Source organism: Rhinatrema bivittatum, chromosome 2 (genome assembly GCF_901001135.1).
Source record: "Rhinatrema bivittatum chromosome 2, aRhiBiv1.1, whole genome shotgun sequence".
Lineage (NCBI taxonomy): Eukaryota > Metazoa > Chordata > Amphibia > Gymnophiona > Rhinatrematidae > Rhinatrema > Rhinatrema bivittatum.
Genome location: NC_042616.1, coordinates 159,320,429 through 159,591,866, shown reverse-complemented (window position 1 = coordinate 159,591,866; position 271,438 = coordinate 159,320,429). Strand labels below are relative to the sequence as shown.

At 43.3% G+C, this 271,438-nt stretch overlaps 1 protein-coding gene across 2 annotated transcripts; it reads right to left on the bottom strand.

The window, feature by feature from the left end:
- Positions 1 to 69,188: 69,188 nt before the first annotated feature.
- On the bottom strand, positions 69,189 to 270,293 carry LOC115084224 (multidrug resistance protein 1-like). 2 transcript variants are annotated; one of them, XM_029588806.1, is made up of 28 exons: positions 270,049 to 270,293; positions 269,692 to 269,780; positions 233,673 to 233,727; positions 224,311 to 224,455; positions 221,466 to 221,523; positions 183,641 to 183,832; positions 172,134 to 172,305; positions 164,155 to 164,279; positions 161,292 to 161,463; positions 156,455 to 156,568; positions 154,698 to 154,808; positions 145,604 to 145,729; positions 144,943 to 145,146; positions 140,516 to 140,686; positions 139,633 to 139,794; positions 131,572 to 131,754; positions 126,483 to 126,629; positions 118,065 to 118,163; positions 116,510 to 116,587; positions 107,837 to 107,920; positions 102,125 to 102,328; positions 100,515 to 100,615; positions 84,176 to 84,316; positions 79,513 to 79,669; positions 78,089 to 78,286; positions 76,951 to 77,157; positions 73,277 to 73,423; positions 69,189 to 69,612 (listed from the first exon to the last, which is right to left on the bottom strand). In XM_029588806.1, the coding sequence occupies exons 1-28, from the start codon at positions 270,229 to 270,231 to the stop codon at positions 69,412 to 69,414; spliced, it is 4,026 nt and encodes a 1,341-aa protein (XP_029444666.1). In that variant the 5' UTR covers positions 270,232 to 270,293; the 3' UTR covers positions 69,189 to 69,411. The 2 variants fall into 2 exon arrangements, with proteins under 2 accessions (XP_029444666.1, XP_029444667.1); XM_029588807.1 differs by lacking the exons at positions 221,466 to 221,523; positions 224,311 to 224,455; positions 233,673 to 233,727.
- Positions 270,294 to 271,438: the final 1,145 nt, after the last annotated feature.

The window sequence follows — 271,438 nt, the reverse complement described above, 5'->3', positions numbered from 1 at the left end:
AACGTGGGTTAAGATATAGCAGCTGGGATTCAATGCCAAGAAGTGCAGAGTCATGCATCTGGGGTGTGGTAATCCAAAAGAGCTGTATGTGATGGGGGCTGAAGGGCTGTTGTGCATGGAACAAGAGAGAGACTTTAGGGTGATGGTGGTCTAGCGATTTGAAGACAGAGAAGCGATGCGACAAGGCAGAACGCTGGAAGAACGCTGGGCTGCATTGAGAGAATAACTAGTAAGAAAAGGGAAGTGATAATCCCCTTGTACAGGTTCTTGATGAGGCCTCACCTGGAGTACTGTTTTCAGTTCTGGAGACCGTATCTCAAAAGGGGACAGAGACAGGATGGAGGCGGTCCAGAGAAGAGTGACCAAAATGGTGGGGGGTCTCCATCAAATGACTTATGAGGAGAGGTTTTAGGAACTAAATATGTATATACCCTGGAGGAGAGGAGGTGCAGGGGTGATATGATACAGATCTTCAGATACCTGAAAGGTTTTAATGATGCACAATCAATGACAAACCTTTCCGTTGGAAAGAAATCAGTAGAACTAGGGGTCACAAAATGAAACTCAGAGAGGATGACTCAGAACCAATGTCAGGAAACATTTCTTCACAGAAAGCGCGCTGGATGCCTGGAATGTCCTTCCAGAGGAGGTGGTGAAGTCAAAAACAGTAAAAGATTTCAAAGGGGCATGGAATAAACATAAAGGCTAGAGGATGAGAATGAAGTAAAGAGTGTAAGGGGGTAACTTGCTGGTGTGGCAGTTACTACCCTTACCCAAGAAGCCTTTATGCTGTTGATGCAACTCTATCATTGCTCTCTGCTTCAATGGCAGGGGAAGAGAGGAATTAGATTCAGACAGCAACCAACAAGGACATTGAATTGCACAGTCTGGGAAAAACAAATAAGCATGGGAGGAACTTGCTGATATGGCGGTTACTACCCTTAACCAACAAGCCTTTATATGTTGATGCTACATTGCTCTCTGCTTCAATGGTAAGAGGTAATGGGGAGTTGGACTCATCAGCAACCAACAAGGGCCCTGACTTTGATAGTCTGGGAAACTGATAATTATAAAGGAGGCTTGTACGGCCAGTAGTACTACCATAAGCTTGCTGGGCAGGCTAGATGGACCATTTGATCCTTTTCTGCCATCATTTCTGTTTCCATAACACTTTTCAATTGGATGCTGAAAGCACCAAAACAGCCATTTAAGACTGGACAAAAAACAAATGCCACTTGAACCCCAACAAAATCGGAGATACTATGGATACAAAACAGACAAAACTCCCTGATCCCAAAATCCCATTTGGAATTTATCAGCTTCTACTTAAAACACAGATAAAGCGCCTCATAGTCCGTTTAGATACAGAACTCAGCATGCTGCCACAAATCCAGACAACAGTAAAGAGCTGCCCCTTTCATTCAGAAATCAGATTTACTCACAGTTGTTCATGCCACAGTAAGTAATCACTCAGTAAGACTACTGGAATGGACAGTTATAAGGGTCAAGCAGACAAGGCACTACACAAACTGCAGATAATATAGGATTCAGCAGCACGACTGATAGAAGAATGAAAACCACATGACCACATCACTCTGTACTACTCAAACTTCAGTGGCAGCTAAAATCTCACAGAACGAAATTTAAAACTCTAATGCTGACATCCAAGGCTCTAAGAGGAGATGAACCTATCTACTTGAGCGAAATACACAAACAATCCTTCAGACCTGAGATCCTCACTTGGAGCTTTCATTACCACTCTGTTGACAAAAGAACAGGCACTCACAAGAAATCTTTCACAGGAGAAGCATCTGCCCTATGGAACTGCCTCCCAGAGGAGCTCGGACAAATACAGAAGTCACTTCAGGAAGCAAATAAAAGCTTGGTTATTTTATTGAGCTTTCAAACACTAAACATGGAATGGAATATGAAACTGTCTGGCATTTTCACTTGAATGCCTTAAGCATGTTGCCACAATCTGAGACTTTTGGATGATGCTATTTATTCCGAGTCAGTCACTGGTAATTATGTGTCGCTTAGAGCTTGGTTATGGCGGCAGATTTACATTTATAGGCGCATTTTACTTTATTTGTATTCACTTTATTATTAAAGTTGTAATACTCCCTCAAAATGTAAAACTAAAAATGATCTGTTTATAAGCAGATTTTTCCAATATTCTGTAATGCACTTTAAGTGAATTATGTATTCAAAAAGGAGGGATTATAGAGCCAAGTAATAAAACAAACAAACAAAACCTGTGGTTCACTGTCCTGGTGCTCGGACTTCTTATCTTATCCCAAAAAACGGTACATCTGCTTACCAGTCCTGAAATAGTTGGTGATGGAGTCTCTCGTAATGCCTGGAACCTTGCAGGTACAGAAAAGCATCCGGTACTGATCCATATCCAGAGGTGCATTTTTAGCCTTCTCTACAACCAGCCGTTCCCTGAAACAGAAACACATTTTCCACTCAACAGAAAGACCTGCTTGATATTTTCAGAATCCAAAAAAATGTAAAGTGTATGACATCACAACACCAAAAGTGCCTAGCATACACGCCAGTTATGTACGTCGTCTAGTAAACAGATTGTGAGGAAGAAGTGTATTTGTAATTGCTCTTACGTTCTTAATAGATCCCAGAAACTGTACCGTATTCCACACACTTAGCGCTCCTCTTTCCAGCTGCGTGCCTTCATTAGGTGGCCAGAAGTGTTCACAGTAAGGAGCTGGACCTCCAAAGTTCACATTTAGCTGCGATGGACTGCGAACGTCAAGATAAGCAGAATTCAACCACCATTCCTCCAGCTGAGAGCAAGAAAAAAAAATACATTTTTTTTTTTTTTTTTTTTTAGGACTACCAATCTAATTTTAGCACTAACCCAGTAATGGTGACCATTCCTCTAGCATTGCAAAAAGAAAAAAAAAAAAGGTTTCCTATTGCTGTTTCATACATGGATATTACAAAATAATGGAGTCATAATCAAATAAGGTCTTATCATTGTGGAGTCCAATGTCATTCATTGTCATCTAGCAAAACGCAGCCATCACACAGGCCAATACAGAACGTAGCCCCATTTTACCGTGCGTTTTACACGCACTATTATTACCCCTTATACTGTAGTGCATGGAAAACGCGCGGCCAACCCCCCCCCCCCCCCCACCACCCCCCGAAACTAATAGGCTCATCACATGCAAATGCATGTGATGAGCCTATTAGTTATCCCCGCGGGATACTGAAAGTAAAATGTGCGGCCAAGCACAAAGGCAGGTGTTACTCAGGAACACCACCAGGAAAGGTGCACAGAAATGCTGAAAAAACTACTTTTCTGCACACCCTCAGACTTAATATCATGGCCCAAAAAAAAAAAAAAAGAGCTGTCCAGGTTGGAAAACGGACCCAGGAGGTACCCAGGCCGTCGGGAGGGAGGACGCTCGCCTCAGAGCGCCGGCTCTCCTGCAGAGTTTATTGAATTGGCCCGACAGTGCCAGAATATGCAGCACTAACCACCAGCAGCTTAAGGTCACTGCCAGGAAAATGCAGCGCCAATTTAGCCATCAAAGCAGCAGGAAATAGCATCTTGTAACCCAAGCTTCTGATTTTTAAATGTTAAGACTGCACCACCACAAAGGGAGCACAAACCAACCATTATCCAAGAGCCTAAACGGTGACAGAGGAACTAGCACCCCCAAGCTTGCAAAATAAATATTTGTTGTAAATACACACCAAGAGCCTCAGGGTAAACCAACTCCTGCCCAAGTTTGCCATCTGCGTGAACCTTTTTTATGTTTTCTCTGGGCATTCACAAGTCTGGTCAGGGGAAATGGGGACAGGCCAGTGAAGTTAACAGTCTCAGTTTATCTGTGCTTTCATCTGCCTCCTACTGGGACACATCAGATCTTCTCTGAGTACTTCACACCATATCACATATTAAACATGAATTAAAAGGACTGTAGAAATAGGGCACACACACACACACACACACACCTACCCAATTCTTCTTCATTTTAAGCCCTTTCTAGTAGTTTAAGCTGCAATTCTTTTCCAATCCCATGTTCAAATTTTTGCACAATTTCACATGTTCTCAAATATTCTTCTCTATTTAAGAAAGGCTTTACTGTAAAGAAGGAAAAGTGGAAATGTTTCAATTAAAAATGCATCAAAAGAGAGAAAAAAAAAATCTGTTGTGACGAACTAAATAGAAAAAAAAAAAAGTCAGTGACCACAAAACAGGACTATGAATTGAGCAAACAGAAGCTGGATCAGCCAAGGGAAAAAGCAGCAGATCATAAAAGACAGGTAGCAAAAACATAAAAGCCTTTTAACTTCCTTATGTCAAATAATAAAACAAAAATTGCCATAACTGAACTTCGTTTTGGAATGGAAAGCTGTTTTCTTAGAACAGGAAATTCTAGTTTTAGACATGCATGTAAGCAAGAACTGCTTTTTATGGCTGGAAAGGTCAAATATATTTAAACCCTGGATCTTGGTTGTCTATTTGACAATAATTCTATTGTATTTTTAGGTGTGCATTATCTATTAAATAAAGTGTTTTACAAAATATTACCCTGCACTAAAATAGATCTGGTGAGAAGATGTAAACCAGCGTGGAAAGGAAGCCAATGGGCTGGGATTTCCTCTCTCTCTTTGGAAGTTTTCATCGTAGACTTATCTTGCCCTGAGTTTCTTGCACGTAGCAGATCTGTCTCTTTTGGGCGGCTTAAATGCCAGTGCTTTGTGCACATTTTCAACCAGTGTTGCTTTGCTTTGAAGATAAGCTGAGGACAAAGAAGATATGTTTAAAAGGAGTCACGACCAGGTCAGAGGCCGGGACTTCCTTAAAGCATGGGAAGAAGGGGCTGGCAGGGGTAGGGGGGGAAACACGCGTGCAGCAGGAGAACAGAGGGTTAAACTAACAGGTGCTATGCCATCAGCTACACATCTTTAGGAGGGCAATCTTCCAAGCACTCACAGACGTGCACAGCTGGCGGGTGCTTTTTACTCATGGACTTTGCACCAATATTCATTCAAAGGGAAAATTGTCTGGGGGGGGGGGGGGGGGGGGGGAGTAAAGTGAGTCGCACAGCTCTGCCACCTTCTTTTTTGTGCACATGCCTTCTCTGGGTAAAGATACACGCGTTCTTTTGAAAATGTAAAAAAGTGTGCGTCATTTCTTGCAAGCCCTTCCCCAACCCTGCCCCCCCCCCCCCCCGGGAAGGTCTGTGTGGGATTTTCATGGACGTACATCAAATTCAGAAACATGAAGGCCATAGGCATCCACACCAACTGGCCAGCAGCACTACGCACAACATTTTACCTGCATACAGGTGGGCAATTTATAAAAAGACACTTTTTCTCCGGCTAAGCACTCTTTTACCCATGGAAATATGGCTCTATGGAGCCGATGCAATTAAATCGTAAGTAATTATCACGCACTAAATTTTAGCTGAAAAGAGAGCTCATTCCCCACACACAGGCCGATACAGAACGGTGCGCTCAGCTGAGCCCCCGTTTGGCCATGTGTTTTTGACGAGCTATTACTACCCCTTATACTGGAAGGGGTAGTAATAGCGCGTGGAAAACGTGCAGCCAACTCCCCCCAAAACTAATAGCACCCATCACATGCAAATGCATGTTGATGAGCCTATTAGTTAGTACTCGCAATACAGAAAGTAAAATGTACAGCCAAGCCGCACATTTTACTCTCAGAAATTAACGCCTGCGAAAGGCAGGCGTTAATTTCAGACAACAATGGGCAAGTGTACAGAAAAGCCGAAGAAACTGCTTTTCTGTACACCCCAAAAATTAAAAAAAATAAAAATTTAAAAAAATCTGCCCGCAGGTTGGAAAACGGTCTTTGCTGGTGTCCGTTTTCCAAACCCGTGCTGTCAGCGGGTTCGACAACTGACGCTGGTAAAATTAAGCGTCGGCTGTCAGACCCGCTGAAAGCCACTGCTTCTGCCAATAAGGAGGCGCTAGGGATGCACTAATGTCCTTAGTGCCTCCTTATTAGCGCCGACCCTAATTTAAATATAGAATCGCGCGTCCAGGAGAGGTGCCTGGGCGCACGTCAGGATAGCAGGGGCTCGCCTTGGGAGCGCCGGCTCTCCTGCGGACTTTACTGAATGGGCCTGACAGATAAGCTAATGGTATGTAAATGCAATAGGCATTAAAAACGTGTGCTCACAGGAAAACGCGGCAATGTAAACCAACTGAATTAAATACAATGTACCTGCATCAATGATATTTTTTTAAAGATTCTTCAAGTGCAGGAACCGGGCAGCGGAGGAAGCGAGTTCTGGTACTGAAATGTTCGCTCTTCCGTGGATTCAAACGTTTTATGCTCCATGCTCAAGCTTGGGGAATAGCTAAACAAGCGCACAATTCCTGCAGTAAAATGATTCACAATCCATAAGATCCCAGAAATGTACATCAAACTCCACTTTAGCCTGGCTCACACGTGTAGTAAAGTTCATTAGGCAAACACCATAAAGAGTCTGAATATTCAACAAATGCATCACATCAGACAAAACTCCTACCATACCTAATCAGACATTTGAATTGTGGTAATTATTACTCTTAGGCTTTTATTATTGTTTGCTTTTACAAAATAGCTGAAAACGAAGCACAGCTATAGATATGTTAAACTGAAATCATCCTACATCAAATCTGAATTGCACTTTGCTTGATCAGCAGCTGTGCAGAGACTCCCAGCTATCATGGATATAAGGGAGCCCTCCTGACCTGTAGGGGCTGCCTCAGCAATGGAACAATCTTACCAAGCGTCAGCATCCCAGATCCCAATTCCTCACCCAACCAGACGCAGACGATCCCAAGCCAAAGGCGGCCAAGGGATTTGTATGCTATTTCACCAGTGCCAATCCATTCAGAACAAACGAGATTTACAGCAGGGATATCCGGGTATGATCAAGTTGAAAAAAGAGCCAAAATGGTAACAACTCATGCAGGGAAGCTAAACGTCCTATCATTTGCTTTGTACAAAGATGGCACAGCTAGGTCTTCCTTATTTATGCTTTTTATATACCGTCATTTCAGAGGAAGAGCACAACGGTTTACATATACAGCATTGAGTTACATTGAATTTTCCTATAACCTTAATTACAAATCAGCATTAGAATAAATGAGAGAGTAACAAACAATGATAGGAAAAATAGTAATTACATCAACAATGGATTAGAAAGTTTGAGATAATTCATACAGGAGTTGTAATAAATTTAGAATAAGGTAAGGGTATGATCTGTTTTCTTGAATATACATATCTGAAGAGATTTTATTAAAGATTAATTTCAAGTTAATTCATAGACTTTTTTTTTTTTTTTTTTTTTTTTTTTAGAGAGCCAAGTTTTAAGATCTTGTTTGCATTTCTTTTTCTCAGTTGAAAGTCTTAGAATACTAGGTAAAGAGTTTCAAAGTTTAGGTCCAGCAATAGTAAGCGTACGTTTTCTAATCTGTGATAGGTGTGTGTAATATTATTGGGAGGGATAGAGAGAATGCGTTTATTTTGAGATGTTAGATCTCTTAGTGGATTGTAGAGTTGAACTGAAATTCCTGGAGGGGATGGGTCAATATTGTTGACAAATGTTGAAAATAAGTGATAATACTTTGTATTGGATTTTGAAGGATACTGGAAGTCAGTGAAGGTCTATCAGTGTGGGAGTTATATGATCACATTTTCTTGTTCTGGTAAGCAGGGTGTATATGATGTATATTATAGGATTAAGTTGGCTGGTATGAAGGTAGTACATCTAGTTCTTTCATTTTTATGAATGAAATATTGTTCCTCGTACTGAAACTGAACTAGTGCGGGTTATAAATCTTTTTAAATTAAATGGGTGTACCTGAACTTCCTAGCAGAGTGGATTACCTAACTCTAAAGAAAATATAATACACCACAACGATCAGTAATGGGGGAAGATGTACCAGAGAGCTTCCCATTCTGAACTGTGCTCTGCCTCCTTAGTATTTTATACAGTTATTAAACTCCTGAAGGAAAGGATCACGCAGAATCCTCAAATAAAAAATACGGCATACATTACCAAAGAATCACTACTACCCTGATTCTTTGAAGGACATAGCTAGCAGTAATTATTTGATCTTTTGGAACTCCATAACCTGTCTTTACTTTCACTATTCGCCCAAGGAGGATTTTTATCAATAACGCAGACCTAGGAAATTGGATTAAAAAAAACCAAAACAAACACAACATTGTCCCCATTATATTCAGGGACTTTGAACATTTTTATTCCAATTTTCTGGGCTCAGCATTCTTGAGATCAGCATCAAGCAGGAGAAGTTAAACTGGCAAATGTCTGAAGAGCAGAGCTTACCCTGGAGATACTGCATGGTACTAGAGTGAAGCAGGCCTGCAGGACCAAAACAACTGCTATGGAAAAACCCCAAGGGGATTAACTTAAAAGAAAAATTTGTACTAATGAAGGGGGCTGAAGGCTTCAACCTGACAGAGGACAACCTGAAACTCCTGCCAAACAGGACTTCATGTACCAGAATTCCCTGCTTCATGACGGGTTTACTTACAGTCTGCAATACAGCTGTAGTTAGGACATTGAGAAACTCTCTGTCAGCACATTGCACATTTCATTTTTTTTGGCTTCGCTGTTCTTATTCTCTGATAAGCTTTCACATGCTGTAACCTAGATTAGAACAATGGATGTATTATGTGAAGGGCTGTATTGCTGCAGACTCGCAAATTCCTTTCCAGAACTGCAAGTCCCGACAGCCTCTCCTGCAGAAGCTTCACAGTTGTCTAAGGAGGGGGTCAGTAGCCCCTCAGCTGGGATATGCTTGCTCAGCATATGCAATAAAAGTCTTTCTTTTCGGAACAGTTTTCTGGGGCCTATTTTCTGACGGTAACACTACCATGCAATCAGCTGAGGCCGGTTAAGGCTCCTCTTTTATTGATCTATTACTTTGCATGCAAATTGATAAAACAGGTTACAGTCACTGACCAAAGCCTTTTATTTATTTATTTAAAGGCTTTTATATACAGATGTTCATGTACTAGTACATTCCGCGTCGGTTTACTTGGAACCAAAGTTGGAAATTACATCAAACAAGAGGGTACAAATAACAGGGCTAACTTCGTAAGAACTTAGAACTTATAAATAAAGCAGAGAACAAGAATTAAATTATTATAAATCATTCTAAATAAATACCCATAATTGCAAATAATTACAAATAACAGTCAACAAAAAGTTAGGTTTACATCAGACTTAATAAGCATGAGTGGAGCATAACTTTTATTGATCTTATCAATTTGCATGCAAAGTAATAAACAGGTTACAGTCACTGACCAGAGCTATGAGTGTCGCAGATGAAATTAACACTAAATATGAACCAGAAACTTTGATAAGCTTTCAAGCAATCAGCAACCAAATATTTCAATATTTACTAGAGTCCAAGAATTTATACTTAATTCTTGTTACTAATACCTATGCATTAGCTTAAGTTTTATCTGTGTGTTTTATCGGATAATTTAACCAGTAAATAACTTACTTACTTCTACATAAGGTAAAACTTTAGCCTGTAAAGAAATATATATTTAATTAAACCCTAGCATGCAATAGCCATATGTCATCAATAGTTCTCTGGCCTTCAGCAGTTTCCAGCAACTATCTTAACCTAATTCTACAACACAGTCTCATATCTTTAAGACAGATGTTAGCATAACTAACAAGGGAACCCAAGCCTGGATTCCAAACATCTATGATACTGCTTGTGGTTCACAGGTCATGATTTCTCTACTCCTTTACTAGCTAAGATTACATTCCCACATGTTCATGATGAATCTTTCAGGAAATATCATCACTGATAGTGCCTTCCTACTGTCTGTAGTGCAGAATACTAATACATGGGTATTACTGGTTCTGGAGAGTCATAAATCAGGCCCCTGTCACTAGAACATTTGTCCTTAAAGACATTTTAAAGGATGTCACTCAACCTCTACTTTTGGAGTTAGGGTGATGTACTTTATACCATAGGTTTATTAAAGAGATTTTGTATATCGCTTTAAGGGAATTTATGAAGACGAACCACTGGGGGAGCAAGGGGGTTTCTCTAGTCCAATATAAGGGGGTGATTTTTTAGATTAGAGTTCAATTCTTTGGAGTTAAGGCTAGAAGCTGGGGTGAAAACATAGAAACTTAGAAATGACGGCAGAAGACGACCAAACGGTCCATCCAGTCTGCCCAGCAAGCTTTCACACTTTTTTTTTTCATACTTTTCTGTTACTTTTGTCCCTTTAAATAATTTTGTTCTATTTCTCTCCCCCCACCCCCGCCATCATAGAAAGCAGTGCTGGAGCTGCATCTAAGTGAAGTATCCAGCTAATTGGTTTGGGGTAGTAACCGCCGTAATAAGCAAGCTACTCCTGCGCTTGTTTACCCAGCCTGTGCAATTCAGTCCTTGTTGGTTGAATATAAATCCTCTTTTCTTCATTCCCCCTGCCGTTGAAGCAGTGAGCTGCGCTGGATATGCATTGAAAATTAAGTATCAGGCTTGATTTGGGGTAGTAACCGCCATAACAAGCAAGCTACACCCATGCTTATCTGATTTACCCAGACTATGTAATTCAGTCCTTGTTGGTAGATGTCAATATAAAACATCTTTTCTTCATTCCCCCTGCCGTTGAAGTATAGAGCTATGCTGAATATGCATGGAAAGTGAAGTTTCAGGCATTTTTAGTTTGACGTAGTAACCGCCATAACAAGCAAGCTACTCCCCTGCTTTTATGTGGATGAAAATCCTTTTTCCACATTTCCTCTTGCCGTTGAAGCATAGAGCAATGTTGGAGTCGCATTAACCGTGTGTATGTTTATTGAATAAGGATATTCATCTCCAGGTAGTAGCCGTCATTCCTGCAAGCCACCCCAATGCCTCTTCTCTTCATTCACTTCCTCTAGAATTTATGGATCCACAGTATTTATCCCACGCCCCTTTGAAATCCTTCACAGTTTTGGTCTTCACCACTTCCTCCAGAAGGGCATTCCAGGCATCCACCACCCTCTCCGTGAAGAAATACTTCCTGACATTGGTTCTGAGTCTTCCTCCCTGGAGTTTTAAATCGTGACCCCTGGTTCTGCTGATTTTTTTGCAACAGAAAAGGTTTTTCGTTGTCTTTGAATCATTAAAACCTTTCAAGTATCTGAAAGTCTGTATCATATCACCCCTGCTCCTCCTTTCCTCCAGGGTGTACAATTTCTCCTCATAAGTCATTTGATGAAGACCCTCCACCTTTTTGGTCGCCCTTCTCTGGACCGCCTCCATCCTGTCTCTGTCCCTTCGGAGATATGGTCTCCAGAACTGAACACAGTACTCCAGGTGAGGCCTCACCAAGGACCTGTACAAGGGGATAATCACTTCCCTTTTCTTACTCTATATTCCTCTCTCTATGCAGCCCAGCATTCTTCTGGCTTTAGCTATCGCATTGTCACATTGTTTTGCCGACTTCAGATCATTAGACACTATCACCCCAAGGTTTCTTTCCTGTCCCGTGCACATCAGCCCTTCTCCCCCCATTGAATACAGTTCTTTCGGATTTCCACACCCCATATGCATGACTTTGCACTTCTTGGCATTGAATCTCAGCTGCCATATCTTCAACCACTCTTCCAGTTTCCTTAAATCCAGTCTCATCCTCTACACTCCTTCCGGTGTGTCCACTCTGTTGCAGATCTTGGTGTCATCCGCAAAAAGACAAATCTTACCTTCTATCCTGTCTGCAATGTCGCTCAAAGATATTGATCAGGACTGGTCCCAACACAGACCCTTGCAGCACTCCACTCAACACCGCTCTCTCTTCAGAGTAAGTTCCATTTACCATCACACATTGTCTTTTGTCCATCAACCAGTTTGCAATCCAGGCCACCACCTTGGCACTCACTCCTAAGCTTATTTTATTCACCAGTGTCAGGGAGCCTCTCTTTCCTTCCTTGCAGCCATCTAGCCAGCATCCAGCAATACCATGGCACCAAGACTTCAATACTAGACTCCTGGGCAGTGCCACCATGCCACCTAGGAGGAATCATGGCATACCAAGCACCTGAGATCAACCTTATCAGGAAAGAAGTTATATGAGGACTGAATACCGAAGATCCTCTCTTTAAAAAAATAAAGTTTGGTTATCGTAACATTTCTGTAGATAGAAGGATGAATTAGCCATTACATATGTATGTAGTCATCCAGAGGCACCAAATGGACACATCTCTCCTAGCAAGTAGAGCTCTGAGCTCTACCGAGCATGTACAGGGCCTAGGACAACCTCCTCAGTCTATATGAGAGCTAAATTCTAGCTATGAGGTCAACTCTTCAGGGAGGTGAGCGAGTAATTCCATGATTAATTCATCCTGTTATCTATAGAAAACATACCGTTTTGGTAAGCAAACTTGCTTCTTCCATTGACAAGCAGGCTGAATTGGCTATTAAATATGTGAGGAGTCCTAAACTGGAGGTTGCAGAAAAGCGATCATTGGACAAGCAACCTGGACCCCACCATGGAGAGTAGACCACTGCTAGAACAGGATATGCAAAACTGGTTATCTGAATTTACTGTCAGCCCTTGAGATTGAAGGTAGACAGTAATGGGATATAAAAATGTGAACTGATGATCAAGTTACAGTTTTGTAAATGCCCTCAAGGGACATTCTGCTAAGATGAGCCACAATAAAAGCTATAGGTCTGACCTGTTGAGCTGAGAATGAGTCAATGTGCCACAATCCTGGTAAGAAATAGTGGCACTGAATGCATTCCAGTATCCAGGCATATCATATACGCTTGGGGACTGCAATGCTAAGGGGTAGATTTTCATTGGTGCGTGTGTTTCCTGGTACTCATTCATGGATGTGCCAATTTTATAACATGCGTGTGCCAGCACATGCATCTTATTAAATTGGCCATGCGCACCAGATTTTGTAATCTGTGTGTACAGGGGGGGGGGGTACAATTATGCAAAATTTGTGTGGCGACATCCCAGCATTACCCCCAGTTCCTTCCCAGTCCACTCCAATTAAGAAGCGGACTGGGAGGAAACTTCCCTACACCCTACCCTAACCTCCCTTCCCCTCTCCTCCCCTATTCCTATCCTAGCTAACCCTGTTTTTGTTTACCTTTTGCTCCTCAACAGGAGCAGTAGCAAGTTGCATGCACTGGCACCCTGCCGACGTATGCTTCCCCGGCACAGCAACAAATGGCCAATGTAACAGCGCCTCCAGCCCCGCCCCTCCCCCTGGACTGCCCTTTATCTGGGCCTGGGCCTGGCCCTTTGGCACGAAATGGGGGCTACACGCGTGGCTGGGCCCTTTTGAAGATGCGCGCAAGGCCCGGCCATGCGCATAACCCCCGTTTTTTATGCAGGCGGAGGATTTAAAATTTGACCGTTAAGTCTGTTAGGGTCATAGGCAACAATTAATTGCAAAGCATGATAATGGGGAGGAGTTCCTTTCTTATTCGAGGTGAAGGCTCTTTTATAATCTAAAATATGAAGGGCTCTTCCTTCTTTAAGAACATGCGGCTAATATCAATCCATATGATGGATTGATTGATATACATAAGTACATAAGATTTGCCATACTACATCAGACCAAAGGTCCATCAAGCCTAATATCCTACTTCCAACAGTGGCCAATCCAGGTCACAAGTACCTGGCAGGATCCCAAGGGGTAGATTGATTCCATGGTGCTTATCCCAAGATTAAGAAATGGATTTCTGCAATCCCACCTTAATAATCATTTATGAACTTTTCTAAACCTTTTTTAAAACACAGTTACACTATCAGCTTAAATCATATCCTCTGGCAAAGAATTCCATAAGAACATGACATAATGGGTCAGACCAAGGGTCCATCAAGCCCAGCATCCTGTTTCCAACAGTGGCCAATGTAGACTATAAGAACCTGGCAAGTACTCAAAAACAAAGTCTATCCCATGCTATTGATGCTAGTAATAGCAGTGGCTTAATTTTTTTCTATTAGTTTTAAATGCACCTAGTATCTTTGTTGTATGTCCCCTAGTCTTTGTACTCTTTGAAAGAGTAAATAACCAAACAACAACATTTACTCTTTCCACTCCACTCATTTTATAGAGCTCTATCATATCTCCCTTCAGCCGTCTCTTCTCTAAGCTACGAAAAGTCCTAACTTCTTTGGCCTTTCTTCATAGGGAATTCATTCCATCCCTTTATCATTTTGGTTGCTCTTCTCTGTATCATTTCTAATTCTGCTATATCTTTTTTGAGATGTGGTGACCAGTAGTGCATATGATACACAAGATGACATTGTATTATTTTCAATTCCTTTCCTAATAATTCCTAGCATTATATTTATTTACTTTGCTGCCGCACACTAAGCAGACAATTTCAATGTATTAACAACGATGATGCCTAGATCTTTTTCCTGAATGGCGACTCCTAATGTGAAACCTTGCATTTTGTAGCTATAATTTGGGTCACTCTTCCCTAAGTGCATTACTTTGCAACTTGTCCATATTAAATTTCATTTGCCATTTTCATACCCAGTCTCCCAGTTTTGCAATGTCCTCTTGTAATTTATCACAATCCTCTTGTGATTTAACAATTTTGAATAAATTTTGTGTCATTGGCAAATATGATCACGTCACTGTTCTATAAGTCGTAAAACTCGAGATCTACAGCCTTGATCCTCATTAGGAGCAGCAGTAAAGTAAAACAGATATTTAGCATACGCACGCTGCACTTTTTGGTTTTAAAATACAGAGGTACACATGCAAGTCTTGGCTCTGCCCCAGATCGCCCATGCCTTACCCCTTTTCCCTCACATATGCAGAAATCTGCAGCTTTTTAAAATCCATGTTGCTCGCATGCAGCTCACATGAGAGCATTTTTGGGTGAGCAATGCTTTTCAAAATCGACCTGCTGGATTTTAGTTATTACTATGGAAGAAGAGCAAATCATAAAAGTGTTTTTTGCTTATTTCTATTGTTGGCATTCTATGCTATGGAGAAAGCTGCAGGATGCAGGTTCCGTATGAATGGAATCCACTCACAAGCCGATGCAATAAGGTGGTCCAGCTGAGAGCACGGTTTTACTCGCAATTGAACGTGTTTTATATATGTGTAATAGCCACCTATGCCTTAAGGACATTACTGTGCCTAAAACGCATATTCCAACAAGCATGTACTAAATAGTGCCCATGCATGTAAATGAAGGCATTAGCTATTTCAGGCCAATACAAGGACATGCATCCAAAGGCTGGGCACCCAATGCACATTTTTATTTACACAGGGAAATTAACTCCAGCTCTGGAGGTGAAGTAATGTTAGCTCACAGTCAAGGGCTCATAAAACAACATTAAAAAATTGGTCCTCCTCTGTCCTGACTTAATATACCTCTTCTCTGGTTTCCTGATCAAGTAAATATATATGTGTGTATATGTATTTCTCCACCTTGTTTTCTTGTAACTAATTTAGTAAGCGCTGGTTTTAAAATGTGTTTTAAAATGGTTTAAAAAATGTGTCTGAAGGAAATGTATATATAGCATGAAGAAAAATGTCAGGATTTTAACTGATACCCTCAAAAGGAAAAAATATTAGGTTTTTTTTGTTTGCCTTGATACCAGTTATATCTGGGATTTTTTTTTTTTTTTTGCAAGATCAATGAGGAAAGAAAGGAAAATTGGTTCTTACCTGCTAATTTTCATTCCTGTAATACCAAGATCAGTCCAGACAAGTGAGTTTACGCATCCCTACCAGCAGATGAAGGCAGAAAACAAAACTTTGGGGGCACTGCTACAAAACCGAATGTGCCACCTGCAGTCCCCTCAGTATTGACCTGTACCCAAGCCAAGATTAACTAACAACAAAATTCCTTATAAGGCAAATCACAAACCCCCTTAGGCTTGGATACCCCAAATCTGGAGGCCAACCTGCTCCCATAAGCAACCGCTTAATTGAACAACAAAGAACTGATTAATTGGAATCAAAACTCTACCAAAAAGATCTAGAGAGGTAACAGAAACCTTCAGTCTTTAGACAGCAATACCCGAGCGGGCCTCTGGACTGATCTGTGGTATTACAGGAACGAATATTAGCAGGTAAGAACCAATTTTCCTTTCTTGAACATACCCAGATCAGTCCAGACAAGTGGGATGCACCAAAGCCACTCTACACCGGGCAGGAACCCGAAAACCTGCTCTCAAGGCACTTTCACCAAACGTAGTATCTTCCTGCATGCACACACCCACGCAATAATGCCTGGTGAAAGGATGCAGAGAGGACCACACCACAGGTTTCCTGGGGAGATACTGCTAGCCCAAGAAGCCACTTGTGCTCTAGTTGAATGAGCTGTCGGAATGAACAGCCCTTACAAATATAGGCCGAGCAAACAGCCTCCTTCAAACAATGGGCCAAAGTAGCATTAGCAGCTCTCTCTCCCTTCCTGGATCCATCATAAAAAACAAAAAGAGGTGGTCCAAGCGGCAAAAAGAGTTAGTGACTTTCAGATAGCGTAACAGAGCATGCCAGACATCCAAACAATGGAGATCTCTCTCCTCCAGCAAGTCCCTAGTCCAGTCTGGAAACCCTGGCAATTGCACTGTTTGATTTACATGAAAAGCCAAAACCACCTTAGGCAAAAAGGAGGGCACGTGCACAGGGACACTCTGTTGCTGTAAATACCCAAGATACTGTAAATACTATTTAGCCAAGCGTTCCCTGAGAGCTAAGAGCTGATGAGTCGAGCCTTACAGTCGCTGGTCCACCAACCCCATTGTAAATATGTTTTGATTTGTACTTTATTTTAACTAATCATGTTTTGAATTGCATTCCACTTATTCTCTGTAAGTTTAATTTCACCTTGTTTCAATGTATTCTGCCCCTGAGGCGTCAGTTCAGTTCTCTGTAAACCGGTGCGATATGTATTCTATACAGGAACATCGGTATATAAAAATTAAAAATAAAGAAATAAATAAGAAAGGATTGTGACAAGATAAAGCCTGAAGCTCTGAAATCCTTCTGGCTGAGCAAATAGCCACTAGGAAAACCAATGTCAAATCTTTCAAAGGGCGCCTCACAGGGAACCCACAAGACTAAATTTAGGTTCCAATCCGGGCAAGTCTTCCACACCAGAGGGCGAACATGATTTGCCCCCTTTAGGAATCGGATGACATCAGGGTGGGTAGCCTGAAACGTACCCTGCCCCCTGCCTGAGGCAGCCCAAAGCCAAAACTTGCACACAGAGCGAACTGTAGGCCAATGCCTCGGACAGGCCCAATTGAAGAAAAGACAAAATATGGGGAACTGTTGCCATCGGAGGATCGGGTTCTTGCTCTAAAACACCAGGATTCAAAAAAACTTTCCAACCCTGATGTAGGCCATAGAAGTAGCAGGCCTTCTAGCCTGAAGAAGGGTGGTAATGACTGGCTCTGAGTATCCCTTCATCTGCAAATGCCGCCTCTCAAAAACCAGGCCACAAGACAAAAGTGATCCTCCTGATTTGAAAAGATGGGCCCCTGTTGCAGCAGCCCCAGGAGGTGAGCCACATGAAGAGAACCATCTACCACCAGATGCACTAGGTTCATGAACCAAGGCCATTCTGGTGCCACCAGCATCACCGTTCCTGGTTGAGCTTCTATCCATTGTAAAAAAACAGCCTATGATAGGCCACGGGGGAAAAACGTACAGAAGGATCCCCCTCGGCCAGGGACACACCAAAGCATCCAGTCCTACAAAGCTGGCTTCCTTCCTGCGGCTAAAGAACCTCCCCATTTTTGCATTCGCCTGCATCACCATGAGTTCCAGCTGGGGGACCCCCATCTGGCACAACTGGGATTCCAGGCATCCGGGGACAGTTCCCACTCCCTGGGATCAAGTTGCTGTTGACTTAAGAAATTTGCCTGCATGTTGTCCGCTCCTGAGGCATGAGAGGCCACCAGGGTCTCGAGGTGGCACTCTGCCCACCAATACAAGTCGAGCTTCCTGAGCCATCGCTTGATTCTTGGTTCCTCCTTGGCATTGATGTACGCCATATCGTCGCATCATCGGCGAACACCCGGACCATGCATCCGCAAATCAGAGACAGAAACTGTACCAAGGCTCTGCGTACTGCCCTCGTCTCCAGATAATTGATGGACCAGGAAGCCTTTCCTACAGACCAACATCCTTGGGAAGAATGTCCCAGGCATACTGCTCCTGAGGCTGGTATCCATGGTTACGACCACCCAATCCAAAGTTTCCAGATCGTTCCTTGGCAGCCACTATGACAGACTATCTGGACTCAGAGAGAAGAGGCAGAGGGAGCTAAAACTGCGACAACACTGGATTCCATCTGGATAACAGTGCTTTCTGAAGCGGACTCATGTGAGCAAAGGCCCACAGAACCACATCCAATGTTGAGGCCATGGAACTCAGGACCTGTAAGTAATCCCATACTCTGGGAACTGGAAAGCGTAAGAGAGTCACTTGCGACTGAAGTTTCGATACTCTGTCGGACATCAGGTACACTCAGCCCACCTGAGCATCAAAGTGGGCTCCTAGATACTCCAGCGACTGAGATGGAACTAGATGACTCTTCATCACATTGATGACCCACCCCAGAGAACCGAGAGTGGCCATCACTCGCTGGCTGGAGTGACCGTACTCCTCCGTCTTTTCCCAGATACGGGTACACCAGAATTCCTTCCCGTTGCAAGGCTGCAGCCACCACCACCACTTTCATGAAAGTCCGAGGCGCTGTGGCCAACCTGAAGGGAAGAGCCTGAAACTGGAAATGGTGGCCCATAACTTTGAAGTGCAAGAATTTCTGATGATCCTTTCGAGTGGGGATATGCAGATAGGCTTTGGTCAAGTCCAAAGAAGCCAGGAATTTGCCCTTGTGGACCGCCACAATTACTGTCCGTAATGTCTCCATCTGGAAATGTAGCACTCACAAACAAATTCACCTTCTGCAAATCCAAGATGGGGCGGAAGGTCCCCTCCTTCTATGGAACCACAAAGTAGATGGAGTACTTTCCTTGCCCCTGCTCGCTTGGCGGTACTGGAACTATAGCCTCTAGGCTTATTAGCCTTTGAAGGGTCCCCTCCACCGCTTTGAGAAATGCAGTGGGACTCCAGAAAGGCCTCCTTGAACAGGCACGAAACTTCTAAGGCATAACCTTCCCAGACAACATCTACAATCCATTGATCTGATGTAATCTTGGTCCACTCTTCATAAAACTGGGACAACCTGTCCCCTACGGCTGTCAGGGAGGTGTGGACAGTGTTGGATTCATTGGACGGACTTGCTGTTTCAGGTCCCCTGACCGGAACTGCCTCTGGAGGACCTGCCGGAACCCCGAAAGGACTGCTGTCTTCCAGACAACTGCTTGGATGAGGAAGAGGTAGATCCTCTGTCAGAATGAAATTTCCTTGCATCCCAAAAATGGGACAGAGGCAGAAAGACCTTCTTAGTGGTCTTGTCCTCTGGCAGCCATATGAAGTCCCTTGGACTCCCCTAGGGGATTCATCAGCTGGTCTAGGTCCTCCCCAAAAAGCAGATTCCCCTTAAAAGGAAGATTGCAGAGCTGAGTCTTGGACCACGTCTGCCGACCAATTGCATAGCCACAAAAGATGGTGCGCAGCTACCGCCGAGACCGTGGACCTGCCCAAAATACGCACCAGGTCATACAAGGCATCTGCCACATAGGCCACTCCGGCCTCCAACTGGAAAGGAATAGCACCCCTGACAAAGTCTGCTTCTGAGGTTTCTAGATCCAGCATAAGCAGGCATGCTGCATTATGCTAGCACACACTATTGCTTGCAAACTCAGAGCTGACACTTCGAACATGCACTTCAGCTGCATCTCCAGTTTGCGGTCCTGAATGTCCTTCAAGGTGGCGGACCCTATTACTCAAATAGCCATCTTTTTAATAACCGCAGAGACCACCACGTCCATCTTCGGAGTATTCAGGTAGTCCAAATGTTCCTCCAACTAGGGATAAAGCTTCGCCATTGCCCTGCCAACCTTTAGACCTGCTTCTGGAGAATCCCATTCTCGGCCAATGAGCTTCCGAATCTTTTTGGGCACAGGGAAGGCTCTGAGAGGGCCCCAAAGTCCATCCAGAACCAGACTGATGCATTTGTTATCCAATTTTTCTTGAGTCAGTTTCACCCCCAATTCTCCCAAGTCCTGTGGAATGAGGGGTTGAAGTTCTTCCTTCTTACATAGTAGTCTACCTGAGGTCATCCTTCTTGGTGCTGGTCTCGGGGAGGACCGGATCGTCCCTAGAGAGATCCTAATCTGGGGTCTGAACCCCATCTGGATCTGTGCTGTAGTGTGATGCAGTGTCATCCTCTGAGTCATCCCTCAGGTCACCCCCCAACACCCACAGGATGGGACCCCTGGGACACTCATCCATGACCAGAAATCTCCAGAACCAATCTGGGTCTTTTGGCGGGTCCTGGTCTTCTGCCCAAGGAGGCCCGCTCTCCTGCAGTCTATCGAGCCAAAAAAGCCTCGTGCATGAGGAGAATGAACTCAGGGGAAAAATACCTCAGACCCTCAAGCTCGGAATCAGAGGGCCCTAAGTCCAGAGTCCCATCATCCTAGACTGTGTTGATTTCTGCCCCGCAGGAGAAAGTAGTGGAGGAGGCCCATTGCAGTTTCATGCTTGCCATCCCTCTCAGAAGGGGGCTCTGCTGAAAGCCCCCCCTCCTTTTTTTTTTTGCCCTGCCATGGTCCCCATGGCCCTGGCAGCCTTCCTGGATCTTGAAGGCTTGAGAGAGGCTCCTTCCCCTCCCAATGCACACCTGGTGCAGAGGGAGCACGCATTCAACCGGGCCGACCAAAGCCCAAGACCCTACAGGCCTCCATGTGCGGTTTATCTGCCATGTGGTTCGTGCTAGAAAACGGGCCTAGCATGCAAGTAAACTCTGCCCTCCAGATTGCTGTCAGCCGGACGCACAATCATGACAAAAAGCTGGCGCACAGGAAATCAGATATGGAGGCCGAACCACCACGGCCTGCTACACAAGCTGCCCCCCGCTGAAGACAGAGAAAAACTGAGGGGACTGAGGGTGGCACTCTTGGTTTTGTACCTCAAAGTTTTGTTCTTTGCCTCCATCAGTTGTCAGGGATGCATAACCCTACTTATCTGGACTGGCCAGATCTGGGTATGTTCAGAAAACTATTGTTATCTAGACTTTATCGATAAGTTGAGCAAGCCAATACCCAGCTCTCTACCAAACAAGACCAATTAAAAGGCAACTTATTATTTAAAACTCCCACAAACAAGCTCAGCAGATTTCCATAACTTCATGTTAATGATGAGTTCATATAAAGTGGTGAACAGACAACTTATCCAGACCTCTTTAAAATTAGATGAATCTTCAACCTCATAACATCCACTGAAATATGGAATTTACATAAGGTTTTGCTTTGTCCCAAGCTGCAACATTTGAGTGCAGAGAACATTTTGAAATTTCTTTTATTAAATTCATATTTCACAAAACAGTTATTTTTATTCTGCTTGAATATTAAACCTTAGTGCTGTACACATTTACATTTCGCTGTCTTTTCGGGTACACATACAAAACTTCTCAAGAGCCACAGCACTTACAAAATAAGAAACAAAATGCATCCAACAAGAATATCTCCTTTTTTCTTTTTTAAATATTACTTTTCTTTTTTTTTTTTTGCGGCACAAGGTTCTTTTGCGACTGCAATATAGTTCAACTGTTCACGGTTTGCGGCAAGGCTTCTAACCACTGCATGTCTTTCAAGTTCCTTAATGTTCATTTAGGTCTTTTATTTTCACGCACAAAGCAAAATTCACCTGGCTGGCTCCCCAGTGTACTTTGCTCCCTTCTCCCTCCCTAACGGGCCGATAAAATAAAGTCCGCGGGAGAGCGGGCATTCGCCCGCTCTCCCGGTGTGCGCACAGGCCACTCTCCTGTGCGCGCGATTCTCTATTCAAATGAGGCCCGGGGGTAAAAACAGGCAAAAGGAAGCGCTAGGGACACTAGCGCGTCCCTAGCGCCTCCTTTTGGACCGGAGCAGCAGCTATCAGCGGGTTTGACAACCGACGCTCAATTTTGCAGGCATCGGTTCTCGAGCCCACTGACAGCCACGGGCTTGGAAACCGGACGCCGGCAAAATTGAGCATCCGTTTTCGACCCGACAGCCGCAGGCCGACTTCAAATGTGTTTGGTTTTTTTTTTACTTTTCGAAACTTTCGGGACCTCCAACTTAATATCGCCATGATATTAAGTCGGAGGGTGCACAGAAAAGCAGTACAGTTTTACTGTACTGTATCGGCCCGTTTCTTATTATCTGCCCCTGTCTTTTCTCCTTCCCTCCTCTCCGGGTCAGGCCAGCAGTCGCAGCAGCTCCTCCTCCTGCATTGGCCACTGTTAGCCACACTTAACACCAGTCCGCCCGGCCAGAAATATTACCCCTTCTGACAGCTTCACCTGCCTTCCAGATATATAAATCCTAAGAGCGCAGCCAAGGTTTAGGAAAGCTGCGTGAACGTCCACTGGCTATTTCAGCCATTTGTCTGTGTATCACCCCCTGCGTGTACAATGCAGGATAGTGCACTGCTTAAAAAAAAAAAGAGGTCCTGGAGATCACTCATTTGCAGCAAAGCGGTGGAAACATCCTTTACTAGGCACAGGCCATAACAAAACCACCTCTAGGACGTTTCAGAGTGGCCCCCAAACACTCTCAATTCCTGTAAGACTTTCATCAATAGAGGCTGTGCTGCCGATAAAAGTCACCGTCTCCTTACTGCAGCCCGGCGCCCGAATCAGAAAGCAGCAGAATTTGCTCAGCACAGCTCTCGAGAATTAACATCACTGACCTGCTCTTCCACCGCACCAGCGTCGCTGCTGCTGCTGCTGCTGCTGCTGCTGTGTCACCGCAAAATCCTTCCTGCCGGCAACTCGCAAGTTTATCTCATTGGGAAGCCCCGAGTTAAAGTGACAGTCTACCTTCCTATGGTCGTGCAACGAGCCCAGCTTGCCAAGCACGGACACAGTGAATATTCACTCCCTTTTTCATAACTATTGCACTATTCTGTGCCAACGGGGAAATAGTACGTAATCCCCCACAGAATTACAAATACTTTCAGACGGAGACTTTTTTCTTTTCTATATGGGACAGTGGGAGCTGCTCAGTTCAGCTGCACCTGAAGAAAACTACAGAGGAAGAGAGCGCCCAAGCTGTGATTTTTGTAGCCAGTGCTGACTTCCGGACTGCAGGACCAGGGGTGAATTAGCCAGGAAACAGAAGAGGAAGAGAGAGAGAGAGAGAGAGAGAGAGAGGGGGGAGGGGAGGGGAGGGGAGGGGTCAGGCTAGCTAGCACTGTGTTTGGCCGATGCAATACCCTGCACTTATGCTAGCGCACAGGTTAACCCACGGTTAGATGAGCATTTTAGACAGGGGTCATAAACCCTTATGCAATAAGGGGATTAGCGCATCCAAACCAGCCTATGGGGCTGATGCAATATTAAATGCAGAAAGTGGGCGCTGACTTTTCAGTGCCCGCTTTGTTAATGCTTGCATGGCACCTGTGCTGGAGCAGGCGTTAATAGCTGAGCGCATTGAAAAAAGTACAGAAAAGCAGAAAAAAACTGCTTTTCTATACTTTTTTAAAAGTTAAAAAAGAAAGAAAAAAAAATCCTCTGCTGGTCGCTTATCAGCATCGGTTTTCATAATTCAGCCAGCCAGTTATGAAAATTGACACCGAGCATATTGGCGTTGGTGTTCAAAGCGGCCGGCAGAGGGTTGTTTTTTCTTTTTTTTTTAACTTTTAAAAAAGTACAGAAAAGCAGTTTTTTCTACTTTTTTATGCTTTTTTTCAATGCGCTCAGCTATTAAATCCTGCTCCAGGCAGGGGTTAATAGCTGAGCGATAAATGTGCGTCTGAGACACACATTTATTTTTTTGCATTTGGAGTGAATGAGCAATAGCCTCATTCACATGCATTAACCGGCATTGGCCTCTATAAGGGAGAATAACGTGTGTTTCAACTCCTGTGCACCTTTAGCATTGTGTTCCATTGGTTTTTATATCAAGTGTGTATCATTTAACTCATTGTGTGGTAAATGTATCTGTTTTTGGTAGCAAGTTGGTTTTGAGACTTTGTAGCAAGCTTGTCATACTTTTGTATTACATAATCTCTCTCTCTCTCTATTTACATATTTCTCCTATATCTATATCAGTGGTTCTCAACCTTTTTTCGGCCTGGACACACCTGACAGATGGTTCTCACATGTGTGACACACTGAACATGTGACCATCACAGGGCTAAATGTAACCATGCACTCTGCATCCACAGGAATCCCCTCAAACCCCAGCAATGAGTACAGAGCAGATCTAGGGCATTACCCTGTACAACTCGCCATACAAAAAAGATATTCTGGTTCTGATGACATCTCAGTAAAAGCAAAACAAACTCCCTTTACTACCAGGCACAATAGCCCTCCTTTTGAAATATCTTATTGAGAAAACACAACAAATGAAATTGATACAAATGCCTACACGTTAGTAAAATACCTCACCTTGGTCACACACACACAGAACTGACCTTCACCGAGTACAGGAAGACCACACATTATAAATCTGGAGACAAACTTGAATGGAAAACAACAACAAAAAAAAAAAAAAAAAGCCATTCTGCATGCAGTGCAAACCTGGAGAAATGGAAAGAGAAATATAGCACCTAACACAGTCCCAGGATCTGCAATAATGCACAAAACTAATCTGCACAGAGTTACACCTGCATTATGGAACACACAACAACCCTATCTATGAAAAGGCAACACTATAAAAATTAAATCAGGACCTAAACATTAATACACCTCCTATTAGGAAAACAGAACAAGCCAAGCTGCTATAGATTCCCACACAGAAATAACTGTAAAACTATATTAGTAAAACTATATTAATAAATGTTTCAAAACAACTGATGAACAGAATAACATCAAACAATTAAAACTCATAAAAATTATTAAAAATTGACCGAATAACAATAAAATATTTCAAAACAGCAGACACATCACATAATAATAATTAAAATGACAGTAAATTAAAAAAATAACTTAAAATGCTACCTTTACTTACAGCAACTCTCCTACTCCTTTCCCTTGAAAGCACATACCAGGAGCAGCAGTGGCTGCTGAAGTTCTGTCCTCACGGTCCTCTTCTTTAGGGCCCACAACAAATCACTCACACACACATATCCCAATTAAACCCTACGACCAGTCTCTGTCTCACACACAGACACCAGTCACCTCCCTGCCTAGTCTTATCTCTCTCTGTCTCTCACACACATCCCAGTCACCTCCCTAACCAGCCTCTGGGGTCTCTCACACACCCCTGTCACCTCCTTGACCAGTCTGTCTCTCACACACCCCAGTCATCTCCTTGACCAGTCTGTCTCTCACACACACCCCAGTCACCTCCCTGCCCAGACTCTGTCTTTCACACACCCCTGTTACCTCCTTGACCAGTCTGCCTCTCACACACACCCCAGTCACCTCCCTGCCCAGACTCTGTCTCTCACACACACCCCAGTCACCTCCCTGCCCAGTCTCTGTCTCTCACACACACCCCAGTCACCACCCTGCCCAGTCTCTGTCTCTCACACTCACCCCAGTCACCTCCCTGCCAAGATTCTGTCTCTCACACACACCCCAGTCACCTCCCTGCCCAGACTCTGTCTCTCTCACACACTTTGCTTAGAGCCCCAATGCTGTGTTCCCCTTTAATTTTGCAGTGGCAGATTTCCTAGAGCTGCCACTGCCTTCTCAGCTGCACTGAAGCAGCAAATATTTATTTTAGAAAAATATGCCATGGCACTCAAGCCTTTCTTCTGGCTGTTGGGATATCTCTAGGCTCCCGCAGACCCTCCTCCCCCCCCCCCCCCCCCATCTGCCTGCTTTTATGGCCGCTGGGAGCTCCAATTGCCCCATCTATAATCAGCATGGCTGAATGCCACTTTTACTTTAATTGCGGCTCTGCCACGCTCACTGTTGCATGGAGTGGGGGGAAGGACCCCCGGAGCAACCAGCCTCTTTGTGCTTGCGACTCACTGCCACTTTGGGGAAACCCTACTCTATCGCGGTTCCCTGCCGCTTTGGAAGCAGGAAATCCTGGTGCGGCTGGCCTCTTTTCTTTGTGGCTCACCGCTGTGTTTAATTTCAACACTTCCAGCCTGTGGCGGCCACAGGGTCAGGCTTCTTCGCCATTCCTCCCAGTCCCCCCTTAAAGCCACCCCACCCCCAGGCTATGGATGCCCCCCTTCTTCCTGCCCCACCAGCCAGTCAGAGGCTTCCTCCCTTCTTCCTACTCCCAGCGGCAGGAAGAAGGGAGGAGGAGGCTTCCAATTGGCCCACGGGAGCAGGAAGAATGGAGAAGGCTTCCGATTGGCCTGTGGGGGCAGAAAGAAGGGAGAAGACTTCCGATTGGCCCGTGGGGGACAGGAAGAAGGGAGGAGGTTTCCCATTGGCCCGCGGGGGCAGGAAAAAGGTAAAGGGGCTGTGGGACACTGGGAGCCGCGACACACAGCTGGTGCTTGACGATTCATTGATGTATAGCGACACATCGGTTGAGAATCGCTGATCTATATCTTTATCTCTATATATAGTTCTGCTATATGGCTACAAGGGACGGACCCAAAAAACAGAGAGGAAGACGGTCTAAGAAAGCCGTGAGGAATCAAAACAAAGAATAGCCAAAAGTCCTTTGAAAATCCGTATTAGTTGCCTGACTCTAGGCCTGAGTTTCGCCCAACAAAAGGCTGCTTCAGGGGCTATAAAATAGATAAATAATACAAATTAATAATTTACGTTAAAAAATATTTTGAGAAATATGATTAAAAACAGACGCAAAAACAGCTCAACCTAAGCAAATTAAGCTTACAGAGAAATGGTAATCATAAAGAACAAATCAAAAAACAAATATATATACACATTATGAATTAAAAAATGTGTGTGTTAAAAAACACAGGAGGAGAACAGAAGGAGAAGAAACACAATTACAGCAAAATAAAAACACAAATAAAATTAATCATGTCATATGGAAAAACAAATTGTGTCTTACAAACTCTTCATACATAATGGGGTAGATTTTTAAAAAATGCGAATAGGCGTACGTTTGCTGGTGCATCAGGCGCCAGCAAAAGTACGCTGGATTTTAGTAGATACGCGCGGAGCCGCGCGTATCCACTAAAATCCTGGATCGGCGCGCGCAAGGCTATGAATTCTGTATAGCCGGCGCGTGCCGAGCCGCGCTGCCTACCCCCGTTCCCTCCAAGGCCGCTCCGAAATCGGAGCGGCCCTGGAGGGAATCCTCTAACGCCCTCCCCTCATCTTCCCCTCCCTTCCTCTATCTAACCCACCCGCCCGGCCCTGTCTACACCCCCCCCTTACCTTTCTCCGGGGATTTACGCCTCCCGGAGGGAGAAGTAAATCCCCGCGCGCCAGCGGGCCTTTTGCGCGCCGGGCCGCAACCTGGGGGCGGGTACGGAGGGCGCGGCCACGCCCCCGGACCGCCCCGGGCCGTAGCCACGCCCCCGTACCCGCCCCCAAAACGCTGCCGACACGCCCCCGAAACGCCGCGACGACCGGGCCCGCCCCCGACACGCCCCCCTTGGAGAACCTACCGGTGCGCGCAGAGCGCGCGCCGGTAGGCCTATGTAAAATAGGCTCACCGGCGCGCAGGGCCCTGCTCGCCTAAATCCGCCCGGTTTTGGGCAGATTTAGGTGAGCAGGGCTCTGAAAATCCGCCCCTAAAAGAATTAATATGAATTGTAAAGAATAACAGAATGTAAATACCAAATGGTCATACCTTATTTTAGACTAAAATGGCATATTCATAGATGTGCTCTGTTCATGAAGGTTCATAGGTGGACTTCAATATAAAAATTAAATGATATCAATATAAAACCTGGTATTAATACTAATAAAAAATCAAATATAATGGGAAGTAAAAAGATAATTACCTTACAAACAATTAGTAAGCCTTCATATTCACAATATCCAAGTGACTGTTCAAATGGTCTATATTTGTCCACCATTAGAATTTCTCAATTTCAAATAAAGAAGCTCCAGACTCCAACGAGAGAAGGTGTACATACAAGATGCAGCTGGTTTGCTAAATTACCCCATAAAAAATAATTAAAAAATCAAATTCTATATGGAATTGTTTTAGACCATAATCATCATTCTTAACTGTGCACTATCTATATTTTCATTTGAACGGACTTTGATTGTACGAATAATACTAAAAATTATGGGGCAGATTTTATAAATCTGCGCACACGCGTACTTTTGTTCGCGCACCAGGCGCGAACAAGAGTACGCGGGATTTCAATAGATACACGCGTAGCCGCGCGTATCCATTAAAATCCGGGGTCGGCGTGCGCAAGGCTGCCCAAAATCAGCAGCCTGTGCGCGCCAAGCCGCGCAGCCTGCCTCTGTTCCCTCCGAGGCCGCTCCGAAATCGAAATCGGAGCGGCCTCGGAGGGAACTTTCCTTCACCCTCCCCTCACCTTCCCCTCCCTTCCCCTTCCTAACCCACCGCCCCAGCCCTATCTAAACCTCCCTCTACCTCTATCCGGAAAGTTACGCCTGCTGGAAGCAGGCGTAACTTTACGCGCGCCGGGCCGGCTGCTGCACTCCATGTTCTGGTCCAGGGGCCGCTGTCACGCCCCCGGAATGCCCCCGGGCCGGAACCACGCCCCCGGACACGTCCCCGGAACACCGCGTCACTCCCGACATGCCCCCCAAAACGCTGCGTCACTCCCGGCACGCCCCCGACACGCCCCTGTATGCAAGCCCCGGGACTTATGCGCGTCCCGGGGCTTGCGCGTGCCGCCAAGCCCATGCAAAATAGGCTCGGCGCGCGCAGGGGGGGATTGGGATAGTTTTTCGGGGGGTACTCGCGTATCTTACGCGTATACCCCTTTGAAGATCTACCCCTATATGATAAGGGCTTAATGTTAAAAAACTAAAACCTGAACCTTTACAAAGGAGGTAGATGGAACACACTGTCAATCCAACGGACATGCTTAGAAGCCAATGTAAATAAACGATACGCTGCCAGCACTAATAATAAAATTACAAACAAAATTGTCTTAAGTTAGTGTGCTTACTGCAGTGTTGTGTGTAAATGCTATCTATGAGTTTAATTGTACACAGTGATTAGTCAACATAAAGTAAATATAAATAAAAATCTGACTCAATTCTAAAGTTGCCCGAGATTGTTTCTAACTTTGGCCCTCATTTACCAATATCGCATTGGTAATGCATTGGTACTGCCTGCGTTAAAAAACGGGGCATTCCCATGCAAATGTGGGTTTTGTCGCGCATCCGGAAAACTTTGCGTGCCCTGAAGTATTCGCGAAACTATTTTCGCAGTTCGCGATAAAAAGACCAAAAATTCATCGCGGTGCGCGAGGTTTTCGCGGTACGCGAACCAAAGTGAAACCAAGTACTGCGGCCCGCGATAATTTTTCATGTATAAAAGGTCACCTCCTGCCCCTCCTCCTTTGAGGGTTTGGAAGGAGTTTTGGAGAGGTAGGAGTTGGAGGTTGTAGTTGGAGGTTGGAGTGCTTTAGAATTTGATTACTGAGTGCGATGTATTGTTTAATTGTTGTCATCTGTTTCCCTTTACCTGTGTCTTTTGTAATCTGTGTTGGAGTGAAAGTTTGTCAGTTACCTGTTTATCCCTATCTGTGTGGCGGAGGAGGAGGAGGAGGAGTGTGGTGGTGGTACTGGTGGTGAGGAGGAGGAGGAGTGTGGTGGTGGTGGTGCTGGTGGTGAGGAGGAGGAGTGTGGTGGAGGATGGAGCGTGAGAGGAGTGGTAGGAGAGGAGAGAAGAAGGGAGTTGAGAGTAGGGGGAGGGGGAGAAGGATGGAGAGGGGGAGGGAGGAGGAGGAGGAGGGACCTAGTGGTAGGGATATAAGGAGTAGGAGCAGGGACAGGGGTAGTGGGAGAGATAGGCAGGAGGGAAGTGATAGGAGGGTGGGGGAGGGGGAGAGGGTGAGGCAGGAGAGAATGGTGGGAAGAGGTAGGGCTAGACAGGCAGGGCAGAGGGGAAGGGAGCAGGAAGAGCAGGGTCAGGTGGGGGGGGGGGGAGGAAGGGAGTGGGGAATCCGGTGGGTCGGAGAGAGAGCATAGGGAGGAGACCCCTCCGGAAGTGGCACCCCAACCAGGCAGGCAGGCCAGGGTCAGGCAGCGTGCCATGCGGTTCAGCGTGGAGGACAATGACCCGTTGATAGAGGGCGTCCTGCGTCATTATGCGCACTTGTTCGGGAATTTGGCAGTGAAGACCAGCAAGGCAGCCAAGGCACAGATCTGGGCCACTATAGATGGGGACATCCGAAGGCAAAGTGGCATCCCTCGGACCGGGGAGCAGGTGGACCACCGGTACAGAGATATAAAGGCGCAGCTGAAACTGAAGATTGCCGAGAGGAACCAGTACATGAGGGACACAGGAGGAAGGTCACCATGCCCCATCCGATTCACGGAGATGGAGAGGCGACTCATGCAGCGGCTGGGACCAGACGTCTTCGAGGGATTGGATCCCCGCATTGATACGTCCCACCTCGAAGATGGTAAGTTGCCCTGTACGCCCCTGTCCTGTTCAAGGTTTCTACACAATGTTTAGTCCTGTTTTCTGTTTCCAGTTCCCCATGTGCTCCCCAGAACAGTATTGCCCCCCCCCCCCCCCCCCAGTCAGCAAGTGGCAGTCTGAGGCTGTGCAAGCGCTGCTGACAACAGTTCACAGTGTCAGTTTGGCCATGTGCTGTGCACAGCCCAGCACTCAGGGCCCATCTCCCAGCCCCCCCCCCCCCCCCCCCCCCATGCCACTAGGTACATATAAACAACATAACTCTACTGTATAAGCAGAATGACATGTTGGTCAAATATTATGTGTCCCTGTTTGATGTTACTCTAATTCAACCAAACGCTGTGGTACTGATGCTGTATCTCCTTTTTTCCCCAATCTTCTACAGAGCGCTCTGGTCCCAGGCAGCAGACCTCTGATGCCAGCTGGGAGGGCCCAGGCACCAGCAGGGATCCACCAGGGCTAAGGCGCCCACCGATGATAACCAGGCCCTTTCACATGGACGCAATGACACAGTGTTCGGAATCGGAGGAGGAGGAAGAGGTGTGGCCCACAATAGTAGCCACAGGCAGCCCCCTTACCCTGAGCGAGGCCCTGGAGGATATCAAGTGGGGGACCTCCCCCACTGCTCTGCACCCAAGCACCCCGAGGAGCCTCCGTCTGCTGCCATGCCGCTGCTGTGTCGTCCTGGGCCACCTCCTGCTGCCATGCCGCTGCTGTGTCTTCCTGGGCTGTCACTGCTGTTGCCATGCCGCTGCTGTGTCTTCCTGGGCTGTCACTGCTGTTGCCATGCCGCTGCTGTGTCTTCCTGGGCTGTCACTGCTGTTGCCATGCCGCTGCTGTGTCTTCCTGGGCTGTCACTGCTGTTGCCATGCCGCTGCTGTGTCTTCCTGGGCTGTCACTGCTGTTGCCATGCCACTGCTGTGTCTTCCTGGCCTTTCACTGCTGTTGCCAGATCCGTCATGTGTTTGCCTGCTGCCTACATGCTGAACTGCTGGATACCTTGTCTGCTGGATGGACTTTCACTCTGCTGGCTGGCCTCTCAGGCAGTCCCCTTTCAGTGCACTCTTTCAACATGGACTGCCTGGGGCCTGAACTTTCACTCTGCCAGCTGGCCTCTCAGGCTGTCCCCTTTCAGTGCACTCTTTCAACATGGACTGCCTGGGGCCTGGACTTTCACTCTGCCAACTGGCCTCTCAGGCTGCCCCTTTCAGTGCACTCTTTCAACATGGACTGCCTGGGGCCTGGACTTTCACTCTGCTGGCTGGCCTCTCAGGCTGTCCCCTTTCAGTGCACTCTTTCAACATGGACCGCCTGGGGCCTGAACTTTCACTCTGCCGGCTGGCCTCTCAGGCAGTCCCCTTTCAGTGCACTCTTTCAACATGGACTGCCTGGGGCCTGGACTTTCACTCTGCTGGCTGGCCTCTCAGGCAGTCCCCTTTCAGTGCACTCTTTCAACATAGACCGCCTGGGGCCTGGACTTTCACTCTGCTGGCTGGCCTCTCAGGCTGTCCCCTTTCAGTGCACTCTTCAACATGGACCCGCCTGGGCCTGGACTTTCACTCTGCTGGCTGGCCTCTCAGGCAGTCCCCTTTCAGTGCACTCTTTCAACATGGACCGCCTGGGGCCTGGACTTTCACTCTGCTGGCTGGCCTCTCAGGCTGTCCCCTTTCAGTGCACTCTTTCAACATGGACCGCCTGGGGCCTGAACTTTCACTCTGCTGGCTGGCCTCTCAGGCTGCCCCTTTCAGTGCACTCTTTCAACATGGACTGCCTGGGGCCTGGACTTTCACTCTGCCAACTGGCCTCTCAGGCTGCCCCTTTCAGTGCACTCTTTCAACATGGACTGCCTGGGGCCTGGACTTTCACTCTGCCGGCTGGCCTCTCAGGCAGTCCCCTTTCAGTGCACTCTTTCAACATGGACCGCCTGGGGCCTGGACTTTCACTCTGCTGGCTGGCCTCTCAGGCTGTCCCCTTTCAGTGCACTCTTTCAACATGGACCGCCTGGGGCCTGAACTTTCACTCTGCTGGCTGGCCTCTCAGGCAGTCCCCTTTCAGTGCACTCTTTCAACATGGACCGCCTGGGGCCTGGACTTTCACTCTGCTGGCTGGCCTCTCAGGCAGTCCCCTTTCAGTGCACTCTTTCAACATGGACCGCCTGGGGCCTGGACTTTCACTCTGCTGGCTGGCCTCTCAGGCTGCCCCTTTCAGTGCACTCTTTCAACATGGACCGCCTGGGGCCTGAACTTTCACTCTGCTGGCTGGCCTCTCAGGCTGTCCCCTTTCAGTGCACTCTTTCAACATGGACTGCCTGGGACCTATGCCTGTCTACACATTGTATACTGACCAGCGGTAATCTGTGTATTGCAGTATCCAAGCTATTGGGGTGCCACTTCCTGTTTCTCTGTTCCTAGGTAATCATGCTTTGCCAGTACTGATAACACCCACTACCTGCATATGTGTATATACTGCTGATGGTGGAGTGATGTAGCATGAAATTGGACCACTTTGGATCTATTAGCTATCTAGTACTTGCAGATAATGACTACCTAGGAACATCAAACGTCTGCTTAAATTGCTGACCTAAATGTTTACTATACCCTGCAGAATGTTGTCAGGAATAAATATCCTGGTTAACCTGCCACCTTTTGTGTCCTCTTTATGTTCCTAATGTGTCCTTGGTGTACACCCGCCACACCTTGCATGCTGCAACCCACGTTGCACCAATGCAGTTTCCCAACTGCCCCCTGTCTGAGGTTCAGTATAGCAACATCTGCACCTGCCATTGATATACCGTACAGTTAGCTTCATGTACTAGGAGGATGCTAAGGGGGACCCTGCAGAGTAAACATTAGGGGAGTACATGACATGTCCCTGACAGGAGAAGAGGTACTGTTCCTCAGTACAGGGAAGGCACAGTAATGGAGCGTTGGGATGTATGCTTGCTGTCCTGATCTGTGTGGAAAGGGGAAGGGGTGGCCAGCAGTCTATTGCAATAGCAGTGCTCATGTCAGGCACTGTTGGCGGTGAGGAGTCCAGACACGTATTTCTTACCAGGGTTCAGTATGATAGCTATCTCTGCCTGACACACACGATGCTAAGGTACTAACCGAGTTTGCTTCCTAGATTGGTCTCTCACATGTGCAGGTAAACGGAAGATGCCTTCCACCAATGCTGGGTGACTGACCGAGAGGTTGCCAACCTCTGGTGCCATGCAGCACATCCATGATAATGATGGCTCATGCATACGGTTAATTTCCAGGCACCATTGCCATACAATAGTGTGTAGGCCTTCCCAGCTGCACATGCTAAGCATGTACCCTGTGCATACTGATATATCAGTGTACATCCCCACCATGGCAGCCTGTCCATGGATTTGTTGTGTGCCAGGGAAGGCTTCCTATAGCTACTGTCTTAGCGTTAACGTTGTGGGCCACTGAAAGGTGAGGCATGGGAAGCCAACGCTTTGGAATGTGTTGCCAAATTCATTAAGACAAATACCTAACGCAAAGGAGTTTAAGAAAGCTTTAAAAACCCATTTATTCCAAATAGCATTCAAAGACATGGCTACTCCTAGTTTGGGAAACCAATATTAGTTTAGTCTATATATTAGTTGTTAATTATTGGGATGTTTTGTTTTTCTAAGTCAATTATTTTTAAGTGATTTCTTTCTTTTGAGTTTTTATAAAATAATCGCCAATTTGTTTTTTCTATCATTATAATTTATATTATTGATATTACTCCCCTTTGTATTTTTATTCTTACTTTATCCTATTATTGTTATTGTTGCTTCATTTATTTATTTATTTGCTTTTTTGGGGGTTTTTTGTTTAATATTAACTATACTCCTATTTTACAAGACCATTGTGAACCGCTTTGAACAGTAGTATTACTGAAAAAACGGTATAGAAATGTATTAAATAAATAAATAAATAAATAAATAAATAAATAAATGTTGCTAGCCGAATGCCGTGTATTCAAGGAATTGCACAGAATGTCAGTAGCCAGATAACTAGGCTGTTGCTAGTCATACGGAGAGGTGAAGATATTAATGCTAATGTGTCATACCCGTTTAAATGGTGCAACCGGTGTAAGGCATGCTCAACAGGCATTAAATGTGTTGACGTGGTGTCCATGTGCACACAGATGTGGTGACTGCTGGTGTGCAGTCAGTGTTAGCCACCAGTATCATAATTTGGTGGTCAGAAAAGGGCAAGGGTTGCAAGAAGGGGTCACCATCCGTTGTGACACACATCCCTCCGGTGCCGTCTCCCAGCTGTGGGGTGTGCATGGAGCCTCTGTTAACTGTTCACATGGTAGATGTGGCCCACAATCTGACGGCCAACACTGTGTGGTCCACAGTCCTACAGTGTCTTCACATATTTCAGCTCGCCACACACACATATACAAGCCACTCTGCAAGGTTAAGTGTCCTTGTTGATAGCGCATGTTGTTTGGACAACCAGTACAGGGCAGTCGCAGGTATCTGTCACTGTTGACAGATATTCGTTATACTTTACTGACTCTTAACAGTACAACAATCATTAACATGCTGCAGAACCCCAGTGGACTTTCCTCCCTATAGGTGTGCAGTTGCGAAGGTTACAGGTAAACAATGTTGCTCACACATCATTATCAGCAGAGTTTTCCACAAAACTGTGTGACCTGTGTCACCATCAGGTTATATACCCACCTCACCCCTGTTGTGCTACATACTCTGTCGTGAAGCTCCAGTACCTGCAAGCCTTTCTTGAGGGACATCATGTGGATGGGACGTCTACCCTCCCAACGGAACGATATGGGTGCATCTATATCATGCGGAGGGACAGGTAGGCCCATGTGTGGCCCATATTCCCTCTATACTTGCACACAGCGCAGTTAGCAGTACTGGGAAAACCACTGTCCGCCAGCTCCTGTGGAATACATACTTGGGAAGCGAGGTAAAGGGGTGTTCTCCACATATAGGCTGTCAGTATGTGGAAACACTAATATTCTGCTGATAATGAGGTGTGACCAACATGGTTAGCTGTAACCATCTGAACGTATGAATAAGAACTGTTAAATTATGATGTAATCTTATATAAATCTACTTCTAAATACCATCATATTAGACCGAAGATGTTTGCCATAGCCTGTGTTATTTATGGACAGTGAGACCTCATATATTGTGGCGGGCTTGTAAAGCAATTGCCCCGAAACGCCGTTATCAGAGATATGCGGTGATAAATTCAATGATACACCGTCTGAATATTCTAATCATTGGTCTCTCTGTCAAGTTTTTGAAGTCTTGGTAATGACAACTTATGTCAGTTTACACAATGTTAAAGGCAGTAAAAATGCACTTATCGTAGCGAGGTATGCAGCAGGGATATAACACTGGCGTTGGCCCGATACGGCTCGTGTTTCTGTGAACCTTCTTCAGGGGCCGCGCTATGCCAATACTGTAAAATAATGAGAAAAGGTTAAAAATCCTTGAAGGAAACATTCTAAACACAGACGATATGCTGCTTGATACCTACGATTCCCAAAACTGCCTACTGGTTCTGCTACTTGGCTGCAGCTATACTCGGGCAGCAGGATCCGCCATTTTGGCATACTGGTTATGTACCTACCGCTGTGGGTGGAAACAATTAATTATGACGTCAGGATAATTAACTTGAAACGGATGCAATTACTAATTGAATTCGTCCAGTTTGCTGTTGTTTTTGTCTATAATCTCTTGAAGGTATTCAGCCGAGAATTCTTGGGTAATCTGCTCTTTTAATGATGTTATTTTATCCATGGTTTCATCAATAGATGCCTTTGTGCGTTCCACTATTAATACCATCAAGTCTATGGAGCATTTGTTTAAAATTGAAATCCAGCGGGCTACAAATACATCATCTTCTCTGAAGACTAAAGGTGATTTATTCACCCGCAGACCGCGGGGGATAATCTGTTGACGTAGATACTGTACTAAAGTCGCTGAGTGAAGTTGAGATCTTATCAGTTTTTTATTGAGCTCCATATATTCCGATTCAGTGTTGAGTTTAGACGCACCGGCATCTTCACATAATAATGAGTGACTTTGCACTAATGTAGTCACGTAATCAGCTGTGTAGCTGAACGTGTCTTTAAGTTTGGCGGGATCCATTGTATAGAACAGTAATATTTTACACGTATGAATAAGAACTGTTAAATTATGATGTATCTTATATAAATCTACTTCTAAATACCATCATATTAGACTGAAGATGTTTGCCATAGCCTGTGTTATTTATGGACAGTGAGACCTCATATATTGTGGCGGGCTTGTAAAGCAATTGCCCCGAAACGCCGTTATCAGAGATATGCGGTGATAAATTCAATGATACACCGTCTGAATATTCTAATCATTGGTCTCTCTGTCAAGTTTTTGAAGTCTTGGTAATGACAACTTATGTCAGTTTACACAATGTTAAAGGCAGTAAAAATACACTTATCGTAGCGAGGTATGCAGCAGGGATATAACACTGGCGTTGGCCCGACACGGCTCGTGTTTCTGTGAACCTTCTTCAGGGGCCGTGCTATGCCAATACTGTAAATAATGAGAAAAGGTTAAAAATCCTTGAAGGAAACATTCTATACTCAACACTGAATCGGAATATATGGAGCTCAATAAAAAACTGATAAGATCTCAACTTCACTCAGCGACTTGAGTACAGTATCTACATCAACAGATTATCCCCCGCGGTCTGCGGGTGAATAAATCACCTTTAGTCTTCAGAGAAGATGATGTATTTGTAGCCCGCTGGATTTCAATTTTAAACAAATGCTCCATAGACTTGATGGTATTAATAGTGGAACGCACAAAGGCATCTATTGATGAAACCACGGATAAAATAACATCATTAAAAGAGCAGATCACCCAAGAATTCTCGGCTGAACACCTTCAAGAGATTATAGACAAAAACAACAGCAAACTGGACGAATTCAATTAGTAATTGCATCTGTTTCAAGTTAATTATCCTGACATCATAATTAATTGTTTCCGCCCACAGCGGTAGGTACATAACCAGTATGCCAAAATGGCGGATCCTGCTGCCCGAGTATAGCTGCAGCCAAGTAGCAGAACCAGTAGGCAGTTTTGGGAATCGTAGGTATCAAGCAGCATATCGTCTGTGTTTAGAATGTTTCCTTCAAGGATTTTTAACCTTTTCTCATTATTTTACAGTATTGGCATAGCGCGGCCCCTGAAGAAGGTTCACAGAAACACGAGCCGTGTCGGGCCAACGCCAGTGTTATATCCCTGCTGCATACCTCGCTACGATAAGTGCATTTTTACTGCCTTTAACATTGTGTAAAGTGACATAAGTTGTCATTACCAAGACTTCAAAAACTTGACAGAGAGACCAATGATTAGAATATTCAGACGGTGTATCATTGAATTTATCACCGCATATCTCTGATAACGGCATTTCGGGGCAATTGCTTTACAAGCCCGCCACAATATATGAGGTCTCACTGTCCATAAATAACACAGGCTATGGCAAACATCTTCGGTCTAATATGATGGTATTTAGAAGTAACCATCTGAACAGCACACCTGTAGGGAGGAAAGTACCCTGGGGTTCTGCAGCATGTTAATGATTGTTGTTCTGTTATGAGTCAGTCAATTATAATGAATATTTGTATCACCGGGTGTCACACACTTCTGTACTCAATTATGACTCAGTTTGTGCACCCATAGAGGACACAATCCCTGACTGATGGTCTGCCACTGTAGGTGGATATCAGGAAGCTGTCAGCTGTCGACCTCTTGCCATACATGGTGTAAGCTGTTGCCTACATGTCCACGCCACTGTGTGGCCTGTGTATGTAGTGGTTCAGAGGCCAAGTGCAACACTGAACACTGCAATGCTATTTGTCAGCACCCTTAGGCACATCTTGCTTCCCTGGCACATTCCACCTCATGAAGGACAGGTTGCCATGTCTGAGGATACAGCATGAAGCGTTCAGCCAGTTTAACATCTGCGCATCCAGCTAGTGGAACTCCTGGACCACACAACTGTGGCGCAGCATGGAGCACAATTGTTAAGGATGCACATGTGCTTGGCCAAGTGTGAGGTATTACAACACTGTGGCCGGCCATGGCAGGGGCTCATGGCAACGTTGGCCCTCCTTATATACCCTTGTGGAGGACATCTCTGGGTGCAGCCAGGTGGCATGCTGGCAGAAGGGTGGACCCTTATAAGGTACAGTACATGGACGCTCTATGTGTAAATCTGCATGGTATCATGGTTGAGGGGCAAACCTGAGAGCGGTTGTGCAGAGGGAGGGTGTGTTACGCAGAGGCTAGGTACCACCTGTACCCTGAGATGCCATCCTGGTATGGGCTGGTGCAGTGGGCAGCAACATCGTTGTCATAATGGCTGCGACATACACCGACCCGTGGCATTTACACAAGCTGGGTGGGATGGGCTTGCATATATTGTGGCCGGACTGGGTGGAGATAGGGTTGTGGTCAGAGTGCAGACCGAACATCCTCCCAAATGTTCACCTTCCTGCCCAGTGTACCATTGTACTGTACAGTATGAGGGCAACAGTGCAGGGAATCCTACATACCTTATGAGCCACAAATGTTTCCAGTATTATGATAGAGCCAGACATTAGTTTATCACCCTGTCTGAACCCCTGTCATCCTCATCACTGCAAGTAGCAAGCATGGAAACCGCTGTTGCTGTGCAGTCATGGGTGTCAGCTAGTGCATTATCACTCACACCCATGCACGTGCTGGTGTACCAAACAGCTCTGGAATATGGTATGCATAGGTTGTGTGCTGAAAGGCTAGTTGCCTCTCCGGACACCTAGCATACAGTCATTGTTCCTGCTCATTGATCACCAATTCTTCCTATGCCACACCCAGCTTTGTTAGGAAAGAAGAGTGGCCCGTACATCAATATACCTCATCACCTGCCTAGCTGTACATCGGAACCCCTTCATGCATACATTGCACCCTGTGCAACCTCGTTCGGCATTCTGCTACCTCCATATGGGCGACACATGGGTAATGTGGGTTCAGCCAAAGGCTTGGGCTCTATGGACACTTTCACATGTGAATATTGACGCCCTTTATTTGCACCTCAGGACCTGTGCTGGAGGGCTGTGTGATCATCTGTCATTAGTGACATTAGTTAGTCATCATACTCAGCAGTATGGCTGCTATGATGAGGGCGTTGGTAGAGCCTATACAGTTCTGATGGGCTGTGTTTGCACGAGCGTCAATGACTGTTTGTCTGCTCACCAGGAGCGTGCTATAGGGGTACAAATGGGTGGTCCGAGGTGCTTCCACTGTCCACAACATGCCTTCTGTGCTATTGAACCAACTGCAGTGGCTTACGTGGTACCAGCCACACCCACATCAGCGCCTTGTGCCGCTGTGACCCTTTTGTGGGCGCTTGCGCAGCCCATCTGTTGAGGCCCTGGCCGAAGAGGCACTCTGTTACAGTCCTGAGAGCCGCATTGCCATTTTGCACAGATCTCCATGTTTGAATACATTGCAGCCAGCTACTTTCTGCACCTTATATACATTCGAAGGGCACCTGACACCACATTGAGGGGCATTGCATCCTTGTCACATCCACCTGTCAGTCCTCTTGTGAGGGCTCACTCCTCAGTAATGGCCATCTATCACTCAATAGAGCAGTATACACATGCATGCATCCTCCCTCTGCTTGCCTGGCCGATCAGCTGTGCTGCTGGTAACGGCCTGTCCGCGAGGTGGCTGCCAACAGTCAGGCCATCACCTTTGTAGTAAAATATGTGACATGTGGGTGGGTAGCCCCATGTCACAGCTCATGCAGACAGCACTGCAGACACTTTCTACAAGTGACATGTTATGACAGGAGAATGTACAGCATGCATTAAATGGTGGCTGTGTGTCCCAACAGGGGACATCTATATCATGAAGAGTCTGACGGCCTGTGTGTGTGCTGGTTCCATGAGCATGCATGCCCAGGTGGCTTTTTCCTTGCTTCTCTGGTGCACTGTGTTGATCACTAACTCCATCACATAATGTATGCCATATCTGGCATGATAAAGGTGTGTGGTACCCCTTGGATGGCAGGTGTGCTCTGGACACGAACCCTGAGCTCTGCTGCTATTCCATCAGTAGTTGTACTGTGACTAAACTGTTCATTATGTTGCTGGGGGCATGATGGGCAAGGCGTTACATACTGTACAACTATTCACAGACCATATACATGTACGGTACACAATGTGCACATGAGCACCCCATGATAGACATTCCGACACAAGATACACGGTAGCTGCACCCTTTGAAGCCACTACTGCCCTGTTGTGACAGCAATGCCCGGATGCCCATTGAGCCGCACATCACTGGTTTCACAGCCAGATACGTGTTGTGAACAGCCATTGATTTCAAGTGGTACTGCATGTAAATGTAGGCCAGAACAAATGTACATGAGTAGGCAGTTACAGGGAGCCCAGTGGAGGTTGTGTGTGAAACTGAACTACCCACTCATGGGAGCTGGCAGTGTCAAACCGTGAGTGATGGTTCATGTCTGTACAACATGTGTTTATGGAGGCTGATACACAGTATGCATGGGCCCATGACAGCACAGTGGCCTACATACTGGCATAGCTGTGTGTGGGGGCCAACTGTACATGCAGCTCCTTTCCTTCGCTGCGATACCTTGTAGCAGCATACAGCCGCCACATGCATGTGCATGCAACCAGATAGCTGGCTCTCTTTTCGGCCAGCTGCAATGACCCCAGAGGTGTGTTGATGTGGGATGCTACAGTGATAAGGGACCTTCAGATAGGTGTGGGCAGCGCCACATGTGCTTTCTTCTCACGCACCCATTCATGAGGCATCAGAAGGTTGTAGGGCTCACATGTGTTCCCTGCTGTGTATTGCAGCTCTGCTGCCTAGGCCCTCACTGATACCACTTGCCTACTGAAGGGTCATTAGTGTTGTTGCAAGATGCACATGACAATAATATTGAGGTTTGGGAAATAGGCTAAGAGTGACAGAGGTAGGGTTCATTAGTCCTAATGGGCGTCAATGACGCACCGATATGCATGTCACCGTAATAGCATTAGGGACTGACAGAGGTATGGGCCCTTACAGGTACAATTAATGTAGGGTGTTAGCAAATCAGGGGAGACATTTGAGTGTGTTGTGTTCCATGGGGACAAGTGTGTACAGTACTGTCATCCTTGCTGGGATGTCAGTATGTAGCAAGTGCTTAGCCCAATGGCACGGAATAGGTAACACACATACAGCACCTCAGCGGAGCCTTGAGGCAGCCCTTAGCCACCCTATTATAGGCTATACCCTCTGAGGTAGAGCACCACCCCCAACAGTTGTTGGGTGGACAGACTTAGCAGGTGAGGCACGTAGCAGACTGAAAAGGAGGTCTGCACATTAAACTATGTCCTAACCAATCAGTGGGCAAACAGCCCTTCTGGGGCATGGTTCTGTCCCATGCCAACCTTAAAAGTGTGTCTGTATAAGGTGTTGGCAAACCTGGCTGCCACTGAGTGTGTTTTCATGCCGTCGTGCACGCGCACATGGGGGATCAGGTCTGAGGTCTGGATCTATAGCCACAGGTATTCCATGCCGAAGAGCCACATTATGGAACACACAGCAAAGCAGGATTATCCTTGCAACCTTGGGGGGAGCATACAGTAACGCTCCCCCAGTCTTGTCCAAACATCGGAAGCGGCTCTTCAAAAGGCCGAAGGTACGTTCGATGACCGAGCGTGTAGCACGTAAGGCCTTATTATAGGCCACCTGTCACGCCGTGGCAGGCTGGAGGACTGGGGTCATAAGCCAGGGTCTGCATCCATAGGCTGCATCTCCTGTAGCAATTAAATAGGCACGACATTACAAATAATGATGTTTGTGTCACATGGGTGTATGTGCTCAATACATGCAGTAGAACCGGATGGCACGAGGCAGCCCATTCCGGTTTCCCAACACCCTATGTGTGTGGCTTCATGATTGCTTTGGCACACAGCTGGTGTGTGGCTATTAGGCGGTATAGCACGTGAAGGGCCCTTAGACAGTGAGATTTATGTCAGCAGTGTGTATGCGGTCGGTGCGTTACATCACTGTCCTTACAGATCACAATCCTGTGTTCGGATCATATGCATCATGCACTCCAGTCATTGTGTACAGACATATCTGCTCAACTGCACCTTTTATGTAGGTATGCATACCCAATAACATACATGGTGTAAACTGGCTGCCCCTCAATGTGCACAACTGACTAGAAGTGATCATGCGAAGTCTCATGAACGTCAGGACCTCACGAACACCTGTGGATGTGAGCTGCCCTTACATGACAAGTCTAAAATCACCTTGGACACTGCCAGTAGCCATGGCTACACCAAATATGTGTAGGCTGTCCACTAGTGCAGTGAGGTGAACAAGCCATGGCACATTCAGGCCATACAGGGGCTGCTGTGTACCTCATGCTTGGCAGCCAATAGCAAGTGGTTGGGTGCATGAGCCATTCCACCACTTAAGGTAACACAATGAGCCACTCAGGTCTGTTGTGATGGGGACATATGACTCCATCCCAACAGGCATCTACATCACATTTGTGTGCCATTACAGAGATGAACATTGCAAATATGTTAGATGTATGTTAACGTGTATCTTACCTACAAGCCAACCATCGCCATACAGGCCAGCTTCGAATTTGCGAAACAGAGCTGATTGCCTGAGTATGAAGGAATCATGCGCTGATCCCAGAAAGCTGGACATCACCGAGAGGATCCGCATTCCAGCATCACACACCACTTGCACGTTGAGGGAGTGGAACTGCTTTCTGTTGCGGTACGCTGCCTCCGTCTGACGTGTATCTTACCTACAAGCCAACCATCGCCATACAGGCCAGCTTCGAATTTGCGAAACAGAGCTGATTGCCTGAGTATGAAGGAATCATGCGCTGATCCCGGAAAGCTGGACATCACCGAGAGGATCCGCATTCCAGCATCACACACCACTTGCACGTTGAGGGAGTGGAACTGCTTTCTGTTGCGGTATGCTGCCTCCATCTGACGGGGTGGAACAATGGCCACATGAGTGCAGTCAATAGCTCCAATGACATTCGGAAAGTGGGCAATGTCATAAAAACCACGCTTGAGGTCCATCAGGTCCTGTCTGTCGCACGGGAATGCTATGTAGCGAGGCATGAGGTCCATAACAGCTTCAATGACCTGGTGCAGACACCGTGAAAAGGTGCTCTGTGACATCCCACCCACAACAACTACTGTGGATTGGAAGGAGCCACTTGCTGTGAAGTGCAGGGCAGCCATGAGTTTGGTCAGGCTGGGTCGGCACGGCTCTTTCGGGTTGGAGACTCAAGGGCACCTCGTATGTCTTCATATATTTCCAGGATGGCACGAGCGCTGAGGCGATACCTGCTGATCACAACATCCTCTGGCATACCCAGCAATGAGGGTCGTGGAAGATAGATCCGCTGCCTGTACCCGCGGCGACATCGACCAACGTCCTGGCGTCTGCGTCGGGCCTGCTCAGCCATGGAGTGCGCCTGCCCCATACACTGTGAATGTGTAGATGGTGTGGAGAAGATAGACCTACTAAGAACAGGCCTTTTTATTGGGTAGCAGTACCTTTGTAGGTCTGTGGGGATAGGTTTTCCACATTTTCGTTCAACGCGATAATATCACGGTGCGTGCTGTGCGCCGTGATACGGTGTATCGCATTTGAAAGAGATGTAGTTATTGGCCGCGTTAGGAGCCACACTAACAGCGCAGCTGTTTCGTGGCACGCGAAAAGTCCTCCCTAATTTACATTTGCCCCGCCCCAACTCTGCCCCCTGAATACTTAACTCAAAATTTACATTCACAAACCGCGATAACTGCTTTTAGCTTGGTTTGCAATTTTTCTCACGCAATACAGCCGTATTGCGCGCGGTATTTCCTTGGAAAATGAGGCCCTTTATGAATATAACCCATGATATCTAAAAATTGTGTTACTACAAAAAATGTATGTTTTAAACCAATAAGTTGACAGCACTATCGATCTTGTTGCCATGTCGGTAAGTGGGTATAATAAGTCAATGCGTTATCGGCGCTGTCATTGAAATTTTGAAAAATTAAAAAACATTTTTTTTGATAAATTATCAACAATACCAATCTGAGTACCGTACCAGAAAATAGCTATATTTAGCAAGTGCGTTGTCTTCATTAAAGTGCTGAAAAAAATAAAATAAAATAAAATAAAACTAATCTTCAACGCTATCAGTGCCATACCGAACACGCAATATAATGAGTCAATGCACTGTCAGTGCCGTTTTTGAAATGCTGCAAAAAATATGCTTACCAATGTTTGCCGGACTGTCTATGCCTTCATTAAAGTGTTGGAAAAATCAACTTATCTTCAACGCTATCAGTGCCGTACCGAACACGCAATATAATGAGTCAATACACTATCAGTGCCGTTTTTGAAATGCTGCAAAAAATATGCTTACCAACATTTGCCAAACTGTGATAATATTCAATGTTCTCCTTGCGATCAAAGTATACGGATGTGTACCAAACTAATGAGCTGAAAAAATGGTAAATCTGGGCAAACTCTTTTAAACCTTTGTTTGGCGCCAAAATGGGATGTCATTCAGCTTCAAGCAGGCGGAGCAAAAATACGATGGAGTCAAAAATGAATATAAATATAAATTAGAATGATATTCAAGAAATAGAATCGGATAACACTCATATGAATGCAAATGGTGAAAATTCAAAAATATCTTTTTATATAAAATTGACGATCAACCAATAATGGGCGGGGCCTAAATTCCATGTTTGTCAACCAGACACGTCAATCAATTCTCTGTGAGCGGAGCAGCATAATACATCCAATATTGAAAATATAAGTAAAATAAATAGTGAAAGATCATATCCATATGAAATCTTATTAAATATGAAACAATATTAATTATAGCCTCTCATTATATTTGACTTTTTATTTTCTTAAAATTTATTTAAAAAAATAAAAGTAAAATTGAATAAAATCACAAAAAATGTGTACAGTTATGACCTCAATGGTGAGAACAGCTATAAAACATAGGAAATAATGGATAATTGATATATTATAAAAAAAACAGATAAATCAATATCTAAATTTAATCCATATGGTGCCATAGTTTTAAAGTCATAAATAAATTTCTGTTCTTGTTGTAATAACAATTTATAAAAATCACCTCCTCTCCAATGCATTAGGGTTTGAGACAGAATACAAAATTTATAATCATTAAATTTGTGATTTTCTTTAATTGAATGGTCGACCAGGGGTTTGGATTCGATTCTTCTATTAATATTACTTTTGTGTTCTATGATTCTTTTCCTAAATTCCCTTATTGTCTTTCCAATATACATCTTTTTGCAAGGACATATAGCTGCGTAGATTACTCCTTTGCTCCTACAGTTCGTGAATTGTCTTAAAAAATATTTTCTGTTGATACTGGGAATATCAAGACTATTTGTTTTCATATTGACATTGCACACAGAACATTTATTGCAAGGTCTATGCCCTGGAGGTCTGATGTCAACTACTGGTTTCTGTGGTAAAGCAGAGGGTGACATGTAATCTTTAATATTTTTGGATCTTTTATTAGCTATTAATAATTCTTTATCTTTAAATCCATCCAATAATTGTATCATAGGCCAATGGCGTTTCAAAATTTTAATTATTTTGTGTGACATATATGTATATGTCAACGGACAAGTGATCTTTTCAATCTGTTTTTTAGCCTTTGGTTGAAGGAGGTCTTGTCTTTTTTGTTTAAACGCTCTGTTGAGTCCACTTATGTTTCTCTGGGTATTGTCTATCCAGAAACCTCTGCTTCATCTCTACAACTCTAAATTTAAATGTGTCATCATCCACACAGAGTCTTCTAAGTCTTAAAAATTGGGAATACGGTAAATTGTTTAATAATGACCTATTATGACAACTGTTATAGTGTAAAAACTTATTGGAGTCTGTGGGTTTTCTGTAAATGTCCGTATGAAATCTACCTCAATTAAAGAAATTTGTATACCTAAAAAAGAAATTGAACTTTTATGAGATTGCATTGTAAACTTAAGATTAGAATCACATGTATTCAGCCAATTATAAAAGTCTAACAAATCAACCTGGTTGCCATTCCATAATAAAAATATATCATCTATATACCTTTTCCATATAGTGATATAGTTAGGCCCCGCCCATTATTGGTTGATTGTCAATTTTATATAAAAAGATATTTTTGAATTTTCACCATTTGCATTCATATGAGTGTTATCCGATTCTATTTTTTGAATATCATTCTAATTTATATTCATTTTTGACTCCATCGTATTTTTGCTCTGCCTACTTGAAGCTGAATGACATCCCATTTTGGCGCCAAACAAAGGTTTAAAAGAGTTTGCCCAGATTTACCATTTTTTCAATTCATTAGTTTGGTACACATCCGTGTACTTTGATCGCAAGGAGAGCATTGAATATTATCACAGTTCTGCAAACATTGGTAAGCATATTTTTTGCAGCATTTCAAAAACGGCACTGACAGTGCATTGACTCATTATATTGCGTGTTCGGTACGGCACTGATAGCGTTGAAGATAAGTTGATTTTTCCAACACTTTAATGAAGGCATAGACAGTCCGGCAAACATTGGTAAGCATATTTTTTGCAGCATTTCAAAAACGGCACTGACAGTGCATTGACTCATTGTATTGCGTGTTCGGTATGGCACTGATAGCGTTGAAGATTAATTTTATTTTATTTTTTCAGCACTTTAATGAAAACAACGCACTTGCTAAATATAGCTATTTTCTGGTACGGTACTCAGATTGGTATTGTTGATAATTTATCAAAAACAATTTTTCAAAATTTTTCAAAATTTCAATGAAACTGCCAATAACGCATTGATTTATTATACCCACTTACCGACATAGCAACAAGATCGATAATGCTGTCAACTTATTGGTTTAAAACATACATTTTTTGTAGTAACACAATTTTTAGATATCATGGGTTATATTCATAAAGTTAGAAACAATCTCTGGCAACTTTAGAATTGAGTCGGATTTTTATTTATATTTATTTTATGTTGACTAATCACTGTGTACAATTAAACTCATAGATAGTATTTACACACAACACTGCAGTAAGCACACTAACTTAAGACAATTTTGTTTGTAATTTTATTATTAGTGCTGGCAGCGTATCGTTTATTTACATTGGCTTCTAAGCATGTCCGTTAGATTAACAGTGTGTTCCATCTACCTCCTTTGTAAAGGTTCAGTTTTTAGTTTTTTAACATTAAGCCCTTATCATATAATTTTTAGTATTATTCGTACAATCAAAGCCCGTTCAAATGAAAAGATAGATAGTGCACGGTTAAGAATGATGATATGGTCTAAAGCAATTCCATATAGAATTTGATTTTTTAATTATTTTTTATGGGGTCATTTAGCAAACCAGCTGCATCTTGTAAGTACACCTTCTCTCATTGGAGTCTGGAGCTTCTTTATTTGAAATTGAGAAATTCTAATGGTGGACAAATATAGACCATTTGAACAGTCACTTGGATATTGTGAATATGAAGGCTTACTAATTGTTTGTAAGGTAATTATCTTTTTGTTACTTCCCATTATATTTGATTTTTTATTAGTATTAATACCAGGTTTTATATTGATATCATTTAATTTTTATATTGAAGTCAGCCTATGAACCTCCATGGACAGAGCACATCTATGCATCAGTAGCATGGGTTCTTCTTAGTGTTTGGGTAATTGCCAGGTTCTTGTGGCCTGGTTTTTGGCCTCTGTTGGAAACAGGATGCTGGGCTTGATGGACCCTTGGTCTGTCCCAGCATGGCAATTTCTTATGTTCTTATGAGTATGCCATTTTAGTCTAAAATAAGGTATGATCATTTGGTATTTACATTCTGTTATTCTTTACAATTCATATTAATTCTTTTAATGTATAAAGAGTTTGTAAGACACAATGGGGTAGATTTTAAAATTTTGCGCAATCGCGTACTTTTGTTCACGCACCAGGCACGAACAAAAGTACGCTGGATTTTATAAGATATGCGCGTAGCCGCGCGTATCTTATAAAATCCGGAGCTGGCGCACACAAGGGGGTGCACATTTGTGCAACCTGCGCGCGTTGAGTCCAGCGCGCGCTGCCTGTTCCCTCCGAGGAGCGGCCTCGGAGGGAACTTTCCTTCGCCCTCCCCCCACCTTCCCCTCCCTTCCCCTACCTAACCCACCCCCCCCGGCCCTATCTAAACCCCCCCTACCTTTGTCGGCAAAGTTACGCCTGCTTTCAGCAGGCGTAACTTTGTGCGCGCCGGCCAGCAGCCCTGCTCCGTGTTCCGGTCCCGGGGGCTGGTCCGGAGGCCGCGGCCACGCCCCTGGAACACCCCAGGCCGAAACCACGCCCGCGTCGCCGCCCCCGAAATGCCGTGTCACGCGCATCGCCGCCCCCAAAATGCTGCGTCACTCCGGCCTCGCCCCCGACACGCACCTTTTAGAAAGCCCCGGGACTTACGCGTGTCCCGGGGCTTTACGCGCGCTGGCGGCCTATGCAAAATAGGTTCGCCAGTGCGTGAGTGCCCTGCGCGCGTAAATCCGGAAGGATTTACGCACGCAGGGCTTTTAAAATCCGCCCCAATTTGTTTTTCCATATGACATGATTCATTTTATTTGTGTTTTTATTTTGCTGTAATTGTGTTTGTTCTCCTTCTGTTCTCCTCCTTTGTTTTTTAACACACACATTTTTTAATTCATAATGTGTATATATATTTGTTTTTTGATTTGTTCTTTATGATTACCGTTTCTCTGTAAGCTTAAATTGCTTAGGTTGACCTGTTTTTGCGTCTGTTTTTAATCATATTTCTCAAAAACATTTTTAACGTGAATTATTAATTTGTATTATTTATCTATTTTATAGCCCCTGAAGCAGCTCTTTGTTGGGCGAAACTCAGGCCTAGAGTCGGGCAACTAATAAACGGATTTTCAAAGGACTTTTGGCTATTCTTTGTTTTGATTCCATATGGCTACAAGGCAAAGATATGGGGAGGCTAGGGGCAGAGGTCCCAAAGGCCACAAGACAGGAGAAGACGAGATGGAGTCAGAAGGCCACAAGGCAAATAAGGAAAAGGCCTGAGAAGGCCACAAAGCAAAAGTGACTAGAGCAAGGAGCTGAAAGGAACTCATTAAAATCATCCATTGTACCTGAAGACTGGAGGATAGCAAATGTAACCCCAATATTTAAAAAGGGCTCCAGGGGCGATCCGGGAAACTACAGACCGGTTAGCCTGACTTCAGTGCCAAGAAAAATAGTGGAAAGGGTTCTAAACATCAAAATCACAGAACATATAGAAAGACATGGTTTAATGGAACAAAGTCAGCATGGCTTTACCCAAGGCAAGTCTTGCCTCACAAATCTGCTTCACTTTTTTGAAGGAGTTAATAAACATGTGGATAAAGGTGAACCGGTAGATGTAGTATACTTGGATTTTCAGAAGGCGTTTGACAAAGTTCCTCATGAGAGGCTTCTAGGAAAAGTAAAAAGTCATGGGATAGGTGGCGATGTCCTTTCGTGGATTGCAAACTGGCTAAAAGACAGGAAACAGAGAGTAGGATTAAATGGGCAATTTTCTCAGTGGAAGGGAGTGGACAGTGGAGTGCCTCAGGGATCTGTATTGGGACCCTTACTGTTCAATATATTTATAAATGATCTCGAAAGAAATACGACGAGTGAGATAATCAAATTTGCAGATGACACAAAATTGTTCAGAGTAGTTAAATCACAAGCAGATTGTGATAAATTGCAGGAAGACCTTGTGAGACTGGAAAATTGGGCATCCAAATGGCAGATGAAATTTAATGTGGATAAGTGCAAGGTGATGCATATAGGGAAAAATAACCCATGCTATAATTACACAATGTTGGGTTCCATATTAGGTGCTACAACCCAAGAAAGAGATCTAGGTGTCATAGTGGATAACACATTGAAATCGTCGGTACAGTGTGCTGCGGCAGTCAAAAAAGCAAACAGAATGTTGGGAATTATTAGAAAAGGAATGGTGAATAAAATGGAAAATGTCATAATGCCTCTGTATCGCTCCATGGTGAGACCACACCTTGAATACTGTGTACAATTCTGGTCGCCGCATCTCAAAAAAGATATAATTGCGATGGAGAAGGTACAGAGAAGGGCTACCAAAATGATAAGGGGAATGGAACAACTCCCCTATGAGGAAAGACTAAAGAGGTTAGGACTTTTCAGCTTGGAGAAGAGATGACTGAGGGGGGATTTGATAGAGGTGTTTAAAATCATGAGAGGTCTAGAACGGGTAGATGTGAATCGGTTATTTACTCTTTCGGATAGTAGAAAGACTAGGGGGCACTCCATGAAGTTAGCATGGGGCACATTTAAAACTAATCGGAGAAAGTTCTTTTTTACTCAACGCACAATTAAACTCTGGAATTTTATGCCAGAGAATGTGGTTAGTGCAGTTAGTATAGCTGTGTTTAAAAAAGGATTGGATAAGTTCTTGGAGGAGAAGTCCATTACCTGCTAATAAGTTCACTTAGAGAATAGCCACTGCCATTAGCAATGGTAACATGAAATAGACTTAGTTTTTGGGTACTTGCCAGGTTCTTATGGCCTGGATTGGCCACTGTTGGAAACAGGATGCTGGGCTTGATGGACCCTTGGTCTGACCCAGTATGGCATTTTCTTATGTTCTTATGTTCTTAATGCTGAAGCATTGAAGCAAGGGACAGACAGGGTTAACTAGTGCTGGACTCTGGGTGTGGTGCAGGCATCGAGAGGAGCTTGGCCAGCCAGGGAAGTGTGCTCGTGGAAGTCCCCTAGTGGAACGTAGGCTGTAAGACTGGCTGAAGCATGAAACCAGGGATGTGCTGAAGACTACAGTTTGGAGCTGAGCTCATTGGAGTCCTCTGATGGAGGGGAGGCTGAACAGCAACTGTAACTGTAACAAGGATAATGTGTGTACCTTCCACCCCTGACTAATCCATAACAATCTCAGGGTGACCAGAATGAAAAGTTCCCAGGTATGGAGAGTGGAGGATTATTTGATGCTTATTAGTTTTAATTAATGGGTGTTATTTGATGTGTCTGCTATTTTAAAATGTTTTATTGGTGATTGGGAATTTTTTTTTAATTTTGTATGTGTTTTTAATTATTGAATGTTCTATTCAACTGTTTTGAAATATTTGTTTTATTACTATTATGATTCATATTTCTTTAATTTTTAATTGTTTTATGAGGAAATGTGATGTTTCTGTTTTTGCACTGTATACATAGTCTGGCTTGCAGCAGTTTCCAATTTAGGGGTGGATTTATCAAATTGCGGTAAGTACCGCATGCGATAGCAAAAGGGGCATGTTTTATGCTAATATAGCATTTATCTGTGTGAAGAGCTAAGTTAGTGGAAATTGTGATACCATTTCAGATTCTGTGATAAGTGTCAGACCTGTTGTATTTCCTGCATTCAACCACTGGGGGACCATTAAAAATGGTCCCCCAGTGGTTGAGAGAGAGACTGGCCATAATATCATGGCTCATAGGGGGTCATTTTTCAAAACGCATGCGTTAAGGGCTTATCGAATGCGAAAATGTGTTTACCAGCAAATTCCAAAAATGGGAGGAGTAGGCTCCCTGCGAAGAGTATCGCACAGCCATAACGCAGAATTTTAGCTACACCTTTTTCAAATGTGTTAGGTGGTGCAATAGCAGCTGTGACCTGTATGGCTTATTTCAGAGGATTTGAAGGTGAGAGAGAGAGAGAGAGAGAGAGAGAGAGAGAGAGAGAGAGAGAGAGAGAGAGAGAGAGAGAGCACCTGGCCATCATAGCATGTCCCATACATAGGTATTTGTATCCCTAGGATAGGCCAACCTAGTAACTCGAGGTGGGGATTAGGTAAGAGTGTAGGGGGTTAGGGGCCACTTTGACATTCTACGTGATACCTACGAACAGAACAGTGGTCTCTTGTGAAGATTTGCTGGCCTTTGGAGTGAGGAAACTCACTCCAAGATGAGATTTGGGCAATGTTCTCTCAACCTAACTTGATGTTACCCAGGTAGAGAGTCCATCAAGCTAGGTTGAGAGAACATTGCCCAAATCTCATCTTGGAGTGAGTTTCTTCACTCCAAAGGCCAGGTAATTTTCAAAGGAGCTATGCATTAAAATGTAACATACTATCGTAGCAATTTTCAAAAGTGATTTACTTGAGTAAAGTGCAATTACATGAGTAAATCCTATGACAATTCAATGGCATATATTGTAGCAATTTTTAAAAGTCCACTTTCTTGAGTAAAGTGCACATGAGTGTGTAAATCTCGATTTTAAGGGTGTAAACGCTTTTTAACATAAGGCTCTATATGTTTCAGAGGCTTCAAAAACTTTTATTGTGTGTTAGTGTTTTCCGGGATATCTCAAGAGTCACACAAAAAAAGAGAAAACAATTTCTTCTGTTAAAACCTAGGGTGAATGAGATTGGAGCTTCTTTTTTGATTAAGTTTCCTTATAAGTGTATCGTAAGATACCAAAGTACCGTAATACATATATCTTTTTTGCCCCTAATCAACTTTCTAATTTGTTGTCAAATAAGGAAATTCCTCTAAGTAATTTGTCTCCAAACTGTCATAACATCCATATATCTGGTATGAAATCCCGTAAGTAATAAAGAATGCTTCCCGTTGTGTAGGTATTTCCTTTTGGGTTTTTCCTTTTTAATTTCTTCTGCAGTTGTGGAATTAGGTCCTACAGATGATGGGCGTGGAATTTAACAATGTTTGTGAATGACTTGCCTTCCTTTTATAGAAAAGGAATAGATAGTTTATTTTATGGTAACTATGTATAAATATTTATTTATTTATTTATTTATTTATTTAAGAGTTTTTATATACCGTCATTAAGTTATTCACCATCATAACAGTTTACGATAGGGCACCTATATAAAAAAAATATGGGTCGTACATTACATAGGTGGTGCCATTGGTATTCAGTAACAAAAAAGGCATTTATTTGGGGGATTGAGTGTTTCATAGCAATGTGTCCTGAAGGTTGCCTACAGTTAAAAAAGGTTGAACTAAGTCAGTAAGGAGCATTAAATTAGGCATTCGGTGCTTTATGCCGCATATCCTTGATTAATTGCCTGCATCAATTTTCTTTCTTGAAGGCTTGTATAAAAAGCCAGGTTTTGAGATGTGTTTTGAAAAGTTTATGATTGCTCTGGAGTCTAGGGTCCAGGGGCATGGAGTTCCATAATATGGGACCGGCTAGAGACAATGCTTGGTCCCTCACTTGGGTAAGTCTTGCGGTTTTCACAGAAGGAATGGGGAGTGCTCTGTTTGCTGACCTTAAATTTCTGTGTGGGACATGTACTCTAAGTGCTGTGTTCAGCCATTCTGCTTTATCGTCGTGGATAAGTTTGTGTATTAAGCACAGTGCTTTGAACTGTATTCTTTGTTCTATGGGAAGCCAATGTAGGGTGGCGAGTGAATCTGTTATGTGATCTCTTTTGTTTTTTCCAGTAAGAATTCTAGCTGCAGCATTTTGTAAAATCTGTAGAGGTCTTACTGTAGTGTTGGGTAGGCCTAGTACCAAGGCATTACAATAGTCTGTGCTGGCGAAAATCAGAGATTGAAGTACAGTGCGAAAGTTTGGTAAGGATAGTAATGGTTTCAGATTTCTTAGTATCATGAGTTTAGCATATCCTTCCTTAACCTTTAATGATATGTGTTGTTTGAGGTTTAGTTCATTGTCAATTATTACTCCGAGATTGCGAACTTTCTTTGCTAAGTCAATTTGTTGGTTGTTATTGAGAAATATTGGAGTTTGTGTAATATTCATGCTTTTCCTTTCTAAGTGTATAAATTCGGTTTTATCAATGTTGATTATTAGCTCCATTTGGTTTAGAAGTTGTTTTATTATGTCCAGATATATCATGGCTAGGCCTATTGTTTTTTCAATAGTTTCATCGATTGGTAGATTTAACTGGATGTCGTCAGTGTAGATGTAGTGTATGATTCCAAGTCCAGCGAGGAGATGGCATAGGGGCAGAAGATATATGTTAAACAGTGTAGCGGATAGTGCTGACCCTTGCGGGACTCCTGTTTTCAAGGTAATCTTGTTGGTTAGCGTGTTTTTAATTTGAACTTGAAAAGTTCTGTTATTTAGATATGATCTGAACCATTTGATTGTTTTGTCTTGTAGACCTATTTCTTCAAGCCTTTTGATTAGTATTATGTGATTCACTGTGTCAAAAGCTGCTGATAAATCTAGTAATATCAGAATTGTAGAGATTACTTACCTGATAATCTCGTTTTCCTTAGTGTATGCAGATGGACTCAAAACAAGTGGGTATAGTGTGCTCATGCTAGCAGTTGGAGACGGATCTGACGTCAGCACGGGTACATATACCCCCACAGGAAGTGAAGCAATTCAGTAATCTTCCTTGCAAAGCTGTCATAGCTATATGAGTGCTGACCAATCGATTAATTAAACAGGATTACCCTGACCGGTTGATAGTAGCTGGAGACCGCCAGGATTCTCAACCGGAAGGCGTCGACACCCGGCAGGGTGGATGCCCTATGTAGTAAAACATGGCTTACCTTGAGCCTGTGAAGCCCCATGAATATTGGCAGCTGGGCGGGATGCTGAGTCCATCTGCATACACTAAGGAAAACGAGATTATCAGGTAAGTAATCTCTACATTTCCTAGTGTGTAGCAGATGGACTCAAAACAAGTGGGATGTACAAAAGCTACTCCTGGACTGGGCGGGAGGCTGCCCGAGGTCCGTGCAGGATTGCCCTCGCAAATGCGGTGTCCTCCCTGGCCTGGACATCCAGAGGGTAGAATCTGGAGAAGGTATGGAGGGAGGACCACGTCGCCGCCTTACAGATCTCAGCAGGCGACAGCATCCGCGTTTCTGCCCAAGAGGCCTCTTGCGCTCTGGTAGAGTGAGCCTTGACCTGTAGAGGCGGTGGTTTATCCACGTCTACGTAGGCTGCCTTGATAACTTCTTTGACCTAGCGGGTGATAGTTGCCCTTGAGGCCGCTTCCCCTTGCTTCTTCCCACTATGTAGAATGAACAGATGGTCTGTCTTTCGTATTGCTTCGGACACTTCCAGGTATCTGGACAGTAGCCTGCCTATGTCGAGATGGCGTAGAATCCGACCGTCTTCAGACTTCTTCAAACCTTCTGTGGTAGGTAAAGAGATGGTTTGGTTGAGGTGGAAGTGCGAGACAACTTTGGGTAAGAAGGAAGGAACTGTGCGAAGATGGATGGCATCTGGCGTGATTCGGAGAAACGGATCACGGCAAGACGGTGCTTGTAGCTCGGAGACACGGTGTGCGGAGCAAACAGCCAGCAGTAACACCATCTTCAAGGTTAACAAACGGAGGGACAGGCCTCGGAGTGGACGGAAGGCGTGTCCCGCTAGAAAGTCCAAAACTAGGTTGAGGTTCCACAGAGGTATGGGCCACTTCAGTGGCGGACGAATGTGTTTGACTCCTTTCAGGAAACGTGAAACTTCCGGGTGTGTGGCGATACTATTGCCGTCACTACGTGGACCGTAGCAAGAAAGTGCTGCCACTTGGACCTTGATGGAATTGAGGGACAGACCCTTCTGAAGACCATCTTGCAGGAAATCCAAAATGATAGGAATCTTAGCGGCATGTGGATTGGTGCTATGAGCTTCGCACCAAGCTTCAAATACTCTCCAGATCCTTATATTTAGCGATGTGGAGAACTTGCGTGCTCGGAGGAGTGTATCTATTACCAGCCCCGAGTATCCTTTTTCTTCAGTCTAGCCCTCTCAATGGCCAGACCGTAAAAGAGAATTGAGCCGGATCCTCGTGGAGTATGGGACCTTGTCGCAGCAGGTCCCTGTGCGGCGGCAGGGGTAATGGAGTCCCTGCCAGCAATCTTCTCATGTCTGCGTACCAGGGTCTTCTTGGCCAGTCCGGGGCCACTAGAAGAACCAGGCCTCTGTGTTGCTGAATCCTGTGTATAATGGCGCCCAGCAGGGGCCATGGCGGAAAAGCGTACAGCAGAATCCCCTGGGGCCATGGGTGAACCAGTGCATCGATCCCCTGTGACCGAGGATCCCGCCTGCGGCTGAAATATCTGGATACCTGAGCGTTTGACCTGTCCGCTAGTAGGTCCATGCCCGGGGTCCCCCACTGATTCACAATCATCTGGAACTCCGTGGGTGACAATTGCCAATCCCCGGGATGTAGACTTTCTCTGCTGAGGAAGTCCGCCGCGGTGTTGTCCTTCCCGGCGATGTGGACGGCGGAGATGTCCAGGAGATTTGCTTCTGCCCAAGTCATCAGAGGAGCTATTTCTAGTGATACCTATTGGCTTCTGGTTCCGCCCTGTCGGTTGATGTATGCTACCGTGGTGGCGTTGTCTGACATCACTCTGACTGCTCTGTGTCGCAGTCTGTGGGCAAGTCGCAGGCACGCTAGCCTGACTGACCGTGCCTCTAGTTGGTTGATGATGGCGAGCAGGCAGTCGAAATGGTGGCCTACTTAACTGGCCGCCCCAGAGGCACACTCTGCTTCTCCTCGGATCCTCGGAGACCAACAAGTAAATATATATGCCTTACCTCGTCTTTGGCGCTTCCCGGTTGCAACCCGGGCGGTCTCCGGCTGCGGGGGGAGAGGGCGAGTACCTTCACCGCCGCGCTCGAGGAGGTGCACTTGCTGCCTCTAGGCCGCGCCCGAACTCGTCTCGCTCGGGGGCCAAGTCCACGCCGAGACCGAGGCTGCCTCTAGGCTGCGCCCGAGCCCTTCCTCGGGGGCAGGTCCCTGCCACGAGTCGGCCACCGGACCGAGGCACCTACCTCCGAGGGACTACGGAAATCACCTCGGGAAACTCAACTGGGGGAGTGACCAACTGGTATCACCGCAGGAGTGCGGGGCTCGTCGCTAGGAATTTAGTCATTAGAATTTGGAAGAACGCTCAGCGAGCGTGAAGGAGCTCCAAACTGCTTTGGAGACGGAAATTACTGAATTGCTTCATTTCCTGTGGGGGTATATGTACCCGTGCTGACGTCAGATCCGTCTCCAACTGCTAGCACGAGCACACTATACCCACTTGTTTTGAGTCCATCTGCTACACGCTAGGAAAATATTGTTTTCCGTTGTCGAACCCTCTTAGTATATTATCTGTTAGAGCAAGTAGGAGTGTTTCAGTTCTATAGTGCTTACGGAAACCATGCTGGGATGGGTAAAGGATATTGTTATTATCTAAGTGCTCAGATAGCTGTGTTTGTACTGTTTTTTCGATTAATTTGGCCATTAGAGGTAAGTTTGACACTGGTCTGTAGTTTGCTAGTATTTGGGGGTCCATGTTTTTCTTTTTGATTATTGGTTTGATGATTGCTCCTTTCAGTGTGTCTGGCACGTATCCTTCTTCTAGGGAGTAGTTTATAATTTTTGTAAAAGTTGGAGCGGTGATTTCAGTAAGCTTTTTGATTTCTACTATGGGTAATGAATCTATTTGGTGTGGGGCGGGATTTAGTTTCTTGATCATGTTCTCAACCTGGTTGTCGGTTATTTCGACAAATTCGGACCATGGTGTCACGTCTCTTTTACACATTTTAATCTCTTGTTTGGGTGTCTTGTTTGGGTTTTTCTCAGGGTCTCAATTTTATCATTGAAGAATCTAGCTATTTCATTGCATCTGTTTTCGGGTATATTCTCCGGTGAGTTTGCGTTGTCTTTGGTAAGATTATCAACTATTTTGAATAGGGTTCTGGGGTTATTCATGTGTTTTTCTATCTTTGTGCTAAAGTAAGTTTTTTTGGCTTCGAGAATTGTTTTTTTGTAAAAGCTAGTTGTTTTCGATATTGTGTCAGGTGGTCGACCGATTTGTGGTTTTGCCAGATTTTCTCTATTTTCCTAAGTTTTTGTTTTAGTTTTAGTTCCTTAATATGTTTCATGTACCATGGGTTTTTTTGTTTTGATTCTTTTGCGATTATGGTTTTTTGGGGGTTTATGTTATCCACTAACTTTCTAGTCAGGTTGATCCAGGCTGTTGTTGCTGTAGTACAGTCAGGGTGATTAAAAGATTTAAGTTCATCTTGTAGTTTGTCTTTTAGCGTTTCAGTGTTAAATGGGGGGCGATAAGTGATTATCATTGGTTTCTTTTTTGGATTTTCTGTTACTTTTGTAACTGCTAATGTGGTTTTAATGAGGAGGTGATCTGACCATGGGATCTGTGTGTAACTAGGGCTTTTTTCTTCGAGGAGGTTAGTGTTTATGAATGTGAGGTCAAGTGAGTGTTCGGCCCTGTGTGTGGGCTTAAGCATATTAAGATGCTATATATTTGGAAAATTGTTTAAACACTCTCTTGTTTTCATATCAAGATGTATAAAAGCTTGAAAATATTTTTGAAAAATTAATAAAGATTAAATTGAAAAAACCCCCCACTTATTGTCAATTCATCCAAGCCCCTCACCTCTGATCTGAATCAACTCTGGCAGTATGCTGTTCCAAGGACCCAGGATAGAACTTCCTCCAGCTCTGGACTGCCTCTATAGGTCCCCTAGCCAGGACTTCCTGTGGTACTGGCTGATGATGTCACATCCTCCAGGAGTATATAAGAAAGTTTCTTGCAACCAGCCAGTGCCTCAGCAACAGATTTCCTGGTGCTCTTGACTTCCAGTGTGTGTTGCTATACTTGTCTTGTTCTTGCCTTATGCCTTGTTCTGTGTTCCTGTTTTGTTTCTTTGTGTTGTCCTTCCTTCTCCATGCTCTGTTCCTTGTCTGGTTCCTAGCCTGTCTGTCCTTGCTCTTGACCCTGCTTGTTTTCCTTCCTTGCTTGTCTTGCATTTCTGGCTGCTGTGCAGCTCCCCTCCACCAGGGGACCTCAGTGAACCCTGCTTGGAACTATACTCTCCAGCATGTCTTTGGCTCTGGCCTCTGCTTGCTGTACTAGCTCTGCCCCACCAGGGGATTGCCATGAGCACATTCCTCAGGCTGTCCAGGCCCCTCTCTTTTGCCTGCACTACACCCAGACTCTTACCCTACTTACAGGCCGATATAGTTAGCCGGCATTTGGACACGCGTTTTGGACTGTAAGGGGTAATAGCGCGTCCAAAACATTTGTCCAACCCCCCGAACCTAATAGCGCCCGCAACATGCAAATGCATGTTGATGGCCATATTAGGTATTCCGGCGCAATTCAGAAAGTAAAATGTGCAGCCAAACCGCACATTTTACTTTCAGAAATAAGCACCTACCCAAAGGTAGGTGCTAATTTCTCCGGGCACCGGGAAAGTGCACAGAAAAGCAGTAAAAACTGCTTTTCTGTGCACCCTCCGACTTAATATCATGGCGATATTAAGTCGGAGGTCCCAAAAGTTTAAAAAAGTAAAAAATTAAAAAAAAAAAATTAAAATGGGCCCACGGCTGGTGGATCGAAAACCCGACGCTCAGTTTTGGCGGCGTCCAGTTTCCGAACCTGAGGCTGTCAGCGGGCTCGAGAACAGACACCGGCAAAATTGAGCGTCGGCTGTCAAACCCGCTGACAGCCGCCGCTTCCATCTAAAAACCGGCACTAGGGATGCGCTAGTATCCCTAGCGCCTCTTTTTACTGCCGGGCCTAATTTAAATAAATTAAAATACTGTATCGTGTGCACAGGAGAGTGGGTGCTCACCCCCTTTCCCGCAATTTTACTGTATCGGCCCGTTAGTGCCTCCTGTCCTTTCCCTTAGTGCTTTGGCATTGAGTGCTTGCTCTAGCCACTTCTGTCTTACAGCCTTCTAAGGCCTTTCCTTGTTTTTCTGTGTGGCCTTTGGGCCTTCTGACCTTGGTCTTTCTCTGCTTTGTGGCCATCCAGCCTTTTGTCTTTAGTTTTGCCCTGTAGTCTGTGGGCCTTCTGAACCCTCCTTGCCTTGTGGCCTGCTCCAGGCCTTTCATTGCCTCTGGCCTTATCAGCCTTAACCTTGTCTTAAGACTCTCTAGGTTTCTTCCCTGTCTCTAGGACTCGTTCTGCCTTGTCTCAAGGCCTGACCTTGTTGTTGCCTTTTGGCTTTGTGTTTTATGTTCTGTGTTTGTCATGTCCAGTCTTGTCCTGTCTGAGTCCTGTGTTCCAGTCTGTCCCTGAGTTCACACTTACTCCCACGCACATCCAGTGTTCCAGTTCATTCTTATCTCCACTCACCTTCAGGCTGTTCCAGTTCACTCTTACCTCCACTCAGCTCCAGTCTTTTTCTGTGTTCCAGTTCACTCTAACCTTCACACAACTCCTGTGTTCCAGTTCACTCTTACCTCTGCTAAGCTCAGGTCTGTTCCTGTGTTCCAGTTCCTCTTACCTCCGTACAGCTCTAACCCAGCTGCGTGGAGTAAGAGTGATCTGAGCTTCACTTCAGCCTGCACTCCATTCCTGAGCTTCAGCCCTGCCTGCACATCATCCCTTGGTTCCAGCCTCACCGGATCATCCACACCTAGTTCCTGCCTTGCCAACCTGTGCCACTCCAGCAGTGGTGTCCACAGCACCCCCTTTTGCAACAGCCCTCACAACAGCTTGTCTTGTTGGCCTTGTCTGTCCTGTTTGTATTGGACTGACTACTTGGATCCTAACCTTCCACTGTCTGCTGCCCACCCTGACCTCTGACCTCTTACCTGTTCTACTGTCTGCTGCTGAAGGTAAAAACCAAAAAAATTATTATAGCTGGGAAAGGATTAGGGGTCGAAGAGGAGAGGAGAAGGGAATAGGTAGGAAGGCTAGGTAGAGGTATAGAGAAGTTCCTTCCCAGTCCACTCCTTAACTGGAGCATACTGGGAGGGAACTAGTCGCGTCACCACATGTATTTTTCTAAAATCCCCCCTACATGGGAAGCAGGCCACCCACCTGCACATGCGTGCATGGGCATGAAAATCCAGCGCATGTGTGTGCGGGATCCGTATTTTATAACATGCATGCACCAATGTGTGAATGTTATAAAATAGCCGCATCCATGCGCATGTACTGGGAACTGTGCGCACATGGAAATCTACCTTCATGGGAATAGCCCACTGCTTATTACCGCCATCAGTAGCATGGGATCTATTTAATGTTTGGGTACTTGACAGGTTCTTATATCATGGATTGGCCACTGTTGGAAACAGGATACTGGGTTTTATGGACCCTCGCTCTGAACCAGTACGACAATTTCTTATGTTCGTAACCCAATATATGGCTGGTACATAGTCATCTAGAGCGATTCTCAACCGGTGTGTCGCGGCTCACTAGTGTGTTGAGAAGCACCAGCAGGTGTGTCGCGCACCTGCTTCTCTTCCTCCCCTTTCACCTCAGTGAGATGAACACTGCTGCCGTACCTGCCTGGGCTATCAGCGCATTCAAGCACCGAGGGGAATGGCAGCAGTGTTTGTGGAAGCCACCAACAGGAACATGACCTTTTCTTCTTCCCACCCCTGTGGCCTGGAAGAGGAAGTGATGTTTACTGGGCACGCGGGAAGAAGAAAAGGCCATGCATACATGCTGCTGCTGCAGAAACTGCACCTCAAGGCTCTCCCCGGCCCCGCTACACTCAGCAGTTTGCCTGTGATGTGATCATTGTGGCACAGAGCAGTCAGCTGAGAATGTGGCCGCTGGGATTTCCTGCCGCGCAGCTGTTGGGGAAAGCTGCCCGGACCCGGAGCTGAAGATCAGTGCTGACTGGCCACTTTGTCAGGGACTGCAGGAGTACGGTGCAGCTCCCCCCCCCCCCCTTGTCCTGGCTCCGACCTCCCCTTCAAACAAAATAATCAAATTGCAAAAAAACCCAAAAAACAATAATAATTAAATAAATAAAAGGTTGGGGTGGGGATAAGAAGAAGCATAGAATTACATTCTCAGCTGATTGCTCTGTGCTGCGATCGCCATCAGGAATTGACTGAACACGGAGGTTCGTTTGAGCACTGGAGAATTCAAGGAATACCATCATGAAAAAGGACTAAACAAGAATGAATAGACCCTGAGGAAGACAGCAATTGTCAAAACTTGCGCGTCGGGATCATTTGAGACATTCTATAAGCTAAGTACAAGCATATTATTCTCGACGGCTATATGAATAATTGAAAAGTGCTTGTCACGAAAGGAAAGAATTTAAATTTTATTAAAGTATACACAATAAAAGATAAAAATAAAAAAAGGGTTTTTTCTGTAGCCCAGCTCAATAGATTTTTAACAATATAAGTTCGAGGGTGGAGGGTGGAGGCTGGAGGGTGGAGGCTGGAGGGTGGAGGCTGGAGGGTGTGTTAATGATTAGAACAACTACGGCACCTGGAAGGTAGCCCTCTAACATATGAAACCATCCCACGCGCTCCTACTAAATTTGAATTAAAAACAAGAAAAAAACCTTTTCAATGAAAATTAATAAATGTAAATATTGAGCGGGTGGACAGATAATAACCCATATAAAAATAAAAACACCAGGTGGGGTTACTTGTGTGGTATATTATACATTCATTTGATGAGGATCTTATTTGGAAACATTGCGATCGCAGTACAAGTAAACAGCTAAGTGCTGCCTTCTTACCACTGCGGGATGGGAGAGGTCACTCTTGCTGCAGTTTCCAGCTTGTCAGGACTCTGCTTTTAATAGCAGCATACTGGCTACCTTGTGCTATAGCTGCCAAGTGTGCTGTGGGTGGGGATGAGTGAATGACACAGAGAGAGTGAGCCAGCATGTGTAAGTGGAGGAGAGAACGTGTGTGTGTAAGTAAGAGAGAAAACATGTGAGAGCAAGAGACTACTCAGGACAGTCACTGGTGTGTGTGAGAGAAAGAGATTGGTCAGGGAGGTGACTGGTGTGTTTGTATGAGAGAAGGAGAGATTGGTCAGGGAGATGACTGGTGTGTGTGTGTGTGTGTGAGAGAGAAAGAGAGATTGGTCAGGGAGGTGACTGGTGTGTGTGTGTGAGAGAAGGAGAGATTGGTCAGGGAGATGACGGGTGTGAGAGAGAGAGAACGTGTGTATGTGTGTGTGTACCTTAAGGATGAAGAGCGTGAGGACAGAGCTTCAGCAGCCATTGCTGCTTCTGGTGAGTGCTATTGGCCTACAAGGGAAAGGAGTAGGAGAGTTACTGGAGAGGGTAAGTAAAGGTGGCTTTTTAAGTTTATCTTTCTTGTTTGATTGACATTTTAATTATTGGGTATTATGTGATGTGTCTGCTGTTAGAAATATTTTATTGGTGTTTAGAGAATTTTTAATAATTTGGAAAATTTTTAATGATTGGATGTTATTCCATGTATCAATTATTTTGAAATATTTATTATGTTCTAGTTTTAGAATTATTTTATATTTCTCGAGGAATGTGTAAATAGAAATGTGCAGCAAGAAGCCAAACTCTGTATGCAGTGCAACAAAGCAAAAACAAAAACATTAGCTTTATGGTCATTTTATTCTGTATTTGGTGAGGGTCTCTCTGTGTTCTGCATGTGTGACCCAGCTAAGGGTGTTCTGCAAGCTTGTAGTTTCTTGGGTAGGGATCTATAAAAGCTTGGCTTGTTCTGTTTTCCTAATAAGAGGTGTATTGGTGTTTAGAACCTGGTGCAATTTTTGCAGTGCTGCCTTTTCATAGGTAGGGTTGTTACTGTTTGAGTGCATTCCATAATGCAGGTGTAACTTTGTGCGCATTAGTTTGTGTACATTATTGCAGATCCTGGAAGTCCTATATTTCTGTTTTGCACAGAATGCAGAGTGGCTTTATCGGGTTTCCATTCCCGTTTCTGTCTCCATATTTGTAATTTGTGGTCTTTCTGTATTTGGTGAAGGTCAATTCTATGTGTGTGACAGGGGTGAGGTATTTTGCTAGCATGTAGGCATTTGAATCAATATAATTTGTTGTGTTTTCCCAATAGAACATGCATTGGTGGTAAATTACTGTCTTTTCATAAGGAGGGCTAATGCACCTGGTAGGAGAGAATGTTTATGTTGCTGTTACTGTGATGACACCAGAAAGAATCTTTTTTTGTATGGTAAATTAAACAGGGAATGTCCTAGTTCTGTTCTGTAGCCATTGTTGGGGGGGTCAGGGTAGATCCTGTAGATACAGAGTATATGTTTACCTTTAGCCCCATGACAATCATGTGTTCATTGTGTCATGCATGTGAGAACCATCTGTCAGGTGTGTCCCGACAGAAGAAAGATTGAGAACCACTGCTCTAGAGGAAGTCCAGACAGCCCTTCAACATAATGTCAGCATTTCTTTTATCTGGATTTCAGTTGCAGTCTTCATTGTAGCCACTAGATGGTGATTAAGCTTAATTTTTAGAAAATCTAGAAAAGTATACTTTTTTTTTTTAATGTTGCTGGCAAATTTGGTTTAGCAAAAATTATAAATGTTTTAGCTTTAATATGGCACGTGTGCTGGTCCAGCTGCAGTTCTCAAGTTGCACTCCTATTATTTGAATACTGATTTCGCTTGAACTTTATGATCATGGACTGTTTATTTTGTTACATTGCATTCTACAGCCAAAGACCTAGATGACTCTGTACTGTTTAAACCCAGTCTAAATATGCTGTTTCTTCACTTGCCTGATGAAAATAAACTCTAGAAAGCTTGTCCCAGATGTACTAAGTTATTCCAATGAAAAGGTATCACTTACAACTTGTTTGTTGACCTTTAATGCCACATATCCAAGTGGCCTTAAATTGCTACCACAATTCTACAAAGGCAATGACTTCTTCTGGGCAGTAAAATAATTCTGATTTAGTTCCATGTCCCAGAGAGTACTACATCATAATACATATGCTTCTGCCACAGAATATACTTAACTTCAGAAAAACCTCAGGACTAAAGTCAGAATAACAATGCAATTTTAGGAGAATGAAATTGCAGCTGCCCTGCTTCCCTGATTGCTGTGAAAATGTCATTTTAGGAACTCGGATATCTTAAAATCAGGGTGTCCAGCAGCCTTCCATTAAAAAGGGGCTGAGGTGAGCCAGATTTCACAAAAATGGAGGTAAATAGATTTTTAAGCAAGTTATTCTCAGATTTTCCTGGGGGGAGGGGGGGGGCGGCTTATCAAGCTAGGGGGTCACATTTCAAAATGACCACATTGGAACAAAGACCACAGTTACTTTTTACCCATGGACTTTGTCTAAACAAAATATGTGTGACTGTCATGTTGTAACTTGCTGCAGGTACAAAGTTCTCATGGACATTTGGATCTTCCTTTTTTTGTGCCTGGTTTTGGCATGGAATATACACATGTAGAGCTGAGAATGCAATCTGTGTGTGTTATTTTATGATCCCTCCCCTTCCAACCAAGAATACCTTCTCTAAATGCAACTCTAAGTACGTGTGTGGTTTCGCATCACACAAACATTTAGCCATATCAAAGGAGGACAATTTTCAATTTATGCATATCCCTTTAATGTTATTCCTGTGATATCAGTGTAACCCCTGGACTGATAGTTCTGGTTAAAGGCCTCAGGAATTACACCTCAAATACAGTCTCTTCAAGTTAAATATTCCCGAGCTATTATGTCAGTCTGAGTCTCCAGGATTCCCTGAGCGATGGAAGAATAATCCTTTAGGCCCTGTGCATTGCTTCATGTGAATTCCCAATTTAAAGTTCATTGTAAACAGCACTGATGAATATTAAGTTGTAAACTACAGCAATAAGCACGTTGGAAGCATGGAACGGTTTCCAATATAACTTTTATTGATAGATTATGTGGTTAATGGAAAAGTTCTTTGCAGCTTTAGTTGTTTCAGTATATGATTTTACAAATTCAATTCTCGAATACATTTGTGACCTTTCTTCTTTTAATCAATTTATATTGATGGTTGTCAAATAAGTTCCAATTAATACGTCTTAGTTCTCATCCTTTCCAATCAATTTGGGAAACCAAAATATGAGATGAGGAGGGAGGAAAAAACTCATATCAGAAAACACAAAAATATCCCAGACATGGATTGCAAGGTTTCAGACACAGTCCTTCAAAAGGATGAAAGCTCTCCGTTTCCTTTCTGAATCCAGGTCTCAATCCAAAAGACTCTAGAGGCCTTCCTCTTTAAAAGTAAACAAAACCTAGGGAACTGTCATGGACTTGCTGTCCCAGGAAGGGTCAACTAAAAATTCCACATAGGAAAATGGTGGTCTGGAGTTATATAGCATGAGAGCACACTACTTTCCATCTCCCACACAGGGGAGCTACAAACCCACATTAATTACTTTTCTATTCCCCCCATAAAAATGGAGTAATCCTTCTGGTAGAGATCATCAGTTTTCATATTTATCACATTTTTATTTTCAGTGTTATCTTTCTTAAAACGCATTAACTGTTTTCTCTATTTTCCATGCCACTAATCTGTGTTTCAGCCATCTTGAGTTCTCTTTCATTGACTGTAAAAGCTCCCATGATCACTGAAACTTCCTGAAACCCTTTCTGGTTTGCCTCCATGTTGTCCCCAAAGTATGGGAAGTTGGATGCACCCCACATTCAAGCTGATATCAGCAGTTTTCTCCTCTGTTGCTATCCTGTGATGGGCAAAGTCTATCAAAATGTTCTTCTGGCCTGCAGATGGCCCCTGTCATTTTCTGTTTTTCCTGCTTTGTTTATAAGGACCTTCATTTTCAGTTTTTATTTTATTTTTCCTGAGCATTTCAATGTTAGAACAAAAAATAATCAGTGCCATTATGAGACTCCGAGGAGAAGGGGAGGAGGAAAAAAGCAGAATTGTTTGACAAATATTTCTGTTCAGTGTTCACTGAGCAAAGGTCAGGAGCAGGACCATAGAAAATGGACACAAATATAATTGGAAGTGAGGTGAACCTTAAACAATTTTCAGAAAAGTATCTTCATGAGTAACTTGTCCATTTCTGCTAATTAAAAACAAATGTTCAGTATTTGAAGATAGTTTGGCTAAATTTGCAGATGACACAAAATTATGCAGAGTAGTTAAATCTGAAGTGGATTGTGATACATTACAGGAGGACCTTGCAAGACTGGAAGATTGGGCATCCAAATGGCAGATGAAATTTAATGTGGACAAGTGCAAGGTGTTGCATATAGGGAAAAATAACCCTTGCTGTAGTTACACGATGTTAGGTTCCATATTAGGAGCTACCACTGAGGAAAGAGATCTAGGCATCATAGTGGATAACACATTGAAATTATCAGCTCAGTGTGCTGCAGCAGTCAAAAAAGCAAACAATGTTAGGAATTATTAGGAAGGGAATGGTTAATAAAATGGCATAATGCCTCTATATCGCTCCATGGTGAGATTGCACTTTGAATACTGTGTGCAGTTCTGATCACCGCATTTCAAAAAAGATATAACTGCACTGGAAAAAGTGCAGAGAAGTGCAACCAAAATGATAAAGGGGCATGGAATGGCTGCCCTATGAGGAAAGGCTAAAGAAGTTAGGGCTGTTCAATTTGGAGAAGAGATGACTGAGGGGGGAAGGGGAAAAAAAAGTAAAAAAAAAAAAATTGAAGTCGGCCCGTGGTTGTTGGGTCGAAAACCAGACGCTCAATTTTGCCGGCGTCCGGTTTCTGAGCCCATGGCTGTCAGCGGGCTCGAGAACCAACGCCGGCAAAATTGAGTATCGGCTGTCAAACCCGCTGACAGCCGCCGCTCCGGTCCAAAAGGAGGCGCTAGGGACGCGCTAGTGTCCCTAGCGCCTAGCGTCTTCTAGCCATACTCAAGACTGGAGGTTTTGCAAGGGCTGATGCCAACATTCTGTGACCCCTGGCTGAGAACCGGAGATGGCTGAGAGCCCAAAGCAGCAGGGGCAAACTGCTAGCCCAAAAAATAAAATGTTGGTCATGGGGAGGAGTGGGGCTAAGCATAGGGCTAAGTCCAGGACACCTCCAGATTGGCTAGCAGTGAAGCCAGGTTCTAAGTCAGCAGCTCCTTGTCATCTATCAGTTCTGGTACCTTGTCTGCTTTCTCTTTCTCAGGCGAGAGGAAGCAGATCTGCATGAGTTGCCGAGTTGCAGGTCTTCCTTGACCAGAACCAACATAAGGGGAGGCTATAAATCAGTTCTGCTGAAAATTTGTGCCACAGGATCTATCAGCCTGCCAGAGAAAACTAGGGATCTTTACTGTAGTATATACAATTTGCCTTTTATTTGGCAGTTTCTAGTACTAGAGGCAGAGAGAAGCACCTGGGGGAATGCAACACTTGGCAGCGACAAGTACAGTCTGTTGTACTCCACACAGAGAGAATCTGTGCAATTTCTCTAAGGAAACAGTCTCACAAAATAAAGAAGAAAATGTATGCAGTTAGGCCAAGTAAGCTATCAATCTACCAAGTAACCTTATAATTGAGGCTCATGTGGAAAAATGTGCAATACAACATATTCTCTAGCAAGCTGGTTCCAGCACACACCCAAAATAACATGATTTCCAGGAATGTAGAAGACGTGACAATAAAAAAAATATATAATAATATATATTTATTTTTTAAGTGTTCACGCACTTATTAAATCAGCTCAAATATATTTTTGTGTGGTTGACTGAACTATTTTTCTTACATTCTCGGCATTATTGACCCCCTCAGAAAGGCACTTCAGATCCACTGGTACAATGAGCACATTAAAGAAGTTTTATTAAGAGAATTTGGGTCAGCAAGAATTGTTTCATTTACTGTTTATTTCTTTTCTTGCACAAAGGATAATGTACAACTTGTTGTATAAAAAAAATAACTAGAAGAACAAGTTTTCTGGGATCTTAAATATTGCCATAAATAACATAAGGGGATGATGAACATTTGATGGCTTGTCCAGTAAGAGTAATGTCAAATACTCATGTTTGTCCCAGTGGAATAGTGACTAGTGAGTGATAAACTCCTTTCTGTGCTAAGAGCTTCTGGTGCTTTCCTTGTTCTACGACCCTCCCATTCTGGATTACCGCAATCTTGTCAGCATTCTGGATGGTAGACAAGCGATGAGCTATTACAATACAAGTGCGGCCTTCTCTGGCTTTGTCCAGGGCTTCTTGGACAACCTGTGCAATAACGATAAGAAAGTAGAAGATCTTTTGAAACCGAGACAGCTGACCACTGCGTTTTTGATATTTGTCATCTATTGCTCATATTGGGGCCGATGCAATACAGTGCGCTGAGCCAAGCGCTCTATATAACCCGCAGTTGGACGCAGGATAAATAGGCGCTAATCCATCCCCTAATGCAATAAGGGGATTAGCGCCTATTTAACGTACGTCGAGGTGGAGTGAATGAGATAGCGGTAAACCTGGCGTCAGTTTTCATAACCTCCCTGTCTGCCAGTAATGAAAATGGCTGCCGATAAACTCAGTGCCGATAAACTCGGCGGCCGTTTTCATTACTGGCAGACAGGGAGGTTATGAAAACCGAGGCCGAGTTTACCGGCGTCGATCTTCATAACCAGCAGCCGTGGCGGGTCACGTTAGCAAGGGGGCGCTAAGGTCGCGCAAGCGACCCTAGCGCCTCCTTCCTAGCGTGACCCCCTAATTTACATATTGCATGGCGCCCCCCCTTGCAGGCGCCATGCGTACATTATGAAAGCAGGCGCCGAAAAGTCAGCGTCCGTTTTCCGTGAACATTATTGCATCGGCCCCATTGTAAACACAGCCGCAAGATACTGTGTGGTGAAGTATGAATTTATACCACACAACACCGTCAAATGTAGTTTTGTTTTTTCATCCTGCAATATTTGAGTTGATCATAACTGTCCATAATGTACTGAAATGCCCTCTTTATTTGAGTTAAATATTACACAAAATCACTTCTAACCAGACAATGATATGGGGTAGATAATATAACTACCTGCAAGCTGGCAAACTCTGTGGGTAGTTTTTACCTGCAGGGTTTGCCCCTTTCAGGAAGGCCGGCACTTGTGTGCATAGCGGCCTCTGGGCACGTGGCCGGGCCTTATTGAAAATTGGCTTGGCATGCTCAAGGGCAGAATTTACATGCACAGCCAAATAAAAATCTACCCGTAAATCTTTCTCTTACGGACTTATCTCCCCTAAGTGCCCCTTAATCCCTTGCTCATCTAACGGTCCAATAGACTCCCTCAAGGCTTCCTGCTTTCCATATATTTTTAAAGATATGATTATAAATTTTGCCACTATGGCCAGCTTTTCAAATTCTCTTTTAAGGATATCCATGATGAATATATCCAAGATGAATACTGGGCTAGAGTCATCATTCCGTGCGGAATAATGAGCTGCCGCGATAAAGGGGGCGGGGGAAATGAAAACAGGGGCGGGAGGGCGCTAGTGTGCAGCCGGCCACATCATGGTGGTGCGGTTTCGCCTGTGGTGGTGCGGCCTTGCAGCACACTATCGCCCCCATAGCTCCACGCTAAACGGTGGTGCTATTTTCCGCGCTACTGCCGACGATAATATCCAAAACATTATCGCTGGCAGCGGTGCCGCCACCCCATTTCCCTAAACCCCTCCCTAACTCCTCCCAAACTCCACCCCTTCCCCTAATTTTAATTTTACTGCCGCGATAAGCCCATTATCACTTGTGTTAGGGCGTTATCGCGTGCAATAATGGCCTAATGCATGTGATAATGGGCTATAGCAGCTTGAAAAAATACCCCCCATTGTGAGATATATCTTCATAGATTTGGTCTAGGAACCAGTATAGTTTGCATAGTTTAGATGAATTGCAAACAATAAATTACCCTGGTTGGGGCGGTCCAACCTGGGCTTATTACAAGGAACATTGAAAAGTAAATATAATATTTAACCTGGGCTTATTACAATGAACATTGATAAGTAACCATAATATTTAACATTTAACATTTGTCATAATTTGTGTTTTGCAACAGTACATAAGTTCAACTTTTTACAACGAGCTTTAGTAGCGACTTTTTACAACGAGCTTTAGTAGCGACAACCTAGCTACCGTACAGTATACAAGAGTACGAGAATACAAAAGTTGAGAATACAGTGTACAAGAATACAGTTATGTATTATATTATGTGATTTATGTTTGTTAAGATCAAATTGTGAAAGAGAAAGTATAGGATTAAGTGTCAATGATGTTAGTGGTACGCTGCAATGAATGGATCTGTAATGATTGGATCTGAAAGTCAGGAGGAGGTGCTTAATTACACTCTGGTAATTGGAAAGCTTGCCTGAAGAGCCAGGTTTTTAACTTTTTTTTGAACTCTGGTAGACTGGGTTCGAGGCGTAGGTCTGGTGGGAGAGCATTCCATTGGTGTGGTCCCGCAGATGAGAGTGCTCTTTTTCTTAGTGTTGATTTAACTGGAGCTGCGACTAAAGTGCCTTTGTAGGCACTTCTGATGGGTCTGGAGGATAAGTGTGGACGAAGTTGAGTTTGTAGTGATATAGGTGAGACATTATGAATTGCTTTATGAATAATGGTTAAGGTTTTATATAGGATTCTCTGTTTGATGGGTAGCCAGTGGAGACTGCTCAAGATGGGGGTGATATGGTCTCTTCTATTCGTGTTAGTTAGGATTCTGGCTGCGGCATTTTGTACCATCTGTAGGGGTCTGATGCTGTTGGAGGGGAGGCCAAGTAGGATTGAGTTGCAGTAATAAGCCCAGGTTAAATATTATATTTACTTTTCAATGTTCCTTGTAATAAGCCCAGGTTGGACCGCCCCAACCAGGGTAATTTATTGTTTATTGTAAACCGGATTGATTTGTACTGTATACAGGAATTCCGGTATATAAAAATTAAAAATAAATAAATAAATAAATAAATAAACCTGTTCGGGGTCTTCAAGGACTGGTTTTGGGAACTATGGACTTAACCAATAGATATATCCCACCACATAACTGTATATGCTGAGGAGAGCCAAACAGATTAAAGACAGAGTTCAAGATAAACATTTCATTTTACTGTGCTAATCCCTACTACCTTTTCTCTCTTTATTAATGTTATCACAGGATCTGGAACTTTAAGATTATAATGTTTCTGGCACCTCTTTGAGGAGAGAGATGAGATGAAAATATGCAGATATTTATGTTTCTTTTACTGTTGTAAAGCCCTGGTGCTTGTTTTACAGCAAATGTAACAGCCTGGACTCTTCAGACAGATATGAGTGTTTGATTCTTGCATTTTTATACACCATTTCAGCCTTTTCCTATTTGCATATTTATTTCAAGACAGGCAAAAAAAAAAAATAAAATTGAAGTTCAGAAAAAGTTCAAACCCGAGCAAGGTTGGGCCTTCCCCTGTCATGCTGGCATTACTATGACCTGTCACCTAGGAGTCTGTGTCAAGGAAGGACAAGTTTGGAGCATCACTGAGACTCGGGCCTTTGTGGATGGACGGAGGTTTGGATGCTGCAGGGGTGACCCTGCCAGCTTAAAAACAGCACCAAAGGTTCAGCCTTAATGGAAATTCCCTTCCAAATGTTTAGTCAGGCAGGGGATCTGAGCTGCTCAGAGCAGCATAGCTCCAGGGGCGATAAGAAGAAGAGCAGCTTCAAGAAGACGGAAATATACAATTAGAGACGTGTTAAGTTCCCACATTAAGCAACTACTCTCCACACAAGAGGTAAAAATTCATGAGGTGGAGAAAGGAGAGGGGGGAAAAAAAGATAGAAACGAAAAGTATAAATGAAAACAGCATTAAAACAGAGTCAAGGAAAATAAAAATGAAAGCTGCAACGCAGCCACCGTGACCCTGAAAGCAAAGTCTCTACCTTTTCACTTTCTGTGTCCAGCGCAGATGTGGCCTCGTCCAGGAGTAGGATTTTGGGCTGACGTATGAGGGCCCGGGCTATCGCGATACGTTGCTTCTGACCACCGGAGAGCTGAGTGCCTTTATCTCCCACACAGGTAGCATATTTCTAAATGAAAGAAAAGCAAAGTGAGAGAACTACCAAGAAGATCTGGTCCCTGCTTGTACTGGGCAAGGGGACCGCTGGTTAGTTTCACCGGATATGAACTGAGCACCATCGTGCATTGAAAATGATTTAGGGCAAAGTGCTCTGGGCTTTCATCAAAGGACACTGAACTTAGGAGGTAATTTTCAGAAGGAACCTCTGCACTATTTTATGTGCAGGAGCGACCTTTTATAAAACTGCCTCCCTGATATGCAGGTAAGTTTACATGCATATGTATAATGTCTGCACATACATTCACCTGGACTAAGCGGAGGCATTCGTAGGGTGCGAGTTTGGGAGGGGTTTGGATTTCCACGTATACTTTATAAAAGCTGGCAGAATGCACGTGAGTTTATAGGGAAAACATGTGCACACCAAGCAGCAGTTGTAACTTGCATGGGGTAGGTTTAGGGGGTGGGGGCCAGAGATAATTTTCCAAATGGACTTATGCACAATAGTTCACATTGAAAACTGATGCAGGCTATTTGAAAATTACCCTCTTGGTGAGGAACATATCTTTGTGAAAATGCTGCTCTGTAAAGGGGGATACCTTAATTAAGTAGTAAACCTGTAACCTTTATGGTGGTCATGATCACAATTCAGCGGGCAATTTTTTAAATATGCATCAGACTTCTAGTTGGACTGCAAGCTTATTTTTTGAAGGGAAACCCTGCCGAGGGCTTCCTTTTGAAAATGCCACTGTCAAGGATAGCGAGTACAATGGACCCATGTATATTTTTCACCTGTTTTTCCTGCAGAAACTAGTCAAAGTCCTTTCAAAATGAAAGCCCTGTGCATTCTTTCCTTCCCTGACCTAACCCCATCCTGGACCCACCCCTTTTCCCATACAGGTAAAAGCACCACTGTGCAATTTTCAGTGTGTGTGTGTGTGGGGGGGAGTTTACACAGGTAAACACAAGTTACAAGTCTTAAAAAAATTGAAGCCTCTTCTTTATTTCAACGATTTTTGGATGGTCCTACAAGCCATTATTCTATCAAAAGTCGACTATTGCAATTCGCTTCTCTTTGGCCTTCCATATTCATCCATCAAACCCCTCCAAATGCTACAGAACTCTGCAGCCAGAATCCTTACCAATACGAATAAAAGAGATCACATCACCCCCATTCTCAAGCTCCTCCACTGGCTGCCTATAAAGCAAAGGATCCTATATAAAGTACTCACCGTAATTCATAAATCCATTCACAATATCTCTCCTCTTCAATTATGTAACCAACTACGCCCTCACTCCTCCTCTAGACCCATCAGAGGAGCATATAAAGGCACTCTCTATGTACCTTCAACAAAATCCTCGCATCATAAACGTGCCATATCTACAGCAGGCCCCATTCAATGGAATGCGCTCCCACCAGACATTCGGCTTGAGTTCTGCCACTCTTCATTCAAAAAAAAACTTAAAACCTGGCTCTTTAGCCAAGCTTTTCCAGGACCATGATCATCATTTTTTCCCCTCCAACCAGCAAGAACATATCTTCTTCACAAACCCCCATTTTCCATACCACTACCTACTTCGGTATCTAATCTCTTGCTGCAGGACACTTGAGACTTTCTCACTTATACGTTATAATTTTTATGCTCAATAAGACCTGTCAACTTAATTGTTTAAGTCTTTTTTTTTTTTTTTTCTCCTTTATCTTTTGGTCATCAATGTTACAACGTTATTGTTAAATTTTGAACTTATGTACACTGTTCCAAGTTTCATAACCTTGTTCTATGTAATGCCTTTTGGCAATTTTCATGTTCTGTTTCAATGTAAACCGATGTGATCTTTATTTCATATAGGAACACCGGTATATAAAAATCTAAAAATAAATAAATAAATAAACAGCTGTTTACCCCTGTAAACTCCTTTGGAAAGTGCACTCTTAATGATTAATTCATTGGACATAGTCCAATGAATTCCAAATTCCCGTTTAAGAGTTAAAAACCAATAGAGGAACTTAAATTACATTTATTGAAATCTGGAGTCAAACACAGACCCCTGGATCCAGACTCAGAGCAGAAGCTTCATGTTCCAGCAATGTTTCATGCACCCATCAGAGGGGTGCTACTCTCTGGCTCATAGGAGCCATCTACTAATATAATAACAGCCAACCACAAACCCTGCAAATGAACACTGGAATCCCTTCCCACACTTCAAGATCCTGTGTCTGTATTCAGAATCGTTCCTGCTTTGTTCAGCCCCTCGGAGGCTATTAAAGTTGTCTTCCATACCACAAAGCCCCACCTATTCTCTCCTCTCCCTGACCCTAACCACTGAGCAGCTCACCGTTTTCAAAGGGGCTGTATTCATAGAGCGCCATCAGATGTTCTCTATGCTACCACATTACAAGCATTTTAAAGCAGGCTGGACTTTCTAATGTCATGCTGCTTGCAAAACCACAGCTTTCTATGACGATTTGTTCATTTGTGGTCACCTTCTTTCAAGAAAACTACAGTAGCCTTCCCGTAAAGGTAAGCACAGTAGATACAGTTCCTCTTTAATTACCACCGAAATTAAAATCTTTGCTACGTATGATTGCTAAATAGTCACATATTTCTGATGAAATATGTAGGCAGTGCTATAAGAACATAAGAAATTGCCATCAAGCCCTGTAGCCTGTGTCCAACAGTGGTTAATCCAGCATACGAGTACCTGGCAAGCACCCAAACATTGGATATGTAGACAGAGCAAAGTCTACCCCAGTGGTCCCCAAACCTGTCCTGGAGGGTCACCAGCCAGTCGGGTTTTTGGGATATCCACAATGACTATGCATGAGAGAAAATTTGCATGTTATGGAGGCAGTGCATGCAAATTTTCTCTCATGCATATTCATTGAGGATATCCCAAAAACCCGACTGGCTGGTGGCCCTCCAGGACAGGTTTGGGGACCACTGGTCTAACTCCTTATCCCTCCCCATCCCACTGCAAAGTATTTTGTGACATGCACATTGGCTGTTTTCCTCCCACTCTGCTGGCTGAGCTCCTGGTTAAAGATATGTCAAAATAAAGACATTTACCTCACTATTGGTCTGCTGATTATTCTGCCTGTTGCGAAGCATCATGTAAAGCAATAGAGTTTCTTTTGGGTGTCTGCAAACCGCTCACAGAGTCTACAACATTTCTGTGGTCTGCACTATGCGCTGAGGTTACATTTAAGTCTTAAAGGCATGTAAATAACTAAAGCTGCTCCACTTTTTTTTTTTTTAGCACTGACTCAACAGCTACAATCATGGTATACACAACTATATTGCGTTTTTCCTGTAACCCGACAGTGCTAGAGCAGAACTGCCAGGAGATGGAAGAGCCACCGCATTGCTGCTCTCGCTTACCTGGTGATAATTAATGCTCGTCATGAGAAGGCAGCTGCACTCTGGATCTGCCCGAGCTTCAGCACCCTGACGTTCTCTTAACATTCTGCTGAGTACAATTTTATATCAGGATCTGGTGTTTTTAACTATTTTGAAGAAAGGACTGGAAAAGCTGACTTACATTAGGAAGAGAGTCAATGAAGGAATGTATGTTGGCTGCTTTGGCTGCAGTTACAATCTCATCCTGTGACACCTCTCTGCTGTTGTCCCCATATGCGATATTCTCACTAATGCTGCAGTCAAAGAGCATAGGCTCTTGGGAGACGATACCCATCTGAGCTCTGAGCCACTGGATATTTAGATTCTTCAGACTGTGGTTATCCAGCATCTAAAATGAATAAATACTTCATTGAAAGTCAAAGGAAAGGGAGCACTATTTTACCTGCACGATACTAAGTTAATTTCTTTTTTCATTCACATGGTGAAGAGCATGAAGAGTTTAAAAAACAACAAAAGTATTAAAAGAGTGGGGTCTTCTCTTGTTGTTATGGCGACATGAACCACCAGAGGCAGTGGTTTCAAATACAGAATACCTCTGTAGGATCACTGCACTTAAAAGCAATGATGGTATTTATGGAGGTGATGACGCCAACAGCTTATAATCTCTGGACATGAAATCACAGCAGAAGGGAGAAGACTATAGGAGAATGAAATATCCCAGTGCGGAAGGAAAATATTATCTTGGCTGGGGAAAGGGACGCGGCTCTGAGGAGGAAGAGAATGTGCCCTGGCTGGAAGGATGCTGGGATTGAATTGGGTTTACTTTCGGAATATAACCAAATTCATTGCCGAAAGTAAAAGTATGTTTATAGTGGAAAACTAAAAGAAAATATAAACAATGTTGTAAGATCTTATCGAGGTTGATATTCAGCTGCTGTGCGGCTCGGCAAGTTAGCAGGATAAACCTATCCATTCAGTGACAATGCTGCACCACTGAATATATTGAGCTATCCTAAAATTAACTGGATACGTTTATACTTTAGGACAGGTGTATGGGGTGAGCAGAGTTAGCCAGACAAGTTGTCCAACTAACTCAACTCCTCCTTGCTACACCCATTCATCTCCCACCTCTTAGCTGGCTAACTGGTGGCCGCTAACTGCAGCCAAATATTTAAAATACACCACTTAACCACACAAGTCGGAGCTTATGTGGCTAAGTGGCACTGAATATCGGCCTCATCAAGGTTTGGGTGTGATGGACAAAAATATTATAACTCATTCTTGATTTCTGAGAAAACAAAACAAAACAAAAAACTTACTATCTCCCCCTCAAGGGCATCGTAGAACCTCTCCAGCAGCAGTACAGTTGTACTCTTCCCACAGCCGCTGCTTCCAACTAAAGCAAGAGTCTGCCCCTTCTTCACTTTCACGTTTAATCCCTGAAGAACTTTCACATCTGGTCGGGTTGGGTAGTTAAACAGAATCTCTTTAAATTCCACATTACCATCAAAACTTTCCTAAAAAGCAAAAATTGTAACGTGCTTCCATTAATCTGTAAGATGTTAACGAGAGTGACCTGTGAAAAAATAGGGAGCCAGTAACCCGAGTTATTTGCAAAGCAGATGGGCACATTTAGCTCGTGTTCATTGCGGTCAATTTTCAAATGGAAACAATGCACAATAAATATGTTAATTGCTTCTGACACTAATAGTTGATCTTTTGCTTTTTATTCCTTCCCACAAAATAACACAAATGATGGTCAGAACCTTTGTAGTGTTGCATGCAAACTCTTCAGAAACAATATTCTTTCTTCCTTATTTGATGATTGCTAAGATATTCTCTAGAAATAAGAACAGGCGTTCAGTCACTATGGTGCAAGCCTGCTGTAGACTCATGCCATCTTCTCCCGATGCATTAAAATGACGACCAGATGGCTCCATGCAAACAGGGTCAGACAAAGTCCTGGTTTTACTTCACTGCATAGATGGACTTTTTTTTTTTTGGGGGGGGGGGGGGGGGGAATCAGAACTGCAGATTCTTGCTTGCAATGTGGCAAAACCAGAACTAGCCCAGGCTGTCCCTGATGACCTATAGCTATCTGGAAACCCTTTCAGCATGAGAACAGACATTGTCATCACCCTAATGCTTCACTGGGAAGTAGTGCTAACAGATTCATTACAAGTTCTATCTAACCTACCATTGCCGTGTCCCTTTTGAAAATAAAAAAAATTAAATAAATAAAAATTAGCACTGTGGCCAAAAGGAGGATAAAATGTAGATGATTCCAAGCTGTGAAACCAAATTAGAAATGCACTTAAGAACAATAATCATTTTAGAGCAAGTTAATTTCATTGCAGTAGCTGATTTGTAGGGTCATTCTTTAAAATGCGATAGGGTGTCATTGCGTGCGTTAGGACCCTAACGCTTGAGATAACTATTGCATCGCGTCGGTAATATTTAAATTCGGGAAAGGGGAGTGGTTAGAGGGGATTTAGGCGGGCAAAAAAAATGTATTTCCAGTACCACTGCGGGCGATAATGTTTAACACATCATTTCCAGCAGTAGCGCCGGATATAATACCACCTTTTGGTGTGGCGCTATGGGGGCGATGGTGGGCAGTGCAGTTGCAACCGTGATGGGCAAAAACGCCCCACCCCTTTTTTTTTTTCGCGACTCTAGGTGTACGTTTGTTAAATAAACTGCTGAAAACAGACAGATCTACCCTACGCCCAGCTGTACTTACAGGTTTCTTGCCATCCTCGCTGTAACTGTCTATGGCCGGCACTCTCTCTAGCAACATGAATATGTGAGCTGCTGACATCTTGGCTTTGGCATAGTCTGGTGCGAATGAACTGGTCTGCCCCAGCGCCATTGCACCAAATACAATAGCTGAAAATACTCTGAGAGAATGAAACAAGACAGAACATGACAACTCATTAAGGAGGCATTTTGGGTTGTTGGGTTTTCCCTTATTTGTGCTTTAAATAATAGATTTGTCCTTGTCTTTTATTTATTTCTTTCTCTTCCTGAAACAGAACACAAGAGAGGGTCCTTCACTGCAGAGAATCTGCCCAGGCTGGTGCAGTTTCTGCCAGTTTCCACCAGCACTGCGAGACGGCGTACAAGAGGAAGCTTTAGACCATGATGGGCAGATTTATTGCAGTGACCGTCAGCGACACAAGCCCAGCAGGCTTTTCACATACTACTGAACAGATTTCTCAAATTTTAATTTTACCACTTCACAGTAAAGTTAGAGAAAAGAGGCTGACGGTCAAAAGATAAGGAGGAACCCAGTTCTTAAAAATAAATATTTTAAATTCCCAACAAGCTTTAGTGCATGTTTAAGGTCGCTCTAATTCAGAATTACAGCATACATTGCATATGCATGCACTGTTTAGTAGGAGCATCCTAAACATGAGAAATATTTGGCATCCAGTTGGGTACTATATCAACCTGACCATCTAGTTAATGCACTGGGATTATCACAACAGCTGCAAGCGAAAAGTGAGCCCTTTTAAGGGTCCGATTCAATGCAGTGTGCACTGTTTAACCCGTGGTTGGATGCGCATTTTGGACGCATGTCCACAACACCTTATGCCTTAAGGGGATTAGCGTATCCAAAATGCACGTTCAACCCCCTGCAAAACTAGTAGCGCTCATCACATGCAATTGCATGTTGATGAGGCTATTAGCTATTCTCCCCAGATCCAAAAAAAAAATGTGCGTCCAACCTGCACATTTTTACGCTCAGAAAATACTGCTTTTCTCTACATCCTTCGACTTAAATTCATGGTGACAAGTCAAAGACTCATGGTGATATTAAGTTGGAGGAACCAAAAGGTTTAAAAACATTTTTTAAAAAGTGTGCCAGCGGTCAGGTTAGGAAGAGGGACGTTCAATTAACGAGCGTCCATTTTCCTAACCTATGGCTGTGCACAAGTTAGGAAAATGGATGCTCGTAAAACTGAGCGTCCGCTTTCCTAACCCGCTGAAGCCACCTACCAGCCACATCTCCTGGGTGCCCACTGCCAAGGAGGCGCTAGGGGCGCACATTTGTCCCTGGTGCCTCCTTGGCAGCGCGACCCCCCTCATTTAAATATTAAATCTCGGGCCCAGGAGAAGTGCTGGGCGTGCTTTAGGAAAGTGGGGTGGGCGCTCAACATTGAGTGCCCATTTTTTGTGCTGATTTATTGTATAGGCCCCTAAGTGAGACAAGAACAGCCATGAAATGCTGGGAGGGCCTGAGAGGATACCATTATAGTTGGCCATTGGCACTTTCATCTCTCTTTACATACACTATTACAGAAACCTTTCTTAGCCAAATGGGCAGGCTGCAGAGGTTGGCCACAAACGCTAATATTGTTCTGTCACTGGTCAGCAAGCGTCTGCAGGTGATTGGTGCTCAGCTTTATCCTTCCCAAAAACACTAGGAGACCTGCTTCAGCTCCTCCTGCAACTTCCTTTTGAGTTGAGGAGCAGGGGGACTACAGCAGAAACGGAGCTCAGACTAACACGAGGCAGCACTCAGCACTAAGACGGTGCGCTGGAAATTCTTTTTATATTTTATTGATAACTACAATAAAAAGTAAGAGGTCGATTTTAAAACAAGCACGCATGCGCCCCTACATGCTCGTATCAGCGCTCAAGCGAGGATATGCTGGGATTTTTAACTGTGCATGCACTTGTGAGCCTATGTTTTAAAATGCACCAATCATGCATAAGGATGCTCCTAATTTTAAGAGGTTATTCAAGCACAGCTAGTGCGCATGTGTCTTCCAGAGGACCTTGTCGACTTTTACACTCGTATGCCAGTGAATTTTAAAACATGCTCGCGCGAGGCACGTTCCCAGTTTTGCAATTAGTCCACCAGTTTGTTCAATTTATAGTGAGGTCTTTCATATCTCTCTACCTCTTCATCCTATGCACCTCCTAGTTGACCTGGACCCCTCATCCTGTTCTATAAGCCCTAGAACCTGAGACCTACAGATTTGCTCTTTATCAGGAGCAGCAGTAAAGTCCTGCAGATATCTAGTGTATGCGTGCTGTGGGTTTCGGTTTTAAAATTTGGAGTTATGCACGTAAGTCTTGGCCCCGCCCCAGAACACCCATGCCCCGCCCCTTTCCCTTCCTTATGCAAGCATGGGTACATGCACGTGTACTTTGTGGCTTTTTTAAAATCCGCGTTGCTTGCGTGCGGCCCACATACACATGTATGTGGGCATTTTTTGTGCAAGCAACGCTGTTAAAATTGACCTGTGTTTTTAATCATATCATTAAAATTAGATTCTAGGAAATTCTAAAGCATTAATAATAAAAATAAAAATCTAGTGGCTTTAAACATACTAGACATGAGGATAAGGTGGATTGAAATGTTTTTATTTGTCAGACTCGGGCCTTTTTGGAAAGAACCAATATGTGGTCGCATATCAGCTATCTAAGAAATTTGCATCCAGTCAATGATATTTAAAGAGAAAATCGCATAATACCAAGATTTTTCTTTTATCCTTATACCAGAGCCATTGATACAGCTCATATCCTGGGATCTGGAATATTTTCTGCAGCATATCCTGCAAAGAAATCTAATTTAATTTCTTTCTCTCTCTCTCTCTGTTCCTCTTCCATCTTTCTTTTCTGAACTTTGAATGATACAGTAAGGTCTCTGCTGCTTAAGTACAATCTGTCTTCTGCTGACATGTTCATCTGAAACCTATCAACATTTGCTTAAAGACACTTTCATTTGTAATTATCTGCAAGGATGTTCTTTTTGAATGTGTTTGCAGTGAAACTGAAGCAGGTTTTCCCAGAGGACAGGAGTAAAAGTCATTTTCTTGCAGCTGGGAATTTCCTAATTTCAACAGAAATGGCCAATTAGTAGATTAAGTGTTGGAATTCTCTTTTTGATATACCGTATATACTCGTGTATAAGTCTATGTCATTTATAAGTCAATAGGCAACTTTGAGATCAAAATCCATTCAACTGTATTGACCTGTGTAAAAGTTGAGGTTAAAATGAGTGATCTATCAGGAAGATAAGAATTTAAAAAAAGCCATGTCCGAATTAAAAAATGTCATGCTGCGTGCTAACTTTAGGACAGCTTAGCGGCATGACCAGAGTTAGCCACATAAATTAAGTGGTTAACTACGCTCCGTTTAGGCGGTTAACAAGTATGTTTGCACATACCTTGGGGACTTTATAGTATATGCGGAAAACAGATAGTATGTATGCATAAGTCAAACTGGCTTTTTTGGGCCTATTTTCCAAACAAATATATTTTCCATGTAAATATATATGGTAGCTGCTTTCTAACATTTGTGTTGGATCTCTTCTTCTTTGCAAGGTGTCTGTAGTTTTCCATGAATAATGTAATGAGAAGCTTGTTCCTATTGCTTGCGCTTACTCTACACTTGCATTAATTTCTAGATGCTCCAGAGCTACAGTTGTTGTACTGTAAAAGAATTTATTTCTGGCTTGATTTTGCTTGAAAGAGACCTCATGATGCCATAACTAAAATAAATAAATAAAAAGAACAAATAACCTGAACAAATTTTAAATGGAGTTCAACCCAAAAACTATTAAATCTTAAAAAAAGATCATTGCTCCTAATGATAAGAGAACACAGTTTTTCACGTTCCCACATCAACTGTACTGAGAATTTTAGATTGTGCAGTATATACATTTTTAAATAAACAAACTAATGTATAATTATTCTAATTATAAAAGCAGCCCATATCATATGAAAAATATGCAGCCATGTTTTGCTGCCTGATGTATACCACTATCTAAATGTGCATCATTCAGTAGGAACATCATGAGCTAGTAGTTAGTTATCTGTGTGGAAGACAATACAGTGTCTGTGCTCCTAATGTGGCCAATGAAGCTATGGGTTTCTAGAAAATCACCACTGTACGGTGGAAGTGGTATGCTTGGGAGGCAGGGAAGGCTTCTATGGTGGTTCCCTACTGCGGGTTGCTTGAGTGGAGGAGGGGCTGGTGTAAGTCCCTGTGCCACCCACAATATGCTCCTTGGAGTTGGGGGTAGGTAGGGAGGGATGGAGGAGAGGTTGTGGGAGGCAAAAAAAAGCCACAGAGATGACTTCAACAAGACAAATGTTAGAAAGATATCACTGATAAAAATGCGCTTACTGCTACTCGCAGTAGTCTGAATTTGTGTGCTCTGGAAGAGTTTCTACAGCACCATCTGCGATGGAGTGACAGACTGTGCTTTAAATTGATGTCAAGAGCAGACAACCAAAAACTGCCCGCATGATGACTCACTTTAATTACTGGAAACAGTGATCTTTTTGTGCCCCACCTCCAGTACAAGTACTTACATTTATACTGACATGTAGGCAAACACACATGGACACAACAGGACCAATAAAATTAAAAAGCAGATAATCACTTACAAGAAAACATTATCAAACGTCATGTACCCATTTGATACCAGGTAAGCACCAAACCGAAAACAGCCAGCGTAAGCAAAAAACATAATTGCTTGGGAAAATCCAAATGTTAGCCCATAGATGTGTGCTTTCTTCACAGAATTCCTGAAGAAAAGAAAGCATTGTTGGACATTGTTATACTGTGTTAAGTAATTCTGTAGCACATAAAAGGGTAGATTTTAAAAGTTCGCGCATGGGCGTACATGTGCGCGTGCTAATGGCACGTGCACATGTACACCTGATTTTATAACTTGCGCGCGCAGACACACGCAAGTTATAAAATGAGGGGTCAGCGCACGCAAGGGGGTGCACAATTGTGCACCTTGTGCGCGCCAAGCACGCTGCCTTTACCCGTTCCCTCCCAGGCCGCTCTGAAATCGGAGCAGCCTGGAAGGGAACTTCCCTTCCCCCTAACTTTTCCCCCCCAGCCCTACTCTACCCCCCCCCCCCCCCAAAATTACTATCTTTCCTTTTGCGCCTGCCTCTGGGCAGGCACAAGTTGAGCACACCAGCAGCTTGCTGGCAAGCGATCCTCCGACACAGTGGCAATGGCTGCTCTGTCGGAGGCCTCTGGCCCCGCCCCTGCCCTGCCCCGCCCCCAGACTGCCCCTTTAGTAAAGCCCCAGGACTTATGTGCGTCGCCGGGCTTTTTTAAAATAGGCCCGGCGCACGTAAGGCCGGTTACACGCGTAAGCCTTTTAAAATCCGGCCCAAAGTCTTTTCTCAGTTTACAATCAGCACTTTTATTTTAACTGCAGACATCACAATTCTATTTATATAAATTGCTTTAGCAATGAAAAACATTTTAATCTGGGACACCTAGCAAGAAAGCTGTTCAGCTGATCGATTTCTCTGCCGCATGTGCTTTCTTGGTGTCAATATATTATTCCATGTGATCCCTTTCAAACGGACACAGCCTCATAGAAAAGCTATAGAGTTAAAAATAAAACAAAACATGAGAGGTTTAAGTCTGGATATTTGTAGGTCGTGGTATCTTTTAATGGGCCAATGTGAGACTAATCCAAAGACATTATAGTGCACGGTTTTGATGCCACATTGTCCCCTTCTTCTGATGTGAGCATAAAGCTTTCAAAGCTCAGCATTATAACATATTTTGATTGGTCCCATGTTGATCCTTTGAAAAGGTAACCGAGCCCACAAAGAATCCATTTTTTCCCCTAGGAGCAATATCATCACCAGAACATTGCACTACAGCAGGGCTGGGCAATTTCAATTCTTGAAGGCCACCAACCAATTGGGCTTTCAGGATAACTTTTATTAAGATGCATGAAATAAATGTACATACAATGGAGACAATGTGTAGCAAATTGCTTTCATGCATATTCATTAGGGATATCCTGAAAATCTGACTGGTTGGTGGCCCTTAAGTACCAGAGTTGCCTACTCCTGCACTACAAAATGGAAGATCATTTTAATCAGGAAGCACATTTTGGATTTGACGAACCCCCGGAAACAGCATGCATTTTTTAAACAAGGAAATTAGAATGTCAATAACAATTCCTAATTTCAGGATAAATGTATCTGATCTCAGGTTACAAGGGATGCACATAATTACTACTGTGGCTTTTACGGAATGGCATGTAGCTAATCTGGAGTGATTTTGTTGCTGGAAGATTTTTTACAGTGGTCACACTGGCTTTCTACTATAGTGGCTGATTGCTTTCCATCTTGGCATGACATGAACAGTGCTGCCAAGTAACAATATAAATTATTTGTTGAAAACTAATTAGTCTTCTAAAACGGCATCCTTTCCTAGACTTCCTCTTCCAGTGCCCCCAGTGTATAGTAATGGCAACCGAAGAGCGGTAAGTAACACTCTTCTACAGTTACAAAGCAAAGAAAAGCTGAAAGCATGGGAAACATTTTTCTTTTATTAAGCTTTTCTGATTTATGAACTTTGTTTTCTGGTAACTGTTAGGTTAATGTTTAAGTCCACATCCCAATTTTACTTTAGCACCAGGCACAATATACGAATAATATTACTACTAATTATAAAAAATGACGTTTACTTGTAGAACATGTCTCCTTCAAACTGGATCCCAAAGCAATTTGCAAACCCAGCCTGCAAGACAGTTCATGCCTCTGGAGCAGAGAAACGACTGTCTGAACACGAGCAAGAGCCCAACTCCTGCTTTGTGAGTGAAACCCACATCCGTGCCTTTAATTATTCCTTCGCCAAGCAGCCTTTGTCATGTTGCAGAGGTCAATGGGAGAATCAGTCTCAGAGCTACCCTGACACCGAACAACAAGGTATGCTTGGGGTTTTTAAGACTTGTCTAAAACACGTGAGTGAGCAAGGGTCGCCTGGAAAGCAGCTGTTTTGCAAGCAGCTTTCTGACTGCTAGAATCAAATTTTTGAGAGACAAAATGGCCGCCGACGAGTGAGCAGCGGAAAGCGGAGCTCCGTGGCGATTTCGCTTTTCTTTTCTCCAAAAAGATTTCCTATTACATTTTCCTTAAAAATTCGGTTGTGGTATCATGCCACATACGAAGCGTAAGGCGAAAATTAAAGAAGTTACCTCTACTCCGATCCAAACCTTACATCAGCCACGGATAGAGGAGCTTTTCGCTGGCCTGTTGCAACAAACGCCGGAAGGAGGGGCCGCTGGAGGAGACGACGGAGAGCAGCCGTTGAGCCTTCTGGCCACAGAAATATCTTTGAGCCCCGGCGCGCCAAAAACCCCCGAGGCACCGCTTAAGGAATTAGAGACCGACGCTAACATCTATGCACTGCTGGAGAATAGAACAACTCTCCAGGTAGGAGAAGCCCAGAGAGGAAGGGAAGGTTTTCCAAATTCCTCGGTGAGTTTAGAGGAGTCTAACTCCGGGGCCCTACGGGTTGTTAAACCCCAGCGAATCAGCGAAGGTATCTCTTTTTTCTTGAAGCCTGAAATGAGGAAAGAGAATGAAATGCGGGTTGTTTGCGACTCTTCACACTCCATAACCCCTAATGTGACTTTGGAACATATATTAAATGCTATTTCCACTATGGAAAAGTCTATTGCTTCCCTGACCGTTACAGTCAGGGAAAGTATTGATCTGAGTCATGGATTGGAAAAAAGACTGGAGAAAACTGAATCCATAACATCTGTATTGGAAAAGAAAACAACTGAAATAGAAAAGATTCAGATGAATCTGATTAAATCTGAGTCTATACAAATGACTAAAATGGAAAATCTGGAAAATCTCGTAAAAAGGAACAATATAAGAATCTTAAATTTTCCTAAGATGAGATTATTATCACACCGTGAACTGCTTAGATGTTATTTTACAAATGTTTTAAAATTTGCTGAGCAGGATATTCCTAAAATAAAGAGAATATATTATATACCCCAGCCAAATGAAGTAAAATCATGTTTAGATCACAGGGAGAATATGGAGGATTCTTATGATCTAACCAACATCCTAGAAAAATCCTTTGAATTGGAAGTGAAGGAGAGAGCTACTCTATTTGTTCAACTTGACTCATCTGTGGAAAGAGATGTGATCTTGAAGTTGTTTTTTCGAAATCAGAATCAAAAATTCTATGGTTTCACTGTGAAAGTTTTCCCTGACCTCACTAAAATAACTCAGTTAAGAAGAAAACGATTCCTGGAAATGCGGGGAGAAGTTGTATCTAGAGGGGGGAAATTTCTCTTACGATTCCCATGTCAATGTTTAATCATATATAAAGATTCTAGGTATAAGTTTAAAGAGCCGGAACAATTACGTATATATCTCGATTCTCATTCCAGTCAGCCTGAGGGGAATTAGGCACATAGAATTGTGCACAGGTTAACTCAGAAGCCTATGTTAATGTTTAAGACTATCCTCAAATTACTGCTTATTTCAAATTGTCTCTCCCCTATTTCTTATAATTTTTTGGGCTAAATGGAAGGGATGTATTCCTTATTACAATATATTTGTTTCTTAATAATAATTGCCTTTTCCCTTCTATTGTAAAATGCTGATACTTATCTGTAAAATTTGTGAAAATTCAATAAATAGATAATTAAAAAAAAAAAGAATCAAATTTTTTTCATAATGTAGCTGAAAGCGAGAGAAGCAGCTGCTTCTCAGCAGATTTTTGTAGTGAGAATTCTTGTGCTTTACAAATAGTGTTCTGTTATTCAGTAGCACAGTAAACATTTTTGATTTTTGTCTTCTGTAAAAATATCCAGATAAGACATGTTTCTGCTCTAAAGTTTATTCCCCTTTCTATAGAAGCAGTTTCATATGATCCAAAAGAATTTTTGGCTTACATTGAACTACATCTTTTAACAGTTAATGGAAATTTCTCTCCCTCGTGTTGAATTTTTTTGAGTTAAATTGTGTTTCTGTTAACTTGCGCTCTATTTGCTAGTCCAGTTTCTGGATGTTTAGATTGATTTAAAATGATCCTGATCTATTGTTGTAACAGAGAAGCAGGCAACTCCATTTCCCCAGTGCCACAGGATTTTCAGGATATACATAATGAATATGCACAATATAAATCTGGATGCACTGCCTCCACTGTATGCAAATCTATCTCATGCATATTCATCATGGATATCCTGAAAACCAGGCCTGTTTGTGGCTCTTGAGGACTGGAGTTGGCCACCCCTGCTTTAGGGTATTATTCAATTTATTCGTACAACTCAATGTGTATCTTACCATTACCTTCAGGAAACAATCAAATTGGTTTGTAAAAAAAAAAAAAAAAAGTGTTAAATAAACAGCTTTTTATCTAACTGCTCCTGTGACAATTATGATTTTTCATTTTTTACATGTGGCGAATCACCTATTTTGCAGGCTTGAAGTGATGCACAAAACACAGTAAAATGACCACTGTATCTGACTGCTGATGTAGGGGTGCTAGTATGACCAGATATGCCCATGGTTTGAGGGAATGGTTTGGCCTCTTCTGTGGGCTTGTTTTATTTTTAACTTCTTCACCATTATATAATGGAACTTTCAGCCTGCTCGCAGTGGGGTCCCTAGACAGAACTATTTGGAGGGGTGACTGGGGGACAAGCCAAAGTGACCTTTCCACACAACACACTCAACCTGACAGCAAATTGGCTTTAAAAGACAAGAAAAAGTCCTAAGGCCCTTTAGTGCAATTTTTAAAAATCCAGCCCGTTTTAACCTTTCAGTAAAACTACCATGAAAATTATTTGATTGCCTCGTTCAATCAGTTCTTCTAGAAGGATATGAGAGTGAATTCCGGAATCAATACAGGAAGAGGCAGAATCTCACTATAAACCCTGAACTTCCAAATTCTATAACACACACACAGAAATTTCTCACAGCAAGATACATAGGTCATTGACCCTTACCAGACAAAAAAGGTGTATTCAAATTCTGGTGTCACTTCAGTAACAACAACAAACACCTTCTCCTGCCAGACACTTTCAAGCCAATACAATACAATGCGCTCAGCTGAGTGCACTGTTTAACCCCTGGTTGGACATGCGTTTTGGACACAACACCTTATACTATATGGGGTTTAGCACGTCCAAACCACCCCCCCCCCCCGAAACTAATAGCGTCATCACATGTAAAAGCATTTTGATGAGGCTATTAGCTATTCCCCCCATATAAAAAAAAGAAAATGTGCACCCGATGTGCACATTGTTATGGTCAGAAATTAACGCCTGCCCCAGAGCAGGCGTTATTTTCTGAGCAGCCCAAAAAAGTGCACAGAAAAGCAGAAAACACTGCTTTTCTGTACATCCTCCAACTTAATGTTGTGGCGATAGTAGGTCGGAGGAACCAAAAGTTTAAAAAAAAAGGTAAAAAAAAAAAAAATGTGTGCCGGTGGTCAGATTAGGAAAAGGGACGTTCAGTGACATTTTCTAACCTGTGGCTGTGCACACGTTAGGAAAAAGGATGCTCGTAAAACTGAGCTTCCGTTTTCCTAACCTGCTGACAACAATTTCTCCTGGGCGTCCGCTGCCAAGGAGGCGGTAGGTGCTCGCAATTGTCCCTAGCACCTCCTTTTTAGTGCAACTCCTCATTAAAATATTGTACACTGGGCCATAAAATACCAATATACCCCGACTGGGGAAACAAAACAAACCAGATTGCCACAGATTCTTAATTTGTGCTTCCAGTGCAGGTTACGACAAAGGCTGCATTGGAGCTCTCCAGGAACAGGTAAGCACATATCCCGCTCCCAGCACAGATTTTTATGGTTCGGAGGGATGGAGGGAGGGCCCAGTGGGGCAGCACCAAACATACAGGCCGATACAGTACAGTGTGCTCCGGCCCTAATTTTAATAAATTAAAATACTGTATCGCGTGCACAGGAGAGTGGCCTGTGCGCATGCCGGGAGAGCGGGTGTTCGCCCGCTCTCCCGCAATTTTACTGTATCGGCCCGACATTTAGTCTGCAGGGGACAGGAGGGCACATCAGCAGCAGTGCCCTCCTGGGCACTGCTGCTGCTGTGCCCAGGAGGAGGAGAGAACTGGATAGGGGGCTTGGGAGGGTGGGGGCCAGCAAACCCTGGCACAGTTTTTATAAATTTAAAAGGGGATTAGGAGATAGTAGGTGCACAGCCCGACAGAGCCTATCAAAATTTGTGGGCAAGACTGAAAATTGGGCTGAAAACTTTTCACTTTTAGTTGTTTTTTTGTTGTTGTTGACAGTTCTACTTAACCAGATATCTTTTGAAGATATCTGGTTAAGCAGAAAATTATCCAGCCACACACACAGAGACTGCACAAATTTTATCCTCTTTTTCTCACATGCACACACATTTTCATTCTCTCACACTCTCCCTCTCTCTCTCACACATACTTCCTTTTTCTCACACACACATTCACAGACTCTCCCCCAAAAACACTCACATCCTCACACAGGTTCTCTTCTTACACACACATGCGCTCACCCACACACATACCCTTTTTTCTCTCACATACACAATTGCACACACTCACTCATTTTCCCTTTTTCTCTCCCTCAAACACTTGCTCACGCACACTCTTTCTACCTCACACACATGTTCTCATACAGGCTCTCTTTTCCTCACACACATCCTCACACACAGGTTTTCTCTCATACGCACCTCCAACACATGCACACAGGCTCTCACACACATATCCTCTCACACATTCACATGTACACAGGCTCTCACATATACCTCCCTCTCTCCCACACAAATTCATAGGCTCTCACACATGCCCTCATAGAGGCTGTTTCACTGACACACATTTGCGCTCACACAAGCTCTCTTTCTTTCACAAACATGCACTCTCACACAGGCTCCCTCTTTCTCATACACATACACCCAAACTCTCCCTCTCTCTGACATACACACGCGGGCTCTCATTCTTTCACACACACATATACAGGCTCTCTCACACAAATACACCCACACCTTTCTCTCTCTCACACACATAAGCTCATGCACACTCTTTCAAGGCCTCCCCGTCTCTTATGGGCTTCTTCTTCATCCACCAGTGGGATGGGATCTGCTTGTGACTGACAGGTCCTCTGCTCCTTTCTCTTCTTTGGTCACTGCAAGATGGACTCCACGGCAGACTGTCAGGCCTCTTCCTTGGCTGCTTCAGGATGGGATTGACAGCAGTCGCCAGGCCTCTTCTTATACCTGCCAGGCCTCTCTCTTTCTTCAGCTGCTGGCAGGATGGAGTCCACTGACAGCCACCTGGTCCCCTTTCTCTCTTGTTTAGCCACTGCAGGATGAGCTCTGTGGCAGCCTCTGGGCCTCCTTTTCAGCTGCCAGTGGGATGGGGTCCCTTGGTGGTAGCTGGATCACAGGCCCTCTTACGTTTTGGGGGTGGCAATGCCCCTTCAAACTCCACCCATGATCGTGGCTTGGTAGGCAGCAAGAGATGCATTTAAGCAGCAGCATCTCCTGTTGCTGTGGGGCTGCTCTCATGGCAAGAGCTGTGAGATTGGCCCTGCGGCAGCAGGAAATGACATTTGATTAAATGCAACTCCTGCCGGCTGGGTGGGAGTTTTGAAAGGTAGATTTAAGGAGGAGTATCATGCTATGGCTTTGATAGCACTGCATCTAAGCATAGGATCGAGCTGGGGTTAGGTTTGTTTCTACCCAAGCCGAAGTATAAAACTAGGGTGGCAAAGAGGTGGCAAGCCATTTTTTGGGGGTAGCACTTGCCACTCCGTAACGACGTCTATGCTGGCTAGGCCTTACGATTTCTGGACTTCAAATTCCATAATGTAATGCATAAGAAGTTACAAAAGAAAACTTCTGGCTTATCCTGCCCTTGGTGGCCTGGAATTATCTGCTAATTACTTTTACAGAAAAAAAAAAGGTTAAGTAAAAACTTTGGTAGGATTTCCTACAATCAAGTGTTTGCACATATGAGGGCATGAAAGGCTATTTATAATGTGGGCCTACAGTTTATGCGTTCTGACTTCCATTTGTGATAGATGTGATTGTGCATTCTGCTTCCTCTTGGGGTCACTCACATAACTCAGGAAATGATTCCCTGTCAACATGGGAAATACAAATAAACAGTAAAATGGTTCTCAGAAAACTGGCTGCGGCTGTGGATAGCAGATATTTAGAAAAAAAAAAAGAAAACAGAGCTATGATAACCAAATAATATATATTTGCTAATTTTTATTATTAAAAGGCATACATTTTAGCACAAATATATTAAAGTATATTTATGATAAGATTAAATGTGTTACAATAGCTGTTATGTGCGAAGCCTGGAAGAAAACTGAGAGGGGCAAAACTAACATGGCTGAAGTGCTGGCCAAGTCAGCAGTCTCTTCCCCTCTTCTCCCAGAGCAGCAGGATTTGCACCATGAGAAACCTGAAGCTGGGGAGAGGGATCCAAGTGAACGTTCCTCTCAAATCCTTCTAAGTCCTTCTGCAAATGAGAGCTGCGGGGGGCAGAGCCAGTTCCTTGTAAAACTGACATCATTAAAGAATTTTAGACCTCATAAGTGATGAAAAGGAGATGATTTGTACAATGCAGCTAGCAGAGACTGCGGTCTACAAATCAACTCCTCTTGTTAGAATTTTCATCATTTATAAGGTCTACATTTCTTTAATATCATCAATTTTACAAGGAATACCCCTGAATGTTTCTGTAACAGAACCCCCCTAACCCCAACCTACCTCCCAAAAACTCACCCCGAATCAAAGTGCCCCCCCCTAACAATGGTTCATATATTGAGTGTCAAACTAAACACTATAAAGAGTCAATCTCTCTCTCTCTTTCTCAACATGCATGCGTAAAGAGTATTTTAGAACCTACGAATGTACTAAAATACTGCGTATCTTTGGACACATGTGCAGCCTTTTGAAAATCTACCCATAAGCAGATTAGGAGCCTTTTTGTTAACTTTTACAAAATACTATATGCTCTGGTGCCTAACACCACACCGGAGGTCACTAAATATTTAAAGGATATCTCTACCCCACAGCTGAAGGAACAAGATTTAAATTCGTTATTTGCTCCACTTTCTTTGTCAGAATTATATTCTCTTATCAAGACCTCACCACTACATAAGGTTTCAAGTCTGTATGGCATGACAAGTGAATGTTATAAACTCCTGATCAATCAGGTCTCTGCCGCTGGGAAAAATGTTTGATTCTCTATTGGAGACTGGGGAATTTTATCAGGGGACCAACCTAGCCAACACTATGGTCTTGCATAAACCCGGGTGTGATCCCTTATTGCTCGACTCATATATTGAAATTTGATGTAAAATTATTAGCTAAGATCATGGCTGACCCACTGGCTAAGATATTACCATCCTTGACCTCCCTGGAGCAAATTGGTTTCCCTAAAAGGAGATATGCAGCCACAAATGTGTGTAAAGTTTTAGCATCATTGGAATATTCCATCCAGCATCACATGAATTCTTTACACATTAATTTCGACACCGAAAAGACATATGACGGGAGTATCTCTTCGTTATTCCACAGGCATATGGATTTCAGGGCTCTTTCTTACAGTACATTAAAATATTGTAAACTAACCCTAAAGCGAGAATACTGGTAAATGGAGAATGTACTGAGGATTTTAGCTTGCATCAAGGCACTAGACAAGACTGTCCCTTGTCCCCCCCTACTTTTTGTATTATCCCTAGATCCTTTTATTCACAAACGTTTGCAGGTTGGGCAGACCAAGGGTATTTATTTATTTATACGTTTTATAGACCCTCATTTGGAATATACCATCATCACGGTTTACATAAATAAATAATTAATTCTAAAAAAGTTTAATGAAATAAAACAAAATGCAATCTTAATCAATAAAACAATTATCACAAAAAAACATAAAATACAATAGAAAAAAAATCAATAAAATAAATCAAAATTACTATGGGCAACAGAACTTTTAAAGCTGCAGCATTTACAGATGACCTCCTTCTCATATTGCTCGGCTGCAAACTTCTTTGCCTGTCTTGCTAGCTGAGCTTGCTACCTATGGAAAGCAGGCTGGCCTGAAGCTGAACTTAGATAAGTCTGAGGCCATGGCTATCAGAGAATGTTGGCCTAGGGATTGGAGGGGTACATTTCCATTAACCTGGGCTGCTCACCATATGAAATATTTCTGTATCAGGCTAACCAAAGACATACGCTTTTTACATTCTTTTAATGTGGCTAAGTTGCAAGTGGTTATTAAAATTACTCTGTGAAAGTGGAATCATTTAGCTATATCCCTGGGAGGCAGGCTCCAATTGTTTAAGATGACAATCTTCCCTAATGGATTTATGTTTTGAATATTCTCCCTCTGGTATTGAGCTTAAAGATATCAAGGACATCCATGCTTTTCACAGAGAACTGTGTTTTTTTCTGTGAAAGGGAGGTAAATCAAAAGTGTCTTTTTGCAATTGATGGGTTTGGGACAGCAAGGAGGGATGGGCCTGCCAAGATCTAAGATTGTACAATCATTGTGCTGTTACACCTGTTGATTGCAGCCGGTTGCAACCTCTCATGCTCACCTCTTTTTTCCCCTGCTCTATCAAGTCTGGGAAGAATGGTGGTCTCTGCTAATCCCCGCCGAATTCTCCGGTGTTCCCGGGACAGCGTGGGTGCTGCCGACCGCCATCTTGGATCTGGAATTACTTAGCTGCATGCGCGCAAGGGCCTCTTTTGAACACGTCATGGTGGAAATCTCGGGGGCGTCCCCTCCCAATGACATCAACCTGCTAGTTTATTTAATCCAACCGGCCCTTGCCTTCTTTGAGTTGGCAAGGAGTTCCGTCTTGCTGAATCCACCTCATTCAAGGACTTCCTGATCCTGACTTTGGTCTTGGCATCTAACGCTCTGAGTACCCTCTCCTTGGGGGCTCCACTACATTCCTGGCTATCCACTCCTCGGAGGGCCTACCTGCCTGACTGCTACTAGACCTGCTTCTCAGGTCTCTCTCTCTCAAAAAAGATCTTAAAACATGGTTGTTCAACAAAGCATACCAACTCACCCAATGAACACCACAACAACATCACCCTCCACTCCAACCTGAAGAATAAATGAAACTTATCACAACTATGTATTATAACTACGAAGTGAAACGTAAAACTGAACAGTAACTAACTTGCATATGATACCCCTATGTTTAATAACAGTTTCAACCTGTTTGAAACCCTGTTTATCCCCCTTAACCGTGTAACCTTGTATTTTTGTAAACCGTTATGATGGCATTATTATGATGAAACTGAATGACAGTATATAAAACTCGATAAATAAATAAATAAATAATTGGGTCATTCCTTCTGGTCTTGTGTGAATATTCAAGAGTTTTGAAAACAAATGTATTATTATATTGAAACTGTCCTTTCTGTGCATCTAGTTTTTTCCACCCCAGTGGCTCTATTTGGACTTATTAATCTGGAAGAACGACATATGCCACTACAAAATTTATGGATATCAAAGGTTTTTCTTCTAGCTAGAACTATCATCCCGCATCACTAGAGAGCAGAGTCCAATCTACCTATTTTGTTCTGGAAGAATGCTATCCATCAATTACTACTAATGGAGTTGATGATCGGAAAGAGAGGTTATCCCAAAGACAAGAAAAAACAGTTGTACATTTGATTACCATATATAGACCCTTTACCTTCCCATATTCGGTGTATGGTTTTGAATGCATATTAGTCTGTGGCTGGTTGTTTCTATATACTGCTCAAATGACTGTCGGGAAGGGGAGATGGGAGGGGTGGATGGATCAATCAGGTTCTGTATAACTACTTTTTGTTGTTCCTTGTTGTCCATGTCTGGTGAGGTCAGGGACAAAGCAACCAGGCATATAGTGTAAGTTATTCTTGTTAATCTTTAATAAACAGATTTAATAAAATTATTATCTTCGCTGATGGACAAAGGAAGTTCATTCCATAATTTAGGCATAGTCATAAAAAATGATCTGTTTTGCAACTTAACATGCCAAAAAGCCCTTATTGGTGGAAGTTGAAGTTGATGACAATATCGTGGATGTACGTCTCTGGTTGATGATTTCCAACATAGCCTTTGAAAGAATTGTGGAGGAAAAGTGCCATCAAGATCTTAAATGTGAGCACTAAATTTAAACATAATTTGTAACTTCACAGGTAACCAATGATGTTTAACAAGACGGGGGCAGAAGATGCTTGTCTAGCCAGCTCATAACGATTCTCACTGCCATGTTCTGAACTACCTGGAGCTTTCTAGTCAAAGTATCGAGAAGGCCCCTGTATATGGCATTACCATAATCTAGTACTGCAATTACCAGAGCATATGCCACTGATTTTATCGCTGTAAAGGTCAGGAACCATTTTATTTGCTTACCAGCTGTAATCACCCATAAGTTGTTTGTAAAACTGCCCTTATTTGATTTTTCAAGGCCCAACTAGCATTTAGCCTAAGTCCTAATGACCTCATATCTTCAGTGGTCAAACCATATCTCCATCAATGGACATCTGAGTTTTCTCTAATTTAGCTCCTATTTGTAGGATCTCTGTTTTTTTGGAGTTCAAAACCAGAACATTTTCCTTCAACCAGATACTAACTGCAACCATACAATTTTCAAGGTGGGAAATAGTAACAGTAGCATCCTGACCTAATGGTACAGCAATTTGAATGTTGTCAGCATATATACAAGGGGTGAAACCAAAAGAGTGAATAATGCCCGCTAATGGAGCCAGATAAATATTGAACAACAAAGGAGATAGTGAGGATCCCTGAGGAACCCCACAGTTCATTCAATGCAAATATTTGAAAAGACACCATATGCATCCTATTCTGTAAAAAACTAGAAATCCATTTTAAGACAGTCCTTTCAAATCCCAAAGTCTGCCCTGGTGCCCTCAGATTGTTGTGGATAGGCAGGAAGAGAGGAGGTGTGTTGCTGCTCAAAACCTCTCTCCTTTTTCTCTCTCATATACACAGACACTTGCTCAAATCACACACAGACACTCCCTCTCACACATGCTCAGTTACATACATACATGTTCTCTCTCACACAATCACACACATACACACATATGTTCTTGCTTACTTGCTCAATCAGACATATACATTTATCTCTCACTCACTGACTCCCCCCCTGTTTTCCCAGAAGCAGAAGTGGCAGCAGTAGCCTCCTCCTCCTCCTTCTTGACCTCAGTGGCTGCTGGGATCCTTCCTCTTTCTTGGGACCCCAGGGTCTGATGCTGCTCTGCCTCCTGCTCCTGATCATGGCTGCTCCTTCGGCTGAGCTGCCCCTCTTCCTACTCCCAGCCAGTCCTGCTCCTCCAACTGCTCAGTTAGACCCCATGTAGGCCCAGGGCTGTTGCTTCTCCTCTTTCTCCTACTTCTAATTGGCGACATTACCTTTGCCTCCAGACCTATGGTGCTCTACATGATGGTCTAGTCCTTCTACTGACAAAGCTGCTGCGGTCTGCCTGGACTGTCAGCATTTTCAAGCCCAGGTGGAGATTGGGGGAAGAGGAGCAGCCAAGTCAGCAGGGGACTGAAGAGTGTGGCATCTTGCCAGCAGAGGATGGCAGCACACTTGCCAGTGCTTTGCATTCCCATTTCTCCTCACCAGTGGTACACTAGATGTTTCAGGCTTAAAGTCTGAAATGTTTCCACAGCAGGGAAAGCCCCTCTCCTTTCCCCACTCCTGGGCAATGTGTTGTCTCACTTCCTGTCCTATTCAACCAGAGTTGTGAGTCCCAGCTAAATAGGAATAGGGGAACCAACAAAAATAGATCCTCTCAGTTCAACTTCTAGACAAAATTCCACACTGATCCAAAGTGCCATCTGTTCTTGAGTAGGCAGGAGCCTACCACTGCAGCCATCTCCAAGGGAGTGCTGTGACAAAATAGTATGCTCCACTCCTACTTCATTACAGGGCTCAACACTAGAGCAAGTTACTAGTGAATGGCCTCTACATGTAAAAAGTGCCAATCATATGGTGGAATGTGCTTATGCTTGGTTACCTATGCTTTGATATGTTCACTTATATTGGAAAATTTCTTCTTTTGGACTAACAGCTGTAATTTTCAATTCCTTGTTTTGTACCACGTCCTATGCCTCAATAAAAATGAATTTGGAGAAAAAAAAAGTGCCAATCAGAATGCAATTATCTAGTGCTGAAACGTTTTTCTGTTTTATAATATAATTAAATTCAACATTTAAACCCTTTGGTGGTAAATGTTCTCATTCTTTGAATCCAATAAAGCACTTTCTCTAATAACCTTTTGGCCCTATCCCAACCATGTTTGAAAATCATAAGCTTCTCAAAGCCACAGAAAGTAACGTACCATTATGAATATTACAAAAATGATAGGCAATGGGAGCATTACAGTCAAAAAGTGCAATGATAAATGTAACTTAACCCTGACTTTATAACTGACACCCTTTCCTTTGAATGGTGAAATCAATTGGAAACTGATACGTTTTAAAAAATTAAGAGAGAAATATTTTGAAACACAACCCAAAAACAAAAAAATCAAATTCCCTCTGCTGTAAAAGAGAGAACATGTATGTTGCTGGAATTTGAAGAAAGAATACGTGAATAGCTACTCATCTTATTTAAATTTCATGACATTATAAATGAAATCTTATTGACTTATTAAATTTAAGATGGAGACTAAAGTAGAGAAAAACTAATACTGCAAAATAATTTTATAACTCACATGGACAGTTCAGGGTCATTCTTTATTCTGTGATGTGCTGATAAGGCCCTCCCGCAGGCGATACTGGCCGCATCGCGGCGGTATTATTCAAATTAGGGGAAGGGGAGGAGTGTAGGGGAGTTTGGGCAGAGTTTTTCATATTATCGCTGGTAGCACTGTGGGAAATAACTACACCTTTTCCCGTGGCGCTATGGGGGCGATAGTGTGCGACACGGCTGCACCGCGGCGGGTGAAAACACACTGCCGTGATGTGGCCGGCTATCTACTATCGTCCCCGCCCCTTTCGACACATCATTCTGTTATAGCAGAATGATGAATCTGGGGGTTAGTTTGTAAGCTTTTATTTTGTTTAAACAAAGTTTATTTCTATTCTGTTGTCCATACAAATAAAAGGTATGTTTGAGGCCTGTGAACTTGGACCATTGGAGGAAGCACAGTTTTTTGCATGACATATGTAAGGGGGGTTTCATCAGCTCTTTGCTTTCTGGCCTGTTTAGTTGCTACAATGTCTTTAATAAAGGTGTTATGATTTCTAATCTCTGTTTTTCCCTTTCAGGTTTTATGCCTTTAATGGGAGCAGTTGCTTGTGAGTTTCCTGCTATTTTAAGCTCTGCCGCAGTGGACTTTTTATGTTTTTTGCCTGCACTGCCGTGTGGGCATTGCTTTCAACTGCATCTGCCTTCAGCTGCAGCATTCAGGTATTTTCTCTGTACAATCTCCCACCTCAGCCCTCGAATCACAAGCACCATACTCCAGCCAATGGACACAGACCTTTGCTCCCTATACAAGTTGTTTCAAGTATTGCTCTCTTAAAGCTTGCAGGTAGTGGTGCTGCTAGGACATTCCCTACCTGATGCACTTTGGTAAACCTCCTGATGATTTCACATGGAAGAAATAAGATTTACAAATACCACAATGCTCTGGGATGTAAGTTCAAAATCTAGGAATAGCCACAACTCTCCCTTCAGTTCTGTTCTAAGCAGTCTGTTAACAATACCTAGGACTCCCTGACTGCTGCGTTCCCAGCATTCATAGCTCAGTCAACCTGAGCAGTAGGAATGGAGCCAAGGATCCAGACTTATTATTAGCAAACAAGCACTCAGCCAACAGTTTTGATCTCTCCACACAGACAGTGAAGGATCCAGTGAAAAGCTACCTGTTCAGCACCAATAATAAAATTAATTAGATATCTAGTTTCCTAAAGTATGATAGCTTACCTGTAAGGCCCTTCCAAATTGTCTTCATATAAGGACTCAAATTTTCTTTCCCGGGTTAAAGAAACAACTGTTCGAATATTTTCTACTGCATCTATGGCAATCTATGAAGGAGAATCATGGGCTATTAATGGGACATAAGTTTACTGAGCACAGCAAAAGAATTCAGTTAAAAAACATCAAGATTGTTTAGGCTTGCATACAAAACTAACCAGATTTATGTATTTTTAAGATTTGCCAAGCTATAAAGTGGGTTCCTGGAAATACAAGTCACTGTTTGATTCAAGATATTATATATGTTCCAATTTTTGGTTACAAATAATATTTTCTTATGTCTTCAAATGCTGCACATTAAGAAACCCTTGGACATAGGCTGATTCTAGAGCTGATATCATTGGACAATTCTTACCTATTGCTCAAGACTGTCGACTCCTGAAAGAAACATCTTAACTTTGCATTCTACTGCAGTACTACTTGCTACTAGAAGGTCACTTTAATTTTATATTCTGACCTAGTCAAGTCAGTCATGATGCATTTGAACACATATCTGAAATTCAATAACTTTAATCTACAGGCTCACTGAAGTTAATAATGGTAAGACTGATGCAGTAGCCTGGTAATAGCCTGGAAGGCTATAATTTTATTATACTAAATGAGCATTCTGGTATTTAACAGATCATCCAGATAAAACACAATTCTGGTGACCAGACATATTTATACACTGTTACATCTATGGGGGTAGTTTTGTACCTGCCTGCATAAGCAAGTCAGCCAAAACATGCAAAAGTTACACAAATTTTCAAAGCAAACTTCTGCTTACATTTGCTTTGAAAATTAATCCACCCAAAAATACCTACACAATATTATTTCTGCTAAAATGCGCACAGAAATTTTTGAGGAAAATATGGGGCAGATTTTCAAAGGGTTACGCGCGTAACCCCAAAAATCCGCTCCTGCGTGCGCCGAGCCTATTTTGCACAGGCTCGGCGATGCGCACAAGCCCCAGGACAAGAAAAATGGGCGGGGCATGGGCAGGGAGGGGAGGGGACGAGGCCAGAGGCCTCGCCACTGCCGCTGGGCCTGGGGATCGCGTGCCGGCACGCGCAACCTACGCCTGCCCAGAGGCAGGCGTAAATAATTTAACAAAGGTAGTGGGGGATTTAGGTAGGGCTGGGGAGCAGGTTAGATAGGGGAAGGGAGGGGAAGGTGGGGGGTGTGTGTGTGAAAGGAAAGTTCCCTCCGAGGCCGATTTTGGAGCGGCCTCGGAGGGAACGGGGAAAGCCATCGGGGCTCTCCTAGGACTCGCCGACCCCGGATTTTATAACATGCGCACGGCTGCGTGCGTATGTTATAAAATCGGGTGTAGATTACAAAATCTGGCCCTAAGTGTGCAAACTTCTGAAGATCTAAAAGTACGCGCATAAGTGCAAATGCAAACCCTTCCCTAGCCAAGCCCCATGAAACGCCTCTGCTCAGTCTGAATAAACTTTCATGCATATTGGCCAGGCAATTTTATAACACACTTTTGCCTCAGATAAAGCAAGTTTTTAAGCATGGATACAGCTTTGAAAATTGCCCTCCCTATGTACAAAGCACATGTATATTTGCCATACTTTCCCAGCAACTTCCAGTTCCTGTTTATCTTTCTTGGCATGGCCAGTCAGCATTTTCATTTGAATGACAGCAGAAATAGCAAGGAGAGGCACAATGGCTAAGATGAGGAGGGTCAACTGCCAGCCATAGACAAAAGATATAATAATTCCAGTCCCAAGGTTAGCTATGTTCTGAGCAACTAAAGCCAGCCTCGATCCAGTAGCCTAAAAAGAAAAATACAAAGTAATAGTGAGAAATGTTTGTGAGCTGGATGCTCCATTGCACAAATATACATGAAAACCATCACTCCTAGGCATGCTATATACACATGTATGTCACAAAATGGAAATCATCACACCTAGGCATGCTATATACACATGTATGTCACAAAATGGAAATCATCACACCTAGGCATGGTATATACACACGTATGTCACAAAAATGGAAATCACCACACCTAGGCATGGTATATACACACGTATGTCACAAAAATGGAAATCATCACTCCTAGGCATGGTATATACACACGTATGTCACAAAATGGAAATCATCACACCTAGGCATTGTATATACACACATATGTCACAAAAATGGAAATCATCAGACCTAGGCATGGTGTATACACATGTATGTCACAAAAATGGAAATCATCACTCCTAGGCATGGTATATACACACGTATGTCACAAAATGGAAATCATCACACCTAGGCATGGTATATACACACGTATGTCACAAAAATGGAAATCATCACTCCTAGGCATGGTATATACACACATATGTCACAAAAATGGAAATCATCAGACCTAGGCATGGTGTATACACATGTATGTCTCCAAGTATTACTTTAAACATTCATTCCGATCATGTTCTTTATCACATATGACTATCTTATTCTTTGATGTCAGAAATTCAGAGCTTCCACCACTGAGCAGTGATATCAAAGCATGCAGGAAAGGCCTAGAGATCCAAGGCAAACACACTGTACACACAATGTCTTTATACTTCAAAAACACATAATGGAAAAAAAGCTCCCAAAAAGTAGATTTATATTTTATGCCTGGAAGCTCAACCCCAACTTTTTTATGTGCTTGCTTCTTCAAGTGGACCCATGAGGAAATATATGTGCTAAATGTTGGACATGCAACCCTGTGTCCATAAGGAGTGCAGGCATGGTTAACAAGTAAAAACTTGCATGTTACCAGAGAAATAAGCACAGATGGTCATAAGGGAGCCAACGGCTCAGGATACCCTCCAAGAGGGTTGCAGTCGCCATTTTGATTTTTAATTCAGGCTGTCCAGCTAGGAAGAGAAATTGTGGTAGTTAATGTATTTAAATAAAATGTTAAGAGAATGATGGTGGTCTAGAATGATTGAAATTACTCAGAGCAGGGATGGGAAAGGGATTTTGGCTGAATCAGAAATACCAAATGGTATTACCTGGCTTGGTCTATTTCTATCTGAAACTTCAGAAAGCAATGCAAAGACACACACACACACTTTTTTTTAAATATGTAAATCTACCCAGAGAACAAAATAACATCAGTCTAACTTCAGTTAGTCAGCCAGAGTGACTCACTGCTCTCTTGTTTATCAAATGTTGGTACCTAATCAAACCACATCACATTACCTCAACACCTTTTCAAGGTGAGTAACTGAACTGAACTTTTCAACCTTTTTTCTTAGGTATACACTGCTCCTAGCTTATTTCTAGCTTCTGGCTACTTTTTTTTTTTTTTTTTTAATACAAACACTCAGTTCTGCTTACTAGTTGCTTTATAGACTTTTAAAAATAAACACACCAACTACTGCTTACTAGCTGCCTTACTGACTGACCATTTAAAAATACAAACCGTCTAACTTGTTTATTCGCTGCCTTACAGTTAAAAGCACAAACACACTAAATAATATTCCCAAATAGTTAACTTTGCCCCAATACTTTTGAAAAAGACAATGTCCCAAGCAAAAACTTACTGATTCCTTTCAGCCACCAGCAAGGTGATCCTCTCCTCTCAGTGCTCCCACTGGAATGTCTCATCAATGTCTTACATTTAACTTGCCAATGCTTATGCATTATCCTATTTTCTTCTGATGGATCCTTCTTCCAATTTTTGAATGAAGATCTTTTGGCTAAAATAGCCTCTTTCACCTCACTTTTTAGCCATGCTGGCAATGTTTGACCTTCCTTCCACCTTTCTTAATGTGTGGAATACATCTGGACTGTGCTTCTAGGATGGTATTTTGTAACAATGTCCACACCTATAGCACAATTTTTACCTTTGTAGCTGCACCTTTCAATTTTTTTTTAACAATTTTTCTCATTTTATCACAGTTTCCCTTTTGAAAGTTTAGTACTAGAGCCATGGATTTACTTACTAACCCCCTTCCATTTATTAATTCAAATTTGATCATATTATGATCACTATTGCCAAGCGGCCCCATCACTGTTACCTCTCTCACAAAATCCTGTGCTCCACTGAGAATTATATCTAAAATTGTTCCCTCTCTCATCGGTTCTTGAACCAATTGCTCCACAAAACTGTAATTTATTCCGTCCAGGAATTTTATCTCTCTAGCATGTCCCGAAGATACATTTACCCAGTCAATATTGGGATAATTGAAATCTCCCATTATTACTGCACTACCAATTTGGTTAGCTTCCCTAATTTCTCTTAGCATTTCAATGTCCATTTCACCATCTTGGCCAACTGGACGGTAGTATACTATCACTATACTCTTCCCAACACACAACTGCCACTCTATTATGTTGTTGTTTAATGGCTCTCATTCGTCTCCTGAGCAGCCGTCTTCTTGTTCTTCTCTAATCTTTATCTTACTTGTTCCTATGTGAGCCCTCTCCCCAATACCTGTTCATTGTATTTTCCACTCTTTAATTATGATGTAAACCGATATGATGTCCCCACTAATATCGGTATAAAAATTTCTTCAAATAGATAAATAAATAAAGATTTGATTGTGCATTTGTCTCATGCAGGATCTTTATCCTGTTGGACTCTATGCCAACCTGGACATAAAGCTCAACTGTGCTACCAAGATGCTCCTCTCTGTCATTGCAATATAATTTGTACCCTGATATAGCACTATCCCATTTGTTATCCTCTTTCCACCATGTCTCTCAGATGCTAATAAAGTCTATGTCATCATTCACTGCTATCCACTCTAAAGGGTAGATTTTAAATGCCAGGCATGCGTAAATCCTGGGATTTACACTTGCTGGGCAAATTTTCAAATTGGCCTGGCCAAGCGTGTAATCCCTGGTATGCGAATAAGTGCTGGGCCCAGAGAAAGGGGCGGTCCATGGGGCGGGGAGATGCGGGGCTGGAGGCGACTGGTACCGGGGAAGTGCGCGCCGGCAGTTGTCCGGTGCATGCAAGCTGCTTCTGTTCTGGAGGAGCAGCAACTTACAAAATAAAAAAAAAAAGGTAAGGTAGATTAGATTTAGGGGGTGGGGAAGGAAGGGAAAGGAAGGTTAGGCAGGGGGTTAGGGAAGTTCCATCCCAGTACACTCCTTAATTGGAGCGAATTGGGAGAGAACCGGGAGAGGCCCAATCTTGTCATCGTGTGTACCTTTATAAAATTAGGCCCCCCTGCACATGCCACCCGCACATGCAGATTATAAAATCCAGTGCGCACCTTTTAAAATCTATCCCTAATTCTCCCATCTTACTTCTTAGACTGCTGTTATTAGCATACAAACATTTCAAAGTGTGCTTTTTGTTTGTATTTTCATTCTGCTTTTCAGCTGGCAGGGATACATTGGAATCTTTTAGCTCAGGTGAGTTTTTAATTTCAGGCACTTGGACTACTTTTCTTATTATTGGAACCTCTCTGTCGGGATGCCCCAACTCTAATGCTTCATTAGTATCCTTTGAAGATACCTCTCTCCGAATCATGCGCTGCTGAGCGACTGTCGGCTTTCCCCTTTGTTCGTTTAAGAGCTGCTCTATCTCCTTTTTAAAGGTTAGCGCCAGCAGCATGTTTCCACCCTGGTTAAGGTGGAGCCCATCCTTTTGGGAAAGACTCCCCTTTCCCCAAAAGATTCCCCAGTTCCTTACAAAAATGAATCCCTCTTCCTTGCACCATCGTCTCATCCACGCATTGAGACTCCGTAGCTCTGCCTACCTCTGGTGACCTGCGCGTGGAACAGGGAGCATTTCAGAGAATGCTACCCTGGAGGTTCTGGATTTCAGCTTTCTACCTATTTAATTTTATTTATTTATTTATTTTAAATTTTTATATACTGACATTCATCCAGGATATCACATCGGTTTACAGTGTAACACAAACAAACGCCAGGCATGGCGCAAATACCTAAGAGTTTAATTTGGCTTCCAGAACCTCTCTTCCACATTTTCCTATGTCGTTGGTGCCCACATGTACCACGACAGCCGGCTCCTCCCCAGCTCTGTCTATAATTCTATCTAGGTGACGCGTGAGGTCCGCCACCTTCGCACCAGGCAGGCAAGTTACCAGGCGATCCTCACGCCCACCAGCCACCCAGCTGTCTACATTCCTAATAATCGAATCACCAACTATGACAGCCGAACTAACCCTTCCCTCCTGGGCAGTAGCCCTGGGAGAGACATCCTCATTGCGAGAGGACAATGCACCACTTGAAGAGCAGGTCCTTGCTACAGGATCATTTCCTGCTGCACCAGGTTGATGCTCTCCAATCATGAGACCTTCTTCCTTCAAGGCAGCACCAGGGCTGCCAGTCTGAAGTTGGGAGTTGGCTACTATGTCCCTGAAGGTCCTCCAGGTCTGCCACTCTAACCTCCAGAGATCGGACTCGTTCTCTGAGAGCCAGGAGCTCTTTGCAGATAAAAAATCAAACATGTGACACTCAATGCAAAAGACTGGAAGGCCCCCCTCTTGCTGCTGGACTGCTGCCTTCATCTTAAATTTGTTCAGGTTATTATGGGAGTAGGACTGCATATAATTAAGGTCCTTTAAATGTATTAGTGTATTCACTATATATCTGGTAGTGATCTACAAGAGAATGATTAAACTCTTGATAAAGGTGTGGGGAATTTCAGAATTTAAGTTAAAAGGCTGATTAATTTTTTAATTTTTTTTTTAGTGTCACCTGCCTATAAATTAAAGGATGAGCTAGGGGTGGCAGGGTTGGGAAATACAAACACATACGGTAAATTTCTGTTACAATATGTGTTAATGTCCCATGAAGAAGCCGGTTATTCGGCAAAGTAAGGGCCCATTGTTGGGAATGTTAGAATATGTTTGAAAATATGGGAACATTTTATTGTGGAAATGTGGTACTATTTCATTGTGATTGATTATATGTGGTGATTTTGTGCTTTTAAAGCATTAATAAAATAGATTGTTGTCAGGTACATTTGTTGTTGGTGACATAATTCTTTCCTATTAGTTTTTTCTTTGTTATTTATCAGAGGGTGAGGCATCAATAATCATCAAATGTTCTCAGGTAGTGGACTGATAAAATTCATGTAGCAGCAAGTAGGAGGCACTGCTGCTTTAACAGGCTAAAGTGAGACAATTGGGAAATGCCATATCTTTTATTTCCACTTCAGCTTTCAAAGGTAAAAAATGGCATAGTGACCATATCTTAATTGCACACAATTATGCACTTAGATTTGCTTATTTACAGTCTTCTACAGATACATTTGATATACATTCTCACAATATGCCGAACCCATTATAATTATTCATTTCAGTAGGAAGCATTATACATACGCCATGCACTTGTGAGGCATCTGTAGCAAGCCTGGTCGTCAAAGCCCCGGTGCTATTCTTAGAATCATCAAACCAGCCAATCTCCTAAAATATTAAACACATTTCTTAAAGTCTAAAAAACATTCATTCATCTTTGTAGAATAAATTACAAAACACATGCAGAACTCTGTAAACTGTATAAGAAATCCAATACAGTATAACTGGGATTACAAACTGTGGATCTGGACCCAGTAATGAAGAGAGCCTGAAGACTTAGGAGTTTGTCAAAATAATTTTTGTCATTCACTCAGGAAAATCAGAGGCTTAAGCATGACAGCAATAGAATAATAGAGAGTGCTATAGAAGTTATTTATGGCATATAGAATCATGTTTACATTTTGTATATTTTATGAAGCTATATTTTGCACTGAGGCTCTTGTTACCTGTATATGGTCTAATTTTTGCATTTGAGTCTGATTGTATTTTTGTGTGTTTTTATATTTTAGGTTATACGTTATATGTTCTTCCCCAAGCCCTTTGCTGGATGAGTGGATAAAAAATGCAAGATATGAAAAGTACTTTTTGCTTTTGAATTTGAAGATAATTTATTTTGTAATAATTCCTGTGATTTTGTGCAAACTCAAACATAAGTTCATTCTAGAATCCTACTGGAACCCGCTGATACATGTAGCGCATACTTCAGGGTTTGGATGAGACATTACCTGATAACTCTGACTTTACAGTGAAGAACAGCCCAGCCAACCTCATGATATGAAATGTTGCATGGGTACTGACAGAGAAAAATATCATATTCTTTTTCTCTAAATATATGTCTGATTCCTTATCCTAGTGCCAGAGGGATATTGCGTTTAGTGGAAACGCAAAATATGGTATAAATTATGATCTTGATGAGGTATAAACTCAAACAAAACAGAAATACCAAAGTTGGATCATAAAGCTCCACACATGATAGCAAAAGAATTGGCAAACTAGGTCAGCAGAAGGTCCAACTATCCCAGTATTCTGTCTCTGAAACTGGTAAGCAGCAGGTGATCAGAGGAAGAATATAAAAAATAAAGTGAACATAGAGTTGTCCGTCTGATGTCATTGCCTTCCACTTTCTAGAAGCCATGATTAAGAGATGCATTGAACCCACGGTGACACCCTTGGAATTTATGTCAAATAACCTAGGACTAGATCGCCTTTCATAAATTCAGATCACTGTGTTTATCCTACTGTTCAGTCTCACAGCTTTCTATCATCTGGGAATGCCAGCAAGCCATCAACAGGAAAAAGCAACAAACATTGGAGAAGCTCCAACTGCTTTATGTCAATTGCTCAAGATTTTATAACATTGTCTGAAATTAAAAAAAAAAATCACAAATGATACCATTTTGTAAACAGCACACTGTAAAACTGTTACTTCATGATTGTCTCCCTGTGGTTACTTATACAATAAGACCGAATTTTAAATCAGCCACGTGCGCAAATATTGTCACACGTGTGGCCGGGCCCTGCACGCGCCGCACACATTTTCAAAAGGGCCTGGCCATGCGTGTGCGTGACAATATGCGCATAATTGCGGGGCCCTGAAAAGGGGGTGGGCCGGAGGGTTCAGGAGCTGAAGTAAATTGAAAAACAAAGAAAAAAACCCCAAAAAGGTAGGCTTTGGGGGTGGGGAGAGGAGGGGGAGGGGGAGGGGTTTAGGTAGGTGGATAGGGAAGTTCTCTCTCAGTCCGCTCCTGGGACTGGGAGGGACTGGGAGGGAACAGGGGAAGGCCTGATTTCGTTGCTCCACATACTTTAACAAAATTAGGACCCCCTGTGCGTGCCAGCATGCGCATGTTGTAAAATTAGTGCATCCGGGAAGCACGCGCACATGCTGAGAATTACATATCTAAACAGCCAAACAAATCAAGAAATACAATTCTGCACCCCTGAATTATATATAGACTATCCTTGAGGCTACTGGTTAAAAATCCAAGTTTTAACCTTTTTGTGAAAGGAAAAATAATTTCTCTCCATCCTGACATCAACAGGGAGTCTGTTCCATAGGGTTGGCGCCACCATGGAAAATGCTCTTGCAAGTAATTGCATCCACATCTTTACTTTAAAGGAAGAATCAATCTGGACTTATGCCGTATAGAGCACAGCAGACTTGCTCATCCTTAGTTATAATCAGTGGCCCTTGCTTTCTGTGATTATGTGGGCAAGGGAGGAATCACATATTTAGCTTCTTGATGCATATTTTACAATCTTCCACAGAATCTACATTCCTGAAAGCTTTCACACCTCTTAATTCAATCTTTTGAAGAACATTTCAGAATGACTGCCTGCCTTCAGTCTCGGTTCTCTATCTGCTCCTGATCCAGTCCTTCCCTTTGCAGTCTGCCTGCAGGGAACCTTCCTCTGTTGTTCCCCCCACCTCTCTTCCTCCTGTCCTGAAGTGAAGGTGGGGAGGCAAAGTTGGAGTGCACAGAGAAAACAGAATGTCTGATTCCTCATGGGTCGATCCAGTAAGGGCAGGTAGGAAGAGCTGCGTTAGTGCCGGGCGCACCCGCGGTTGCCGCACGCACAGTCCGGCTCACCTACTGCTCGATCCTGTACTATAATCTCATGCAAATGTAAGCAGTGTCCAAGAAGTGTTAGGCGAAGCGTTAGGCCCGCGCAACCCATTTTACTGTATAGGCGCTTAATACAGCACCTATACAGTATCCTGGGTGCGCTAGTACCTGTCATTTGAAATGTCATGCACCAGGAAGTGGATCCCAACTTTAACCCATGAAAACCTAAAAACCGAAAATCCCCTCCTCCCGAAGTGGCTCGACATGTGCCAACTTACCTTTTGTTGCTTTTCAGCCCCTTCCCTTCTCTGCCGCCCTCCGGAGGGGGCAGCCGGCGGCGAAAGCGGCTCGCAGCGGTCCTCCCCGCGCAGGTCCCGGTTCTCCTGGCTCGGCAACAGCAGTACAACAGCTAGGGCTCCATCCACCCCAATCCTTCCTTCCTTCCTGGCTCGGCCAAATTGTAAGCGGCTTGCAGCATTCCTCCCCCCCCCCCCCCCCCCGCGCAGGTCCCGGTTCTCCTGGCTCGGCGTGAGGTGAAAGCCCACTGTTCTGGGCCCTCTCCGGCATGAGCGGTGTCACGGCGTGTGTCACGCGCGCCCGTCTATATGCTTTCATTGGCCGGAACGCCCAAATCGACGGGCGCTCCGGCCAATGAAAGCACGCCCATCTATGTGCTTTCATTGGCCGGAGCGCCCGTCAATTTGGGCGCTCCGGCCAATGAAAGCACATAGACAGGCGTGCGTGACGCTCCTGCACAAAACCATCAACAACAAAAAACTCGAATGGCTAAAGGACACCCTCCACCATCATGACTCCCAGAGAAATCTCTGGTCCCAAAACACCGGCCTGCTTTCCAGCCCTCACACAAAAGTAGCTCACCTCACTACAACCAGAGAACACACCATTTCAGTAGCGGGCCCCTCCCTATGGAACAAGCTGCCCACCCAACTAAGACTGGAACCCTCTACCCAGTCATTAAAAAACCCCCTGAAAACCTGGTTATTCCAAAAAGCCTACCAACATACAACCTAATTCACCACACCCAAGCCCCTCACACCGCCCCTCCCCCTCCCATAACACATCTAATTAAACTTTCCTCCCATGCCACCCCCACAACCCCCCCCAGCTTCCCTCCCTCCCCGCCATCCCCTGCCCAGTTCCCTCCCCACCTCCCCCCCTCACACTAGCTCCGTCCCCTCAATAATTATATAAGGCTTAATGTTATCTTACACCAGTTACAATTGTTATCAAGTTATAATGTTTCAATGTTACAATGTATCAATAATAAGACACCTTAGTCTTACTATTCCACTAGTTATATTGTAATCCGATGTGATATACTCCAATGAATGACGGTATATAAAAACAAATAAATAATTAAATAAAAAATAAAATAATTAGCAGGTGTAAAAATACACGAGTAAATTGGAAAATTTACACAAGTAAGTATCTTTTAAAACTGCAACTTACACGCATAATTGTCCCAGCCCAGGAATGCTCTTAGACCAGTCCTTTTTTATAATTGTATATTTGTGCATAAAAATGAAAATATATGTGTATTTTGAACTTTTATAAACTACAGAACACATAAGTAGGGGACACTTATGCATGTATATGTTAATTTTTAGATGCATACTATTTTGAAATTTCATCTTTATGTTTCTACCTGATAATCTAATGGAAAGCAAACCACACTCAAAGTTAAATTCAACAGAGAGGGGAGTGTAGAAAAATAGCCCTTAAAACTTCATAATGTTCATAATTTTTATTCAAAATGAAACTCCTGAATCTTTAAAAATGGTCATATGCCCAAACTGGCGGGAATATAATTTAGCTTGTATATTATGCCACATATATGATTGGGTTCACGGGACAAATTTCTGCACCCCCTACCAGTTTCTCTGTGAATGGCTACAGCTGTTCCGGCCCGTTAACCTTATCCAAGTCCTAGGATCTTCTATCCCCAGCAGATATCAGAACGGCTTAATTCTACGAATGGGTCAACAGGCGTGGAGGCTTTTATGTAAAGTACAATGTGGTATGAGCACTGGGGTCACACCTCTCCTTACGTTCCTTGGGAATCCGACATTCCCCGGTGGGATAGGTTCACTGGTATTCCTTAAATGGGCTGAACTGGGATTGACAAGTGTTTACCAATTTTTAGATTTGGAGCAGGGCAGGGTCAAGAGTTTCCAAGACTTGAGGGAGATATATGGGCTGGACAATAAGGAGTTCTTTGGTTACTTGCAAGCTAGACACTACATCCAATCTCTACAGTTAACTTTACAAGATTTACAGAAATCCGGGGACTTGAGGAATGTTTTTGCTCTGTGGGGCCATAAATATAACTCTTGTGCCACTTTCTCTAAAACCCTTCGCAGCTTACAGGGAAAATGGCAGAAACAAGCAAATATATACTTAACTATGGAAGAGATTGTCCGTGTCTTAAAGGGTTGTTATACAGTGTCTGAAAATGTGACCCTGAAAGAAGTGGGTTTCAAGGTTCTATATTGTATGTATAGGTCACAAACGAGAATGTTCACTGCAAAGCTCTGTTATTCTGCGTTATGTCTTAAATGTGGGACCGACAGAGGTTCCCCTTATCACTGTCTCTGGTCATGTGTAGCTATCAGCGAGAATTGGAATGACATATTGTTCATCATAGGTAAAGCTGTGGGCACTACAATCCAGAGGGATCCACGGACATGCTTGTTTCGGCTTTTTGAGGGACCTTTAGAGTCATTAACTGAGCTGGAAAAACTGTTTCTGAACAAAGCTCTCTTGACAGGCCTACAAGTCATACTGGTAGTCTGGATAACAGATGCAAGTCCACAGAAGTCCCACTGGAGGAACAGAATGGACATTTTGCTGCAGGTTGAATTTGATGGCTAGCACACAAACCCAATGCATGCAACACAGATGTGAAGAGATTTGGCGGAGATATTATGCACTTCTTCCCCAATCCAAGAAAGACCTGCTTATGCAACTGTGTCTTAAACAATACACAGCGTCGTCCCGCCAGCCAAGGTCGCCATCTTCAACATGAGGATATGTAGCATACTATGAAGGGGGAGGGTGGGGTGGGACTTTGAGATTTTTATGTTCATAGTTCTTTGTTCTTAACGAGTTTTTGTTGTATATGAGGTGTAACAGTTTTTTATACCTGTTCTTTTATATAGAAAACTCCAATAAAGAAATAATAAAAAAAAAAAAAAATGGTCATACACTCTGGGTTTGAAAAGTTCCCTGACATGGACACCATGTTTCGCCAAAGAGGCTGCATCAGGAGGGACAAAGCGGCTGCAGCTCATACACTATGAAAACCAGAATATAAAAATGGTACAATGTAAGGACATAAAATCAAGGGAATAGCAGCTAGTAATAGCAATAAATACCTTTCACAGAAGCCAACATTCAATTCCAGGAGCTCATACAGAAGATAAACCAACCATTGGATTTAAAGATGCTAAGATTGGCGCCAAAACCGGTTAAAGGAGGGCACATGATACAGAGATAGACCAATAAGAACAGAGAGAGTGATGTCACAGTTTAAAGCACTGACATACTGAGACAACAAGGCTACTGAGAGAGATAGGTGCAGCAATATCATATGCCCATAACTGATATAATCCCATCTTATACACTTGCATAAATGTATCTATACAAAATGTACCCATTTGATGTCTAAATTAAGACCATCGGGAGACAATGTCTGTAAAGTGAAAATCCACTTTTACTCTCTACGAAGTAGTTGTTCAGAAAAATTTCCACCCATTGAAGGTCGGGGGGGAGGGGGGTTAGAACGTCTGTAACAAAATATTTTAAATCCGAAAGGGAATGTGAGGCTGATATCCAATGTCCTACTAAGGATGCTTCTTCCCTCCATGTCTGAATGCATAAATGATGATCAATCATGCGTGTCTTGACTGAACGTGTGGACTTACCAACATATAGTTTCTGACAGGGGCAGATGACGACATAAATTACACCTGCAGAAAGACATGTTGTGGTGAAAAGAAGGGTATATTCCATATTAGTGGTTGGGTGTAGGAAAGATCTCGATGATAGCGAGTGTACACACACTGAACAGTGACCACATGAGTAATGACCCAGAGATGGAGAGGTTGAGGTTATAGGGCGTAACTCAGAATGTACAAGGCAATCAATCTCTCAAGTTTTCCCGCGATGAAAAGTGAAGCGTAACAGACCACTAAAGATATCATACAATGATAGAATCGCCAATGACATTTAATGATAGAGCTAATTTCCTTAGCATGCACAGAGTATGACAATATACAAATTAGCTGGTCCAAAGGTAAATGTGCTTGTGGTTGAAGAAGCAAGTCTCGATTAATATACAGTGCTCGTTTGAAGGCTTGCTTCAAAACTTTGCGGTAAATCATGCCATCATTTCTCTAGCCCTATTCACATTTTCCTCCCGGGACATGTATAACCGTCGTAACTGAAAGAACTGGCCAACCAGAATGTTGGCTCTAAGTGAATAGGGATGATAACTGTTAAAGTCTAACAAGGTGTCCCGATCAGTTTCTTTACGAAAAATCAAGGTGACAAATTCATCATGGGGTAGATTTTATAAATTTACGCAAGCGCGTACTTTTGTTCATGCACCAGGCGCGAACAAAAGTACGCTGGATTTTATAAAATATGCGCGTAGCTGCGCATATCTTATAAAATCCGGGGTCGGTGCGCGCATGGGGGTGCACATTTGTGCAACTTGCGCGCGCCGAGCCCGGCCTGTTCCCTCCAAGGCCGCTCCGAAATCGGAGCGGCCTCGGAGGGAACTTTCTTTCCACCCCCCCGCACCTTCCCCTCCCTTCCTCTACCTAACCCACCCCCCCGGCCCTATCTAAACCCCCCCCCCACCTTTGCTGGCAGATTTACGCCTGCTGAAAGCAGGCGTAAATCTGCGCGCGCCAGCAGGCTGCTGGCACGCCATCACCCGACCTGGGGGCTGGTCCGGAGGCCTCGAACCACCCCCTGACGCGCCCCCGACACACCCCCCCTGCCCCTTTTACGAAGCCCCGGGACTTATGCGCGTCCCGGGGCTGTGCGCGCGCCGGTGGCCTATGCAAAATAGGCGCGCCGGCGCCATCTTAAAAAATGGCGAGGGCCATCCATTGCTTCTACCATGTGATAGGGGTCGGCCAATGGCACCAATAGCCCCTGTCATGTGGTAAGGGCAAAGGGCCATCGGCGCCATTTTGTTTACTGGCAGCCAACAGGCCGAAAGCGGGAGATCACTCCCGGGACCCCCGCTGGACCACCAGGCACTTTACAAAAGATGGGGGGATCAGGAGGGTGGGGGATTCTAAATAATTCGATTTAAAGGATCGGGTGGGCTTTTTTTTTTCAGTTTGGGACAGCTGAAAAAAAGCATTCAGAACCCGATACCAGAAACGAGTCCGGTACCGATTCACCTCTCTAATTTTTTGCATATAGAAGCTGATATCTGGAAAAATAAGGAGTACCTCTAGGAAATATAAAAAGGATGTTTGCACTATTTCAATTCAAAGCAAAAGTGACATTTCCTGATTTTGTAAATTTGTTAATTTTTTATTCTCAGTTTTTTTTTAACACAGTTCCTATCAATTTCTCTCTCCCCTAGCACTTCACTACCTTTCTCCTTCCCGCAACTTCTGCGCTTACTGTCACCTGACCCCCATCCTCTCCTTTTTCCTTCACTGCTCCACCTCCCCCCTCCCTGTTATTTGTAATTTCCTCTTCCTCCTTTACAATGTTGATTGTGAACCGGCATGATATGTCCTATGAATGTCGGTATATTTTAAAAGCATTTAAATAAATAAATAAATAAATTTCGCAATTAAAAGTTTGTAATATATGTCTTAACTCGATTAATTGTTGATATTTGTACTTAGTATTTTTTTTTATTTGTATATAGTTTAAAAACGAACAATATGAATGTTTTTCAATTAAAAATGTGATTTTTTTTTTTTGCATAGTCAGAGGTGTGAATCTTAATGCAAAATTATGAAAATTTGCTACATAATTGCCACGGAATAGTGAAAAATCTGCCACAGGAAACAGAGGGCTCTGGCTATAATCATTACAATTAATTCTCATAAAAAACAAGCAAAATATACAGCATTACCTGTCTTAGCATGGCTTTAAATGCCAAGAGTCGAAGTCTCTTTGTAAGAATCTCTCCAGCTTTGCCAAATGTGAAGCCCTGTTGAAAAACAGTAATAAAGCTTTCAGGTAACGACTGCATAAAGCTATTATGTCTTGTTTGAAATAGCTATCTGATTTGTCCATGAACAGGTCAAATCATGGAATCTGTTGGAGCAGTTCAGTTGCTTTTTTTTTTTTTGGGGGGGGGGGGGGGGGGGGGGGAATCCGGTAGTTCCACATTTTCCCTTCCAGATCAATTGGAATCTGTGCTGGGATCTCAGCAGCATGAGCCTTTTATTCATAACTACATAGGGGACGTTTCCTCCGTTTTAGTAACTCCTCCTGTTCCTAGTCTGCTCACTGCAGCAACAGTCCTGAGGCGAGGTGCCATGCACAGGCCTCCTGCCAGTATCAGAGGCTCTAAATCTGACCACCAGGTGTCACCTTTAATAATGACCATGTTTGGGTACTTGCCAGGTTCTTGTGGCCTGGTTTGGCCACTGTTGGAAACAGGATACCGGGCTTGATGGACCCTTGGTCTGACCCAGCATGGCATGTTCTTATGTTCTTGTGAACCCTCCCTTCTATGGGCTTCAATTGCTGCCTCCACAGCATCCCTATCCCCCCGCCTACTCAGGGTTTGGAAGACCCAATCTTGGAATCAAACTGGGGATCTTGTGCATGGCAGTGCACAGCACTGTCACAGGGCCACTGGGCTGGCCCTCATTAGCTTTTTATTTTTTTTTTAGCTAGGACCATATGATATGTGGTTATATTGTCATGAATTATAGGTTTGGATTAACATTTTTTGCATCTGAAGCTAACCACCATTCCACCTTTCTGCTCCCATACCTCTTTGTCTAGTCTCCCTCACCTCATCGGTCTAAAATCAGGAATGCCGCTGGTGCTAGTCCTGGACCTAGCTGCTAGCAGTGGTAGTCAGTGAAGGAAATGGCAAGGGGCTTGTGAGCCAGGACATGCTCAAGCCGCCATGGTGGCTCTGCCCCCCCATAAGGGGTTTTCTTTTTAAAAGGAAACCCGCGCAGGAGGAAGGGACTTGGCAGCCTAGGATGAAGGTAGTATGCTCCGGCTCACAAACCCCCATGCTGATTCCAACAAGGACAGCTGCTGCTGCCGTTTGTTATCTCAGAAAATGGTGGCCCTCAAGAAGTGTACCCTGCGGTAGTTGCCTCAGACCTCCTTCCTCCAATCCAGACATGATGAGTTAGCCTGTCCAGAATGAATTAATCACCTAAATGCACTATAACATTTAGCATGAAACTCAGACTCAAAAGATCTGACAAAAATGCCTATTGCAGCTATGAAGACCAGGTCTCTAGATTTCTGATGGGCTGTTTTGATAGCAGGCTGCAAATCCATCCCATTAAATAGATTCTAACTTGACTTTTTATATATATATTATTTTATATATATATATATATATATATATATATTATTTATATATATAACTTTTAAATTCTGTTTTATAGCAATTAACACAAGTACATTCCACTATCAAACAAAGAGGAGCCTACCTGAAGGAAAAATGTGATAAAGGAAATGCCTCCAAGAGCTAAAAACAGCAGACAGAACATGTTGCTTTTCTCCCGCACCTGTGATTGTTCTGCAAATACCTATGAAAAGATTTGAGATTTTTCATGACATTAGCAAAACTGTAAATTTGTGTTTACTTCTCTGCAGCAGTCAAAAGGTTCTATTTTCATAGGGGTAAATACACATATACACCAACTTGATTCCTCTTGTATGCATAAAATATAGCAGTGCATGCAAAGGTGAGCAAACACATGAATGTTTATGAAAGATGACTAGATAAGGCTGAAGACTTGAAAACTGGTGCTACTGCTCACTGTTTTTAAGCTTATGCCAATTTCAGCAGTTTTTCTATATGTGCTGCCATGTCTCCATATATATGTGTGTGTACTCTTCTGCCACAAAAAAAAAAAAACAGTGGAAGACACGCTTCTGCAAATTGGCCCTCATATATTCCAAAAGAGAAAATTTTCTATCCCAAGAAATTCAGGAAAGATTTAAACCTCATAACCCAATGTGAAAGTAGAAAAGGACCATTGTAAGTAGACCCATTCGTTGCCTTGGAGGCACTAGTTCATCACTTTAAACAGGGGTTTGTGTCTGCAAAAATCTGAATCAAATATTTTTTTTCCTTTTTATACTAGTACAACAAAATGTCACTCAGCATAATGTTTTGCTTGAGACTGTATCAGGGATTCATAGCAAACTCCAAAGGCTGGAGATGTCCTTTAGCATCTTGTCTCCCAAAGGGGCCAAAAGGATGCTTCCAGCCATTGAAGTTTTGTTGTAAATCCCATGATCCAGTTACAAGTGAAATATGGATCCATGTGAACCCGAGTAACATGCGGTTTAAATTTTTCTTGAAATTTCTGGTATAGAATTTTTCTCTGTTTGAATAGGTTTTTTTCTTTCCTTCACTTGGACTGTTTTTGTAGGCATTTCTTCGTGCATTCTAAATCATGTTTATTATTACTCATGCACAAGTGTATTCAACTGAAAGAAAACCTGTTGGGCCAGTGCTCTCCATCCTATCTCATTTAAATGTTTCAGTAATGTAAATATCTAGTACATTAAATATCTGGTGGTTTTTCTGATATGTAGTTCCTTCAGACTGAATATTTTTGCCTCTTTTTTCTATATTGAAGTATCTAGCACAAAGCATTTCCTATCTAATATTTCACATCACTCTTAAGAGAAATTTTTGTTGCACTGGTCTGAATAGGTGGTTATGTAACACATTCATAACCCCCTTCCCCATCCCTGGCAGCTTCCTTTGATTGTGTGCAAAGAAGCTGGATGTGCAAGTTCAAAGCCAGATCAGATAATTTACTTAGGTGAATTAATATGAAAATATAAATCTTATCAGCTGCACACAGTAGAATTTATAACACAGATGTTCATAGACAATGCAAATAGAAACTTCCTTTTAGCGAAACATTTTTTAAAACTAAACATACAGAAATAAAGGTCAATAAACCAAAAATATACACATGGCGGTACCTTTTTATTGGACTAACTTAACGCATTTCGTGACTTGCTTTTGAGTGGTAACACGCCTTCCTCAATTCAAAACAAACTGAGCAGGATAAAGCTAAATATGATGCTGCCTGAATACACATGTGACTCACAGATTACATTGCAGTGGTGGTATGAAGGGGAAGGGGGGATTATTATAATGAATCAGTCCAGCCATTTGAAGAGAACTGGTGCATACTACCTTAAAGGATACTATAATTACATTAAACCTATGGCTTTAAATTGGCCTCTGTTGGAGGCCAGTATGATAAACTGCAAAGGTTTTCTGCAAAAGGGGTTTTCGCACAAAAAAGTGAAAAAATGCCAAGAAATAAACCAAAAATGCTAAACTGTAGACTTTTTGTGCCATCTTTTGAAAGAAAACCGCTTTTGTGAAAACATTTTGCAAAAATGCACGTCACAGTAATACATTTTCACTCAGAGCAGACAACTCATGAAAGACTGTTTATATTCCCCAGTAATGAGCTGCTGCAATGCAAATTCCTATAAAGCAGGGGAATTTTGAGACACCGGGGGGCATGAAAAACGCTTTGCGGGCCAGTTTTCGCAAAGCAAATAACTACACCTCAATGAGGTGTAGTTATTTTTTCATGATGGCCTGGAGCAGTGGTGGTTTACACATGGATTTAACAGGCGTCACAAGGCCTGTTTTCTTCATCTTTGCTAGTACCAATTCCTGGTACTCCTAGTAGACCCCCCTATATCCTGATCTCTGAGCTCCTCATGGGTGTAAATGTCAAAAACCAAGGGCCTCAGTAAGGCTCAGCACTCCAAGGAGCACCCCCTTGTCTGCCGAAATTGTAAAAAAACCGGAATCAGGTGCCCCCCTATGCCCCCACCCAAACTTTTCCCATAGCAGAGTTGGTCTTCTGGGAGCAGAAGCCAACCTCACTTGCTTCTGCTCTGCTGGTGCCATTTTCCAAAATGGTGCTGGCTGACCACTAGCGCTCCTTTATCACATGCTTGGAAGTCAGGATTGAGGGTCCACTAGAACCATCAGGGATTTGGTACTAGCAGAACGGGATAGGAGACAAGCTGCACAGCCCTTTGAAAACATGGCAACCCCCAACAGGGCCACTGGCAAGCAAAATGCAACACATAGAACATTTTGCAAAAAAATGTCCTACAAATGCAGATAAGCTCATTGGCATATGTAGCAAAATTCTGCTAAATGGCTGCTATCCCGTGATAGTACATCATCCTATTGGCTTTGCTGCTTACTCCCTATCTCCATTATCTTTAAAGAACAGAACCATGGTGCCTGAGTAAGCATACTTTCTGACAGCTGAAAAAGCAATTTTGTTCAGTAGACTTCATCAAAGGCTTTCTTTCCCTTGTGTCAGTGAAAGTCAGCAAGGGGCTCCTTATAAACTGCATGTTACATACCACTGGTGCCCATTCCCATTTTCCTTGGCTGGAGGATGAAATTATGGAGGCACACAGGAGGAACCGTGGATGAAGAAGGGACCACTATAGATGTCTCATCCTGAAGAACTGGTATAGTCTCAATACTTCAGCTAAGAGCTCTTTGCAATGTGTGTAGTGTGTTATGTGTTTTTGTGACACAGCTGAGATATTTAGATGTTAAACGTGTTTGTCTGCTAGGATAGTATTGTGTCGTCCTCTATTTTTAGGAGCCTATCTGTTGAAAGTGCCCTGTAACACACCATGAAGGGGCAACTCAGGACACCTTTTCATCCTTAAGAAATTGCCATATTGGTTCAGACTGAGGGTCCATAAAGCCCAGCATCCTGTTTCTAACAGTGGCCAATCCAGGTTACAAATACCTGGCAAGTACCCAAACATTAAATAGATTCCATGCTACTGATGCAGTAATAGCAGTGGCTATTCCCTAAGTCATCTTGATTAATATTTATTTATAACTTTTTTTATACCGAAGTTCAAATAACAGAGTTACTTATCATTCCGGTTTACATTACAACAAATAGCAAAATGAATAGCGGTTTCTACTCTGAAATGTATCCAAAACATTTTAAACCCAGCTATACTAACTGCCCTTCCCTACTATTGAATATAGCTGGCTATCTTAAAGTTAGCTGGCTAACTTTAGGCCAACTCTTTGACCCGACCAGACTTAGCTGGCTAAGGGAGCCAGATAACTCTGAATATTGGAGTTAGCCAGTAAATTTAGCCGGCTAACTCAACTCTTCCCAGTTATGCCCCGGGAATGCCCCTAACTTATAGGGTCATTTTCCAACTCATGTTATGGCGTTTTCACATGCATTAAGGCAATTTTGCATGTGAAACACATCTTAACGCATGGTGCGATGCTAATTTTTAAAAGGGGAGAGATTGGGGTAGAGTCGGGGGTGGGAATTTTGTAAAAGTGGGCTGGCTTTGCAAATTGTGAAGCCATAATGCATGATATTGTACAGTTTTAATGCTGAAAATAACTGCACCTTTTTCATTATAGTGTTAAGCTGCATGATGTAAAGTGATATGCCATAACACAAACTGTGATTTTTTTGCAAATTCTGTTTTGGGCATTTTTAGGCTGGGGAAGGGCCTGAGATGTAGGGGGGGGGAGAGAGGGAGAGGGAGAGGGAAAGAGCCTCTAGAGATAGCACCAGAGTAAGCAGCTATTTATGCTACTATAGGAGGCCCACCTAGTAACTCGAGGTGAGATTCAGGTAGTAGTGTAGGGGTTAGGGGCCACTTTGACATGCAGAGTGAGACGTACGAACAGAACAATGCACTCTTGTGAAGATTTGATGTCTTTCGGAGTGAGGAAACTCGCAAAACGATGAGATTTGTACAATGTTCTCTCAACCTAGCTTGATGTTACCCAGGTAGAGAGTCCATCAAGCTAGGTTGAGAGGACACTGTACAAATCTCATCGTTGTGTGAGTTTCCTCACTCCGAAAGACATCACATCTTCACAAGAGTGCACTGTTCTGTTCGTGCATCTCACTCTGCATGTCAAAGTGGCCCCTAGGCCCTACACTACTACCTAAACCTCACCTCGAGTTTCTAGGTGGGCCTCCTATAGAGGTATAAATACCTACCTAGTATAAGCATACTATGGCTAATCTCTCTCTCTCTTGCAGCTTAAAAAACATTTCAAAGTGTGATGTAGCCATATCACATGGCTTAACACAAATGAAAAAGGTGTAGTTAAAGCCATGCAATATGGTTTTGCAAATTGTGGAAGCCAGCCTACTTGGCCACAAACTCCTCCCCTTTTTCTGATTTGCATTGCACCATGCGTTATGGTGCTTAATGCATGCGAAAATGCCATATAGCACTTTGATAAAGGACCCCCCTTAGCTAACTACTACAAGGCCCTTATAGATAGTCTCTCTCTCTCTCATGGTTGCAGGTAGGAAATGCAATAATTGTGGTGTTAACACACTTTGTGGTAATACCTATGTGAAGTGCTAAGATAATGCTCATTGCAATAAACAGGCTATTACCATAGCACATGCCCCTCTTCCTATTGCATGTGATATTTTGATGAATCTAGCCATTAGTTGGCTAAATTCTAGTCAGCTTATTAGTTGGTTAGAATTTAGCCAGTTCAGTCCCTAAATATTAATTTATCCAGGTAACGTCTGAGTTAGATGGCTATATACTTTTGAATATGGACCTCATTATATTTAAATATTTATGGCCAGAACAGCTCTTCATCAAATACAGTGAAAGTAGAGATGGGTTCTACATATGTGTTTTGCTTGCATACAAAAGCTTCTGATAATGTTTGTCCTGTGATAAGATTTTTTTTTTATATGTGTGAAAGTAAACTTACTGTATGTGTCATGCTGGGTTAGACCAAGTGTCCATCAAGGCCAGCATCCTCTCTCTAACAGAGGCCAATCCATATCTCTAGGAAGTACCTGGCAGATCCCAAAAAGCAAATCCATTTCTTGTTGCCCACTCCCAGGGATAAGTGGTGACTTTCACCAAGTCTACCCTGACTAAAAATAGTTTATGGACATTTCCCCCCCAGGAACTTGTCCAAATAATTTTAAACTCAGCTATGCTAAGAGCCTTGACCACATCCTCCATCAACAAATTCCACAGCTTGATTGTATGGCTGCATGCAAAAATACTTTCTCCAATTTGTTTTAAATCTGCTACCAGTTAGTTTCATGGATTGTCCCCTACTCCTTGTACTGTTTGAAAGAGCCAATAACTATTCTCTATTTATCTGTTCAACTCGACTTATGATTTTGTAACTAATAGCATATCTCCTCTCAGTTTCCTCTTCTTCAAGCTAAACTTCCCTAACCTATTTAGCCTTAATTTATAAGCAAACCTTTCTCTCCCCTTTTACATTTTTGTTGTCTGTCTTTGTACCTTTTCTAGTTCCTTTTGAGATAGGGTAACAGGGGCTGCATGCAATATTCCAGGTGCAATCGCACTATATTTCTGTACAGTATATAGAAGTATTATGATATTCTATTCTCTCTTTCTAATTAATAACATAGTTTGCTGTTTTTAACCGCCACCACGCACTGAGCTGAGGATTTCAACCTATTGTTCACAATGACAACAAGATCCTTTTCTTGGCTGATGTCTCCTAATATTGAACCCAGCATTCTGTGCCTGTAGTTAGGATTATTTTTCCCTATGTTCATCACTTTGCACTCGTCCACATTAAAAGTAACCTGACATTTAGCTACCCAGTTCCCCAGTCTGGCAATCTCATTCTGCAGTTCCTCATAGTCTGCTTGATTTTTAATTACTTTGTGTCATTTACAAATTTGATCAGTTCGTTTATTACTCTCTTTTCCAAGTCATTAATGAATAAGTTAAACAACACTGGTGCTAGTACAGATCCCTAAGGCACTCCACTATTTACTCTCAGTTTATTATCTTTTAAACGTTACCTATTTACAGTAAGACATTGCCTCCTATCCCATGACTTTTTAGTTTCCTGATGAGTATCTTGTGAGGCACTTTATCAGATGTCTTCTGAAAATCCAAATATACTAAGTCAGCTGGCTCACATGCATGTTGAATGCTGCAGTTTTCCCTGCTGAATTCTATGGAGCTGTTGTGTATACGTTTTTCAGATACTATGAAAATGAGGCAGTGTGGCATTTTTGGCCTTTTGCCCTTAGTTCACACTGATGTCACAGCCTGCAGATGCTCAGTGCATTTTCCTAATCTCTGTCTATATGGGTCTGATGTCACTTGAACAACTTGGCATGTCCAAAAAGGGATAATCAGGTTCATGCACAGTGTAATAAGGTGGCTATTGAATTCCATGACTCAGAAATGGGTGGTCCACAGTGCTTCATTATATGCTCAATATCATCCAATTCACTGCTATTTGGCCTCCCACACAGCTTCGGCTCCTGCTTTGAATGTCAGCTTTCCCAAATAGTTGTAAATTGCATCTTTTATGTGGTATTTTACCTTGAGCCTTTTGGGGAAACGTGGGTTAAAAAAATTACATTTGATTTGATTCACTACTGTTTCTTTTCCGGCTTCTAATAGAATGAATCGACCTCCTAAATGCTTGAATATGTAGATTTTTAGTTTGTGGATGGGGGTGTGTAAGTCTGTATAACAGTGTAAGTTTCTGTATGTGTATCCAGGGGATCATGGGGTTCCAGCTGGGTGGGACTACTTCTATTTGAATTGTTTTTGTCTAAATACTTCAGAAAGGATATTTCTGTTTATCTTGGCTATAAAAATATGATTATTTTAGCAAACACTGCTTTTGTTTTGAGATAGTTTCCCAGGACTGCCTTTTGCTAAGCAGCAGCATACATTTTGGTCCCAGGCTGTAGGATGACACAATGGGTAGTCTTTCTGAAAAAGTAACCACCCATTCATTAATAGCCTTCCTACCAGGCCACAAAATAATACAAATATATTGCTAAAAGAATATAGAATTGTTTCACTTGCTATACAGTTCAGTTTGATAGAACATCTTTGCTTGATTATATCAGCAATCTTGAGTTCTAATGTGTGTGTCATCCAGAGAAACTGGTATGGAAAGTAACAGATTATAAGGATTTATCACAGAAGCACCTGAATTCTGCATTTGATGAGCTTGGGTACATTGCTGTAGCTATCAAGGGCTTTTTTCTAAACTGGCTCATTTTAAATCCCTAATCTCATTCTTTTTCTCCAGCACTCCTTTTTTTCCTCCGATTTAGTGGGATGGCATGATTAGAATTGTTGGTCTGGTGGATATCTATCAAATCAGGGGCATTCTTTATTCTGCAATGTGCCGGTATCAAGGCGGTATTATTCTAATTAGGGGTAGGGGGGAGTGTAGGGGGGGGGTTTGGGCAGAGTCATGTCCCAGCAGCGCTGTGGGCGGTAAGGTTTTTCACATTATCGCCGGCAGCACCGTGGGAAATAACTACAACTTTTCCCGTGGTGCTATGACGGCGATAGTGTGTGGCAGGACCGCACCGCGGTGGGTGAAACCGCACTGTTGCAATGCGGCTGTCTGAACACTATCACCCTGCCCCTTTTTTATAGCACCTTATCATTCTGCTATAAATATAGCAGAATGATGAATCTAGGGAAAATGTTGTTAACTGCAGTTTTAACACGTGATTTAAGAGACACTTACCCCTATAATCTTTGACACAGTGATTTAAGAGACACTTACCCCTATAATCTTTGGCACAGTGATTTGAGTCACTTACCCCTATAATCTTTGGCACAGTGATTTAGGAGACACTTACCCCTATAATCTTTGGCACAGTGATTTAGGAGACACTTACCCCTATAATCTTTGGCACAGTGATTTAGGAGACACTTACCCCTATAATCTTTGACACAGTGATTTAAGAGACACTTACCCCTATAATCTTTGGCACAGTGATTTAGGAGACACTTACCCCTATAATCTTTGACACAGTGATTTAAGAGTCACTTACCCCTATAATCTTTGAAAATATTATAGCAAATGCTGGTTGTAGACCTCCATTGATAATTGCACAAATTGTTCCAACCACAAAGTATGGCCATTCTTTTTTGTTCAACTTCATAGTTTTTAAAAAAGAAACAGGAGGGACTTTTTCATCCTAGAAAACAAGAATTTCATTTTTATTCAGAGAAATAAATGTCAAATGAGTTCTAGGTGAAACCTCTTTATTAAACTAATTTCATAGACTTGTGGCTAGTTTTTCGAGAGTTTATGTTCCCTTCATCGGGTCAGTGCAAAATGAGCCTCATTTTCTTGTTCACAGATGCTGGAGCTTGTAAAAAGGAAAAAAAACCAGACAAGGGGATGGTAAAACTAGTCAATTTAAAAGCATTTTACTATTTCTAGGGCCCAAGTCACTTAAGTGTATGCAAAAATATTTTAGTGTGCACCCTAAAATCAGCATAATTTCCTATTCACACTGCTAAGGATATGCAGATCATATATTTGTTAAAAGGGCTGAGCTAAAGAGAACATGAGCCTTTTAATAGGTGCATCTTTAGATCTCTTACCCTAGCCAGCCCAAAGTGCAAGGAGAAGTTATCATGGTGGATTCTCCTTCAAACATCAAAGCTGGTCTTCTGACCTCCCCCACTCCTCCAGACCTCTCCCTGCCTATCCAGACTCCAAACTTAATCACATTGCTTGGGAAAAGAGGTTGAGGGGAATCCTGAAGACATGACACCCAGATCACTAACATTTAACACCACCTTGGAGCAGGTGCTAAATTTATCATGGTTGTTTGTAAATAGGAAAAAATGAAGGCGCAGTTGTTAAGGATGAAACTGTGGCAAAGTGTTGTGAGCAACTGCAAGACCTGGTCAATGGCTGAACAGTTACTAATACTGTCCCATCCTGTATTTATAAAATGTGTGTGCTTGACATAATAAAATATTTAAAATCCTGACAACAGTTTTATTACTTAAACTTGAATGTCAGTTTTATGCTCAATTCGTTTGGATTCAAACATTTTGTGCATTTTTAAAAAATAATTTTGAAGGATCTGGTGTTCTTTTATACAGTTTATTAATTTAATTTATTTTACTTAACTTATATCCCACTTAATCATCAAGATGCTGCAAGTAACAGTACTCAACAAAAAATAAATCAAATACTAAACATAAATAATAAAAGGGCATCACAAATAAAATATATATGATAATAAATCATCCCTACAAAGCGCAAAATATCACTTTGATACCAGACAGTCAATAGGCGAATCCTCAGCAAGGAACACAGACCAATGCTTTATTTAAAGTCAGACTCAATAACGCAATAAAAATAATTAACAAAGCACAAGAAACAGCACTTTGTTTAACAACAAATACATAAAAGGTATGACATTCAGCGGCCAAATAACCGGATAAGTAGGACTTATCTAGCAGTCACTGAATATCCTCTTAAATTCAGCAGCCACTAGATAGCCAGATAAGTCACTAATCCAGCTGTCTCTTAGCCAGAGAACTTTTTGGGCAGGCAGTGGGCAGATCAGGGTGGCACTACTTAGCCAGATAACTTATCCAGCCAGATAAATTGTCCATCTAAGTTAGACCTGCTTAATGGCAGATCTAAACTCAGACAGATATAACTTATTCAACTAAGTTGCAATGTATATGCGGATATTCATTGCCACTGAATACTCTTGTAACTTAGCTGGATAAGTGTTATCCAGCTAAGTTACTTAGCTGGATAAGATTTGAATATTGACCCCAAAAGCATCAACCAGACACATAAAACCAAGGGCGTGGCCAGAAATGAATTTGTTATGTGGGAGGGGTCTGTGGATGGGTTCTGTGGCCAGCTCCCCCACTTCACCCCATTCTATATATACTTCATATCAAAACTCTTTTAATTTCTAGCAGTACTATGTATTTGTCTTCACTGTCTTCCTGGCCTGTCTCTGCTTTTCTCCCTCTCCCTCTGTGGTTAAAATAACTATTTTATAGTATTACTCTATAAGGCTGCTATAAAACAATTATATAAATAGGTTTCCACTCAGTTTAGGCATTCTTGAACTTTGACAGGGCTGGGAGGAGAGGGGATAAATAATTGTCTATCAAAATAAACAAAGACTTTGATGGACTCAAAATTTACAAGGCCGATATTCAGTGCCACCTAAGTAAGAGCTTATCCAGCTAAGTGGCAGCAGCTGGACTTATCCAGTTAAGTTAATTAGATAAGTTATACATGTTCAACAGCAGGTCTAAAAGTTAGCCAGATAAGAGTTATCCAGCTAACTAGTCATTTCATCGGGGAAATTTAGCAGCATAGCTGTGCTACTGAATATCTCTTGAAGATAAGTCTTATCTGGCTAACTTACTTAGCCAGATATGTTTGAATATTGGCCCCTAAATGTCTAGTCCAAGAGCAGTGTTTCCCATTCAAGTTAGCCTCTAGAGGATCAAGGACTGGCAGTGATTCCAGTGTCTCCAGGTCCTCTAACTGCTGCACCTTTAAGGGACTCACTCAGATAGGAGATGACCCTACTGCTAGAGATGGGGGCCAGTGTTAGTACCTGGAGCGTGGACCCTTGTTCTGAGGTAGAGTCTGTACTGCCGTCAAGGGGAGGACCCTTGTCGGTCTCTACCGTCAGATGGCGAGGCCTGTTGTGGATGTGGATCGGACTTCACCCTGGAAGCACGTGGTCCCCCCAGGAGGAGCCCGTAGGGACACGGCCGCTGGGACTTAGGCGACTCCCAGAGGATAGAAGATGGTCTGGATGCAGGCGCCTCCTGCAGGTTGTGGGTTCCAGACGGCTGGCGCCTCTAGCAGGTCGTAAGTAATCTCAGTAGAGAAGTTGAAGAAAATACAGAAGTCGTCCAAAACTCAGAGTCCAAAGGGCAGTCCGCAGCCAGTCCAGGGGTCGGAAGCCAGAGCATGGTCCAAATCCAGTCCAAGGGTCGATATCCGGAGAGCGGTCCAAAGCCGGTCCAAGGGTCGAAGTCCAAAGCGTGATCCGAAGCCGGTCCAAGGGTCGAAGTCCAAGGCGTGATCCGAAGCCAGTCCAAGGGTCGAAGTCCAAGACGTGATCCGAAGCCGGTCCAGTGGTTGGGGTCCGAAGAAGCAATCCAACGAGGAGGACAGAGCAGAAGCGGGACAAAGAACCAGGATACCAGGAACACAGGAACCAAGCCAGACCTCAATACTAAGGCAAGGTCTGAGGAGCAGACCTTGCCTTTAAATATCAATTCTAGGAGGAAATGCTGCAGGAGGGAGCCACGACACTTCCTGTCGTGGCCCCTTTAAATGCTGTCTTCAGCTGCGCGTGCGGCCCTAGAGCAGAGGAGAAGGGGGCGGAGCCACCGCCGAAGTCAGAGGCCCGTGGCCAGCCACACAGCGTCCCAGGCAGTGCGAGGAACGTCATCTGAGGCTCCCTGCACCTGCGGGAGCCTCTGCGGAGACCCGACACCGCGGGTAGGAGTTTGGTCCCGGCCGCGGACCGCCGCAGCCGGCAGCCATGACAGTTGGCCCCGGTCACGGACTGCCGCGGCCGGCAGCCATAACAGCCAGAGCCAAACTGAGGAGGCACAGGCCCTCCGAGGCCTACCTATGACTGCCTCACCGTAAAGCGAGCAATATGGATAAAATAAATTAAAATATGAATGCAAAGGTCATTCCACCAACAAATCCAGACCCACTTTAACTGAAACATAGAAATGGCGGCAGAAAAAGACCAATCGGCCCATCTAGTCTGCCCAGAAAGCTCCCACACTTATTTTCCCATACTTATCTGTTTCATCAACCACCAAGTTCAGGGCCCCTGTTGGTAACAGTTGATTCAAATTTCCTGCCATCCCCTGTCATTGATGCAGAGAGTAATGTTGGAGTTGCATCAAAGGTGAGCATAAGGCTTAATGGTTAAAGGTAATAACCGCCGCATCAAGCAAGTTACCCCGATGCTTGTTTACCCAAACTGCACAGATCAATGCCTTGTTGGATGTTGTCTGAATGCAAATCCTCTTTTCCACATGTCCCCCTGCCGTAGAAGCAGAAAGCAATGCTGTATATGCATTCAAAGTGATGTATCAGGCTTAATTGGTTTAGGGTAGTAACCACCGTAATAAACAAGCTACCCCCACTCTTATTTGTTTACCCAGATTATGAAGTTCAGTCCTTGTTGGTTGTTGCCTGAATGCAAATCCTCTTTTCTACATTTCCCCCTGCCGTTGAAGGCCTTCTTTTTCGAATGCTAAATAATCCTCATCAGACACTTTAGTTTCCTCTCTCCTAGAATCTGATTTTGCCCAAGCGTTTCAATTTATGTAAACCTATTATAAAGTAGGACAGCGGGTACAAAATTGAACACTGTCTCCCTCCAGCAAATGCTATTGTTCAAGGACACTTTAAACATAGATTTAAAACCATAAAAGAAAATCAAGATTTCCAGGTTGCCTACATATGGCAATCAAGAAAGCTAAACCAACAAACCTGTACCTTCAGGGTACTGTATGGTATTGCCAAAAAAAGCATGGCATGTAATAATATCTATACTGTGTTAATTAAAAATATTATTGACAAGTCAATATTTTTTTAATTCTTTAAGCAGCTGCTCTGTGATTTCCTCGAACATTTAGTAGCAAATCAGGTTGGCCAGAGAATCGTGAATGTCTTCACACTCATTGGTTTTGACTGGTCCTTTGGGTTTGCTCCCATTTTCTGTCTAATCCTCATTGTATTATTATGTCACAAAGAACATCAAATAACACTGCATGAACCAATCCAATCTTCTTCTACGAGAGGTAACTTGTGACAATTAATGACATGCCCGCCACAAGAGGTTCAGAGAAATTGCAAGGGTGTGGCTCAAAGCATTTGAAAAATACTGATTTAGCAGTATAATTTGTAATTGAGACTGGATAGTGCTGTTTGCTGTATATACTTTTTAACCAATGTGAGTGCACAATAGGTAGAGTTTTCTTTTAACAGAATAGGATTTGTTGTTGGCATCACTGGACTAAGAAACAAGGCACTGCTCTCACCCACAGAGGCAAAGGAAGCAACAGCACTGTCACTAAATTGCCAGTTCAAACTAGGAAACCTACCGGCTGGATAACCTCCACATCCAATTTGTTCTCCTCTGTTCCTTTTGTTCTTTTGAAGCTGCTTCGACTTGACTTCCTTCTTACCAACTTTGAGTCAAAATGTTTCAGTGGCGTTTCCGGAGAGCAACTCCCAAAACTTATTTCAGTTCCGACTTCTTCCGTTTCATCCTCTATTCCCAAAGTCTGGAAAGATATGCATCATCCTTAATGTTAAATAATGAATATTCTAAGATTGTCAGACATGATTTCAGCATAAAGTAGAATTTCAAATTTAGAGACTGTAATGATGAGGTCTGATAGGTTCTTGCTCCTCAATTCAGCTACTACACAAACTTAAATATAATAATCAGAAATAGAAAGCTTGTTTCATCCTCATTAAACTTTGTATTTTGTGATATATTTATTTTACATACTACATTTTCTCAAGTAATTGTATTTAATAAAGTTTGCTGAAGCACTGAACAGGAAATTGTGCATCTACCCTAAGGAATGCTTCCTATCAAAGTGAACTGGTCTATTTTTCCTTCTGTATTATTCAACATACAACATAGCTGAGGCCATTTGGGATATGAGACTTCTTCAGTTATTTATGCTGCTCTCACCCACAGCTGCAGATATTTCTCTAAATCCTACCAGTTCTCTACTTTTCCAGGTGTCTTACAGCCCTCCACTAGATATGTGCTAAGAGGTTAAGACTAAACTTAAACATGATGGAAGTGGTAATAGTGGATTGGAGGACATCTTAAGAATTCTGCAGGTTAACTGAATACCACATATCCTATATTAGTGGAAACAGTTTGCAAATTGGGGGTTATGCTCTATCAAATTCTTTAACCCAGAGGTTCAGGTAAGAAAATATTCAAAAGAGGCTGGATCCATGCTCAGAACACTCAGAGGCTGCATTTGTTTGATGTGGACTTCAGTTCTGTCAAACATTCCTTTGTCTCCTGCAGGCTGGATTCTTTTAAACACATTGTCTCCCTTGGGCTTCCATTGAAGTAAACAGAGTAGCTACAGCTTCCTGCAGAATGTGGCAGCTAGACAATGTCAGAACAATCGAAAGGCACGAGAAGACAGGAAGCATTCATGGGGCGGGGGAGGGGGCGGTTTGAGTGACAGATACTATTTTTCTTATGGACAGATGCCTTTTTGATTAAATTTTAATACATACTTTTGGCATTAGGTTAATGGCAGAAGTACCTCAGGGTCCATGCGTTTTGTTTCATTCAAATATTTTGTATAAAACGAGCCTGTCAATAGGGTTCGGAGAGTGAACAGCACCACTGTCCTAAGTCTCTCACTGAAGGTATTTTTCTAAGAATTGCCTTAGCACACAGCTTGGCAGTCTCATTTCCACATGGATATAAGGGAGTAGCACCATTTATTCAAAAGCTTTTTTATACCTGTTTGACATGAGCAAAAAGTCTTTATTGTTTTCCTACAAGTTTCTTTTGACCTTTAAACATCTTTATCCTATATCTTAGACCACAGGCAAAGGCTGTCCGTCATCTCCTTAAATCAGTGAGGGCAGCAGTAAAAGTCACAAAGGAAGATCCCAGCCTGTGCAATTCACACAGCCAAGAAACACTCCACTCTATCACTTTTGCCCTTGAAAGCTAGACTTGGTTCTGTGGGGCACGCAGGTAGGTAACTCGATGTGACCGAATGCTCTTAAGATGTCTATGATGTTTTTGAAAACAATTTTACCTGTGTATGAACACTTAATGACTCTTACAATGCAGGGCAGTAAATGAATTCATAAATAAAACAAATACATGAAGGTGGCAGAGACAGTTAGTCTTCAAAAAGTTGTGATTTCTAAACATTTCCTTTCAGTAGCTGCAGTCAGTTAAATGGATATTTTTTTTAAAACCATTCACTTTTTCAATTCATAGGTTGCAGCTACTATAATGACAGAGAACAGATTAGAAAAGATGTAGTGCAATCTGCATAGATAAAAATTCATTCCTTTATAATAAAATACAGCATTCATTTAATCTGACTTTTTTTTTTTAATTTATACTTGTGAAAAATAATTCTTCTTAAGAACTAGATTTTAGAAACCTATTAGTTTCCCCATGATAGGGTAAACGGAGCCCCCACATGTTGGAAGAAGAAGGGAAGGGGTTAAAAAGGAAAATTGGTTCTTACCTCCTAATTTTTGTTCCTTAAGTCCCACAGATCAGTCCAGATGAGTGGGGTTTTTCTCTTCAACCAGTAGATGGAGACAGAGAACAAAAGCTTCACCATGGTATTTAAGCCAGTGTGCCACCTGCAGTCGCTCAGTATGAACTATACCCAAGCAAATGTATAATACAAACTATTCCCCACTATCAAACAAGCAACAACTCCAGACTCTGATATATAGAGAAAATTTCAACAGCAAAAACTCTGACCTAATTACACACAGAATAGAGCAGTCTTAAAAAATAAATACAGGGAGGAACTTTGGACTGATCTGTGGGACTCAAGGAATGAAAATTAGCAAGTAAGAACCAGTTTTCCTTTCCTTTTCATTCCCAGATCAGTCCAGATGAGTGGGATGTACCTAATCTCCCTTAAACTGGGCAGGAACTGGGTGGGAACTTAAAGACCCACTCAGAACACACTTTCACCAAAACCAACTGAATCTGGAACTCAAACATCCAACCTGTAATGCTTGGTAAAATTATGTAGCGAAGACCAAGTTGCCACTTGACAGACCTCCTGTAGTGATGCCAACTGACATTCATAAGAACATAAGAAATTGCCGTGCTGGGTCAGACCAAGGGTCCATCAAGCCCAGCATCCTGTTTCCAACAGAGGCCAAAACCAGGCCACAAGAACCTGGCAATTACCCAAATACCATGGCTCTTTCAACCTTCAAGCCGGTCTTAGAGGAATCCCACTCCCTGAAGACTAGGTTCTTGACAATATGGTGGAAGGGAAATGCCTTTGCTGGTCCTCTAAGCTTCTCCTTCCCCCTCATGCTCCAAGCCCACGTCTACCTGTTTAATCCCCAGCTCCTTCAGCACCTTGATTCATCATGGAGAACTCTTCCTTGCAAACAGCCTGACCACCTTGGGGGTCATCCCCCTCTGCCACGGGAATCTCCTCATCGTCCATGGGATCTCTGTCCATATCCTCATTCTCCCCAAAACCTGGTGACTCTGCACCCAAACCTGAGCCTGTAAGCCATTTCCTTTTATATGGACAAGATGGACCCTCAGCCCCATCGCACAGGTGCCATGTTGCAAATCTTGGGCAGTTCCTTGGTGTGGAAGCTCTTCCCCTCTGCTCCTTTTCTGTTGAGGAAAGCCTTGTGCATCAACCGAAAAAATTCAGCAGAAAAAGTCTTCCCTGCATCAGACTTCCCCTTCAGGGAGTCTTCCTCCCCCTCAGAACCCTCCTGGGCACTGTCCAACTTGGGAGGAGAGGCAGCACCTGATCCACGGGAACAGAAGATAAAATGGCCTTGGTTCCCAAGCTGCAGGGAAAAACATAAATTTCTCACTTCAGCTGCTCGTGGAGGCTGCTTTTTGCTTGCTGCTCTTGTCCCATCAGATGCGGTAACAGCAACTCTGGAGCTGCCTCCCCCACCGCTGAAGCACAAAGCCCATAGTCCCGAGGATCGCAGTTTAACCCAAGAAGCACCACAATCCTTGTCTGCTTTTCCTGCTATTAGGATCTGCTCCTCCAGAGGGGAGGAGCTAGCAATCTGTTATGATCTGCTCCTCCAGAGAGGAGGAGTTAGCAATCTGTTAGGATCTGCTATGCCGATGAGAGGAGCAAGCAGATGAGAGTTAGCAGTCTGTTGTGCTCAGCTCCTGAAGTGGGAGGAGTGAGCACTCTAATGTAAATAGGTGAATCCTTGGGCCGATGGCAGATGACAGCACCCCCAGGAGGATATCCTGAGAGGGACCACCGGCTAGGCGTGGGTATGGAGACAGACACAGATAGTTCTTTTATTAGGCAGGTTAGTAGAACCACCAGAGGTGGCAGTAGTGAGCTGATGTGCCCGGCAGGGCTGAAGTCCCTCAGATACTGGAACTGCGATCCCAGGGTTGCAGAGCTGTAGAGAGACTATAGATAGTGAGTAGACAGGGTATATTGTATACATAGCCAGTAGTAGATGACACACTCACATAGATTCTTAAGAAGGCTAAGTAGCTGGAAAGAGTTAGGCCCTCAAGGAGTGAGAACCTGTTCCAGGGAAAGCTCTGAGAGAGTGATAGTAACTCACAATTGTCTGTATCTGTAATGGCTTCCAGGCAGTAGAGAATCTTCAGTGTATTCAGGAACATGAGCCCTCGAGGTTAGTACTGGTTCCTATATGCAATCTGAAATAGTAACTCACAAATGTCTGTACCTGCGATAGCTTCTAGACAGTAGAGGATCTTCAGAATGTTTAGGAACATGGGCCCTCGAGGAGCGAGTACCGGTTCCTATCTGTAATCTGAAATAATAACTCACAAAGTCTGTATCTGCGATTGCTTCCAGGCAATAGAGAGTCTTCTGAGTGTTCAGGAACACAGGCCCTCGAGGAGCGAGTAACGGTTCCTATCTGCAATCTGAAATCAAGAAAAGAGAGCGAGGACCCCGAGGAGCGGGTATCCCGGTAAGTCCGAGGAGGCAGAGTAGCGTAGAGAGAAGCGGGTCCAGATGAATCCCCGCAATCAATCCTTGCTAACTCAAATCATAAGCGCAAGTGAAGACCTTTTATGTTGGAAGCGGATGACGTCAATACAGGGGGACGCCCCTGAGGTTCGCGCCCTTGCTGGTACATACTTCGGAGCGCATACGTCATCAGGAACATGGCGGATCCGCAGCATCGAGCCGGTCCGGGGACGCCGGGGAGAAGCGGCATGGAGATACCGCGGCAGCAAACCGTCCATCAGGCCCGGAGGGAGTCGCCACAGAGGTAGAGAGGGTGGAGCGAGGGCGAAGAGCAGCTACGAGCACAACACCTGCACTCCGAGGGAACAGCCATAATGGAGCCGTGCATGATCTCACACACACTGCCAGCAGAACAAATATATCGCAGTCTTCTGACAGACTCTAATGTACTTATGAGCTGCCTCTGGACCCAGATTCATCACTTCAATGCATTCACCCCTCTTGCACCACGCTGCTACCAAACACAATCCTTTTTTTTTTTAAGGCACAGCTAGACTTAAGTAAAGGCAAAGAGAAGTAGCAAAGAGAAAACAGTATACTTCCCTGAAGCTGCCTTCAACAAAGCCTGAATCCTCCAAGGAGAGAGGGAGAGAAGAGCAGGAACACTGAGGAAGCCAGACCACTGGCTATTCAGTCATCCCCCTGTAGGGGGCTGAAGGCTTCAACCTGACAGAGGACAACCTGAAACTCCTGCCAAACAGAACTTCATGTACCAGAATTCCTTACTTCATAGAGGGTCTATTGCCTGCAGTACAGTTGTAGTTAGGACATTGAGAAACTCTCTGTCAGCACGTTATGTCCGATAAGCTTTCACAAGTCTGTAACCTAGAATAGAACAATGGATGTATTATGTGAAGGGCTGTATTGCTGCAGACTCGCAAATTCCTTTCCAGAACTGCAAGTCCCGACAGCCTCTCCTGCAGAAGTTTCACGAAGGTTCCAGGTTGTCTAAGGAGGGGGTCAGTAGCCCCTCAGCCGGGATATGCTTGCTCAGCAATGCGTAGAACGCATGTGTAAAAGATAAGAAATGTGGAATGTATAAAAGCCAACTCCTGAAGGGGAGGGGACGCAGATTTCTGAGCCATTGTTCTCAGCTGTGTCTTGCATGCAATAAAAGTCTTTCTTTTCGGACCAGTTGTCTGGGGCCTCTTTTCTGACGGTAACACCACCACCACAACACCAGGGCAAAGCCAGTCCAAGGGTCACTGATCCTCCACTTTCCCCTCCTCCACCAGGGGGAATACCCTTAAACAGAACCGCTGGGAGCAATTTGGCTTCTAATATTCTCTCTCAAACTCAGACTTTTCCACCGCAACTATCTACTGGAGATGGAGAATACTGAGCAACTGCAGGTGGCACATTGGCTTAAGTACCATGGTACAGTGAAGATCTTGTTCTCTGTCTCCATCTATTGGTTGGGGAGAAAAACCCTTCTCATCTGGACTGATCTGGGGATGAAGAGGAACCCTGCCTTTTCTATCTGGCTGTAATAAAAGGCAGCAGCAGCAGTTGGTAACCCAGATGAGATCAATGAAGACCCCATTTAAGCAACGTGTGGGAGTTGCAGACAGACCAGGTTATGTCTCACAGGTTTCAGGTCTGTTAGGGAGTGAAACCCAAGAACAAAGCTAAAGAATCTGAGTTAGGATTTTTGATTAGCAGACTGTAGAAGGCAGACTGCTGAAAGTAAATTATTTCCAGAAAACTGCATAATTAAGGCTGTGGCCTGTAAGAAATGTACAGTATATAGATCGAAAATACAAGGGGCAATATAAAATAATGAAAAATATATACCTGAAAAAGTGTCAGTGTGTTAAGGGAGAAGGAATCCTGACAATCAGAACAGACCAATTCTGGACGGTCACATTACACCACATATTCCTTTCAATATAAAACCAGATTTTAAGTATGAAACAAGATGCTCCTACATTTTATTATTTTGTGGTATTTTAGAAAATCAGTTCTCTTCGGTTAGAAGAAGTGAACTGGTGCTTTTCATGCAAATAAAGCAAGAACCTGCAGGTGGTACCTGCCGATGCACTGCAGGAGCAGATGGCTGGAATCAAACGGGAGGGGAAGAAAAAAAAATATTCAAAGAAAATGCAATAACAAAGAAACCCAACAGAAACTCCAATTAAATGAGAGAACTTTTGTTCATGGCATTGCGATGTGCTGCAGTCAACAAGATGTCCCTGATGCAGTGGTTCAAAACATGATATCATGTCGAGCGTAACAAACGGGAAGGATGCTTCTTTATTTTTTATGAGCATATAAAAATCCTAAAAAAAATGTTTGTTTGAGCTGTAATGAACATTGGACTGATGATTATTTATAACCCATTGGTGGTGAAAATACTGAAAATGAAAAAAAATTATTTTTGGCATCCGCAGGATGTTATGAAGGTCCTTAGAAATATTTACTAGTGGTTTTCTCTGTGTGAGTTTATAAGTTGGAGTGAAGATTTAATAATGTTTTCTAAGACTTTTTTTCGGTTATAAGCTGATCTATATGTCTCTATTATTTTGGACTTTTTTTGTGTGATTAATAGAGCAAGAACAACATTTAGGTGATCTGGCTTGCAGAATTGAGGACATTGTAGTCATCTAGGATGAAGGTGTGCTTTAGTGGTTGTAACACAAAAATACAGGTCAAGAAAATTCCAGAGACAAAAGTTCAAATGTCCTCTACCAATCACTCTCTTTGTGCCTCTGTTTATGCATTAGAAAATGTTAAATTCTTGAAGTGTCAATCTCTTCTCTCTGTAAGTTTAATAATCTGCATCACCTGAAGTGTGTTTCAAATAGAAGCTGCATTTGAACTTCTAAAGTATTAAATAGTGTAATTGAGCAATACAAATTATCTATTAGTTTTAGAAGTTGCCAAGCTTGAACTAGGGCCTAGGAGGGAGAGGTGCAAGGGGGAGTTCACTGTACAGAGCCTTAACACAGGGAGCAACCTCCAGTCAGTTCTGAATACTGGCTAGGCTAGCTCTCCCTCTTTGAGGTCCCAGCTGGCTCTCAGTAATTCAGCCTTTGACTGTTTGGATTATTTACATCCTGCTTCTAGGCTAATTTCTTTGCTAGTACAGCAAGTTGCCTTGTTGTAGTGACTTTGCTAACACAATTTTTGCCAGTATGCTCATGCCTACTCCTCTGTTCTTGTTTGTTTCTATTGTCCCGACTTCCTGCGTGTGCCTTTTTGCCTGATTCCGCATTATCTCCATGGACTGACTTCCTGGTTTGACTGCAGCGTGTACTTCAAATCATAGCTTTCTGTCTGGATTTGTTAGACTACTTTTTCAGGTACCAATTTCAGCCTGAAACCTCTCGGTGCTGTGTGCTCTAGTGTTGGCTATCTTTAAACATAAAGCAGAATCTTTATATGAAGAGAAATGAAGAAACGTACCTGCATGGTAACAAGTCTACAGTATACTCCTTTCCTTTCCATCAGTTCTTCATGACTTCCCAGTTCAACAATGACTCCATCTTCAAACCCAGCTATAACATCTGCATTTCTGATCGTAGATAAACGATGGGCAACTACAATGGTGGTCCGGCCTTCTCGTGCCTGAAAGCAAATAAAATTCCTACCTAGTTTTAGAGATACTTTGAGCTCCATCACTAAATACAATGCATTTATGCAAACATAAAGCAAAGACTTTGAATAAAGATTTAGTGCACATAGTGATTACATAAATAAATGTAAGTATTCAAACTATAGTCTGGAAGCAGCATAGGACATGACTTCTAGAACAATAATGTCCCTCGTAAACCTCACTTCAGAAAACAATACGTAGATTGGACCCACTGCAGCATAAAAGTTCAGCAGCCAAGTAGATCAGAATTGTAGAGCAATTTGAGATCACACCTATGCTGAGCTGACGTCAACATTTTATATTATTTTTAAACATTCCCACCACTTCCTGTGGTTAATTTTGTGAACAGTGGCTCATAGGCAAACACAGAGGCTCACTTCAAGAATGTTAAGTTCCACAATTTTACCTGGAGTGAAGATAATAGGGCACCATGGAAGGTGTTTGTGAAAAATAAACATTCTGGAACAGCTGTTAATTATTCTGTGTCATACTTCTTAAGATTCCCTATTTTTAATTCTCTAGTATACAATAATTGCCAATTACACTTATCTTGCTTTGTAAAAAAAAAATCTGGAGTCTTAGCTTTGTCCTCTTATACTTTATGTACCCGCATACCCAGATTTTTGGGAGTGCTTTATGTGTTTATGACTGAGACCATTACTGTATGCTTTACAAGCAGAAATATACAGAAACCTTGTCCAGTGCTGCCTGTACAATTGCTTCACTTTCGGTATCCAGGGCTGAAGTAGCTTCGTCAAGCAGAAGAATCTTGGGATTGCGAACCAGAGCTCGTGCAATAGCTATCCTTTGTTTCTGACCTCCACTCAATTGTGTACCTCTTTCGCCAACCAATGTGTCAAAACTCTGCAAGAGAAATTTACAGCTACAGTTCATAACCTATAAGATAGTGTTTTGTTCTTAAAACACATGTGACAAAAGCCAGGCTTATTTCATGCTAACCCAGAAAGACAAATGACATTGACTAGAGTTCTAGGTGTAAGGTCATAAATTAAAATTTAAACCCACGCTGTAAATCAGAGATGATCTTGTCCTAGTTCCATGCACCCTTGTTCAAGTGCACATTTATGGTATGAGTCAGTCATGGGGTATGAGGACCTCTAGATCAGGAGTGGCCAACCTGTGGCTTGGGAGCCACATGTGTCTCTTCTATGTGCAAAATGTGGCTCTTGTGCTCCTGTCCCATAGCAAGTGAGCACCACTGCAGAGGACAGGATGGGAGGGGCTGGAGCAGAAAGCACACACAGCAGAAAAGAGCAAAGAAGAGCTGTTCTAACCCATCCTCTCCTATCCTCATAGCACAGCTCAGCAGTTCTCAACCGGTCTGTCGCCAAGCATTGGCAGGTGTTTCAAGCACATCCTAGTCGCCCATTCCTCTTCCCTCCCTCTCCTCCACCTCAATGAGACCCACACAATTCTTAAATGAACACTGCTGCTGTTCCTGCTTGAGCTATCAGCACATTCAAGCCCAGAGGGGAACAGCAGCAGTGTTTGTGGAAGCCGGCAACAGCGACATGGCTTTTTCTTCTTCCCGCCCCCTGCGGCCCAAAAGAGGAAGTGATGTTCAGTGGGCATGCTGGAAGAAGAAAGGGCCATGCTGCTGCCACTGCAGAGATCGTGTCCCAAGGCTGCCTCCACCTCCCACGATCACGAGAGCACTTCCATCTCCTTTCTGAGGCAGTCCTTCACCTGGGGAAGCAAATTGCTGGATTTCCCAGATAGCTGCGCAGCAGGAAATCCCCGCGGCTGCATAAACACTGACCTCACATAAGATTTTAGGTACCCCAAGCTAGGGACTGGATGAACACTTACCAGTAATCCCTGGGGACCCATAGCCCCACAGGAGGACTATTGACATAATCTTGTGGCAGCCGAGGGCAGGAAGCTGAGTCCATCTGTCTACACTAAGGAAAACGAAATTATCAGGTAAATAATTTCTCCATTTTCTAGCGTGTAAACAGATGGACTCAGGACCAGTGGGATGTATCAAAGCTACTCCCCAACAAGGTGGGAGGCTGCCTGCAGTACAGTCAACACCGCACATGCAAAGGCTGTATCCTCCCGGGCCTGCACATCCAGACGACAGAACCTGGAAAAAGTGTGTAAGGAGGTCCATGTTGCAGCTCAGCAGATATCGATGGGATGCCTGAGCCTTAGTGGAATGAGCCTTAACTTGAGCAGGCAACAGCTTTCCAGCATCCACATACGAGGCCATGACCACCCCCTTAATTCAAAGATCTATGGTAGCCCGCAAAGCCGTGGCGCCCTGCTTACTCCCGCCATGGAGAACAAACAGGCAATCTGTCTTTCAAAAAGACTCAGAGATCTCCAGATACCGCACGACAAGATGCTTAACATCCAAGGAGCACAAAAGGCGAAACTCCTCCGCATCCCTGACCTTATCCAGGGATAGCAAAGAGATGGACTGATTCAAATAAAAGTCCAAGACTACCTTGAGCAAGATGGATGGAACAGTATGCAGCTGTAACACTCCCGAAGTCACCTGAAGGAACAGCTCCTGGCAAGACAAGACCTATAGCTCATAAATCTGACGTGCAGATCATATAGCCTCCAGGAACACAGTCTTCAAAGTCAACAACTGTAAGGAAAGGCTACGCAGTGGTTGGAATGTGGGGCCTACCAAAAAGTCCAGCACAAAATTAAGACTCCATAATGGAACCGGTAACCTCAAGGAGGGCCTAAGGTGCTTCACTCCCTTCAAAAGATAGGCCACATCAGGATAAGACAACAAGGAAACATCATTCACCAGGCCTCTGAAACAGGCAAGAGCCACAACCTGCACCTTCAAGGAATTAAGGGCCAAGCTTTTATTCAATCCATCCTGCAAAAAATCCAAAATGAGAGGGATCTTAACTGAATGAGGAAGAACACCCCGCTCCTCACACCAGACCTCAAAAACTCTCCAAACCTGCGTATAACCCAAGGAAGTGGATAATTTGCAAGCGCGGAGTAAAGTGGCAATCACCTCAGAGGAATAACCATACTTGAACAGTTGAGCCCTCTCAAGGGTCAAACCGTAAGACAGAATTGAGTCAGATCCTCGTGAAGAACCAATCCCTGCTGAAGCAGATCAATATGTGGCAGAAGATGAAGAGGGGCCTTCACCAGGGGTCATTGCAAATCCGCATATCATGGATGCCTTGGCCAGTCCTGCACCACCTGGTGTACTAGCTCCCTGTGGCCTTCGATTTTTGCGTATTATCCTGCCGAGCAAAGGCTGCAGAGGAAAGGCATAAAACAATCCGTCTTCCAGCCAGACCTGTATGAGAGTGTCTATTCCCAGGGACCACAGATCTCTCCTGTGACTGTAGAAGCGAGGAACCTTCACATTTCAAGAAGTCACCAGCAGGTCTTGGAACGGAAGCCCCCAGTGTTCCACAATCAGCTGAAATGCCTCGGCTGGCAACACCTACTCTCCTGAGTCCAGACTCTCCTTGCTGAGAAAGTCCGCTCTTACGCTGTCTTTTCCTGCAATGTGAGAGGCCGAGATCATCTGCAGATGGCCGTTGGTCTATTTCCTGTGACACTTGCTGGCTCTTGGTTCCTCCCTGGCAACTGATATAGGCCACTGTCGTAGCATTGTCTGATATCATGCAAACTGCTTGATTCCGCAGCCTGTGGCTGAACTGCAGGCATGCCAGCCATACCACCTGGGCCTCCAGGCAATTGATGTTCCAGCGGGACTCTCTGGCATTCCAGTGCCCCTGGGCCATTAACGCCAGACAGTGAGCCCCCCAACTGTGGAGACTCCCATCTGTCGTGAATACCAATCAGGCCGGAGAGTACAAGGGAATTCCCTTTCTCATATGACACTCCTGCAACCACCACTGGAGGCGGGAGCAGATTTCCACTGGCAAGTGGAGCTGAACTGCATAATCCTGAGAATGCAGGTTCCAACGAGATAGCAGAAAGTGCTAAAGAGGATGCATATGCGCCCTTGGCCATGGCACCACTTCCAAGGTAGCTGCCATCAAGCCAAGTACGTGTAGGTAGGTGTATGGTGTTCATCAAGTGAATCTCTGAATTTGAACTTCTGGTAGGAAATATCTGCCCTGTCCCGTGTCGAACCGGACCCCCAGATACTCCAATGACTGGGATGGTTGAAGATTGCTCTTGGTCAGGTTCACCACCCAACCAAGCTCCTGCAATAAGGAGATCACCTTGCATATTACCAGGTGGCTCTCTTAAGAACATGCCATACTGAGTCAGACCAAGGGTCCATCAAGCCCAGCATCCGGTTTCCAACAGTGGCCAATCCAGGCCATAAGAACCTGGCAAATACCCAAAAACTAAGTCTATTCCATGTAACCATTGCTAATGGCAGTGGCTATTCTCTAAGTGAACTTAATAGCAGGTAATGGACTTCTCCTCCAAGAACTTATCCAATCCTTTTTTAAACACAGCTACACTAACTGCACTAACCACATCCTCTGGCTACAAATTCCAGAGTTTAATTGTGCGTTGAGTGAAAAAGAACTTTCTCCAATTAGTTTTAAATGTGCCACATACTAACTTTATGGAGTACCTCCTAGTCTTTCTATTATCTGAAAGAGTAAATAACTGATTCACATTAACCCGTTCTAGACCTCTCATGATTTTAAACACCTCTATCATATCCCCCCTCAGCCGTCTGTTCTCTAAGCTGAAAAGTCTTAACCTCTTTAGTCTTTCCTCATACGGGAGCTTTCCATTCCCTTTATCATTTTGGTCGTCCTTCTCTGTACCTTCTCCATCGCAACTATACCTTTTTTGAGAGGGGGCGACCAGAATTGTACACAGTATTCAAGGTGCAGTCTCACCATGGAGCGAGAGGCTGTTCTATGCATCCACCATCCTTTCTGTAAAGAAATATTTCCTGAGATTACTTCTGAGTCTACTTCGAACTGCATGAGCTTTTGAGATCAGATAAGACTCTTCTTCAGACTTGACAAGATCCAAATTGCTCCAATCAAAGTTAATGAACGTTCTCGTTTGGATGCTGTGCTAAAATATGAACTTCTCTAAATGAGCTGGCATAATTCAAATTTGGAAATAATCAATTTTAAAGAAAGTAAACTGAAAACTGCAGTTGATTTACTTACATTTGGAAGTTCCATGATGAATTTATAGGCATTGGCTTCCTTGGAAGCTCTTTCAATCTCTTCCATTGTCACGTCTTCACGACCATAGCGGATATTTTCTGCAATAGTGGTATCAAACAAAACAGGCTCCTGGCTTACCACTCCAATAATTTCCCTCAGATATCTAATATTTAAATTCCGTATATCTTGCCCATCAATGGTTATCTAAAAGAAAAAAATATCACAGTAAGGAGGTTACTTCCCCTGGTTTTAAGCTGCTCCCATCACCCCTGACATCCCACCAGCACTACCCAAGAATCAAATACCCAGATCAAGATTGGAATCAAGTCAGCAAAACCAAGGAAAATAAAGAAGAAAATGGTCCATAAAGCAATCTATGAAAGGACATTTCAGGAATGTACTCCCCCTCCTGCTACTTTCATGGTCAATGACTTCGATGCTAGGACATAACGATTTTGCAAAGCTTTTGTAAGGTTGGTTTGCGTGCCCATAATTTCAGGAAATCTTGGAAAATCCAGCAGAATAGCAGCGCTTCGTTGATTCTATTTTTTTCTGTTCACATTTTGCACACTGCCATGAGAATAAATGTCAGCCAGACTACAGCTTAAAACAGTTTGATATGCACAGTTGTTCAGCATTGCATTCATTCCTAGTGCCTTACCGTGCCATTCTCCGGATCATAAAATCTCTGGATCAACTGAACAGTGGTACTTTTCCCACAGCCACTGCTACCAACCAGGGCTACTGTCTGACCATTATGGACCTTCAGATTTAGGCCTTTTAATACCTACAAGGGAGATTTACAGAAAAAAAATAAAGGAAATATATTCTAATGCCATATATCCCAGTAATTAACATCAACTCCACCCATTCCCCCAAGTGGAAGAATTTCTCCTTACCAATCAACCCATCCTTCCAAAAGGTGCAAAATACATGAACTGTTTTTGCAATAAACTTCAATGTATACAGTATGCAAGCACAACTGATTTAACATAGCCTAATATTTTTTAAATGAATCCAGGTGAGTTCATAGAATACATTGCTTATTACTGCCATCGAGATTCTAAAAGATAGGTACTATTTCATTTACCTTCTTGGAATCTTAAACGATTTTTTTTTTTTAAATCCGTGAAACAGCTGGCTGAAGCTCTGCTGGCTTTTTGTGCCCTTCTTTGAAAGGCACCGGTAGCCCCTGTCACATGGTAAGGGTAAAGGGCCGCCGGTGCCATTTTACTTGCTGGCAACTGATGGCCGCGGAGCGGGAGATTGCTCCCGGGCTCCGGCTGGACCACCAGGGACTTCGGTGGGTCGGTGGGGTTAGGGGGGAGGGTTTTCATGGCAGCCAAGGCCCTGGCACGGGAGATCACGCCCAGGCCCCTTGCTGGACCACCAGGGACTTTGGTGAGTCTGGGAGGAAGGATTTTAATGGCAGCCGATGGCTGATGATCCAAAAGTGTTTTTATAAAAAGGATATTGTAAACTGTATGGATAAAGAAGATAGCTTAAGATGAATGTTGTCACCTCAACTTTTTTACAGATTTCAGGCAGATTCATTATGATAATGTAGTTGATTATTAATATTTGCTTACTTAGTGGACATTGGAGTGATTCCTGATGATAATATTATATTACTGATTTAAGAATGACTGCATTTGACAAAGTGGTGTCTTCTCTAAAACGTATGCTTCCATTAAATCTATTAGTCAATAAAGTACTTTATAAAGCTATTATAGACTAGCACAGTACTGGAAGCTTTATTAAATGCTCAGGAGCATATGTAATTGTAATGTTTCTTTTAGAGCTTCATGGTTTTTCACTAGCATACCTCTTTAATTTAGTTGAATTGTATTAGATTAAAATGATTTTCATATAAATTGCCCAAAACTGCTTAGAATCTGTAATATATGAACATATGAATTAAAAGAAAACTTTAATAAGGAAATTTGCAATACTGCTATCAAAAATATGGTGAAATTATTTTATTTTACAGTTGTACAGGGAGGGATTGAACAGGGAGGGGCAGCTCTAGGTTTTACCCTCGACTTATCCAAGGGTGACAGATAAATCTTGATTTTGGGGCCCATAAAATACCCTCGACTTATACGTGAGATCGACTTAACACACGAGTATATACAGCACATTCAGCTACAGTAGGCATTTCCCTGTCCCCAGAGGGCTTAAAATCTAAGGGGGGTGATTTACTAATCCGCGTTAGGGGTTTCCCACATGGTAAACAGCATTTGCTCTTAAGCTTTGTATTTATATGAACAGACCACATATGTGATAATGCACAGTATTTCAAAAACCACATGTTGCCTGCCTCCCAAAAAAAACCAGCAGAACATGGGTATGGTAATAATCTGATTTGCATGGAAATGCATGCAGATCAGTTAGTTCATTGCTAGGCAATATCGTGAACATGGAATAACACAGCCTGCCCTAAAATTCACAAGCCACGTTTTTGAGCTAAACTTTAGCTGCACCTCAAGCGATGCAGCTTTCTCTGGAAGCATCAGGATGTTATACATGACCCGGGGGGCTCCCCTGAAAAGCCTCAAGCAGCCCAAACATTGCCCTGGGTTATTCACCCCCCTCCCCTTCCCCACCACCCTTTGAGGCAGTTGACATATATATATAAAAAAAAAAAAAAAAAGTTAAAAAATCAGTGGCATCCGCCCTCCTCCCCAAAGCTCCACACCTATTTTGTGAAAAAAAAAAATTACTTCACCCCTTGGCCCTTTTCCACCCTGAGCCCCTGGTAGTCTAGTGGAGCCCAGAGTGCCCCCAGTTCTCTCAGGTCCTGCCGTATTTAATTTTTTTCACAGCAACGAGTGGAACCTGGGGGCGGGGGGCAGGCCAACGCTGAATGTATATTATGTTTTTTCTTTTTTACGCATTGGCTACCTCAAAGAATGGCTGGGTGGATGGGTGGTAGGGGGGGGAGGGTTCTCAAGACCCCCAGGGTTTTAACAGAAATTGGCAGGGGTGGTCTCAACTTGCTTGGGCCCTATGAAAGATGGCAGCCCCAGGGCTCTGAGGCCACCATCGGGCGCTGCTCAGACAGGGAACCAAAGCCGCGGTGTTTTTCCCTGTGGTTAAATACTTCTGGATTATCAAGGCTACGGCAGAAATACCACAGCTTAGTAAACGTACCTCACAGTTCAACCCGAGGCAATGGGCGGGTGAATGACTTGCTATGGCAAAATGAGGTCAATTTTACAAGCAATTTGTATGCAAAAATTGGCTGTCGGAAACCTGCCGTACCTCCGTGCGGCTAGAAGAGAAATGGGCGGATTTCTAGCTGCACCGAGAAGAGGCACTCCTGGGGTGTGTTTAGGTCGGGGAGGAAAAATACGTCTGCGCACTGCATTTTGAAATCTTCACGCTTATTTATTCAAGCGAGTGACCGTGCATTCCTCGTTCTTGCCGCATCTTTGAAACTGAAAGTACAAAGCAGACTTTCCCTTTGAAAACTGGTGCAAAGCCCACAGGTAAAAAAAGGTATGCACAGACATTACACTAATGCAAATGGTTTGAAAACTGCCGCCATATGGGGTCACTTTTTAAAGGGTTTAGCTACCTAACTTGCAGGTCGATACAGTAAGGCCGCGTTAGAAAGAGTGCGGCAGGGCCAGGCGCACCCTCGTTTGCCTCACGCACTGTTCTGATCACATACCGCTCGATACTGTATTTAAATTGCTTGCAAATACAAGCCGCGTCTGCGAAGCGTTAGGCGAAGCGTTAGGCCCGCGCAACCCATTTTACTGTATAGGCGCTTAATACAGCGCCTATACAGTATCCTGGGTGCGCTGGTGCCTGTCATTTCAAATGACATTTGAAATGTCATGCACCAGGAAGTGGATCCCAACTTTAACCCATGAAAACCTAAAAACCGAAAATCCCCTCCTCCCGAAGCGGCTCGACATGTGGCAACTTACCTTTTGTTGCTTTTCAGCCCCTTCCCTTCTCTGCCGCCCTCCGGAGGGGGCAGCCGGCGGCGAAAGCGGCTCGCAGCGGTCCCCCGCGCGCAGGTCCCGGTTCTCCTGGCTCGGCGTGAGGCGAGAGCCCACTGTTCTGTGCCCTCTCCGGCACGAGCGAAGCGTCACGCGCGCCCGTCTATGCGCTTTCATTGGCCGGAGCGCCCAAATCGACGGGCGCTCCGGCCAACGAAAGATCGCTTCGCTCGTGCCGGAGAGGGCACAGAACAGTGGGCTCTCGCCTCATGTCGAGCCAGGAGAACCGGGACCTGCGCGCGGGAGACCGCTGCGAGCCGCTTTCGCCGCCGGCTGCCCCCTCCGGAGGGCGGCAGAGAAGGGAAGGGACTGAAAAGCAACAAAAGGTAAGTTGCCACATGTCGAGCCGCTTCGGGAGGAGGGGAGGAGGGGATTTTAGGTTTTTAGAGGTTTCCTTTTGGGGGAAAGTTTGCCGTCTACCATTACCCCTGCCTCTAACGCAGGGGTAAGGGTAGGCGGTAATTTAGCAGGTTAAACGCGGGGCAAAATGGCAGGGTAAAATAGCGATAGTCGGGGCGCGCGTTACTGTATGGGAGGGAATAGCTAATTCGATCGTTTACATCTCATATACATGCCGCGTGCGGAAGGGGTTAAACGGTGATTTAAAGAGGCAGTAAGAATGGATTAAAGGGGACAGTGTATCGCGGGTTGGACTAACGCAGCCGAAAAGTGAGTAGAAAGCGCGTTACGAGCAGGGTAACCGCGGCCCCACTTTACTGTATCGAGCTGTTTGGGAGCTGGGCTGCTAAATTGTCTCCTTTGAAAACTGAGCAGGGCAGAGCCCTAAATTTAGCTGGCTGAAAAGTGGGCAGGGCCAAGGGCGGGGTTAGCTCAGGAGAAGCAAGTTAGCAATTTAGCATTGCTTTTTAATGCTAAGTGCCCACATTTCAGTGAATTAATACTGGGCCTAAAACTAGGTGCCTCTCTTTTGGCTGCCTAGATTTAGGAAAATTTTTACCCACAAACCTAGGTTCCTAGGTTTTCCTAAACATTCACCTAAATTTGTGCAACAAAAATAGGGCCACCTAAGTGAAGCACCTAGCACTTTTACCAACTGTCCACTGCCCAGGATATTCCCCTAATTTTCATACCTTCCTCTTGTCTAGCTCAGCCATTGCAGCATCAGTCCTTAGTCAAATGCCATAGGCTGCAGCTCCCTCCACAAACTGATACATGTGCATCCTGAGTTTGGCCAGTTCAAGTCAACATTGAGCAATGGCTGGGCCTGCCTACTCCTTGTTCCCCTTCCAGGGGCTGTGAACACGAACCTCCTCAATAATGTCCAGCCCCACCCAACCTGAGGAGAAACTAGGCTCAGGAACAAATAGTTAAGGAGTGCATGAATTGTGGTGACTGCTTTTCCTTAATGGGAAGGTTTCTATCAGTGGTGCTGGACAATTGCTCATCAGCACAGAAGAGATTTATGACTAGATAAATCCTACTTTACTCAGGAATGCTACAATGGTGATATTTTCCAGACTAGATTCATGATTTTATTTGTACTGACATGTTCTTACTTGGCCATGCTATTGCCATCCATATGTAAGGCCTCTGTGATGACTCACTAGATTTATCCTGAATTCATGCTCTAAACCAGAGATGGCTTCACCCGGGTACTTGCATTCTTGTGACATATGCTCTTTTGGTATCTTCCTTCCAGGAGGCATGAGAACCACTAGAGGGAAGTAGAGTTCCCTCCAGGAGTTAGCCTCTAGAATAGAAAGGAGTGAGGGGTAGTTCCAGAAGATTCACTGGGAACAACTGGGACAGTGAAGAACTACAGCAGTTTATCCCAGTGGAGAGTCTGATTAACTCAAATCAACTCTCTTTTTTCCTCATTTCTTGTAACTGTTTTGTCTCACCAGCAGTGTTCAGGTAGAGCCTAGTAACTGGAGATGGATTTCAAAGAATAGAATCTATGTGGATGTTTCTCCATTGCATTTGGAAATCTTGACAGTCCCACAGTTGTTTTCAGCCTGGAATCAGGGAACTAACCCACAAGTGTTACAAGGATATCTGTGTTTATTGATTTGACTCCAGGAATTAGAAAAATATGAAATTGCTCTGGTCTTTGAATGTGATCATTCTTAAATCATCTGTATGAAGTAGGCTATGGTGAAGATTTTGTCTGTTGTCTTGCAAGGAACAAAAGAGACTCTGGTTATATCTAAAGATTATAATCCTCTGCTTTATATTTTTGTACATAAAGACACAACATAGAAACCTCAGAAACTATGTGTGCGCTGTTTCTTTGCAGAGGTGGAATATTATTTCTACATTACCCAATAATGGGGGCCTTGAAACATGTGTTTCCTCCATATGGACATGAACCCTGGAGAACCTATCTCGTGCCACCCGACACTAAAAGGGCCTTCGTTGGGTGGACAATTTTTAAAAAGCCATTTAAATGGGTAAATACTGATTTTAAAGGGCTGTCTGACAATTTCCCAGCCTCTGCATGACTAAAGGTATGCACAGGGCTCCATTATGAACATAATTTTAGCTGGGTTAAGAGGAAGCATTCCCAGAGGCAGGTGTGCATTGCATTGTTAAATGTACGTGTGTTTTTTCTCAGTCAAATTCTGCTGTAGTCATATGATATGTGGACTGGCCTCTCCTTGCTCACTGAACTTTTCCTCTGTGTAGCACCTCAAGTGCTATTCTGGAACGCTTCTTGGCAGCAAAGTAGGTAATAGCACCTTGCATTTGGGTCTATCCTGTAAAGTGCGGCCGCGTTTACCCTGCTCCTAAGCCGCTTTTTACTCACTTTCCAGCCGCGTTAGCCCTTCCTGCGATCCCGAATCCCCTTTAACCTACTCCTACCGCGTCCTAAATTCCCCGGGCAACCCCTTCCGCACGCGGCATGCATATTGCATGCAAACGAGCGAATTAGCTATTCCCTAGCATCCCGTAACCCGCGCCCCGACTATCGCTAGTTTTCCCTGCCGTTTTGTCGCGCGTTTAACCTGCAAACTTATCGCCTACCCTGACCCCTGCGGTAGAGGCAGGGGTAAGGGTAGGTGGCAAGCTTTCCCCCAGCCCCCGCTCACCTGCCCCGGCCGCGATCATGGGTGCCGGTCTCCGTGGCAGCCCCAGTCCTCTCCCCTGCTCCCAAAGCCAAAAAAAAAGCGAAAAAAAACGTTGCAGCTCCCCTCCGATGTCCGGACTGGGGCTGCCACGGAGACTGCAACGGCGAAGCAACGGCGAAGCAAAAAAAAAAAACCAAAAGCAAAAAGTAAGCCGCTTCGCCGCTTCACTCTTCCCTCCTCCCGGAGCAGGGCGCGAAAAGCAGCCTTGCTCCGGGAGGAGGGAAGCGGCGAAGCGACTTACTTTTTGCTTTTGGTTTTTTTTTTGCTTCGCCGCTGTCAGTGTCTCCCCTCCTCCCGGAGCAGGGCGCGAAAAGCAGCCTTGCTCCGGGAGGAGGAGAGACACCGGGAGGAGGAGAGACACTGCGGCGAAGCAAAAAAAACCCAAAAGCAATTTTGGTTTTTTTTTTCCAAAAGCGACAATTTTGGTTTTTTTCCAAAAGCGACTTACTTTTGGGATCTGTCAAGATCCCAAAAGTAAGTCGCTTTTGGACGCCTGCACAACTTACTTTTTTGAAGCCATCAGCAGGAACACGATCATAGCTCCTCCCGACGAAGACAAAGATGGCCGCCTGCACGGGGGAAAGCGTGCAATTGGCCGCTGAAGACGTGACGTCATGACGTTTGGCGTCACGGGATGTGACGCCACGTCTTGAGCGGCCAATTGTACGCTTTCCCCGTGCAGGCGGCCATCTTCGTCGGGAGGAGCTACGATCGTGTTCCTGCTGATGGCTTCAAAAAAGTAAGTTGTGCAGGCGTCCAAAAGCGACTTACTTTTGGGATCTTGACAGATCCCAAAAGTAAGTCGCTTTTGGAAAAAACCCAAAATTGTCGCTTTTGGAAAAAAAAAACCCAAAATTGCTTTTGTTTTTTTTTTTGCTTCGCCGCAGTGTCTCTCCTCCTCCCGGTGTCTCTCCTCCTCCCGGAGCAAGGCTGCTTTTCACGCCCTGCTCCGGGAGGAGGGGAGACACTGACAGCGGCGAAGCAAAAAAAAACAAAAAACCCAAAAGCAAGAAGTAAGTCGCTTCGCTGCTTCCCTCCTCCCGGAGCAAGGCTGCTTTTCGCGCCCTGCTCCGGGAGGAGGGAAGAGTGAAGCGGCGAAACGACTTACTTTTTGCTTTTGGTTTTTTCGCTTTTTTTTTGCTTCGCCGCTGTCATCTCTTCTCCACTCCTCCCTGGTATCTGTCATTTCAAATGACATTTGAAATGACAGATACCAGCGTGGCGTGAAGCCTTAGGCCCGCGCACCCAGGATACTGTATAGGCGCTCTATCCAGTAAAATGGGTTGCGCGGACCTAAGGCTTCACGGATGCGGTTTACATTTAAATAAAATTAGTGTTCAGGATCGAGCGGTAGGTGAGCTGCACTGTGCGTGCGGCAACTGCGGGTGCCGCAGGCACTAACGCAGCTCTTCCTACCGCTCGGTACTGGATAGACCTGATTGTGAATACATAAGAAAGAGCACCTCGGCTCCCTGTGACCAGAATCATGACCCAAACCACTCCCAGCAGGCAGGCAATATCATTAGTTATTCTGCTGTGTTTAGAATATATTTGTTGCATGCTGGTCTAGCTGAGATCCAATATCTTTGCCAGGATACCTGGGAATCTGCTTGGTAACTGTTTCAAGTAACACAAGTTTCCTTCACTGCTCTCTCTCACCATGAGAGATTTCTTCCTTCCTTCATTCTCCTCCTCTGTTCTCACATCTCCTTGTTCGAGTCCATCTAGTCTAGTCTACTAAAGGTGCAAAGGCTGTGGGCCTGCTGTACCCACAGGCAATTTTCAGAAGGGAAAGTGCGAGTGGCCTCTCTCTTTGAAAATATGTACAAAGCCGGCAGAGGTGCAAAATATCCATGGACTTGGTACCTGAACAATTGTTTTGAAAATTGCCCCATTACTGTATATAAGTAATTTGGCCTTACATGGCCGGATAACTTGCTACTTATCCGGATATCTTTAAAAGATATCCAAGAAGTAGTGCTGTATCAGTACAGTAGCAATATATATTAAAAAAAAACCCATGCAAAAACTCTAAGGGTCCGCAGTACCCATCCTGATGTAAATTAGAATTGCTGGTCCAGCGCTTCTCAAATACATTCCAGGGCTGTCTGTGTTCCCCTCCACCCCCCCCCCGCACCCTTTTCTCATTTTCAGTTCATACATTTCTACTGTGCTCCCCCAATTTGGAACCCCCAGTGTAAAAGTATTTGTTTGCTCCCTCCCCTAGACGCTATCCCTTCCCGCCCTCCTCCTCCCCCCCCCCCCCAGTGACAAAAAATCATCTCTGCCGAGAGCGAGGGTCCCACTCACCTACTCCTGGCGGGAAAAGGTCTAAAATTATCTGGCTAACTTAGCTGGATATACCAGATATTCGGCTAGGTAGGCCAGATATCTCAGCTCCCTCACCGGAACGCCCCTGAAATGCCTCTTTTATTTATCCAGCTAAATTATAGCCAGATAAGTAGTTATTCGGCTATAATTTAACAATATAAGCAGCTGAATATGCCGCACTAGCCATTTAGATGGATGACAACAAATTTCACAGGTAAGGTAAATCCACATTCATCTTCTTCCAGAAATCAAGCTGTAACAAAGGTAATGATAACTCCTTCCTCCATGTCACTGCCTCCCCATGACAGATTACTTCACTTACCAGGACCTCGGTTCTTGATGGGTATGTAAAGTGAACATTGCTGAACTCTATATCCCCTTTAATTTTCTCTGGTTTGAAGCCAGCCTCTGAAAAACTGTCAATCTTTGGTTCCTATGAAAAACAAAATATGAATTAAAAATAGTGGTGAGCAAAAGACTCTTTTCAAACATTTTCTTGGACAGGATTTATGACGTAAAGAGTTTAAATGTAGCAATGGGTCTCTCCCATTTTGTTTCAATCTGTGTATGGTTCAGCCTGTACTTCACAGTCCATAAATGCGGTGGCAACATCATATGGGAGCTCAGATGAGGAGTAACATAGAAACATAGAAATGACGGCAGAAGAAGACCAAACGGCCCATCCAGTCTGCCCAGCAAGTTTCGCACTTTTTTTTTCTCATACTTATCTGTTACTCTTGGCTCCTAGTAACCTTTTGGTTCTATTTCCCTTCCACCCCCACCATTAATGAGAGAGCCAGTGTTGGAACTGCATCTAAGTGAAATATCTAGCTTAGTTAGGGGTAGTAACTGCCACAATAAGCAAGCTACACCCATGCCTATTTGTTTACCCAGACTAAACAACTCAGTCCTTGTTGGTTGTTGTCTGCATATAGATCCACCTTTCTTCATTCCCCCTGCTGTTGAAGCAGAGAGCTATGCTGGATATGCATTGAAAGTGAAGTATCAGATTTTCTCCCCTGCCGTTGAAGCAGAGAGCTATGCATGATGCACCCTTTTAGCACAACAGTATATACCTTTCTGCTTTTCTGCCCAGATCCTGCCTGCATTTCCTGCTGTGAAGTTAACCAGTGAAGTTAACCAGTGAATTTTAACTGGTTAACTTTGGATATTCAACCACGGCTAATCAACTAAAGCTTTGGCTGAATATCCAGTTACATCTAATCACACAAAACCGGTATGCTTAAATTTACAGCAGCCATTTGTGCAGACAAAGTTGCCTGCACAAATTTAGCCGGTCAGCATTGAATATTGCACTAATCGGCTAAATCTGAAAACTCGGCCTGGGGCACACACCGAATTAGTCCCTTTTTTCCCAGTTAAAGCTGTGTGTGCACAATGTGTGTGCCTTTTAGATGTATTGAGGGAAGGCAATTTCCAGATGGCCAATTTATGGACGTAAATCGCTATTTACCTCCTTAAAAGGACTTTGAAAATGTCTTCTCAACAGGGCCAGTACAAGAGTATTTGGTGCCCTGGGTGAAACTTCAATCATGCACCCTCCTCCACCAACTTACCTACTGGTGGCAGCTCCTGCACCGTACTTCCTCCTACCAACAATAAGTATTCTATCACTGCACCCATTTGGGCCCCGTGCTGACAGGATTATACCACCCCAAAAGTTTGGTGCTCTAGGCAACCGCCTAGTTTTCCTAATGGAAGCTCTGGCCCTGCCTCTCAATCCACCACTACCCACATACCAAGCAGTAATATGGACACATATTCACTAGTGCAATGCTCTCATACCAGTCCTGGTGCTCCAACAGTCCATCATGTTTTTACTGGCGTATGCCATAATAAATATGCAGGAGATACATTTGCATATACTGACTCACCAATCTATGCAAATTTACCTCATGAATATTCACAGCCTGAAAACGTGACTGGTTGTGGGGTCAAAGGGACAGGTTTGGGACTGTGGTCCCAGCTTAGTCCCCACACTAGGGACTAAGCTGGGACCACAGTTTTAAAACTGCCCTGCTTTTCCTTTTCTAGAATAGCTATTTGAAGGTGGCTTACATTATCAATGATGTTAAAAATGGTGTGTGCTGCTCCTCTGGCATTAGCAAAGGCTTCAATATTTGGTGCAGCTTGTCCAATACTGAAAGCTCCAATAATTACAGCAAAAAAGACCTGAAAAAAAGAATTGTAAGGAAGATACACTGCTAAGTTATACAGTCATGGTTAATACCATAGTTACAACACTTACCATGCAAATACATTTACCTCCATGCTTATCTAGTAGGTTTAGTGTTCAGTTGATCATTGTATACATTAAGGGACCTTTGCAGTAAAGCTCTGTATGCACACTAAATAGCGTGCTATGCACAAAGGTTTTAGCATCCGTGTTAAACTGCTCCAAAAGGACATTAGTGTGCACATGCTAAAATCTGCATGTACACACAGGTAAACAAGGCATTGGTGGGCATGCAAGAAATAGTGTGGTATGCTCTCCCCCACATGCTAGATTTAGCCTACAATGTAACACCCATTTCAGACCAGGTGTTAGCTTTTTAACATGCAAGCTATTTCCAGGTCTCTCCTAACAGTATTGGGGGATCCTGATGGAGGAGATGGGGCTTGAGGTGCTGTGAACACTGTTCCTTCTAAGCTGTGTGTGTGCGTGCAGGAGTGCACAACTTTTCTCGTGGTCATGGCCAGCTTTTAGCCCCCTGTGCAGGAAGACTGGTGGAGCCATGGTGGAGCTCATCCCATCATGGCCCGAAGCAAAGAAGAGATCCCTAAAACTCTGGGTGCTCTTTCTCCTCGGCCTGCATACCTGTCCCGCCCCCCAGCCCAAAAAAAAATACCTCCGTACCTTTATCACACAAGTTACGCCTGCCCGAGGCCAAATGCCGGCATGCAATCCCCCTGCACAGGAGTCCTCGGCCATGCCTCCCGCCCCGCCCCTGGACCGCCCCGCCCCTGGATTATCCACCCCTCCCCCATCCCACCCCGGCCCCGCCCACTGCCCACCCATTCAGAAAAACCCCGTGGCTTTACGCACGCCCCCGGGCCTTTTGAAAATAGGCCTGGCACGCGTAGGGCTTTTAAAATCTGCCCCATAGTTTTAGATTCTCAAATGATGTGTAATATTTGTAATGAAAAAAGCGCCAACAGAAAAAGCAGGAGCAAATCGATGCCAGTAAATTTTTTCCTAGGGCAATAATCAATTTAGTTATTGCTGCAAACCATGTGGGTGAAAAGCACCCACAGACCTGCAGCAATGCGGGTAGTTAGATTATTGCCCCTGGTATACTAGTATAGGTAGTGCAGTGATGCTTTCAGCTCCTCCACAGCTGCTAATTTGCTATCCATAAAATTGCTGATTTCCAGGGTTGTATTAACTACAGCAGCGCTTCTCAACCAATGTGTCACGACACACCAGTGTGTCACCAAGTACCGGCAAGCGTGTCGTGCACTTCTTGGTCTCCTGCTGCTCTTCCCTCCCTCTCCTCAACTCTAGCGAGATGCACACAATTCTTCAAAGAACACTGCTGCCATTCCTGCTTGAGCTATTAGCACATTCAAGCCCAGAGGGGAACAGCAGCAGTATTCATGGAAGCTGGCAAGAGCAACATGGCCTTTTCTTCCTGCCCCTGTGGCCCAGAAGAGGAAGTGATGTTCAATGGGCACATGGGAAGAAGAAAGAACCATGTTACTGCTGCCACTTTAAAGAACATGTCCCAAAGCTCCCTCCACCTTCCACAATCACTGAGGACTTCCATCTGCTTTCTGAGGCAGTCCTTCACCCGGGACAGCTAATCGCCAGATTTCCCAGACAGCTGCATGGCAGGAAATCCCCGTGGCCACATTCTCAGCTGACTGCTTTGCACCACAATGAAGGCAGCACTGGAAAACAGCAGAAGGCTGCCTTCTTACCACTGTGGGGCCAGGGGGAGCCACTCCTGTTGCAGTTCTCAGCCTGTCACGACTCTGCTTTAATAGCAGAACACCGGCTGCCATTCTCAGTTGCCCAGTGCAAATCCAGGATGCCTAGTGCTGTAGCTGCCACATGTGCTAGGGGAGGGGGTGAGGGAGTGAGACGGAGAGAGCGAGTCAGCATGTGTGTAAATGTGAGAGAATGTGTGTGATTTAGACTGTGTGCATGAGAGAGACTGATTAGGGAAGTGACTGTTGTGTGTAACAGAGTAAGAAACTGGTCAGGGAGGTGACTGAAGTGTGAGTGAGAGAAATTAATCAGGAGGTAGCTGATGTGTGTGACAGAGAGAAATTGGTCAGGAAGGTGACTGATGTATGTGAGAGAAAGATAGATTGGTCAGGGCGGTGACTGGTGTGTTTGTGGTCACGGAAGAAACTGTTATGTGTGTCAGAGTTAGAGAGAGACTGGTTGGGGAGATGACTGGTGTATATGAAAGTTAGAGGCTGGTCAGGGAGATGACTGGTATGTGAGAGACAGAAACTGTGTGTCTGTGAGAGATAGACTAGTCATGGGCCCTAACAAAGAGGAAAGTGAGGACAGAGCTTCAGCAGCCACTGCTGCTTCTGGTGGGTGCTATTGGCCTACAAGGGAAAGGAGTAGGAGAGTTGCTGGAGAGGGTAAGTAAAGGTGGCTTTTTACATTTATCTTTCTTGATTCACTGCCAGTTTAATAATTAGGTATTATGTGATGTGTCTGCTGTTTAAAAATGTTTATAATTTTATAAGTTTTTAATAACTGGATGTTATTACATTTATCAGTTGTTTTAACAGATTTATTATATTTATTATTCTAGCTTTAGAATTATTATTCTACATTTCTTGGGGAATGACTAAATAGAAAAGTGTAGACAAAAACTGAACTGGAAACAGCAAGAAGCCAGACTTGAGTCTATGCAGTGCAACAATTTAAAAATAAACACATTAACTTGATGGTCACTTATTCTGTATTTGGTGAGGGGCTGTCTGTGTGCTGCATGTGAGACCCAGGTAAGGGTATTCTGCAAGCTTGTAGTTTCTTGGGTAGGGATCTATAGCAGCTTGGCTTGTTCTGTTTTCCTAATAAGAGGTGTATTGGTGTTTAGGGCCTGGTAAATTTTTCACAGTGCTGCCTTTTCATAGGTAGGGTTGTTACTGTTGAGTGTGTTCCATAATGCAGGTGTAACTTTGTGCGGGTTAGTTTGTGTACTTTATTGCAGATCCTGGGAGTCTGTAAGGTGCTATATTTCTGTCTCCATTTCTCCAGTTTTGCACTGCATGCAAAGTGGCTTTATCGGGTTTCCATTCCCGTTTCTGTCTCCATATTTGTAATTTGTATTCTTTCTGTACTTGGTGAAGGTCGATTCTATGTGTGTGACAGGGGTGAGGTATTTTACTAGCATGCTTTACCAAATGACGGTATATAAATCTCAACAAATAAATAAATAAATGCAGGCTTTTGTATCAATCTTATTTGTTGTGTCTTCTCAATAGAACATGCATTGGTGGTAAATTACTGTCTTTTCATAAGGAGGGCTATTGAGCCAGGTAGGAGAGAGTGATTATGTTGTTGTTACTGAGATGATACCAGAAATATCTTTTTTGTATGGTGAATTGTACAGGGAATGTCCTAGCTCTGCTCTGCACCCATTGTTGGGGGGGTCAGGGTAGATCCTGTAGATACAGAGTATATGTTTACATTTAGCCCCGTGACAATCATGTGTTCAGTGTGTCATACATGTGAGAGCCATCTGTCAGGTGTGTCCCGACAGAAAAAAGGTTGAGAACCACTGAACTATAGTAACATAAGAACATCAGATGTGCCATACTGGGTCAAACCAAGAGTCCATCAAGCCCAGCATCCTGTCTCCAACAGTGGCCAATCCAAGTCACAAGTACCTGGCAAGTACACAAACATTAAATAGATCTCAAGCTACTATTGCTTATTAACTAAAAGCAGTTTATGGATTTTTCCTCTTGGAACTTATCAAAACCTTTTTTAAACCCAGTTATACTAACTGCCATAATCACATCCTCTGACAATGAATTCCAGAGCTCAACTATGCGCTGAGTGAAAAAGAATTTCCTTTGATTTGTTTTAAATGAGCTACTTGCTAACTTCATGGAGTGCCCCCTAGCCTTTCTCTTATCTGAGAGAGTAAATAACTGATTTACATTAATCTGTTATCCTCCCTCAGTCGTCTCTTCTGCAAACTGAACAGCCCTAACTTCCTTACATTTTCCTCATATGGCAGCCGTTCCATGCCCCTTATTATTTTGGTCACCCTTCTCTGCATTCCTTTCCTAGTCTTTTTTTAAAATTAAGACACATATACAAACTAAAAGAAATTACCTACCTATAGATGCCAGTAGATAAGGACCATTAGCCCACCAGCCTGCTGTTTCCTCATCTATATTGCTATAGCTAAGGCTATCTCCCAGCTATCAGTCATACCTTATCTAAGTCGGTATTATTGTCTCCATTTTTTGGTCATTTATAATTCTGGACAGATGAGCATATACCCTTCCATTCTGAAACCATCTAGTTTCCCCATTCCCTTCACTCACACTCTGCCTTCTTCTATTTTTACTGCTGCCCTCTCTGTGTGATTTCAGTTCGGCTACCTTGACTAGGTTCACATTGTTAAAAAGCACCATCATAGCTGATATTAATTGGTTGATCACTGAATGCAGTTTCAGCAAAGAGGCCAAGGAGAAAGAAATGTCTTCTCTTAGAGGTGTTTTCTGCAGAGCAGAGTTGAGATAGATTGGTAGAGCAATATGGAGAAATCTGGACTGCCAGAATACCTGTGCTGGGTATAAATGTATGGAGGATTTTGGTTTCTAATGTTACACAGACAATACTTTACACAAGCATTCAACTTAGTGAAAAGGCAATTTCAGGGGAAAAAAAAATCCCAGAAAGTTCTTTACTTACAGTAAGCACAGATCCAATGGTATAACCCTCATCTAATATCAAAGTGGTTCCGTACCAGAAAGCCAGCGCATAAGATGCATAAATAAAAAGAAATGCAAATCCTATGGAAATGTTGGCCGTCACGGCCTTCTTTATTCCAATTCTCTTGGCATCTTCTAAATTTCTTTCATACCTGTATAAAAAATATTTTACAAATAACTTAAGTAAACATTATTTGAGTCTGTTTATATTCTACAACACTACTTTTTTTTTTTATTTTCTAAAATAACCTCTCCCCAACATACAAAACACACAAAGCTCACAGTTTTCTTGTTTATCTTGAAAGGCTTTTCCCTCAAAGGATCCTAAAGGTAGGAAGAGAGGACAAAGGCCCACAAGGCTCCAATAAGTAAAGAGTTGAAAAAAAATATCTATAACAGGAGGAAAATGGATTCTTCCTTTAAAGTTCAATGTGAATTTATCTTGTTGCCTAATAGCTGGTAGAGGTGGGAAAAAAAAGTGCAAATGAGAGCCAATACAATTATTGGAATCCCAATGGAACTAAAACAGATTACTTCTGTGAGATTTAGGGTCTACACTGCCATGTCAAAACCAAAACCTTTACATAGGATTATATTCAAGATGTATTGTTTTATCTTTGTTTTCCCCTCTTTCAGAGCCCCTACTCCAAATAACATGCTGATACACGAGCCCTTGCTGATCAGAAGGGCTGGTAGGAAGGCCCTTCCTTTCCAGACATATCCTCAGTATCCTACCCCTGGCCAGCAGGGATCACTGCAGTAGTGGCAGCCATGTTCTCCTCCTGCCTGTGATGGAGGGCCTTGCTTCTGTGGCATGCCCACCCAAGCTGTTCCCCTCAGACACAAAGAATGCTGACCATATTTCTGTTTTGTCCTTCCCCCACCCTTGTGTTGGAAGTTGGGGGAAGAGGGGAGAAGAGGAGGAAGAGGGGAGGAGAGGAGGTTCCTAAAGCAGTCTGAAAGGCAGAAAGAATATCAAAACATACAAATTAAATTGTCGATTTATCTCGCCACATTTTTAGGGGCTTTAGTGCTTCATGGTGTTGACAAACATATAGGCCATGACAGGCTTTTGATTATCTTTAATAATTTTTGTGTAACATGTCTTAAAATACGGCTCTCATCACTTTTCTTCCTTGTAAAAATAAAGAAAAATGGTCACATTAACGGGCGGATTTTAAATGCCCTGCCCGCGTAAATCCGGCCGGATTTACGCGAGCAGGGCCCTTGCGTGCCAGTGCGCCTATTTTGCATAGGCCGCCGGCGCACGCAGAGCCCCGGGACGCGCGTAAGTCCTGGGGCTTTTAAAAAGGGGCGTGTCGGAGGCGTGTCGGGGGCTTCACCAAATGACGCGGTGTTTCGGGGGCATGACGCATTTGGGGGGGCGGGCCCGGGGGCGTGGCGCCGGCCCGGGGGCGTGGCCGCGCCCTCCGGAACAGCCCCCGGGTCAGGTCTTGGCGCGCCAGCAGCCCGCTGGCACGCGCGGATTTACATCTGCCTCCGGTAGGCGTAAATCCATGAATAAAGGTAGGGGGGGGTTTAGATAGGGCCAGGGGGGGTGGGTTAGGTAGGGGAAGGGAGGGGAAGGTGAGGGGAGGGCGAAAGAAAGTTCCCTCCGAGGCCGCTCCGATTTCGGAGTGGCCTCGGAGGGAACGGAGGCAGGCTGCGCGGCTCGGCACGCACAGGCTGCCCAAAATCGGCAGCCTTGCACACGCTGATCCCGGATTTTATAAGATACGCGCGGCTACGCGCGTATCTTATAAAATCCAGCGTACTTTTGTTTGCGCCTGGTGCGCAAACAAAAGTACGCGATCGTGCTATTTTTTAAAATCTACCCCAGTATTTCTACCGGGGACCAATTACTACCTACTTTCTACTACTTTTTTGAAAGTCCCCATACTCCATGATCCTTCTGCTGCTCCTTTTGTTCATATTTTGCTGGCAAAAGTGAGTTTGCTTCACTCTGAGGGAACTGACTGTAATCATGTCACAATATTGTAGGGCTGCAGGGATGTGTTCCACGTGTCATGCAAAACAAAACATGACGAGGGTCAGAAGCTTAAGAAGCATCACAAAAGAGTCATGTTAAACATAAAGGGCCTGGTTTTCAAAAGCATGTACATGCTTAAAAATTGGTTTTACCCGTTTAAATGTACCTTTTCCGTGTAACCGGGCTTTTGAAAATTGCTAAACTATATGCTATTGAATTGTCCATAGGATTTAACCACATAACTCGAAGTGAGGATTAGGTATTAGTGTAGGGATTAGGGGCCACTTTGACATTCAGAGTGAGACGTACGAACAGAACAGTGCTCTCTTGTGAAGATTTGATGACCCTCGGAGTGAGGAAACTCAACCAAAGATGAGATTTGTGCAATGTTCTCTCAACCTAGCTTGATGTTACCCAGGTAGAGAGTCCATCAAGCTAGGATGAGAGAACATTGCACAAATCTCATCTTTGGGTGAGTTTCCTCACTTCGAGGGTCATCAAATCTTCACAAGAGAGCACTGTTCTGTTCGTTCGTCTCACTCTGAATGTCAAAGTGGCCCCTCACCCCTACACTAATACCTAAACCTCACCTCGAGTTAGCAGGTGGGCCTCCTATAGAGATATAAATACCTTCCTAGGATAAGCAAAGTATGGTTAGTCTCTCTCTTTCATGTTAAAAAAAAAAGTATAACTTATCTACAGCTTTTTTTTTTTTTTAGTCAGGTTGAATAGCTAGTTTAATCAAATACCCTGGATTATAGTTCAAAAAGAAACTACTCTAAAAAATACTGATGCAGGCATTTAAAAAAAAAAAAAAGAAAGAAAGAAAATGGTAAAAGGCAAATCTCCATACCGTTTAATTTCTTTCTGTTGTCCTCCAAAAGCTATCACAGTCCTGATTGCTGACAGAACCTCTTCTGCCACGGCTCCAGCCTTTGCATAGGCAGTCAGTTCTTTATTAGTGAATGCTGTCAGAATCTAATGAAAAGAAATATTGGGATTAACACTGAGCCATTATTCTACTGATGGTTTTTTTTTCTCCAAGAGGTATCTTAGCGGGTCATTTATCAAAATGCATTAGGACCCTAATGCCTGTGATAATGGCATAACACGTGCAATAAATACTGTATTTTGAAATGCATATGCAAATCTAAAATTTGTAGTTCAGTGGGAGGAGTAAATGGAAATGTGGGCTGGTTAACATAACACATTATACCTTTTTTCTATGCATAGAGAGAGAGAGAGAGAGAGAGAGAGAGAGAGAGAGAGAAGCACCAAGCACCTCTATGGAGAGTTACTTGTATTTGAACTTTTTATACCACTGTAAGAGGGGGCACTATAAACTCAGGGTGAGGTTGGTGGGGGTGGGGTCAGTTCTTGGGGACAGTTTTACATGCACAGTCATACGTATGAACAGAACAGTTACCACCAGTGAAGATTTAATGTGATTTGGAGGGATGAAAGGTAAAAGAAAAATAGTTTTGTACCATGTTCTCTCTACCTGGCTTGATGCTCACTCTACCTAGCTGCAATCAAGATAGGTAGAGAATAAAGTGTACAAATCTATTGCACCTCAGAACCCACTCTACCCCACAAAACTCACGCCAAGTTACTAGTGGCCCATCTTATAGTAATATAAATAGTTACATTTTTTGTGAGTCTCTCTCTCATCTACTGCCCAAATAGCTTTACTCTCATCCTTAACTGAGTCACTATTAGGCTTGAAGCTTAATTTAAGTGCCACCATTGTATTAGGTGACTTTAACATATACATGGACCAAATTCCACCTTCTGTCCCAAGGTTTTGGTTGAACCAATATTATGGATCAACTATTGTTTAATATCATATAAGCTTTCTGTTCTGCATTATTTGAAGACCAAGCAGAATTTGCTCCCTGTTGTTAAGCATGGTCATTTAGATTCTGAGCAATTCCAGGAATGAATACTATCTAAGATTCCTGATATTTGCCTATATGATGTAACCATTGCTGTTAACGATTGGACCCAGATGTTATTAAATACCACTGATGAGTTAGCTCCCTTATAAACATTACATATTAGATGTACACATCATGCCCCTTGGATTACTTCAGCTCTAATGGGGAAAAAAGCTGTGCTACATCGTTTACAGCATGGTTGGCAAATGTCTCGTTTAGATATGCACAGCCAGCTTTATAAAACCAAGTTAGAAACATATAGGAAATTTGTTGAGTCAGTGAAAAAATATCTCTGCTCATGCAAGATTCAGGCAGCTGATTTCAACCCTCATGCACTTTTCCTACTGTTAAGCATCTAACTAATCAAAGCTGAGTCACCCTGCTCTGTGACTCTGAGCCTTCTTGTCCTGCTCAGCTTTGCCTGGGCCTTCGAGCCTCCTGCAGTTCCTTGCCCTGCTTTGACCTTTGGAACTTCCTTGCTCTGCCTTGGCCTTTGGGCCTGCTGTATTTCCTTGTCTTGTCTAGTCCTGTCCTTGTCTAGTCCTATTCAGTTCTCCCTGTGTTGTGTCCATTGGTTTCCGACACCCTCTCTCCGCCCTCCTCACCTCTTTGGCACCTCCCTCTTCGGCCGTGGGAAGATTGGCTGCTGCGGCATCTTCTTGCCGTGGTCCTCCAGCCTCCCCGGACTGGCTCCACGCTGCTAACCGCCATGTTTCCTGGAGGCCTAGGGGCTCGGCCCCGACTGAAGTACCGGCGATGGCGCGAACCTTGGGGGCGTCCCCCGAAGATGACGTCACCCGCGACGGATATTTAAGGTCTTAGAATTTGCTAACACACAAGCCGATACAGTAAAGCATGGCCGTGGTTACCCTGCTTCTAACCCGCTTTGTACCTACAATTTGGCCGTGTAAGTCCAACCCGCGATTCATTATCCCTTTTAACCCATCTTTACCGCTTCTTGAAATCAACGGGTAACCCTTTCCGCCCGCGGCATGTATATGATATGTAAACAATCGGATTAGCTATTCCCTCCGATCCAGTAACGTGCGCCCCGATTATCGCCTTTTTAACCTGCAGTTTTGTCACATGTTTAACCTGCTAATTTACCGCCTACCCTTACCCCTGCGTTAGTGTGGAGCGTCAGGCAAGCCCCAGCAGAGAGAGACGAAATTTTACGGGCAAACATTCCTATGAGGCTTCAGGAGCCCGGGGCGGATCGGGCGGTCCCCATGCGAGGCGGCTTCCAGCAGCCCCCGCCGGTGAAGGTGCATGAGCGCACGCCGTGACCTGAGCGCCCGGCTGGACGTCCAAGGTCACGGCGTGCACTCATGCACGTACAGGCGGGTGTTCATGCACCTTCGCCGGCGAGGGCTGCTGGAAGCCACGCCTCGAATGGGGAGCGCCTGATCCGCCCCGGGCTGCTGCCGAAGCCGCTCGGGAGGAGGGGAGAGAGGACTGGGGCTGCTCCGGAGCTGCCAGCACGCCCGCCCGCATTGGAGACCGGCACCCATGGACGCGGCCAGGGCAGGTGAGCGGGGGCTGGGGGAAAGTTTGCCCGATCCTGGCTCCTCTAAAGGTCTTGTCCCGGGGGGTGAGGGGGTCGGGCAGTGAAGCAATCATTTGCACAGGACAACAAAACAAACTACACCAGCCCTTCTCCTGTATCCACTTCCTGGTACCTGTCATTTGAAATGACATTTGAAATGACAGGTACCAGCGCACCCAGGATACTATATAGGCGCTGTATAGCGCTCTATACAGTAAAATGGATTGCGCTTCATGGACGCTTCATGGACGCGGCTTGCATTTGCATGCCATTTAAATACTGTATCGAGCGGTATGTGATTCGGATTGTGCGTGCGGCAAACGAGGGTGCGCCCGGCACTACCGCACTCTTTCTTCCGCGTCCTTACTGTATCGGCCTGACATTGAGTTAGCAAGGATTGTCAATGGACTCGCTTCGACTTCCAAGCTACTCTGCCTCCTTGGCTAACCAGGAGTACCCGCTCCTCGGGGGCCTCGCTCTCTCTCTCTTACTTTGTAGATTGCAGTCTGGAACCGGTACTCGCTCCTCGAGGGCCCTTGTTCCTGGATTTCTTCGAATTCACTTCTGCCTGGAAGTCAGCACTGCCTACTACATCTGTGAGTTACCATCGCTCTCTCAGAGCTTTCCCTGGAACCAGGTACTCTCTCCTCGAAGGCCTATACATTCCAGCTCCTGGGCTTCTATGAGACATTGTGTGAGTGTTACCATCAGGTTCGGTACATGAATTCTGCTTACCCTGCCTACTCACTATATTTCAGTTTCTCTACAGCTCAGCCTCCAGGGATTGCTGTTCCAGTATCAGAGGGACTACAGCCCAGCCGGGCATTCCAGCTCACTACTGCCACCTCTGGTGGTTCAGTTTACTGTCTAATAAAAGAACTAGGGTGTGTTTGTCTCCATACTCTGAGCCTGACCAATGGTCCCTCTCAGGGTCTCCCTCGGGGGCGTGGTCATCTGCCACTGGTCCAAGGATCTACCCTCTACTCTCCTAAATACTACAGATTGCTATCTCCCAAGCAGACCGTTAACTCCGAACTGAACAGATTGCTAACTGCTATCTGATTGCTCCTCCCATCAGATAGCGGTTTCATTACACCCTGTGGCCACAGTTCCCAGTGGGCCTTTTGTGTCTCCTTCTCCAACCCTTACTTAAAGCCCTTACCTCCAATTCCCTCCTGCCATCAATATCCAGCTATACCTCCGATTCCAGTCATTGCCTCCAGTTCCAGTTTTGTCCCTGTTCCTATCTCATCACCCTTGCCTGCTTTGTCTCCAGGTCCATCGCTTCTTTAACCAGATGGTCCCTACAATCAGAGATGAAACTGCCTTTCTGACACAAACTTTTGTGGATGCCCCTTCTGCCCAAGTACATCTTGGGGTGATTATTGATTTTGAAGCTTTGAGACTCTGATATTAAATTGCAAGGGAATGTGATCATCCGTCTAACAAAGCCATCTTCCTATTATTGCTACAACTCTATAGATCAGATTCCACCTTTGACCGTGTGTCTGCTCGACCGAGGACATCAAAAATTGGGGGTAAATCCTTTTTCTTAGCCATACTTCAGCCAGCTGACCTTGGTGTCTCTTGATCCTGGTTCATGCCTTGCAGCTGACTTTTTCCTTGTATTAGCAGAACTTGTGATGCAGCTTTCATTGCAGATACCAAGTTATTTGTGTTTGTGCCATCCACTTATGTGAATCATAGTCAGCCTAGAAATCAGTACTCCTTGGAAAGCAATCCTTCTCTTCAGAAAAGTGTCTACTTCAATCTGTTTCAGTTGCCAATCCATTTGCAGTCCGGCAGCCTGATTTATTCATTTATCAGTCCAACAGAACTGTAGTCATAGAAGGGTCAAGAATTGAGTCCTCAACAACATTAATCTTTGTCAGGGCTCGAGTAGTTTGTGGACAGTAAACTTAATTTGAGTCACCTTCTGGTAATATTCACATGGGAACCTAAGAAACAGGACCCTTATTTCAAAATGCTATAGTCTACATCTGTGCCTCCAGTCATGTCCTTCATTGTGCCCTCGTCTAAATGCTTCTATTATGTTTTTCCAGTATGTTTCAAATAGTTCCTCGCTTCATTTCCTTTAAATCCTGTGTTTGGACCCTCGATTCCCTCTGCTGATATAGAAGTTATACCTTCATTTACTCTGCAGCTGAAGAAAAGAGGCTTGAAGAGGGGGCTTTGAGGAGGGAGTATTGTTGCAATGCCACTGTGATACAAGCCTGCGAGTGACCTCTCACCTACCTGGCTGGCTGGACACCGGCTCTGTTTCTTCCTGCAGCCGGGAGGCCATCCAATGCTGCCTTGCCATCTCCTCATGCGGCTGGAAGCCACCACCTGGGTCCTCTTTTGCGGCGGGGCTGCCACCATCGCTACCTCTCTTAGCGGCCAGGAGTGTTGCCAACGTTATTCTTGAGGCCAGTGGGGCTGCCGATGCCTGGTGTCGCCGCGGCCATTTTCGCGACTGGAGCCATCACTACCACTGTCCTCCTTCATGGCTGGGAGTCACTGCTGCCACTGTCTATCTCATGGCTGGGATGCCACCAATACCTCTGCCTTCTCTATGCAGCTGGGAGGCCACCCAATGCCGGCTTCTGCTTAGGCGTGCATGCATATGTTGTGCCCGTTGGTCACAGATGGCTGCGACCTCTCATGCTCACCTCTTTTTTCCCTACACCATTAATCATTGGGAGAATGGCGGCCTCCGCCAACCAACGCCAACTTCCCTGACGTCTCCGGGACAAGATGGGCGCTGCCAACCGCCATCTTACTTCCAGCATCATCTAGGCACACAGGAGCGCTCGCACGCAAGGGCCTCCTTATGTATATGTCATGGCGGGAACCTCGGAGGCGTCCCCTCCCGATGACGTCATCACCGCTAGTGTACTTATACTGACTGGTCCATTGCTAAGACGAGTTAGCAAAGAGTTCTCTCGCTTGTTAAATCTGCTCTAACTTGGATCTTCTGTTCCAGACTTTCCTCCTGGTAATTGGATGCTCTGAGTACCCGCTCCTCGGGGGCTCTTCCGCGTCTTGGCTATCCGCTCCTTGGAGGGCCTTCCTGCCTTGGACTTCCTGACCCGCTCCTCGGGTATCTCTACTGGGACTTCCTTGTGTGAGAACCTTCTTCATCTTCTATCAACCTCACTGAAGATTCCAAGGTGTACCCCGTTCCTCGGGCCACTATCATCCTTCAGTCTATCTACGCTACTCATCCTGAGCCTCAGGATATCGCTCCATCTATACAAGATCTACGGCCTGGTTCCTGTATCAAAGACCTCTATCTCCTCGGCATCTATAGTACAGTTTCCTCAGCATACCCCGCGCTGCGGGCCACTACCGGATCTTCGTATCTACATTATCATCTTGACTACTGTATTTGCTCAAAGACTGTGTTTCCTATATCTCCGCTCCTCGGGTTATGTACTATCTTTCTCCCTAATAAAATCTCTCTCGCAGCTGTGTCCTACATCGCTGATACCACGCCCACTGATGGTGAGGCCCACGGGGCTCCTCCCTGTGGGCGGAGACATCTCTCACCTCGGCCCGGGGTTCACAACTTCATCAAAACCGTAACATGTCTTTCCTGTTGTTTTAAAGGGCCCTCAGTGGGAAAAGCCCTGCGGCCCTCTTTGATGACATCATCACCTTGTTTTGTCTTCAGCCCTATAAAAGGGCTTTCCTGCCAGTTCACTGTTGCCTTCGCAAGAATCCTCATGATTGTCCATGGCTCTTTATCTTTCAAGGTCTTCTGTGGACAAGTTCCTGTCTTGATGGTCTTCATGTTCTTCGTTGGATGTTCCTGGCCTTCTTTTCCTGTTCCATGTTCCTGGTCTTGGGTCGGTTCCTCGTCCAAGTCTTTAGAATCTTCGCCTCATCCAAGTCTTAGGTCAAGTTCTGGTTGTTCCAGTCCTCGTTCCCAAGTTCTGCCTTTCAGCTCCTCTCTTGTCCTTCCTCCAGGTGTGCCAGCGTCATGGTCCATGACCAGCCCATGGAGGGTTGTGTAGGGTGCCTCCTGGCACAAGGCCTGTCTCAAAGTCAGTTTTCACTGGGTCAAGGCCTCGCAGTCCATCCTTGTTTTAGAGTTCCAAGTTTCAAGTTCTAAGTTCCTAGTCATGTTTCTAGCTCCAGTCTCATGGAACTTGTCCAGCCAGTGGATCTCCTGTTCCTCATTCCAAGCCATGTTCCTTGTTCCAAGAGATGTCCTGGCTCCCGTCCTCATCTGTGTCTCAGTCCAGAGCCTGTCTCGCTCCCAGAGTGGTTGACGACCAATCCATGGCGGGTTGTGTAGGGCGCACAGCAATACAGCATGGTCCGCGACCAGCCCTAGGGCTGTGTAGGGTGGGTGCGGTGCCCATTGAAGCTGAACTCTAACCTGAACCTGAGCCTTCATCCATGTTTCTCATCTCCAGAGCCTTCATCCATGTTCCTCTCTCCAGGGTCTTCATCCTAGTTTCAAGTCTTCATCCAAGTTCCAAGCCTTCAGTGTCTTTGTCCATGTTTCTTGTCATGCCATGTCCTGTCCTCATCCTTCATCTGTCCTGACTCATTCACCATTGCAAGCAGCAGGTCTGAAAGTAAGCGACTGTACCCCATGCTCATAACATGCCCATTCTGTTGAAGATCTTTTACATGTGCAAAAAAACAAACCTTAGCCACTAACTCTTCCTCGACATCACTTCTGAAAATATTAGATAGAACTGGACCTGGGACTGATTCCTGACGCATTCCCTTGGTAACCCCCTTTACCTTGGAGTGAATGCCAGTTACTGTTACCTACTCTTGTCTATTACTCAGCCAGTTGCTAACCCAGACAACCATCTCAGGGCCCAATCCTTGGCTATTCAGTTTATTTACAATTCACTTGAGCAGAACATGATATAGTCATCTGTGAAAATTATATGGAAATTATAGGTCATCTTTGCAATACAAAGATTACATAACATGGATCTGACAGATCACAGCTCACATGAAAACTAGACGAGAAAATGCAACATCAAATCAACTTAGATTAGATGTTGCATTAACTAAGCAGCGAGTTAATAAGAACACCGTGGTGTGTGGAGTATTTTTTGTACAATATTACAAAATATTGGAGATTTTGAAGTAAATAATATTTGCATTTAGAAATGATCTGCACTTATCTCTCTCTCATTGGCTCTTTGGCCTTCCTGGTGTTGCTTTATGCTATCAGTGCTGTATTGTTGGAGAGGTCAGATTGTATGTGGCATTTTATAATATTGTATTTGAGGATTTACTGTATGTTATCATGCATTGGGTACAAGCTTTACAGAAAGGAGTGAGCAAAATGAAACTAAACTAAAAAGAATAACCTACCTTTGACCAAACAGCAGCAGAGAGCCCCATGACTGGACTTATTGCAAGTATCACCAGTGTCAATTTCCATCCTTTTATGAATCCAATTACAAATCCTGCAAGGAACGTGGCTAAAGACTGAAACAGCATTGCAATTTTGTCACCTATTCCTTCATTAATTTTAGAGATATCACTGGAAAACAAACAAATAGATAAAGCACAGTGAACAAGAGCTGCAAACAAATCATTCAGATCTCTGTTAAGAGAAATACTTTGCAAAATTGTCATATGATATTGCCAATCCTGGGAAATAACCTGTTTAATGACTGTTATTTTTTTCTCTTTCGTTAACTTGCCTTTGTTTTCTATTGCCTGTATAGGATATGCTCACTAAACACTCATTTGAATCATTTCAGCAGACTAGTGACCTACCAACTAGTATTTCCTTGAAAAGAGAGTATACAATAGCTGAGCTATTTAAACAGTCACAGTGAGCGTAAATGTCAAACAGAGCTACAGGTGAAGGCATCTATTTGACCTATTTTGACCTATGTTGTTCATGATGATGTAATGCAATGTTGTTAATGATTATGATTATGGAAGAATGGGTAACAAATATATATATTTTTTCAAAATAATTTTTATTAATAGGAAGACGTTACACAAATCTGAGATAGCAATAGCAGATGCAAACAGAAAAAAAAAACTGCGTACAATACAAGCGTTGCACAAAAATGTGTGGTTCAACAACCAATCCTCTGTCAACGTACTCCCCATTTTTCCGTTTTTATACCCTCCATCCACTTAAAATAAATAAATCTAATGGAAAGTAAAGGCAATTATCTTAGGAAGCCTGCTAATAAGGATACTACTATTTCTGAATTTTAATTTTCCCTTTAAATTTTTTAAATTCAATTTCTTAAGATTGTTATATGCATCTAGTGTGGTTGCCAAGTTAATGCCTTAGATATGTAGAAATAAAGATCAAATTAACTTAGGGCCTGATTTATTAAGCTTTTTTGCCCATAGACACAGAATAGGAAAAAAAAAGCCTTAGTGTTTCAGACCCTTACTCCAAGAGGACTAAGGGTCTGAAACTTCACCCCACATTTCTGCAGACCAGGAGGAAGAGGGACAGATGAGGGACATTCGCAGCCATTAGAAGCCTCTAACCGCACTGTCGCAAGTTTAGTGGAGGCGGAGAAGAGAAGGGGCTGACTGTGGTTGTCAAAACATTTGCAGCCTCTGCTGCACGCAGAGGAAAGCTGGGTTACCACATAGATGAGAAACTTTCCCCTACTATTGCCCTGTGCTCTGAAAGTAGCCTGACAGAAAGAGAGGGAGCTCTACCACAACAGTGAATACAATGGCTCAAAGGAAGAAAGGATGAAATGAGACCGGGGATGACAGTACGAGGGGATAGACAGAGGGAATAAGGAATGAGCAGGAATGGAAGAAAAAGAAGGGGAGAGGAATCCATGACTGACCTGGTTAAGTGGAGTAAGAGTGGACGGCAGCCTCTCAAGTGAGAGAAGGAGAGGATCCCCTGAAATTAGGCTGGTCAGAGACCGAGGACCACCATGGTCCAGGAAGGAAGAAGGGAAAGTAGACCTCCGGGCACAAAAGAGAAGAGAGGAGACAACAGCCAGGTTTGGATGTGACATTAAACAGAAGTTATTTAGGGGGGACAAACAGGCAGACATGAGGCCTTCTCTTTTAAAAGCAGGCTATTGTTTCACGCTTCTAAAATCTAAATTATTTTGTGACTGTCATTTTCTGTATGTGTTGTAAGAATCATTAAAAAAAAAAAATCAAGTATAAAAGAACAGGCTAAAAGAGACTCTGAGTTTTCAGGGAGGGTGAGTTTCAAAACTTTTTATTTGGGTAAACACCTTACCCATGTAAAGAGACCCTTGGAAAATTGCTATTTCCTGCCACTGAGGGTAAAAAATACCTACCCTGTGAACAGCACACTTTTACCTGCGGGGGCTAAATGGAGTAGAGATTACATTTTGAAGTCATCGTGCATACTTTCAAAGCAGATGAAAAGGACACAGGTACAAAAGTACTGGCTTTCCCTCATCAGTCTGAGTTTTCAAACGGGAACTCTGTGTGCAGTTTCCCTTTGAAAATTAGATTGCAGGTCTGCAGGTACCAGTGCTGATTTTCTGCCTGGAATTTTTTTTCTTTTTAATTTGCTTCCTTTTCCCCATTACAATTGGATTGGAAGGTGGAATGCCCTCAACCTTTAGCTATAAGGGCAATTTTTAAATAGCTTTGGAAACTGCCCTTCCCTACGTATTTAATTTTGATCAAAGTTTTATACATTATGAATAATTCTGGAGTGCACCTTATTATTCCTTTTGTTATGCATGCAAAAATTAGAGACGTGTATATGGGGTCCATGAAACTTGTTGAAGCTGAAAAGGGGGTCCATGTTCCCTGAAAGGTTGGGAATCTCTGCCCTAGAGAAAAAGGATGAGGAAACCGCATGGCGCATGCCTGTGTTGTGACATCAGAGCGAACTGAGAGGAAGCCAAAAAAACGCTTGCCCAAACTTCATGATTATTCTTATAAATTGGACTAAATATGCATGATTAAGTGGCATTCTTGCTGCGCACTGTGCACGTCAGAGGAGAGGGGGTGGTGTCATAGCTAGCTAAGGGGGTCATTTTCTGAGGCTTATCGCGTGCGATAGCTTGCTAGGGGCGGCGAGGGGAGGAGTCGGGGTGGACTCCGCGATGTCTTTGCTGGCGGCGATAAGGTAAGACACGTTATCGTCGCCAGTAGCGCGCCCAATAGCACCACCTTTCTCGGTGGTGCTATCAGGTGCGAAAGCTGGCAGCGAAAACACCACAGTGGTGCGATGGCTGCCGGCTTTCGCAGGCCCGCCCCCCTGTTTTCGCTGGATTCATCATTCTGCAGTAGAATGGTGAATCCAGGCCTAAGTTTGGTGACAGAAACAGATTAGTATTTCCAAACCCTCTCCTGGAGGAACACCTAACCAGCTGTATTTTTAGGATATCTGTAATGAATATATGCGAGACAGATTTGCATATATATGAGACCCCCAATGAATGCAAATCTGTCTAATACACATTCATTGGGGCAATCCTGAAAACCCGACTGGATAGGTGAGCCTCCAGGAGACGGCTGGGAAACACTGACATAGAGAGAGGGATCTTTTCTTGAGAAGGCCTTAAGCATTCCCCTTTCTCTCATTTCTCCCTCTTCTAAGCCCCTACTCTGGAAGGTCTATGCAAGCACCGGTAGCAACTCACTTTGAACTCTTTTGGTGGAAAAGTGTGTCATAACCAGATGATGACGATGGTGGACTGAGCAGCACCGGCGCCTCCTAGACTAAACCCCAGCACCCCTCTTGTGCAAACAGCAGCCACCCTCTCTCCATTCCCTCTGTCATTTATTGAGATCTAATACTTATTGTAAGGTAATAGGTAATTATTAGCCAAGCCGCTTGCCCCATTTCTTAGAATTTCACAGCTTTTTTGAGAGACAGTGGTTAGAGCTCTTCAGCATTGTGATGGGAAGTTACTAAAACTAAGATCTTTTTTTTTTTTTTTTTTTTTTTTTAAATTCTTCGACTATCCACAGCTATCATGTAGAGTATACTGTTATAGTATTTATTCCCAGTTTTCTAGAACATGAGATTGATATTCAAAGGGTTTGTGTGAGTAACCTTTGGAGGTAGCTGGACAAAAGCCTGGATTTTGCTATTTCCTCCCAACAAGCAGAAAAATGTTGTGCATACAACTCAAAGTGTGCATAAAATTTATATGGACAAAAGACGCTCCAGTGCAGGGCTAAACATTAGCTGATATCCACAGAGTGCTGACTAAATTTACCTGCCTGAGTCTGGCTGGAAAATTACCTGTCTTAAAGTTATTTCAGTAAAATTAAACACATAACTTTATCCGTGTAAAGACAGCGGCAGACTTAACTGGATAAGCCCTGCTAGATATCTGGATAAAGTTACGTAACTTTACCTGGATAATTTACCAGCTCGCCAGCTCTCTGAATATTGACCTCTGCGTTTATATGGTCAGCGGGAGGTATCTTTCTTGTCGCTAGGGATCTGACTCAGAGCTGGGATAAGGGACAGAGGTGACTGGAGGGGAGCAGCTGCCCCAGGTGAGGAGCCCAAGGGAGCATCATCAGCAAAGCTACTTTTACCTCTGCTCATAAGCACACAAGGCTCTACCTGAATACTCTATTAACCAGTGCCCAAAATCTCAGGCAGCAGAGATCAACCCTTTGTTTCCTACTCCAGCCCCTCCCCTCCCAGACAGCATGCAAGGAACTGGATGTGAGCCTGGAGAAGACAGAGCACAATGCAAAGCAAAGAAGAGCCCTCCCTAATCCAGCCTCTCTCCTCTTTTTTCCCCCCCATCTCCTCCTTGCAGGGATCAGAAAGGGTGGGGGGGGGGGGGGGTGGAACTGGAGAGGAAAGCAGAACAAAGCAGTTTTTACCTGCATATTTCTTTTTCTAATTTGTGATCCCTTATTCTGTATTTGATGAGAGTCTGTGTTCTATATGGGTGATGGAGGTGAAGAATTCTGCTGGCACGTAGGTTCTGTGTAGGGATCTGTGAGCGACATTACGGATGGGATAGAAGGTAAGGTTTGTCTTTTTGCGGACGACACTAAGATCTGCAACAGAGTGGACACGCCGGAAGGAGTGGAGAGAATGAGACGGGATTTAAGGAAACTGGAAGAGTGGTCGAAGATATGGCAGCTGAGATTCAATGCCAAGAAGTGCAAATTCATGCATATGGGGAGTGGAAATCCGAATGAACTGTATTTGATGGGGGGGGGAAAGGCTGAAGTGCACGGAGCAGGAGAGAGACCTTGGGGTGATAGTGTCTAATGATATGAAGTCTGCGAAACAATGCGACAAGGCGATAGCAAAAGCCAGAAGAATGCTGGGCTGCATAGAGAGAGGAATATCGAGTAAGAAAAGGGAAGTGATTATCCCCTTGTACAGGTCCTTGGTGAGGCCTCACCTGGAGTACTGTGTTCAGTTCTGGAGACCGTATCTACAAAGAGACAAAGACAAGATGGAAGCGGTACAGAGAAGGGCGACCAGGAAGGTGGAGGATCTTCATTGGATGACGTACGAGGAGAGATTGAAGAATCTAAATATGTACACGCTGGAGGAAAGGAGGAGCAGGGGTGATATGATTCAGACCTTCAGATACTTGAAAAACTTTAATGATCCAAAGACAACGACAAACCTTTTCCGTAGGAAAAAAATCAGCAGAACCAGAGGTCACGAGCTGAGGCTCCGGGGAGGAAGACTAAGAACCAAAGTCAGGAAGTATTTCTTCACGGAAAGGGTGGTGGATGCCTGGAATGCCCTTCCTGAGGAAGTGGTGAAGTCTAAAACTGTGAAGGACTTCAAAGGGGCGTGGGATAAACACTGTGGATCCATCAAGTCTAGTGGGCATAAATAGAGGAGGCAGCAAACACTGCACGGAGCGGCAGTAGCCACTGAGGCATTCACGGAGCGGGATGCCAGTGGCCAGTGATTGGTGTTCCACCTTCACGGAGCGGAAGGATGGAGGGCTGCCATCTCAAAAAAAAAAAAAATTAAAATTAAAAAAAAAAAACAAACAAGCAAACAAAACAGGGGTGGGTAAGGGGCAGGGGTGTGGCCTGCTGGTTGCAGCGGTTGCTACCCCTGATTGAGCTGGATGTTCACTAGGATGGCGCTGCTCTCTGCATTGGTGGAGGGGTGGAAGGGAATTGGGGCCGGAGGGTGCTGGAAGCCAATAGAGACGGGTGGGAGGGAGAAAAAGGGGGAAAAAAATGGATAAACTGCGTAGCTTGCTGGGCAGACTGGATGGGCCGTTGGTCTTCTTCTGCCGTCACTTCTATGTTTCTATGTTTCTATGACGCAGTCCAGCGTGTTCTGTTTTCCCACTAAAAGGGGTATTGGTGTTTTAGACTCAGGTGGAATATTTGCAGTGCTGCCTTTTCATTCATTGCTGTTGCTGTTTGAGTTCTGGGAGTTAGTGTTGTATTGTTATAGCAGGCTTGCTATATAGTTTCTGAGTGACTTTTTGCAGGGTTTGTGTGTTACTTTACAAAATGCTTGATAATGGAGACACTTGTGTCACTGTAACCGAAGTGACAACACAATTTGAATGTTTTTTTCTATGGTGAGTTGTAAAGAGAAAAATTGTCAGTTCAACCCAGCCAGCCTTCAACAAAATATAATAAGAAATTCTTTGAACTGATAAATGTAGGTATTTCTTGGGATTTTTTTTTTTGCAGTTTATTTCCAAAAATTTCATAACACATATTCATTAGACTGTGACATGATTTCTGAAACATATATTTTGCAAAACAAAGTTTTAATATTTCAAAGTATGATTTTTTTATTTATTTATTTAGAGTTTTATATACTGACATTCTTGAAATTTGATATTATTGATTATGATATCCAGTTATGTAATTTTAAAGGATTGTTCTGAGAAGGGTTGAGGTGGGGACATACTGATAGTTGAGTTTAATTTTAAACACTCAAGGTGAGTCTATGAGCCTGAAAAATAATTGAGGAGGATGCACAAGGCTGAAGAAATTAGCAGAGTCAGGCCCGGTGCAACCAGGTGTGCATATCGTGCAATTGCGAGGGGCAACAAACCCAGAGGGGTGGCAGCAGCGGGTGATGTTGAGACATCATCAACCTCCCAAGTCCCAGGAAATCCGTGCAGTGCCAACCGGAGCAGGATCTATAGACTTGGGGAGGAGGGAGGAACAGATGTGCACACTCTTCCCCTGCCCTGCAGCACTGGTCGGTCACTGATGGCTCCCAAGGCCGCAGCTGCTGTAACCAGTAGAGTTGCAAAGCCCTCAAAGTAGCGCCACTGGTGCTGGCCTACCTCACAGTCAATAGCTGAGAGTGGCAGGAGCTGCATCAAAAGGGAAAGGAAGAATTGCTTTCGGGCCAGGGACCTGCCGGAAGCACTTAAGCAGCACAGGGAGCCCTTGTGTGTGTTTGTGCGTGTGTGTGGTGTGTGTGTGTGTGTGTGTGAATGGCTGCCTGCCTGCCTGTCAGCCTGGGGTGTGTGTGTGTTTGTGAATGGCTGTCTGCCATCTTCGGGTGTGCGTGTGTGTGTGTGCGTGTGTCTGTGTGTATGTGTGTGAATGGTTGCCAGTCTTGGATGTGATGTATGTGTGTGTGTGTGAATGTGTGTGAATGGCTGTCTGCCAGTCTGGAGTGTTTGTGTGTGCCTGAATGGCATCCAACCTGCTTGTGGTGTGTGAAAAAAGTTTGTGCCAACCCCACTAATGCAGGACAAGCTTAGGATGACTTAAAATGAAAGGTTTTCAGGTATGAGGAACAGGGTTTTTTTTCCATCCTTATTAATTTAATTACTGGGTGTTTGTGTCTGCTATTTAAAATATTTTATTGCTGTTTGTAAAATTTTAAAAACTTTTTATATGTGTTCTTAATTACTGAATGTTGTTCTGTTCATCAGCTCTTTGGCAATAATCCTTTTATTAGTGTGGTTTACTGTGATTGATTTATATTTCTTGATTTATGAGGTCTAGTGATGATTCTGTTTTTTCCATTGCTGCATTGCTTACAGAATCTGTCTTGTTGCAGTTTCCAGTTTGGTTTCTGTCTACATGCTTCTGTTTATACTTTATTCTGTATTTGGTGAAGGTCTGTCTCTATTCTGCATGTGTGACCAAGGTGGAGTATTCTGCTAGCATGTAGTTTCTGTGCAGGGATTTATAGCAGCTTGGTTTGTTTTCGGACCTGGTGTAGTATTTGCAATGTTGCCTTTTCACAGATAGAGTTGTTCCTGTTTGAATGACTGCAGTTAGTACTGTTTTGATATTATTGTCTGTTATTATTATTGTTTTGATATTATTGATATTATTGTCTGATATTATTACTGTTTTGATATTATTATCATTCAAGGCCTACCAAGGGCCAGACCCACATCTAACAAGTGTTATAACAGGCCTAATAACATATGGGTTCCAAGTTTCTTTTTTTGCAGGGTTTTCTGGGTGGCAGCACAGCAGTGCATGTTTTTCTGTACAACACAATAGTAACAGGTGCAGCAGGTGTCATTTTTACATACCGGTAGGTGGGGAAGAGCACCTGAAGATCCCTCCTGCACAATTTAGGATTTTTTTTGGAACTGCGGTTGAGGTAAGATATGTTCGGGATGGGGGGTGTCAATTTTGAAAGTTTGGATCACTGGATGGAGAAGGGAAAGGGTCTGGGACAGAACATGAGGCCAATAGTTTCTATTGTGTGTTGGTTAATTGGAAAAAAAAAATTCAGCGCTTCAAAAATAGAATGGGGAGGAGTGGGGCATCACAGTAACTGTTCGCACAGGGCAGCAAAAATGCTAGCACCGGTTCTGAGGGATGTGGTTCCCAAATCTGTTCTGGGAGACTCACAGCAACTCGTGTTTTCAGGATATTTCAATGAATAATAAGCTTTTGCAGCTGAAAGGAAGGGGCTCACTGGCCCTATGTTGATTTTACGTTTCTGTAGCTATTGCTGCTGCCACTGCAGAAGGATCATAAGCATTACAGGCCGAGAGAAAGAGGGTGAGGGGAGGGAGCTGTGCTTGGCAGGGTAAAGAGAGGTGCCAAAGAAGGGACTGATGCTGTGCAGTAGACTGGGGTGCTGCTGCTGCTGGGCAGGAATAGGTAAAGGAGAGGGCACGCACGTTGCTGGGCAAGTGGTGGATAAGAGTGAAAGGGGGATGCAAGACATGGAGGGAGGTGCGCTGGAGAAAGAGGAAGACTTAGGGCAAGTGGTGGGGGGGACAGGCGGGTCCCCCAAGACTTACCAAAAGTTCCTGGGGATCCAGCGGGGGTACGGGAGCGATCTCCTGCACTTGGGCCGTCGGCCGCCAGTAATCAAAATGACGCCGGTGCCATTGGTCAGCCCTTGTCACATCGTAGGAGCACAAGATGGCACCGGCCATCCATTGCTCCTACCATGTGACAGGGGCTGACCAATGGCACCGGTAGCCCCTGTGACATAGTAGGTCAAAGTCTATCAGCGCCATTTTGATGCGAGGCAGGCCAGACAGCCCGACGGCACGGAGGGAGAAATCGCTCGCGGGATCCCGCTGGACCACCAGGGATGTTAGTAAGTCTTGGGGAGGGATCGGGATGGTGGGGGGGGGGGTTGTATTATAGAAAATTTTAATGCTTGGGGTGGGTTTTTATTTAAAAAAAATAAAATATGCCCCTCCCACCGTACAAACCCGAAAAACAAATTTTCCCTGAAGTTCGGGGAAAATCCATTTCGGGGTTCAGGGCCCCCGACCCACGACGAATTAGGCAATTTCGAAAAAATTGCCTAATTCGTGATAAACGAATGCACATCTCTAGTCACTACCTCCAAGTATTCAGCCTCCGCTCTCTATTCCAGCTACGAATTAGCAAGGAATCTCCCTGCTGATCTCTGCCTGCTACCAGATGCCTTTGCTCTGTGTACTTTCGCTCCAGAACGACTTAGGTACCTTCTCCTCAGGGGCCTTGCCTAGCTCCTACCTTCCCTCCAGGGATACCAGCTACCAACAAGGACTTTCAAGGTACCCACTCCTCAGGGGCCTTGCCTCACTCCTTCCTACCCTCCGGGGTTACCAGCTTCTACGAGGACGCCTAAGGTACCCGCTCCTCGGGGACCTTACTCCGTCCCGGACCTCCATCCACAGGGGTTCCTCTCTACAGCAGCTTCCAGCCTCAGAGTGAGTACCTCAGCTCTTGGTCTATCTCTGCCTTGTCTCACCTCCTCTATTGTAGATTCTCTGCCTACCCCCGCATCGCGGACCACTACCGGATCTACCCTCACTGGCATATCAACGGTACCCAGGTTCTCTGCCTACCCCGCTCTGCAGACCACTACTGGACCCATCATCCTCTCGAGACCTGATGAGACTCTTTATCTGCGCTGCACTGTACAGACTGGACTATGCCATCAGAGACTCTTGTCCTCTGGCTAGGATCATAGCCTGCTCCCCGGGCCACCAACTACATTGCTGTATAATAAAGTCTATCGCTCCGCTGTGTGTATTACTGCTAAGAACCGGCCTATCACTACAGGTCCCCACAGGGCGGAGCCCTGTGGGAGGAGCCATCTCTTGTAATGACCAGGGGTCCACAACTCAATGTCTAAAATACAAGATGGGTTTTACCACCCAGCATGCATGGGTTTGGAGTTTTGATTTCTCTAAGAAAGGCAGGATTCCACACCTACAAGCAAACAAACCTGAGACTGGGTCAGACCGTCCCAGGTGACTTGGAACTATCTTGAGAAGCTGAGCGAGCTCAGCATTTATAGAACAAAAGAGAGCCCACTACAACAAGAGAAATCTCCCCAAAGAAAAGATGAAGGGGAACGTGGTAGGGGCTGGGGAACAGGGATGCACACTATAAATGAATGCAGAGATCACACAATGGCACAGCTGTGCAGGTGTCTTTCACAGTACCTCATCCCCTCTGACACCCAGCCAAAGTCTGCTTCTCTCCCAGAGCCTCTGTTATGATTTTTTTTTTCTGGGGTTCAAAATCCACATCTTGAAGAAATTGTTTTTCCCTTGGGATTCACTTTAAGCCAAGAGTTCATGGCTAATGGTTCCTATCAACTGTGCTCTAAAAGTCCTTAAAAGCCAGCTCTGAGGCTTGTAGCATCTGTTTCCCTGCATCTGGTAATGCCTCCCCAGAGTGGATTATCGACATTATTATAATCAGACAGTGAAAAAAGCAAGATCCAAATGCTTGCCGCTCGTGTAATGACACATCCATAAATAGATCCTAAAGGGGTTTCCATAGAAACACCTGCCGGTACTTGTGCTGGCAGCTGCCGTCAAGGGAGGCCCTTACTGATAACCTCGGAGGTAGGTGCAAATGCTGGCCTCCAACGTAAGACAGCAGCAGCAAGCATGGTGAGCAAGTCACTTCGGGTGCCAAGCTGCCACTAGGGTTTTCACATCCCCAAGGAGGGGTTGTAGGATCTCTTGTCCAAGAAAGCCACAAATGTATTTTTTCATGTCTGTCAGTCCCTGTGATTCAACCACTATAGTATCACCCCAATGGTAGCTGAAATATGCCGGTGTGTTAGGGTACAGCTTACCAATACTCCAAGGCCTTCCAAAAATAGCACATCTAGTATGAGTGAGCCTCAGAGGCACCCCACAAAGCAGGGATGCTAAAATATCACTTCATGCAGACTAGAAAGCTGATATATATATTTTTTCTAATTTCAGTAACTACTGTGCTTTCTAATGCTTAAAAATCTTAAGCAAATTGTAAATATGTTATGCCTTGTATTTGATTGAATAATGTTGAGAAATTAATCTTAAATTGGTTTACACAAGCGTGCAAAATTAGAGAAAGCAAAATTTGCATCACAGAGTGAGGGTTTTGCTTCTATTTCTTTTACAAAGGAATTTTCTTTTTCCAGAAAAAAATCAGAAGGACCTTGATCAATATTTCTGCAGTGAAAATTGCTATTTGCCTCTGCTTACTCTGTAAGCCGTGTGTTCAATTCTCCGGCATCGTTCACGTCGAACCACCCTATCTCCTGTCGCAGGACCGCGTGGAAGAATTCTCGCCTGATCTTCCTGATCTGTCGGCCAGCTGCCAGGGTCCAAAACGAGATCTGGATGTAGGCAGCAATCAGAACAGCCAAACCAATCAAGCTGTAGAGGTACGCGTACCTGAAAGCAATGGCAGTGCAGAGCACTTTAGTAGAAATTTGTTGTATTGATATTTTAACAAAATCCACACAGAATTAATAGAACATTGATGCATTCTTCCATACAATGGATATCATATCAACTCTCTTACAACTAATAGTCTCAACTGGACTGATTTTGGTTAATAAGAGCAAGCAAAACAAATTACAGCATTTACAGTGTACCGTGATGAAGGAAGAAAACACGTGCATGTGTGTTTGCCTTTTCCTTCTTTCACAGAACATGTTTAGTGGTTTCTAAAATTCACATGGCCTATCATCTTTCATTACTTCACATCATAATCACACAAAAGAAAATCTTGCTCTGGAAGTCATTTGTGGAATTTCAGATGCTGCAGCTGACAACCCCAGCCACTGGAGATCCTTTATAATAACTGGGCAGGGCACCGACAGTTATTATAAAAGATCTGTTACATCAGAATTTGATAATGTTAAGATACTGTGCAAATTTTACTTTGGTGGCTGGGACTTCAGTTCAATAACTATAATCAAGGTGTGTTACAAAGAGATATATTATTAAAGAAGTACCACTGTGCTCATTATGAAACAACTGGCCTGTATGTGAGGAAGACATCTGAGTTAATGCCAAAACAAAAAAGTAATATCCATTAGGAAATAGTGAATTGTTTGTGATTAATGTATTGCACATTTAAGATATGGTTTTCAGTCCTGAAATCTTATATCACCATACCTTCTAATCTATCTCAGTTCACCCACATTGCTACTTTTCTACATTAATTGAGGAATAGTTGCAATCAGATGGTTTGTTTAGGCTCAGACTAAAACCATCATTCTCTCTTCCTTCACAAAGTCAGGGAAAGAAAAGGAGTGACAGGCAATCCAGAATGCTTTACTTATTTTGCAGTATTTAATTCATCAGTACTAAATGTCTCCTTGCATACCAAACATGCTGACTGCAAATCTGACATCAGAAATTCAGCCAATCACAGCACAGCACTGCGAGCATTCTAATGCCATCTGCCAAAATTCACACTGATTGTGGTGCCTGACTCTTCATCTGGTCAATGAGCAAGGACGTGATTGTCTTTAATTTGGTTACTAACTTGATATCTAACTGCTGTCAAAAGTCACAGCTGGGAGCAAAAGATGCACAAATCACAAGAAATCTCCCTACCCACACCACACTGACCAAGCTGGGTATATGGACCTGGCTCACATTAGAACAGAGGTCATATAAAAAAAGTAAGCAGACTGAAATTCTGATTTTGATTCAAATCAATTTAAACCCATTTCAGAAGACCAGACATATCCTCAAGTCATCATAAGTCCATACAAACTGCAATTTTAGTCCGAGCTCAAATTCCACCTTCTATTGGCTTGTAATAGGCCTAATACCATATGGAACCCATATGGTATTGGGCCTATTGTAACATGTGTTCTTGGGCCGAGACATGTGTTCTTGGGCCGAGACAATTTCATTGTGTAACCTTTATGTTAAGACAACTGAACAATGGTTAAGCCATAGTCGACTTAAACTTAATGCCAAAAAAACAGAACTTCTTCTTCTGAGTGTATTAGAGAACCCTATAAATGGCCCTCCTCTACTGGTCACTCTAGGTAGTGAGGTAATCAAAGTTAAGAAAGTCGCCCGCAATTTGGGAATCCAAATAGACACAAATCTATCCTTATCGCACCATGTTTCTAATTTGGTAAAAAACTCATTTTTTAAGTTGCACACCTTAAAAAGATTAAAACCTTTACTCTTCAAAAATGATTTTCAAACTGTGCTTCAAGCTCTCATTTTTTCTGGTCTAGACTATTGTAATAGTCTATTTTTGGGTCTTTCAGATTCCGTGATAAAACCATTACAACAAATACAGAATTCAGCGGCCCGTTTATTAGTAGGATTGCCGATGAGACATCATATTTCTCCTATTTTGCATAAGCTACACTGGCTTCCGATTAAATATCGTGTAAAATACAAAGTTCTCTCTTTAATTCACTCGTTAATTCATGATCCTGATTCAACATGGCTTTGTACATCTCTACGGTTGTATAAACCGACGAGACACCTCAGATCTACATCTCAATATTTGCTTGATGTTCCCACAGTTAGACTGGCAAGACTACATATGACCAGGGAAAGAGCCTTCTCAGTGGCAGGACCTTTGCTGTGGAATTCACTTCCTAACTTCTTAAGGCAAATTACCAGTCATAGTGAATTCAAGAAGGCAGTAAAAACTTATTTATTTAAGATTGCATATGGCCATCTCGATAATCTGAACACCTAAGTTTCATAAGTTACAAAACTTATGTATCTATTGATTGCCTGATTATACATCTATTAGGCGTATGCTCTTTATGAGTTATATCCTCAAGGTTTACTATTTCCTTTTCTAACTTTACTTGTTTTTGTTAAAATTAGTTTATTTTATTTATTTATTTATTTATTTATTTTTAAATTTCTTTATTATGGCATGGTAAAAAGAACAAGCAACAATTCAACAATCATCCGAATACATCCCAGCCAATTTTTTCCCCCCAGTGCAGAACATATGAGAGACCCCCCCATGAACTTATACATAAAAACAAATAAACAAAATGAGGAAACTCCATCCCCCACACCCAACCCCTCTCCCTCTAACCCCCCCCCCAGCTTCCCCCCCATTGCAGAGAACCTCCACACACGTGCGGAATGCAAGCCCAAAGTTTAAACCCACCGCTTCATCAGGTATATCACTCCCCTCTCAGAGAGAGACAGTCGTGAAGGTATAGACAGTAAACAATAATCTGATTACATAAAGAGGTAGACAAGGTTGCCCCCCGTACTTACAAAAAAGGACCCGAAGCCCCCAAACGCTACAAAAAAAAAATCAGGATACATTCAATTCTACCAAGGGTGCCAATGATTGCACTCGAGGGGTGAGAGTTTTGTAGTACGGCCCCCAGATGTCCCGAAAAAGAACTTTTTTGCGAGGTCGAAAAGCTTTATACAGTGACCCATACTCCAATTGGTAAAGCTCCATCATCGAGGCCGCCCAACACGCTATCGTCGGAGGGCTATCGACTATCCACTGTAACAAAATGCATTTCTTACTTATCAAACAAGCTTTAGAAACAAATCCAATGTTGTCCACATTTAGGCTGACGTCTCCAATATCATTGTTCAGAAGACAAAACGAGCAGGACCACTGAACAGTCTCTTGTAATATCACACTGATACGAGCACGGACGCTCTCCCAAAAGGCAGATATCTTCGGGCACTCCCACAATTATTTTATTTATAAGAGTAGGGATTATAAAGATATAATGTATTTTTATTCTTTCTATTAACCTTTTTTTTTTTAACTTCTGTTGTTAATTTGATTTTAATTTATTTGATTTTATAATTTTTATTTTAATTGATTTAAATTTAATTTCTGGTTAATTTTTTCTTTATAATTTGTCTCTTGTAAACCGTCTTGATCAAACTAGTTTGAAAAGACGGTATAGAAATATTTTTAAATAAATAAATAAATAAATAAATAAATAAATGTGTTGAGTGTGGGCTTGGTTCTCAGAAAGCCATGAGTAAACTGAATTACAATTGCAATATAGTAAACTTCCCATACCAAAACAGCACTAACTGCCAGCACTCAAACAGTTGCACCTCTACCTTTGAAAAGGCAACTCTGAAAATATTATACCAGGCCCTAAAACACCAATACATCTCCTATTACTAAAAGAGAACAAGCCAGGCTGCTACAGAACCCTGTTCATAAAGAACATGCTAGCAGAATACCTCCCCTTGATCACACATGCAGAATACAGCCAGACCCTCACCAAATATAGAATAAAAAGATCCTAAAATATAACCAGAAACAAAAACTGAACTGGAAACTCAAACAAGTCTGATTCCATATGCAGTGCAACAATGGAAAACAGAAACATCACTTTTCCCTCATAAAATATCAAACAATAAAATCAAGAAATAAAGAACATCAATCATTATAGTAAAACCATACTAATAAAAAGAATAAATATTTCAAAACAGCTGACTTTTTATTTAGAACTTTTATATACCGAAGTTCATCGTACATCACATTGGTTTACAATTAACAGATAGCAAGGATGAGTGGGAAAAAGAAGAGAATAAACAGTTACATCAAACAAATTAATTATGTTGCATAAATGAATATAAAGAGGTGAGGTAAGATCTTAGTAACATACAGGTCGATACTGTAACGTGCGGTTGAGGATTTCCCGTCTGTAACGAGCTGGGAGTGCACAATTCGGACGCGTAAGGCGATCCAGCGATACAGTCTCCAGTTTCACGCGTCCTTAGCGCTTCTTAAAACAGATGCATAACCCTTTCCACACGCAGCATGTATATGATATGTAAATGAACGAATTAGCTGTATAATGAAGGAATTAGCTATTCCCCTCCGATACTGTGACGCGCGCTCAGATTATCTCCTTTGTAACCCGCTATTTTGCCGCGTCCTTAACCTGTTAGTTTAGCGCCACCCTCTACTTGGTGTTAGTGTGGTGTTAGAAAATTTAAACGGGAATAAAGTGTAAAAAATGGGGGCGATTTCGGCGCTCAAGGCCCCGTCCGGTCTCCGGTGCAGCCCCAGTCCTGTCCCCTCCTCCCGAAGCAAAAAAAAAAAAAAAACCCGAAAAAGTAGCAAGGCTCGGGCCTGCTACGGTAGTCCCTTCTCCCCTCCTCCCGATTTCGGCGCTCAAGGCGGCCGGGTGGGCGTGCATTCATCCAGGCAGAGGGAGCCGGCGGCGAAAGCGGCCTCTGGCTCCCTCTGCCTGGATGAATGCACAGCACCCGCCGGCAGTGAATGAATGCCCGTGCGATTTCGGCGCTCATGCCTTGAGCGCCGAAATCGCACGGGCATTGTTTCTGTTTATCCCAGTCTAATCGGTTGCCCATTCAGGAGCCAGTTATTTTCATTATGACTAGGGTTCAGTGGTCTTTTTCTGATTTAAAAAAAAAAAAAAAGGCTGGAGATCAACTTATTTGTTAGAAAGAGGTTTTCCTATAAGGAATTTGATGCATGAATGAATGCCCGTGCGATTTCGGCGCTCAAGGCATGAGCGCCGAAATCGCACGGGCATTCATTCACTGCCGGCGGAGGCCGTGCATTCATCCAGGCAGAGGGAGCCGGAGGCCGCTTTCGCCGCCAGCTCCCTCTGCCTGGATGAATGCACGGCCTCCGCCGGCATTGAATGAATGCCCGTGCGATTTCGGCGCTCAAGGCGTGACGTCACGTCATGTGACTGCCTTGAGCGCCAAAATCGCAAGGGCATTCATTCACTGCCGGCGGGGGCCATGCATTCATCCAGGCAGAGGGAGCCGGAGGCCGCTTTCGCCGCTGGCTCCCTCTGCCTGGATGAATGCACGCCCACCCGGCTGCCTTGAGCGCCGAAATCGGGAGGAGAGGAGAAGAGAGAAGGGACTATCGTAGCAGGCCCGAGCCTTGCTACTTTTTCGGTTTGGTTTTTTTTTGCCTCGGGAGGAGGAGACAGGACTGGGGCTGCACCGGAGACCGGACGGGGCCAGGGCAGGTGAGCGGGGGCTGGGGGAAAGTTTGCCGAGCATCGGGGAACATAACTGTCCACTTCCTGGTACCTGTCATTTCAAATGTCATTTGAAATGACAGGTACCAGCGCGGCCGTGAAGCGTTAGGCCCGTGAACCCAGGATACTGTATAGGCGCTCTATACAGTAAAATGGGTTGCGCGGGCCTAACGCTTGAATAAGGCTTTGCAGCCGCGGCTTGCATTTGCATGTAATTAGAAGAGAGTATCGAGCGGTAGGTGAAGAGAACTGTGCGTGCGGGGAACGAGGGTGCGCCTGGCAATGCCGCACTCTTTCTACCGCGGCCTTAGAGTATCGACCTGTTAGCTAGGAACAGGTAAGAGGGGAGAACACTGATAGGGCAAGGAACATAATACAACAAAACAGAGTTAATGATAATTTAAAAATTAAAATAAGAAGATAAACTATGTACAGAAGGCTTGAAGTTGTTTAATGGAGGAATCACGAGCAAAAAAAAAAAAGGGGGGGGGGTTAAGCGAAGGGCTGGTGTGATGAATAGAACATCCAATAATTAAAAACTCATATAAAAATGTTTTAAATTTTCCCAAACACCAATAACATTTTCAAAACAGCAGATACATCAAACACTACCCAATAAATAAAACTAAGAAGGATAAAAAAAAAACCCTTATTCCAAACCTGGGAACTTTTGATTTCCAATCACTTTGAGATCATCATGAATTAGTGGTGGAGAAGACGTGTGCACAAACTTTCTCTTCTCTCTCTCATATACACACTCTCTCTAACACACACGTTCATTCTCTATGCCCCCCCCCCCTCCCCCCAACCATCCATGACAATCTCAGGGTGACGGGAAAGCAAAAGCATTTCTGAATGGGGTTAATCTGCAAGAGTGGCAGTTACAACCAGCCAGTGGGCACTTAAGTGAATCATCTGGGCATATCTTAGGGTAAACGTACAGTTTAGTTATTTGGCTTTTTACATTATTTCAACAAAGTTTAATCACGTTCACTTATGATGGCAATAGGACAGGGGAAGTCCACCCTTGTGCATCTAGGGCCAGGGCTGGCCCTCTTTGTACTGCAAAAAGGAATGAATAAAGTTTGGGGGGAGGGGGTCTGGCTATCACCTGTTTTTATGACTTGAATGGAACCTTTTAACCCTTAGAGCAATCTGCATGGAGAGGTAGTTACAACCCTAAACACCTTGCTGGGCAGATTGCATGGACCATTTTAGTATTTATGTGCTGACATTGACTATGTTACTATGTATCTAATTTGGACCTTCCCCCTGCCCCCCCGTCGAATCAGAAGACAGCAGGAAAAAAAAAACTTTAAACACAGAGACGGTAACTTTCAAAGCGGCGCGCAGGCACACATTGGCGGTGTGCACACACACACATATGCGCGCATGTTATAAAATAGCCTGAGCGTGGGCACAAGTGCACCTAGTTTTAAGTTGGCACATGTCTAGGCACTTAAATCCCATTTCTACTGCGTAAGTCAGTGTGTTTTAAAACCAGTGTGCCTCCAACGCCATGACCAGTTTCACCAATTCAGCCCAGTATTGAGCTAGGTCCTCCAAAGGCCCTAGTGTTGCGTGTGCCAGCCTCAGCAGACCCACGGCCAGGCCCTCTTACCCTCGTCTGCCTGTTCCAGCATCTGGCTCCACTTCTCTTGCAGCCATGAGCCGCCACCTTCGACCTCGGGCCACCCCCGATGCTCCTGACTCTGTGACAGACGTCCGTGTTCCACGGTGGGCCTCCCTGCATGGTCCGCGGGGACACCACCATCCTGCACCGCGCCCCTCCCTAGGCGCGCGTGCATCTCCTCTTTCTTTAAAGGGGCCGCGGTGGGAAACTAACCCGCGGCCCCGGATTATGATGTCACTGGGTCTCGATATATAAGGCTGGGCCCAGCCACAGTTAGTTGCCTTTGCAAGAGGTCTCCATGCTGGTCGTGTACTTCGTTGCCTCCTCTGGTGATTCCTTCGTGTTCCTGGTTCCTGTCTTGTCTGTGTTCCTGATCCTGGTCTTGATATTCTTCTCCATTCCTGTGTCCTGCATTTACTCTACTTGTTCTATGGATTGACTCCTGGACCCAACCTCTGCTTTGCCTGACCACACTACTTATCATCTCCTGGACCCGATCTCTGCTTTGCCTGACTACACTGTTGATTATCTCCCAGACCTGACCATTGCCTTGCCTTATCATTCTTACTTGCCTGCTGCCTGCCCTGACTCCAACCTGTTCAACGACGCCTCTGCTATACCTATTCTGGACTTCGCATCTCAGGCTTCGGCCTGTTTTTACTTGGATGCCCCCTGTCTGTCTCTCGTTCCATTAGGTGCCCAGGTCTCTGGGACTCTGCCTCGTCCAGATCAGACCTTCTACTCCTACCACTGCTGGCACCTGGCTGACCTCCTCCTCGTCCATAAGAAGACTTCAGACGGAGGCCCACCTAACTCCAGCCGGCCCCAGCATCCAACGGCTCAACCTGCGGGGAACGAGGGCTGGTATTGGCGAAGCTCCAGTCAGCCAGCTCCGCCTATTGACGGTGGGGACCTATAGGGCTTGCCCTGCGGGTAGCATCAACCCCACCTTGGCTCAAGGGTCCTCCTCCTGCGCAACACCTAGTTAAATAGCCTGCATTCCCCCAGTTACCCCATACCCTTTAAACCCCTCCAAAATGGCTGTTTATTTATTTATTTATTTTACAACTTACACCTCTTCCATAGCAAAAATAAATTTTGGCAACCCAGCATACTGCCAGGTCCACTGCCACATAAGTATTTATGCACAGATCTCTTGGCCATGCTCCAAAATGCCCACGCCCCACCCGACCATGCCCACACCATTCCCCTTTTTGAAAGAGAGTGAGATGTGTTTGCAGCAAGAGATACATCTCAGCGGCTTTTAAAATTTGGTGGGTGTGCACAAGCCTGACTTGTGCGCACATCTCCCGATTTTGGTATGTGCCAGGCTTTTAAAATTCACTTTTAAATTAAATCATTCATTGTGTATACCAACTTTTTCAAAATGTGGCGGGCTGTGCTGGTCAGGTGCAATCAGACCAATATGTGTAAGTAAAACAAAGTCTGTTGACCCACACAATCTCTCTCTCTCCCTCAGCCCATCATCCCTCCTCTACACTCTCTCTCTCTCTCTTCCCCTATTCCCATCTCACCCAACATTCTCTCCCAATACTCTCTCCCTCATACACTCTCTTCCCTAATCTGCCTCTTCAACCAGCCAGCCTCTACTATCCTGTCACCACCCCCATGCCCCCCCTAGTCAGCTCACCCCCTGTTAACCTTCCCATCACTTTCTCTGGGAGCTTACTGCTGGCATTGCCTCTGGAACAGCTCTTTTTTCTTCTGACACCTTGTGGCTCTCGCTGTGTTTGAGCCACCTAGTGTCTGAATTCTTGTGCTGTTCTCTTGTGACCCCAGCATGGGAGTTCAGGCACCGTGCAATTCAAACTCACTGAGAGCGACGCGGTACCATAAGGTGGCTCCAGAGGTAGCAAGAGTGTGTATTAAGGAAAAAAGAGATAGGGGTCCACACCAATGGGAGCCACCATTGATTCCCAGGCCTATCAATGAAGAACATTAGAACAGCAGCATGCACCAATAGCCTCTCTTTCTATATATATATTCACAAATGAAAAAGAAAAAATCAAAACCTATAGTTGTATGTTATCCCATAAGAAATCTAATAAGTCTATAGGCAAAGATCCACAAAACAGGGGGCCAGAAAAGAAGGAAATTTGTATGAGACTGAATGCTTTCATAAGGAATTGAACAGCAATCATCAAAGTCATGCAAGCCACATACCAATGTTGAGATTCATAACAATAGGGAAATACCTACCTATACAGCAATTCAAAACTCATCTGTGGAGACTAAACTGACATCACTCAGAGATTGGTTTCCAAGGAGCTGCACAGCTTTATTCAGTAACATTTTGCAAGGTATCTCTCTCACCTCCTTTCTAACCACTTTCTGCAAGAGAACTTCTCAGCTGCTTCCTTCCTCTAATTATGCTGTCAGGTATCATCTAAATTTGTACCCCAAATTCATGTCAAAACTAGATCCAAATTAGCCAAAAGTCACATCAAATTCACAACTAGTCCAAAACTACCCACATTTTAAAATTGAAAAAAAAACCCAACATTTTTTTATCATCAATATAATGATGATTAACACTTGATAGTGAACGCTATAGACACTAGCCCCTGGTGTTACAAACACAACAATAGCTGCTAACGGAAAAACTGCTTTAAGTATGAAACAGTAAAATAATTTTTAAAAATGGTGGAAAACTGCACTTGTGCAGTGCTTAAAAGTTCATATTTATTTGTCACCAAGCACTATCATTCATCTTGAAATCAACCTTCTTGAAGTTCTGGATCCTAGTCCTAGCACATTTCGGTTCAGGTCGAATAACAAGCTATGCTATGTGAATTTTGTAAAATGGCTAGAAATAAATTTTTATAAATAAAATGATGATCACTAGAATTTAAATTTTCCTTTATTAGGACAGGTAACACTACCTTTAAAATAATAAAATAACTTGGGTAGATTTTCAAAGGGGTACGTGCGTAGGATACGCACGTACCCCCCGAAAACTTACCCCAAACCCACCCTGCGCGCGCCGAGCCTATTTTGCATAGGCTCGGCGGCGCGCACAAGCCCCGAGACGCGTGTAAGACCCGGGGCTTGCATGGAGGGGCGTGTCGGGAATGACGCAGCGTTTCAGGGGCGTGTCGCGAGTGACGCGGCATTTAGGGGGCAGCGCCGCGGGCGTGGTTTCGGCCCGGGGGCATTCCGGAGGCATGGCCGCGGCCTCCGGACCAGCCCCCGGGGACCGGAACATGGAGCGGGGCAGCCGGCCAGCGCGCGCAAAGTTAGGGGGGGGTTTAGATAGGGCAAGGGAAGGGAAGGTGCGGGGGGGTGGAAGGAAAGTTCCCTCCAAGGCCGCTCCGATTTTGGAGCGGCCTCAGAGGGAACGGAGGCAGGCTGCACGGCTTGGTGCGCGCAGGCTGCCGATTTTGGGCAGCCTTGCACGCGCCGACTCTGGATTTTAATGGATATGCGCGTATCTATTAAAATCCCGCGTACTCTTGTTCGCGCCTGGTGCGCAAACAAAAGTACGCGTTCATGCTAATTTATAAAATCCGGCCCACTGTGCATAATGGGGTAGATTTTCAAAGGGGTACGCGCGTACCCCCCGAAAACCTACCCCAACCCCCCCTGCGCGCGCCGAGCCTATTTTGCGTAGGCTCAGTGGCGCGTGCAAGCCCTGGGACGCGCGTAAGTCCCGGGGCTTGCATGGAGAGGTGTGCCGGGGGCATGGCGGTCGTGACGTGGCGTTTCGGGGGCGTGGCGCAGGTGACGCAACGTTTTGGGGGCGGCGCCGCGGGCGTGGTTTCGGCCCGGGGGTGTGGCCGCGCCCTCCGGAACAGCCCCCGGGTCGGGTGATAGCGCACCAGCAGGCTGTGTGGCTCGGCGCGCGCAGGCTACCCAAAATCTGCAGCCTTGCGCGCGCCGATCCCGGATTTTAATGGATACGCGCGGCTACGCAAGTATCTATTGAAATCCCACGTACTCTTGTTCACGCCTGGTGCGCGAACAAAAGTACGTGTTCACGCTAAATTATAAAATCTACCCCAATATGTTGTAATTACATGTACCATAGGTCAAGGAAAAGTATATATGCTTATACTGCAAGGAACAGAAAATGTTTCATTCATGTAAGCCTCATTTAGAAGTAGATTTTAAAGCCTTGCGCACACAAAAATGGCCACATATACATATGAGAGGGTGGTGCGGGAGCGAGGTGGAACAACAGTGGGCCAAACTAAAAGGATCAATTACAAAAGCAAATAGTCTATATGTTAGAAAAGTAAACAAAAGCAAGAGAAATAAGAAACTTATCTGGTTCTCCAAGGAGGTGGATGATAAAATAAAAGCAAAAAGAACAGCGTTCAAGAAATATAAATAATCTCAAAAAGAAGAACACAAGGAAGAATACCTGGTGAAACTGAAGGAGATGAAGATAGCAATCAAGAAAGAAAAAAGTCAGGTGGAAGAAAGGACTGCCAAAGAGATAAAGAGAGGTGACAAAACATTTTTCAGAAACATCAAAGAAAGGAGAAAGGCCCAAAGTGGTATAGTGAAATTGAAAGATAAAAAGGATCAATGTGTGGAGAGAGATGAAGAAATGGTGGAAATATTAAACAAATACTTCAGTTCAGTGTTCACTAAAGAGGACCCTGGAGAAGGACCGTCGCTAGTTAACAAGAAACTAGAGGGGAGTGGAGTAGACAAAACACTGTTTACAGTAGAGAATGTATGGGAAGAGCTAGAAAAACTAAAAGTGGACAAAGCCATGGGGCCCGACTAGGTTCATCCCAGGATACTGAGGAAGCTCAGAGAGGAAGCGTGACCTGTTCAATAGATCCCTAGAAACGGGAGTGGTGCCGAGTGATTGGAGAAGAGCGGTGGTGGTCCCGCTTCACAAGAGTGGGAGCAGAGAGGAGGCTGGAAACTACAGGCCGGTTAGCCTCACCTCAGTGGTAGGAAAAGTATTGGAGAATCTGCTGAAGGAAAGAATAGTGAACTATCTACACTCAGGATTGCTGGACCCGAGGCAGTAGGAATTCACCAGGGGAAGGTCCTGTCAGACAAATCTGATTTTTTTTTTGATTGGGTGACTAAAGAATTTGATAGACGAAGAGCACTCGATGTCATCTACTTAGATTTCAGCAAAGCTTTTGAGTTCTGCATAGGAGGCTTGTGAATAAAATGAGAAGCTTGGGAGTGAGAACCAAGGTGGTGGCATGGATTACAAACTGGTTGATGGATAGAAGACAGTAGTGTGATGGTAAATGGAACCTACTCTGAAGAGAGAGAGCGGTGTTAAATGGAGAGCCGCAGGGATCAGTGTTGGGACAGGTCCTGTTCATCATCTTTGTGAGTGACATTGAGGAAAGGATAGAAGGTAAAGTTTGTCTATTTGTGGATGATACTAAGATCTGCAACAGAGTGGACATGCTGGAAGGAGTAGCGAGAATGAGATGTGATTTAAGGAAGCTTGAATGATAGTCGAAGATATGGTAGCTGGGGTTCAATGCCAAGAAGTGCAGAGTCATGCATCTGGGGTGTGGTAATCTGAAAGAGCGCTATTGCTGGGGGGTGAAGGGCTGTTGTGCAAGAAGCAAGAGAGGGACCTTGGGGTGATAGTGTCTAGCGATCTGAAGATGGTGAAGCAATGAGACAAGGCAGTAGCTAAAGCCAGAATAATGCTGGGCTGCATAGAGAGAGGAATAACCAGTAAGAAAAAGGTGATAATCCCCTTGTACAGGGCCTTGGTGAGGCCTCACCTGGAGTACTGTGTTCAGTTCTGGAGACTGTTGTTCAGTTCGCAGTTAACAGTCTGCTTGGGATTAGCAATCTGTTGTTATTTAGGAGAGTTATGGGTGGATCCTTGGACCGGTGGCAGATGACCACGCCCCCGGGGGAAGATCCCAAGAGGGACCACTGATCAGGTTCAGAGTATGGAGACAGACACACACTAGCTCTTTTATTAGACAGTAAACTGAACCACCAGAGGTGGCAGTAGTGAGCTGGAATGCCCGGCTAGGCTGTAGTCCCTCAGATACAGGAACAGTGATCCCTGGAGGCTGAGCTGTAGAGAAACTGAAATATAGTGAGTAGGCAGGGTATGCAGAGTTCATGAACTGAACCAGATGGTAACACTCACACAATGTCTCATAGAAGCCCAGGAGCTGGAATGTATAGGCCCTCAAGGAGCGAGAACCTGGTTCCAGGGAAAGCTCTGAGAGAGCGATGGTAACTCACTAATGTAGTTGGCAGTGATGACTTCCAGGCAGAAGAGAGTACCGAGTAAGTCTGGGAACGAGGGCCCTCGAGGAGCGAGTACCAGTTCCAGACTGTCACCTGAAAAACAAAGGAGAGAGCAAGGCCCCCCGAGGAGCGAGTACCCCTTAGTAAGTCCGAGGAGGCAGAGTAGCTTGGAAAGTCGAAGGGAGTCCATAGTCAATCCTTGCTAACTCGATGTGTTAGCAAATTCTAAGACCTTATATATCCGTCGCGGGTGACGTCATCTTAGGGGGACGCCCCCGAGGTTCGCGCCATCACTGGTACTTCAGTCGGGGCTGCACCGTGTGCGCGCCCCTAGGCCTCCAGGAAATATGGTGGTTTGAAGCGTCTAGCCGGTCCGGGGATGCCGGAGGACCTCGGCAGAAGGACGCCGCGGCAGCCAATCTTCCCGCGGACGAAGAGGGAGACCCCAAGGAGGTAAGGAGGGCGAAGAGAGGGCGTTGGGAACCGACGGACACAACAACTGTATCTCAAAAGGGACAGAATTAAAGAATTTTAGACCTTATGAGTGATGAAAAGGAGTTGATTTGTACTATGTAGCTAGCAGATACTGCAGTGAACAAATCAACTCTTGTTAGAATTTATAATCACTCATAAGGTCTACAATTCTTTAATGATGTCAATTTTACAATGATTACCTCTGAATGTGTCTGTAGCAACACCCCCTCTAACCCCAACCCACTTCCTGAAAACTCACCCCAAATCAAGGTGCCCCCTTACAATGGTTCATATATAGAGTATCAGACTGCCTCCTTATAAAGTCTCTCTCTCTCTCTCACATAAAGATGCAGAAGGTTACTTGCTAAAATTCCATGTGGCCCTTTTAAAATCTACCCTTTAGGCCCTGAGCAAAGCTTTTTTCCCCATAGACATAATAGTAAAAAATGCATTAGTAAATCAGGCACTTAATGAAGTATGCTGCTTAAATAAGATGGATTTTTTTAAAGCAGAAATACCTTTGTAACCCTTAGTGGGGGTTTTAAGTCCCAAGGGCACACAAACTTATTTCTACTCTTTGAGGCAGGCTCTTATTAGCACTCCTCCCACACATGATTCGCTATCCTATCCTAGGGGGGAAGCTCTTGCTTATGGCCCAGATGATGACGTTTTTCTCCCTGGGTTGTGTTGGCTGCTGCATCCCAGGATGTGAGATACTGGAACAAACCAGTCAGGACAAGGCATTGGGTGTTAAATTAAAGTTTACTGATTCTGAAATAATTAAATTAATGTCCATTTCTCAAGGATGAAACTACAGCTGACTAATGTCCAAAGGTGTTTTTCTCTTCTGGGTAGGTGTCCTTTATCCCTCAGGTATCTGGGTAACGTTTCCCACGGTTTTAAAGTACACAAAAGGCCAAATGTCCCCTCATACATGGAAAAAGTCTTACCTGAATCCAGTTTGCGCACGATGACCCAGCCTGTCCTGGTCCCGTGGGCTGGAGATCTGAGTGGGAACTCCCAGAATCTTGATCCTTCTCCTCGGTGTTAATACTGGTGACTTATCTTGCAGGAAAAATCTGAGAACATGGAAACCAGGCTATGCCAGCCCTGGAATCCTGTGGAGAGCGTGAGTCCAAAAACCTCCCACAACAAAATCTGAATACTTGCTGCCTGATATATTTCTCAGTGGCTGCTGCTTTACTATCACTGGTGCTTGACCCCACCTAGGACGTAGATTTAGCCCTTGTCATTTGTGTCTGGAGGGAGCCTTCTCCAAAGGGTGCAAGGTTTAAGCAGGAGTCCCTTCTGAAAAAAAAAGTCAGGATACATCTTGGCCACCAAAACCCTCACTCAGATTTGTCACTGGTGCTTGCCACGTCTAGGTTGTAGAAGGCCTCACAGGTCTTCAGGTCTCTGGGTTGAGAGCCCTTTTGCCCCAAAGGGAATCAGGGAAAAATATATTTCACAACTAAATACTGGATAATTCTCTGGCAGGGTGTGCAGAGAGAGAAACCTCTTCATAAAATATAAAGTTCCTGATGAGGTAGGGAGGCCTCACCAGAGATCAAGAAAAGCTACATCCTCACTGCTCTGAATCTAAATCAAAATGACTCCAAGGAACACTAAAATGGCTGGACTAAATAGGAATAGACAACCAATCCACACCCTCCAGGATGGGAGGGGTTGAGAGGGATGAAAAGTTCATATATGGTAGGCTCTATACAGGGACTTAGTGACATATAATGGCCAACCCATAGGGGTGCCACACCTTTACTGAACTAAACTAAAAATTAGTCAAAGATAAGCCACATCTTTAGTCTCAAAAGGATAATTCTTATATTGCCCGATAAAAAAATCACAGCCTGCAAAAAACAAATCACCTCTATTCTGAAAATTTGTTGCTTCTCTGTTTCATACAGAAGCAAGTCTACAGAAAAACCTGAATCAAATTTTCAAAGCAACTGGTAAAAACTGGACTAATATATGGTCACTTTGAGCATTCTGGCATGATATTTGGGCAACCAAACAGTAAGAAAATGAGGATATACTAGCTACCACTATAGACTATCCCAATCCATTAAAACTATATCAGTGGTGAGGTTCACACAAATGTACATCTTAATCAAAAACAAAATTTTTCTTTACATTTTTTTTATATATTTCTATAAAGGAGGAAGGTAGGATGGTAAAATACTCATATCACACATTGCATAATGCAGGAAGGAATCACCTAGCAAGTTCTGGTGACCTTTAGACAATCACTGTATTTCCATCCTTCATCAATTTTAATATAACTATAAACTTAAACATTTCAAATATTTTGGATAACCTCCCTATGGAATTTATTTTTTTTATTCGTAATAGTTTAACCTTAGATGGTATTTTCTCTCTATCACTAATGTGTGTTTCACACAATTCAAAGTATCCTTGCTTAGTCTTATGAAATACATATCCCATTATACTATACTATCCCAACAAGGGCCCTTTGTTTCAACATAAAGCTTCTTCAGAGGCTATTTTCTCTTATTATAAAAATCAGCATGTAACTCACTTATATTCTCAGGGAATAAATCTGACAATAAGGATTATTTTATAAGGATAAATTCCACCCACACACACAGGCTCTACCCCAGCCACACACACACAGGACCTGGGCATCTTATTTAGCTAACAACAGGATAGGGTCTGCTAGTAGCACTAGGTGCTCCTTCTCCCTTCTGCTGCCAGAGGGATGGGGTCCTCTGGCGGTCACTGCATCGTCCTTCTCTCTTCCGCCATCAGCGGGATAGTTCCACTGGCAGACACAGTGTTGCCCTCCCACTGCCAGCAGGTGGCTACTATGTCGTCCTTCTCTCTTCGGGCCACCAGTGGGAGGATGTCTGCTGGTGGCCACCACATCCTCTCTCTCTCATCAGCCATCACGGGACAGGCTCCACTGTTGCCTGCTGAGTTGTTGGTCGAGCGATGGCAGGAGTCGCATTTATCCTAATGTCATCTCCTGCTGCTTTGGGAATGATCCTGCGGTAAGAGCTGTGAGATTGGCCCCATGGCAGCAGGAGATAATGTTTGGATAAGTGCGACTCCTGCTGGCCATGGGGGTGGTGTAGGCCAGGATATGTGTGATGCCACTGATCAGATCGGGCAGGGGTTTGTTTTATCCTTGCCCAATCCAATGTATTAAATTGAGGTGGCCCTTGCCACCCCAATTCACTGAATCCCTTGTAGGCCCTGACCACACACCACTGTAGAAGAGAAAACTCAAAGCAGCATAGTTGATTCCAAAAGTATTTGGAACTCCAAGCGTAAATAAATGGAATGACAGGGTGGAAAGAAACTCATCAAAAATAAGTCTCCATGGAGTTTAAAGACTTAGAAAATGAGAGCACAACTTAAGGCATGTTGCCTGCTTGAAAGCAAAAAGGATCCACAACAGCAAAATGGTGATCTCTCTAGATAAAGCAGGGGGAACACTACTATTCCTAGCAGCCACATGGGGAAGCTGCAAACCCAAGAAACACTAATCAATCTATCCCCACACTCAAATGGTATAATCCTGATCCAATAGTAGTAGGGGACCAGCAGGATCCCTACAAATGAGATATTACTCAATCTATTCAAAGGTATGCAGCAGCATATAAAGAACTTATGTGAATTAACGGTAATATGGACCTTTCAAATCAAAAATATCTTCGGGATCCTCCTGATTGCCATATAATCCCATAAAATCCTTTCTTGGCAGGATCTAACTTCTTTGAAATTATAATCCTAAAGAATACTGCAAGAAAGTTTGGATAGAATGAACCTTTACAGATAAACCTCTTGTGCCCGACTCAGCTATACAAGAACTGGGTTTTTAACCTGCCGCACAATATGCCGGTAACTTTTAAACAGGCGCGCAGGAAATCGTGTGCACGCATTTTCCGGCTCGCTCCCAGGGACTTGGCCATTTTATAACATACGTGCGTATGTGCGTGCATATTATAAAATAGGCTGAACATGCACACGTGTGTGCAATTTTAAGGGTGCGTGCTTATGTGCGCAAATGCGGCTTCTATTGCCTAAGTGGAGGGATTTTGACTATATATGAGTGCCATCACAATTGCCCATTTTCCCAATTTCACTGGGCAAGGGATAGAACTTCCAAACTCCCTATTTTAATAGCCCTCCTTTCTCCCTGTTTTTCCTGTCCCTTAAAACCCCACTGATCTGTGTAATTTTTTTTGTTTTATGACTTACATGCCATTCATAGCAGAAGTAAAGTTTATGTGGCCCTGGACTCTGGCTCGTGCATGTAAGTATTTATGCGCTGCTTTCAATGTGAAATCCAAGAACACCTATGCTTCACCCAGTCCACATCCAGCCCCTTTTTTGGAAAACTTTTGTGTGTGAGCAGCAGGAGATACACGCATACGGGGGTGCCTTTTAAAATCCGCTCTGCACACGCTGGCCCAACATATTGGCATATCTCCCAGTTTTGATGCACGCCGGGCTTTTAAAATTCACCTTTATATGCACAATTTTTAATAGGATTCAAACTGGATATGGCTGATGCAGCTACTTAGGGGAAAATTTTGTAACAGTTTGCTATAACCAGTTAGCCTCCCATCCCCTCAGTCTCGTTTCTCTGTGCCTTTAGTGCTCTCGCAATCAGATAACGTTGTAGTCTTCAGTTTCACCTCGTCCGCTATGGTATGGAAGACCTGATCAAGAGATAATTTGCAGGTCGTGGTTAGGTTCACGTAGTCCTCTTTTAGCTTCTCACACAGACCCTGCCAATGAGCATCCAAAAATGCAAGCAGCTGTTTAATTCCCTGCTTCCATTGTACCAATTCAGTTCTAAGAGACAAACATGCAAAAATGCAGCCACTTTTAAAATGCCTGTTTTTGTTAGAAGAATTCAGGTCACAGAAACAAGTACACCTGAATTATCTTCCATAGCTTCCCATTCATGGTTTTAAGCTGCTCCATAGTTTTCCCTTTTCCTCCTGAGGTAACACACTGGTGACTTTTCTAAGGTGTCGGGAGTCTCCACCCTCCCTATACTTCAGAGACTCCATCCTCAGAGCCTCATCTCATCATTATTCCTCCAGCAAAGGCTTTTGGAACTTGTAGTCCAGATTAATACCAGTCTGCTCTGATGGTGCTTCTCAAACTCTTTCTTTGCACAGCACCAACATAAGCTCTCTTTACACAGCCAATACACTTGAATAAACTTTAAATCAAAAATGCAATTACATCCAATTTTGAAAGCATGCTTTCTCTTGGAAAATTATCCCACCAAAACTACCCAGACACATTTATACCTGCTAATTTGTTCACAGACATTTTTCAGGAAAATGTTTGTGCACACATTTGAAAATGCAAAATTACTTGCATAGGTGGACATCCCCTTCCCAGCTTCATCCCTGGGAAAACTTATATAAACGTAAGTTTACCTGCATTTCGGAAGGGCAATTTTAGAACAGGCCATTTTCACAGGTAAAACTCTTTACCCTCTGAAAGGCCATGTAAAATTACCCTCTTGATGTACGCTTAACAAATCATTCTTCTAACTGGGAAAATCCAGATCAAACTATGGGGCATAAATTAACATCTTAGCCCAGATAAAAGTTTGAGAATGATTTGTTAACGTAGCATTTACTTTCTAGCAAAGCACTGGACTGGTTGGGGAACTAGAATTACAACTATGATGATAGTGTTCATGCTCCTAAAGCCATAGGATAAAAGAAGTCTCTTTAAGTGATATATGACTAATGGAGTTTTGCATCTCAAATGCTTAATTTTGCATTTTTTAACATAAAAAATAATTTTGCAAACCCTTGACTGTTCTTCCAGTTTTCTTAAGTCCCTTCTGCTCTGTCTCGGTTTTCTCACTTCTCTAAAAACTCATCAACCTCCCTTCCTCTTGCTTTATAACTCTTTACAGCTTAGAAGACAAATACCACCACATCACCATTATAACTGCAACTGCAATTTACCTGTATACTCAGGCAATTTCTTGCATAGCACATTTGTACTGACCTGATGAAAAAAGTATAGCTCTCTCACTACTACAACTTGCAAGCAAACTGATGCACATGTGACTTGTATATACTTAAGTCTATGCACAGTAACAAAAGGAATTTGTTAAGATTCACGGCTCACAGGAAGGCCCTGAAAGCTGCTGGACTCACCCCCGATGCCGACACAGCTGGCTGGGAGCTTATGGCAGGACACCACCTGGCTCTCCTCTGGCGGCACAGGATGCCACCATCTTGGCCGCTATCCCAATCCTCTCTAGATGCATGTGTGCTGGACTGCGCACTAGGTAAAGGGCCCATGATGGGAAAGTGCCCACGGCGCCAATCGATGACATCAGTACTTCAGCACTATTTAAGAGCTTCTTGGACTTCCCTTCCTCACCTTAGCAATGATTCTCCTGCATTCCTACACAGTGCGTCTTGCTTCTCCTATGTTCCTACTTCATCTCTCCAGTCTTGCCTTCCCGTCCAGCATCATCTTCTAACCCAGCCTCATCCAGCCTTGTCTTCCAGCCCAGTCCATCCACTTGTCTTCCTTGTTGTCCTCTTCAGAGTCTTCTGTGTGTTCATCTCCACCCTCGGCTTGTTGCTCCGGATCTTGACCTCTTGCTTGGACCTGACCATGATTGCCTACCACCTGGACCCTACCACTTGCCGGGACCCAGCTATTCTTGCTTGCTGCCTGCCCTGACCTTGGCCCATCTCTGACTCTGTTAAACTTGCTACCTACTCCGACGCTGGTCTGTCTCTGGCCGCTAGCCATGACTTCCGTCCCGGGGTCCCGCCTAAGTCCTGCTGGCCGCCAGTACCCTAGGGGAGGTGGCTGGTATAGATGAAGTTCCAGTGTGGCCCATTACCAAGTCTGTTCGCCTGCAGCTGGCGTAGGCCTCGGGGATTCGCACTAAGGACTCGCACCCACCCCACCCCTTACAGCATTCTTGTGAGCAGGGTTGGGAAAGAGTTTGCACTTACATGCACACCTTTTCATTTTTCAAAAGTAGGCGCATAAATTTTCCTGGAAAAACTCTGCATACAAGTTAGCAGGTGCAATTGTGTTTGGTATAGATTTGGTGGGATAATTTTCAAAGGGAAAGTACATGGGCACTTTCCCTTTGAAAAGTGGTGTAAAGTATGCAGGTAATGGACTTCACTTTTATTCAGGCTGGTACAAAATTACCCCCAATAACAGCAAATATAATTCAATGGTTTTCAAAATAATGTTTGATAGATATGTCAATAGGTGAGCTGCCGCTAGGTATAAGTGTTCAGCATAGTGATATGGATGTTTTACTCATCAAAACTGTAACTGTATTCAGAAAGAAAAGACTTCCATTACAGTAAGCTAAAGATGATACAAGAATGGCTAAGCATACATCCTAGTATACAGTGATCAGCCCAATAATTAACAGATCTACATTAGTCCATTCTACAGATTGCCAGTGTTACACATGCATGATATAATTTGGGATTTTAAGATCTTAGAAACCCAAATGGAAAAATTCACCATGAAAACATAATTCACATCTTGTGTAAATGGAACTGTAAAATTAGGTTAATAACTAACTTGCTTTCTGAAATTGCAGTTGAACTTTGTCACACATGGAAGGCAGGGCTGTAAGAGTTGGCAAGGTGAGGTTGTAACCATGCTGGAACACCCAACAATCATTAATTACATGTCTGTCAATTCACCCATACAGTGAAGGCAGGCTCTATCATATCAACAGACATAAAGGGCTAAAAAGGAGTCAGAATGTAGCCCCATAATAGCTCTCCCCACCATAGACAATTCAGACTTCTTTTGGTAAACTGTTTATTGCACAGAAATAAATGTTCAACATTAATTATTTGTACAGTATAAATCATTTATATTTATTTATTTATAAAATTTGTTAACAGCTTTCCAAGTTTTACCATAAAATCTTTCAAAGTAATGTGAACATAAATAAACTTAACAGCAAAAAAAATCAAAAACATAAAATAAATTAAAATACAATATACCACAAAAGATGTACAATCTTGTAAAATATAAAGGACACTCATAATAAAGTCTAATGGTTGTAAAGTTTTTTCTTATATATAACAAAACCATATGCAACAAAAAGTCAACCAAATCTGTGGTATTTTCTTTACCACCCAAACATTTCTCAAGCATACCTCAAACACCCACAAACACAATCTCTCACACCCAAACATATACTCCAAGTCACTTATCCTAAAATTAGAGATGAGAATGAAATATATCTCATATATATGTACAGTAGATCAGAACTTATCACAAATATTGTAGAGGTTACTAAACATGTATGAAAAAAGGATCACTTGTTTTGCCATTTATCATGTTAACAATTTATCTATCGCCTGTTTTAAATCGGGTGATAATATGTTTTAAAAAGACTGCCAAAGCTTCATAAATTATTGAAAACTTTAAGCAACATCCATTGCATACCAGTCATTGCGATTTCAAAATACTCAATCATCAACTTCAACCAGAGCTTCTTCCTCCACCCAGTGTAACAAAATACATTTTTTGGCAGCCAGCAAAGAAAAATCAATCATAGGTCATTGAGTAGAAGATACAATATCATCAAATTCACGTATTCCCAATAAAGCCCTAACCGCAGTACATGAACAGAAGTATAAGAACATAAGATGTGCCATACTGAGACAGACCAAGGGTCCATAAAGTCCAGTATCCTGTTTCCAAAAGTGGCCAATCCAATTTAAGGATCATGGCAAGTACCCAAACATTAAATAGATCCCATGCTACTGATGCCGGCAACAAGCAGTGGCTATGTATAAATGTTCCAATATCCTTTTTACAGTTGGAACATACATCAGTCTAAAAAACCCATAAGAAACAATTTGCGCCTATCCATATATGCAGAATGAAGACATTTTAACTGCATTTCTCTCACTCACATATCAATAGTTATTTTTGAGATGTGCTCTTAGTAGTAAGATAAATCTTTGGGAATAATTGTTACTTGTACCATCTCAGTCCAGTGTACACTCTGTTACAGCAAACATTCAATGGTAATATTTGTCTTACACATCATATACCAGGTGATGATATTATTCTTACTCTTATTAGCTTGACTATAAGCCCATAAAAAACATTTTTCTTGTAACATCTGTAGTGGCGGTAATTTGTTGATAAGATAATGATGAACTTGAAAATAGGCATACCAATGACTTTGAGAAATATTATATTTTTCCTTCAGTGCATTTAAGGCCATAACATTTGCAAATCATCCATCAAAATATCTGCCATTATTTGTATAACATCCATATACCATTGGAGAAAGACTTTTTCTCCTCCTATTTTAAAGATAGAATTTCATATAAAAGAAATAAGTGGAGAAAAAGAACTTGATAAGCCCCACCTATGTCTTAAATAGAACTAGCAAAATTAAAATATGCTTCTTTGTATCAGATGGGTAAATGTTCTCTGGAAAGATAAGCCACATTCATAGGAGCCTATGGGTGAATTAAGGTCAGCTCCAAATCTATAATAGGGTATTTACCAATTTGCATAGTCCAATTTTGCAAAACCTGCAACTGATAGGCTACAATATACAATATATGTCAGGTAGATTAATTCCACCCAGTTCCTTGGTTTGCATTAATGTATTAATAGCTATTCTAGATCTTTTAGTTTTCCATAAAAATGTAGTCATATGCTTCTGAAATATCAAAACAACTGCCTTTAACACCCAACATGGAAGCATCTGCATTGTGGGGTACATTTTAAAAAACAGCACGCACGCGTACTTTTGTTCGCGCAACTGGCGCGAACAAAAGTACGCCGGATTTTAAAAGATACGCGCGTAGCCGTATCTCACATGATAAGATCGGTGCATTAAGCACTTCAATAGCTTCCTAGTGTAGAGTAGGTAAGGACAAATCCTTAAAAAATACATCTCTAATACCATCACTACCTGTGTACATTACATATAAGTGTTCATATAATTGCTTAATTATGTTTTGAATTTGCAACTGATCCTTACAGTCATGCCCATATGTATCCTTCATATGAAGAATATAATGCAATGACATCCTCGACTTAATCAATATGGCTAACATCTTACCACTACGGTTACTGTATTTATATAATTTGACTTTATAATATAAAATAGATTGACAAAACTTATCTTGTAATAAAAAATTAATCTTTAATCTACTGTCCGTCAAAACTTTTTTTTGTCTCTTCTGTATTAACTCTCAAATGGTTAGCCTTAGCCTTATAGATGTTCTACTTGGACAACTTTCTCCTGTGTGATATATAAAAAATAATATCTCCCCTTAGAACAACTTTTGCAGTGTCCCAAAATATTCTGGGATCTACAGTTTCTTCCCAATTTTGATCCTTATAGTAATGCCATCACACCATTAAATAATCCTTAAAAGCAACATCTTGAAACCATGTAGGATTAAGGGGTAGATTTTAAAACCCCTGCGCGCGTAAATCCTCCTGGATTTACGAGCAGGGCACTCACGCGCCGGCGCCTATTTTGCATAAGCCGCCGGCGCGCACAAAACCCTGGGACGCACGTAAGTCCCGGGGCTTCCTTAAAGAGGCGGGAGGGGGAGTGTGCAGGGGGCGTGTCCAGGGGCAGGGGCGGGCCGGGAGGGCGGTCCCGAGTCCCCCGGCACTGAGGCCTGTGCCGGGGGATGCCGGGGCGGCGCGCGCAAGTTACGCCTGCTTCAAGCAGGCGTAACTTGCCCAACAAAGGTAGGGGGGGGATTTAGGTAGGGCTGGGGGGTGGGGTAGATAGGGGAAGGGAGGGGAAGGTGGAGGGACATGGAAGGAAAGTTCCCTCCGAGGCCGCTCCGAAATTGGAGCGGCCTCGGATGGAACGGGGGCAGGCTGCGCGGCTCGGCGTGTGCAGGCTGCCGATTTTGCGCAGCCTTGCGCGCGCCGACCCCGGATTTTATAAGATACGCGCGGCTACACGCGTATCTTATAAAATCTGGTGTACTTTTGTTCGCGCCACTGGCGCGAACAAAAGCACACGCGGGCGTATTTTTTGAAGATCTACCTCTAAGCTTCCAAGAAAAAGATTGTCTCTTAGGTGCAGTCAGAGAGTCAGTCAAATCCACCAAAGAATGATCAGAAACTGGATTCATTTCTATATGGGCAGAGTAAACATCAGCATATGTAGAACATGTTATTCTAAAGTGAGTATCATGTGCAGGAGAGCAAAAAGTATAATCAGTATCTTGTGGATGTAACCAGAACCATATATAAGAACATAAGAAATTGCCATATTGGGTCAGACCAAGGGTCCATCAAGCCCAGCATCCTGTTTCCAACAGAGGCCAAAACCAGGCCACAAGAACCTGGCAATTACCCAAACACTAAGAAGGTCCCATGCTACTGATGCAATTAATAGCAGTGGCTATTCCCTAAGTAAAATTGATTAATAGCCATTAATGGACTTCTCCTCCAAGAACTTATCCAAACCTTTTTTGAACCCAGCTACACTAACTGCACTAACCACATCCTCTGGCAACAAATTCCAGAGCTTTATTGTGCGTTGAGTGAAAAAGAATTTTCTCCGATTAGTCTTAAATGTGCTACTTGCTAACTTCATGGAATGCCCCCTAGTCCTTCTATTATTCGAAAGTGAAAATAACCGAGTCACATCTACTCGTTCAAGACCTCTCATGATCTTAAAGACCTCTATCATATCCCCCCTCAGCCGTCTCTTCTCCAAGCTGAACAGCCCTAATCTCTTCAGCCTTTCCTCATAGGGAAGCTGTTCCATCCCCTTTATCATTTTGGTTGCCCTTCTCTGTACCTTCTCCATCGCAACTATATCTTTTTTGAGATGCGGCGACCAGAATTGTACACAGTATTCAAGGTGTGGTCTCACCATGGAGCGATACAGAGGCATTATGACATTTTCATGTTCTATTAACCATTCCCTTCCTAATAATTCCTAACATTCTATTTGCTTTTTTGACTGCTGCGGCACACTGAGCTGACGATTTTAAAGTATTATCCACTATGATGCCTAGATCTTTTTCCTGCGTGGTAGCTCCTAATATGGAACCTAACATCGTGTAACTACAGCAATGGTTATTTTTCCCTATATGCAACACCTTGCACTTGCCCACATTAAATTTCATCTGCCATTTGGATGCCCAATCTTCAAGTCTTGCAAGGTCCTCCTGCAATGTATCACAGTCTGCTTGTGATTTAACTACTCTGAATAATTTTGTATCATCTGCAAATTTGATAACCTCACTCGTCGTATTCCTTTCCAGATCATTTATATATATATTGAAAAGCACCGGTCCAAGTACAGATCCCTGAGGCACTCTACTGTTTACCCTTTTCCACTGAGAAAATTGACCATTTAATCCTACTCTGTTTCCTCTCTTTTAACCAGCTTGTAATCCACGAAAGTCCAGTTTCTTACATAAAAATGGAACCCCTTTCAATGTTTTTTGCTCACCAACCCCTGAGGAGATCTCAAAAGAAACATTAAAATCACCTCCAAGAATAATCGTATATCAATCAAACTGAGCCACTGTTGACATATTTTTTAAAAATTGGGAATCATTGATTGGGAGCATGTATCTTCCACAGCAGTAATTTAACACCATCTAGTTGTCCCACTACCAATCGATAGCAACCCTATTGATATTTGATCACTTTCTCACAAACACATGGTAAAGATTTATGCATTAACATTGCTACTCTCATTTGTTTCTTTGAAAAAGAAGAAAACTCACAAAACCCCTCCCAAACAACTTTTAATTTCACATGTTTACTATCATTCAGATGTGTCTTCTGTAGAAATGCAATGTGAGTATGCAACTTTTAAAAATACATTAGTATTTTCTTCTTCTTAAATTAGCAAATTTATACTATTCATATTCCAAGAACTCAATACTACTTTATGATGTGGGATTATGACAGTAACAATAGTGAACTAAAATGTTGTTACAGCTGATGTCCCCAGCTCAGACACCGTGCTCCAAAGACCATGAACATAAACATACTGTACTCTCCAGCACCCGATAAGCAACCCATATTATAACAAACTCTGCACTGATAACCACAAGCAACTATCCATTTACTTCCTACCATACCCACCCAAACCTCCACACACCAAAACACACCAGACTTATCAAGCATACCACTTACTCCACAATTCAGATGTCGCACAAATGCCATTTTGAGATTGTTCTTTTTAAGTATGGCTTCTGTGAGGCTAACATGCTATGTAGATAGGAAAAGGGGCATGGTCATCAGACAAAACACAGCTCTTCCCCTCAGTTTAAAAATATGAGATCTGGACGTAGAAAAAGGAGAATCGGGAATATTTTGCATACATCCACATGAGAGGTCTCAAGCTATCTGGCTATTTTTTCGAGACTGAAGCAGCATGAATGCTTCTCCTGACCGCACAAGTCAGATAATACCATACAAAAGATGGAGAGACTCCAACACATGCCAAAGTGCCACAGCAAGGTAACTTTAGCTATACATATTGACTAAAACATCTTCATGCAGATTTCTCATCACAATGTAGAGCACAGTAAATGCTCACAAAATATATGCTTTTGAAACTGAACATATTTAGAATCACGTCATTTTTTTAAAAATCTCGTGCAGAAATAAATCATGCCTTATCTTAGCCTCTCTTTTAGCCAGAAGCTTGCAGGCACGTCTCAGCAAAGCAACAAGGGAATATGGGGTTGGGATTGTGTGTTTGGATAAAAAGCTTTGGCACAATTTATAACAATAGATGTTGATTATTCATAATTTTTACATCAGTCTTCAAATTCAAACAAGCATGTACAACTGTGGATCAGCAGGCTATAAATTTTTATCAAATAAATAAATAAATATTTATTGCCTTTAAAACCATGAATCCTTGTTTGGATGAGAGGTGCTGAGATTGGTGGGAGAATTCAGGAAATATGCAGTGATCTCTCTAACAAACCTTTTAAGCTGAAACACCAACAATCAAATTGGAACACTTAGATTTATAAATAATGCTATTCGTCTACCTGTAGTTTACAAGTCTGAGGTTAAATAAGTTTTAAGGATGTGCAAAACTGCAGCACTGTGGACCCTTATATAGAAAATACAACTTTAGATTCACATTTTTTTTTTTTGGTAAGCTTGTGATCTGTTTCCAGCTGTTGTTCACTGGGCCACTTATTTATTTTGATTTCTTACCCCCTTCTTTGAATGAAAAATTACCTCCTGCTGAGCCAGAGACTTGGGACTTCCTGCATAGGCTCAGCAGAGAGTGGGAGCACCACTGGGGAAGGAACAAGGCTTCCCCTGGCATGCATTAAATCCCAAAATTATGGAGAAAATATATGATGAATAAAAAGTTCCTTTCCCCTAAGTGTATTCAGTGCTATATTTTAGCAAAGGCTAAGCCAACTACAGTCCCTTACAGGTCTATCTGTTTTTTTAGTAAAACCAAAATAAGTAAGGTAACCTGGCTCTCAGACCAAACTTAAGCACATATATCTAACATTTGTTGCAGATAACCTAATAAACTGGCATGAATGTAGCCTAGGCTGATGTTGGTCCAGTAACAGAGCAATGATCACTTGGGCCCTGGTGCAAGTTTTCATTTTTAGCCCCCCCAACACAAATACACACCCCATTTCTCTCTGCTCCCAACCATGCATAATGCTCTCACAGTCTTCTCTCCTCCCAGGATTTACACCCCTCTCCTCTTCCCAAGGCTATCTTTCTTCCGCAGCCCTAACTGCTTCTCTCTCCTGCCAGGGTCTGCCTCCCACCCAATGCATTCTTTTCTCCTCCCTCAACTGCTCTCACCCTCCACTATCCCATGTTTTCACTTCCTTCATTTCTCTCCCCTCCTAGCACTTTCATTTTCTCCCCTCTGCCCAATATTTTCTCCCTTCTCCCCCTTCCCATTCTGTGGTCTCATCCCCAGCTTTGGCTGCTTCTCTCTCTTGCTAGGGTCTACCTCTCACCCAGTGCATTCTTATCTCCTCCTAAACTGCTCTAACCATTCTCCCTCCCATGCTTTCACCTCCATTCCCACCGCGGTATTCTCCCCCTGCTTTCACCCTTGCCCCAGTGTTCTCTCCCCTCCATCATTGCTTTCACTCCTATCTTCTCCCACTCAATGCTTCAAACTAGTACTCTCACCCATCTTCCCTTGCTCTTAAGTCCATCAGGCCTGTACACTGGGAGTGGGAAGAAGCCCTACCGAGAAGAGGTTCCACAGATGATTGGCTCATTCCTTTCACAAGAACCAATCAGCTGCAGAAGGTGGGGTAGCAGCAGCCCAGGAAGTCTTCCTCTCTGCCTCCAGTCAGCTGCCTGGGCAAGAAGTCACAGGAACAAAGGCTGCAGGGGAGGATGTCTGCTCAGGATGCTCTTCCTGCCTACTCCTCTCTCCTGTCAGGCGACCCCCACGTATAAGCCAGCTGTCATGGCAGGCCTAGCAGAGACCCCTTCACTGTGAGCTGCTTCTGGAGAATCTGCCCTCCCTGTCCCCCAACCTCCCACAACCCCCCCCCCACACACACACACACACTTCCCCGAGTACCTCTGCCCCTGAGTTGGCCATCCCTACAGCTGCTTGTGAGCATTCCAACCTACCTCATATTACAATCAGCAAAATGGAAGTGTATCTTTAATATAATGTAAGGTTGATTTTTATTAGTTGCATAAGAATACAGGACTCCCAGTGAAAGCCAAGGCATGCCTGGATCATAAAATGTCTACTGCCATACAGTCTCATGTGTCCTCTCCCCCTGCAACAGGTTCCTCGGACAAAGGAGGGGTGAGTGGGCCAATCAGGGCACAATATGAGAGGGAGAGGGACACAACGCAGGATCTTTATAAAAGCCTGGCATATGAGAGGACTGCACTTCTTTTTTGGCATGAAATTCTACTCTACACACTCACCCTCCCATTTTTTGTAATTTTGGAATGGATTGCAATAGGTAAAGCGAGGTAGATTGGATAGTGTTTAGGTTATTTCACAGGGGAGGTTTTAGAGGGTCCACACGTACATGGGCAACAGGAAACTGGGAATGTGTTTCAGCTCTCAGAGCTGAAATGGTACAATATAAGGAGATTATGCACCCATCTGTAAACTTCAATGGCCAAGGTTAGGGCTATATTTGGAGAGAACTGATAGCCACCGTTGAGCTTCAACAGCCAGAAGATTACCACTGATAAAACTACAAAAGGGGACTTTCAGCTAGCCTTGAGTTTTGATGGCCAGGGTTTGAAGCTACCAAATTAAGAAAGAGGGAAGGTTACAGACTTGCTCTTGGTCTTCAATGGCCAGGGATGGCGTGCCTCCCAGAAGAGAGCAAGGTCAAATTAAGGAAATATTTAAAGGGACATATGATTACCATGTGCTGTCATTTACTGCTCTACATACAATGCCGTATGCAACATGCAAATCTGAAATATAGCATTTGTAAAGCGGAAGCTATGGTTTTCCACTTTTTCACAATTTACATGTAAGGAGGCTTTGACATGTTCCTTATTCCCATCACGTATAAACTAAAATGTACTTCAGAATAGCCTTTTAAAGTTGACCATGCTAGTACTTGCCAGGTTCTTATGGCCTGGATTGGCCACTGTTGGAAACAGGATGCTGGGCTTGATGGACTCTTGGTCTGACCCAGTATGGCATGTTCTTATGCTCTTAGTGCAAATGAAAATAAACTGATTAATAGCAGGGTGCCCTAGCATTTATAAAACAATAACTGAAGGCTGAAGGGTGGCCAATGTAACACTGATCTTTTAAAAGGGCTCCAGAGGGAAACTATAAACTGGTGAGCTCACTGTTGGTGTTGGGGAAAAATGGTAAAAGCCATTCTTAAAAACAAAATCACTGGCCATATAGATAATGGCTTAATGGCGAAGAGTCAAAATGGTTTTAGCAAAGGGAAACCTTGCATTACAAATCTAATAGAATTTCTTGAAAGTGTAAATAGACATACAGATAAAGGTGAGCTGGCTGATACAGTGTATTTGGATCTTCAGAAGGCATTTGACAAAATCCTCCATGACAGACTTCTCAGGATATTAAAAAATCATGGGCTAGGAGACAGTGTCCTATTATGGACTAGTAACTGGTTAAAAGACAGGAAACAGAAGGTAGGACTTAATGCTCAGTTTTCCCACATGGAGAAAGGGCATTAGTGGAGTAATACAGGGATCTGAACTGGAACCTGTGCTGTTTAATATATTCATCATTGATCTGGAAAAGGGAAGGAATGAGGTGATCACATTTGTAGATGACACAAAATTATTCATAGCTGTTACTGAGATTGGGAGCCTGGTCATCTGAATGGCACATGAATTTTAATGTGGAAAAGTGACTGATGCAAATAGGGAAGAATAATCCTAACTATAGGTACACAACGCTGAGTTCCATATTATGAGTTACCAGCCAGGAAAAAGACCTTGGAATCTTTATGGACAATACATTGAATTCCTTAGTTCAGCTGTGGCAGTCCAAAAAGCAAATAGGATATAAGGAATGATCCAAAAAGGAAAGGAGAATAAAGCAAAAAAAAACAACCCATCATTTTGTCTCTGTATCAATCCATGGTGTTACCACACCTTGAGTATTATGTGCAATTCTAGTTGCTGCACCTTAAAAAACACAGCGGAACCAGAAAAAGTGCAGAGACGGGCAACAAAAATGAGAAAGGGAATGGAACGGCTCCCCTATCACGAAAGGCCATGCAAGTTAGGGCTCTTCCGCTTAGAAAAGAGACGGCTGAGATGGGAGATGATAGAAGTTTATAAAATCATGTGTGAGGTGGAACGGGTAAATAAAGGAAGGTTAATTACCCTTTCAAATAATACCAAAACAAGAGGACACTCCATGATACTAACAACCAGCTGCTTAATACAAACTGTAGGAAGTACTTTTTCATTCAATGCCCAATCAAGCTGTGCAATCAGTGCCAGAGGATGTAGTCAAAGTGACTGGCATAGAGGGGTTCAAAAGAGAGTTGGACAAGTTCCTGGATGAAAAGTCCATAACAAAATTCTTAGTAAGGTAGATTAGACAAAGTTATTGCTATCCATGGGAGTAACAAGAAATAGATCTGCATCTGCAATCTGTGAGATACTTGTGACCTAGACTAGCTACTGCCCGAGTCAATATGCTGGGCTCAATGGACCTTGGTCTGACCCAGCATTGCAATTCATAGGTTCTTATCTCATTAATCCTAATTCTGATTTTCAGCCCTGTATCTCACTGCAGGTGTCATCTCCGTTTCAGGGGTGGCATATTCCTAAAGGGCAGATTTCCTTGCCAGTTAGCAAAGTAATAACCTTTCCACATCAGTTTGTATCTTTTACAGTAAAATTCATAGTCCCCAAGAAGTTGCTATTTCATGGATGCATATTTTGTTGAATAAAGCGTAAATTGTAGTAAATGCCTTCACCCAAGGCATGTCAAAATAAAGCTGTATCTGCACAAATCTAATATTTTTTAACATATAATAGCTGATGAGAAAGGGGTGTTTTAGTGTGCCCCTGGGCCTCAGCCCGACCCCAGACGGATCCAGGACCGAACCGAGAGTTGGCAGCGTGTTCCAGCATGGCAGATGGTCTTAACCTCTGCCAGGCCTGCAAGCTCCCAAGGCCAACAGGATGATGTTGGAAGTTGAATGGTCCTCCTACCATTCCGAGCCCTTTCGGACCTGCCGCTTAGATCGGCATGGAGCAGCAGGCCTGGCCTGAAGACGAGGGCAGACAGCCTTGACACGAAGACATGACACCAAGGTTGATGCAACGGCATCACAGACGAGGATTGAAGCGAAGACATGACACCAGGGCTGTTGAAGACATGACACCAAGGCTGATGCAGACGGCATCAGAGACGAGGGCAGGAACAAGACATGACACCAAGGTTGATGCGGACGGCATCAAAGACAAGGGCTGGAACTAGACATGACACCAGGGCTGATGCAACGGCATCAGAGATGAGGAACCTGACGAAGTCCAGACGAGATGAGATGCTGGAAGGTAGACATTGGCACTGTCTCTCAGGGCGCCCTACTCAGCCCACCTTCACGGGCGGACCCAATGGGCTGGTCGCGGACCACCCTAACCCACTACGTGCCCTACACAGCCTGAGGAGGCTGGTCACAGACCACGAGAAGAGTGGGACGAGCGCAGGAAAGGATCCAGCCGAGGCAGAACTTCGACGACGGAGCCAGATGTTGTCTGGAGCTCCACAAAGGCTGGCAGGACAAGACAGCTCAGGAGCACAGGACACCAGTCCACTGCCGGCATCTCCCATGACAATACTGCGTCATCGGAGATCCACGGCCGGCAGAACAGAAGACTCAGGAGCGCTGAAGACACAGGAACAAGACACCAAGGAACCTGGGACATCAGGAAGCGGAGGATCAAAGACGAGACACCAGGACACCTGGACGGGGACCTCAGGCAATCAAGACATGACCTGACATGACATGACGAGAAGACGAGACGATGAGGAGCTCCACGAAGAAGACCTGATGGAGCTCTGGCAGGCAGGAGCCTCCAGAAAGAAGTAACTCCGATGCAAGGCAAGGAACAAAGGCAAGACCAGCCCTTTTATAGGGCTGCAGCAGGAAATAGTCTCTAGGTGGGGCCCAGGACATATCCGGCCATGAGCCCTTTAAATGCAGGAGAGAGGCACGGCCGCGCGCCTAGAGGCAGGAAGGAAGCTGTGCAGGACCGTGGACAGCGGCCTACACAGACATCGCGAGGCAGCAGGGCTGGGCCTGGACGCAGGCCCCGAAAAAGGCAGCGGCTCCTGCCGCTGCAGGAGGTCCCGAGGGCAGCTCCAGCCGCCAATCGAACTCGGGGAGGCAGCCTCCTGCCGCAAAGATGATGACGGCGGTGGCTTCCAGCCGCGAAGAAAGGCAGCGAAGTCCGCGGCTCCTGCTGCGGTGAAGCAAGGCACCGGGGCAGCCTCCGGACCATGAGAGCAGGAAAGTCCGCGGCTCCAGCCGCACCGGAAGGCCTGACTTCGGGGGCATCCATGCCGCATCGGGTGAAGAAGGCAGGAAGGTGAGTGGAGCCTGCTCGCGGGGAATAGCTCCGCGGCAGGGTTCATAACAATAGCTATCTATCATGGGTTTCATATTGGAAGTTACCACGCAGGAAAAGGAGCTTGGAGTTATTGTGGACAACACATTTGAAATCCTCATCTTGGTACTTGGCAGCAATCAAAAAAAGAAAACAAAAAGTTAAGAATTATTTCAAAAGGAATAGAGAACAAAACTGAGAATATGATAATGCACCTTGAGAACTGTGTGCAGTTCTGCTCGCACCATCTCGAAAACTAATATAAGAGAACTAGAAAAGGCACAGGGAAGAGAAATAGAAATGATAAAGGGGATGGAATGGTTCCCTTATGAAGAAAGGTTAAACAGATTAGGGCAGGGCTTCCTAAATTGGAAGGGAGCCCAAATGAAAACACAAAACCTTCAGCTGGGGTCACCTGTGCCACAAATAGTAGCTCTCCAGGTGCTGGCAGCAACTTTAGTATTGGAAGTCAGAATGGGGCCTTTGGGATTGTACATGCTCACAGGCCTTGCAGTGGCACAGGCCTTGCATGAGTCTGTGCTAACAGGAAGCCCTTTGTGAGGAGGGATATGGGTTGCTGCAGAGCCTGTGAGCCTCCACTGGCTCACAGGCCCCCGCACTGATTTTCATGCCTAATGCTGATGCCGTTTAAGATCACTTTTGGGCTAAGGACCAGTCGTGAGGAGCGCTGAGCGTACATGGAATGATGGAAATTGTCATGGCTCCTCTATCCTCATCCGCACCGAACCCTCCCAAGAAAGAATGTTGCCCCTGTCAGCCTGCCCATGCTTCCCACCAATTGTCATCCACCTTGGCTCAGGGCCCAAAGCAAAATGTTGATGTTGACCCTGGACAGAGGGATGTTTGGAGGAGGAGCTGTTTGAAGGAAAGGATCAGATGAAGGAAGAGTTTGAGGGTTGGATCAGGTGGAGGATTGGCTGTGGAGGGTGAGAGAGGGTGAATGACAGAAGATTGACAGGGGATGTAAGAGGCGGAGGGAGAGAGGAGATCAGCTGGGGAGTATGTGAGAGAAGGGTTGGAGGGATGAGGTGAGGCTGGGAGGTGAGAGAGAGGTGATGGAGATGAGAGGGAGGAGGGAGGAGGGAGGGGATAACAAAGGTTCCCTTGGGGGTTAAAAGAAGGACTTGGGGATCAGAGGATCTTCTGGTGGGATGTGAAAAGGGCTGGAGGAGGAGGAAGTGACAGAGAGAGAAGGGATGGGCTGGGAGTGAGAGGAGCTGGAGGATGTAAGAAGAGATCATCTGGAGGGACAGAGGTTGGGAGAGGGGTCCACTGGATGGGAGGAGGTTAAGAGACAAGGTCCTTTGGAAAAGGTGGAGGTTGAGATAGGAGACAGCAACAGTGCTGGAGGGGGCAAGTGGCGAGATTGTTGGAGGGGGACCTCACCCCTGCTAAAGTTTTTTGATAGTCCTCTGGGGTCATATGAATTTTCAAATGTTAAAATGGGGGGGTCGCACTGGCTAAATTTTTGGGAAGCCTTAGGTTAGGACTCCAGCTCGAAGAAGAGACGACTGAGATGGGATAAGACAGGGGTCTATAAAATTATGAGTGGTGTTGAAGAGGGTAATAGGAAGTGGTTATTTACCCTTTCAAATAGTACTAGGTCTAGGGAGCACTCCATGAAACTAACTGGTAGTAGGTTAAAAACAAATATAAGAAAGTATGTTTTTTCAGTCCACACAAATTAAGCTGTTGAATTTGTTCTCAATAGATATGGTCAAAGTTAATAATAGAGCAGCATTTTTTGGGCAAGTTTCTGAGGACAGATCCATTAATAATTATTAGCCAGGTAGACATGGGGATTGTCACCTCTTCTTGCCTGGAACAAGCTATAGGGAAAGGAGTTTCCCACTCAGATCTGCCAGGTAGTTCCAAGCACAGGCGTCAGAACAGGATGCACCACCCGGGCCCTGAGTCCATCAACTTTCAAGCACTGCTATCCTGAAGTAATCCTGCAGGTACCGCATGGCTCTCTTCAAGTTTGAGCAGAGTGGATGCCTGTACTCTTGCTCTGAATCTCGTGAGGTTAAAGACATCTGCACAGTGAGTGGCTTGCTGGGGTAGAGGAAGAAGGGGGGAGGCAGGATGGCTGGCTGACTGGCTGAGGGCTGGTTTGGAGGCTCAAGGCTGGGGGTCCCTAGGACTGGAGGTTCTGAGGCTGACTAGGGAGGGGAGGGGGGGGGGGTGTGCTTGAGGCTGGGGGTCCAAGGCTGGAGGCAAGCTGAGGACTAAGAGATCTCAGACTGTGGACTGGTTAAGGGGAGAACTGGGGGGGGGGGGGGGTATTAATGCTGGCTGGTTTACTAGGAGGAGGGTCAAGGCTGGCTGGCAGTGGGATGGGGGCATCAAGGTTGAAGACTGAGCAGAGGGAGGAAGTTGGCTAACTTGGTTGCCCCCCCCCCACCACCACCACCACCACCACCACCACATTCTGCTGCCCATGCTTCAAAGTGACTCGGATTCCTCACTGAAGAGATGGAATGCTGGGTTTGATGGGCTGCTTTGCACCTCATGTTCTCATGAGTTTTCAGTTTTTAACCATCAAACCTTCCTTCTGGTCTAACCACAAATGAATGTAAGTATAATTTTGACCCGCATTAATTTTCCAGCAAGGACTTATCCCACAGACACATCCCCTTACTGAAGATAAAGGAAATCTGAAAATCCACCTCCCCCCAAGCTTTATTTTCTAAATTTAATGATGATTTTCTATATAATTTGTGGTAAAACTGATAATCAAATAGAGCATTTCAGCTTACTATGACTGACTGAACTGGAGCAGATTTACAGAAGAAATATTTTTCAGGACACTGTACAGAAAATAGTTTATGCATTTCAGGATGTACATAGTGCTCTATGCCAAGGTGATTACAACAAATTCTGTACAAATACAGCAAGTTCCTCTCCTAAAGAGTTTTACATTCCAAACAATCAACTGAGGTAACAGGAGATGAAAGTGACTTACCAATGGTGTGACAGTGGGAGAAGCAGTTTTTAAATAATGGTTTTCTGGTTCCCAGTCTATTACTCTAACCCCTGGACCACTCTCTCTCCCTCAGAAGCTTATTAAGCTTAAATTTTAGGCCTTGCTGCATCTTCCATGTGTGGGCAGTTCTCAATCAAACAAGCTAATTGGTTGATTCAAAACTCATCTGGACATACAACTCCTATGTCAGTGATATTCACTCCTAGCCATTGAAGGCCACCAACAGCTTGGGTTTTCAGGATATCCCTTATAAATATGCATGAGATAGATTTGCCTACAATGAAGGCAGTGAGCATACAAATCTATGTCATGCATATTCATTAGGGATATCTTCTTTAAAACCTGACTTGTTGGTGGCCCTGGAGTGAATATCATTGGCCTATGCAACCCAAAATTATAATCTAAATTCCATCTGGATTTCTCTTCTTAATAAAGGATTTAAGTTATTTTTAATTAATCAATGGAAATACTAATCATATTTAACCCTGATATTTTCCATCTCTCTTCTTTTCCCTGTAGCTTTTTGGTTTTGACATTTTATAAATAAATACCTTTTCTCCCCCAGCATCCCTACTTATATGGATAGCCTCCCGTATAGATATGAAACAGCTATATAAAGACAGCAAAAAGGTTCCTAATTACTTCGTCATCTGCTCCTCCAGTGAGATGGAATTATTTTTCAACGTTTCCAGAGAATTACCTAAATAAAAAGACAAGAAAAATACCTGAAAACCATAAGATCAGGAAGGGTACATTTCAAAGACATTTCCGAAGGCAGAATGGTGCTTCACCTATGCAAATGTTCCCGTGCACAAATTAGCAGGTGCTAACTGTGTGCAGGTAGTTTTGGAGTAATATTTTCAAAATGAACACACATGTGAAAGTTTGCTTTGAAACTCAGGGTAGTTGCCTAGTTGCTGACTTTCTTATGTGGACTGCTACAGAATGACCCCCATAATATATATCTGCAGTGTTAGTGATGTGGCCAGCAGTAGAACATCAACCCTCATGAGAAACTCTCATGACATTCCTGCGCAATCTGCTATTGCAAAACAACCAACATCAGGCGCTGGGGTGGAGGCAGCATGTTACTGAATCTGAATGGCTATTTCAGATTGGTGATCTGCTGGCATTTATTTGAAATCTGTACTACTTTTGACAGAATGCATATATCTATCCATATATATATATATATATATATATATATACACACATACGAGAGATAACCACAAGACTCTTCCTGGCTCTTCATGTGAAGCCTACAGAATCTCCTGTGCTATACCCAATTTTGAGTATTGTGACATACCAGAAATTAAGATTAAGTTGAATACATTTTTGGTGGGAAAAGTGGGGCAATTGACCATATAAAACTGATATTCTTGGGCAAAGGTTACAGAGGAATTTCATACCTATTTAAAACTTGTTAAAGGAAAAACAATAAATATCTGGGCACAGTGACGCTCACTCTTGTAGGTTAGCAAATATTTTGCCCTGCAGATTTTAAGGTCTAGAAAGATCGCTTCCTCAGACAATACTAAAAATCATAGCTGCTCATACCCTGGACCATTCTTAGGAAAAATAGCAACAGTTTTGATTTTTGAGAGCTTTCTTTCTTTAAAACAATTGTTTAGTTTAATTTTACGCACTTTATGTGGAGTGTGTAACTCTGAACTTTTAATCCTTTACATGATTTGGCAGTGACCGATTGTTTATTTTCCCCTAATTAATTTTCCTTCTGCTCCTCCAGGAATAAGCGCTGGCTCTCCCAAGTCTACCTGGCTAATAACTATTTATGGACTTTTTCTTCAGGAACCCCCACTGTTAACTGCCTTGACCACATCATCCAGCAACATAGCCTGATTTGTGTGATGAAAGATTTGTTTGAAAGGGTAAATAACCTACTCCTTATTTACCCTTTCTACCCCACACATGATTTTATACATTTCAATTATCTCCTCTCCCAGTCATTTATTTTCCAAGATAAATAATACTAATATGTTTAGCCTTTCTCCATAAGGAAGTTTTTCCATCCCCTTTATCATTTTTGTCGCCTTCTCTGCATCTTTTCTATATTTTTATGTCTTTTTTGAGATGGGGTAACCAGAACTGCACACATCAAGGTGCAGTTGCACCACGAATCATTATAAAGGCGTTATGATATTTCCAGTTTTATTCTCTATTCCTTTCCAAATAATTCCCAACATTCTATTTGTCTTTTTGACTGCTGCTGCACACTGAGCTGAAGATTTCAAGGTATCATCCTGGGTAGTGACTCCTAACATGGAACCTGGCATTGTGGACTTGTAGTTTGGATACTTTTTCCCTATGTGCATTACTTTGCTCTTGTCCACATTAAATTGCATCTGCCATTTAGAGGCCCACTCTCCTAGTATCACAAGGACCTTCTGCAGTTCTTCACAATCCGCTGCCGTTTTAACGTCTCAAAACAATTTTGTGTCATCTGCAGATCTGGTACCTCATTTGTTGTTCCTTTCTCCAGATCATTTATGAATATGCTAAATAGAATAGGTCTCAATACAGACCCCCTCGGGCGCACCACTAACGACCTTTCTCAGTTTGGAAAGAGACTGCCATTATCCTTTGGTTCTAGCCCCATGTCATTTTTTCGTCATCATCAGAAACTGTCTAGTGGACTACTAGGAGAGGAGCTTGACTGGCAAGTATAAGGGTCATGTGCCTTGAAATTGGAATTTAACCTTGATGTGCTTGCTTTTACTGTATGCAAAATGTAAAAAAAAACCCCAAAACAAACAGAAAATAGCAAGCCAACTTCCAGGACAATTATCAGTCACTGAAAAACGTTGCTTCTTGCACACAGCTGGAAATGAAGCATGTGAGGTGAAGGCTTTGTTACAACATCTAGAACAGGCTGGTTAAAAAAAAACATGGCGTGGAACATAAGGGTAATCTTTTTTTCTCTTTTAAAAAAATTAATAAATAGAAGCACTTGACTTACTCCATTCACATTATATGAGTGGAGCCTACTTAACAGCTGAAGAAGGTTAATAACATAAATAAGGACATCTGTACAAAAGAACATATGCAAAGCCTCTAACCTCCTGCCCTTGGAATTTTAGATTAGCCAATGAGAAGGCAGACAGAGACTAAACACAGGGAAACAGGAAGGAAGGAAAGAGGTCAATAATAGCTACATTTGATTTATTGATGGAGTTGCCAGTAGGCTACTGAGTTACTGGTTCTACAATAGCCATTAAAAATATCAGACACCCTTACATTTCTTTCTAATGAGCACATTATTCTTAAATACATGCCACAACATGAACTAATTAGCAAAGAAAGTTCAGGATTCCATGGAAACATTAGAACACTTTGTCTTATGGGCCTACTTTCAGAAGGTTATTTTTGTAAATTCAGAATGCGAGCGGGCTTCTCAAAACAGGGCATTGCAGCGTCAGGCTAATTCTAATAACAAAAGGCCTTGACATAAGTAAAAGACAGTACTCACCAGAATTGATTTTCCCTGCATCAACAAAACTATCTGTCATTTCTCCAAACACTATCATCATCAATGGGAGGCTTGTTCCATGAGCAACTGCCAAAATGGTACCTGCCACCATGAGCAATATATCCGTACAATCTGAGTAGCGAAACTACAAGAGCACAAGATAAAGAACCCTGAGTGATTATTTTGCATGGTTATTCTGCTGGGCTGAGATGACAAACCTGTTTAGTTTGCATTTAGAGACCTTCACCCTAAAGCAGGAATGGGTAGCCGAGAGTCACGCTGGTGCTGTTCCTGGGAGCCAAATTAAGAAGCGCTGGTTTGAACTACGGGAGCATGTTTGGGACTGTTAGGATATTATTAACAAACTAGCTATCAGCTGTTTTCCATCCAACAAATGTGTCCCCCAGCCCAAACCCAACTTCCTTATCCCTCTCCCCTGAGCCAACCGAGGACTCTCTGCTCCTCCCATAGTCTGACCTAAGCACTCTTCCCCATTTTTCGCTTCTACTGATCAACATCCAGCATCCTGTGCCTCCCTCCAGTCCTGCAGTTTTGCAAAGTATGCACATGGGATGGCAATAAGCACTTCCTTGATGCCATAATATTAACAACATCTTTCCAAAAGACGCCACCAACAGCCCATAGCATATTATATAGAGAAATATGATCATAAATACATTATCAAAAAGCATAGCATACTGTTCTTTTTTGCCCTTTTTATTTCTTTACTTAATCTGAACAATACAGTAGGGTGGGAGGGTACTGCCTTGAGACTGGCACTCCAGATGTGGCTGGTTTATACAGTACATAATACAGTGTATACAGATTTATCAAGAAATCGGGCAATCTGTATATTATATCAAGTGCTCAACGAAATTATATCAGAAAAATTCCCAAATGGAAAAAAAAAGCAGTAATGTTCAATGTTCACTTTAAAAACAGTACTTTATTCTTGAGTTAAAAACATTAAAATAAATGAGCAGCTGCTAACCTAATCCTTCCTTATGTGTCTCTATACATGAATGCTGCTGGATCTGTACAATTTTACATGTTTTAAAATGTTAGTCTTGTGCTTCACTAGGTACATACAACATCATAGTATATTAAACCACTGTAGATCATATATATATTTTTTTTTCAAGGTGAAATTGGACTCCCACAAATTTATAATGACATGTTCCTGAAATCCTCACTAATCACAGATGAAAAGAGAACGATATTTTTAAACTCTCACTGTCCCTAAATGAATACACTGAAAACCCCAATCATGGTATACACATTTACTCATTCATACTTTCATTCAAAGAAAAAAATAGGACTTGTAGACTGTTCTGTATTATTTCCGGGTCTGATGGAAAATCCCCAACATGGCCCTTGTTTCGCCGGTAATGGCTTCCTCGGGGGGAACCCCTGGCACAGAGAACACCGTGATGTCTGCTTATCAAAGGCTGCTCCCGGCGAATATGAACGGGAAGAGCTGGGTCATCTTTGAACTTGTGAGGGTCAAAGTTACAGCCCAGAGGGGTATCAGTTATACTGAAGTTCCAGTGAGCGAGTGTCCATAGCCCAATCGACCCCGCTTGTGAAAAAGCCCTGGATTGAAGTCGATTCTATATGTAATACTCAGGCAAAAAATAAATACGTGTCACTGAGGGGAACTGCCTAGACTTAGTATAGCGTCGGCAAGCCTCCGAGTGGGGTGGGCGCTCCCAAAGCAGAAAGGCGTGGTCTTTTAAACATGTTTTTGAAATGGTAAAATCGAGAACGCAACCTTTCTGCTTTGGGAGCGCCCACCCCACTCAGAGGCTTGCCGACGCTATACTAGTCTAGGCAGTTCCCCTCAGTGACACGTATTTATTTTTTGCCTGAGTATTACATATAGAATCGACTTCAATCCAGGGCTTTTTCACAAGCGGGGTCGATTGGGCTATGGACACTCGCTCACCGGAACTTCAGCGTAACTGTTACCCCTCTAAGCTGTAACTTTGACCCTCACAGGAAGGAATTAAACAAACATTTTGAGTCAATTTTTAAAAAGAATCTTTAGCACCAATTTCCCACACCTCCTATCATGAAAGGAGTGAGACTCTAAGCAGAGAGGTAAATATATGCACTGAACTCCATGTAGTGGTTTTACATATCTCCTCAACAGAGGTAGTGCCAAGGAGAGCTGTAGAAGCCGCCATTGTTCTTACATTAAGGATAGGCCTGCTTTGTCACAGCACATTGATATACATTCTGAGATCCAGTTTGCAACTGTATGTTTCTTAACAGCCAGTCCAGGTCTATTAGGGTCATAAAAGATGAGGAGTTAGGTGGATTTGCACAAATTTATGGCTCTTTCTATAGAAAAGGAGAGTGCCCTTTTAAGTCTAAAATATGCAGGGCCCTGATGGCTTTATGAGTATGAGGCCTGGGAAAGAAAGTTGGAAGAAAAATGAACTGAATTAAGTGGAAGTCAGAGGCTATGTTTAGAAGAAATTCAGGATTTGAACACAAAAGTACTCTGTTAAAGAATTTCATCTATGCTGGTTAAGACACTAGTGCCTGAAGCTCACTAACTCTGCTGGCAGAGGTGACTGAAAGTGGATGTCTGAACGGGGAGAGAACAAGCATACTAATAGGAAATATCTCTATCAAAAGAGATGAGAATCTGATTTGCTAATGACAACTTCAGATTTTCAATGGGACATAATACGGGAAAATAATGAATTTCTATTGTACTGAATAATGTTGATACACAGTACAAAATTTTATATTAGTCATATCTCATACCAGCCAGATTAAATAAAACATGGCCAGATAAGGCAAGGATGTGAAATAAAAGGTATATATTTAAAGTTTATGTTTATTTGTATTTGATATCCTGCAATTCAAACAGTCTTCTCATACCTTAAACATAATTGATGGAACTGCTGTAAGATACAGAGATTTTGAAAAGCTGTGCTGGGACCAAAATGTAACATTCCAAGGCTAAAGCTGCCACTACTTTATGCTTTTATTTTATTGGGATGGAGCTTTGAACCAAAACACATCTTTGGGAAAAAATCTGGTGACTTATTTACAGTTTGTTGTAAGATAGATAGTCGCATCAAAGTACAAATATATTAGGTTTCTTCTCCTATCTGAGTAGAATGTGTTGCGCGCCCCGTCCACACCCAGCCAGCGCACAGGCCTGCTCACCTCGCTAGCTCCTCTGCAGGTCATGGGTCGGCCTCCCCAGCGGAAGCCACGAGCTCCTCCAGCCCTCGGCATCCCGCGGTGGCGGTCGCCGGGGCTTCCACTGCGCACCAAGCCTCACGCCAGAATTCGGCATCCCCAGTGGTGTTGGCCATGCCCCTACTCGCATGTGCGTGTGGACCGCCTGGCCTCTTGTAGGGCCAGGGGCAGGTCCTAGCTCCGCGGCGCGCCCTGATTGAACGTACGATATAAGGAAGTTCTTATGTTCTTAAGTCCCTGCCTGTTCTTCCTTGCCTTAGCAATCGGGTTGGCACTGTTAAGTGTACTAGTTTGCCTCCGCGTGCACAGTCTTGTTCTAGCATCCTACTGTTCCAGCCTTGTCCAGCGACCTTCTGTTCCAGAGTCCTGTTCCAGCATCTGTCTGTCCTGTCTCCCCAGGTAGTACCCGCAGACTGTCTCTCTGGTACTGACCTCGGCCTGCTCCTTGACCATTCTGTTCGCTGCCTGGATCCTGACCCCTACCTGCCTTATGACCTCATCTGACTTCTGGAACCTGACCCCTGCTTCCTTGACTACTCCTCGGACTGATCCTCGGATTCTGACCCCAGCTGCCATTGACCATGTCTCCTGATTCTGGCCTTGTCCCTTGCCTTGTCATCGCCTACTCTGTACTGGCCTTCCTTGCTCCTCCAGACCTACAGCCTAGAGTCCGACCGCGCTCCCTTGCTGCTTCTTGGGCACACCTCTCTACTACCTTTCCGGGAGACCCTGCGAGGCCCATCTAAGTCCAAGCGGCCCGGGTCCCTACGGGCTCCACCCGGGGGGGGACCGCGGGCTTCCAGTGGTGAAGCTCATCTAACCTCTGTCTCCTCCTGTGCTCTGCCCCCCTGAGGGCAGGTGCTTCCTGGTCCCTACCAGGGAGCCATTCTCCACTACTCCAGGCAAGGGTCCACCTCCAAGCGCAACAGAATGTAAAGATCTGGCACATTCTGGAGATGGGACATCTTTCTGTTCTGGCGAAGGATGAACTATTTTCATTCAACAAGATCTGGTCACCATTCCAGAATTATACCAATCACAAATGAAGTTGCCCCTACATCTGTATGAATAGAAACACTTTAATTGGATTTTATATCTTGAGGCTGCATCTCAAGTCACTGAATTTACATGAGTTCCTCTCTGTTACTGTTTTATAATTATTGGAAAAAACATAGTTGGCGAAAATATTGAGAGAACAATTATCTACAGGATCAAAGGGAGGTCACATCAAGTGAGTGAGATCCCATTTCAGTGCAGGTAGAAAGCCTTTCAAAAAACAAGGCCTTTCATATAAGAAGCTGCAAGGGGGAGGGAGAATATTGCTTTCCTTCTGCCTGATTATGGAAAGTGGCTATTGCAGTAAGATGAATTATGATTGAATTTGTTTTCAAGGCAGATTCAGAGAGAGAGAGAGAGAGAGAGAGCAGATACTCAAGCAATTTTAATATAAGACAAGAGAAAGAAGATAAATTTCTACTTGTATGCCAAATACTAAATGCTTCCACTCAAGGAAGTAGGAGGTTCTAGTTGACTTTTCTTGTACTCCTGCCTCCTCCTCAAGGATATCAGTTCCAGAGATGGTTTTCAAGGGTGATGAGTCAGATGAACTGAATCAAATCACTGTGAACCTGGAAGATGTAGTAGGCCAGATTGACAAACTAGTGTAGCAAATGACCTGGACCAGATGGTATGCACCCCAGGGTTCTGAAGGAAATAAAAAATGAAATTTTAGATCTACTACTTAAATTATGAAACCTATTAATAAAAGTATCCATTGTACCTGAAGACTGGAGGGTAACCCCAATATTTAAAAAGGGCTCCAGGGGTGATATAAGAAACTATAGACTGGTGAGCCTGACTTCAGTGCTGGGAAAAATAGTGGAAACGATTCTAAAGATCAAAATCACAGAGCATATAGAAAGACTCGATTTAATGGAACACAGTCAGCATGGATTTACCCAAGGGAAGTCTTGCCTCACAATTCTGCTTTTTTTTTTTTTTTTGAAGGGGTTAATAAAAATGTGGATAAATGTGGATCAGTAGATGTAGTATATTTGAATTTTCAGAAGGCATTTGACAAGGTCTCTCATGAGTGGCTTCTAAAAAAAACTAAAATGTCCTGAGATAGGAGGCGATGTCCTTTCCTGATTGTAAAATGAATAAAAGACAGGAAACAGAAAGTAGGATGAAATGGTCAATTTTCACAGTGGAAAAAGCTAAAAGGTAAAGTGCCTCAGGGATCTGTACTTGGACCAGTGCTTTTCAATATATTTATTAATGATCTGGAAAAGAATACAATGAGTGAAGTAATCAAATTTGCAGATGATACAAAATTATTCAGAGTAGTTAAATCATAAGCGGATTGTGATAAAATTGCAGATGAAATTTCATGTGGACAAGTGCAAGGTGATGCATATAGGGAAAAATAACCCATGCTGTAGTTACATGGTTAGGTTCCATATTAGGAATAACCACCCAGGAAAAGGACCTAGACATCATAGTGGATAATACATTGAAATCGTTAGCTCAGTGTGCTGTTTCAGTCAAAAAAGCAAACAGAATGTTAGGAATTATAAGGAACGGAATGAAGAATAAAACGGAAAATGTCTTAATGCCCCTATATTGCTGCATGGTGAGACCACATCTTGAGTACTGTGTTCAATTCTGGTCGCCACATCTCACAAAAGATATAGTTGCGATGGAGAAGGTACAGAGAAGGGAGACCAAAGTGATAAAGGGAATGGAATGGCTCCTCTATAAGGAAAGGCTAAAGAGGTTAGGGCTGTTCAGCTTGGAGAAGAGACAGCTGAGGGAGATATGATAGAGGTCTTTAAAATCATGAGAGGTCTAGAATGGGTAAATGTGAATCGGTTATTTACTCTTTTGGATAATAAAAGGACTAGGGGGCATTCCATGAAGTTAGCAAGTAGCACATTTAAAACTATGAGAGAACATTCTTTTTCACTCAACGCACAATTAAGCTAGGGAATTTGTTGCCAGGGGATGTAGTTAGGGCAGTTAGTGTAGCTGGGTTTAAAAAAGGTTTGGATAAGTTCTTGGAGGAGAAGTCCATTAATTGCTATTAACCAAGTTGACTTAGGGAATAGCCACTGCTATTACTAGCATCAGTAGCGTTTGGGTACTTGCCAGGAACTTGTAACCTGGATTGGCCACTGTTGGAAACAGAATGCTAGGCTTGATGGACCCTTGGTCTGACCCAGTATGGCAACTTCTTATGTTCTTATATTCTTATAACTGCTTTTAACATCGTGTTAATGAAAACTGGAAATGAGAAATAAGGAGAAGTGTTCACTGTCGGATGGGTGGGCCTGGTGAATTATCTTTGTCTGAATCCTGTTCCAAAGAGTCAATTTAGTTCATCTCCCAGGACTGTTCTGATTCTGAATCACAATCAAATGGGGAAGATATATGGACTGAAGAATGAAAAGTGTATGCTTCCTCCTGGTTTCACCGTTAGACGTGATCCTCTAAGTAATCAGAAGAGATAGTTCTCTTTCTGAAGCTGAACTATTTCCAAGAGTGATTTGGATCAAGACTGATCTGATCTGGATCAAGATTGAACAACTGCAGCAAAGACTGAGTCTCACTATAAAATAATTCAAGCCTAGGTTCTACATGCACTGAGGTAGAGAAAAATGAAGGCAATTGTGCATTGGACCTCAAGCTTCTTTGAAGCATAGCTACATGCCTGGCAAAGAGGTCTTAGTACACTTTTTCTAACTTCTCCTGTGTTAAGAAAGAAGATGGAACAGATTAATTGGCAGGTATGTTAAAATACATCGATGCACTTGGGATCAACTTCGACATCCTTGAATTCGACACACTTGTAATCAGCATTGATGCACTCTACATCAAAAAGATCTCTTCCAGTCTGGGTTTCTAAGGAGGGCTAACCTCCACAACATTCTCATTGGCATCCTCACTGTGTAAGCGTCAATGCCAGAATTTGTTGCTTGGTGTTGAGATCTCTCATTCTCTCACTCAACCCTGTCCTTATGCAGAAGAGGAAGCAAAAAGTGGCTGCATTTAGATGTTGATTAGCTCAGCCTTCGATTCAACTTTGCAAGAGGAAGAACCTTCAAAGTTGAAAGTTTAACAGGTAGAGTAAGTGACTTTGATGCTGATGGCTTTGATGACAAGCATTTCAATGTGAAGTGTTTTGAAAGCTTGCACATCAATGTAAAGGTCAAAACTGAACATATTAGAGGCCAATATTGAATAGGCCATTTAGTGGAGAAGTTCTGTATATTCAGCTGGATAAATGTCCAGCTGAATATACCTGATTAAAGTTATCTGACTATATGTAGCCGGATAACTTACAAACCTAACCAACTAAGGGGGTCATTTTCTATCCCTATCGCATGCGAAAAGGGACTGTTCGCGTGCGATAGCTAGATAGGGGTGGAGTCGGGGCGGCATCGGGACCGGAAGAGGAGAATCGGGGCGGCGTCGGGGTGGCGCTATTGGGTGCGAAAGCCGGCAGCGATAACACCGCGGTAGTGCGATAGCTGCAGACTTTCGCAGGCCCGCCCCCTGCTTCCCCCCCCCCACGCCTCGTTACCGCCGGGATTCACTAATGTTTGCGACATTAGAAAATCCAGGCCTAAGTTTGAATATAGCTAGTTATGTTTCTAAATTATCCAGTCTTGTATTGCCTGATAACTTGCTACATTTCCAGATATCTTTAAAAGATATCCAGGTAACTAGCACAAGGAAAGTAAAAAAGAAAAAAAAAGTACAGGATCTTGTGGCTTGATTTCTCCCCACCCCATCATCAAATATGAAAGAGGCCATAGCAGCCTTGCAATTCCCACCCGCATCACCTCCTATATAGATCAAATTTACCTTTCCCACTGTGGACCTTTCCCACCCCCACCCCTCCCTCTCCTGAATGTAGAATGATCCCACCAGGCCTCCCATCCCCATACCCCCAGCATCTAGATAAACTGATTGCTGCACCCCCACCCGCACCGGACCCTTCCCCATCTACCCGAACCCATAAAAGTCCTACTAGGTGCGGGGTCTGAACTTACCCAATCCCAGCGACATCCAGCGCAGCCTCTGTCAAAGCTGCGCTAGAAGCATAGCCTACACTCAGATTACGCTTCTAGCGTTAGAGAGGTGGGAATTGGGTACATAAACTGTGTGTAGTTTACGCTTCCAGCACAGCTTTGACAGAGGTTGTGCTGGATGTCACTGGGAGTGTTTATGTTTGGACCCTGCTCCCAGTAGGGCTTTTGCGGGTTTGGGGGATGGAAGAGGATCCGGCAGCCAGCTTATCTTGATGGTGGGGGGTGGGGGGTAACAGGGCCTGGCAGAATCATTGAACATCCAGGATGGGAAGGAGAATTCACATCAATATTCGGCTATATTAGCCGGATAACGCAACCTCTCCCCGAAATGCCCCTGAAACACCCTTTTTTAATTTGGCTATAATTGAGCTGGATAAGTGGCTGAATATACCACATTTGCCATTTAGACAGATAACTTGTGAGTTATTCACCTAAATGGCTTTTAAATATTGACCTCATGATCGTCTAGAAGATTACCTTCTTTGTGGTTGCACTTTGTGTTCTTGGACAGCTTACAGGTTTTATTATTTTATGAATTTATTGCTGTCAGATGACATCACCCAAATGTGGACTGACTTAACCTTCTTGTCCATGGAGAACAGATATGTAGCTGGCTAGAGGATAGATAGTAACATAGAAAATATTGGCTGATAAGAAGCACTTGGCTCACTCATGCTGCCCATTTATATCTGTCTATTGCCACAGATCCTACTCAATATCTGATCTCTCTCCTCTCTTGCTCTGCCACTAAGGTCTAGCCTAACCATGCTTTAATTCTATTACTGTCTTTAGATTTGCTCAGTGCTTTACATACTCTGTGGGAGCCTCTGATGACAGAGAAGGTAGATGGAGGTAGGAAGAGATGAGAACAGGGATGGGAAGGGGGCTTCAAGGTCAGAAATGGAAAACAAGAAATGTTATCAAACATTTGCAGCTGGGAAGGAAAATCACTTCATCAAACAGAATGAGTACCTCATTAACACATCTTAATACAAGGAAAAGGACAATAACATAAAAGATATATACTATAAATAGAATGTGATGTCTTACCATTGTAAATGGGCTGACCATTTTAGGTTTCTTTGGTTTTTCCTTGCTTTTTTTCCTGCAAAATAGATGAATGACTTTTTAAAATAAGTTTGGCCAAATATACTTTATATAATGTTTCAACAAGAATAAGGCGTTAAAATAAGCAATATTAAGCTTAAGAAAACATTCATTCAAAAACTAAGTGGGAAGATTAAGGCTTGCCTGTCTATATCTATGAATGTGTGCACCCTGCTCAAATACATATGAATGTCTGAGTTCAAACAATCCCAATTGAAAATTAGTGTATACTAAGAAAACGTACGTAATTGCTGTTGCGGCCCCGGGCCATGCCCCAGGCCATGCCCCGGGTCCCCCACTTACCTCGAGGCCGGTCCGGGCCGCCGGGGTCCTGATACGGCCGGTCCAGGCTTCTGCCATGGCTCTCCCTCCTCGAGGGAGACGCCGGCGTTCCATTGCAGCTGGCCCCGCCCCCTAGGCGCGCGCGTGCAGGGGCTAGAGATTTAAAGGGGCCAGCGTGGGAAACCTCAGGACTGCCCCCAGATGACATCAGACGCCCAGTCCTACTTAAACCCTGCACCCAGGTCCCTTCCTTGCCTTGCAACGAGGTTCCTCAGGTTTCCTGACTTGCTAGTTGCTGCGTACATCTTGGATTGCTTCTGTCTTCCGACCCGGCTTGCTTCCTGACTTCTCTTCTGCTTCCGCCCCTTGGTTTTGGTATCGACGTCTGACTTCTGGCTTCTGACCCAGCTCCGTCTATGACTCCGTCTTCTGCTTCATCCCTGGCTTTGGTTTGGATCTTCGACTCCTGGCTTCTGACCCGGCTTCGCTCCTGGACTCTGACTTCGGCGGCTTCTTCATCTCAGGTATCCGGTGTTGCGGGCCTAGAGGATTCTCCTAAGTCCCAGCAGCCCGGGCTCTCACGGGCTCCTCCCGGGGGAGCCGCGGGCTTCCGAGGGTGAAGACTCTTCTGCTACCTGGGTCCAGCCTTGTCCATCTCTTCAGCCGCTGCCTAGATCCTTGGCCGCATAGGATCCCACCTAAGTCCAAGAGGTCCGGGTCTCTACGGGCTCCACCTGGGGGGACCTTGGACTTCCAGTGGTGAAGCCTCTTCCGAGTCTCTTCCGATCCGCCTCCCGGCTGGGACGCTTGCTATGGTCTTCCATAGCATACCATCCACTGTCCCAACCGGCCCAAGGGTCCACGAACACAACAATTGCAGATTGTGGAAAATCGAGGTTAACCAGACAATATGAATTTTAAGCCTAACCAGCCTTGGATTAAATGTGTTAAATCTTCCCAAAGGTAATCCTAGATTGCTACACAAACTTCTGTCTACTAGACACTAGAGAAAACTAATTCAGGGCAATTTTGATTATATTAAATAGAAAATAAATCAAGGGGTCGATATTCAGCCATGGAGCAGCTAGTAAAGTTAGCCGGATATAGCTATCATACCCCTAGATTTATCATTTTGTTATAAAATTGTGAAAAATAGCACCCCTGATAAAAAAAAAAGAGGCACAGTTAGGGTAATTTCCTGATACTGCATTGCTATTTTAGGGGAGAGAGAGAGAGAGAGAGAGAGAGAGAGAGAGAGAGAGAGAGAGTGAGTGCCTTTTTAAAAGGCTTGCATATAAGTAAACTATTTATTCCACTGTAAAAGGGGCAACTAGTAACTCGGGGTCAGGTTTTGGTGGTGGGCTTGGTTTTGCGGGGCAGTTTTACATGCACAGTCAGAGGTACAAACAGCACAGTAGACATCAGTGAAGATTTTATGTGATTTGGAGTGAAGGAAGATGCACAAAGATGAGATTTGTACATTGTACTCTTGACCTAGCTTGATAGCAGCTAGGTAGGTCAAGAGTACAATGTACAAATCTCATCTTTGTGCATCTTCCTTCACTCCAAATCACATAAAATCTTCACTGATGTCTATGCTGTTTATACCTCTGACTGTGCATGTAAAACTACTTGCCAAAACCTAGCACACCACCAAAACCTCACCCTGAGTTCAGAATGGCCCCTTTTACAGTGGTATAAAAAGTTGCCTAATATCTGACTTACCAGAGGTTCTCTCTCTCCCTCTCTCACAAACAGGCAGGCCGATACAGTAAGGACGCATTAGAAAGAGTGTGACAGTGCCGGGCGCGCCCTCGTTTGCCGCACGCACAGTTCAGATCACATACCGCTCAATACTCTATTTAAATGGCATGCAAATGCAAGCCGCGTCCATGAAGTGCAATCCATTTTACTGTATAGGCGCTTTATACAGCGCCTATAGAGTATCCTGGATGCGCTGGGTGCGCTGGTACCTGTCATTTCAAATGACATTTGAAATGACAGGTACCAGGAAGTGGATCCCAACTTTAACCAAAAGAAAACCTAAAAACCTAAAATCCCCTCCTCCCGAAGCGACTCGACATATAAAGTATTATGAATAAGTGTAACCAATGTTAACTTACTTTTTCTTTCTTTCAGTCCTTTCAGCCCTCTCTGCCCTCCTCCGGAGGCGCCGCGGCTCCCCTGCCTCCCGGGGGCAGCTGGCAGCGAAAGCGGCTTCCAGCGGCCCCCGCCAGCGAAGACGGACGAACGCACGCCCGTTCATATACTTTTGCTGACTTGGGGGCCCGTCAATTTGGGTGCTCATACCACCGAAGCGCATGACGTCACGGTGTACGTTCATACGCTTCACTGGCTTGAGCACCCAAATTGACGGGCACTCAAGCCAGCGAAAGCACATGAACACGCGTGTGTGACGTCACAGCTCACGTTCATACGCTTTCGCTAATTTGGGGGCCAGTCAATTTGGGTGCTCAAGCCAGCGTAGCGTATGAACGTCCGTTCATGTGCTTTCGCTGGCTTGAGCGCCTGTGCACTACGGGCGTGCGTTCATCCGTCTTCGCCGGCGGGGGCCGCTGGAAGCCGCTTTCGCTGCCGGCTGCCCCCGGGAGGCAGGGGAGCCGCGGCGCCTCCGGAGGAGGGCAGAGAGGGCTGAAAGAAAGAAAAAGTAAGTTAACTATGGTTACACTTATTCACAATACTTTACATGTCGAGTCGCTTCGGGAGGAGGGGATTTTAGGTTTTTAGGTTTTCTTTTGGTTAAAGCTGCTTCAGGAGGAGGGGAGAGAGGACTGGGGCTGCCCTGGAGACCAGCACCCAAGGACGCGGCCAGGGCAGGTGAGCGGGAGCTGGGGGAAAGTTTGCCGTCTACCCTTACCCCTGCCTCTAATGCAGGGGTAGGCGGTAAATTAGCAGGTTAAACGGCGGCTAAACTGCAGGTTAAAAAGGCGATAGTCAGGGCGCACGTTACTGAATGGGGGGGATAGCTAATCCGATCGTTTACATCTCATATACATGCCGCGGGCGGAAAGGGTTACCCGTTGATTTAAAGAAGCGATAAGGATGGGTTAAAAGGGATAGTGAATTGCGGGTTGGACTAACGCGGCCAAATTGTGAGTAGAAAGCGGGTTAGAAGCAGGGTAACCGCGGCCGCACTTTACTGTATCGGCCTGAGGATTTGCTATATTTATCACAAATCCCATTTCAGCCATAAAGCACAGTATAACACCCAGAAAAAAAGTGCAGTTAAATCCCACAATAGTGTACATTTGCTCAAGTCACTCAATAAAGAAAAGGTTTTCTTGCTCCTATACAAGAAGCAATTACCTTAGGAAGTTCATTTCTATTTAGGTATCCCTGTAAATGGATTATTATTTTATACCACTTGCTACAAGAAGGTCACAGCAGTTTACAATAAAACATTCATAGTTTAAAAAACATACTCTACATATCAGTGATTTAAACAAAGGTTTTTAGCATGGCTGCAACAGAGGAAAATGCAATAATAATAAGTTAAAACGAGAAAGACTTGCTGTTGAAAATAATGGTAGAAACGATGATTGTGATTCTTTAACAAATCATTCCTCAAAATTCCTGTTTGAATAACCATGCTTTTAGGGTCTTTTTAAAAGTTTTACAATCAGATATTAAAAATAATTGCTCTGGCTTGGTGTTCCAGAGGTTCAGGTCCTGCTACTGAAAAGGCGCGATCCCTAAGTTCACCAGTATGTGCTTGCTTTAAAGTCAGAGAGTCAGAAAGTCAACCTATGTATCAGCATAAGGACTTTATACTTTATTCTAGACCTGGTAAATATTCACCAGATGTATCTGCATACATACGTTCTAGGACCAAGGCTAATCTGCATGGGTACCTTGAAAAGCAAATTTCTTAGCAGCCCTCAAGGACTAGAGCTGAAAATCCCTGCTGTATTATATTATTCAGATTGCTACACCTGTCTTCTTGTCTTGCTACTACATTCAGCAGCATTATGCCATCATTATACAAATCCTTCTGGGACAAAGAAATGAACACTGATTTACTGAAGGCATACAAGGACAGCCTTCTTTACTGGCATATGGTAGATGCTGCATACTGATTTGGAAGGATTATGGTTACCTCACCGACTATTTTTGTCTTTCTTAAGTCTGCTATATTGCCAATATGAAAGAAAATGATAACACTTATTTAATTTAAAAAAAAACACATTAAAAGAATATTTTTAACTAAATATAAAGTGCCTGATCCAGAGAGAAATCTCAAGCTGGGGAACATAACATGCATATATTTGTTTCTCTTTCTGTTTGAGCTTGTATACCTCATTCCTACCAGAAAGGAAACCTTAAGCAGTATACATTTCAAAATAAAACATTTACATAATGCATCATTAAATATACAAAATACATCAAAGTATCATAATAAAGCAATGCTAAAAATCCCTCATGCTGCCAGCCACCTCCCCCACTCTCACTAGCGGCGTGAACAGCAATATGTAAATATCACTAGTTTATTCAATTTCTCTCCCAGTGGATAGGATTGAAGACTGGAGCCCTTCATCTAAACCATGCTAGACCGAGTCAGATTTTCATGCATGTGAAGACCATTACGTGGCCCGAGATTTAGGCCTGGTTCAGTCTCAAAGGCTCTGCAGAGAGCTGAGATGCAGTTACTGCAGAACCAGAACTAAAGCCTCTTTGCTTTGTTGCTGCTGCTCCCTAGCAGGTGAATTTTAAGAGGAGTTACATGTGTAGATGTAACATACTACCACAGCAACTTAAAAAAGCCATTTACGCATGTACAGTGCACTTACATGTGCATATCCTATGGACAATTCAATGGTTATATATTGTAGCAATTTTCAAAAGCCCACTTACACAGGTAAAGTACATTTATACGTGTAAAACTCAATTTTAAGCATGTAAATGCTTTCTAAAATCAGGGCCTTCGGATGCACCACATGACATTCCTAAAGAGGCAATATCTAACCCTCTACTTACTGCATGATGGGTCTGTACAGCAGCAGAAACGTGGAAAGCTTTGCACTTTCTGAGACTGCAGAAATTGTACCTTAGCCAAGACTACTTGAAGTCAGGGCCGAATGTAGGCACAGGCAACATGGGTAACGTGTCTTGGGCACCCATAAACTGGGACTCTCTGCTGCTCTCTGATTTCCAGAGGGAGAGGAAGCAGGGAACCTCTTTACTTTAAGACCTCTGCCTATGGGTGCCGGCATCTTCAATCCAGCCCTGCTTCAAGTCAGAGGGAATGCAGCTCACACCGGCAGATATCTGCGGTTACATCCTGCTATTTAAGGAAAGGCTGGTAGAATTATTTGTTCAAAGCAAAAAGGAACGTGTCTGACATATTTGTATTTCTTTATTTTTACTGTACATATTATAAACTACAGTGCCTGGATGTGTCTACAATGTTTCATTAACAAAATCAGCTTATTCTGGATGGGGGAAATACATGCTTTGGAAGAGTTATCTAAACGTAGTAGCAGATACGTACATTGAGAACTGTATATCCTATATGATATGCATTTCCTCTGTTTGAAGAGGAGGAGCTTATCATAACGAGTTTATTGCCATATCTTGAGCCTATCATTATTTGATAAAAATGTTCAAAGATAATTTTAACAAAATAATTCATTTTTCATATCTTATGAAGCATAAGAACAGGCTCTGAGCTAACAACAATATTAATAACAATAAGCAGCATTTTATAGTTTTTTTTTCCACCCAGATTTGACCCCCCCTCAGAGCACAACAGTCTAATACTTTTGGAAACATAATTTAGATGGCAGCCATTTAGGGATTAAATGGTCCGGCAGCACATTTCTAGCACCCAAACTATTCAAAAGGTTTTAAAGCAGCAAGAGGAGATGGAGCAAGGTCTTTATTATTCTGTATTATTATTACATTTCTTAGTTACAGTTGGGTAAACTATGACAAAGGGAGATAAAATGAACTGCACACAGTTTCCACGATACAGAGACTCTGACCTTTCATTCCATGAACTCTGCTGACATGTAGTTTGTTGTTTTACTGCTTGATTATAATCTCCTCCTTGTAATTAAGTATATATTGCAAAAAAATAAATAAATCATAAATCACATTTCTGACATTAAAAATTCACATAGGATTGGTCCCGTGGCTCTAACTGTATTGTTGTACAGAAGAAAACAAAACAATTCAGTCTACTGCAGGGGTGGCCAAAGCCAGCCAAACGACAGATTTTTTTCCAGACCTCCTCCTTCTCAATTTGCCCCATTAGATCCAGCCCGCTAGCACCTTCAATGTCATCAACAATGGCCTAAAAGCGCAAGCCTTTGTTGATGACTTCAACCTGGATTTCAGCGGCTGTACCCCTCAGAGATCAACATGGAGGAAGTGCTATACCCACAAATTTTCAGTACCACTGGGCAGTAGAGAGGAGCAGCAGAGTGGGCTTGGAGGATGGATTGGCTCCTCCCCATCACGCAGCAGCAGTGTCAGCAGCAGCGGAGAAGCAAGAAAGGCTACCAGGCTGCCGTGTGTAACGTGTAATAGAGAATGAAAGGGAGTGTGCCTGGGGTTCTGCATGTGTATGAGAGAGAATGGATGGATGCCTGCCTGGGGTTCTGTATGTGTATGAGAGAGAATGGATGGGTGCCTGCCTGGGGTTCTGTATATGTATGAGAGAGAATGGATGGGTGCCTGCCTGGGGTTCTGTATGTGTATGAGAGAGAATGGATGGGTGCCTGCCTGGGGTTCTGTATGTGTATGAGAGAGAATGGATGGGTGCCTGCCTGGGGTTCTGAATGTGTATGAGAGAGAATGAATGGGTGCCTGCCTGGGGTTCTGTATGTGTATGAGAGAGAATGGATGGGTGCCTGCCTGGGGTTCTGTATGTGTATGAGAGAGAATGGATGGGTGCCTGCCTGGGGTTCTGTATGTGTATGAGAGAGAATGGATGGGTGCCTGCCTGGGGTTCTGTATGTGTATGAGAGAGAATGGATGGATGCTTGCCTGGGGTTCTGTATGTGTATGAGAGAGAATGGATGGGTGCCTGCCTGGGGTTCTGTATGTGTATGAGAGAGAATGGATGGATGCCTGCCTGGGGTTCTGTATGTGTATGAGGAGAATGGATGGATGCCTGCCTGGGGTTCTGTATGTGTATGAGAGAGAATGGATGGGTGCCTGCCTGGGGTTCTGTATGTGTATGAGAGAGAATGGATGGGTGCCTGCCTGGGGTTCTGTATGTGTATGAGAGAGAATGAATGGATGCCTGCCTGGGGTTCTGTATGTGTATGAGAGAGAATGAATGGATGCCTGCCTGGGGTTCTGTATGTGTATGAGAGAGAATGAATGGGTGCCTGCCTGGGGGTCGGTGTATATATATGAGAATGAATGGGTGCCTGCCTGGTGTGTGTGTAAGAATGAATAGGTGCCTGCCTGGGGGAGTAGTGAGTATGTGTGTGTGTGTGTGTGTGTGTGTGTGTGAGAAAGAATGATGGGTGCCTGCCTGCGGTCTGTGTATGTGAGAATGAATGGGAACTTGCCTGGGGTGTGTGAGGAAGCCAGTGAAAGTGAATGCATGTGTGTGCGTATGAGAGAGCCAGTGAGAATGAGTGTATGTTTCTGTGAATGTGTGCATGTGAGTGAGAGCACATTGTATGTATGGGTGAGAGACAGCATTGTGTGTATGGGTGAGGAAGAGCATGTGTGTATATGTGTGGGTGAGAGAAAGAGAGCACATTTGTGTACAACCCCCCCACCCCTTCCTCTCTGCCTGCTAATCCATGACAATCTCGGAGCATCTGGAAATAAAAGTTCCCAGGTATACAGAGCTGGGAATTTTTAAAAATCCTTACTAGTTTTAATTATTGGGTATTATTTGATGGGTCTGTTTTGAAATATTTTATAGGTGTTTGCAACATTTTATATGCGTTTTTAACTATTGGTATGGTTGCTGCTTTGGTTCTCTAACCGTGGGGTATAATTGCCAGTGTAACTGCCCCTCTCTCCCCATTCATGGAGTTCTAAGGAGGATTCCCCCTTCACAGAGTTCTAAAGGGGACTCCGGACCTTGGCTTTACCCACCCCTGGTCTATCATATATTTAGTGCCGATCCTGGTACTAAGTACAAGTACCGCTCCAAGCTGCCTGTTCTTCTGAATAGAGATACAGGTTTCTCTCTGAGTGTGCACAAAGCTTTCCACTTCACAGGGAATATCCCTGCAGGTGAAACAGAAAAGGACCCCAGCAGTAACCAATCCAGTTGGTCTGGTCAAGAAATGTATTACAATCTGATCACCAATCTAACAACAAACCAGATATCTTACTGGTAGTTCCTGTATGCCACACCATCAATGTCTTCTGCTCAGATGGCAAATAATGAAACCCATTAAAACAGGATAACCAGGATACCATCCCATACATATACCACCTGAAATTATTTAAAAAAAAGCCTTTTGAACAAATAATTCTGTACCATTGCTGGAATTATCAACCCACATTCACAAAAAAACTCTAGCTAGTTATTAACTATTAACTGCCATGCTCTTGAGGAAAATGGCAAACATATAGCCTAAATGACTCTCCTCATAATCAATTCTCAGGCCATCAAGTTTCATAGTCAATATTATTTCTTTTTTTTTTTTTTTACATTTTATGCAATTAAAATTCTTTATTTACTATTAAATTTTTCATCAATTCAAATCTTCCATTGTAAAGTTGAGTGTGATAGCATGGAACAGTATTTGCCTTTAGGGAGTCGTGCCGGAGGACAGAAAACCAGATGGACTCTGGCTTTCAAAAGAAACAGCTGCAATTGTAATCAAGCAAGCTGATAAGGATGGGGCAATAGTTGTCATGAACTGCTCTGATTATGTTGAAGAAATTGAAAGGCAGTCGTCATTACAGTCTCATTATAAATTAATATCGCTTGATCCCACAAAGAGATTGCAATCCAGTATTGGATTCATTACAAAAAAGGGTCTCAGAAGTGGTTATTTAACAAAGAAGGAATTTGATTTTTTGAATGTGACTCATCCACTTGTTCTGGTTATATACATCTTCCAAAAATCCATAAGACTTTACAAAAGCCTCCAGGATGACCGATAGTGTCCACTAATGATTCTATATTAGAAACTCTATCAATATATGTTAATCAGTTCTTAAAGAAGTTAATTCCAGTACCTTCAAGATTCAATGCATTTCATGTCTGTTCTGGAAGGACTGGAAAATCATTGTGCAGAATGTTTAATGGTAACTATGGATGTGTGTCTCACTACACAAATATACTGCAAGATACTGCAATTAGTATTATCAAAGAGATATTGGAGACATGTCCTTGTCTTCAAAAAGTCCCTATACATTTTATTCTTAAATTGACTGTTATAGCACTGAAAGAGGATTTTTTCATGTTTGAAGGACTTTTTATAAACAAATATTTGGACTGCAATTGTAGCGTTGTTAACACATCATTGGCCAATCTATTTATAACCAATTTTGAGAAGCGCTGGGTGAAAAATTCATCATACTTTGAATGGATTCCAGTTTGGAAAAGATATATCAATGATATGTTTTTATTATAGTCTGGTATGAAGAGAGAACTTGAGAATTTTCATAAATAGATTAATTCCTGTGAGGAGAGTATCCAATTTAGAATGAAGTTTAATAATGAGTCTACTATTCCAAATTTGGATATATAGATCTGTAAAGATCAATTTGGGTTTTTTAAGACTTCTTTGTATACTAAGCTGACTGATAAAAATGTGGGTTTGCTTTATAACAGCTTTCACCCAGTATTTTTGAAGAATAACTTACCAGTCTCCCAATTTTTCAGATGTAGAAGGAATTGCTAAGAAACCAGTACATTTATTTATTTAGACATTTTATATACCGTTGTTCCATTTATAGATCACAATGGTTTACAAAGTGACATTCATAATTATAACTCAACAAACAAACAAATAAGGATTGGTTACAGAGATGGTATTCAAAGGCAGACATTTATCTATCAAGTCAAATGTTAAAATTGATCTAGTACATAAGTATGGATAATTAAAAAATGAAATGTTGATTTTCATGTCTTAGTCAGTGGAGTTGTTTTGAGAGTCTTGCATTCTATCTTTTCCTATGTTGCTGAACTCACAAAGCCCTCCCGTCCCACACCCCAAGAAAGCAACCCCACGGAAAAATGCGAAGAGCTCGCAAAGTATTTCCACAACAAAATTGCAAACATCATCAAACGCTTCCTCCCCACGCCCATCCCTACCCCACTGCTCCCTAACCATAATGGCCCCGTGCTGAAATCCCTAGACCTTACATCCACCATAGAAATAATGTCTATCCTAAAAAAGATAAAGCCAGCATCCCATATAGCAGACACAATCCCCACAAAAACCCTCCTCTCCATTCCCACCTCCATCGCTAAATCCCTAGCTGACATAATAAATTGTTCATTAGCATCTGGCAAAGTCCCAGATCCACTCAAAATTGCTGTTGTCAAACCCCTCCTCAAAAAACCATCCCTTAACCCATCTGACCCAGCAAACTATCGTCCTATATCCAACCTCCCCCTGATTGCCAAAGTACTTGAGAAGGTAGTCAATTCCCAAGTTTCAGACTTCCTCGAGGACCACCACATCTTACATCCATCCCAATTTGGGTTCCGTAAGGAGCGTAATACAGAAAATCTCCTGCTCGCAATCACCAACACCATCCACATAGGTATGGGCCAAGGGACATCCTTTCTCCTCGCCATCCTTGATATCTCAGCTGCCTTTGATACAGTCAATCACCAAATCCTACTTTCCCTACTTGCAGAAATAGGTATTGCAGGCACTGCATTATCTTGGTTCTCCTCATACCTCGCTAATAGAGAATACATAGTAAAGATTGACAAAGCTGAATCTTCTCACATCTCCCTCACACAAGGAGTTCCTCAGGGGTCCTCACTCTCTTCCACCCTTTTCAATATTTATATACTGCCCCTGTGCCACCTGCTCTCTGACCTAGGATTGAACTTCTTCCTATATGCCGACGACGTTCAAATCCTCATCCCTATCCAAAATACCCTAAAAGAAACCCTCCAACTATGGGACTCCCATCTTACATCCATCAATTCACTCCTATCCAACCTCCACCTTGCCCTTAATGCTTCTAAAACCGAGATACTCATAATATCCAATCAACCTGAACTATCACTCCCCAATATCACATCCTCTCTCCACGTCCCACCACCAACTGTCAGAGACCTCGGTATCGAACTTGACCAACGCCTCGACTTCAAAGCTCACATTAAATCCATTCTTAAGGGAGGCTTTTACAAACTCCACATCATGAAAAAGCTAAAACCACTGCTCCACACACAAGATTTCCGTCTAGTCTTGCAGACCACTATCCTCTCCAAAGTGGATTACTGCAATTCCCTCCTCATTGGCCTTCCAGAGTCGACCATCAAACCCCTACAAATCCTGCAGAACGCGATGGCGAGAATCTTAACGAACACCCGAAAAAGAGACCACATCACCCCCATACTCAAGGACCTCCACTGGTTACCCATCTCTTTCCGTATACAGTATAAAACCCTCACTATACTACACAACCTCCTCTACAAATCCAACCCCTGGCTCAAGGACTCACCGCACTTCCGCATAACCAATCGTCCTACCAGATCCTCCCACACAGGTATCCTACACACTCCCTCCCTCAAAATTGCTCATCTCACCTCCACGAGAGAAAGGGCCTTTACCATAGCAGGCCCTTCACTCTGGAACACTCTCCCCTCCTTTCTCCGCCTTGAACCCTGCCTGGCCACCTTCAAAAAAGGCATAAAAACGTGGCTTTTCAGAAAGGCCTACCCGGAAACCAATCAAACCTAGTCACTCCTACCCTAGTTCCTCACTTACAGCCCCCAGCCTTAATCCCTCACACCCTGCCTGCCCTTCTAAGGCACCTCCTTATCGCCCTTCCTTTGCCCGCCCTCGTTCTGCTATTTTACAAAATTGCTCATTGTATCCGATGTAATTAATCTATTGCTAGTTGTAACTGCTGTAAATAGTCCCCTCTGTAAATAAGTTCCTCCTATTCCTCTGTAAATAAGTTCCTCCTATTTCTTAATTTTGACGGTTGTTCCTTACTCTCTTTCACGCTACCTATCTTTCTCTCTCTTCTCCTGTCTCCCTTACCCCCCTCCTTTTTTTTCTGGCCTGCTCCCATCCCCTGCCCCCTGTTCATTGTAATTTCCTCCTTTAATTGAGTTACTTGTAAACCGGCGTGATGTGCCATACGAACGTCGGTATATTAAAAGTTGTTAAATAAATAAAATAAATAAATGATTCAATTATTATATTTTATCCTTCTTGTTTTTGTGGTTCTGTATATTCTGAAGTGTTTAAGTTAAATTATATGTGTTATTGAATAGCCATGTTTTTAATTCATGTTTAAATCTCTTTCTATCTGGTAAAATATGCCAACGCCTCAGGCAGAGAATTCTAGAGCTTTGGACCCGCTATGGAAAACACTCAATCTCTTATTTGCGTCAGATGTGTACACCGTATTGTGGGAATAGACAACAGTCCTTTATTTTGAAATCTTAGTGCTCACTGAGGATTGTAAGGTTGTAGTGTGAATCCTAATAAGCCAGTGTTATTGGAGTGAATGATGTTGAATATTACCGTTAATACTTGATAGTAGATTCTGGATTGTACTGGTAACCAATAGGGATGTGCATTCGTTGAAATTGTCTAATTTGTCCTGGTTCGGGAGAACTGAAAAACAAAACAAATTTTCCAAAATTTTGGAAAAATTTGGTTTTCGAGTTAGTGCATGCTAATTTTAAAATGTTAGCACACACTAACTTGAAAATCGGGGTTCCCCGAAAAAAAAAAAAGCCCAAACCACGGGAAAAACGAAAATTCCTGCGGCGGGCCAAAAACGAAGCCCGAACCAAATCGTTTTACCGCTGCACATCTCTAGTAACCAATGCAGTGATATCAGTGATGGTGTAATGTGATTATATTTCCTAGATCCTAGTAATAGTCTTGCTGCAGCATTTTGCAATAGTTGTAGTGGTTTTAAGTAACTTGCTGGAAGACCTAGTAGTAGGGAGTTGCAGTAGTCAAGGTTTGAGAAGATTAGACTTTGCAGTGCAGTACGGAAGTCCACAAAAGTTAATAATGGTTTAAACTGTTGTAGAATACCCAACTTGGCGTAACCTGTCTTAATTAATTTACTGATGTGCATTTTCATTGTGAAGTTCTCATCTAGCTGAACACCTAAATCCTGTACTTGATTTGAGGGATTAATTTGAAAATTACCCAAGTCTAGGGCAGATGGTTTAACTGTCGATGAGTTTCTACTCAGCCAGATGATTTCAGTCTTTTAAGGATTTAATGACAATTTAAGTTGCAATAGTTCTTGTTGTATTGCTTTCATATATGTACAGAGTATCGAAGCTGTGTTTTCAAATGATTTAGAGAGTGGTATGTAAAATTGTAAGTCGCCAGCATACAAGAAAGTTATTCCTAGATTCATCAGTAATTTACAGAGTGGGAGCATGTAAATATTGAACAGTGCTGCTGAGAGGGCTGAGCCTTGAGGGACCCTGTATCACACTAGAAGGTGTCAGATATGTGGTTGCCCAATTTGACTTGGAAAGTTCTGTAATATAGAAATGAAGTGAACCATCTGAGAACCATGCTGTCGATCCCTGTTTCTCATCTGATGGCATAGCAGGTTATGGTCCACAGTGTCAAAGGTGGCTATTAAGCTAATTAGCACAAAGCAATAAGAGTTATCTGCTTCAAACCCTCGTAAAAAAAAGTCCGTTAATGAGAGTAGTAATGTCTCAGTTGAGTGATGTTTCCTAAATCCAAATTGATTTGGATAGAGAATGTTTTGATCTTCCAGGTGATTTAAACTTGGAATAACACTGCTTTCTCAAGAACCTTTGCTGGAAATGGCAAGTTGGATATTGGATGATAGTTGTCCCAATCATCAGTTCTACTAGTCTTCATTTTTAGAATCGGTTTTATCACCGCTTGTTTTAATCCATGTAGTATAATTCCTTCTGATAGTGAATGATTAATTAAGGTTGTGATTGTCGGAGTGATAACATGGTATACTTGTTTCAAGTGGGTGAGTAGCAGGTTTAATTTTAGCAATGATCTGACTGATTTCCAGTTTTGATACTCTGTCGAATGTGGACCACTTAACTATGTCATTTGAACCTTCATGTGTTTCTGTTGGAGAACTGATAATGAATTGTTTTTTCAACTTATTAATTTTATCTATGAGTGCAATGGCATATTATTTGCAAGAGGCCTTTGTGAAATTGTAGTTTCTTGAGATGGAAGATGTCAGGCCTTTAATTAAATGTTTAACAGTATCAAAGAGCAGTTTTGAGTTAAAAGTAATCCCATGAATTTGTTTAGCATAGTAATCCTTTTTTGCTTTATTGGTTAGTATATGGTACTTTGTAAGGAAAGATTTATATTTTCCTAGTGATTCAGCAGATGGGCATTTCAGTTAGGAGTAGATTTTAAAAGGTGCGCGCGCATATTATAAAATCAGGGGTTGGCGCGCACAAGGGGGTGCACAATTGTGCACCTTGCGCACACCGAGCCCACTCCAAGCCGCGCTGCCTTCCCCCATTCCCTCCCAGGCCGAAGCGGCCTCAGAGGAAACTTACCTACCCCCCACCCCCCCTTCCCTCCCCCGCCCTTTCCCCCTACCTTGCTCTTCTTTTTTTTCTTGTTACAAAACTTACTTCAGCCCTGGGGCTGAAGTTACACGCGCCAGCCAACTGCCGGCGCACAATCCCCAGCACAGCAGCAAATGGCCACTGTGCCGAGAGCCTCTGACCCCACCCCCGGCCCTGCCCCCGGCCCGCCCCGTTAGTAAAGCCCCGGGACTTACTCACATCGCCGGGACTTTTGAAAATAGGCCCAGCACGTGTAAATCCTCTGGATTTACATGCGTAACACTTTGAAAATCCGGCCCTTATTGTTTCTCTAATTTTCTAAGGTTCTGTTTAGTGCTTCTTAATTCGTCATTGTACCAGGGCTTCTTATGTTTGGCATTATTCTTTCTTTGTTAATAGTTTTTGTCTGGACAGGACTAAGGTTTTCAGCTGTCATTGACTAACTTGTCCCAGGAATCAAATGCTGAGGTGGAATTGGTTTGATTTAGTTCATGGATCTTTTTTTCTATTGCTTCTGCAAGTACTTCCATCTCTATCTTTTTTCCTGAAGGTAAAAATAAGCTTATTATCTATATTATTATGGATTTGGTTGGTGAAGGCTATATCCACTTTTATTAATTGGTGATCAGACCAGGGCAATATCGTGTGTGAGGTATTGATTAGGCAGTTACTTCTATATTAGGTCTGGAGCGTGGCCCGCTTTATGAGTGGCTTTTGAGACAAATTGTGACCATCCCAGGGCTTCCCTTGCTTCTAAAAACATTTCACAAGTTAAGGTTCTCGGTGTTTTGTCCACCTGGAGGTTAAAGTCTCCTACAATTAGGGGCAGATTTTAAAAGCCTATGCACGTAAATCCAGGCGGATTTACTCGCGTAGGGGGGGTGTTATGCGCGCCGGGCCTATTTTCAAAAGGCTCGGCAGCGCGTAAAGCACAGGGATGTGTTTAAGTTCCAGGGCTTGAAAAAATGGGTGGGGGCATGGCCAGAGGACTCTCCATGGCCGATGGGCCTGGGGATCGCAAGCTGGCACTTGGCCGGCGTGGGCAAATTACGCCTGCCTCTGGTTGACTGCATCCATTATTAATCACTGTATACAGTATAATCATATATTTGAACAACTGATATGTTTTGTGATTGATATTGTTAAAAAGCATCCCTGAGGAGGCAACACTGAACCTTTCTTAATTAAAAAAGAACAACAATGGATATTTAGATTAAGCACAGTGGAAACAGCTATGGAATGGGGCTTGTATAAATAAACTGGGGATTTGAGAAGGTGAAGTAAATTGAATGTCAGAAGTATTTTTCAATATAAGAAGAATCATCAATTTGTTCAGGAAATTCTTACTCTGTAAGTCTTTTATTCCTTTTTTGATAAAGAGATTATGGCATGATGTTAAGATAAGTATGTAAGATGTGACCAATAGGGAGTTGCATAATATGCAGAACCTCAAATCTGAGAACTGGATGCTACAATAAGGCTGCTGGTGATTTCTGGACTGTGGCTGCCATTTGAATATAGAAGGGTTCATATAAAAAGTAAGTTCAGACTCGCTCTGCTTGAGTTTTTTTGGGGTTTATTTTAGGAAAGACTTTCGGCATTTATCCATTCTTTACCCATTCTGTACAGTGGCTCTCCATTCTGCTCCTCAGGCTTCCGAACAGATCTGGTTTGCAGGATAGCCACATTCCAAAGACATATCTATATAATTAGTTTCTGAACTGCATTAATTTGCATATTCTGGTTATCCCGAACATTGGACCACTTGAGAGGACTCAAGGACTGGAAGAGGGAACAACTGATTTAGGGAGCTAAAAGCTTAGGGAAGTCTTCCTTCTGGTCCCTACTAATTTAGATTTTCATCAGGAAAAACATTCATGCTTATGAAGCCTTCCTTAGGCTGTGATATCTTGGAAATCATATGTCTCATGGACAAAGTAGATATATATCTGCAAAGCTTGGATTCACAGATTTCAGATGGCATAACAGGGATAGTAAACTCTAGTCCTCAAGTACCACGAACAGGGCAGTGGTTAGGATTTCCACAATGAATGTATCTGAGGTATATTTGCACATGTTTGATTTGAACAATTTGGATATCTGGGAAAACCAGATATTCAAGGCCAGCTCACCATAAGATATGTTTGCACAACAAATTAATCACAGAGAAATAAGTTTAAAATGTTGACAGGATGAGCAATCATAGGCATTAAAATCAGTAGTACCAACTGCTAGTGTATTTTTACTTGTAAAACTACAGCTGTGAAGAAGGCTTAGAGACACTCCCCCACCCCGTCACGTCTTTGCATATAAGGCTTAAAATGTCATTGGGTAGAATTTTTATTGGAAGCAATAAATGTAATCAATTTCTTTTTAGAGGGCAATTTTCAAAGGAATTTGCCTTGGTAAAGAAGGTGCAAAGACCATGGCAATGTTTGTATCCAAGCTTCCTGCAAGCTTCTAATTTTCACAGGGAAACTCTATGGGGCATTCCCCTTTGAAAATCAGCTTGCAGGTCCCCAAGGGGCCTGAATATCCTGTGAACCTGCAATCTAATTTCTATGTAGTTCCCCTTTAAAAATATGGGGACAGTACTATAAAAGTACCCAGTGACATTGCACCTCTAGTGCGCATGGTAAAGCATACACAGGGATTTCAGAATGAAATCCTAATGCGTATTTTTTGCTTTCCCCATCACTGAGCCCACCCCTTTTGCCTGTGGTGAAAATTACGCAGACTGTGAAACAGCTACCGATGGGAGGGCAATTTTCAGCCTGGGAAATTTACCCAGGTAGCTGCTTAGTTACTCATGCAAAGCCTTTTGGAAATCATCCTCCAATTGTTGTGAACTAAGGACCTGTGGACCCTTGGGCCGGCCTACAGGAGACTTGGGAAGGGCTTCGCTGGTCTCGACTGGACAGGCCGGGAGGCAGACCTCTGGCGGACAGGCGGTGATGTTTTCACCCTAGAAGCTGGTACTGCCCCGGGTGGGGCCCTTAGGAGTCCAGCCGCTGGGACGTAGGAGATTCACCCTGGAAGTCAGAGCCCCTCCAGGAGGAGCCCGTAGGGGCCCGACCGCTGGGACTAAGGCGAGACTCGGAGCTGGACCGTGGATAGGTACGGCAACCGATGAAGTGGAAGCAGGCGAGTACCAGGCTTGGCAGAGGCAGGCAGGAACCCGGCTTGGGCTGTAGGCAGGCAGGAACAAATATATTTTGCAGCCCTGGCTTGGGCTGCACAGGCAGGAACCCGGCTTGGGCTGTACAGGCTGGAACCCGGTTTGGGCTGTACAGGCTGGAACCCGGTTTGGGCTGTAGACAGGCAAGAACCAGTACAAGAGATCAAGACGAGTAGCAGCACGGCGGGCAGGCAGGCAGGAACGGAGTGGCTAGAGCGCTAGCGGACTCCGGGGCTCGAGGCAACGGGGGACCAAGGGAACCCTGTTGCAAGGCCCTGATCAGGCGTCCACGGTAACCCTAAGTAGGCCGCGGCGTCTGACGACAGACTAGGGGCGGAGCCACCCTCGGGCAGGAAACAGTCTAGAAAAGTGCGGGGCAGCCGTGCACGCGCGCCTAGAGGCAGGCCAGCAATGGCGTCTCCCCCGCGGAGACGCCCAGGTTCCGACTCCGCTTCATTCCCAGCTGGAAAAGACCTTCGAGGTAAGGGCCGGGACGCGAGCCTCGCGGACCGGACCGCAACACCAATTATTTATAGTAAAACATTACATTTTGTGCAACTTTTTAAAAGTACTTAAATTTAAATATGTTATGCATAAAACAACACACTCCATGCACAGTGGTAATATCCAAATAGTCATGTTGCTATTAAATAATTAGAAGTTCCACACAGAACTAATCGAAGCCTATTTTCCAAATGCACATGCACTTGTGTGCATGCATCAATGTGGATCTGGGAAAACAATATCCTTCTCTACTCCTCATGGCCCCCGTAACATCTCCTGAAAATATGGTGTGGCTTGGATGAAATCCTAGAAAGTTATTGGGTGGTACAATTGCACATGTATATTCATGGAACACAAGAATTTTCCCAAAAATATATGCCTCTCATGATTCTCATATCTTACCTGACATGTCTTGAAAACTTAATATGGATCAGATGCAAAACTAAGAAGTTACAAGAAGATATAATTGTACACATGTATTCATGGATCAAGAAAAAAGCTACTCCTATTTGACATGTCCAGAAATTTTGGTGTGGACAGGAAGGAAAACATTCAGTCTCTGTATTCACACTGGGTTGCTGTTCATCTATGAGATATAACACGCATCAATTAGAGGTTTGGCAGTGTTTTTATGCTTATTTGATTTTATAATTTTGTTGGTGATGATTTATTGTGCTTGTATTTATTTTTCTGTTTTTATTCTGATTGTTAATTGTTCTTTTATGTTCTTTTGTACATCATCTAAGGTGATTGTTGAATTGGGAAGCAGGAAATAAGAAATTTGAAATAAAATAAAGAATAATAAAATTAAACAAAAATGTTATTAGGTGACATAATTGCAAAACTTATTAGGCAGTATAAATGTGTTCATATATTTGTAGAATACGTGGATCCCCTCAAAAATACCACTATCATGAGCCTTGTGGACCCCCTGATATTTCATAAAAATTTGATGTGGATCTGATGCAGAACTGATACAAAACAAAAAAGTTATTAGGTGACAACAATACTGCACACATCTTCTTGGAATATGTGTCAACACATCACCAAAAGGGAAAGCTATTAGTGAGACTCAAATACACACATAATGATCACATAAGCTTCTCCCTTTGGAAAGTTAGCTAAAGAAGATATGTAAGAACATAAAATCTGGGTGTGGAAATAAATTATATTTTGCACCAGATATTACTTCCAAAGATCATACTTATCTGAGTTAATAATCAGCTACAGAAGACAATAAACCAAGAACATGTACGTTATATTTCACAGTGTTACTAGAATGCGAATACCTGCTATAAAAGGTACAACACTAGGAACAGGAACCAAGTAAGATAAGAATTTATTACATTATCAAATGAAGCAGAGGAAAATACTTTAATGAAGCTATAGATTCCTTTCACAGAAACACTCTTTTAAGCACCTCTGTATCTTTCATAAATGCACGAATGGTCAGTAGATAAGACCGAAGTCATGACAATTGGCACAAATGCTCACACATTTCAAACGCACTAACTCAGCCGTATTGTGCCATATGTCCATGATGGGTGCAATTTTCAAAATGTGCAGGTAGGTACAAGTATTCCTGTGCATTTTATACACTAAGATAATTTGCATCATTCTCAAAAGAAAAGAAATCAGATACTTTAACTTTGAAAACTGTTGCTGGATAAAGCAGAGGCAGACACTTGCACCACCCTTTTGTGTGTTTAGTTTTTTGCTGGAAAAGTAGGAGACAGTGCACAGTAGGGGTGTGCAGCCATTGTTTCAGTTTGTTTTTTGTTTCATTTGTTTTCATTTTGTTTAATGTTTGTTTTGGTTCTGTTTGTTTGCTGAACCAAAATAAACATTTTAAAACCCCCAAAACAAAATAAAAACTGAAATAGGGTCTCCCTTGCCACCCCCTCTGCTGCTTCCAGGCCCCCCCAAAACCCCACCTTCAACCAATAAGAAGTGCAGGTAAATAAACATGCCCAAGGCTAGGCCTACCCAGCTGGGCTGAATTTAGCCCAGCCGGGGCCTCCCTGGGCCCCACTAACCCCATTCCATATCCAGATAATGCAGCCAGGGCCATGGACCACCCCATCCCCACTTACCCCTTCTGTAGGGGTCACTGACATGGTAGAATGGGTGATGTCACTTTGGAGCTGGTGTTCGGCACCATTTTATTTTATGGCTCTATATATAAGTAGTAGCCAAGGAAGTCCCCAGCCCTGAGTGCTTTATCTGGGTTGGAGTGAGGGTCAGAGGTCCAGGAAGGCCCCGGGTGGGCTCAGCTCATCCCAGCCATGTAGGCCCGGGCCCCAGTATCTTTATTTACCTGCACTTCTTACTGGTGGGGGCAGGGGTGTCAGAGGGTTTCAAGTAGAGCCTGGAAAGAGTGATGGGAGGTGAGAGGAGTCATATTTGGGATTTTTTGTTCTTAACAAATAGTGCAGAATTTGCTAAAAGCTTATTCTATTTGCCAAAATGAAAAACAGACAAACATTTGTTTTTTGTTAGGCCTGTACATTTGTTTTGGGTAAAATGAACCAAAACAAAAGTGGGCTGATTCGGTTCAGAGTACCTATTGGTGTAAAATGAATGCCCATCCTTAGTGCACAGGATATATTTTGTACTTTATTTTTATTAAATTTTAAAATATTACATCAAGATATCTTGAGATTAGTAAATGAGAAAACTGACTCTATAGTAAATAATACAGCAGAAAAGATAAATATATTTATACATCAGTTTCTCTAAAGTCCACAAAAGAAGGGAGGGGAGGAAATACCATCAAAATTTCCCAATGAGAGATTAGCATTAAAGAAAAAGTTTAAAAAGAAAACTGACATTTGCTAAACCACCATAATTCCAAAAATACACCTGGAGAGACCAAACAGCTTTCAACCATTACTAGGACAACCCAGGCAAGCACCCTATTGCATCTAAGAAAAAACGTAATTGTGTAGGTTCTAAAAAAATATAGGACAAATTTTGAATCTTAACAGTATATTTACAAGAGTAACTAATTATATAATGTGTGTACCCACAACACAAAACCTCTCTCTTTCTAGTATACAGCTGAACACACCAAGTATGTACTTCCCCGATCCCGCTGAAACCACATCTCTTCTTAGTGTGGGTGAAAGTACACATATAAAGGTGAATTTTAAAAGCTTGGCACACACCAAAACCGGAAGATGCATGCACAAGTTAGAGTGGCGCATGCCGAGCAGATTTTAAAAGCCGCCCGTGTACACGTCAACTTGCCGCTATGCGCACGAATGAAAAGTTTGAAAAGGGGGAGGGGTATGGGCATGGTCTGGGCGGGGCATGGGCATTCCTGGATTTCACTTTTGAAATTGCACGTAAACATCGGCGTCCCCTGCCGTATAACTTTACTTCTGCTATTGATGGCATGTAAGTCGTAAAACAAAAAAAAACCAAACACATCAACAGGATTCTAAGGGTCAGGGCTAACAGGAGAAAATGGAGGTTATTAAACTAAGGGGGTTTGGAAGTCCAAGTCTTACCTGGGTGACCTGGGAATGAACAGTAAAACTTTCATGGTAGAAGCGGGATTTGTGCACTAGGCGCACATTCACTTAAAATTGTGCGTACATAGGCATGAGTTCAGGCTATTTTAAAACATGCACGCATATACACGATATAAAAGGGCTGTGTCCCTGGGCGCGGGCCAATAGACGTGCATGTGTGCCCGCGCGCCTGTTTAAAAGGATGGACAATTTTCAAGAGGCCATTTTGTGGGCATTGAGATTAACCCCATTCACTGGGCAGATGATTTTTTTTGAATTAATTGTATCTTAAGTGGAAGATAGTTTGTTGGGGACCTGTATTGTCCATTGTAGAAAAAGGTTACTTTGTATGTTATCATAATGAGGCAGGATGACATTCTCTTTCAGCCTGATAGCTCTGTCTCAGGTTCTATTAAGATCTAGGATTCTCTGGCTCATATTTTTAATGCTCCAGTTCCTGAAAAATTGTCCCAGATGAGACAGCCTAGACTCTCCCCCCTGGTATAATGATAGACTGCATGGTCTCAAATGGAAAAAGAGGCATATGGAAAGAAAATGGTAGAAATCTCAGAGACTGAGAAAATGAAATTGTTCACTTGTGTTGAGATCTTACGAGGTAGCTACTGTGGAGGTCATTATTATCAACCTAAAATTGAATCAGTTTCTAATAAATCTAAGCAACTGTTTTGAACAGCAAAAAAGCTGATAACTCATTCTAGAGCAGTGGTTCTCAACCTTATTTCTATTGGGACACACCTGGCAGATAATCCTTACAGGCATGACACACTGAACACTTGACCATCACGGGGCTGAATGTAAACATGTACCCTGCATCCACAGGAACACCCCCCCCCCCCCCCCCCGTCCTCAAACAATGGATGCAAAGCTAGGATATTTCAAATACAACTTACTATATAAAAAAGATATTCTTATTCTCAGTAACAGAATCACAAACTCCCTTACTACCAGGTGCATTGTAAAATACAAAACCTTAAAAAATAAAAACCCCACTAATCACACATGTAGCAAACCTTCCATACCATTGCAACACTAATTCCAAGAACTCAAACACCAATAGTCCTTCCTATGAAAAGGCAGCAGTGCAGCACCAGTGCATGTCCTATTGAATGAAAAAACGCAACAAAGAAGATTGATTCAAGTAAAATACCTTCACCAAATACAGAATAAAACCCTACAAATTTCAAATGAGGAGACAAAAACTGGAATGGAAACCTCAAAAGGCCACTCTGCATGCAGTGCAAAACTGGAGAGCTAGAAACAGAAATAAATTTCCTCCTATATTAAAGCAAGGTACAAAGATAGAAGAAATGCACATTCCCAAAACTGGCATATTATGCTCTTGCACCCTGTCACTCCCCTTCCATGCCTCCATCATCTTTCACTTTTCCCAATTACTCCCTTTCAATCATCCACTCACACTCATATCCCTGCCCAGCATTCCTAATCCCTACATCCTCTTCCCTGTGCTTCCTCTCTTCCTTGCTTCATTCTCCCTACCCCCTTCATCCCATCTCCCTGCCTGCCCAGCTACCACGATCTCTTTTTCTCTTTTCTCCACCCCTTCCTGCTCAGCAGCACCCACACTCCCACTCCGTTCCACCTTTATCGTCCCAGCATCTCCAGCTTCCTTTCCCTCACCCTCCACTGGGCGTAGAGATCAGCAGCAGCATCACTCCCAGACTCAGCAGGGGAAGATAAAGTTTGCATCCCATCAGGCCCAGAATAGCAGGAGTCTTGCTCTGATCTGGGTGAAGGAGGAAACAGCCTCCCACTGAGCCAGAAAGAGGAGAAGGAAGTGAGAGCAGCCTCTCATCAGGCCCAATGTAAGAGAAGTCAACCAACTCCCACCCGGGCTGATAAGAAAGCAGCCATCTGCTGACCCTGCGACACACCTCCCAGGATCTTGTGACATACCAGTGAGTCCCAACACACCTGTTGAGAACCACTGTTCTAGAGTATCTAATGCAGGCTCTTCACTGCAGTGTGATTTTGCTCATCATGTTATTGAGAAGATTAAAGAGATTCGCCAGCCATGTTCCTCTGTGGTCAGCATCATTTTAGATATAGTCTTAGAGTCTCCTCTAATGGCTGAACTTATTTTGAAATTTTGGAAATTACTGATGCTGTTGCCACCTTGAATAAAGCTTGGCACACAACTTGCTTTCTGGACCAATGTCCTTCTGATTTGATAAAAAAAATGCTGAAGCTACTTTAGGTTAACTTTTTGACTGCTATTACAAATTCATCTTTGGAGAAGGCAGTAGTCCCTAAGGCCTGTAAGAGAGCTATAAATAAGCCACTTTAAAAATGCCTTCTTTAAACCCTAATTTGGTAGGTAATTACTGCCCCATGGTGAATCTTCTTTTCTTTCAAAATTAATTAAATGGGCAGTATTGGCTCAGCTTGAAGATTTGTTGGATAACTCTTACCAGACAATAAGGGGTAGAATACAAAGTCAGCATTAGTCTCACTGATTATCTTAGAATATGTTTGGGAAAAGGGGAGTCCTCGGTGCTGATTCTGTTAGATTTTGACTGCTGCTTTTGCAAAGAGTGAACCAGGCATTTTTGCAAATATTAAGAACATGCTTCTCAAAGCTCAGTCTTTGAAAATCCTACTAGCCAGGTTGCATGGTACTGGTGTTGAAGGCAGCATTACCAAATGGTTCCAGTCTTTCCTTTCAAAAATGTCCCAGTCTGTTTCATGGAACAGTAAGATTTCTGCTCCCTCCCAACTAGGTTGTAGAGTTCCTTAAGGGGCAATATTAAACACTTTAATATTTATCTATTTCAGGGCTTCCCAAACCTGTCCTGGGGACCCCACAGCTAGTCAGGTTTTCAGGATATCCACAATGAATACGCATGAAATAAATTTGCATATACTGAGGTTCCATGGTATGCAAATTTACCTCATGCATATTCATTGTGGATATCCTGAAAACTCGGCTGACTGTGGGGTCCCCAGAACAGGTTTAAGAAGCCCTGATCTAGCTCCTTTGCTATCATAATTAGATTGCAAAGTTTGAATTCCCAGTGCTACACTGATGATCTTCCTATATACAATTCACAATCATTAATAAAATCCTTCTTTCTTATTAAAAATTAATAACTGCTTAGTAGCAATTTCAAATTGGATTAAGGCTAATAAATTGTCTCTTAATCCGATTAAGACTGAAGTTCTGTGGGTTAGTAAATATTACATTTTTCCTAGTAAGTTATAGTCTGTGTTGGATGGGACACTGCTAACTAGTAAATCCTATGTCAAGAGTTTGGGTGTTATATAGGAACGAAGACTGAGCTTTGAGAAGCATGTTCTTAATATTTGCAAAAATGCCTGGTTCACTCTTTGCATGATCCACCACCTTAAGCCTTTCTTGACTGACTCTCACTTTAGGCAAGTAAGGCAAACTTTCGTAATTTCAAATATTAACTACTACAATTCACTCTTGTGGAGTCTTCCAGTCATAAGAACATAAGAGCATAAGAAAGTGCCATACTGGGCCAGACCAAGGGTCCATCAAGCTCAGCATCCTATTTCCAATTGTAGCCAATCCAGGCCATAAAAATCTGGCAAGTACCCAAAAACTAAGTCTATTCCATGTTACCGTTGCTGGTAATAGCAGTGGCTATTTTTTTAAGTCAACTTAATTAATAGCAGGTAATGGACTTCTCCTCCAAGAACTTATCCAATCCTTTTTTAAACACAGCTACACTAACTGCACTAACCACATCATCTGGCAACAAATTCCAGAGTTTAATTGTGCATTGAGTAAAAAAGAACTTTCTCCGATTAGTTTTAAATGTGCCACATGCTAACTTCAAGGAGTGCCCCCTAGTCTTTCTACTATCCGAAAGAGTAAATAACCGATTCACATCTACCCGTTCTAGACCTCTCATGATTTTAAACACCTCTATCATATCCGCCCTTAGCCGTCTCTTCTCTAAGCTGAAAAGTCCTAACCTCTTTAGTCTTTCCTCATAGGGGAGCTGTTCCATTCCCCTTATCATTTTGGTAGCCCTTCTCTGTACCTTCTCCATCGCAAATATATATTTTTTGAGATGTGGCGACTTGAATTGTACACAGTATTCGAGGTGCGGTTTCACCATGGAGCGATACAGAGGCATTATGACATTTTCTGTTTTATTCACCATTCCCTTTCTAATAATTCCCAACATTCTATTTGCTTTTTTGACTGCCGCAGCACACTGAACCGACGATTTCAATGCGTTATCCACTATGACACCTAGATCTCTTTCTTGGGTTGTAGCACCTAATATGGAACCTAACATTGTGTAACTATAGCATGGGTTATTTTTCCCTATATGCATCACCTTGCACTTAAAAAGCACAAAGGAAGGCGATCTATAAAAGCCGTCAGGATGAAGAAAGGAATAGATGCCAATCGTCTTATAAAATTCCTTTATTGAAGTGGAGACACAAAGGTAGCCCGACTCTGGCCGAGTTTCGCCGTATCAAGACGGCTGCCTCAGGGGCTAAAACATAAATAAATAATAATATAAAATCAATGAATTAAATTATAAATTAAAAACAATGGATAGCAAAATGTCTTTTGTACATGTGTTATGATAAAGGTGACACATAAATAACTCATTTCATATAGAGGCTAAGGAAATGTAAAGGTTGGATATGGATTAAAAAAATCTATCTGATGAACACAAATCAAACTCACGGTTAACACAAATATATGTTAAATTCAAATCAATTTGTAATAAAAGATGGTTATACCTTACGTGTGTATTCTTCAGTTCACAAATTGAATAATTTGTGCATGAAGCATCATATATACCATTATATGACCAGCAAAAGTGTTGTATCTAAAATAGTGCAAAACAAGATGGCAATATGATATAGGACATTCATTCAATATTAAAAACAAATATGCAAACACTTATTCTTGTGTGTGTATAAATAACTTTTTTTAGAAAATATATATGTATACAGATGTATGTACATAATAAATAAATTAATATAATTTGTATATTGTTGTTGATGTATGGAATGAAAATTATATATTTTGATTACATAAAGTTGATTAATTGAATTGAATACTTGAATGAAATGTACATTGAATGTAAGTTGCTTAATGACAATATTTATATCAATTGCTAAGCACTGATGCAATAAAGAAAATATAATCTCAATGTTGAGTGTGCTAATAAGTTTAATAATGAATAATTAGTTCACAATGTAATAATAAATCAGGCAAACTGTGATATCTAACAACGTGTTCATATTGAAATGAATTTACTCAAATGGTGAAATAAACAAAAACCCCCAAAAAAAAATTTTTTTAAATATATTTTTTTTATAAATGTTTTGAAATTAATAAAAGTGTATCAATAATCACTATCTAATTACTATTGAAAGAAGTGGTGAATGGTTAAGGTGAATGTGATGAAATCATAAATGAATGTATGATGATGAGATGTATTAAAAAGTTGAAATCTATTTATCATCATTAATGGACAATATATATCTCTACTCCTTGTAGTTTAAAACTAATTAATGTTGAGACATAAAACAACCATAATAAAAAGTAGACGTATATATTCAATTAAAAAATTAACTGTATGAACTCATGTAAAAATAATACTGAGCTAGCCTAAAGGATTAATTCTCTATTAGAAGTAAAAAAAGGAAGGCAGTGAACAAATAATTCATAAATGTGATTAATGATATCTTGATCGCTAAGATTGAGCACAAATATTGGATCATATTAATGAACCATGTGGTATCAATTAACTGAAATTTTTTTTATAATATATCCAGATCTTAAATTGTAAAGCTAGATTTAAAAATAACGACACTGGGATCTCATTTGAGTATCCTTATGGATATATAAAAAACTAAATAAAATGTCTTATACAGAAATATGGATTAATTGTATACCAAACAGCACTAATCTGAAACGCTTACGGATGAATAATTTGTAATATTTGTAATATTTGTAATTACAAATTATTCATCCGTAAGCGTTTCAGATTAGTGCTGTTTGGTATACAATTAATCCATATTTCTGTACTAGACAATCGATTTAGATTTTTAAACACCGACAAGGATACTTAAATGAGATTTCAGTGTTTTATCAATGCTGTCTGGTATACAATTAAATTATATTTCTGTATATATTCACCTTAACCATTCACCACTTCTTTCAATAGTAATTAGATAGTGATTATTGATACACTTTTATTAATTTCAAAACATTTATAAAAAAAATATATTTTTAAAAAAAATTTTGGGGGGGGTTTTGTTTATTTCACCATTTGAGTAAATTCATTTCAATATGAACACGTTGTTAGATATCACAGTTTGCCTGATTTATTATTACATTGTGAACTAATTATTCAATATTAAACTTATTAGCACACTCAACATTGAGATTATATTTTCTTTATTGCATCAATGCATAGCAATTGATACAAATATTGTCATTAAGCAACTTACATTCAATGTACATTTCATTCAAGTATTCAATTCAATTAATCAACTTTATGTAATCAAAATATATAATTTTCATTCCATACATCAACAACAATATACAAATTATATTAATTTATTTATTATGTACATACATCTGTATACATATATATTTTCTAAAAAAAAGTTATTTATACACACACAAGAATAAGTGTTTGCATATTTGTTTTTAATATTGAATGAATGTCCTATATCATATTGCCATCTTGCCATCTTTTTTAAATATTTAATGAAAGTCCTATATCATATTGCCATCTTGTTTTGCACTATTTTAGATACAACACTTTTGCTGGTCATATAATGGTATATATGATGCTTCATGCACAAATTATTCAATTTGTGAACTGAAGAATACACACGTAAGGTATAACCATCTTTTATTACAAATTGATTTGAATTTAACATATATTTGTGTTAACCGTGAGTTTGATTTGTGTTCATCAGATAGATTTTTTAATCCATATCCAACCTTTACATTTCCTTAGCCTCTATATGAAATGAGTTATTTATGTGTCACCTTTATCATAACACATGTACAAAATAGACATTTTGCTATCCATTGTTTTTAATTTATAATTTAATTCATTGATTTTATATTATTATTTATTTATGAGATTATTTATTTATGTTTTAGCCCCTGAGGCAGCCGTCTTGATACGGCGAAACTCGGCCAGAGTCGGGCTACCTTTGTGTCTCCACTTCAATAAAGGAATTTTATAAGACGATTGGCATCTATTCCTTTCTTCATCCTCACCTTGCACTTATCCACATTAAATTTCATCTGCCATTTTGATGCCCAATTTTCCAGTCTCACAAGGTCTTCCTGCAATTTATCACAATCTGCTTGTGATTTAACTACTCTGCATAATTTTGTGTCATCTGCAAATTTGATCATCTCACTCGTCATATCCCTTTCCAGATCATTTACAAATATACTAAAAAGCACCGGTCCAAGTACAGATCCCTGAGGCACTCCACTGTTTACATTTTCTCACTGTGAAAACTGACCATTTAATCTTACTCTCTGTTTCTGTCTTTTAACCAACTTGTATTCCACAAAAGGACATCGCCTCCTATCCCATGACTTTTTACTTATCCTAGAAGCCTCTCATGAGGAACTTTGTCAAACGCCTTCTGAAAATCCAAATACACTATATCTACCGGTTCACCTTTAATTACATGTTTATTAACCTCTTCAAAAATTGAAGCAGATTTGTGAGGCAAGACTTGCCTTGGGTAAAGCCATGCTGACTTTGTTCCATTAAACCATCTATTTCTATATGTTCTGTGATTTTGATGTTTAGAACACTTTCCACTATTTTTCCTGGCACTGAAGTCAGGCTAACCGGTCTGTAGTTTCCCGGATCGCCCCTGGAGCCCTTTTTAAATATTGGGGTTACATTTGCTATCCTCCATTCTTCGTACAATGGATGATTTTAATGATAGATTACAAATTTTTACTAATAGGTCTGAAATTTCATTTTTTTAGTTCCTTCAGAACTCTGGGGTGTATACCATCCGGTCCAGGTGATTTACTACTCTTCTGTTTGTCAATCAGGTCTACCACCTCTACTAGGTTCACCGTGATTTAATTCAGTCCATCTGAATCATTACCCATGAAAACCTTCTCTAGTACGGGTACCTTCCCAACATCCTCTTCAGTAAACACCGAAGCAAAGAAATCATTTAATCTTTCCGTGATGGCCTTATCTTCTGTAAGTGCCCCTTATCTTCTCTAAGTGCCCCTTTAACCCGCACTACCAATTTGGTTAGCTTCCCTAATTTCTCTTAGCATTTCACTGTCGGTCTCACCATCTTGGCCAGGTGGACGGTAGTATACTCCTATCACTATAGTCTTCCCCAAGGGATTTCTACCCATAAAGATTCGATTGTGCATTTAGTCTCATGCAGGATGTTTATCCTGTTGGACTCTATGCCATCCTGGACATAAAGCGTCACCCTGCCTTCCAGGTGCTCTTCTTTTGTCATTGTGATATAATTTGTACCCTGGTATAGCACAGTCCCATTGGTTTCCTCCTTCCACCAAGTCTCTGAGATACCAATTAAGTCTAAGTCATCATTCACTGCTATGTATTCTAATTCTCCCATCTTACTTCTTAGACTTCTGGCATTAGCACACAAACTTTTCAAAGTGTGTTTTTTGTTTGTATTTTCATTCTGCTTTTCAGTTGATAGGGATAAATTGGAATCTTTTAGCTCAAGTGAGGTTTTAATTCAGGCACTTGGACTACTTTTCTTATTATTGGAATCTCACTGTCGGGATGCCCTAATTCTAATGCATCATTACTATCCTTTGAAGATACCTCCCTCCGAACCATGCACTGCTGAGCGACTGTCGGCTCTCCCCTTTGTTCTAGTTTAAAAGCTGCTTTATCTCCTTTTTAAAGGTTAGTGCCAGCAGCCTGGTTCCACCCTGGTTAAGGTGGACCCCCCCCCCCCCCCCCACTTTGGAAAAAAAGACTCCCCCTTCCCCAAAAGGTTCCCCAGTTCCTTACAAAACTGAATCCCTCTTCCCTGCACCATCGTCTCATCCACGCATCGAGTCTCCGGAGCTCTGACTGCCTCTGAGGACCTGTGCGTGGAACAAGGAGCATTTCAGAGAATGCTACCCTGGAGGTTCTGGATTTCAGCTTTCTACCTAAGAGCCTAAATTTGGCTTCCAGAATCTCTCTCCCACATTTGCCTTCTATAACAGGTACAGAAAGCTGCTGGCCACTTGATATCAGGAACTTCAATCTGGGATCATATATCACACCAACTCTGGCTCGCTCTCACTGGCTTCCTATTATTTTTAAGGCTCAATTTAAGGCCTTCGGAATGCACAATTTAAGTCCAGGATATCTGGCCAATAAGGTGACTTCATACATTCCTTATCAAATAGTGATTTTCATCTCGGTATTCCATCTGCTAAAGACTACAGGTAGATTCAAATAAAAACTGGAGCCTTTACGCATGCAGTACCTGTTGAACAGGCCGGACTCGCTGAGAGAAAACTGTGGACTTTTACTGAGTCTGCTACTACGGACATGGAGATAGCCAAACTCTCAACTTCTCTGCAAACCAACTACTGGCCACTAACACTGGGGGTAAGTTAATTAAAATTTGTTTTCCTCTGTTTACATTAAAGTCATACTGTTATATTCAGGGTTTACAGAGCCATATCTGATTAGATGTTTCTGTTATTATGTATGACAGACTCTTTGATTTATTATACTGTCAACTGTTTATACCTGTATTATTGTAGTTTACAGAATTTGAAAATGTTGTTTATTTAGGATTGATTTTATGCTAATACATCATTAATATTTGAATACTGTTTTGTATTCAAATATTAATGCTGTAATTTATTTGAATCTATTTGTTCATGTTATAATGTTTTGAATTGTTTGAATGTTTTGTCTGTTCATTGCCTTGCGCTATGAGAGGCAATAAATCAAGTCCAAAATAAATAAATAAAAATAAACACCAATTTATGTGGAGAAAACTGTTTTTGAAAATTGTCTTCCCCAGGCTGAAAATGTGGTTTATGAAACATTTGTTCTGAACAAAGTTGACACTGTATTCTTTATTGCAATTTCTTGAACATTATTCTTCCAGACCATGGCTTTTTCATCGAGGACTTTGTTGTAGACTATATATTTCAAAACAGCTACTCTTTTTGGAACTTACCATCACTTTATGACTTATGTGACACCCCCCCCAAATTCAGTCTAGAGGAGCAGGAAGAGGCAATGTCACCTATCTCTGAGTTAACGCAGGCATTCTTAGTTCCTGATAAAAATGTACCAAGTGGTTCTCAACTACTTTCATGAGTGAAACTGACTCTTCGCGTGCAGACTTATTGTTTATATCATAGTCCTCCACAGTATACGTCAGTGGCATTCCACTTCCAAAGTATTGTTTATATTTCATTACTTACCAAAATAGCTATGAAATAGCTGAGCTTTTACAGAAACCCAGATTGATATTTTATCAGGAATATAAAAAAAATACTCTTTTGGAATACGAATGTTTTTAAAGGCATGAAATGATAAGTGAAAAAGGTAGGCAACATAATATTGTTTTTACATAAACTAAATAAATTGTACAAAGGTGGATTTTTATTATAGTGAGTATAAGTTTGTTTAAAATAATGAGTAACTACTAATAATGTCAAAATACAAAAGACTAACTTGAATTACTTACTCATCGATAAATAGATGCAATAGGATATTTCATAACTGTTGCGGAAGTGGACCCTTGGACAGAGGTGAGGTTGGTGCTACCCGCAGGGAGGAGCCCTGCAGGTCCTCACCGTCAGCAGGCACAGCTGGCTGGAGCAGAGGCCCAACAGGAACTTCACTACTACCAGCTCACGTTCCCCTTAGGTTAAGCCCTCAGGTGCCTGGGCCACTGGACTTAGGTGGGGGCCTCAGAGCTGAATCCGTGGGTAAAGAGACAGTTGACCAGCGAGCAAACGATTCAGTCCAAGCAGAGGTCAGGGCCGGCAGCAGACAGCAAAACGAGAAGCAAGCAGAGGTTGGGACAGGCAGCGGTCATGGTGGTCAAAAAAGAGGTCCGAAGTCAAGCCCGGAATCCAGTCAGAAGACAAAGCCAAGGTACGATCCAAAGTCAAGCCAAGGAGTCAAGCTGAAGGAAGAACTGGAACAACAGCAGGAAAGGCACGGAAGACAGACATAGGGACTCTGAAGACACAGGAACATGCAGGCAAGGCACAGGAGCAAAGACAGGAACAGGAACAAGGAACGTTGTAGTAAACAGCAACTCAGAAGAGTCCGATCTATTGCCGAGGCGCCTGATGAAGGCAGAGCAGGCCTTAAGTAGGGAACGTCTGTGACCTCATGTCAGGGGCCGTGGAGGATTTCCCACTGCAGGCCCTTTAAAGTTGCACCAGTCGCGTACACACCTAGGGATGCCCCACTCAGCTGTTGGACATTTGCGGCGGCCGGCCACATCTTCATCCCACTAGCTTCGGGGAATCCCAGCCGAACATAACAATAACATAGATCTGCAGTGACATAAAAGTCCAATGCAAATTTATAGCTATCTGATGGAGTCAGGATATGTGCTTCTTGTAGGACATCCACCCTCAGTTTTCTGATGGACACACAAGGCCCTTCTAAGACTTGTACCAGGAATTGTGTCTCCACCAGACAAGAGACATTTGGAGGGAAGGGTCATTCTAAAATGGAGCTACACATTGGTCTGCATGGGTCTGGCATATCCAGACAAGTACATTTGCAAGTGTTCCTACCCAATAGCAGAGAACTAAGCTTTGCATGGATTTAGGGTAACCTTTTTTAGTCAAACAAAACATGTTTCCAAATACTTCAGGAAAATGTTGACAATGTTTCCTAAGCTTTCTATCCTATTAATCTATGAAAACAGATTTCTGCCTCTTTCTTTGGAAGGACTTTCCCCAAACCTTTCAGACTGCCCAGGATATATGAAAAATATTACTTTCTTCTTTTATCCAAATTTTCAAATTGAATGATGAAAACAGGGAAATTTAACATTCTAGTTCTTTTTTTTTTTTAGTTTCTGTTCTTCAAAATGTTTACTACTTCTCTTTATTTTATCAAATCTCCCTCATCCACCGAGGGCCGGACTTAATTTCCCAGAGACGCAGATGGAAAAAAAAAAGGCCCCAGTAAATCCGGCCCCCGAGATTGCCTTCACCCTCAGCCTGAGGTCTCAGAAACTGGCTGACTGTGAGATAAACATGAGGAAATAGTTATTGCTTTACGTGCTGCATGCCTAGCTCCTCGCCACAAGTCCTCTCACTGCTCCATCCTCCAAACTTGCTGCTGCTGGAACAATTTCCTTCTCTCCCTTCATCTTACTGATGTTCTCTTAATTGTCAAATCACAAGTGAAAACTAATTTTTTTCTCCTCTCCTGACTCCCCTCCCCCCCCCAATGTCACAACTGAAATCCTCGCATAGTATAGTATTCAGACTCTTGATCAACTCCCCCATACCTCCTCAATTCTTTTGAATCTCTTCCTAAGCTTCAGCTTCTGCCTCCTCCCTTTTCTTCCCCTCTCCCATGCCTTGTAGTATTTTATTGTATTATTGTAAAGCATTTTGGGATACATTAGCACAAATGACACTAGGAGACAAAACAGAACTCCATTGTTAAGTGTGGCGTGGCGTGAGCCGATATGTCCACCTATGAAACATTCCACATTAAATGGGCTTCCATGAAAAAAAAATGTCTGGCGAAGAGGAGTTTCTTTAGGAAAAGGCAAAACATAGTACTGTATTGTTGGAACTTTAATTAGACAGCTCATATGCTTGGACAGCCTAGTTGCTTAAGCAGGTAGAATGTACTTTAGTCTGGTTTTATGATTCACACTCAATCAAAAGTATCTCATAAAAATAAAATGATAGTCCCAAGTCCATTTATATTTTTCTAATGAGAAACCTTTGCAAAAGTAACTTGAAAAGTTCATAAAATGGGTTCAAGTCTAGAAAACTCAGTATTTTAAGGTGAACATTTCTGGCAATGTTAGAATACTGTAATACTGCCTAAAACATTTAAATATTTTATGTTCTATAAAAATGTTCCTCGTCTATGCTTGCAAAATCATTTCAAACTTCACAAACAGGTGGACCCCCACCCATGAGAGAAAGGAAAAGAGGTAGGAAAGAAGAAAAAGGAGAGCTTGAGAAAGAAAAGGATAATAAAAGAAACAGCTAGAAAGGGGAGGTAATCTGTCAAAAGCTGTTTTCATTTCCACTTGCCTCCCTCTTCACTTATTCATTTTGGTAGCATCTGCATGTTCCCTCCCTGTAGCCCAGTCTGGCTACAGTGGAAAATGAGGATCCCTCTCGGAATCATGACCGGCCTGATGTTTTCGGAATACTTGCTCTTTAGAGAGTGGCAGGGTAAAAAAAAAACAAACCAACAAGAACCAGTTGCGCCGGGAATGTAATTAGATTTGCTGCGTTTGGCCCTGGCACCCAGAAGTCTGTGGCAAGGTCGCTCAGCCTCAGCGTGCCCGATCAGCGTGCCAGGGGCCCGGACCCGCCAGATGCCGGTGAGTAACCGCACACATCCGGCCCTCCGCCTGCCACCTCGCAGCCCCCCCCCCCCCCCCCCCCCCCCGTTTCCAGCTCTGCTAACTGCTTACAGGCATGGGAAGCGCATTCGTTTTCCTATTGCTTTGCCGCAAGGAGCAACATTTGCGAACGCCTGCAGCTGAGATGTGCAGCGGAGGTAAAAAGCATGCAGGAGCCCCGCTTACCCTTCGCTGGCCGCGTCCCCGTCGGCGGGAAGTTCACCATCCATCCCATTGGCAACAGGTTTCATTTTAGCTTCCGAATCCGTCGCGCTCTGGTTTAGAAACACGTGCAAGGCAAGTCAGCATTACGGTGCCCAGTTTTACAAGGAATTGGCGCAACACTAATTAGCAGACGACATTCTCTTGTCATTCCTAGGCTGCTGACATTCTCTGTTTCCTCAACGACACTAGGAGCTGTTCCCAATTATTTACCGCTCTGACAAAAGCTGCCGAGCTGCTTCGGCTTGTAAGCGGCCCCTCTAGCACTTAGAACACCAAAAATGCAAACCAGAACGGAAGCCTACGCCCGGGCTGACTTACCTGCCGCCTCAATGTTTTCCTGACCATTTTGCAGGTCGGGGCTCGCTCTTTGCCCCCGCGAGGCTCTTTCCCTGGCGCGAGGCTGCTACTGGGACGGGCAGGAGGAGGGCGCGCGGCTAAAAATGACCGCGCCGCCTCCTCCTCCTCCTCCTCCTCCCATCCCGGTAATATCTCCCGAGGCATCCGCGGCAGCGCCCAGCCAGCGGCAGACCCTTGGTCCCTAGCAGGGTTCCCACCTCCGCCTGTCCTGCGTAAGAGGGCGGGGACAGCCCTCCCCCTCTCCCGCCCCTTCTCGGCTAAGAGAGACATTGAATCTCCCGGAGCCAGCGTTGCCTCGTGCTCCCGGGCTCACATCCTCTGTGGGGGGTGGGGCTGTCGTTTCTCTGTGACACCCCGTGCTCCGGAGAGGGCGCGTTTCCGTTGCACCCGGAGCAGGACGCGGAAACGCTAGGCACGGGGATGGGGCCACTCTCCGGCGCCCCTCGGCGAGCTCCCCCCCCCGCCCCGCAGTCCATTGCCGGGACGGGCTCGCGAGACACCTCTCGCGCTCAGCCAGGAACGACAGGCGCGCGCGCGCAGCGGTCACCGCCTCAGCCACTACTGTCGGGGACCTGAAGCAGTCTTGCGGTATTTCCCTGTATGCTGGATAAGTCAGTACTTATCTGGATAAGTGACAGTAACTGCTGCCACTTACCCAGAGTTGATCTGCCTGTCAGGGACATCTCTCCTCCCGTTCCCAAATTAAAATGTGCATTTCTCCTGTGCCAAACACATATTTTACACGCAACCTGTTGTTTTTTTTTAACTCCCAGTGCATTAGCATATCATTAGCTTGTTACATCGGGAATTTAAAATGTAATCTGAGCATTAACACCTTGCGCTGAAATCCAGCACATGGTTTTAATGTCCAGATTACTGCATTGGCCTAGAATGTGGTGTTGCCATTGTAAGCAAGTAATAATTAGGGGTGCTAAAGTCAGTCTAAATTACCCTCCCACTACTACCATCAAAAAAAGAGAAAAAAGCCTTACTTTTATACTGTCATGGAGATATCCCATGCTTTCTTAAATTCTGTGCTTCTATTTTTGCCTCCATCACTTTCCCTGGGTGATCCTTCCATTCATTCAGCAGCCTTTCATTAAAGAAATATTTTCTGAATCTATACCCCTTTGAGCCTCATATCATTACCTCTTATTCAAGAATGTCCTTTCCATTAAAACATGTTTACGTCTACTCTGCTGTGTAACATTTTTTTTCAGCCAGTGACTAAATCCTGGACTAAGGTCTGTGCAAGCAATACAAAACAAATACATCAAAGACATACTGTATGTAGATTTGCTACAAATCCACATACTGTGTTGGACACTTAAGGTATTCTCACATATAAATA

What these genes read in the sequence shown, in the direction of transcription:
- LOC115084224 (XM_029588806.1), bottom strand. Translation starts at nt 270,231, where the DNA reads ATGCCTCGGGAGATATTACCGGGATGGGAGGAGGAGGAGGAGGAGGAG. An exon ending in TGCAGGGAAAATCAATTCTG is followed by an intron (nt 221,524 to 224,310) that starts GTGAGTACTGTC and finishes CTTTTTATTTAG; the next exon opens with GTAATTCTCTGGAAACGTTG. An exon ending in AATTTGGAAGGGCCTTACAG is followed by an intron (nt 84,317 to 100,514) that starts GTAAGCTATCAT and finishes TCTTTTCTTCAG; the next exon opens with GAATTCTGTGAAGAAAGCAC.